The sequence below is a fragment of the Pieris rapae genome, chromosome 2 (genome assembly GCF_905147795.1).
Source record: "Pieris rapae chromosome 2, ilPieRapa1.1, whole genome shotgun sequence".
NCBI classification, from domain to species: Eukaryota; Metazoa; Arthropoda; class Insecta; order Lepidoptera; family Pieridae; genus Pieris; species Pieris rapae.
This window is the reverse complement of record NC_059510.1, coordinates 322,025-550,839: the sequence shown is the minus strand read 5'-3', so window position 1 is coordinate 550,839 and position 228,815 is coordinate 322,025. Positions and strand designations below refer to the sequence as shown.

Here is a 228,815-nt window from a genome sequence, read left to right as displayed (position 1 = left end):
AAACTGATAAGGGTAAATAATGAATAAAATGACAAATGTTTAGTATGTTTTAAAACTAAAAAACACAATAATTTTATTCTTAAACTTTGAGTTTAAATAATAAAAAAAAACTAAAATAAATAATTGCCACAAATGTTTAGTATCACTTAACATTTGACTAGAATCGAAGTAAAATTAACTGATTAGTTTAAGTAGTAAACATAATGATAATTTTAAGTATCAAACTTAGAAAAAGAAAAAAAAGTTTTCTTCAAGCTTTGAGTTTAAATAATAAAAAAAATAAAATAAATAATTGTCACAAATGTTTTGTATCACTAAACAATCGACTAGAATCAAAGTGAAATAAACCGATTAGTTTAAATAGTAAATGAAACTATAATTTCTAGGTATAAACATTGAAAAAGAAAAGAAAGCTTTCTTCACACTTTAAATTAAATTAAATCAAAAAACTTAAGAAAATTATTGCCATAAGTCTTCAGTCAAAGAGTTTAAAAATAATAATTTTGGCAATCGGTTTCCTAAAATGCGGTTCCTAGTTTTTCTGACAATATTTCCCGCTTTCGAAAATAACCTTTCAGCTGGTGCAGAAGTGGCCATAACTGAGAGGTGTTTCAGAGCCAAGCAGTTAACCTTGGGAAAGTTCCTTCAGAGCTTCTCCATAAATCGAGAGGGTCCATTTTAAGATTTGATAATGGTGCCGCAATATTTAAGTCTAATTCTGAATTTTTGGTCATTGACGTATGAGCAGCCATTATTTTTTGCTGGTGTACCTGCCATATATCTTGTCCGTCGTTACAAAAATCGATTTAAAATGCCTAATTCATATAATCGATTTATTAAAAATCGATTTTTACAATTAATAAAATCGATTACAAAAAATCGATCGTAAGAAAAAAATAATCGATTAAAATAAAAATCGATTATTTATTCACATCCCTAGTGCACTGTCATAAGAGAGGTACTGGACAGTCTCTGGTGAAAACAGAAAGTCGGCTCCAGATACTTCCTTTTTGACCACAATTTATAAAGGAAGAAAGCCTTTATAAATTGCAAACTTATGAATGTCAACATCAAAATATATTGAAGGTTTTGAATTTACATAAAGAGTCAATCTGATGAGTGATGATAAAATAAGGTTATATAGTAAAGAGAATTAATGGCTATTCAAATATTTACGAAAATTTGGGTCTGTCTAAAATATTATTTGAGTAATAATGTATAAGTAAAAAACTACAAATTAATCTATTATTAAAGATATATAAATTTCTCGATAAGAATTGTACATCACTATGGCGTAACAGACCTTAACAGTATTATAGTCTGTTGATAAATACATATTTAGAACGCGGCTAGCGGCAACTTCAAACTTGAAAATACATTTTATAATATTGAGAAAATGGAATGTCTATATTATCAAAATGCTTAATTTGTTGTTTTCCTTAAGGACTTAGAGTATCAGTTATTTCCAAGCTTAACGTTTTATCTAAAAGATACAGATTTATAAGACCCTTTTTCAAATTGGGTCACTGGCCACTGCAGTGCGTTCTACAGCAAATCGATATCCTTCACCTCACGCATTACGACTCAATTATTTAAGACTTGCATATATTATGTTAAAGATATGTTAATATGATATTAATAAACACAGCTTTGAATCCTGTAAAAAACACTAGTAATAAGTTACTTTCTATAGAGAAATATTTTATTAATGGAAGCCTTGAATTGTCATTGAACATACAAACAGCAACATGAGTAGTATGTAGTTTTATTTATATAGTACAGTCAAACCTGGGTAAGTGAGAACTGGATAAGTGAGAAAACTCTATGAGTTAGAGTAATAGCCAGGACCCGTCATTTTAAGCTCCCAAAACCTCTATTAGCGAGAAACAGAAACCTCTGTAAGAGAGAGTCGTTTTACCCTCATGGACCTCCGTAAGTGAGACTGCTACTTATCTATACCTCTATAAGCGACAGTTGAGCTTCATTTATTTATGTATATTATTTAGGAGGAACAAATGACAAATTTAACATCTGCTATTTTATGACTCATTCTTAACTTTCGTGGAACTTCTTACCATTGTTAAGATCATTCCAATGAAGCTAGCTTGAAAAATGCGCTGGAGACGGTCCATCAGTACTTTGAATACGCGGCGGTTGTTGATCAAGCAATATTCGACAAAATTTATGAATTAGAGAAAAACATTCAAAATACAAAAACAGAAACCCGAACGAAATTGACGGATTTTTTAAAGTGTAAATAAGTTCTAAATAAAATAAAATTACATAGTGCATGAATATATGTCTTGTTATTGCTGATTACCTCTATAAGAGAGAAACGCTATACATGTACCTGCATTAGCGAGAAACTCGGGTTAGTGAGAAACCTCTATAAGCGAGAATGAGATTGTGCTCCCTTGAACTCTCGCTTATCCAGGTTTGACTGTATATGTTATATAGATAGATTTAGTAAATTATCATGGCTATATTGCTTGTAATCTAATATTTTTAACGAAGATTTGATATTATATTATAATAATTATAATATTTTCTTTCAAGAAATTTAACTTTCTAACGACTATTATATTAGCTGATACTAAATCTCTCAAAAATGCAAGGATAAACAAAAACTAAGGTAAACATTAAAAAAATTTATTGAAAACAATCCAGTGTAAATATTTTAAACTATGTCTAATAGTAGTACAAATTTAATTGTATAACTTAAAGCGATACGTTGATGAAAGCATGCATTAGAATAATACTGGCGGTAAGGTACCAATCCCATATTTAAGTCTATGATACAGTCTTCATTAACATCATATTTTATTTTTAATTAGAATGTAAAAAAAGAGATAGTGTTTCTATGATCATCTTTAACCAGAGGCCCTACTGATGAAGCGATCAATCTCATATGTCAATAAATGTAGTCTATTTAATTCATGTTGAAGTATTGTTTTTTCTGATTAAATTCCTTGTGACATGATTCTGGGACAGAACATTCTTTAAGTATGATACATAAAATTTGTTACAATTTCAAAATGGTTATAACCATTTATATAATTCTACTGAAGGATTTTAGTCAGCAACATCTCTGTGAGTATGTATAACCAGACTGATCAGCTATCTACATTAAAAACATTCACTGATTAGTATTCAAAAACAAAACATAACCCAGAAGAGCAAATAAACTTTATATAGTAAAAAGACAATATAAATAAAAGACATCATTGTGTAATACGTTTTTTAGATGACGTCAACCAGCTCACAATGCTTAGGCATGTAAATAAACAAACATAAAATCATACCCAAAAACTCAACACTATTAAAATAAATAAAATATAAAAACAACACTTCACTTACAAAACTAATTTGTATGAGATTTTGTCATTTCAAATAGATTAGCCATGCTTTTCTTGTGTTACAGATAACACTGCCAAACATTAATACATTAACAAAGAAGTTAATAGAAACATGACACATTATTGTACACACTATAAATATATTCATAAAAAATAATTCAGTCTAGTTTAAAAAGTTAAAGTACGTCGTCTATACAATTCTCTTTAACCCAAGATAAAAAAGTTTATTTTTTATGAATATTTTTTTTGGATAAATTTTTCTACAGCGTACTTATAAAACAAGCTTTGTTTATAAAATCTCATGAGATTCTAAAGTAACTCTGATACATGGCACCGAGTGAAGTAGAGATAAACCACGCGAAGCAGCACCACCAGGTGCTGAAGCCTAGTACTCCACGGTAGACCTCTGTTGTAAATATCTGAAACAAAAATTGTGTAAACATAAGGCCAGCGACACAATTGCGAACCAATTGGTATAGTGTGCTTTTACAAAATAATTTCATGGTTAAAATTTACATACTCATATTGAATCTTAGAATTAAAATCATTGCAAAGATTCTAATTAGCATATCATGAAATGGCCAACCCATTTTATTCATAAAAAATATAATTTGACGATTTAAAGATATGTAAATGATATCTTTAAAGATTACATGAAATGACAAATTTTATCATAGGGTTATATGGAAAACTCTCTTGTTGACTAACTGTTTAATTATTTTTTATCTTGCTGATACAAACAGCAGAGTTAGTTATGGTGCTGATCGACCACGGCCCAAGAATTACCTGCACCGGTTAATGTATCCCCAGTGTTGTTATCCACATAGCCTTGACTGATGCTAAGATGTTGCAGAAGAAACAGTCATGACACGGATTTTAGAAATTATCGGATCGAAACATGGTCCCTTAAATTACTAAGCAAGTGTTGTTGTTGCTGTGCCAATATTTAAGAAAGGTAATAAATTATCACCCTCCAACTATCGACCTATAAGTCTCACATGTATATTATCCAAATGAATGGAGAAGATTATAGCTGAGAAATTGCAGAAATTCCTATTCAATAAAAATATTATACCCTGCAAACAGGATGGATTTGTACCAAAACGATCCCTCACATCTAACTTTCTCATGTGCCTACCCATCAATGGGTATGAAGTTTCGACTAGGATGAACTTAAACATATAATCTACGGAATACCTTTTCAAGTTCGCATTGGAGATATACTGTCCTTGCCTCGACAAGTATTAAGTGGCGTACCTCAAGAATCAGTACTTGGCCCTATACTTTTTATTCTGTACATGATCGACCTAAAGATTTCAGATTCAATATTTGCCGACGACAATACATTTTTTGGAAATCCAACCTCCCAATCTCAAGCAATAACACTATAGCCACCCTGGCTTAGATGATATTTTAATTGGACCAAGCAGTGGCTGCTATCATATAATGCTAATAAGTGCACAATATTGCACATAGAAAAGAAAAATCCGCACAATACTAATCGCCTAGGTCAACAGTAGTTGCTGCATGAATATTGTAAAAAACGCTAATTCCAAGCTCTATTTAGTGATAAAATCATTCAAATGCCTTTCACCAAGAACACTCCTAAAGCTATATAAATGGGTAGATTACTATTAGAGTATGCCCACAGCATTTGGGATCCTTATTTCATTAAGGATTAGTATGCTTGAAAGGGTTCAAAAAACTGCCATGAAAATGATCAGGTCACTCAGGAACAAATCTTATAATAAGCATCTGAAAACACTGGACCTTACTAATTAAGGAAGTAGACGATTAAGAGGTAACCTCATTGAAACCTATGAAATCCTAACTAGCCACTAAATTGACCCAGGAATTGAGAAACTCTACTTTAAGTGAAAATACACATTCAAATGTGTATTTTCACTTATTTAGTTGTAGGGGTAGTTCTATAAAACTGGAGACCACTTAATACAACACAAACACCCTAATAAACTGACTGGACTAATCTTCCGGAAAGTGTAATTAGTGCACCCTCTTTGAACTTAAAAATAAGTTGAATTGTTTCTCTATATCTCTAAAAACACGCGGAACAGTTTATTGAGCTGCTAGTGTTTAGTGTGTTTTTATACTATACATAATAATAATAATAAGTATATTTATTTTGTTATTAAAATAATATTTTACGAAGCTTGGCCCAATTGTAACCTGTTTTTTATACGAATGTTTACTTTAATTAGACAGTTCAGAGATAAATGTTTGAACAAACCATCTTTAAATTCTCCCACGCCATTTGAAATTGCTCCATATCGGTAGGCATTGTCCGCACTACCGGTTCCAACTCCGTCCCAGTCCACGTGAACCCACCCAGTGTTTTGTACATCAGTGCGAGGTTGGCACACATCACCACGGGGCACAGATACTGGAGGGCCACTACGCATAGGTAGTAGAACACTGATGCTATCTGAAATATTAAAATTTTTAATAATTAAAAGGGTTCTTGCATATTCATGGTATAGTTAATAACAAACTTAAATAAAAAGGGCTTTGAAAAAGCTATCTCATCCATGCAATTCTAGCTAGAAGAGCAATATATAAGAATTGCTTTACTATATTCACAAAAAAATATGTTTTAATTACCACATTAGTTTATACAGCATATAAGAGTTCATGCTTATAAAATTGTTTATAAACATCCCCATTACTACATTTAAATCATAAATATAAATAGTTTTTATCTTCTAATTATTAAAAAAATATTATATTTTGTTAAATATATGATTGCAAAATAATTATATTTTCCAGTAAATTTATATAAACAGAATAACATTTTCTACCTTCTTCTGCAGCTCTATGTTAGTGATACGCCCAGCCTCTTTCTTCTGAGCGTCAAGTTTCCTCTGCGCCATATCTAAGTAAGCCTGGAGCTGACGCGGCATCAGGATTACTCGGAGTACCATTGTGATGATAACCAGAATCAGACGCATGGAGTCAAATTGCGCCGACGTCATACTGGAAATGGTTTATTATAGATGATTTGACTTTAATATTGTAAATTAAATCAAGGCAAAATATAATATTTTATCCTAAATCTGACCTGTCATATATTTTTTCTTTTTTAAAAGCCAACTATATTGGCTTATTGGTCTAATTTCTCTTCTACATATGTATATAAAAAACATAATTTACATATTTTAAAAAGTACTTACAGTGGTTCAGTCATGCCACTGAAAACACGGACAGTTAAATAGTGCCGAGTAACAGGTCTCACCCACATAAGAGCGAGGATAAATGGCATTGCAAAGTTCACATTTAAAAGCATAGCAGCTACTTTATTTTCCCCATAATACCTATAAATTAGATACACTTCAGTCATATCAATGCTGTTAAACATATAAATATAATTAACAATTAAAAAATTCGAACTTTCACATATACAACAACACAAAGTTGGTAATGTTTCTAATAAATATATTGTATATTTATCACTGTAACAATGGTTTCAATGGTTTTTAACAATTCCTTTAGGACCTAGGACCTTGAATTAGAGTTTAATAGCAATATAGTATTATTATTTATTTATTTAGTACTCCTACAGCTAACATAAATTATATATAATTACAAACAAATATACTGAGAACATAGCCAAAGATGGAATACATGATACATACAATAACAAAAAGATTTATAAAAGGGAACAAACAAAAAATAATTATTTAATACATTTGACTAATTGTAATTTAATTTATTTAACTAAGCCAAAATTATAAAAGAAAAATTTAACTAAAAATAGTGTGTAAATGTATATTATGGCATTTGTTTGTGTGTACAAAATATATAGAAAATTGATAATTAAGATGAAACTAGAATTACCTTATTGAATCCCAATTCATTCTGGCAACTCTCAAGCCAGGAAATGTAAATAGAGTACCAATAAAGGCAGCCCAAATTGCCAATGATAACTTTAAAATTAGTTTTGATGCTGGACCACTGAAAAGAAAATAATCATAGTAAAATAATGTTTCAATTGGTATATTTAATTAAATTATAGGCATTTCATCTGTATTTAGCTAAAATAGTCAAGAAGTAAGCATGAAAAACTGAAACTTAAACGGAGTTTTACAAAAGTTAATGTAATCATTTAATGTCTATACAAATAAAGATAAAATCTTACACAGAACTTAGGCCTTGGTTCTCCAGGAATTTTGATGCATTTTCATAAAAGCTATCATAAGCTGGATCAACACCAACCTCTAAATTGCTCTCATCCACAATCAGCACCATCATAGCGACAAGAAGGAATACACAGAAAGCTACAATGCAAATAGATCTTTCACTGATAGACTCATCACTAGTGAAGTACTGTTTAGTCAGTGAGAGTAATATTTTACTGTATATTCATTAAGGAGTTTAAAAAGGCTTTTCACATAAGTTTAACATGTATTAGTAAATTATTGCTAGATGTTTATGCCCATTTGTCACCATAATGTACTAGGTAAGACAAGCAAAATTCTTACAATATTACTCTATGTAATTTGATATTATTGAATAGAATTGAATATTGATTTTATAAATTGTACATTTCTTTGTTGGTAAGATTATTTTTGAAACTATAGATGTTGAATTAAAAGGATACAATGAAAAGAGGACCACCAAGAGGCACCACACCATACTCAGATTAAATTCATCTTTAAGGTGAAATATCCAGGTATAAATCTAAAAAGAAATGTTATCATTAAAATAAATATTTAAGCAATAATACAAATGATATCATATAAATTGTTTACCTCCGATATTATATATACTATGCTAGAATATAATGAAAAATCCACTATCCAAATATAGTCTGAATAGAACCGGAGATGTACTAGGTCTAATGCTGTTACTGGAGCTGTTTCCAACTGTATATCTAAGCTTCTAGGAATATGAAATGTTTCAGGTTTTCCATTTAATTCATTTTTTCCACCCTTTTTGACTTTCGGTCTTTCTTTTGGAACTCCCGCCAAACTCTTTAATTCACTATTATCAGGATACAGGTATCGATATAAACCTTGCGAACATAATAACCATCTTGCAAAGGAATAATTGCCAAGCTTTTGTATGATTGAAACCATTATAAGTGTTATAACGAGTTGAGCTCCTAGGAGCGCCTGAAAATAGACAACTTTATAGTAACATGATTTAATAGAAATTTTACATCAATATAAAAACTTGCAACGAACCATGATGATCTTATGTTAAAGATCACTTATTCCTCCTAAATACATAATTTAAGTTCTAAATTAATATAATCCGGTCCGAACTCCGAGGCTAACCTAAATTGTCAATTATCTGAAATAAAAATATACATGCAGAATGCAGATTACAGATTACAGGTGTCTAATGTCTATCGACTATGGTATTGTAAATGAAGATTGTACTTTGTAGGCTAAGATTTTGAAACGAGACTTGAGACGAGCTCGAACTTGACTCCGGTGCAACAAAAGCGTATAATTATTATTTTTTTGTCATACCTAATGCTGTCTCAAGTTGTAAGCTAAATTTGAGACTAGCGGTAACTTTTATAATTTAGTTAATAAACTTAAGGTTAATAAAACAGATATGCATTCGACTGAAATTTTGACTGAAAACGAGAAAAAGAAACTCTCAGGTCATAAGGAAACACGGTTGAACAAACTAATGGAAACAAACATTTATTTAGTTCGTAAAATAGTATTAATATACTATTTTATTTTGTTATTGCGTACATATACGAAAGATGAATAAATCGATATCGATCGGGTAGAATTTAATATATATATTTACATTTTGGGACTATTAATTGATTATACATATAGATGTTCGCTTATTTGTTTGTACTTCAGTAAAATTTAATTCTTAATTGATATATGTATAAGGGTAAAAGTTGGAAAAAATATAGCTCTAAGTCTGACCTCCGTTAGTCAAAAATGTAAATTGGATGTCGATTTGGTCAAAATGTAAATGGGATTCCTAATTGTATTCAGTCTTGTTTCTTGATGTAGCTAGAATATGCTCAGGATATATTAATTATTTATCCCTAATGAGAAAGGCAAAAGACTAGTCCATCCATACAGCCAAGTTAGGCTCAGGGTATTTATTACGCAGAAAATTGGCAACACTGCCGCAAGTGCGTTTTTTCCTTGCGCAGTCGGCAGTACGGCGTATGAGTAACACATTTTTAATAGGCCTGATTACGGAGTGGCGACTGGCGAGGGCCTATTGATTTCTTGTTTAATTTGGTTTCGTCGCTTGTGAAATCCGTTCGCACACGGATGCGGCGAGCCTTATCTGTTAATTTATAATTTTGTGTGCAGTGTCATTAGAAATCCGAAAAATGGGTTCGTTGTTTCGCAGTGAGGAAATGACTTTATGTCAGCTCTTCCTGCAAAGTGAAGCCGCTTATGCATGCGTGTCGGAATTAGGGGAACTTGGACTTGTACAATTCCGCGACGTAAGTAAACGATCTTTGTAAGAATAACAACGACAGAAAGACTACAGTTAAAACTGTTCCGTTTCCAGTATTGATTACATATGGGTTTCCATTTCGTGAAACGCCCTCGATTTAGCATATTTTCATTCGACACCTACCTATTATGTTTATATATTCATATCCGTTGTTCCTAAAACGATGGAAGGGCTGTCTGGCAGTATATGTTACAACTTAGTGGATAATATTAAGTATAACTTAATAAATGCACTATTTTGTAAATATCGTAAACTATAAGTGAAAGTTATAAAAAAAATTCAACATAGTCTGTATTATAGATCTTAGAAAGCTATCTTAATTTAAAATATATAATGTACAATTGTTAAAACAATATTTTGTGTTTATAAGCAATAATTTGAAATATGAAAAAAGTTCCATTAAGTAGTCATGTTCAGGTTTTAGCAATAATTGAGTCAAATATTTTTTTTCTTACCTAAAAACTTGATATATAAAGCAAATACAGTATTTTAATTCTATTAAAATCATGTGATTTATTGAATCACATGATATTAATACAAATTATCAATTTATCACTAAAATACCTGAAATATCACAGTAATTTATTAGCCTTCAACTTTTATTGATAAGTAATGGATAATCACTTATTGATAATAATTCCCAATAGTCTCAAAAGCGGTTTTGTAAATAATTACATATATTTATATACTCATAGCATTATCTTTCACTCAAAACATTATTTTCCTGTCTTTCTCTTCTCTAGGGCATAAGCTATTTGTTTTTTTTTACATTCTCCATTCAGCTTCCACATTATATATGCATTTTCTATTTTAAGCTAAATTTCAACCATGAATCTTGTTTATATATTAAGATATAGTATGATTTTTATTTTAAGAAAATTCAGAATTTTCTTTTCATAAATTTGTAAAATATAATTATGGTGATAGGACAAATTATTCAATTTATATGACTGTATTTCATCTTGATTTCTTTATGTTCCATTATTTTCGATGTCTTTTTGTTTTTGTATTGGGTATAGATTTTTATATATCTGTAATTCCAAGGAATACATAAATAACATAATAAGAATTAAACTGATCATAACTAATAGTGCGATACTAATTTACAGCACATAAATACGATTTATATTCTATTGTAAAGAGGAATAAACATTTTATTATTTACTTGTAATTTTATATTACATCTGTTATGCTGCATTATTGTATTTTACATTATTATATGAAATACAAAAATTTATCAATAGCTGTAAAAATAATTTTTTAAGATATAAAGACGAATATTTTTGTATTGACATAATATGTAAATTTTTTTATTTATTATCAATACTCTTCTTTTAGATTTTTAACTTTTTTTTCCTTATATTGAATAAAGCAATTATTAACTTCAATGTTTGCCTACTCATATGTACATATGAGTTAGTATAACCATTAACATTATTTACATTTATAATATATTATTCCCATGACTTCATATATAATAATTTTTAAAGTTAAATTTATATTGTTGTATTCATTCACAGTTAAATCCTGACGTGAATGCTTTTCAACGTAAATTCGTCAATGAGGTCCGGCGTTGCGATGAGATGGAAAGGAAGCTTAGATATCTGGAGAAGGAGATCAGAAAAGATGGAATCCCCATGCTGGAGATTCCTGGAGAATGTCCTGAAGCCCCACAGCCCAGAGAGATGATTGACCTTGAGGTATTTATATATATGTTGTTTGTTTCCTACTAAAATCTAAAAGAGTTGCATGCTGACAGGATTGTCTAGAATGGATCAGAATATTTCTTTCATGATAAGGCAGGTAGTGCTAGGCGCTGATTATTTTCAGAAATATATAATTACATATTCAATTCAGGATCCTCATTGTGTTTTGTGACGTAGAATACAACATATAAATCCCAGGTTTTCTTGATAAAAATAAACTGTGTATTGTTTCTCGCGGTTCATATTGAAGTAAAAACGTATTATGTATTTATATTGCGTTTGCGGTGAGAATTTTTAATGAAACCTTATGGCATGGCAGTTTTATAACTTGCCACACTGGATATTTATTACGTATGTATTAATAACCGTTATTTTATTTCGGTTTATTTTCTTTAGATAGACGTTGACAGAACATTTATATTATTAAAATTGTAGAATAAGACTAGATTTATTAATTTAAGCTTTGTTACATTAAATCGCTAACAAGCTATCTCTTCCTGACAACTAAAGGATAAATAAATATTAAGGAAAGTGTAAGAAGTGCATAACTAAATCCACAGCAATTGAATAACAAGTAACGCTGTACTGAATTTATAATTACCTTATACTTATTATAAAATAAATTATACTATAAAAATGAATAGTTTTTACGGCGAGAAAAATTCGAATAATTTCCGAGAAACCCTTAAAACAGCCCTTTACTTTTTACCATACAAACGTTTTTTAACTAAAATTACAAGCACTCAATATTGTCTGAGCAACGTAGGTGTGTTCCTAACGTAAACGAGACCCGTCTATCTCCACATTATGTCATAAATGATATGGAAGAAACTTATTTTTATTAATATATTTTTAATAAATATTTGTCACCTCTAGATTTGAACCCTAAGTTCATCTCTTAGAAGCTCTCTCGCAGACTCCTTTTTTAGTGGGTCACAGAAGGGTGGCCAAAGTTCGCGGAAGCGTCATAATATCATCTTCGTCATATCGTTATATCATATCATCAGGGTGAGGGTTCTTTTCTGAAGAATTTTTTGCGCCGACTATAAAATAGGTAGGAACAAAAAAAGCCACATTCCAAATCTTTATGACAGAAAAGTAAAGACTCTTCTGCTAATACAAAATAAAATCGTTAAAATCTTATTTATTGCAAAATGGTAATCTGAAATGTCGGAGCTAATGTTTCATGCTTACAATTTAATTTTAAATTATTATTTTCGCTAAAGCAACATCTGTGGCCTTCGTTAGATGATCCACAGACGAGTGTTGTTAGATATATTTGTTTAGATGTATATCAATCATTATATTGGATTACTATGCTGCACCTCTCAATATTTCCGGTTATCTGACAAGATAATACCCACTTAGATATATCCGTGGGAAGAGAAGATACATATTTAATTTGCCAAATCTGGTGTCTTCTCGCCTGGAATTTTTAATATACAAATCTTACTTCGTTAAAAAATATAACATTTCAAAGTTAATAAACAAGTACCTAGTAATTTATATTGAAAATATTATGTATGTATACAAAAATAGTGATAAGTTTACTAAATAAGAACATACGCACAAAACTCGAAACAAACGCAGGCTGCAATTTCCCCATTCAGACTATCTCAAGTTAGTAATTCCTATTGGGAAAAGGGATACTTTTCTTTAACAAAATCCTAGAGGCTCTTTAAAAAATGTATTAAAGAAGAGCTGTGTAATAAGGCATACTATAAAGTTCACGATAATCTTGATACAAGGGTTTTGGGACCATTTGTTTTACAATAAGTGTGTTTGATGATTTGCTATTTTGAAAGAGTATTGAGAGTTTTTTACGCCGGCTTTTTCTCTCGGCCTACACCCTCTGTCTTCTTTGCCGATGAGTAGGGATGTCTACCTATTTATATTAAATTACGAGGAATAAGTGATACCTGTATCTTATATTCCATAATAAACATATTATTTTTAGTACAAATTGGTTGCTTGGAAGAGATCGCTCGAGAGTGAAATTGCCTGTTGCCCTAATTTCGATTTATATTTCTGTATGCAACGAAGTTTTCATAAATAAATACAAACAAAATGCAAATATTAATGGTGGCAATTAATTCCTAGGCTACCTTTGAGAAACTAGAAAATGAACTTCGCGAAGTAAACCAAAACGCAGAAGCTCTGAAGAGGAACTACCTCGAGCTCACAGAGCTGAAGCACATCTTGAGAAAAACTCAAGTTTTCTTCGATGAGGTGAGTACATAGTACTACAAGCTTTACCCTAATATCTTAATCATATTTGCCTACGTCAGCTAACTCACCGGTCGCGTGATAAGCATGTCTGTTGGCGGATCCTATGATCTAGCGGATTGTCAACCGATTCATTATAAACGTAACTAATTATTCTGTATGGTTTGACGTCACTCTGACCTGTTTATGACTATCGTTTTATTGGCCTATTCCTACATTGAAATGCCTGAAGAAGCTGTTGTAGAAAAAGTAGCTCCAAGACGATAATATTTCAATTATTTCTCTATTTATTTTTATTTATTTAAGTTCTGGTCGATGTTTCATGCTTTAATATGTTTATAATTTTTATATGGAGTCGTTGCAAAGCTGACATATCTTGTCTTACTAAAATACCGCACAGTTCAGATTTGTAACACCCTCTATAACTTCTTAGGTCGTGGGTCTGTAAGTTTTCTTCATTACTACTAAATTTTTCAAAGTCACGCCTAGGATCTTAATTTGCCCAACGTCATCGTCACATTCGTTTCGACCTTGCGATTCTAATTCATATCAGAGTAAATTGAAAGTGCATTCAAACGAATTCACAAGATAATTAAACGGTCGAAAAAATGTGACATTGACATTGAACATTTGCTGATTTTCGCGCCATTTCGGCGCTTATGTGCACAAGATGGCGGACCCGTCGCGCGAGGAGGAACAAGTGACACTGCTTGGGGAGGAGGGCCTGATGGCTGGAGGGCAAGCGCTCAAGTTGGGGTATGATTAATTTCACCTCCGGCGTGCCTTGGCTCATGTCAAAGCAAGTGCTGGAATATGTTATTTTTACAGCGTTTGTACTGTGACGCTGATACGGGAGTCTACCGCTCACCACTCAGGCAAGCATTGGAGACGGCCGGTTTATAGTATACCGATAGATTAACACTTAACGTGATGTGTGATGGATTTGATGATAGACGTAGACATCTAATACGAGGCTTAGAATTAGACGGTATCGAACGCTAATCGATTGCTGCCTGAGTGAGTTTGACTAACTACATAATTTATTTTTGAAGTCCGCTCGCACATCAGAGGCATCTCCGATAGGACACAGATCATCCATCATGCTTTCTGTATTTGTTGCATGCTTTTATTTATGTTCCATTTAGTAGCATCGATTATTTAGTAGACGCGGAACACTAGAACTAACAATGAGCAAACGGCTTGGAACGAATTGAGCACTGGCGTGTTGGTGCTATTTTTTACTACAACAAGCGATTATCGAGCGGTAAATGTTGCAAAGCTTTCGTATGTGCCGTCGGGCGATGTCTGTACTTGTTTGTTTGTCTGCTAGCACGAGGGCGGTGCCAATATCACCACTGAGTCCATGACGCGTGCGCTCATATCCGACGACCCCAACAGACATTTGGGACAAGTCCAACTAGGGTATGTATGTGTACATACAGCGCTAGTGTGACGATGACCTTGCGAATTTCCACCGGCATTGATTCACAGCCGAAAAAATTCAATTACTGTGGCTATTAATGGCGTCCTTGAGATTTAGCTCAGTGGAAATTCAATAAATATTCTTTAATATCGACAAAGATAAATAGTAACTTACCAATACAGAAATTCGTATTGACGCACGACGTCATACTTGTCAGACGTGATTAATCATAATTTATTATTTGTAAAACTATGCGGCCGTAGCGTAAACATTTGGTTTGGCAAGAGTTGCTAAGATGATTGTGATCATGTCGTGCGTCAAGACGAAGCGATGTCTGGCTGATACTTCTATACAATTTTTTGAACAATGATAATGCATGCCCATTTGACAGACTAATTAATGAAATGTACTTAATGTACTAAATGTGCTTGGTTTATTCCCTAGTTATCGGGACAAGCAAGAGTCCTTGGAATTCCTGCCCTGGTTAGTAGTGTACATAGTATTACTGTAGCTGGTTTGGTTGTGGGTTAGCTGGTATTTAAGTCTTTCTGCTTTGGTTATAGCTTAAAGCTCACTAACTCACTTTCATATACAATGCGTGATGAGGTTTGGACTTCAAGAATAGATGATGGATTAGGTGCGAAATGTATATGCTGTTATCAGTCAAAATCAATCGTAACGTTTTATATCAACGCTTATTAAAAGCTATTGTTATTATTAGTAGCGGCACGAAACTCTAGCGCTGACCGTTATTGCGCAGAAGTAAAAAATAAGATACCTGAGGGGGGCTAGCGGAATGAAGAGCGTCGATTCGCTCTCCAGTCGCATTCCGTCCCCGGCAGTCTGCACCGATACGACATGCGCAGCAATCCCCTCCACGTATCGGCCAGCGCTAGACTTACGTACCGCTGCCTATATGCGGGCTTACGGTCGATGAAATTTTGATTTGCGTATGAAACGAATGGATAACATTTCCTCAGCATTGTACATACATATGTGGACACTAATGTGGATTCGAAATTTGGAGTTTTATGTATTATTATGTATATAAGACGTTACGGTTATGTATAATTTCGATCAGCCCTAACAGCGTCTTGGTACGAGTGACTTAGATTAGTTTAATTATAACCGATTTCAAGTCCTGATAGAAGATTTTGAGCTCGGTTCATTTAACTGTAACAAAACCCTATGTTCGTTTCCGTGGGATTTTAAATGTTGTAGATAATTAGAAAACGTATCATATGGCTATTTTGAGTTCATACATTATACTATAATGAGCGTATACATATATCATCATATACATACGCTCTTAAAATGAGGACCAAGATTATGAGAATTTCAACCCCATGAAGCACCAACACGTTTGTGAATTTATTAACCTCTAGATAACAATAAAATACATAACTTTTTCATACATTGTCTTTGACACATCAGTGGTACAGAATATTCTAGAGTCATGGCCATTTTTATCGTCATCACATCTGATTTACTCTAGTCTACGAACGAACTTTCAGAAAGGGTTTTGTTACGTAATTATTTACACAATGCTATTCATTCGTTAATTTAACCAGAACATGACGGTTTGTATTTTATGTCTACTAACCTTGAGACTTTCAGTATGAAATCGATTGTCGCCATTGAATTGTCACTGTTAAATGCAGTGTTATATAAAAACCTTTTTTTACGTGTACTTATAAAAGTCAAGAACGTTTGTAATTTACTTTGCCAGTTCTCAAATCAGGTCCATAAGAAAGACGAGAGTAGTAGCACACTCTGCCATTTTTTATAGTCACTGACAAATAGATTTTATAACTTTTTGATGTCGATTATAAGTTAAAAAGCTTCATTACATCTAGTGAAAGAAATTACTGACACAAGTTATTTGTTATTGATTGATTTTCTTTGTGTTTTTGTTTATTGAAAATATACTTTAACTGCCATGAGTGATATTGCGGTTTTCGGCAAAACCAAGTAGGTTTATGTTTATGACGTTATTGAAACTTCCTTATAATGAATGTTATAATCACGTGTCGGCAATGGTTTTCCTCAATTGTAATTCCTTGGTTTTTGCAGTAATATGTATTAAACACGGTGTCGATAATTATATGAATATGCCTAACAAACATGAATTACGAATTCTTCTATTTAGGTATGTCTATTGAAAGCAGCAAAGTCAAACATATGGTTAAAGCTGCAAAGTAATTTTTTACTCTAAAGGCCTGTTTCACAATGTCCGGATAAGTTCCAAATAAGCTATTTATTACTTATTCGTAGGATAAATAGTATTTTTGCGTTTCACGACTGTCAGATAGCGCTATTATACGTCATGAAATTTGAAGTATCTTATTTGGAACTTTTATCTTTCGAATAATTTATGTGTTGCATAGCTATTTGACACTTTATCCACACATTGTGAAACAGGCCCTAAGTCACGTCTCCCGTATGTTAAAATCCTTTTACCGTATTGACCACAGGATAGTATGACCACATACGTTTATTATTTAATTTGAAGATTTATCATCATTAATTCAATAGTACTATTACAAAGATTTTGTGATGCCATACCGAGTGTATTTTTTCACTTAATGTTTGATTTCATACAGTTAATTGCGGTTGTAGAAAAAATATTCTGGATCAAGGATTTGTAAAGCCTGACATTACAGTTTGCATATTTCGATTACCCAATTGGTTTCATAAAGAAAGGCAAAGGATTGATGCCTTTGAGATGTGGCTCGCCACTCTGCCGAGCGAATTGTGCACTTATTTCGTACACACAATGCGTAGAGGCGATGAAAACTTGGAGAAACTGATCGTAGTTGGCAACACACCAGGCAAAAGATCACGTGGCCACTTACCACTTTCCATACACTTACCAACCAAGTGAATTATTGACCGTGTTCAAAACTAATACTGTTGTAAGAGAGGCATTTGACAGATATCGGTGGAAACAGGTCGTCCGCTCAGGATGGTTCCTTGCTGATCACGACGATCAGATATGAGCTGATAAGAGAGAGACTTAATTCATTTAAGTGATTTCGGATTCAGCTTCAAAATAACCTCCTTATCTTAAGAGACCTTACGGCTCATTACGTCTCGTCTAGCGGAAAGTAATTATGGCAAATTAGTACAATGTATTTACAAATAGAAATTAGTGTTTTACTGCTGTCGTGACCAATTAAAAGTCTCACGTTCCAAACCGTGGGAATCAGTGGACAATGTTTTTATTTTGTCTTGTTAGTTGAAGGTAAGCTAGTCTCACTGCGAAGTCATATACTGTACTCCCGAACACATGATTTTGAATTTAAATTTTTTACAAATAATTTATTCATATTGGTAACTATGAATTCTTATTACTTCTTGTTTTTGGATATCTTACTCGATTCCCTTGTCCCTCAGCGCCTCTTAATACGATGTACTATGCATATTTAAAAATAAACATAAAAGATATATTAATTCCATTTCCTAAATAAAAAGGACGAGAACTGGTAAGACACTCTTTTATTCCAAGTTTTTAGTTTACAAGAAAATTGTTAGAAACTGCTACTGTTATTGCTGAAGCATATATACATATATAAGACAAGACACGTTGAATCAAAAGGTCACACATACTGAGAGAGAGAGAGTGATATATATTATAAGAAGATATTATCGTATAGTTTGAAAATTTCTATTTAACTATTAACTCTTATTAACTATTTAACGAAATTATTAAAGCTGCAATTTAAATTTTAATAATATGAAATTTATATTATTTCGATTTGGATTTAAACAGGTTTTATAGCGACATTGGCTTCTAACTGCAAGTCGTAATAATAACGAATGAATAACGTTGGTAAATATTTTCTGGTGATGGATGAATTTTATTAATTGATAGAGAGATATCGAACGTGGTTTTTTATTGGTACGTCAATAGGCAATTATTTGTCACTATGGAACATAAACAAATGTTTTTTTAAATTGTGTTACGTATAAAAACCTTTATAAGTTTAAAAAAACCCGCCGAACCGTTTCTCTACGAAGGATTGGGTTGCCCAGTCCCTATGACTTGCCTGGAGACACATTAACGAAGTGTTAATTGTCATTCTGCGATTTGTGTTAAATTACACAGACTGGCAAGACATTGCTACGATATCGTCGAGTTGAATCTGTGAGCGTTTTGCGTCATATGAAATACGTATGAAAATCAATATTTATAATTGTTTCTTTTGTAAATTAATGAGAACAAGTTGTCTTCGGAACGCTTTTCAAATTCATGGAAGACATTATTCTTTATAATAATTTATTATACATACTGTGCGATAGTAAAAAATGACAACTTAAAAAGTGATTTATGATCAGTTTTACAAAAAATTACGTATGTTGTTACCTTCGCAGACTTGGATGGATGCCAAAATGGCGAGACGTTACATCATTATGATTAAAGCAAAAACGTTTTATCCGGTATCAATGAGACAGACGGGTCTACTAAACATTTTGTATGAAAACAAGTTGTTTCAAGTTGGATAAAATTAATTTTTATACAAAATAAATCATTGGCATCAATCATTTAACCTTGCAGGGCTCAGATTTCTGTATCTGTTTCATGATTATTTGTCAATCTTAAAGGCAAGTAGGTGATCAGGCTCCTGTGCCTGACACCGTTGCCTTTAGGACTAAGGCGTGGTTTCCTTATGTTTTCCTTCACCGTTCGACCGAATGTTGAATACTCATGTAGAAAGTCCAAGTGCATAGCCAGAGATAGAAGCTATGGCCTTAGGGATGAGATTCGTACGCTAAAGCCACCAGGCCCGCGCTGCTCTTTCCATACATTGAATCTTCACAATTAAATTATTGAGCGATCCGGTGATTCTCCGAAACAGTTTGCTCTTATGATTTCTCCGTAGTAATACTGATTTTTATGCGTCATTAAATAAAACAAGGTTTGATGTTATTTCAAAGATAGTGTAAATCCTATATTCAATGGCAGTTCCTTGTCATGTGACTGTATCTACTCATAACTCGTATCTCGGCCGTCGACACTGAAATGTAAATGGAGACAACTTCTCTTAATGATGAAACCTTAACTAAATTCAAGAACTAATTAAAACAAATAATATAATAGTATAGAAGCCTTTTTTCAAAAATTAAAATAAAAAATCATTTATTTATATAGGTAACACAATGCACACTCATAAGTGTCTAAGTGCCTATAATTTTACATTTACTGCCAGTTCAAGGGCGGAAGAGAAAAACTGGCAATAAACTCTCGGCCACTCTTTTTAATCGCCAAGTTTTTTCTTTTACATAACGTTTGTAAGGAGCTGCAACTATTACACCTTGATCCACATGACATCTTGAGTAATTAAAAATAAATGAAAAACATAGATTTGTCCTCTATTAGCAGGAGGCATGGTGAAATAGGAGCACGCACTTACATACTCGTGAGAACAACAATTCGGAAGTCGAGTAGAGTAGTCTTTAATGCCCTGTTGAATTTTTCAATTCGTTTTGCGATTGTCGTTTATTTACTTTGTCAGTATGTATTCTATTATGGTTGGTGTTCTGAGAACTATCAAGGATTTTTTCAGCTTCATATATGGGTGATGATAATTGGTCAAAATTTTGTCTTTTCCATATAAAAAGGCAAGATGCCCAAATAAATACGAAGCCCTTGGATGTAAATCAAAGTTATTAATTGGTACTAATAGATTTCGGTTTTACAAGTACTCTACAAATTAGTGTTATTTTATAAATTCAAAGACTAAAATAAACACGTAGACCATATAGGAACAGTCAATATATGGTTTTTAAAGAACAGGGTTAAATGAGCATAAGGCTCACGTTTCTCACCAGAGTGCCCATGTACACTCTCAAAGACACAGGGCTCGCGTGTATGATGCCGTATGTTTGTTATCTATTGTTGCACAGCTAGGTTTTCAAAGTACGTTCGCTTTTTATCGGAATAATTATGTAATTAATATTTAGCTTTATTTAATATGAGTACACAAGCAGGGGTTCGTACACAACATCGTAGTGACGTAAAAGACTTAAGAAATCTGCATGGTTTCCCCACTGTGTTTCAGTCAAAGTTCTTAAGACTTTTTGTGGGGACCCCACATGACGTCCTGATAATTGGAGACCTTGAGGAAGTTAAACCCAGGACGGGCACTATTAGACTTTCTATGTGCACATTAACGTACTTTACTTACATGGCATAGAAGTCTGATCATCTCTTACTTATTAGAATTATGATTACGTATGACGTAACAGGTATAGAAATCTGAAGACGAAGGGGAACTTGTAGCGCCATAGGTTTTTTTGTATACGTTTTAAAGTTCACTTATTTTTACCTTAATTCTTCTTACTAAGGGTTGGAAATGATAGCGCTTTTAAATTCAAGCAGCGCCATCTATGTGTAATTTTTTTGCATAAATTTTGTAGAAAGCATTCCATATTTAAATTTTATTAATAATACGAATTCAGGCGGGGTTTCTGCCACTAAGGTTTCCCCTCGTATTCGAAGGAAGTTTTTGCCGCATAACACCAGTTTTTTGAACCAGCTGTACCTATACTGAAGTATTTCCGAACCGATACTTCTTCAGATCCTTGAATACACTTGTCTTCTGACAGTGTGAGTGTCTTTGGGCGGCGGTATCACTTAATACAGGGAATAAGCTGCTAGTTTGCAAAAAATAAAAAAAGTCCTGTGATATATTACGATACTGCATTAAGTAGGGGCATGTACACGCACATAAATGTGCTCATTTGAATTTAAAGTTGAACAATAATTACGTCACGCGTTACATAAGTGATTACATTATCAATGATAAAATCCTCATTATAATTTATCAGTTGGAATTGTAATGGAAAAAAATCGGCCATGATTTTCCACTTATGTTGTCGCGATAAAATCACTTTAAATTTACAAGTATTTCGTGTCTATTTCCTGTTATCGGAGAATGGAAATTTCGTTATACATACAATAACTAAATTTCCATTTTCCCATAATAACATTTATTATTGGTCCTCATATCTGAGACAAAGAGTTACAAATTTAATTCTTACGTGTCTGATTACGAAAACAAAGCCCGATGCTCCTTTATCTTCACATAATACGTTTTATGTAATCATCTTTACATAAAACGGTAGGCATAAGGATATACTATAAGGAAATATAAGTATGTATATGAATAAATCAGTGGCGCTACAACCTTTTTAGGTCTGGTCCTCAGATTTTAAGTCCGGCAACGCACTCGCGAGCCCTCTGGCATTGAGTGCGTCCATGGGCGGCGGTATCACTTAGCATCAGGTGAGCCTCCTGCCCGTTTGCCCCCTGTTCTGTATTAAAAAAAAGATTTCTGTATCTGTTTCATGATAATTAGTCAATAGGCAAGTAGGTGATACACGCCGTCTACTTTTTGGGTCTAAGGCAAGCCGTTTTCTATTATGTTATGTTAAATGCGCACATAAAAAGTCTATTGGTGTACGGTAAATATGATGGGGTATACGACCCTCCACTAAAACGTATGAATAAAGCAAATAACCAACTAATTAATTTTATAAACATTAACATAAATGAGTATATCATCATACTTCAGATATAATCCCTTGTCAATGTTTATTTCCGCTGCGTGAATATTTTTATCTATTATATATTATAAATTTTTGTACATTTATGCCACATGACAATGCCTTGTGAAATTCTATACGATCGATATCTCTCTATTTCGTAATCAAAACCATTTTTAGTATTCATCACACATCCTGAGAAAGTCCTGTATTGTGTATAAATGAGAATTGCAAAGCAAAAGCGTTATTCGTGACTTTCGACGGACCTTTTAAGAAATCTATTTTCAATATCTAGGTCACGCTGAAAATATTTAGAAAATGAAAAACGGCTTAATGTAGAATGTTGCCAATACTTTTATTGTTTTACTTTCTAATCTCCGTTCCTCTCTACACATCTAAACCAATGGAACCACTGAGAAAATCAGTGGGTCCATTCTTCCCTATGAGTCTAGTCTGGCCCGTATCTGCTGATAGGTCAGTCTCTTAACTTCCTCTATCATGCGTCGCACAGCACTAGCACAGTAGTCGCAGTTAAAGAACGTCCTTCATGTGGCTCATCATTGAGATTGCTACGTCCACGCTTAAACTTGTTAAACCAATTGTAAATAGTGGCACGAGATGGGGCTTCATTAAGAAATGCTAATTGCAGCAGTAGCTTTGTTGTTGAGAAGCCCACAGCGAAAGTCATAATAAATCATAGACCGCAATTTTTCTCGCGTAAGGTTCATTTTCACGTGTATCCAAGAATTTTAGATTTGCGGCCAATTTACAAAAACAAATGACAAATGAATGCTGCATTAGGTTACCAAAGAGTTCTAAAATTGAAATTCAAAAAAGTTTTCATTAGCAATGTTTCTAACTGGCCAGTTCTAAACATTTTCAGTGTTACCCACCGATAAATAGATTTTTTAACGAGGCAATTCTGAATTGTATATACATATTTTATTCATTCAGAAGTGTTTCATAACCATTGAAATGTCGCCCATGCATGGTGCTAAGATACGTTTCTGTGCAGTTTCGTCGCTGGAGTTATCCTCCGGGAACGCATCCCGGCATTTGAAAGGATGCTATGGAGGGCCTGCAGAGGAAATGTCTTTTTGAGACAGGCTGAAATTGATACACCATTGGAAGATCCATCTTCGGTACGTACATAATTATTTTAACGCAAAAATTGACGAGTTTTATATACTAAAGGTTAGTTTTAAGTTCTTAGAAGGTTTTATGTATCATGTAGGTAAATGCTATGTTTATAAAAGCGGTAATTTCAATCACTGTACACACGCATTACATACTAAAAAGATACCTTGTTCTTTAAAAAAAAATTATCTCTCATTCTTTTTTATTATTAAGTGTGTTTCTGTGTATGTGTTTTGTTATTAATAAATGTTAGAATAATATCAATAATAAATTTTCAGTCGGACCAAGTATACAAGTCGGTGTTCATAATCTTCTTCCAAGGAGACCAGTTGAAGACTCGCGTAAAGAAAATTTGCGAGGGCTTCCGCGCCACTCTGTACCCATGCCCTGAAGCGCCTGCTGACCGAAGGGAGATGGCTATGGGTGTCATGACCAGGATTGAAGATTTGAATACGGTAAATAATATATATTGGCTGATGAGAGGGAATGGAACTATATCACAAAGTGCTGTAGGTTATGCCTCTATGATGTCCAAATTCGATTTTTTTTGGGGGGGGTACGCCCAGTGGACACTCATTTTTGTGGGTGCGTTGCCGGTTTTTGGGAGGAGTATACTTGCTTATTGATACATTACTTGTAAAAAAATCCTTATAGACTTTCAACCATAAGTACAGTTACGGGGGGTTTTATTAAATTTCAATTTTAATTTTCTTATATTCATATTTGCTGTAGAACCTATTGTTAGTAAAAAAAACAATGATTGGAAAAGTCTTATAAAGTTTATTTGATTCAATTAAAATGTGGAAAAAAATATTGCGATAATAAAACCTTGGCAATGACAACATTACTGGACCAAAACCGCATAAATGGATTTAACAATTCTTGCGTAAGACTGAAGAAGAAAAAATAGAAGACAAGAACTGAGTGTATTGTATGTACGTAATAGAGACTAATTAGTGTTATTGCATACTTTCTTATGTTAGTAAATTAGGTTAGATTTAAAAAACTTATTAGTCTTAAGTTAGACTCGAGCGTAATGTTTCATGATGAAATAAAAAGTATATATGAATATATGAAAAACTATGAACTAAAACCTTAACCGAAGTGACTTGAATACATGATAAATTATGAAAATGAATGCATGGAGGACATATTTTCCCTGACAGCGGCAATTTATTTGACAAATTCCGTTATCGGAACGACTTTGACACAGAAAATAAATATCGCGGTTTACGATGTTGGTACAGCGATTATGTTGGGCAACGTGACGCAAAAACTGGGTCCATTGTTTGATTTTTTGATGGTTTTAGTGTTCATGGGATAAACGTCTTAAAACTATATTGAGGCTTTATAGCTAAGTCGTAAAAATGAAGCAAAGATTGCTCCGCTAGTTTACACATTTAATTTTTACGTTGCACCATTAAAACTGATTAATTTTGTGTTTTACCACAAAATTTTTAGCATTTTTTTTCTACAGCATATCCCGTATATAAAAAATGCTATTTTGACTCTTTTCTTGAAACTGTGTGTACTCTGCGACGTAGAGGGACAGATGATTACTATATTATGTCGTTAGGCTTTTATTTTTTCCTAATACTCAGGTTAATGCTTCCTTAAATAGATTTTTCTTAACAAAAACGGATTTCGAACATCATCCACGGACAGTTACTTAACACTTCCAAGCGAACATTTTGTGTTACACTTGCTTAATAATAATAAATCATTTATTACCAAGATAGTTGTACATTCAGATCTATCAATTATAAAAATCTACAAAATCAGCCATATACCAATAGGCATGCACATGTCATAATAATAAGTAAGGCTAATTATAATTAAACTATAAAGGCAACTTGCCTTTGACTTACTTTTGTGGAAAACAAAATAGTAATTAAAATATTGTTATTCAGGTACTCGGTCAAACCCAAGACCATCGTCATCGCGTTCTGGTCGCCGCAGCCAAGAACATCAAGAATTGGTTCGTCAAAGTTCGCAAGATTAAGGCCATCTACCATACGTTGAACCTGTTCAACCTGGATGTCACTCAAAAGTGTCTGATCGCGGAGTGCTGGGTTCCGGCTCTTGACATGGAGACCATACAACTGGCTCTTAGGAGGGGAACGGTAATTTGAAACTTCAAAACCTTCATTTTTTTACAGATGAAACGTTACGTAGGTTTGCAGCGTTTTTGCCGAAGAAAAGAGAGAGAGATTGAGAACGATTAAGAGAGAGTGGGAAAGGGAGATCGAGAAAAAATACACTCTATTGGTTGTTGAATTCGTTTAGTAGTTACATTTTAGAACTTTCGATGGCAATTCTGTCGCATTACGTCTTGTACAGTAAACGGAGATTTTTTAAATATTTATTTATGTACACATTATCATTAGCACGTATACAGTATGGAAATAGTGTGAATATTTATATAATATCAGATACTGGTACATGATTATCTATTGGGGCTTTCGCAATGGTTATAGTTATAATTAATTTACAAAAAAGTTTCACTGCTTATATGTACTTCTGTCAAATATTCACCTTGTATTTTATATAAGAGATTCACGTAATTTAATGCCGTTTCAGGAACGCAGTGGCAGTTCGGTTCCGCCCATCCTGAACCGGATGGAGACGCTGGAAGACCCGCCCACGTACAACCGGCACAACAAGTTCACCATTGCCTTCCAGAACCTCATCTACGCGTATGGTGTCGCCACCTATCGGGAGGTTAACCCAGGTGGGTAATATATATTTTTTACGTTCAGAGTGTATTCATTCCACTGCACTGCCTTGTACACTAATCTTGTGACTCAAGAAGTTATTTAATATTTAAAAAAAATGAGCTCATTAACAAATTCTGGCATTAGGCACTGTGTGTGTTACTGCCACAATGATTACCAACCTCTCTTTATTTTGTTTATTTATTATATAATACATACTTCATCAAGAGACTCGAATAGTATCTTGGTGTATAGGGCCTTGGTGATAAACTTCTTGCGTTACTTATAAAATACATGTTATTTTTCTAAGATTGTATTTTATTATTCATTATGCTAATGCCATTATTCGAGTAATTAACTAAAATAAAAGATTATTATATTTTTCCCCCCCAGCCCCATACACCATAATAACGTTCCCGTTCCTCTTTGCGGTGATGTTTGGAGATTTGGGCCATGGGGCTCTAATGGCCGCTTTTGGATTCTGGATGTGCTACAAGGAGAAACCTCTGCAGGCAAAGAAGATTGACAGTGAGGTGAGAAATCATTTCAAATATATCTGTGGCCATAGGTCAGAATATGATAAGTCATACGGAGAAATAAAGGACTTATCTTTGTCTGATCTATGATCACAAAATATATTATATATTATATATGTAAAAAAAAGACAAAAAATAAAAAGGTAAGAACGTAAAAAAAGATTTTTTTAATATTCCAACAAATGTATGAAAGTTCTTGTAAATACTTTGAATTAGTCTGGAATTTTTTTTATTTGTTTTTGTTGCCTCTGTTCACTGAAAGAAAATCACAGAACGAAATTCTGTTTTGTCCTATAATTTTTATTTCTTTGTATCATTTTTTACCTGCATCTGGACTTATGTTCTTACAGTTATTAGTACATAAGCACAATGGTGCAATAGATACAATTACATAAATTCCGTTTACCTGATTGCCTTTATTTAGAACATAACAATTCCAGATCTGGAACATCTTCTTCGGCGGACGGTACATCATTCTGCTCATGGGTCTGTTCTCAATGTACACTGGGCTCATATACAACGACATCTTTTCGAAAAGTCTCAACATTTTCGGCTCTTCTTGGAGGAATAACTACAACATCAGTACCCTCGAGGAGAACAAGCTGCTGCAACTCAACCCTGACTCCTGGGACTACCTTCAGGCTCCGTACCCCTTTGGAATCGATCCAGTTTGGCAGGTGTGTATTTCTTCTTCTAATTTCTTTTCGAATAATTATGTAAGAACGAACTAATGTTATTAAAATTGTATTTTTAGTGTTCCTACCTTACCTCTCAGAAGTACAAGAATAAATTTGCTCAAATATACTATTATAAAACAAGGGGGCAAACAAGTAGGAGGCTCACCGGAAAGTGGTACCGCCGTTCATAGACAAACTCAATGCCGGAGGGCTCGCGAGTGCGTTGCCGGCTTTTTAAAAATAAAGGGCTTGCTAAAAGAATTTTATGGGAATATTCACGTGACCAAGCGTTTGGCCATTGTGGGATACGCCCGTTAAGTATTGTTGTTTCGGACCCCAAAAGAAAAATCATGATTGCTAGAGTAATTAAAACATATTTTATTTATTTAATTTACAGCTGGCTGAAGCGAACAAAATTATCTTCATGAACGCCTACAAGATGAAGATCTCCATCATCATTGGGGTATTCCACATGCTGTTTGGAGTCTGTATGTCGCTGTGGAACCACTTGTGTGTATTATTTTCATTTTATTGCAATATCATACACAGACACACTAGTATTTTTTTACTTTTTGACAGATATTCTGTGTCTTTATAATCGTAAACGTTGTCTAAGTGTTTAGTATGTTTAATTAATATGATTCCTAAAGTAATAGAAGCAATCTCAATGGTTGAAGTCTGTTGTTTGTAAAACAAAGTAATAAAAAAATCAACAGTGAATTGACTCGATCAGAACATTGTCTATAAACACAAAACAAAGTCGCGTTAGGTACAACACTTATAACTCAGGATCGGCTGGACCGATGTTAGTTATCTCATTTTTGGTGGATTCTCCTCCGCTCCGAATAGCAGAATAAATAATAAAATATCGGATAAATTGCAAACAACACTGTTGACACATCTGTTGACAAAACTACGCATCATTTTACATCGAATTTGTGTCAGTTCAAGAAATTCCGATCTTTAGGTGAATGAGGAGATGCTTAAGCAGGCTTTGATCGTTATCAAAGACATGTGTTACATCATAAAAATGTTTTATATCAGAAAGTGTTTTAACATTCAGTATCGCAATATTGGCGCTAAAGAGAAGAGGCATAATGTGTAAAACTGCCATTCTACTATCGCAATGGCAAGCAATAAAACATTTCTATATTTGCCAAAAAAGTTGTATTAATGTTATTGCCGTAATGAAATCCTAAAATAAGTTTAACTTAAGTAACAATGATATTATTAGACTGTAAGGCGGAAGTTAGTCATTATCATAAATGTTATGCGAGAGATAAATGAATTGACAAAATTGAAAATTGCCTTCAGGTACTTCAAACGCCGCATCAGCATCTACGTGGAGTTCATCCCTCAGATCGTTTTCCTGACTGTGCTCTTCTTCTACATGGTGCTGCTGATGTTCATGAAGTGGACGTTTTACGGAGCCACCATCGGCCACTTCGGAAGCCAAGAAGAAGGTATGCAATTTTAAAACTAATTATAGTCTATATATATATATATAATATATTTACATAATATAAATTTGAGTTTAGTATGGAAGGAAAAAAAAGTTTTTTTTAATTTATATCATTTATTCATATATATAACACAATATACATTTATGCATGTCAAATAGTAATTAAGTAATAATTTATATTAAATGCTTGTTATTTTACATTGACTGTCAGTTCTTAAATCAAGTGTGTAGAATGGAAGAGAATATGTATGCATGTACCATTTCTATTTATGTACTTCAATAAAATCTTTGAAAGCGGTTTCGACTGCCTTCAAAGTTTTTATTATATTAAATTTATTTTTATTATATTTATTATTTCACCATGTTTTCGATATACAAATGCACGAATTAAACAGCTGTAAAACCAAAGAGGAGATATTTGAGCTCAATGTAGCCAGTATTAGTTTCACAAACGCCTGGAGTTGATTATTGCGATTATTGGTTTACAGATATCGTGAAGTCGTCTGGCTTCTGCGCTCCCTCCATCCTGATCACGTTCATCAACATGATGCTGTTCAAAACCGATGAGAACCCGCGGACCCAGTGCGACCCCACCATGTACCCTGGACAGATTGGACTGCAAAAGGTGCATTACGGTTTCTTATGTAACAAGTGATGTTAATGATATTACCATGGATACACACGTGGAAGGTGCTCGCAAGTGCGTAGCCAGCCTTTTGAGAATTGGTACGCTCGTGTCACAATAATCGTTGCCATACTGCTGTGAAACGGCTATACCGATTCTTATGATTTTTTTACTCATATTCAGTAAGTCTGAGAATCGGCTACTATTTATCTTTCAAACCCTAAAGTGATAAAGGGTGTATAAAAAAAATATATCTTTCATATTTTGTTTTTTTTTTATGTAACAGCATACATAAACGAATAAACAAACACATACACCCTTAATTTTTATCTACCCTCATTTGATCAACCCTTATTTTTTATTTGTTAGTTAAAAACTTACTTGTGTAAAATTTACTTAAAATATTCCGTGTTGGTATATACTAAAAAGATAAGCTTGTAATCAATAATGACTTTTTTTAGTTCTTTGTGTTGGTGGCTCTTGTGTGTGTGCCTGTGATGTTGTTCGGCAAACCCTACTACATCATGCAAGAGAGGAAGAAAAGGGCGGTGAGTTTTAATATCAATATCTATATATTTAAAAAAGCTAATAGGTTTTAGTAGCAATGTTGGCCTAGTGGATTGTATCTCATACGTGTGAGTGAAACCTTCGCTTGAACGGTGAAGGATAACATCGTGAGGAAATCAGCTTGTTTTAGACCCAAAAAGTTGATAGCGTATATCAGGCACCGGTTGATCTACTACTCGCCTATTAGATTGACAAGATTGTAAGATTGTAAGGCCGCTGAATTTTTTTATTGATTTTTTGTACTGCAAGCGTGTGGCGAGTAAAAATTGTGTATTCGTATACAGAAGAATTACTGGCAATAATTCTCCACCGCTTGTTGATTGGAAGTTAAAATATACAAATCTTAAAATATCAAACGTGGATTTAATTTAAAAAAATATAATTATTATAATAAAAAATTAGTTTATGAATTATAAATAATTTGATATAGGAAACAATTACGGTCACAAAAGCTCACCTTTTATTGCCAGCTATTGCTTTATTTAATTCTGAATAGAAACCAATATTCCTGTATGAAATCCACTTAATTAAGCCAAAAATAACTGTAATATATTTCAGCTTCAAGGCCAGCAGCCTTTGGCTGAAAATGCCGAAAATGGAACAGCCGGTGGAGCTCCCGTGCCTAGCTCGCATCATCAGGATGAAGAAATCTCAGAAGTCTTCATTCACCAGGTAAATATACGGCTTCTGTTTTCGCCTGTTACATTTTGTACTAATTCTCATAATTAATATTAAAAGTATGAATTTGAAAGCATTTATTATTTCCAATGAAGAACATATTATTTTATTTTTAAGTCTATGAATAGGGAGCAAATTTAAAAAAAAAATATTAATACTAAACCTTGATTTAAAGATCCGCATACAATTTTGGCTGTGTTCAAATTCTACATATTTATGTTTTCTTAATATGTAAAATGGTTTTTTGCCAAGTTTAAATTTAATATTCAAAGGCTTTAATATGTTTGTTTAGAATGTGTATTGCAAGTTTGGCGACAAAGTGTGTTTGTGAATATATGTGTTATCGAAGTAAGGAGGAAGGAGTCATAAATATGTTTTGCAGGCGATCCACACCATCGAGTACGTCCTCGGCAGCATTTCCCACACGGCGTCGTACCTTCGCCTGTGGGCGCTGTCCCTGGCCCACGCCCAACTGGCCGAGGTGGCCTGGAACATGCTGCTCCGCAAAGGCCTGAAGTCCGGCGGGTACGAGGGCGGAGTGTTCCTGTACGTGGTGTTCGCGGGATGGGCCGCCATCTCCGTCTCCATCCTTGTGCTCATGGAGGGACTGTCCGCCTTCTTGCATACGCTGCGTTTGCACTGGTGAGATTTTGCTTTTTCAACCGGCCTCCAACTATATTTGTCCACAAATTTATTGGACACTAAATCACCGTTTTTGAGATATCCACGCTTTCTGTAGCAGCAGGGAAATTGAATAGGGGGCAAACGGGCAGGAGGCTCACCTGATATCAACGATACCGCCGCCCATGGACTCTCTCAATGCTAGAGGGCTCGCGAGTGCGTTACCGGCCTCTTTTCTTGAAGGGCTAAGTCGAATTGGTTCGGAAATCTTTCAGTGGGCAGCTGGTCCCAAAAAGTGGTGGTAAATGATGTTGACAGGTTAAAGTCTGTTGTTTGTAAAACACATTAGTTTTTATGGAGCAGATGGAAGGGAATATAATAATAAAATAAAAATACTTATTAAAATATTATTCCAGGGTCGAGTTCCAGAGCAAATTCTATGCGGGTGAAGGATACTTATTCCAACCCTTCTCCTTCGAAGTTATCCTCGATTCCGCGGGACAAGGCGAGGAGTAAATCATAAATAAATAAATAAAATATAAATGTTAATCGTGTTTAGAGAACTTCAAAATAGAAATTTTGGCGAATAACGCCATCTGTGTATCGCGTATGAGGTTCCCTTAGGGACGATGTTTACTGTTTGAAGAGAATTAAAAATCTATATTTATATTTCCTTTATTCTTCCTTACTTCTCTATTACAACTGTATAATGTTTTACGCATGCGCGTAGATCGCTTAACAGCTCCGTTTGTAATCGCTTTACCCATTTTAATCCAGTTATTTAGTGATAGGATTTAAAATGTGAATTATATCCCAATGTTAGCTCGTTCGAGATGTGAGATTGTATCGATTAGTTTTTATTCATTTTTATAAACATTTTTTATAAGTTGAAATGTACTTAAATCTGATTTTTGAATTATATCCCGAGGCTCTCTTTAATGTATCATTCCAGTAAGTCCAGAAATCAGCTTACGGTAGGGTTTATTGTTGAATCAGAAATAAATATTGTAGCTTGTATTGGTGTTTTATTAAAGAATCATTTCTTATATTTATTATAAAAAGTAGTACACTTAATAATATTTTTTAAATATATAATATGTGGATAAATAAATGTACGGGACGCCCATAAAGGGCAGACACCGTAGCCTATGGACACCGATTAATGGGTGCGTAGGCGGCCTTTAAGAAAGGAGTACACTCTTAATTTGAATAGTTAAAGGTTGTATCTCTCAGGAAAAATCTCTTCGGGAGTCGATTCAACAATTCGCAAAAGAAAGTGCCTTGTGAAGACATACTTAAACACTTAAAACATTCTTTTAGATTTCTGTGTGCCCTTTTTTAGCAAAAGCCTTTTCCCAATCCCGCCATGCTACGAATTTTAATGTGATATTCATCAGAATACAGAGATTCAAGAGCTAGTTTTATATTACATATGTAAGTAGCAGAAACAATAATGTAGCTAGATATTTGAAGGGGCCAAGGGCGCACTTGTAGGTAGAATAAAGTGCTCAACACTGTTCATGGAATGCAGTAATGCTGAGACGGGTGTGATACCGGCCTTTTAATTTTTTTTGAAATCCATTCCTTTAGTAACAGTTGTTATCGCAAATAAAAGTTACATGGACATTACAATTATAAGAGGGTTTTAAAATATAAAGATATCAGTCAAATTCGGCTCCAATGGTGATGCTGATGTCTCCCGGAAGGACTGTAGTCTTGTGGTACCAGCGATTTGTGTCCACCACCACTGAAATCAGTTTTAATTAGTGCCAAGAAATATCTATAAAAAAAATTAATTCTTTTCTATCATAATGTTAATTTGATAACTAGAATGCAACTTCCGTGGCGTGATCGATTCGTGTCGAAACTTTTATTTTGGTTTGTATAACTGCCCATAAAGAGAAATAGTTAAGAATCGAAAATACGTCAGCCCCATGAGGCTTTAAACTCAATACAATTTAATACAATACATAATTAATCGCTCACGTATTTCCCCTGGCTCCACAGTAAAAGTGATCCAGTCGCACCAGTAAAAACACTCGGGTGGCGGCGCCAGTTCCCACTGCTTGCGACCGCGAATCTGTGCCTGCCACGATATGTGACGCACTGAGTCCACCTGAGAATTGAAATGGAGATGAAATCTAAGACATATTCCAGATTTGAATCTACCATCGTGGGTATTACTCAATCTCCATTACGTTTTTGTAGCACGTCCTATAGCTATTGATAGTACCTACTTACTTTAGATGGCGTTATCTGGCTTTAATTCACAGAATACCAACTTCACCATTGGATATTTGTTTCACGTAGATAAGAGAATTACTAATTAAACTTTCAACATAATTATTATTTCCGTCAAAGTTTTATGTGAAAACCGAAAAAACCTACCCTACGGGCAATAAGTTATGGCATTCTTTAGTAAAAACAATGTAATTACATGCATATGCGCCCCTTGTCCAGGTCCTCCCATAAAGATCCAATCGACCATGTCACTTTCGGCCGTTCTTGGTAAAAAGTAAGGTCGGCTGTAGTAACTCCTCAGTTTTCTGATCTCCTCATCGTAACAGGTGCTCCAACCAACATACCACGGTTCGCCAGAGAGGTTGGCGCGTTTCTCATCCATAGTAAACACTTCTTCTAGAGAATCCAAACCAGATTTATATGCAAAATAGAAGCAATCATTGATTCTCTTTCCTTTCTTCTCGTTTAGATAAAAGTGTGCGAAGAAATCATAGCTAAACTCCTGTAAATTTCAGATACGGTTCAAAATAGTAAATTAGAATGACTTTTCTTTCTGGCTAAGCATACGAAAATCAAGCTGGTTCAGCCACAAAAAAAATAGTGAAATGATAGGGAGAGCAGATAGTACGATCAGGTCTGGTTGATAGCTTCACGCTCTTCTCGAATAAGAACGCGTTATCGGCACCCATAAGTGATGACCGTATATGGTGAACATTATAAAAGAAGACGAGAAATAACAGTTGTAAGCTGTTGAAGCATCTTACAGAACCCAGCGTAAAAATAGAAAAAAGCGTTATAATTTATATTTACTTCAATCGCCCTCCAATCTCTCGTAGCATCGGTCACAATGACAGGTTTAGTGGTATACGCAAACAGCTCCTCAAATTCCTCGGCGGTGATATCTGATAATCTCGTGACGTTCTTTATGTCTATGCACATGGAACAGTCCTCTGGAGGTCGAAAGAGAGACTTAGACGACGATGGCAGTTGAAGAATGCAGTCCTGCAAATATCCACTCAATTAATTGTGAGACAGCTGCATTTTTTCGTAGGAAATACCTTATGGTGCATTGCTGCAATCAGAAAATAAGCAATAGCTTTAAACTTACATTCTCAGTATAGAGCTGATTAAAAATCCAGGATAGAATAAAGCCTATAAAGGCAACCACAGCAGTCCCTATAATATATTTAAAATAACTTCTGAATTCACTAGGTATTTTATGAGGTAATTCCAGCTTTGATACAAATGTATTATCTAGTTTAAGATTATCTATTTTACTGATTAGTTTTAAACATTTAAATTCCGCGGTTTTAAGTTTTTTTTCATACAATTTGGCACGATCACCATTCATCTTAAAGGTTCCGGAAAATATGAAAGGGCTCAGAACATTGTCAACCCCTTTATATCGAGGTTTTTCTACACGGTTACAAAAGTCATGGAGCATCTATTGTACAAAAAACTGATTTTGAGAAAATAAGTGCCAAATTCGAAATCTGAATTATGACAGATGAGATTCAATATCTTTTATTGTGGTTAGTTGTGAGCCTTTCATTCTGTGAGACAAAATATTGTATTTTATTCAACAAAATATAAAATGCATCAAGAAGTACTTACTAGTTTTAATTCAATTTTATATTTCACGGTCACTAAAAAATAAATTATTTTTGTGCAACAAAGTTTGAAGAATATTATATTTTTCACCCTATAGGTTTTTGTTCAAATAATCGCAAAAAGCTGTCAACGCAACAAGTGTTTAATGGGTATGAAATTGAAATTCATTATCAGTTCTCGACACCACAACTGTAACCCAATCATACGCTTCGCTCCATATACGCAATAGGTTTTGAAAATTAGAAGAGTTACTAAATAATTCTTACACTGAAAATTGGGGTATGAATTATATTATATTTATTTTATTTGCAACGAATTTGCCTATTTACAGCAATATAAAACTAAAAATACTTTTCAATCTCATTTAGATACTCTATATAGTAGAGTTAAGAGTAGTACGGGCTCACGATGCTACATGGGGATTTACTCGAGCGTCATAGAGACCTATTGGGTTGCGAAGCTTAAATAATTATAAGAAAAAAATGTTATACATTTTCATCGGTTGGGGGAGGGGCTATAGATTTTCAACAATGTAAAAAAAACTGTGCCATGGACATACTCGAGCGCATCAGATAGCATGTCTTACGTATTTTTAGTAACGTATGTTAATCTGATAGTTTGCATTGTGGTCAGCGCGTCAGATTTTCTAAGAGGATCTTAAGACTTTTTTGATCTTAAGATTTACTGACTGACAATTTGAAAATCTTACGACTTGGATGTGACGCAAACTAGTGGTCGTTATTAGAATGTGCGAAAAAGGAATCGCCATTTTGATATACTGAAGCGCGACGGATTATATGGTTCATCTTTATGTCCTAGACGTAATGTCTCATAATATGGCGATTATCTGGAGGGATTCGCCTTAAATAATATTTTTTTAATGATTCATTTAATTTACTGATTAGCTCAGTCACAATGCTTTAAAAAATCTTCATCTAAAAGAACCGGTTTACTTCGCTGATATTCTAAAATATTTACACATTGTTCAAAGGTTTCTAATGTAAATTTTATTGTATATGTTAATATTAATCATAGTTAATATTTATAAACGAATACAGGCATGCATGCAGCCGCAAGTATTAAACTTTATCGACGATTTTTTATCCCCCTGTATAATAATCTATCACGTTGTAGTAAATCCCGAAATCCCCTTTTGGCCACCCCTACTAATACGTCATAGGTAAAATAATCATACTTATTAGCATAATATAGTATAGACCTTTTTTGTCTATTAGCTATTCATCATAGTAGCCCTATGTATATGTTTTATGTATGTCTTTAATCACTGTCACAATATTTTATTTTGTGTGATATGTCATTTGTTTTTATTGTCACTTTCAAATTTCAATTTTCAACTTTTCAGTTTTGTTTCTTCACATTTTTATCAGTTATCTCTAATCACTATTGAAACACCTGTTCTTGTGTTTATTTGCCGTAAGTGTTCCTATGTTAAAAAAATATAAAAGTAGGGTCTTTGTTAATAATAAATGAAAGACTATCGAAATGGCAGCAATTTTAGGCGGTGGTTTAGGAGGGCTCTCCACAGGTTATTATTTGTTGAAAAATAACGCAAACAACTCGAATAAACTTAAAATTTTTCTCTTCGAAGCTACAAATCAATGCGGAGGATGGATAAAAAGTATTCGCACTAAAGATTACTTATTTGAACAAGGGCCAAGAACCATTCGCCCGAAAGGCATCACAGGTCTTAATACTTTAAATATGATGCAAGATTTAGGGCTCAGTGAACACATATCTCCAATTAGACCAGATCATCCTGCTGCAAAAAACAGAATGATCTTTGCAAACAATGCTTTGCATCTTCTTCCATCTAGCCTCAAAGGGGTCTTCCAAAAAAATGAACCATTTTCAAAACCACTGATTTATGCAGTATTTAACGATTTAAAACAGCCTTACAAAGAATTGAAAGACGACTCTATTTACAATTTTGTTGATCGCCGATTTGGTAGAGAAATAGCAGACTATGCAATTTCCCCGATGATTTGTGGCATATGTGCTGGTGATGCTAAGGAAATATCTGTAAAATTCCTAATGAAAACATTGTTTGAGTATGAACAAAACTATGGTGGGGTAATGAAGGGTTTAATGAAATCAATGTTCAAAACAAAAATACCGGATGATATACAGTTAACCGAACTAGCTAAAGCAGCAAAAGAAGAAAAGTGGAGTGTGTATACTATACGTGGGGGCCTTGAAATATTCCCAATTACACTCAAAACCTATTTACAAGATAGCAATGTAAACATGCAATTTAATACTAAAGTTGAGGAAATAGAATTTGTTGACTCAAGTTTGGTAAAACTTAAACAAAGTAATGGGGAAGTCATTTCAGCTAATCATGTTTATTCTACCATACCAGCTCATATTTTATCTAGATTAGTTGAACGGCAACATCCTGACCTATCTAAGAACTTAAGTGATATACCGTTTGTAACTGTAGGCATAGTTAATCTATATTTTTCAACAAACAAACCACTCATAACTCCGGCTTTTGGGTTTTTGATACCACCAATTGAGAATTCACCTATATTAGGTGTTGTGTTTGACTCTTGCTGTATTCCTGATCAAAATGGGACAGTTTTAACAGTAATGCTGGGTGGAAGATGGTTTGAAGAGAAGTTCGGTGAAAATGTAAAAAAGGATAGTCTTCTTAATATTGCAATGAAAGAAATTAAATCAATTTTGAAAATTGATGAAGATCCATCAGCTTTTAATGTTAATATACTCCATAAATGTATCCCACAATATGTTGTTGGTCATTATGAACGAGTAGACACAATAAGGCAATATATTAGTGAAAAGAATTTGCCCATTTCTTTAATTGGCAGTAGTTATGATGGTGTAGGTGTAAACGATGTTATTTATTCTGCCAAGTCTCAAGTAGAACAGGATTGTACAAAAACGTAGAATATATGAAAAAGTCAAGACTGCATTTATACACAAATATATTATTTTAGTTTTTCAAATGGGATATTTTGGTGCAATAATAACATTAATGTTATTGAGATGCCATATTATGTTTTACCTGACGTGAATTTACTGTGATGGTTTGTGCAATACAATAATAATTTATTTGTTAAAAAACTTCTTTCATTATTTTTATAGGCCATAGATATTTCATAACAAAATTAAATGTTATGCAACTTTAAATGTATGCAATCTACAATCTCTATAAGTGAAACAAGTTGTCAAGGACAGGAAATATAAAAACAAATTTAAACTCTTCAAATAATTTAGCATAAATAAAACTGATTTATACAAATTTTGGGATGAGATGTTTTAAACATTTAATGAAACAATATTAGTAATTAAGCAATACCTGTATTTGTTGTGAATGTTACTATGTCATAAGATATTCTTTATTGTTAAACATACATTAAAATAAATAATACTTTTTTGACATTTATAAGTCCACCAAAATGTGATAAAGCTGTTAAAGGTAAAAAAAATCTTAAGACTAGAATATGAAAAAGTGCATAAAACTTACAACTACTTGTAGCACCTATTTAATAAGTTCATTATGCGTTGCATTTATATTAACACAAGCAAATGGTTAACCTAAAAGCTTTTTAATATCAATTTTATATTGTCAGCAAAAGAAAAATACTTGTTCTTAAAATGCAAGTGTAATTTAGTTTAATGGAAATAATCTCAAGATATTTTAATTAAAAACCTTAAATGTTGTTAATCTAGGAATGGGTAAATAAATATCACTCAGCGAGCATTATCAGTCTTATTCAACTAAAAGATGCCATGGCAATAAATTAATTGAGACCTTAACATATTATATAATCATGTAGTATATATTTTCTTTACTTTATATTATAAAACATTATGTTAAAGAGTTTTTACTATTGAGAAACAATTCCAAGATCTATGGTGACTGTGGTGTAGAGGGTGTGGTCTCTGGGCTGAGTGGAAGTAGGTGGAACTGTGTTTCGATATGTGTATTGTAAAGCAATCACAGCCACTGCTGGAAGACCCACTTTGACATTCTCATCTGTTGTCAGTTGCAGACGAAGTGCTAGCTTGTTGGATTTCCTCCAGAGTATTATGCTGAAATGACGTAACTCTTTAAATAAGTTGCATCTATGTACAATATCCTAAATAATTTATATTCTTGCATATATGTGTTTGAACCTCAAATAGCTATAAAACCAAACAAATACATAATATAACTGTTTTATTTTCATTGATTATCAATTATAATTCTTTGTTCCATCTTTCCGTCTGTGAACTAAGACCATTTCTAATTTCAATGATCACTAAGCCACATTAATACAAATCATATTATTAAAATATTTTATATACCTAGCTGAAGTACATATCTATTAAATCTTAGAAAAAATGAACTACTTACTCATTGGTGTCATGATGCGAATCATCATCATACTCGGCAGCATCATCTCTTTGAGCAAGGGTAAAGGTTAGCTCTGGGTTATTCACTTTTATTGCAGAGGGCAAAATTGGCTTGCGTTCCACAACAGACTTCCAAGACATGTCCTGAAGAAAAAAAATTAGATTGGTCAAGGCCAACTCACGAAAAGCACAAGGATTTCAAACATTATTTTGTTAAGGATTTAAAATCTCCTTCTGTCCTTAAGATTGTTTTAAATCATATTCTAAATGCACCGCCATAAAATCTTACACAATAGCTCTATTGAACTCTGAACAAAATTATAGAACTATTTTATATTGACATTCAAGCTTACAAAGTTCAACGAATTCCTTTCCCTAAAACTTTTCTCAATTCAAAGTAGTTGAACAGTAATTATGGATATGCATTTAGCCCTATACTGTAATTTTTTCTTAACACAAGTAGGAATTTTAAAAGCTTATTAATTTTGTAATACTTGCATTAAAGGATATGAACAAACCTTTTCCAAGTTTAGTGATTTCTCCAATGACTTCTCAATATTCTTAGGTTCTTCTTTCTCTTCAATTTCAGGCACTTCATTTGGTTGTATAAGTTGTATTTGCATTTCATGAGCTGTTGGGTTTGTCAGTTTTAGCAGCAATGCAGATGTAACACCTGGCTTTATTGTCTCATATGAGATAATCTTAACTTCTGGAACATGATAGCTAAAAGCAAAAATTTTGGTAATACTCTACATCTTTTTTGTAATCTTCACTTACAGGAAGCTGCACTTTTTCAACAATTAACAAATGTAATGTATCCAAAAATACTTACAATGCAAGCAACTCAATTTTAAACTTAATAGATCCAGGATTATATTCAGGCTTTGTAAGGTTGTGGTCACATTGCCTGCAACGCTGACTTCTTTTCACACTCAGAGGACGGGCAATTGGTTGTAAACGAGATACTTGTTGGGCTTGCCACTCTGGCGAAGCTAGCCGTTGTGGCATTGTTGTTACTGAAACCATAAAGATACTATTCAAAATGATTACTAATTACACTAAATGTTTTAACATTTATATTATCACATAGTTTCCAGAGTTAACAATTTTCATTGGGAAAGGATTTTTCTTTCTTTCTAATAAAAACGACAATTACAAAATAATATTATGTCTTTGTTTGAAAAGGATATACAGTTTTACTACTATACTAGGTGCATTTATTCAAACATACAAGATATAATATACTCTTTCCTAATCTAATCCTAAATTGGTATTGGCCCCAACACTCTGCAAAGCTTCTTAAATTCTTATTCATAAAAAAGAGGAATAACTTACTCATCTTTAAGTTAACCTCCTTGGTGTGGTAGTCATCTGGCAATTCTTCAACTTCCTCCGTGGCCTGGCTTGGCACAAAGTTAGCAATTGCACTAGAAGTACTCTCACTTGATGGCATACCGGCTCTATTTCGAGCCATGGCACCAGTCAGGCCTGTTTTATCCTGTAATGTTATAATATAGATGTATACTTGAGAGTTTGAATATTGGAGCACTTTGGGAGTACTAGTTCACATCAAAAACTTCATTTTCTATTAGATTGTCCATCAAGGAAGACGCACAACAACAATAGCAGAGGAATTAAAAAATATTGGAAAATTTGGAAAAATAATTAATAACAGAAATGTCTATCTTATACCTTCTAGAAAAAGTCTGCAACTGCATAGATAGACATCAGCTGTTTAATCATTATCCAATTTTATCTAAAGAATGAAAGAATATATAAGTGATTTTTAAGAAATGTGATGGAAAATAATATTGTACAAAGCTCTTACAGTAAGAGTTATATAATTTCCTCTGATAGCAAACTTCTTTCTTTCTTTATCAAGTTTTTCTTGTTTCTCTTGCTGTGCTATAGCCTTATAATATTCCATCAATTGTGCAAACCGATTTGCAAATGGGTTTACCCTTTCTGGCCAACCACCAGATGCTGAAATTATAAATAATTATTTATATTAAATTCTAAAATTATTTATTAAAAACTAAATAACATTTTAAAATGTTTTACTACTTTTTTTCCAAACTTTTTGGCACATAAACTTTAATTATAGTTTGATACAGAAAATAATACTAACTCAATAAAAAATACCAACATCAAATAATTCATTTTGTCAACAATTGAAAGTGTTGTGTGCCTCTAAAACAAGGGTTGCAGAGCCAGTGGAGTGAGTAAAAGAACTGTTTGTTATTAGCCAGCATAAATACGTTTTGTGACTATAGTGTTTTTCATTAGGTAGGTTAGCTATAAATGCTCTTCTCTGTTTAAACAATACTTCTAACTCACCAACAGGTTGGTCTGGTATTCCAACATCCCTAGATGTCCAGCGACAATTAAAACATGACAAATAGTACATTTTCTTTGGTTGCTTATTCTCAACCTTAGCATCACCAGAGGCAGGGTCCTGTCTAGGCTGGACCATAGTAGCGCGGGTTGATAATGTATGAAAGCAACTTGGGCAATCAAAACAACTACTGCAGCGGTTCTTCTTCAGTCTTGCTTCAGATGAAGGCATGTTTTCCAGGCAGTTTGCACAGTAATGTGAGTCAACCTAACAAAATAATTAAGATACATGAATTGAAAGTTATGGAGAATTTTACTGTAGTGGATAATAAGGACATAAACATGAAACATTAATGAAATGGATTAGAACTGCCATATAATAAATAATGCTGATAATTCGCTTTTCATTGTCACTTTTTCCAAAACATGAATAATTTGTTTTTACTTAATATTGCAGAAAATGAAGAAAAAACATACCTCATGACATATACAGAATCCACATCTAATTTTTAAGCAATGACGACAAAAATACAAGTTAGTAATCGGTTTCATTTGTCCGCAACTGCAGACATACTTCACATAATCTGGCTGTACTAAATAAGCCATAATATAAACGCTTACGAAAATTCTATAACAAATTATCTAAACTGCTTAATTTTTAAGTAGGTGCAGAAATCCCAATCGATTTGATTCTCAAATCATAGTTAGTTACATTTGACTGTGACATCAAAATGTTTAATTTGGCAATCTGAACGTATAGAACGTTCTGTCACTTGACTATTGACAAGTTATATTTACTGTTTCCCGTGACCTCGGTAACATCTTATTTCTTAATAATGGCTTGGGAAAGTCAAAGTCAAAATCGTTTGTTGATGTAACACAATATATAATTATTATGAACGTCAAAAAAATGATTTAGGAACATTTTAAAAGCTTCTAATTTTACATTTACTGTCAGTGCTCAAATCAATCGTGTAGAACGGTAGAGAAGAATTGGCAATAAACTCTCCGCCACTCTCTTTTTGGGAAGTGACCTCACTTGGGTTCATTAGGGTCATAAGTCATAAATTTTTATTTTTATAAATAGCTATTCTTGTATATTATTATAAACCGAGTGTGAGCGTCAGTGTGTAATTATGTGCTTGGCGAGGATATTTTAGCTTATTTTTGGAGAAAATTGAAATAATTAGTTTATGAGCCACTGGTTCCATTTGTTTAAGTTTAATGTATTAAGTATTAAACGATCCATCTCATAAAAACGACAGTAAGGGTACGATTAACAATTATAATGTTTATAATAATAGTAAATAATACCAATAATCTATAATTAGATAAAGGTGTGTTCAACAATAATTTCGGTACAGTAATAAAAAACCAATGTCTTCTTCGTTTTGACGATATATCTCTATCTTGTAACTTTATGTTAATGGTAAATGCTCAGAATGACTCACACTAGTCAGCTAATAATTATTTTATATGAATTAAAGGAATTTGTCCTTGGAATTCTTTCCCGAACTTTACTAATGAATAAAAAAAAACACGCTTGACGACATGAGAAAAGTATTGAACATTTATCATTAATGAGATACACGCAAGGCTTGTGCTAAAAATTATACTTGCAAACCACAATTGACCCAATCCTGTCAAGCGACTTTTCCACAAAATTAACGTCTTTATTCTGTGCACGAAAGGCATTGATAGGAATACTAAAAAATTAATTATAATATTGACACATCGTTTGCTACTAATAAAAAGTGCTAACAACAGAGCAATTTTAGTTGATAAAGGCCTTTCAAACATTTTAAACATATTTTTACTTTTCATAAAAGAAAAAACCAATAAAATAAAAACTTAGTTCAAAAATTAGCAATTAGAACGAACACAAATTATCTGCGTAATTCGCCAATGTATCTGGTTTTAGCAAATTGCAATACAATTTATGAAGATGTACCTACACATTTTCCACCTTCCAAAGGGGGTGTGAGGAAATATTTTGGGAAGCGGGAAGTCTTTGACTTTATTTAGCAGTTGTACCTAACAATTTCTTGGTTCTTTAAAATGTTAAGTTTGTTTAATATTTAATTTCAGTTATTAATGTATTCAATTCAATTATGTTTTATGTTTCGAATATTTTGTTTAATAATGTAGGTAAGTAATCTTTGCCTTAGTATATTGTATGTAGCTGTAAGATTACTTATAAATACAAAATGTGGATTTTAAGTATTGTTTTAAATAATAAAAATCCACAAACAATTTATCTCAGAAGTATTGAAATGCAATTCTAAAAAATTGCCAGTGTAATGAAGGCTTGTTTTCCAACACTCGCCCGACAACACGACTTAATTCTTTTAAGGCATGTCAACAGGAATCATGGGCACTTTCTAATGCCGTAATATGTTGCGACAGTCGGGATCCACTTATGTCACTTGTATTAATTACCCATTCGATTAAGATGCGGTGATACAGACTTTTTTTAATTTGTGTCACCGTGCAATTCTCGACCATGTTATTTCATTTGCATGTTGATGCACGATTTAGGCATTTAAGTTGGAATGCAGATGTACATAATTTTATCGTAGCTGAATTCGGACATTGTAGCATTCGAGTACTATATTAAAACTGGTTTTCATGAGTAATTTATGTTTAGTGAATTCTGATTAACTTATTTTCTAAAGTTTTATGTACGTTTATTATTAAATCTAATCAATATTCACTTTTCTCTACAAAATTCGGAATTATATGCATCCACAACCACTCATGCTTTATGTTTTTGTATATTTTCTGTCCGCGATGGAAGGCTGGTGACCTGTTGCCAGCACTTTTATAGATCTTTTATAGGCACCTCTCAGAAAGATAATCCATATCTGCTGCATGTAACTGTAAAGAGGTAAACAAAATTTGTTATTATTATTATTATTTACAGCAAGGTCGGAATTTATGTATCAACTAATCTCCGAAACTATCAGATCAAGTGTAAAAATTCTACAATTAGTATGAGACAAACTAGATTTAGAGTATACAGATATGTAAATATAGTTGCGACATGTAGTCTGAACGCGAGGAGTCATATAACTGATTTTTAGTCTATCGACGGTCACACTAATATTAAATTTAAATAAATTAAAAGAATAAACGCTTTCACTACACACTATGATTCTATAATGAATGAATTATCATATAATACGTAATAGCATTTACATTATTGTATTACTGATTTGAAGCTGATTTAAATATATTTAAAAGTTATAAGACATTAATAATAATCCAGTGACGCTACATCCTATATGGGTCTTGGCCTCAGATTACATCCGTTTTGATTCTTTTAATTTCATAGACAAGTAAGTGTTTCTGTCTGACGCATGTCGTGGACTTTTTGGATCTAAGGTCTAAGATTTTCCTACACCATACAAGCGGTGTCAAATGCGCATATAGACGTAACTGCCTGAGGGATGTGTGTCGCACGCTGAAGCAACTGGGCCAACACTGCTTGTATTTTATTTATTTTAAACATTCATTAAATTATTCTTATAGCACAACTTAGCACACATGCCATACATTTGTCTCACTCATTATATTCTTAGCTGATATTAAATTTAACGTTGAAATAAATATGTTAAACACGAAAGTGTATTTAATTGTTTGTAGAAAGCATTGATTTTAACGACAACCTGTAGTTTTATTTAATTTAAAGCATTTTTTCATCAAAATTTTACAGAAATCTGAAAATGTATTTAGTAGTAGGAGCAGTAGTAATTAACGATAAATATTAAAATTAATCAAAAAGATTTTGTTTAAATAAGTAAATTATTATTTAATACTATCACCGTCGTATATGATTTTGATTTAAAAACACCAAAATAATATTTATTTATTCACACTGTTTAATTGTAATGTTCCGAAATACGTGTTCTAAATATAAAAATACTAGAATATACATCTTGAACATAGTTATCGATTACTATGCCACCTATCCCTTTATGTCAAATTTAGGTGTCGGTGTGCGCGCGCATCGTAAAAATCGCTCTCATCATTTTTCTCCATCTTGCCAAAAAGAAGTATAACTTCAATAATCTATTCAGTGAATGACTTTTACAAACACAAATGATTTCTTAAAATTACGAGTCAATCGAAAACCACTTGCCTCAGGCAAATGTTTAACAAATTACCAATTACAACACGATCTCTCATAATGTATAATTGCAAAATTAATCTTTGCATAGATTTATAGACACAAAATTAATGTTTCTTACCAAATTCTCACGGCAATAATTTATTAAATTCCTTATTATAGGTGTTGGCTAACCTAAAAGGTCGTTTAAAGGTATTTCATTTCAAATAGCTTCTCGATATAATTTATTATATTGTACCAAATTAAAAAATACGACTATATATTTAATACATCCTACCGTTGGCTGTTGGTGTATAATAATAGCACAAAACACGGTACATATTAGCTACACATAAACTTAAAAGAAATCAGGGGCGCCAGGTACAATTTAAATGCGCACATAGGAAGAAAGTCCAATGGTGCACAGCCGGGTATCGAACCTACGACCTCAGTGATGAAGCCACGCTGAGGCTAACACTTCTATCCTATAAGCTGTACATAGAGGATATTTTATCAAATTCACGAAGTCGATAGCGCGAAACAAGGCAATTAATACTTGGAAAATTTTGATATTTCTTTACATACCTATGAACAAGGAGAGACTGTGCGTATTATTAAAAAAAAACTGCCTGTTAACAGAAGAAGGTATTTATATTAAAAATGCTATTTTTGGGATACACATTTAAAACCTTAGAAATAAACACAGTGTAACGTCTATGTAACATCAATCGATTTAACGACAAAAGCGTCTCTAAAGCGTCGAAATCAATTGATTTTGGTTTAGCTTGTCTACCATACAATCATACACTCTACATAGCATCGCACACTCGCTCAATAACGACAACAATTGAGTTCTACTACTTTGTAATACTACTTTAATTGAGTTTTACTATCAACTTGTCATGTATCACTATAGTTTAGCTAATTAACAAAAAATACAAAGTTTTACTCAAAGAAAGTACTTATACTTATGTTAATTTTTAGTTGTTAGGTTACGTATTTTCAAAGCTAGCCTCTCAGCATTGTAAGCTAATTAATAATGTTCACATGTTTCAAATAATTAACAACATTAAGTTGTCTCTTTGAGAATTTTAAAAAGAAATAGATTTGATTAAGTGTGTTTCTAGATTCATGTTCTGTGTGACATAATTTTGACTGAATACATTATATTTTATTTATTTATTAGAATGTCCAAATTTTAGCAAATTATTATATTCTGGACATTTATATTTATAATTGCATTAAAAAATCAGTTTTCAATGAACTATAATCATTTTTATGGTCTTTTATTTTTATTCTACATATCTATATGCCTTATGTATTTTTGCACTTCTTCTGCTTACTTTGTCTAATTTCATTTTTATTTATCACAATGGTTGCCTAGAAGAGATCACTCGAAAGCGATAATTCCGCCAGTTACGCGCCTTTTTATTTCATTATGTCAATTGTATTATATTTTTGTACATGAAACGAAGTGTTAACAGATAAATAAGTAGATATAATGTTACGTATTTTCAATTATCGACGAGGTTCCTAAGAAACGCAAATACTAAATTTCATTTTATCTAATTTTTTAAATTTATTATATTTTGCGTCAAAACATAACTTTACGAACTATTTTAATTTTAATTGATACCGCCGCCCATGAAAGCTCTCAGTATCAAAGGGTTTTCGAGTTCGATGGCGGGCGTTTTAAGAGTTTGTACGCTCTTTTCTTGAAGAACCCTAGGTCGAATGGGTAGACCCTGTCTAATTTATGCTTTTAAAAGACTTTCGAAACAGAGTAATACATCATGTCCGCAGAAACATAGGACGTGGTGATCGAAAACGTCAAAATATGGTTTAACCGCTTTCTAAATCTGATTAAGGCTTCAGCTGATTGATTAGTGTCACTAATGAGACGACGGGGAGACATCGCCCATCGCGGGGTCGTGAGTTGATAACATTTGTTAAGCAACAAGCCGCGTGCGGCGCAGTCGCGCGCGCGCGCAAACGACTCCCGCCCAACCAGGCAGAAACACACGCGCGCAGGAGATCAAATAATATAGATTAAATATATTTTTTAATTCGAGACCGATGTGTAGAATGTTTTTAAAGTGACAAATGGTGTGTGTTAAATCGTGATGTTGACAAAATGTGGTTTGCCGGGCTTTTGTTGTTGCTAAATGAGGTTGTTGCGTACAACAACAGTCTTCCTAGGTTCGGTGAATTGGTAAGTAGTCATTAAAAAAAATCACAAGTGGAATACTAATTTGGTTTTACTTTTTTATTTTATATAGATTTTAAAGGATAATTCCAAAGAATGATCATATAACTGCTCTCTGCTGCTTTTAAAATATGTACCATATCAAGTTTGGATGTACATATTTTCAATATTAATTCGTATAGTAATTATGAATAATACATTGTTAATGCTAACCTGTTTATCCCTTGCCTTTACTATTTATAACTTGGTATTTAATTGCTTATGCCTTTTACATATTTTGAAATAGCAGTATCCAAATCCACAACCACTTATTAGAAGATCGTAATATACTGATTGGTAAACGTAAATCTTTATTAGTAATATTTAAAAATATAGTATCGCTGGATTATAATTATTTATGTAGTACTGCAATTAACAAGTTAAGTTAGTTATTTCAATATCTCGTCATGTAAAGATAATATAACTTAGCATATATATACTAATAGAAACATAGATCCAGCCAAAAATATTTTTTTTGCATTTATTATATTTTTCTTCGTCTGAAATGAAAAATATGACAACGTAATACGTATTGTATGCATAGACGTTATTTTTTACCGTTACATTGATGTTTTCTGAAGCTCATAAAACTAACATTAATCCCCTTACAGGTCTATTATATAGGAGAAGCTTAAATATACATAAAAAGCGCCATAGACAAATATCCTTTCGCTTTGATAATGCGAAGTATAAACCCTGCACGTTTATGCTTTTTGGCAATCGGTGAATCCGCGAATTTTGTAAGCACCTGTTGAAGGTTACAGAAAGTTTTATTATGAAAGATTTATACTCAGACATATTCATTCAATTAATTCTTAATGAATAAATCAAATTAATTGCATCATCACAACGTGAGTCTGATTTGATAGCAAGAGACGAAATAATACATTAATTAAAACGATACACGGTTAGTTTTTGGAGCGTAACCCATGTTTAATATAATGTAACTTTATATATTTATTAAATGTCTAGGAAGGTTAAACACATAATTAATATCGGAATTACTTTATTTTGTCAAATGTAGAGAAGTTATAATTTCATTATCCATGGCGCCACAATGCTGGCATTCAGACATGCCATATTTTGTTAAATTGGGCGGTTCAATATGGCATGTCTGAGTTTTTGCGTATACATGTCGCAAGTTTAAATGCATTGCAATTTAAAGAAAACCCGCTTTGCGTACACATTATATATTTTGCAAGTAATCTTGTAAATAAAAATATTTTTCTCGAAATTTTAAATATAATAACTCCTCAAAAAGAAAGCTTATAGGCATTAGATTAGTTTATTAACTTGAATTTCTTTCTTTCTTACAAATCTGAATTGTCTGAAATGAAGCATAATATAACCTATAGAAAATCCTGTATCTCTTTTTTCTGTTTATCCAGAATATCTCTCATGAAAGATCATTAAACCATTATGGTTATAAAAATAGGTCAATGTTGGGTTTGGACAAGGCCATTATTGACTGTCAAAAGCTTTTTTTTTATAGAACAGGGGGCAAACGGGTAGGAGGTTCACCTATGTTAAGGTGATAACGCTGCCTATGGACACTTTCAATGCCAGAGGGCTCGCGAGTGCGTTGCTGGCCTTTAAAAAAGCTAGCCCAGGATAATCCTTTAGGAAACGGATATTACAGTAATTTATGTTATAAAGGTGTTGTCGAAAATATTGAGAATTACCGAATCATTTAATTTTAGAAAGTGTCTTGATGTTTGTTGGCTCCGATGACAATTCTTATATAATAGTTATTTACTAAATGATTTCTATTTATATATAACGTGTCTTCATCCTATTTACCTATACATCAAACGATATGAATAAATACGGATTACATTACATAAAAACTTATTTTTGCTGCGTTAATTTACTTTTGTGATTCGAGCCATATTTTCTCTATAATGGACGACAGTTAAATATTATAGTATTCTGGATTAGGTTAAATAGAGACGGAAAAATAACTTTCTAAAATATAAAATTGTTTGTTATTTAAAATCGCTGTTGCTGACTTTTATTCTTTAAATTGAACTGTAAAATTTTCTAGAGGTTTGCATTTAATAACCTAGTGATTTGAAGTGTAAAATTATAATTATATCGGTTTGTGCAAGATATGGACATGAATATTTGGAGGATCCTTGACTTGCTCTCGCAACACTTAGTGCCCGTACTTTCCAAGAGGAAAACAGTATGTAATTACCATTTTATGCTACGTTTTTGAGATTTTGAAATGTGCATTTTATGTATGTCGCGAAGTTGGCAATACGTGATGGGCTTAAAGATATCGCAAGCATTTAAGAATTCTTTAGTCAATAGCGACCGCATGCGACCTTTCCTTTAACATTTTTCAGGTAAAGTATGAGGCTTTATTTTCACAGTTAATGTCAACAGTAAAATAGTTTATAATTTATATTTATTACATCATAAATCATAATCAAGATGAACTGAAATTATGTATTGAATTAATCATATTCATTTAAATACATATTAAAGTCTTAGACTAGTTGGGTTCCTATGAATTACTACGTCTAATTTACAATCCTCGGAGATCATACGTCCGAAGCCTGTCACCTACGTGCTGACGCGATGATTTAGGATTGTTTTCATACAAAGACTAATTCCTAATTCTATTTTTAAATATGTGAAGTGATCTGTACAATACAAAAACAACACAAAACTTTTTTTGGTTTTTTATTTTGCTTTTAATATTTCTTTGGATTATCATTAACGCTTCTTTTAATTGACATCAATTAAAATGTTGTATTTAGTTGTCTTACATAAGTTAGCGGCGAAGTTCAACCGTCTACTAAAACTTAACCTTAATTGCTTTATCAACCAGTTTGCAAGTGAAACAAAGCATTTCTTCCTTCACTAAAAGCTGCATCTAGAATTATTTTTCTCTGAATAAAATTCGGCGGCGGTTGTCAAGTACAAAACCTGGTGCTCCACTTACGACCTATTGCATCACATTAAGTCAATGCCTGAAACCTGTTTAGGGGACCGATTAACATTTTACTGTTCGAGGGTTTTGGTGTTTCGTCACTTGTTAAAAAATAATATATTTTATGGAAATAACCACATCGTAACTTTGTTATCAAAAAATTGACAGAGCTGATAGTTGAAAGTAATATTGTTTAGACTGAAGTGATGACTGAGTTTGTAGGCAATACTGTGTGTGTGTTAATGTGAATACAAAATATCGTCCGTGTCACCTCGACGTCCATGTGGTCTGAGATCCGGCTGCAGGATTACAATTTTTATGTATATTTATAATTAGGACAATGTATATCCACCAAGTTGCCTATTAAATTTATTTTAAATTATTTTGAATTGATTTCTGGGAAAGCATTTCGTTCACTTGTTATTTAAATAAAATATCGTCTACATAACGGAAATGTATGTACATAAAGATTTAAAAAAATCACGGGTGCCGTTGATCCATTGGCCGCCCTTTTCGCAGCCAGGTGTAAACAGGTATGATTTCGATACATTTTAACGTTCATAATGTAAATTTATTAATAAATAAATATATATATCAATCTATATAAATTATATTGTTTTCGTCGAGAGTCTAAAATAAGTATTAATTTTAAAAAGTTCACACGCATCTTTATAGGTAATAAACTTATATAAGTCTATATATAGTCTATATATAAATATAGATTTAAGTTGTAACAGTCATTTATATTAAATTTTTGTATGGAAAATTTAAAAAAATCTGTCTGTGCGCGTGCTGCTCCTTTCAAGAATTTTTACGCTTGCATGCATTACTGAAGGTCTTATCTTGGAATGCCCTAACATATTTGGAATCAAATGAGATAACAAACAAAAATAGTTTAAGATCACTGGTAAACTAAATAAATTATCGTTAATTACGAAACTATCGTAAGGTACTACATATATGCCTCTTCTACTGCGTCTACTGCATCTTCTTTAGGACAATTTTATTTTATTTTTAGGAAATATTTCTCATAAGTTTCGGCTCGCTTATCTGCTACTTTTAATGTGAGTAGACTATTCTCTTTCATCTTAATTACTAACATTGATGAAAATATGGATATATTTTATAACAATTGTTCAAGTTACCGTAAGTTTGTGAATCACGCTCTTAATGAGTTGTAAGTATTCATCTAGTTTTATTTTATGTTTATGTAAAATTTGTGTAAATTTTCTTATAAAATTTTAAGCATATATGGATTGAGAACTTATAAAGTAATATATAAAATACTATCTGGCTTCGTAACCCACTTGGCTCAGTTAAATTTTACCTACTAAACCTGATAAACGATTTATAACACGGTTATTGCACACCGTTCGTCGTGATTCAATCTTAACTCTTATTATAGGTATCGTTTCCGTTAAAACCTGTAATTATCGTTTAAATTTAACCCACCAAACATATCTTTATAATAGTTTAAAATAACCTTATTTTCATAAAAAAGCTAGCTGTAGTCTGTGCTTTTTTATGAAGTATAGACTAAAAATGAGAATTGGGATATTCTGTGTATAATGAAAGACAATTTATTTGTATAACTGTAAGACGACAGTCTGCTGTAGCGCTCTTTTCTGTTTTCTTTTATACATATTATAATATAAAACATTTAGACAATATACAAAGTAAAAAAATAATAGTAATTGAGAAACAAAACATGCGAACAGAAAACATAAGTCAATCAGCCGGTTCCACATAGTGGCGGTGCGCGGCAAAAATTGACTTAAAAACAACGACAAGCGATGATGAAACTCAGCTGATGCACATGAGAGACTGCAGAGACTCAAATGGGCAGCAGCTCCATACTAATGATGTTGAGTGACCATCAGTAAGTTGACTTTGCTGATTATCAGTCGTTCAGTACGAAATACGGAAGATGTCTGAAATTCTGTACCATTATGACAAAGCCGGATATTTACAATAGGTAGTAAAAGGTGAATATGCGTAGTGCGTTTGTCGTAAATTGTAAGCCGTTTAATTTTATAGCACACCATTCAACACCATCGCGTAACTCCTTTTGTTACTTTTATCATTTACATTTAAATATTAATTTTAAAAAACATTACGCTTATTTCTTTTTGTTTGCAAGTAGTTGAATGACGTTCTGTCTGAGCTACATCGGCAATTTTGGGTATAACATAAATACGATTAAGGTATTTAACAGCTTAGTAGGTGAAAATAATATACACAATTTTTGGACAGTTTACTGCATTGAATTCCTTATTTAGTTCTAAATACGTTCAGAGTGTTCAATCTCTCGATAAACCAATATATTTATTTAAAAAAAAATACATCGTTGCTATTCTAATAATTTAACTATTCGATTTAATGTAGGGTTGTCCCAGTACAGGTTCCCTCTGCCGTATGAGCTAGTATTAATAGCGCACATAAAAACATCCAGTGCTCAACGAGTATTTGGACGTACCCGCATGCCCTGTGTCTTGCATATACAAACTAAAACATAATATATACACTTCTAAAGTAAAATTGTAAAGCTAGAGGTAATTAAGATCTATTATGTTTATAGCTTAACTAAGCTGCATTTTTTACCGCATTTAAGAGAATACAAAATACCATCGTCATTACCTCGACGTCCGTTGTTCCACATCAGAGCATTTCTTAAGGCAGTTTTAGCCACGCACCACCACTATGTGGAACCAGCTGCCCACTGAAATATAACGCATTTGCGAGCCTTCTGGCAAAGTGTCCATGGGCACTTAGCATCAGATGAGCGTCCTGCCCTTACGGTTCCTATTACAAAAAAAAGCTATGTCTAATATCACAGTCCATGCTAAACTCTATTTAGCATAGTAAATTGAGACTATTAACAACGTGTATTGTTGCTATTTCAACATTTGGCCCTCACACCGAACAATGTTACAACGTCCTGACGAATTAATAATTATTGATGCAGGAACTATTTAGTAATTAGGTGGAGCAATATAATTAAACAGTTCGTTTCTCGTATTGATAAAATTTTCTTTTTTTTAGTTAATAAGTCAATGAAATGAAATAAAGAAAAGCCTTTACAAGGGTTTAAATAGATAACACCTCGCAATAAGGGGATAAAAATAGATTAAGCATCTGTTTTTTATAAGTAAAATGTCTAATTATAGTTCGCTTGATTACTTTGAATTGGTATAGAAATGGTCAAATGTGTAAATTAAAACTATTTTAATTAGACATTTTTTCTGCGAGATTTTATCTACGATTTACGAATAATTATATAGTAAAAAATCCTTCATTCCAATGACGAAATAACATATTATTTACACACAAAATACAAGGTTATTTAGAAACATATAATGTAAGACGAATACCTGTTATTAACAAATTGTAATATACAGTCAAAATTAGGTTCGAAGCACTGGTCAAGGCTACAGAAATGCTCTTTTACTCGTACAAAATTGCCTTATTTTGTATCTAAATCATTATTCACACATTGTTCAATATACACAAAAACTAATAACGTAATACATAAAAATTATAACGCATGCATCTGGCCTTGTCGCGAACAAGCGACTGGTTTCAGGCAACCCTAGTAAGGAAAAAAAATAAAAATATAGTGCAAGTGCAAAACAAAATCTTATATACAAAACTATAGAACTTTAATGTAAAATAATACTATAAAGTAATTAATAAAATAAACTAAAAAGCTAATCTCACGGATTCATGAATGGCAATGCAATACAAGAGAAAAAGAAATACAAGAATTACAAAAGTCACGGATCAAGGATATGGTTAAGAAATGTTTATGTAGAATAGTTGTAAAAGATTAACATCTTGTATATCGTACAGAGTCGGGTAGCCTCTCCACAACTTAATGGTGGAGATGCTGAACGAATTGCCATCATGCGAGATGTAATTTCCAATAATTATTTGAATTAAAATCACAGAATCTCTTACGGAGTATAAATGTTCCGCACCCGTAAGTCTAGCTGCAAGTTCGCTTCAATAATCACTCTGTTAGTTAGACTTAATGTTTCAAGATCATTAAGATATCTTGTCATGTATATAAAATACATAATCCATGTTGGCCAATTGACCAGGCGTGTCCTTCAACTATGAAAGCAAACATTGAATGTTGTTCCCCAATGAAACTTTCTCATATATTTAAGGAATGTGTCCTGGAAATTGGTATGACCTAGATTTTGTGTGTGTATCAGGTACAGTAGGCTGGTTGCATACCTATGACTGACATTTGACACAAAACGCTGTTACAGGTATTTTATTACTACAGATAACATTTGGCAGACAGTATTTTGCCACAGCCTTGCGACATATGCGATCGCCATATAAATGGAAATGACCTTTATTTTATTGTTTCTCGATGCATGTTTAAGTTATTAATTGTTGCATCAAAATTGAATCGCCGCTTATATTTCATATGATGAAATTATGTGTCTACTAGCTTTCGCTTGCTTTCGTGTTTTTGGCAAGTGAATCTTGTGTTTTTATATTAATTGTGACATCTTGTATTTTGGTCTAAGATAACATAAATTATTTTTAATTTTTTTTTCTGAATCAAATTTTTGTTCTTACACCAAAGAATTTGATATTTTATGAGTATATCGCCCACATACAGAAAATTAAAGGCCGTCATAATTTATATTGCAAACGAACTATAGATATATTGATAGAACCACACTTCTCAACCAATTATTAAAAGGCTGGCAATGCTCTTGCGATCATTCTGGAAGTGTCCATCGTACTTTCATCCGGTGAGCCTTCTGTTCAAAAAACAATTTGAATTGCATATACATATCTGTACAACATTCAATATACGCCTATTGTAAATAATGTTTTCTATTCACAAATACATATATACAATGCTTACATTTTTGAAGAACAACAAATTACTTAAGAAAAAAAATGTGTTTGTTTATAACAAAGTTAGTAACATATGACCTCAACGTTCGTCGTCATACGTAAGTGTTTTTAAAGTCACTTTTTACCTTTTATACCTATTTCAACTCACAACGATTTACAGTCAAACTCAAACTCAAAATAACTTTATTCATATAGGTAACCAAGTACACTTATAAACGTCATCAGAAAATATGTTAATTGATACTTAATTTTCATTTATTACCATTTTGCAAGTTAAGGCCGTAGAGCTAAAAGAACTGACAAGAAACTTTCCACCACTCTTTTTAAGCGCTAAGTTTATCAATCATACAAATCATATAAATTGTTTGAGTATATCAATCCCAAAGATAAGGATCGTTTAAATAATTATTAAATTTATAGCCGGATCGGTCTTCAAGAAGAGAAGACGGGCGCAGACATTTTTAAACAGCCATTGTATTATTCTAGTAGAATATTCAATCATGTTAATGTAATTTTAACTTAACTAAATAACTACTACCCTGTTACTTCATTGTATAGGCAATAAATACATATAACATTAACCTTTTAAATAAATAAAATATTTTATTCAAAACAAATAACATATTATATAAAAATATACCTAATAACTAACCTTAACATTTAATTATTAAAAAATATTATTAAAGAGCTCCCCTTTAGGCAAGGTTCCGAAGATACTGGCAGCGTTCCCCCTTTGAATAGCTAGACTAATTCTTTGTATTAGTTTATTATTATATTCACAATATTTTATTAATTATTTAATAAAATATTGTGCTTTCCGATCTCCAAAAATTTTGAAATGTTAGTTATACTGATAGAATAATAACGAACATTTATGATTATATTGTGCGTGACCCATCGTAAAGTCATTGGCGACGTATCGTCTGATACATCGTCTCTGATGAAACACTAACGGGGATATTACCATAACGTGTTCTTTAGCGAATTCTGTGGATAATTGATGTCAAAAGCCGACGGTCGATGCGGATTAAGATATTTAAAACTTATGAATGGGTATGTTTTATTTTAGTAATAATACATTTGGCAGTTATCCCTGTACCTAGTAACCCAGACTCAGATATCTTCTCCGGCTTATACTTCCTACCTCTCCCACCCGGGAAATTAGAACATTCATTTGTGCCACGGCCGGGAGTTTGCGTGTAAGTTAGGAAGTCTCATCTTGTGCCCTCGGAACACTTAAAGGAACGAACCTATCTCCGAACCAAATCGAATGAGGGTCCTTCTAGAAGAGAGCGTATCTATTCTCAAAACGCACTCACGAGCCTTCTCGCAGTGGGAGATGCCCGTTTATATTAAAAAAACTAATATTTTTGGTTTGTTATTTAATTCATTGGAACAATTGTCATATTAAAGTTATCCTATTGTAAATCAATAGTAATCGCGTAAATTTCTTAGCAAATACACTGAATCCATATCATTTCGTACCTCATAAATTGTTAGCTCAAACTACAATCTTATTTTGGCGAATATTCCATGTACAATTATCAAAATTATTCTTGTTGTGACATATTATGTAGGCAACTATGTACAGAAAACCGCGAAGCGGATTAAACGGTAAATTTTTTAACCGGTTATTATATAACTGACACTTGTCTATTTCGTAATTTCACCGATTTAACGAGTTTATCGTCATTCTTGGACTCCGCCATGTGACAAGTTGGATTAAACGTTTAATTATTTAATATAGATTGAGTGATATGAACATAAATACGCATAGACATATCATATACTCAAGCGTTTCAGTCAGTCTGAGGACTGAATTATATTTACGAAATAGATTTATATACTACGCATATCACATACCCAAAAAAGTCGGTAAACTGAGAACGCCACAAGGCAATTAAAGTGCTATTCATGAACATTTTTTACATCTTAAAACCTGTATAATCATGTATTATTTATATGTAATGTTACAACTACACGTAAACATATTATAAAAGAAAACTCTTACACAATACACAATGCCAATTAGACTACATTGTAAAACATACATAACAGAAAATACAAGTAAAATAAGTTTTCTTAAAATTAAATTACCTCACACCCTGTTTGGTAAGGTGGAAATATCTATACATTTCGTAGATCATTTTAAATCAACAAAAGCGTCATTATATTTATGACAAGCTTTTTGCCGATATAAAAATATGCAACATTTATACAACAATTAAGTCTGTCATCGGCAAAGTTGGAAATAAATTCATTGTGTGTAAATAGCATCATCTACGTCTCTAAAAATAAATAATTTAGAAAGCTTATCTAACGATGGTATTGGTAAACTTCCGTTTTTAACATCGATGGGAACCGGGTTACATATAATCGCTTGTTAGGCGTTGGAGATCCGTGAATGTGTTGTTTAGAATAGCGCGGATAAAACGCGGATGCCTTAAAGAGTCCCACTAACTGTACGCTGAAACTATTGACAACAGAGCAAAGTTATATACATACAACAGTTTTAACTTCAATATCTACAAAAGCTATACGAGCCAATTCATGTGGATGGCTCTGCAGAGCACAGCAAGTTTAGAGTAATAAAACAATAACACGAATAAGTTTTATCACAACCAAACAAGCCTATGGGACACTAATATAAGGATGCTACGGCATTCCTGGACAATCATGATAGTGCTTAGTTCGCCTCCAAGAGCGAAGTACATTCTGTTTAAAAAAAATGTAGGTTCTATCTTCTTGGGAATACCTCCACTGGGAGCTTCCAAAACTGGTTATTTCCAATAAGGATATACCTTGTGAAGCGGATGTGAAAAGGGACAGAAATCCAGAAATTTGCGATTAAAAAATAAATTTAATTCGAATTAAAAACAGATAAGGAAATATTGAAATAAGCTATTGCGTACTAAGAAATTTTTAACAACAATTAATTACAATTTACAAAAAAATATGTAGAAGCCTTGTGTGCCTGTAACCTTATTTACTTTGTTATCTGTGAACTTCGTATGTAGGCTTTAAGCTTTGTACGGAACATTAACAATAAATTGATTGGCATGTATTTGATTGATGAAAGCCTCATTCAAAGATTACTGATCTAACGAGTTGTATGGGCGGTGCCTTTTAATGCAATTATATCTACAACTTATCATTCTTCTAATCAAATATAATGATAATTAATTTAATGAGTAAAAAATAAAGCTTTTTACAAATGAGTAGTTATGTATTTTACTTTAAAAAAGCTAAAAGTTCTGATTTTATCGGTGAAACAAATAATTGTTGCATGAAGTTGCACAGTAATGTTGTGAAGGAATGGAAGAATAAATATAAGAATATATGTATCTATATATTTGTTTAAAAATATACCAATTAATATCCATTTAGCTATTTCTAATTATAAAACATTAATTTAGTTTTGTGACTTTGGTAAAGCTCTTGAAACGACAAGTTACATAAAAAACACGTCAATATCCGTTAATGAAGTATAATTAATATACCGTGTTTTTAATATTGTTTTTTTTATTCTTTCCTGTAAGCTTAGTACTGTAAAGATCGTGTATATATTTTTGCGAATAAATAAATATTTAAGTTATTGTACATGATTAGCTGGATCATATAAAGTTGATACCAGGGCAGATCCCTTGGATACAATTTTTAAACTGCGTTGCGGGCCAGTGAAGAACTTATAAATGTTTATAATGTTATTATTTCATAAGCTGTCTAGATGATTCCCTTAATAAGCGATAAGGCTACTTTAACTTAAGTTGTCCTAATCAAGTTAATTTTACTAAAGTATTTAAAATTCAAATTGTTAATTATAATAATAACCTTTTATTTAAGATGCTATGAAATATTAATTATTTATTATTAAAGATACTTACATTTCATTATTTCATCATGGCCGTCATCTCTGTCTGTGCCACTCTGTGTCATGTACAACCTGCAGTTTCCTTAATCTAATTAAAATTAATATATTGTTAAGCGAAAGATAGAATAAATATCATAATGATTACCTAACAAAAGATTACTAGCAATATCGCGGCATAAACTAATACTATTAATACATGTAATTAATTTAAATATAGCTAAGTATGCATTTAACTGCTTAATGATATATCTCAAAAAGAGACGGATATTACAAAACAGTCATTAAGAGGCGTATGGCGAAGATGAAATTAAAAATTATAATTAACATTACCTAAAAGGCTAACGGGGTTACGAATACAATTTTGATTGTATTGTCATAGTATATTAACTTGTAGTTAAACTATTTTTAAATTTACTAAAGGATTGGATTTGTTTTTATAGAACACTGTGTCACAGGGATGTTAGGTTAGGTTCGGACTCTTAATGTTGTTCTTTTTAATTTGTTGCTTGTGCATTACATTTTGTATTTTGCTTTTATGCTATAAAAAATAAAAATTGCCTGTATTTGTGTACCACATTATGAGTATTACATTAAGTTCATGTCGTTTTGTTTAACATTACACGACCTCCAACGGAGAGAAGATCAACTGAAAATTCAACCAGTTTTCCTCACTTGTCCTTTTATTCCATTTTCCCAGATTTCTGGCAGGCGTCCTCTATTTTTTCTTCCCATCGGGCCCTTTCAAATAAGGGTTTTTTGATTTTGTCAGCACAAACACAAAGTGCCACAACAACAATAGAGGATACTGTTAATTTATGTCTTGCAATCTTACAGCACAATATTTAATTATTAAACTTTTCTTACTGTAGGTTAATAAACTGTGTTCAATGTAGCTTTCTCGTATGGTTTGTATGCGTGAAGTGCGCGGGCGCAGCGTTGCGTGCTCTGCGGTCGCAGGGCGCTGTGATCTAACATGACAAGTGGGTCAAAGTCACTGGCCACCATTTACATATGTAACATGAGTTTTCACGTCGTGGTCCTTTTAAAGATTTTCGCAAGTAATAATGCTAGATAAGTATTCAACAATGTTAATCAAAGTTTAAAAAATACTTTAATCTATTTTGATTTCTGAGAGCTTTTGCGCGGGGTTTTTTTATGTATAAAAGTATGCGTGTCTGAGTTTCGTGAATCGTCGTCGTTTTTAAAAACGAAGGGTCTGACCGCGTCTATGGAATATTTTATAAAGAAATTATATTACTCAGGGATAATGATTAAGGAAAGCTCAGGTATATACATTATTATTATAATTACTACATACGTTAACATTTGCAGTACTGACAATTCTCTTATGATTACCAATCATATTTAAAAAATAGTTTAGAAAAGAGCAATAAAAACGATTACGGTGTTTTGTAAGTTTGCCTAGGATCAGGAAATAACCGATTATTCTGGACAATTCGCTGCAAAACCAAATCTCTTTGATGCAAAAAGCGAGTGTGTATTTATTAAAGCTTTTACATAGACTCACAGAGACCACAAATCATAGACAAATGTAACAGATGCAAAAATATTAACTATTAGCAAAATAGTTTCATATGTCTCTCAGCATACATACTATGAGGTTATTTTTATTTATAAATAAGAATAAATTAAAAATTATTTTTATTTATAAAGAGAGTTTATAAATAAATAAAAATAGCAACATGAAATAAAAACGAAATCCATTGTACTATTTAATGTGTCTATGAGCTATTTGGTCATCGTTACAGCGCGAGTGGGTCAAGTGGCCAAGTGAGACATTCAGAGCGCCATTACAGTCTTCCTGATACCATTATAAGTGTTTGTCTTAGACTTCTCGAATACCAATGAGCGTTGTATAACAAAGCACTTGTTTGAATAAAATGACGATGATTAAATGCTCCCTAAATAATATTTAGATACCGAATGTTGTTCAGTTTAGTTATTGTTTAGATATAGAGTAATAATAATAATAATTTATTTGAATTAATATGGTACAAAATTGTTATAGTGGTACAATGTACAATCTAAGCATATTCTGCCACACATAATGACGTGCAAATTTCTCTTAACTTAATTGTAACTTCTGATATACCTTATATCAGAAGTTACAATTTTGTTACAAGTCTGAACAGGTTGCATTCCATATACCTGGCCATTCTTCCATGGAATCAAACTCATGCCGTGAAATAATCTCAAGTAGACTTGCCACGTTGACGGTGGCAACTTAAATTTCTATATTTAATTTCAGAAACTTATATAACTTATTGTTTATCTCTTTTCAACAAAGTACGTATACATTGAGTTACTCGTGTTGATAAGATTAATGAATGGGTCCGTATGAACGTACTAAACAATAAAATATATAAAATTAAACAATTACAGGGCCTCCACTACCCTTCGCGTAAATCCAATGTGCGTCGCCAACGAGCTATTTCAGCTACAACACCTTTCCCCTGTGAGGAGTCCCTCCACTGGGGTCGTAGCAAGCAAGTGCCCACCAGCGTACACAAGTTGCGGCCAGGAGATATCGATGTGGTAGCAGCTATTGGAGACTCTCTGGTTGCTGGCAGTGGAGCCTTGGAGGAGTTCGCACTGGGCGCTGTAGTGGAATATCGAGGTGTATCCTGGTGTGCCGGTAAGTTCCTGTTAATTGAATTTGACTACCACAAAATATAAGCTTATTCCATGGGCATATTAAGGATGTGTCAAATCTTTCCAGGAGCTTTCTTTTAGGCATTATTTAATCCATACTAAAACAACATCTTTATCATCAAGTTACTCTTTTTACAGTGATTTAACTAAAAAGGCGTTTGGAGTGTTTTGATGTGTCTTACATTTAAAAAGCCTTCCTTTGAGCTATTTTAATTTTATAATTAAATATTACGGCATTATTTGATAATGTCTTCTTTCAGGTGGAGATAGCACGTGGCGTGAGTTCCTAACATTACCAAATATCTTAAAGGAGTACAACCCAAACCTTCGTGGCTACTCTTCCGGCACCGGCGAGTGGTTGGCCAAGAACTCAAGACTCAATGTTGCTTTTCCCGTCGCTTCAGACCAAGATGCATATAAACAGGCTAAGGTAACATTTATTAAATAAAAATGATTTACAAAATGCTTTACGTAGCATAAAATATAGGGCCTGGATAACCGAGCTAAGCTCGGTATTTTTTTTTTATGAATCGTGTTTTTTGGAAATTTTATTCAAGTAAGAATTACATACTAATAAAATTATGAAATATGAATATAATTATCGAATAAAGATAATTATATTCTTATTTAAGTTTTTATTTGACTGACATCTTTAAACGAGCAATTCTATGTTTAAGTTGATAAAACACAAATAAAATGACATTTTCTAGTAGTATTTATTTTCGGTAGTATCTTCAGTCACTTTGATTTCAAGAGCTTCTTAATACATCAGACCATATTGTTGTTACATCACCGACCACAGACTTGTGAAAATAGTAAAATTAAAGAAAGCAAACTCGTTTACAATTTTAACTATGAACGTTGATTAAACGTCATTAAATGAATTAAATCGAGTGATGTTAGCATAATTACGGTGTTTTGTATTCAAACCGACATACTTAAGTTCTTAAGTGGCCAAATTGAAAAGTTAATAGTGCATAGGTTGGTGGTCCCGTGGTCGCGATGATATTTAAGAAATCTAATACTTTGCAAGGAAATACATAAATACATAAAATAATAACAGCGTAAACCACAGGCATACGGCTTTTGGATACTCTTTACAGAGATTCAAACTGAAGACAAGCCCAACCGATTGTGATGAAAGAACGGACCAAATGTTGGTTCATTTACTTGTTCACTGTCTGACTTTTGATAGAGCCAGGTGCGATCTGGAGCTGACATGACGGTAATATATTATATAATAAAGCTATCCGATCACCGAGAAAAAATGCCTATAGGCAGAACACCTAGCGAGATACAAGGACAACAGATGGACATTAAAAACCACAACATGGGAAAGACCTGCGGGCAAAAGAAAAAGAGGCCACCCATGGAAAAGATGGATCGACAAGATAATTGAAATAGCTGGTAAAGACTGGTGCAGAAAAAAAAATAAGAGCAGAAGTGAACTAGAGGAGGCTGATTGGTTGATGTTTAAACACACAATAATTGTATAATAAAATCGACATCTCAATAAACCAACAGTTTATTTCATAACCAAAACAGCCTAACTATGCAAAAAACTCAATTTTGTATCGCGCAGCGACAATAATGACCACTTGAAGCCTCGACTTGTTTCAGCTATCGCGGAATATGGTTAAAAGGAGTATTAAAATATCTATAGCGAAGAATCACCAACATCATGAGCGAACCCCACATACACACCTTCACGTACATACCATCACTATTACAACATCGCACATGAAAGCCATATTTGTATTACTAAATGTATTATTAAATGTATTGAATATAATTTTTATTTCTTTTCCCTTTTGTGTAAATATTTGAATTGTTTTTGTAAGTAATGTTTTCCGTCTTTGACTATATTTTTAGTGTAATTTATTGTAAGCTGTAGGATTACGAAATAAATAAATAAATAACCAAGCGTTAACAATAATAGGTTAATGCGTCACTAGACCTAGCCGTCTCATAGCCGCAACTTAACATCGTGAGTAATTTCTTTTGTGAGATTACCAATTGCAACATAATTTACATAAGCGTGTGGTTAAAAACCCTTGAACCAATATTAAGAGAACGTGACACGATATTCTGTCAAATATAGCATACATCAAGGTGATCCTGGGATGTGCAAAGCTTTCACAATAACGTGCTTATCGTGAACTTACGAAATAGTTTAAAGTTCCTCTTTTATAACAACTTTTTCTACGGGAAATAATTTATTTGATATTTGTTTGAAAATTGAAACATCTTGGTGAAATTGAAAAAAATGTGTGTATTTTAACATTTGTGGCGCCATCTGTTACTCGTATACAAAAGCAATATTATTATTAAAAAAATACAAACAAAATTGTGCTTTGGGTATTATAAAACCTAAAGCGTTTTTCCAGATATCAGATTTAATTAAATTAAATTCAACCTACACTGTCTATGTATTTATTTATTTTGAAAACTCTTTTACTTAACTATAACATAAAATAATGTTTAAATCGAAATGCCAATTAGAAGGTTTACAGAATTAACAATGATATAAGAGAGAATGCATTAACTGAAGCATGTTTTAAATCGGCTCGATTTAGTGACATTTTATAGCCTGTTATTAGCATATCTTTTTAGAAAGAGTTGAGAGGGAAATTAAATATGTCTAGAGTTGAAAAGTTGTCAATGTCTACACTACAGTGAAGTTATGATATTTTGGTGGAACTGAGAGCAGTGGGTATTTCTAGTCATTGTCAGCGGAATATATAGCAATTGAAGACCCAAAAATATTATTTAGTACGTCGTATAGGCATGACGTCAAGACGTTGAGGCCTTTCCAATAAGTTTCACGTTGAAGAAGGAACACGATTCCCGATACTCCCGGCAATATCATTTTGCTTTGGTTTTTTTTTAATTTAATTTTTCTCATTCCAGATACTTGTAGCAAGAATGCGCTCATCGCCCGATATAGACGTGTCGCGCGACTGGAAGATGATCACCGTGTTCATCGGTGCCAATGATCTTTGTTCAGCATCCTGTCTCTCACCAGTTTCCTGGTCACCGACGGCTCACGCCAGGAAACTTGCTAGAGCCCTCGATTACTTCCAAGAACATTTGCCGCGGACTATAGTTAATTTGATTCCAGTTTTGGGTAAATCAAACTTCCATATTTGGGTAGTTGGGATTATATAGATAGAGAGAAAATAGAAAGACTATATATCGTTATAATATGATAAAAGTTGTATTCTTGTAACAATAAAGTAATATTGTATAATATATGTACCTACTCATATTTCTCCATTGCGCATAATATTATAAGAACGAATTAGCGAAAAAATTACGATTTCAGACCTAGAAGCAAATATATTGTGCAAGGTGGATATCTCGCAGTCTTGTCGGCTTAATTAGACATTTAATCAACATCCTAGCCTCTATATTTCTTATGCTTAATCTTAGTGTCACTAAACTCTTCCATACTATTTCTCATTAAACGTTGGGAATATCTTCAAATTGGTTTGCCGATGCTTTATCTTCCCTCCTTTACGCCCCTGACTTGTAAAATTAAGGCTGTCGGGGGTTACAAGAAATTTGAGTTTAATATTTTTATGATCCCTTCGTTTTAGATGTATCTGTATCAGTTCGTGTACAGCGACCGCTAATGTGTCGGTTGATGCATCCGCTCTTCTGTCGCTGCTTCCACCGCGGTGGTGGGGAACTTCTTGACCTCGTGAAACAGGCAAGACGTTATCAAGCCGCTGAAATGGCTCTAGTAAGTTCATAATTTATTACTACTATTTTAATGTACATTGTTTAAAATTATAGAAAACAAAACGAAAAGAAAAGAACATAAACTATCATTTTTATTGTAACATTGTTGTTTGTAAATTGAATAAAACTTATTGTGATAAAAGTTACCAGATGTAATTCAAATTTTGCAAATGGCTTCGAGCACTAGCATAGCAAGATCGTTGAGCACTAACAATTGTTCATGGCAACGGCATGAACTACAGTTCAGATTGCATAATATTATTATTTGTCCTAATATAAGATAGGATAATATACACCATGGCTATCAAACGATTTAATCACCTTTCTATAAGTTATAGATCACTGCCATGTAATACTTTCAAGGGGAAGGTGATTAAATTTATAAGGACAAGGTGCCTTTATAGCGTGGGAGAGTATTAAGAATATAAGTTTTGTTAACAATTGTAGTTAATATAACAGTTATTATTAGGACTTTAAAAAAACGATTTGTTATTGTATATTAGAAAGAAGATTCTAGTTGCCCCTACCAAACGGTGGTTTCGTGTGGAGAAGAATGGGCAAGGAACTCCACACTTTTTCTTCTTTTGATTCTTTTAAAATAGAATTTACAATATTTGTATAAATTAATTAAATAATTATTTGTGAAGACAATGTACTCCCAGACTAAACTACTATACAGGTCTATTATGGTAATACAGAAGTACTCGTAAACTAATCATGTAAACTGAAATTCACCCTTGATAAAACCCTTTTCAGATCGAGAGTGGAAGGTACGACACTCGTGACGATTTCACAGTAGTTATACAACCATTCATGCGTCTATTCAACGCCCCGATGCCTCCCACTGAGCCTCTGCCTCAAGTCATACACCAGTCTTACATCACTCACGACTGCTTCCACTTCTCCCAGAAGGGGCATGCCCTTGGTGAGATCAATTTCTTAATTTATCTTAGTTTTTATAGAATTATTAACAAGAAGTATATATTTTGTCCGCTTATATTTCAGAGACACTTTACGAGTTATTTTCAAAACTGTTACTTATTGTACAAGTGGACACATGTTGTAATAATAATTATCTACCAGAAGTATTTAACACACACACAACTTTTAGATGTTTCCAAACCTTTCTTGTGCCATGCCCCTTAGGCTTTCTCCCATTCTTATGGGTTGATTCATTCATGATTCCACGTAAATATTTTTTATATAAACGATTGAATTGTTCACTTCACGTTGCTTTAGGAAATATTAGTTAAAAAAACAGTAAATGTTCTAAACATATAATTAAAAAATGTAATTAAAATTCTAAATACATTTTTGAATAGCCCTCTTACTGATAAAATTTCCCCAATGTGAGGAAACCCCACGTTGGAAAACATTTGTAACATTGTTGTCCAAATACAGTAAGTATATCTGCAAAACCATCGATCCATTTAGACTATCTTCTGGTCTCTATACCATTTGTTTTACAACAACAACAAAATATCTTTATTTATATAGGTAAACAAGTTCACTTACGAACGTCAATAAAAATTAAATTAACTGTAAAGTTACATTTACTACCAGTTCGCAAGTCAAGGGCGTAGAGCGGGCAAGAAGAACCGGCAAGAAACTTTCCGCCACTCTTTTCAATCGCCAAGTTTTTAATACAAATTGTTTGTTTGTTAATGTCTATCATGTATATATTATGTAATAGTTATCCAGCCATGTTACAATTGAGCTTATGTATTCTCAGCTGCCAACCTTCTCTGGAACAATCTACTTGAACCTGTGGGAAATAAATCAGATAACGTTCCTCCCGTGTTGATGAACTCTTTCCGATGTCCATCCCGTCAGGCACCTTACATCTTTACCAACAAGAATTCCCAGATGTTTTATCAAACAGGAAGACAGGATACGTGACATTAAATTATTCAAATATAGGATTTCACAGGAGTATGTAATATCTAGCTATTTATATAACATGTGCTCCTAGTTTTATAATATCTTATTTAAAAGAAGTATATAGCTCGGAACTGTTTATTTATTGTTAAATTTGGCTTTTGTAACACATATAATGGGTCTTAGGGGACTTCAAGAGACAAGCATCACTGCCTTAAAGGCCGGTTACGCACATGCAAGCCGCCTGTGTGCAGGTGTCCATGGAAGGCGTCTGCTCGTTTAATAAGACCTAAAGACCCCTGACAATATTAACATGAAAGCTGTTGCAATTCAGTTAAAGATTTAACTATCCAATTAACGTGCGACTTAAGGAAGCAAAAGCACAGTTAAAGATTTTACTATGTCTAGATTTCACCACACCAACCTGAGCTTATGCTATATATAGGATCTTTTAACCGACTTAACAAAAGGATGTGATATTGTTTTGGATGTTACTTGAGCATAGAAGATGACTTAAACAGTAACAGTTTCATGAAATTCGGTAGTATTTGACATAAAGTAATAAGTATTTAAAATTAGCTTCAATAGTATAAAAGTACAAGGTTTCGATTGGTTATGTAAATACATTGAAATCCTTACAACATTTTTTAATAAACGACTTGGAGTACCGGCTTTAGTGCGGTAATTATGATTTATTAATTTCTTATTATCCAGAGATAATACTTTTTTCTAAGAAATTTTATTAGAACTTCTGTAAAATGTTAAACAATGTATATAGTTATATAATAAAGCCAAAGCTATAGATAATATAAATCTATGTCAAAGCAAAGGCCTAGTCTGGGACTAGTCCATTACTTTTTGCTGTTATTTGTCTTACCTTCGTTTTCGTAATGTAAATGGTTTTAATACTTACTACTACTTACTTACTTACTATAGTAGTTTTTGTTACAAACAGCGAGAATAATTTATTGTAAATGTCTACGAGATCATATCAGTCATTTACAATAAATTTAATTGTGACGAATTACGTGTTTTTTTTTCAAAATAATTGTCAATGACCACGCTTTGAAACCTCTTAAAAAATTCAGTTCATCAACTATTGATGGTGGGTAATGGATGTATGTATATCCATGTTATGTATAGTAAGTTAAATCAATCGTTAAATAGTTTGTATGTTGGTTTTTAAGTGCCATTTGGGTGAATGTACATAATAATAAAGAATTCAAATACATATGTAGTTTTGTTGTTTTATATTTAATTCTTCTGTACATATTATTATTACCTAAAATAATTAAAACCAGCCTCAAATAATTGTGATTCAAATTAGGAATGCGGTTAACTCGGAGTGCCACTACGATGAAGTATTTTTTGTAGTTTCTTAAACCCTTTTGAAGCAAAATTATTAATTTCTGTATGACAAAAAACAAACGCTTAAAGAAATTAATACTTAATAGTTACAAAACGCCTGGTAAAAAAATAGAACAAGCACTTAGCACATATTTACACATTTTTGCTAATACTTTCGTAATAGAAGAAGTAGTAGTCACATTTGTTTTCGAATTAAAGATTGAATAGTGGTACTATCATATTATTTTTATTACAATATTTATTAATAAGATTACTTCACATTATTTTCTATATTTTTAAGCTTTAATATTAATAGAAACATACTGTAAAGGACATTACAGGGGAAATAGGAAATATAGTATAATTTTTCATGGCCTTAGCTAATACAACTAAAGATCATATGACGTTTAATTTGATTGGTCGTGGTTGGTTACACAGAAGGCAAAAGATCAATAGCCAATTGAACCTAACTTCTAAAACTTAACTTGAATAAATAAATCGTAAACTTATCAATTTAAAACACAAGGAAAACCTTGACTATTTTCTATACTAATTATATAGACAAGATGACAATAATAACTGATGTCGCTTGTCTCAGACAATCATAGGTTATTATTCGGGTCATGAACCACGGCTTAGGCGTGGCTTACAATACCGCTATTACGTCTGGAACTTCGTTTGTTCATAATTTGAAATAAATAGTAAATGAGATTATTTATTTTATTTTCCTACTTTATTGAAAATAAGTTACGTTTTTAATGTTAAACTGCATCAGAAGGGCTACGTAGGATAAGAGATCTTTCATAATTTTATTAATTTTAGTGTTTTTTTGATTTAAGCAAACAATTCTGTATTATCAAATCGCTTAAAAAATAAGCTTGAATCAACAGAGTGACATCAGATCTAAACGTATCAGAGCGTCTTGGTCGGCAAGGATGTATCTGAAGCGGACTATCTGTTTCCATCGGTTTATTTGCATTGCCTCTCTTTTACAGTGTATAGTTTAGAACGAGGAGTGACAAAGTGACATGACACAATTTTATACTAACGTCTTGAGTACATACCTCATCACGATGTATACTTTACCAAGAAGAAAGGCTTTCAGTCGTAAGGATGATTGTATTAGTTTTTCAATACAGAGAGGCTAGACTAATGCTGATATCTTTCCTTCCACAAAACACTGACGATATAATTATAAATTGAGGACGTAACTACTAAGAAATATTATTAACAAAAAGGTATTAATAAAAATAAAAATGCGCGTAACATAGCCCAAGTAAATCTCAAAGACTAACCCAAAAATGTGACTATCGCTCAAGTAAAAATATTTATATCGCCCTAATCAAATTGTATTAACCTAAAATTATGTATTTCTAATAATCAATCTTTCTCTTAAATCCATCCATCTGTTTGGTGAGCTTCGTGATTTTTTGCCTACTGTGTTATCACGATCAGTTTCTCTAAGTTCTCAACCACTCTGCCCACTGTATTGCTAAAATAAGATACAATTCGCTGTCGGTATATGATAGACAGGCGAGTCGGTATGGACTGTTAGGTCATATATAAACCTTAAAATATATATAGATCCATATTATAATACGTCAATACACAACGTACCCTTTTAAGTACATTTTCAGTGAAATACTTTTAAAACACAGATCCAGTCGCTACGCGAACAAAATTGCGAGCATCTTCACTTATAGCATAATTGGTTGAAATCAATCGGTAATTAAAATGTACAGCCGACATTTCCTTTACAAGGTTTCCAAACTTACATTGGGCAAACAGTTCTTCTATTATCAACCTTGTGTTAAGGAAATAAGAGTGAGAAAACCGTGCAATAGCACGCCATATGGTCTAGTGTCATGCTATTATTAGGTACAAAAGTTCAATCGCTACGTGTTTTAATAAAAACAATTGGAAGCAATCACCTCATCATTAATATGCTAAAATAATGCAGATCTTAGATTTGTAATACAATAGATATTAAATGGCTCTGTGTTGAATCTAAGGAAGCGATAGTCATGACCGTTCCAGATATAGAGTTGTGAATAAACATAAAATGGGTGAATTTTGAATCGCGAGGAACTCTCATTCGTTATACCCAAAATATCAACGGCGAGAGAATAAAAAACAACAAATGGCAGATGAGACTGTTATATTAACAAATTATCATGAAACACATACACTACACTTAATCTGAGGGCCAAGATAAAAGGTGGTACCGCCACTTCTTTTTAATATCCTTATCCTGAATTATTCTTTTGCATTGACTTTAACTGACACACATTGGATGTATTTGAACGCAGCAGACATCAACAAAAACAACCTCACGATGTTTTCCTTCACCGTTCGAGCGAATTGTGACGCTGCAAGTTTATGCTGCTAAGTATCGACTCTAAATCTTTCCCTAAGATATAGTAAACAATTTAAGACAATTAACGCAATGATTTATTGAAATAGAATATGTGACAAGTATGACATTTGGTGTAAATCTAGAACATTTTCCATAATCAGCGTTGCGGCCATCAAACATTTACACACTGGTATAACCATTTTTGTATGAGCACGTGGTCAAATTGCATGTTTTATATGAATAATAAAAATACAAACACATGGAGAACTAAGAAGCTTTTAAGCCACTGTTTCGTTTAAAAACAAAATAAAAGCGCAAAAATCAATTCATTTATTCAAGACCGAGTCCTGTTCTGAGAAAACCCATTCAAGAAACACAGGTATTTAATTTTTTTCGTACACCTATTGTACTGCTCTTTAAAAAAGCGTCCCTAATAAGCAATTAATCCAATAACACTTTATTTTTTGAACAAATAGTAAATAAGTCACGAAACAAAATTGGTCAACCCTTTCTCCCTTCGTAGGTTACTGCAATAGCTAGTTAAAACACGGATATTCACAGGAACGGACGAGGGTCAAGGTTGGGGTCTCCCTTCCAGCATCCCCATCAAAACACAGCCCTACCGCTGAGGGTGGCCATATCTTAAACGTATCTCTGAGCCATAAAATATTTGGCCAGTAAGGCCCTTCAGAAAATGCATCCATTTAGACTTAATAATTTAATTGAAACTCTTTCAGTGACCTTTCTCTTTTCATGCTTTCAACACAATTTCCATAAGCCTCCCCGCTATTCGGTGAGGTCCTCATCTGATTAGTCTTGAGAGATTATAAACCTTACCTAACTTAAAGCTCATAACATATAATATAGATGTAGACATTATATGTTATGTGGGGAAATTTAATTAATTAGAAAAAATAACTATGGCGTCATTAACCGTGACTCGCCTAAAAAGATGGCAAATACTAGACCTAGACCAGAGAAACTAATCTAAAATCTAGTTTTTACAACACATACGGTGCCCTTCAAAGGAATCGCACCCTACCATAACTACCCTCGGAGAATATCTGATTATGGCTGATAGCCGATTGCAGATGAAAAAAAAAAAAAAAAAAAAAATGGCGTCATTAACAAGCTTAAATAATATAAATACATGTGCTTTAACTACTCGAAGTCTTTAAAGCAACAAAAATATTTATCTAATTTTATGAATAAGATTCACAAGCGTCAAACATACTTATCATTTAATTATTAATCGTATCGTATGTTACTCATAATATATTAGTCATTGTTCCTGATTTAGGCTGAATACAAGTCCTGTCTTTAGCCAGTAGTCTGGACACAGTACGCTCTAGCGTTGAAATGAACAACCCTATTCTGAAACGTTATTAGGAAGATATCGTTTAAATATGGCGTATTGTTATACCACATGAGTATAGTTACTGAAGTAAATTAAGTATAGCATTTATATTACATTAATGAAATATATTCAAATACTATCATGCCAATCTTTAATACGTCTCAATCGTCGATATAGCGTCAATATTTTTTCCCTTAGACCTGAACAGTCGATGGCGTGTGTCAGGAGGCTGATGACCTACTTGCCTGAAAAGGTTGTAGCATAAATGATTTATTTTATTTCACTTTGATAGGTCCAATAGTAAGTAAGACACAAATATATAGGGTATTCTAAAAGCGACTAAGAATTTCACAAAAAGCTTTCTGTATGATACATACGAGCTAGAAGAGTATATACCGGATCCGTGACATTTGTATATTAAAATAAATGTTCCATCAAAAAGTTTTATCAGAATAGTCCCTCCGTGTCTCCAGCGTCATATAAAACTGGAGAACAGACCGCATCGTCATTAGTCCGGCCCGGTGCGTTGCCTTGCGAACCCGCCACGCCAATCTCGCTCTTATTTCATTACATTAAGGACCTTTATATACCCATTCAATATGGTAAGTGCTTTTTTTACGTTTTATACGAACGATCATTTGAAAGATTTAAAAATTTTTGGTGTTTAATAATCAATAAACTCTATTTTATTTTTATTCCGTAAACAATTACCTATTTTTTTCTGCTAAGTTTACTACAAAGTTACTAATATTTTTGAACTGTCACAATGATTTGAATTTTAAATACATATATAACACACAATTGTCATACATATTACTGTTATATAAAAGGTGTAAAGTTTTCCTGTTTATTAGCTCTATAACATGTAGACTCTATTAATTAATTGCTAAAACTGTGTAACACAAAATAATATTTTCGTCCTCAAAAGACTTAATTAAAAGATACCAGAATTTATATACATTATTTATCTATATTATATATTTTAAAAAAGAAATATATTACTATCGTTACTTTATATATAAATATCAAAGAAATTCAATTCAATATATTTGTTTTACAGGGTTTTCTAAATATTAAAACATATTACAAAATCTGAGTATTTTCTACACGTTTACGACTATCGCCTTTACAATTAAAAACCTGAGCTTTTGAGCTTTCAATTATCTGGGTTATGAGATTTAATGGCTCACAGAATATTGATTATCCGGCTCAGTTGCTAAGCCCTATTTGTTCAGCTCTGGAAAGCTAAAGTCTGCAATTAAATTGAAAGCTTAATCGGATATAATTTCGCTTATACAATTTTTTTTTATATTTTCTAAAATATCAAAATTTCATATAATTAGTAAAATTGTTTATAAGATCATAAAACGTTTTTTTCAAGACTAACATTCACAGACAGAAAATAAGTCACATATCAAGCAAATTGGTGATAAGCTTTCTATTGACTTTCAACCTCCACACAATATTATTATTCTTGGGCCTGAAAATAATGTTTATTATAAATTTCCCCATTTAGAATTCTTTACATTGAGATCTCTTACTTTCTTGGTTTTCGTTACGCTATGTATTATTCAAGACTGATAAATATTAGATCAGGCATATGCAATTAGTTCCCGGGGCCAGGACAATGCGTACATACGGGAACAATGTGCTATTGTTATGCATACTATATGCAAACGTCAGGAACGATTTGTTTTTATTCGATAAAAAAGAGGCATTTTATAAACGCGGTTGCTAAAGAAAGGGTGATTACCGTTATTTACAATATATAAAATCAAGACACGAAAATATAAGCACGCATATTAATCAGTATTTTAATTTAACACTAAATTAAACTTATCGAGAAAGTTTATTTGTGACATATATCAATGACAGTTGCATTCAGCGGAGGGTCAATGATCGGACTTACTCAGTTAACTTAAATTTAATTTTTAAATGTCACTCGCAAAAATTTCTTGAAATTAAAATCTAGTACCTATGGTTATAGTGGTTATAATGGTTATATGGACATAATTTTATTTAAACACGATCAAAAATCTGTATTGCTTTTAGAGTGAAGCCAAAAAGGTTTAAGTATAAAAAAATATGTGCGTGTACTAGTGTACACACGTAAGAAGTGAAACTACTTTATGACGTTATTTTTCGAAAAATAATCTACTATATGCAGCTTTACAGATATTGGTTAAATTAAGTTAAAGTTTAACAAAAGGCTTTTATTACCATAGACATGAATACAATTATTTAATTTTACCTTATTATTATTAAGATTATAACAGAATTTCAATATTTGTAATATAATTATTACTATGGCTGAAATATGAAATATATTGTTTAATTAAATACCTAAACACTTTAATATATTAAATAAATTGTGTAACTAAATAGTCTAGTATATCGTTTTGATATAAATATTACCATGTGTTTCCTAAATAATAAAAAAATAGATTTATTGATTTAGTCGATCACGCCATAGACCATTATTATACACCCCACAATACTTGTGGGTGTTTGTTGAAGTCACGACTTACAGAGGGACGTGTTTAATTTTACATAAAAAAAATGCGTAAATATTAATAAAATGTCGATACCATTACAACACTAAAAAGTTTTGCTTTTGTCGCATAAATTATTCTTAGTAAGTCCGAATGTTAACATCGCCTTATCAATTGGAGCTTCCGTGGTTAGTATGGTACAAAAGCAATATCTAGTCCGTGTATATAACGATGGTTATAACACTACAACATACATATATACTGTTTTAAAATACTTACCGAAGAGAAGTAACTTTGAATACGGGGCGATGTTATATTTTGGGGGCCATGACTCATTTTGTACAAATTTATACAAACGACTATCTGTTTCTTTTTATGGTGAAATTGTAAAATTATCCTGACAATTCGCGGTTTTTACAGTCTGCTTAGTGGCTTTGAAGTGTTAAATATCATTGCAATAGCAATTCAGTTCTCAAAATACAAAAATCATGCAAAGCAATATTTAACTGAATATTTACTGGTTCATAAGCTGCGTGACTACTCTCGTATAAGCCTTGCCTTAAAATTTAATTTATTGGAATTGTTAGTGTTTCGAAAAATGGAAATTGAAATTCTACCGGTAAAAAAATTAAAATTAAACATTTTATATGGAACATAAGATTCAGATTAAGAAGAACAGGTATCATTTATTCCACGATTTTAAATTTGAACCTGTAGGAGTCCCTACTCATCGACAAAGAAAACAGAGGGTGTAGGCCGAGAGAAAACTCGGCACTCTTTTAAAAAAGCAAATCATCAAACAACACTTATTTTAAAACAAATATAGCAAATTAATTAGAAGGTTAAGCCCAGCACTAGTCCCAGGCCCTTTTATCAACTAGATTTTCACTAAGTTTATGGTAAGCCTTTTTACACAGCTTTTCTTTAATACATTTAAAATAATCTAATTTATAGATAAAACAATAATTTGCACTCTTGCGTTGATATAAAAAATCCTTTTCAATCTCTGTTAAATATGTCGCTCAAGTTTTAGCCTATTTTTCAAAGTCGGTTCAAAAGTTGTCATTATAATTCTATGCTCTGAAAAACTTTGATAATAGTTAAAATATGATTACATTATGTTATACATAAGTTAGGGTAGTATTTAGGCAATGCCTCCGATGTCATGTTGCCGCTCCCCATGAGTCACTCCTATCATGTCTGGAATTCATTTGCGTTTTTAAAACATTTGTTCGGTGGGATTGGTTATTATTTTACGTCAGAATTTACCTACTCGAACTGAAAATCAATCAATAGTTATATTTCATTCAAATTATATAGTAATATAAAGATAAAACAGTACTAGTAAACATCGTGGTGGAGCGGATTTGATTCCCGGCAAAATAATTTGTTTATCCATCCAAGCGCGAAAAGCTGCTTAATTATAATGAATAGGCTTAATGTTTGAGGCAAACATTATAGATGAGTCCCTCGAACATATTTTTATAAAACAAGTCTTCCTAGACTTTTAAATCGTAAAGTGTCCTATAAAACCAAATTAACTATTGAGGATCAGTTTATGTGGGTGTTCAAAATGTAAAATCATAATTACTTCGCAATAAAATAGAGTACCTTTACCGTTTCTGACAAAGTGTAATTGGGTTTCTTGTTGAAAAAGAAATGGTTTTTTCTTTCTTGTCTTTCACAAGGACAATAACAATAGAGATTAATAAAACAGACACAGAATGTGAAAGGATGTTATATAAAAAGTATTCTTGAATCATCAAGTTTACAATTACAGTCAGTTTTTATAACAATGATTCATATGTTTTTAGAACTGTGGTTCAGCGAATCAAATTAAACACCGTTTCTAAGAAATTTCTTTTTTGGTTTTGTTTTAGTAATTCAATACTATCCAATACTTATTGTATCTACATTGTTCAACACATTTCATATGTGTTCAAAAATTGTTTTCTTTGTGTCCTAAACGAATATATTAAACAGCTAATACCTAAAATCTTTTAAGAAGATTAACACACATTAATATATTTAAATAAATTGCCTTTTTAAATAGTACGTAGTAGTATATCGTTTTGATATAAATCTTATTGTGTAACTCCTGATTAAAAAAAGTATTACATACATACGTGTTCATAAATTGCTTTCTTTGTGTCCAAAACATTAAAAATATATAACCTTTTATATTAAAAGATCTTTTCATTTTCAAATCAATGAAGATCTATTCAATAAACACCCAAAAAAATAACCAATTCATCATACGATTTTCGCTTTAAAATATCATCAATCTAAATTCTTTACACAAAACAGATCATTATTTTGACAAAAGAAATACTTTACTATAGAAAGTTGGAATATTTATTGGTTCAAGCAATTTAATTAAAAATACCATTGGTATTATATTTGATTTTTATTACACCTATTTTAGGTCAAACTTGGATATGGCTTTAAAAAAACAGAATTGGCTAAGATGTTTGATGTATGAGTTTTTATTTATGTATTGTAAGAGAATTTTAATAAAATTTCTTTTTTTATATTTGATTTGAGTTGAGCCTGTCTGCAGCTTTAAGAACCGCCTGTGTTAAAACTAAGTTTAAAAAGAAAACAAAACCAAATTTAGAGTGGAAACTAATTGTATTTAATAAGGTATTATAACCCGGTCGTTCCACTCAAGTGATCCGAAACAATGCCAGATTTAGCAGACAGCTCATTATTGCCACTCCTGCGCAGACGCACTCAATGAAGCATTTTCTCTACGAATAATCATTTCCTGTGGTAGATATTTTAAAAGCTATGGTTTGTTAGGGACAATAACGATAGGAAATCTCCATTGCGAAAGTCCTAGCTTTAGTTTAATTGATTTATGCCACAGGCATGTTTGGAATACATATTTTTAAAATTACACTTTTTAGAATTACATTTCGTTTTTTTATACTTAATTCACTGATATTCTAACATTTTACGGAAAATGTAAACGAAGAACATCCGACCGGTGTCGTCTTCAACTTCGTTATAAATAAAATATTATTATATATGCCTATTAATTGGAAACATAAGCATCTACGCCGCAGTAGTTCTTAGTGAATAATTCTTATTTACAATGATTTAGGTAAATATATATTTTTTACTGAATACATGGAGCAAGAATAATCTAAAGCTACCTTGCGTTAGGTCAATGCACTAGCTAATTTCCAATGCCGGTCCCACTTGAGTCAACAAAAAGTGCTATAAAAACATAGACAATAGACGATCGAACTTGTAAAGTTTGAAAACAAAATACTGCAATGCCATAGATTAATCTTTAACTGCAAATAATTATAACTGACGTTAACACTCTCAATGTCAGAGGGCATAGCGAGTGCGTTGCCAGCTTTTAATTAAAAAGTGTCTGTGTCCTTTCTTATTTATTTATTTATTGATAAAAGTTTGCTGACGCTCGGCACTTTGTACAGTAAAATACATTATTTTATATGACAAGCAGTATAAGCACAAAAACATAACATTCACGAATAAATAATAAAAAAAATAAACAAAACAATTGATTTATAAAAACCCCACCAAAATCGATTTAAGGTGTGAGGGGAGCAACTATGGATATCCAGACTGAGCTCGATTATCACAATGCTGGATCTTGATGTCGGTGAATTCAAATTAAAAATCATTTATTATTCATATAGGTTACTTTGTACACTTAGGTATGAACGTCAAAAACGTTGGGTATTGCCCAAACGGTGTTCTGGTTGTGAATGGAGGAAGAAATGGACCGATGGTGTAAATCATTCTGCGTCCATTTTATTAATGTTTATTACTATTATGAGTATTCTATTGTGAAAACAATTTATTTTTCATCAAGACTTGCGTCATTTTAGAATCGGTATAAGTCCTCTATTTTATTTAGTAGTAATTGATGTTTTAACTTTTTGGGCTCCCACATAAATTGATCTTAAATGGTTAATACGGTTTTATGGGACAGTTATCCCTAAAATGGTTAACGATATAGTAATTGTAATCGATTTCAAGTCGACTTAGTAATTGGTGGTAGTTTATGTAACGTGGGAAAACACCCACATTTGTAACATTTTCGGAAAATAAAGACAGATTATATTACCATTAAACCCGTATGCGTCTATTTCCATAAGCATCACATCGACAATCTTTTTGGGCCTTTCTGTATTTGTTTTATAATCTTTTGTCATTCTAATAGGCAAGTAGGTGATCAGCTTCCTGTGTCTGACGCACACCGTTGACTTATTGGTTCTAAAACAAGCTGATTTCTTCACCATGTTTTCTTTTACTGTTTGAGCGAATGTTGTATACACATATTACTTTCCATTGGTGCAGGGGAATGATCCTAGGACCTTAATGATGGGAGTAACTAGGCTGCTTTAGTAACTAATTTACGGTAACAATTTCGTTAATGTTAATTCAGATTATCGTAGAATTTTATCATACGGCGGACGGTGATTTACTTGCTTATAATATTATTCGCTTATAATAAAAATGTGTCAGATTTGGGAACCCATTTAAGTATAAAATATCTGTGTTTCTGCACTTCCCAGCTCTTCCATAACAAACTTAATAGTACACTCCAGATAAAGATTTTCAATTAATTTTATTGTAATGCTAACAACACGTGTGTGCATGAGTGAGTGTGTGGGTGCTGGTAGTAGATGAATGTTTTCGTGTACAAAGTAATACTCAAACAATTCTAATTGCAAAACTAAAATTCGGCTTAATATTAACCAAAGCATGGATTTAGCTATTCATCGGATAATTTACGCTGAAATTGGAAAAGCTGTGTTTAACAGAGTCAGTTGATTGATGATTCCATGTTGGTTTGATCGTGCCACGCGGTGCTATGTACAAAAACAATTTTTCAGGTATTCTCACGTAAAATTATAGTTATTACAATATATTAAACGTTGTTAAAGAATAGTTAATTGTATTATAGTGTAGGCCAGTAAAGTAATATTATTTTATACAAAAGCTTTACGTCAAAAAAAATACGATTTTCAGTGGGATTTAGGTTCGATGTTGGTTGTTGTAGAGATGTTTAATGAAGATGTTAAAGCTTGGTGCAAAATGGCTTTAATTTTTAAAATATGAGCTGATGAGGAATATAGAATTAGGGGTAGTGGAGTTGCGACATACAAAAGACTGAGTTGGCTTATTTAAACGTTGTTATTTCTGAGCAACAATTCAATGAGTGTAGACTATTTACTGGACATTATCGTAAATGAAAATGTTATAATTTATGAGTGTAGAAAAAACTAAAAGGCTCATTTTGGCTTAATTATGCTAACATTTAGTTTGCGCTTATTATTATTTACATTTATATTTACTTCGTCAATATGAAATTATTATTAATTTTATATTTCTGTGATCATACAATAGTTTAAACACATTTTTCTTGCCACAGTAGAACATATTTTGACAGTAGTTCACACGTAGGCCTCTTCTAGCTCTATCCACCGGTTTAAATCCCGGCAACTCTAGTCCACACAGACCTCGCTGTGGTTTACCCCTTTTTCTTTTCCCATATTGATGCCATTCTGTATTGGATCTTGACCATTTCTCACGACTTTCTCTAATCATGTCCATAGCTTTATTTTCTTTAAAAGAATTTCCACATTTGTAATCTTTCTTTTGTCTGCCGTTACGTGATTGTTCAAAGTGACACCCAACACGATATTTCTCATTCATGTTGAAGTTGAGGTTGAGGTTCCATGTAAGGCATGGCAGGACACATGTGAGATACATTTTTCTTCATCGAATGGAATCCTAAATGTTGTCACTCTTCTGTCAATCTCTATATCTGTTTAATCTTCGAAACATATATACTGGCCCAGTTATACATAATTGTCGACGTATTGAATGCTTTTTCCATCCACCAATATATTTTTACACTATTTTCTTGGTTTTATTTTTTATAATGACAGGCAATTAGCTGAAATGACTGAATTCCTTATTTAATTGTTAGCCAGTACGAAGTAATTTTCTCCACGAGAAGTGTTTAGCGTTAGAAAAATCTTGTGATCCTATGAAAATATAATTTAACATAAAATTACAGTCATTAAATTATTATATTCTCTTTAAGGTACCCTTGCCGGCCCACATTAGTTTAATAACCTGCAATCATCTTTGACCAAATTCAATTTTAATTGCAGTATCAAATTATGTATAAAAAAATTGTCATTTCTACTAAAAAAATATTAAACAAAGGCATGGTTTGAGATATGATTTACAGTTGTTCTTTATAAGTTTAAAGCTTGTTGATCCTAATATTATTAACTTATAATTAAATTTAGCTACATTTCGTTTAAATGGAATAAAATAGTTCAAATAAAAAAAATACTTTTACTAAATAACTAACTAATAAGACGGATTATCGACGAAGATATTGTTATTGTACATACTGCAATCATGAAAATATTCAAATTTTGTCGAAAGTAAGTTGGCTATAGGGTTAGAGCGAAAGCTAATATGTAAATGATACGATTATGCTTATATATACTTCCTGAGTATGTCCTAAAGCCCCTTCCGTGAGGGGTGAAGCACCCTTCTTCTAGATCGAGTTACAATCATAAAAGACCTATGTATACATTAATTTCCAGTAATAAAATCTTGGACGCTCCAAATTTTTATTTTTTTAAAGAATATCTAATTTGCTACTTCTTGCCTATTTAGGAAAACCTTTTTAGAAGGAGCATTGTTTAATACATTATAATTATTATATATTATAATTATTATATATTATAATTATTGTATATTATAATTATTATATATTATAATTATTATATATTATAATTATTGTATATTATAATTATTATATATTATAATTATTATATATTATAATTACATATTTGCCTCCTCTGACACATGCCTGTGTACCCTACGGAGCCTCAAGCCGGTAAACGGGCAAGAGGCTCCGTATACTTACACAAAAAGCCTAATACTTAAAATCGTTAATTTAAATCAAAAATTAGACTATCATTGGCAAGTTACCTAATAACCTTGCAACTGTTCATACCAGACTAATAATTGAAGACCAAATCATGAAGAATAAATATATTTTTTTAATTCTATTGTTCATGGAATCTTTAAGTGGTATTCATAACTAGAAAGACACGAAAGACGCGTTAAGCTGTCTGTAGCTAATCCCTGTCTAGCGACACCCTTTTCTACTTCAATATAAATTACCAATTAGCTAATTTGTAATGGTTACAGTGTACGAAAATTAGCCACAAAATTAAATACTATTACGCTGCTTTACTTGACGAAACAAAATAGCAATGGATATAATATAATAAAGGTAGTTGTTTCAAGTCGTGTGTAACGAATATCGAATGTAGCATTTAAAGTTATCGTATCAGTTTGCTCACACGATACGGTTTTTATTACCCATTCAGTGTGTTATATGCATCGGACATGATATCAATAAATAATCTAGATCACAGATCACATATAAAAAGACAATAGTTGTTGTCTTAGTTATCTGGACATTAGTTTGTTTGTTTTATTAAATACAGTATATATTAATATAGTACAATAAAAATAATTAAATAAAAAGATGGCTAACTGGCCGCCTTAATGCTTTCGAGCAATCTTCAGGCAACAAAAACCTTATTAGATGCTCACCTCATATAGAGAAGAAGCATCTAGCAAGAAGTGCAAAACTACAAAAGACGCCAAAGGTATTGAAACAAAGCAACGCAATCAACACATGTAAACAGTGGAATGGGCAATAATAAAAATCCTATTTATCATTATCATCCTATTCATCACGAGACATGGATATTTTAAAACCAAAGCCTTATTAACGATAGGTAGACTAGAAACCCTAAAATAAAATTTACTAATAATTTTTCCCTAACGCCCCAAAGGAAGTATAACTTCAAAAATGTATAAGATCTACTATGGTTTGGATAGAAAAAACCTCAGTTTTATCACGAAATACCATCTAAAGAATCATTTGAGGGACTCATTGTATTTACTACAAATATAGAACAATCGTAACTTAGATTACAATCGATTCACTTTATTCCTTTTAGCTATTATTTAACGATATCCGTTTCTAAAACAACATTCACAATGATTCGTGCTTTAAAAGCTCATCATTAAAACAAACAGCCATATAATCAATTTAATGTGAAATCAATATTTTCATGCGTGTTTTTTCAGGAAGGTAATGAGTTCAATAAACTTTGTCAACCCTAACTCTGAATTTTGTTACAAATTATTGTTCCGCACGAAACTATGTTTGACACGTAAGGATTAGTGGTTTTGATAAAAAAAACATTGATCTTATAGTAAAATATATATATAATACAATATTTGAATCTAGAACATGTAATATGTGATTTAAAATTAGTCTACTATTCGTCTATATTAATCATGGTAATGAGAATGCAAATTAAATAGTGTGAATTGGGGCGGAAAACGTGCTAACCATAAGAATATGATAATTAATTAATATTTTTATATAATTTATTCAAAGTAAAAATATGTATTGAAGGTTTTTACTAGCTCAGCTAAAGCTGGTATTACCGGGCATATATCGTCTTGTCTTTACCAAACAACAACAACGTACCTTTAACAAATGAAATTGTTATAAAAATTTGTCTAAGTATTTTTTTATACAACGGTTTGAGGCTAGAAACTCTCTATGCCAGACGGCTGCGTTGCCGGCTTTAGAGAATTGTTACGCTCTTTTCTGGTAGGATCTGTAGTCGATTTGGTTTGGAAATACTTAAGTAGAAGATGGTGAAAACGTCTTAAAAACGTGCAGTAGTGGAACGACGGACGTCGAAGTGATTTCCTATTGTGACCTTTTTATATAAAAATTAATGTAGTAAAAACATAGTACATACTATGTATAATTATTAACAACGATATTATCCCCATTATTGTACATGCGATACCGTTATAATATAACAAACAAATCCGATAAACCTTTTCATCATTTGGTTACAGAGGGAATGCATCTCAGTCCACATTGGCCAAGCCGGTGTCCAAATCGGAAACGCCTGTTGGGAACTCTACTGTTTGGAGCATGGCATCCAGCCTGATGGCCAGATGCCAACTGATAAGACCCTGGGAGGTGGAGATGACTCCTTCAACACTTTCTTCAGCGAAACCGGAGCGGGCAAACACGTCCCTAGAGCTGTGTTCGTCGATTTGGAACCCACCGTAGTCGGTAAGAGCAGTGACTAAAATTCTCTTAGGAACGCGCAGTTAAAAACTTCTTCAACGGCGAACTAAGAATTTTTATTGTAACCTGCTAAGCTGTATACCGAAGATAATTTACGTGGTAAATTAAAATAAAAGCAACACTGTAAAGAGTCAGTCAACCGTTAATTTCATCAAAATTTATTTTATAATTTTTACGTTTTTTTAATTATAAATGAAAATTGCATTAAATTAATTTAAATTAAAAAAAAAAAATTTAAATTATTTATTTATAAACCTTTTATTTAAATTTAGAAGATTTCAGATATTTTTTAAACTTTACCACAATATATATAATGCTAAATATACAGTATATGTTACAAGCTATTTATTTTTACATACATGACAATTATAGTAAATATAAATGTTAAGTAAATTATCAACAGTATATAATTATACTAAGTCTAATTGGTTCAAAATGACAAGCCCTGGAACTCCTGGAACCTAGCGAGATTCAGCGCAAAATCGACTCCTGTTGGTTAAAATCAAATAATAAATTGATTGGGCAGAACATTAATATTCGTCAATACGTCAGCCTAGACGCTAGAAAAACGGAATTCACAAAAAGCCTAGACGCATATTACAAAGCATTAGCTACGCTGGTAATGGCATTTGGATGAATAAAAACTGACCGTAAATTGCCTTTCTAAGCTGGGTCTACATCACCACCACGTGGTTTCTCAATTATAATAAAATTAAACGAAAATTGTCGAGTTAAGTGGCATGAGATGAGATGTGATAATTACTTACTAGTAATTACTAATTTTTAATTTTTATAACATTTATGTTTACCATAATTGTCAGATATTTTATAATATAAATATGTATTTATAGGTATGATGCGGTGTATTTTAATAATTAAATATATGAGTTGATCTTTGTTTTGTAGTTCTTGTTTTTTTTGAGAAATTATTTTCATATAAAAACTCGTGTTATAGAGCGTACAATAAACTTTTTTTAATTTACATTATATGTAACGAAAAACAATTAAATTGTATCAATTTTTTTTACAATTTTTACATAAACTTACCTTAAAATTAAATAAATAGTCTAGCTATTCAAAGGGGGAACGCTACCAGTATCTTCGGAACTTTGGCTAAAGAGCGCTCCTTTTAGTAATATATTTTAGTTTTTATATTTTACAATAGAATCTAAGTGCTATTTCATATTAAAAATAACGTCTGTGTCAAATTTCATTCAAATTCGCCACGCTTTGATCGGACCGTATTACACTTAGGTAATCTTAGTTAGATTTTTATATAACTACGCGAGAAATATCTCAAGTTGGATCATCACAAAAATTTATTTAAAACAAATCCTATTTTAATATGTTGTGCACTAGAGCTAAAACGACGGGCATCGAACCCACTCAAGAGCCGCGAATGTAACGTGTTATTACGTTTATCTGTATTCACTGTACTTACCTAAATTGACATCACAAATTGAAAACGTTCCAATGTAAACTCTTGTTGGTATTATTACGGATAATGGTGGAGGCTGGTGTTAAGACAAACGTACCATGCGCTCAATAGCGAATCTAAATTTAGAGTTTTCGAAGTATACAATTTTTAATTTGCTACATCAGGATATTATTATTACATCTTCTGTGCAACAGTAGTCAAACTGTCAGTACAGAATTGCAGTAGGTGTTCTTCAACTGGAAGACCCATGCGACGTTTTAGATACGAAGATTTTCTCAGGAGTTGTGTGCTGCGATATTGCGTGATGAGGAAGTTGCAGGCATCTGGTTAGCGCTGCGCCTTCTTCCAGAGCCTTTTGAAAAAATATCTCTGGATATAGAATGAAAATAAAACCAAGTGGTGTAAAGTATTTAGGTGTAAGAAATTTCTGTATCTGTTTCGTGATAATTTATTTTTCTAAAAGGCATGTGTGTCTGACACACCGTCGACTCCTTTCCTTGGTTCTAAGGTATGCCGTTTTCACCGACAGAGAATGGAACAAATAATCGTGAGATCTTAAGAATCTGGCTTTCTCAATAACTCTATTATCTGTATATCGTATATCAAGCGATTTGCATAGCGCAGGAAATCTAACACGCCACGCTTCGCTCGCTGTTGTATCGACGTCACACGTTGCTGACTTTGCACATTTTTTCAAGAAACACCAACACGTATAAAGCTTTTTTTATGATTATTAAATATCAATACTATGTGGAACCAACTGCCCACTGAAGTATTTCCGAACACTTTAAGGAAAGAGCGTAACAAATCACAATTGTTAAAAGACCGGTAATAGACTAGCCCTCTAGCATTGAGAGAGACCATGGGCAATATCGCTTAACATAACTAACTTACTTCATCTAGTATACCTCCTGCCCGTTTGCACCCTGTTCTATATTAAAAAAAAGTATTACCAAGATGCTTCCAAAATCAAATTTGAAACAATTTGCATATTTTAATGAACCTTTCATTAATTCTACTTATGTGTAATTGTAAAATCATTAAAATTATATCTATTCAATATAACCTTAGTATATTTTATCATGGATACAAAACGCCATTGTTCATCAACATTACTGCAGAAGCTAACCTCAATGCAAAACCTATTTAACAATGAATTAAGGCTTTTGAAAAATAGGTTATGTTGGAAGTGGTTCTCTTTGAACCCTGTATCTTATTTAATATTGGTATGTTCTTCTAAGGCACTAAATATTGTAATGAAATGAGGCTCTTCAGGACAATTATATTTAATATAAGCGTTGGTACAACACTGATCAATATTAAAACATCAATACATTTAAATTATGCAAGTAGAAATGCATAGAAAATGATTGAATGATTGATTTGAGAAATGATGATACAACATTTTATTACCAACTCAAGGTAAACTTAATATAATATGGACATTTAACATTTTACTGAGATCGGTTTCCTTAAAGAACATTAATTGTAATGTACTTTTATTACAAAACATGTAGGATATCGAATAACTGATACGTAAGATTCCCCGAGAAACACAACATGAGCCAAGTGTGTCGGGTACGAATTCGCCGTATTTTTTTCCCTTATTCAGGTACTTTTTGTGTTTTATAATTCTTAGACAAACTGATAACTATCAGCATCAAATACAATTTAAAATTAATTAAATTTATCTTTATTTATTATTTTAGAGATACACTATAGTAGAAATAGAAAAACGTTAAATAAAAAAGTTAACAGTTTGTGATGTAAGGACACATCATTACAATATGTAATGCCTTAGAGGAACATACCAATCCTAAATAAGATACAGGGTGCAAAGAGAACCACTTCCAACAACAATAATATTTATACAAAAGTATGTGTGTTGTGGCAGGTAAGATAAGTAGACAATATAATATATAGGACATCACACATAAGAAGAATATAACATTTAATCTCTATACTCAAATAAATATAATAAAACATTCGCATATAATTTTTCGATCTATAATTAAAAAAACAAAAGTCTCGTTAAAAATGCTGAGGGCTTTTCGTAACATAAGTGGCGAGGAAAATGATGTCCCGTCTCGAGGGATTAAAGGCAAAACGAACAAAATTGTTCGGCCCCCATAAAGCCTAAAGGGGTGCAAACACAGACGACGTCATACAGTGCTTTATGAATGCACAACACGCTCAGTACGTTTAATCAGAGGTGGATTTACAAATTTTCAAAGTATAGGCTGTGAAATTTTGCCGCCATTTTCTCTATCATTGCCATGTCCTAGATTATTTTGAGTAGACCGTGGGGCTGACAGTTTGATAGGGGGAAAAAGGAAAGAGGGAAATACACTTTTTACAATTACGAATCTTTTCACTCATGTGTGATCTGAGGGCGCACCGATTGATTACTGGCTCCGGCCTACTAAACCGGCTGGTAAACCCAATTTTCAATATATTCACGAAAGTTTGCATTTCGTATATTTTAGGATTAGCTTATTAGTGACAAGAACCTATAGTTCGTGTGTGTCAAAACTTAAAATCCATTTCGGTTCTTGACTCTCTATCATAAGATTGAAGTACATTCTTTAATAGTAGAACATGCCTACTCCATTTTAATTGAAGCGAAATATATTTCGTATATAAAAAATAAACCATTTGATTCATACTAATTGGTCGTCAAGTAAGCTTTCAGAGACATAAAAATATATAACCCCGAGAGCTCCAATTAAACCCTGAACATTCCACTTCACTTAACAACCACTTGAGCTTCGCTAATTAAATCACTACGTTTTGCTTTTACTAACCACATGTTAGACACTCGCAAGTCCTTTGAACTTTAGGATTAAAAGAAATATTTTCACGTAAGCTCCGTCGGCAATGAATAAAATCAAGTATTGCTTCATTAAAATATATTTTAATATAAAATATCCAATACGATTCGACCCCGGACTTTTATTTAACCATAGACATCCATACAAGATCTGTAATCGTCGTAGCCTGATTTATTTATTATGATTTATTTGATGATACAAACTTTATATACCACAAAGAACGGCTCGGTGGCCGTCGATACACAATGCATACTAACATAAGAAGTCTTGAGTATATACCTCCTTATAATGTCTTCTTACCAGGAAGAAAGGCACACAATATTGACAGTCGTCTGGACAAATTCTATTAGTATGGGAATATGCCTCAATAGCTCTTAAACACGCTCTATAAAATTCTAAATGGTGGACGTAACTATTGACAAATATAATTAACAAAAATTATATACAAAAAATGCATTTAACGTAAGCCGAGTAAATCTCAACAATGACTTATCATTAAAAGTGAGGATCGGCCGAGTAAAAGAATTTTATCAAATTATGTATTTCGAACAGGCTAAAGCCTTCTTAACTAATATCCTCTTTACAGACGAAGTCCGCACGGGTACGTACCGTCAGTTGTTTCATCCAGAACAGCTTATCACTGGCAAAGAAGATGCGGCAAACAACTACGCGAGAGGACACTACACAATCGGCAAGGAGATCGTCGATGTAGTCCTTGATAGGTTGAGAAAGCTCGCTGACCAATGTACTGGACTACAGGTATTTATGGACAATGCCAAGTTTTTATGGACTTGTTTTAAACATTTTCATTGAGCTAATGCACAAGACCAATAAGAAATTTAGAGAGTAGGTAATCAGGATTTTGGTATTTAATTTTTGAGTTGACAGTGAATTTTGCACATAGAAAAATAGGACACGGGGGAAACGAGCAGGCTCACCTGATGTCTAGTGATACTGTGTCCGAAGCCCATGGACACTCAATCTTCAAATGTATGCACAATTCAAACCTAATTAATTTTAACTATAGGGATTCCTGGTGTTCCACTCGTTTGGCGGTGGCACTGGTTCAGGATTCACCTCTTTACTGATGGAGCGGCTTTCTGTGGACTACGGCAAGAAGTCCAAGCTTGAGTTCTCCATCTACCCAGCACCACAGGTAACAGTTTATTAGGTACCTAGAAGAAACAGTGCTCGGTGCGAACATGAACTATGATTCATGTCCAAACTGTTAATGAGATACGGAGGTCAGAGCTTTTAATTGAATTTTGTTTTTCTTAAGGTATCTACTGCAGTAGTGGAACCCTACAACTCAATCTTGACGACCCATACAACCTTAGAACACTCCGACTGTGCCTTCATGGTCGACAACGAAGCCATCTACGACATCTGCAGGAGGAACCTGGACATTGAAAGACCAACGTATACCAATCTCAACAGACTTATTGGACAGGTAGGCTGATAAGTTTATAATAAGAAAATTCCGACTTCTTTGAGATTTTAATAAAAAAGACGAAACTTTATTTGATTAAGATTTTATGTCTTAAAGAACATTTACGTCTTAGGGTAACATTTAATTTACATTTTAAAACTAGCTAAATTTAAATATAAATTTATTTACTTTACTTTTTCCCGCAGATCGTATCTTCAATCACTGCATCGCTCCGTTTCGATGGTGCTCTCAACGTCGACCTAACAGAGTTCCAAACAAACTTGGTGCCATATCCGCGTATACATTTCCCACTCGCCACTTACGCCCCAGTTATCTCCGCTGAGAAGGCTTACCATGAACAACTGACTGTTTCCGAGATTACCAACGCTTGCTTTGAACCTGCAAATCAGGTATATATTTTGTTTCAACTACTTTCGTTACTCATATATTAGTAAAGAAATAATGCTATAATGTGAACACGCTGCATCATCATACCACAAAAATCACAAAATATTAATATAATCATATTTTCTCTAGGTGTTTCATTGGCGTTACATATTTCAATACGCAATTATAAGATCGGCCACTAACTAAAATCACTGATTGTAGGTAAATTTTATTTTATTTAACCATGTGATGAATGAATTGAAAAATTGTTTCACTAGTCACTAGAGCGGACGGAGAAATTATGAATTTTTCTCGCTCTTAACAGCGACTCCTTTTCAAATGGATGTAATTCTAAGTAATGGTAAAATTTTCAAATATCGGCACTGCAGGCAAGCAGGTCTTTAAGTAATATTGATAGAGTCTGGCGACTATCCAACCCATTTACCCTTTTAGGAATTCTATTAATCTGATATACGGGATTCTTTGACTTATTTATTATTAGGCACTACAACCTCTTTTAGTCTTGACCTCAGATTTCTGAGTCTGTTTCATGATAATTTTTAAATCTAACAGGCAAGTAGTTGATCAGCCTCCTGTGCTTGACAGACGCCGTCACCTTTTCGGGTGAAAGACCGTTTCCTCACGACGTTTTCCTTCCCCGTTCGACCTAATGTTAATTGCGCACATAGAAAGTCCATTGGTGCACAGCCGGGGATTGAACCTACGACCTCACGGATGAGAGTCGCACGCTGAAGCCACTTGGCCAACTGCACTATGTATAAATATGGTTTACAATGTTTTAATCAGAAACAAGCAGTTTACGAATTTCATTAAGTTTCAGTAAGTATTAGGTACATATTAGTATTATTTTCCAAAAAAAATTCTTTTTCAGATGGTAAAATGCGACCCTCGTCACGGTAAATACATGGCGTGTTGTATGTTGTACAGGTAATAGTATATTCATCATTATTTTTCTATTCATTATTCTATTCTTCATTCTTATTATTCTATTCTGTCGCATAACGTACAGTAATTGCAGATGTTTACTTATATTCTCATAAGCACGTATACAGTGTGTAAACAATGTTAATATAGATATACAAATACATACATGTAGTGATTATATACTGGTACATGATCATTGAGGCTTTTATTTTAGTAATAATTAATTTACATAGAAGTTTCAATTCAAACATTTATACTATGTACGCACGCACTTATTATTTTAGAGGTGACGTTGTACCGAAAGATGTAAACGCAGCCATCGCTACCATCAAGACTAAGCGGTCCATACAGTTTGTTGACTGGTGTCCTACTGGTTTCAAGGTAAACTAACCACTACTTTAAAGGCTATTGACCAAATATACATATTTACATTTAATACTATTGTATATTTTTTGACAGGTGGGAATCAACTACCAACCGCCAACAGTAGTTCCAGGTGGTGACTTGGCCAAAGTTCAGCGCGCTGTGTGCATGCTGTCCAACACTACAGCCATAGCCGAGGCTTGGGCTAGGTAGACTTCTTGAAATACGTAGTTATAAAAATAATATATGATGCGGCTGGGTGTCTTTTATATTCTCTGTGGCAAAATTGGCGCCAAACAATGAACAATTCTTCGTTATACTTTAAGAACGCACAGATAAAAAATACATATAGATAAAATACACAACGTAATTTATTATTGAAGGGTCTGGGCCCTTGACACAGTATGCTTGTTTTATATTTCAAAATATTAACTTGGCTTTATACAAAACCCATTTTTTAAATTTCAGATTGGACCACAAATTTGACTTGATGTACGCTAAGCGCGCATTCGTTCACTGGTACGTTGGTGAAGGTATGGAGGAAGGAGAGTTCTCTGAAGCTCGAGAGGATCTTGCAGCTCTCGAGAAGGATTATGAAGAAGTCGGAGTGGACTCCACTGAAGGGGAATTGGACGAGGACAACGAGTACTAGATCCGAAGAAGCTTTGTGGTCACAACAGATAAAATATTTCACTTAATAACATTCTAAATACCGAATTGGAACAAACTTAACTCATATTAGGAAAAATAGCGTATTGTGTGTGACTTCCAATAGTGAGGCATCCTTAGGAGATTCTTAAATAATGGTATACTTTACGATCTTTCACTAAATAACAAATTAGTCTTAAGCAACTGAGTTAATACGAATGCTTATTAACAGTGCAAACTTTTGAAATATAATTTCCTTGAAATATAAAGTTTGTGAATCTGTAATATTTGATTTGCATTTATAAGAGAATTCGTGATAATATAATAGATAAAGCTTTTTATATTTTTTGGAATAAACTTATTACGCATTAATTACGATTATATTAATTTATTTTAATGCACAATAAAGATTTTACACTTTTGCCTTTGTTTAAATTTTCCTATGGACGTCGGTCACCAGATAGGTACCACATTTGACCTAATAATTGCCTCGTTCACTTAGTCTGTATGGCAGACAATTTTAAGATGGACACAGGTGACATAGATTTATAAACGAAAGAGTTAGTCATAAATCTACTACATTTGACATAAGGAAACCATACTTAGCACTAAGGCACGTGTTCTAAAACGTATTTCAAGTCACAAACGCGTCTTGAGTGCTGTCAAATACGTCACATCTCATACAGAAACAATATCGATCTGAAGTTTACGTGGTTTTCCTACTAGTTATCCTATAAAGATGCTAGCGATTGCACAAGTATGTAGAAAATGCATGACGATGAAATGAATCATAAACCAGGCTATCATTGTACTATGATATATTCTACGACAAAAACAATAAACTCCAAGTTATATTCTTTATTTACACAATCACACATCGGCTCATACTAAGTATCGTAAAATACATTTATAACATTTTGTGATTACGTTGTAAACATTAACAAAAAACTGTAAAACTTTACAAATATGGAAATAGTAAAATCGAAAAATTCATATACAATTCCAGTTTATTATCAACTTAATTAAATACATACATACACTTATATAAGGAGTTTTTTGGGTTCAATATTAAGCCCCAAGTTTACTTCAAGGAGTACCTACTTCCTTCATTTCCTCGATTGGTGGAGAATTTACGAAACATCCATTTAAGCAAATAATGTATGAACTTCGCGACTTTTAAAAATGTTTCGTTCACTCGCATTAACCAAAGACAAAAATTAAACTAATAACAATATAGTGCCATCTCTTTCTATAACAGGGAAAACGCAATTTGAAAGAGATGACGACGGACACATTTTAATACATATATTAAGTCTTCATAAAATGCGTTTGTGTAAAAAAAATATAAAAAATACACGAAATAACGTATTTAAGATAGCTTGCCACGATAACTTTAAATATAAAATAAAAAATAATTTCATATTGATTTGATATATTGGGTAAGTATATGTAAATTCTTTAAAACGTAACAAGTACCATACAGTATTATATTATTACGATATAAAAAAATAGAGCACCTTAAAATAAAACTTACAATATGCTTTCTTCATGAAACATTCGAAATCTATATCGAGTCAAGCATTTAATCACATGACACTTCCTCTCTGCTTGCGATTGCCCAGATGTACAGATATGTACATCTATCATATGCCCAGAGGTGAAGAAACGATTGAAATAAAAACTTTCTACAATATCGGCTACACGCAAATATGTATTATTTAGCAAGTAATTCATGATAGCTTCTATAGAGGGCACTGAGCACGCGCAAGCGGATAGGAAGAGATTTATGAGAAAGAGAAGAGTGATATAGAGGTTGGTAACGGAACGATTATAAAAAGATGAATGCAAAAATTCAACAGAACTCTCGAAGAAGGGTATATCTGCCTTTGTTTATGAGTAAATACTTCCATTTCTGTACCGCGTCTTTGAATTACTTTAAGCTACACTCATTGCAATATTTCGTTTTTTTTGTATTGCTTTAAAAACCTGGCGCTAATGTTAGCTTTTTTATTGAGAAAAAGTGATACCCCGTGAAGTTTTAACACGGTATATCGGTATAGTAAACATTCATACACATTTTGACGTGACGTCTAATAAATCTATGAACGCCGGTTGTATGAATAAAAAAGCATGACTGTCCCGTTACGCTCATAGTACGTATGCGCTGTATCTATCTCTCTTCCACTCGAAGACTCAAGTACGCAATTTTTAATAAAATTTCAAAAAAATTCATCAATGTTTTGTTATGACGTTTTTACGTAACTATCGTCCGTAGACCGATTTAAAGAAAATTACTTTTTCACTTTACTTATGAGTGTACACTTAATTGTTAGCCATTAAAACAACTCTTTAGGAACAAATTAATCCTAAATAAGACATATCGGGAAAATCTGGCACTTCTTTATGAATTATAAATCTTATTTAATGTCCGGTGTGAAAAGTGCGAGTTACTAAAACTAAGCGGTAAATTGTTTCGGATTCTTTCTACAAATAAAATCGAGATATTTATAAATATGACAATTCTCTGAAAACGGAATACCTACATAAAAAAGATGTTATACTAGAATCATCGCGGCTTTTACTACTTCTTCGCTTGCGTGCCCAAATAACTACCCTTATTTATTTATTATTTATTAATCCTGTGTAAATGAGGATTTTAAATATCATAAAAAAAAATTATGATATATAAACTAGAAAAAAATCACACCAATCATGTACTAGCCTGGGAGGTAACCTTGAATGACTGATACCAACTTGTATTGTAAAATGCATCTTATCACAAAGCAATAGAGTCGCAATTGAAATTATTATTAATCTATGGTAACGTGTGATTCCGCTAATCGGGTTTGACCTTCAGCTCATCAGCGGGCACGACGGCCTCCCGCGGGAACCAGCCGCGAGGAGCCCGGGCCTCTCCCGTCCGCACTTGCTTTTCACCGAACAGCCATTGTCTGTAATAAATAGGACAAATATATATTTCTATTTTATCTATACTAATAATATATGTAATCATAAAAAAATAAAAATAGAAAATTAAAACAAATTTAAAAAGTTTCGTTGCTGAGGCAAAGTACTTTTAACGCAGGGGGCGTAAAGTCCCATTTTTTGCATGTTTGTAACCCAAAAGTTATTGGCCCGATTGGAATTAACTTTTTATTTTATTTAGTATTCTTTACAATCTGCGTCAAATAAATTCTAATTATTACGTCAATATTAACAAAATGTACAGACTTAATTCTGCGAAAACTATTTCCTCGAAAGGAATATTACCTCAAATATAAGTATGTCGCAGTAATGTAGTTAATTAAAGATCGATATTCAATCAAGTCGCTAGGATTTTGATTTAAATAAAGCAGTATCGAAAACAGCTGATTACTTTTAGCGTGAAATACACAAGATTACCGCAAAGTGGATGCTAAAAATACCTTCTTTGGCGAGTGGCCCGAACGACGTCCCCGACGCGAAGGGCCAGCCGCGGCTCGTCGGTGCAAGGGGCGGACAGAGCCGCACGAGGCCGAGACAATAGAGGAACCCAGCGGCCGGAGTACTCCGAAACGGCCGCAAATAAACGAGATCGTTGCTGCTTCTCTATCTTCTGGGCTTTTTGTTCCATCTGCAAAACACATTCAGTATAAATTAACATATTTCATGAATCTATGCCATAAAAAATATTAAATATATCCCCCCCCTTTTTCATATATTTACAATAAAATATTAGAGGAACTAAATCCTAACATCCCTGAGATTTCGTTTCCACGAATCAAATTGGCACCTATATGGAATATTCCGTGTTATAAAATATATTTTTAAATAAATATTAATTATGAAAAATACTCACAGTGAGATCGTATTGCCCGCAACCGTCCAGTACGGGCCACCTGAGTCCGTCGTAATGACTTCCAGCCCAGACCTGGTACCAATTGGCCTTCCATCCTAAGTCATATGGATACACGAAGGGAGGGAGACCTTGTTCCTCCCGCCTGCCTACAGCCTTCTCTACTATCCATTCTTCTATAGTAGTGCGATTGCTAAGGATACCACGAATCTGTAATTACCAAAAAATACAAAACTTCACTTCACTTCACTTTCAATTAATAGTGGCAAGTCTGAATTGAAATGGACAAAAGAATTGGTTACAGAGATGAAAGGTTAAACAAAAATTTATTTAATTATCTCTGAGCTGCTTAGATAGAAGTACTAGCAAGTGGCTTACTATATATACCTGAAAGTAAAGCAATGCTCCAACTGCAAGAACTACCGCCACTGCCATGCCGGTAGCCAGCAACGTCAGAAGTAATGTGGTGAGTGTGAGGTAGATCATCGGCTCTTGGCCAGTCCCATTGTATAGGTACCACACACGGTTGATTGCATGATACAAACATGTTACTAGGACCTGGAATTTTTTTTTGGATAAAATTGATACAACAATTTTAAATTGCTAGGAAAACATTATTTAAGTTAATTAGAGATTTTAAAATGCAGTTATGCAAGAAAGTGGTAATAAATAATATACAGTTTACAATATGTGCAATAATTTAAAATTTTATTCACCTTTTAAATTTGCTAAATTTTCTTATGAAAGACACAATACATAGTACATTTAAAATAAAATATTAGCAAATTAGGAGGTATTAAATTGGCAAAAGAATGATAAGTATAATTTAAGTTTTTAACTTTTCAACTTACAATAGATGCATGAAAACATCCTAAAACAGCAAACATGAGGAATGTAGAGAAATAGCCATGATTAGCATGACCAACACAGCAGTTGATCCAAGGGCAGTGATGGTCCATTTTCTTAACACATCTTCCACCTAGAACAATTTGACGCACTTAAAGAGTTAGAGTAATTAACTAATTATGCAAAAACCAAATCTTAAGAGTGACCAATGTCCTTCATCAGATACATCATTTTTAACATTATAGATATTAATATTTAACATAAATACTTAGTTAAATATAGATTAGAATGGAAGTATTTATAAATTACTCAATTACATATAAAAAATAACATATTTGAACATACATTTTTTACAATGATGAGATCTAGGAGCCTTAAATCCTTCACATACTGTACAATATTGTAAGTAATCAACATCTTCTTCTTTTTCCTGAAAAACAGTATGAATTATTTAAATAATTGAAGTAAAAATTAATATAAATAAAATTAGTAAAATATAATTATACTGATTTCACTTATATATTAAGTGTTTTTTTTTTTTAGTAATGGTAAAAAAAATATTATATATTCCATTCTTAATCATGAAAATTAATATGAAATGTAAAAAGTGTGTTTTACTGCATTTATTTATATTTCATTTTAAATAAACTTTAAGACTTATATTTATAAATAATAAATATAAGGCCAGTCAAATAAGAAATAGGAGTATATCAGTATGGTAAATACATAGTAATAAGAGTATGGGTTTAAAATTAAAAAATAAACTTAAAGCTACTTACAGGTTTCCACCCCTTTGGCACAAAGCCTGGACCTTCAAGAAGTGACTGTAGAAAGTAATACAGTGTGAGAGCTGCTAAAGTAATAAATAAGATAGAATGTAGTGCAGCAGCTAATGATACATGTGGGGGCCACCACATACTCATTAAATGTATCATTGCCCATGTTATTAGCTTTATTATTCCTGTAAGAGATTATATATATATATTAATTGATATAAAATTTAAAACTTAGAAATATTTATTATTTTATGATTTACTTATGATGTTATAGAGAATTATATTATATATTTAATTATTTGTAACGAGTACATACCCAATACTGCAATTGGTCCCCAGTGGCATAGTCTTTTAAAAGGTGATGACATGATTCCTTTTAATTTTAACACATTTTGTAAATAATAAAAATATATATATTTAACTACATAATATCACGGTTATAAATTCATACATTTTATGATTATTATTTTTTTAATGTCAATACAAGAAAACATTGAAATTAATTTTGAAAATAACCTCTAGTTAGTTGTGTATTTTCGATTTGAGTAATGACTGTTTAAAAATTTGATAGTTGACTAATGACTTATCTATCAGGTTGAAGTTTTGAGAAACGAATTTTGTGTACTCAAACTCAAAAATAACTGTGTGTTCAAGTATATTAAAAAATACATTTTCTGATACTTGTAAATATTATATTTTTTTATAAATACCGGACAATAAAAATTGTAGACTTGCGAGTACTAAGTAAACCTTGATAGTAATAATATTTAGTGTAAATCAAGACGAAAAATATGAAAACTTTCACATTTAATTTAAATAAAAGCTATCATGTGAGCATATTTATGTTTTCTCTTAAAATACCTATTATTTTTCCATTAAATTAAGTCTTATCTATAGGTAATATATATATATCTAATATAGTCTATTAGATTATTGTCTGTCAAAATATTTATTGCCAGTTTTTTGTGCTATTGGATATTCACAATTTGCGTACACCGTTTTTTTTAGTGGTAGCACCGCATACCACGTCACGCAGTTGTCACATCATATCGCGATATTTTTGTGACTCTTTTGGGTGTGTGCTTTCTTCATGTGTGTTGTGCTACTTATGTGGATTATTAGGTGATATTTTTCCTTTTTAACGGGTAAGTAAATATAAAAACTTAAAAACCAACGTTTGGTGCAAATTTCTGACTTACACGGCCATGTTCAACTTGCTCGTCCTCTGCCGGTATTTCATCGCCTTACGACATATACCTACGTTTCTTTAGATCATACAGTCCGACGTTTAGAGTATATAAGAATTCTGTAATATAAATGTTGTTTCTAGAGTTGTTAGAGTTATAGAGTAAGTTGATAATTTAAAGTGCCTACTATTAAACCGTGAGATTTGGCCTAATAACAAGAATACCTAACAAATTACATATCTATCTCTTATAAATGTATTTTCTTTTTCAGATAACAATCCTAAAACGTCAAGATGCCGAAATCGGTAAGTTTGTTTATACTCATTCTTATGAATGGATGTTCATTAAAAAAAAGAAAAGTAGAAAAGTTTTTATCCATGATTCAACTACCTCTATAGAATTTCTGAGATATACGTATAACTATTTATTTAAAAATGCCTAGACATTACATTTCTTTTATATATTCCTATGTTGAAATATAAAATCATTTACTATATCATAATTTATAATATTAGTTGATATAATTTGATGGATGATTCATTATAACGGTCACTTAAGTAATCATTATATTAATTTCTTCAATTCCTAATCTTTATAAGATAAAATGTTTTTATTTCATTGATCTATAATCTAAATACTCTGCTACTATAAAACTAGTTATTAAAACGTATCAAAACAGATACTGTTATCACTGATAAAATTATTCCTATAAGATTTTTTTAAAGAATGGATATATCATATTCACGTGAAAATAATTTTATGTGATAATATTAATTTTAATAATAAATCAAATTTAAGATAAATTAAACTTTCAAACATTAGGTTATTTATTTTTTTATAAAAGAAGTATTGTTGGATACATCTAAGATTTATCAACTTGTTATAAATTCCAATTTTATTTTTGTTTTTCAGATTATTGAATATCTAAATAAAGCACTAGGTTCAAACAGTGACCACTTGGTTAGTCCGAAGTGTGTGCTTGTTTTAATACCTTTATATCCTTGATATGCTAGTCCGTTTTGTAATATAGTGATGGTTACAATTCCAATTTATGTTGTCAGTAGATTACCATTATTCAAATGTTTTAATAGCTAGTACTTCCCTACATATTTGTATGTAAATTATGAAGTCATTTAAAACTCAACATATCTATCATTTCTCACAGGAACATACTAAAATTAATGCTAATTAAAGATAAATTTCGTTTGTTAATGTTAACTTGCCCGTATCACATCCAACTTGTTATTATCATTACAAGGTTTGTATAATATGAGTGGTATTGCAACAAAAAATGCTTGATGAGCAAGTATATATCCTTTAACCCTTTATTTTTTTTTAATATTTCTTTATAAAGTGAAGAAATAGTTTGATTTGATAATAACTGTTCATACCAGTATATGTATATAGCAAACAGAGAACAGGTACAATTATATTTGTTTTACTGCCTATTAGTAGTAATTTGTCGTAATATGCGTATGTGAAATGACTTTCATAGCGTAAGTACGTGTCGTAGGAAGGAAACGCGAAAGTAGGACATACGTTATCAACTTAGTGGACACTGCACCCACGATCTATGTTCTCTATTGCTTTAGATATATCATTGAAGATTACCTATCGAATTTCATTGCACACGGCAAAGGAAATTGGGCAAACTGATAATTTTGAACATTGTCACTTGACTAGGCAAATGCATTGAGAAAACATACGTGTATTGTTTTCGTCATTTAATAGCATTCGAAAACGATAAGCTTTAGTATAATGTATGATTACATTTAGATCGATTCAATTCGTTGTTTTCAAATTTTATTACGTAAAAATGTTTCAAATCGTTTTAAAAAAATCGTGTGATTTATAACGGCGTGAAAAGTAATGTTTTCTTGTTGAAGACCTTTTTAGTTGAATTCCACAGGTTTGGAAATTCAGTCGAGACTTAGCGCTAAGTATGTCAGCGGTATATCAAATTAAATACATCAAGTCATAGTTCGCGCTGTTTACTCTGCATACATTATATATCTCGAATTCTTATCATTATCTTCATTTAAATAGCCAAGCATCATTAAAATAGATAAATGGTAAAGTTTATTCTTACATACATACATACATTCATAACAATTTTATATTGGGCTGTATCTTTTTTTCTTTTATTAAATTCCCCTAGACTAGTGCTAATATTCTTTGATATTATCTATGCCCAAGTGTGATTTTTAATGTAACTAGTATCGTTCCTGAATAAATAGGTAAATGCAAAAAGCCAAAGAGATCTAGATCTTGAATGGCTGTTTTTGCTAATGATTCTAGCAGGATCTCCGTCCTTGATTGATCCTAGACAAAAAGCAGTCTAGACTGCTTGATAGACACTTAACGGCATAGATCTATAAGTAATATCCATTGGTAGATGTGGTCCGTAATTCATGAATGTAATTATTTTGACAAGATAAAATGTTCTAAATTTGTTCTGTGTAAGAATGTTAAAAATCGTAATACATAGTTTAAATATTTATTAATATTGTTAAACATTACAAATCTATATTGTTCTCGAAGAACTTAAACTGAAAGTGAGCAATCATATGAAAAACTTACCACTGCGACGAACGACACCGAATTAAAGATTTTAAAATTCTCATTTTCCTTAAAGTGACGTCAAAGAATTTGTCGTGTACTACACGTATGTATCTACTCGGTTGCTTGCTACGAAGAGAACTAAGAATATGTTATAACACACCACAGTTAAATTTTAACAACAAAAACCCAAGCGTTTTCTTGCTTTGACTTCTCTAAAAGACGCATTTCATTGACGAGTTACTTCATTCGCTATAATCTCAACAGTATTACGTGGTTTAATGTAAATAGCTGCTGAATATTCAATCGTTTTCACTTCAAAGTGTAGAGCCTTCGTCCTCGGGGCGAAACGCCGGCGCATCCCCGCAAAAGCAGTCGGTTCAGTTTGAATACTACCGCCGCGTCCGGTAGACGCGCGTAAAACATCCCTTTGTAATAAATATATTAGACTTTTATCCACTGTATTACAGTGAGTGTTGCGGTGATTAGCAAGTGGTACCAAAGGCGGCAAAATGGTCGCAGGCGGCAAACAGGTAAATTGTTATGTAATAGTTTCGATGTTAACGGGGCGTAATGCGTTTTGACCCCTAATTTAAAAAAAATCTACATTTCTTTACCTAATTGCAAAATTTTGTTGATTATAATAGTTGATAATCCTCGAACCATACAATTTTAAAATCTTTATTTAGCGTTAAAATTTTCCCATGGCCGTGCCATTTGCGTTATCAATTTTACTATTCACGATTTCATTTTAACATAGCAACAGTCCGTCGTCAGGTGATGAACTTACGTAGACACAATTAATAAGCTGCGATGACATCACCAACACGGCCTTTGAGACTTATCCAAGTTGTGCTTTTATTTTGTTTGTTGCAAACGGTTTTAACCGCTTTATTCCCTGTCCCTGTCTTTAGCGATGGAAAAAAAAGGACGGCAAGTTTCCTGTTTCGCCAATGTTCCCTCGCTCTCGATTTCTTTGGTTATATTTAGTTACTGGACCGAAAACTTCTTGGCGAGGTTCTGCTCAATTCCAGAAAGTATCATTTTTCTATCCATAAACATTCATTAGATGTTGCTTATAGCGTCAATGGGACTCACAGTATACATATTATTACATAATATGTAATTGACAAAGCCTTAAGGAATTGTCACTACAAAACCTTTCAGCAAAAAAATCGGAGATAAATTTTAAATTTTAAATAATTATGTATTTCTTATTACTCAAGGATGTTCCTCATACGTTCAAAGGTTATTGAGTAGGTACAGCCTATTAAAATTCGTTTCGACATGTATTTTTTCTTTGCATTCGCACATTAAAATTTTAACATTAAACATCGAGTTTTTGTCATCAAAAAAAGGTTGTAGCTCCACTCTATTGATTAATGAGTAATTATGAGAATTGTTTTAATATCCGTTGCTTTCTTGGTCAAATAAGACCTTAAAGATTTGGGCCTTCTTGGAAATAATTACCTCATAACAGGTTTTCCTCTTTACGTTTGTCATTGTATCATCAGTCACGGTCATACATGGGATTATTATAACTTATCCGTCTCTGATATTGCCCGTTGCGCCAATTTGTTGTCTACAAGACACAAAATCTTTGAACCCCAATGTATATTTTAAAGTTGAACGTACTAAACAAATATGCATATTTTCTGATAGCGTATCCAATTATTTTAGTTAATTGCTGAACTTGAATTCGGTTTGACGGCCGTTATGGTCAATAACCACAGAGCATCGTTTCATATCGCTACACACGCCGACACCAGCAGCATTTCTTTAATATTGTCCAACACACACGTTTCAGCAGTAACATCATTTTGTACGCGTATTCCATACTTGAAGATATTTCAGTCATAACAAGGTCGATTAAATCATAATTATGCACATTATACAAAATATATTCTTACGTAGATTTTGCGTCTATAAGCAGTTTTTGCTTAGATGATGTAAGTTACGTAAATAGTGAATCTAATAACAATGATGCTTAGCCAAACGTGAACGATGATGCCATGGGAATAAGTTGAAGTGACATCAAAAGTTATATAAGTGCTTTATGTATAGAATATTGAGGCTAAATGTTCTATAAAACAAAAGTATAATATATAAAATTGCTGTAATAATGTTTGTAGTTGCATAAGATCACCCCTAATCCAAGTGTTGTCAAACATCTGCTCAGACGCACCTGTCGTGGTAATTTGTGTGAAATCTTACCCCTTATAAAATGGTTTTAATGCAGTATTTTACCTTTCTTCCTTCTTACATTGAAATAAAATTTATTTGTTTTTGATTTTATTTAGGTCCACTTGTAGATTTTGCACATACTTAAGCATTGCTAGAATTTGTTTTAACAGACATCTTTATTCTTACATTAAAATCGATACTTTTTTCATGATTTAAATTTATATATCATCTCTGTAGCAGCCATACGCGTTCGTGTTGCTTTTTGTTTGTACTTGGATATTTTAATATTTATTACAGTCATAATATACAGTTGAAACTTTAATTATTCTCGCCTTGTATCAGTCACTTCCTCCGCTTAGAGTCATGGTTTGTCATCTTAACAATACCCGTGGAAAATCGACATACAGTTTCATGGTCGCCTGTATCGCGTATCGCGTGGTGATAATAATTTTCATTCCAATGAATATATAAAAGTTATTTCAATGAATGATTGGAATGAGAAACGTTTATAATAATGTAATAGTTTTTATATTCAATTGTTGCCCGTCTCATTCAAGGTTCTATAAATTATATTTTGAATATAAAAGTACTATATAATTTATAAATGTTTTCCTGTGTTTATTTCGTGATTGATTTTTAAAATAGGGGTTAGCCTTCAATTACCTTTTACTTATATATTCTTGGTTGATATATAAGTGATAGCAAGATGACATAAATATAGAAGTGACGATAAAGTTTCTTTCTGCCATTAAATTTACATTCTGCATTCGGCTCTTCCACCTGAAAGTAAGGGTAATGTTCCGCCCAAACGGATCTTTCTTAATCATTTCTTTTGCGTTTAGAAAACAAACGTTAATTTCATAATCATATTAATTGTATCGAGAGTGAAAGTAGCAAGTTTATGAAATATAAGATTATTTGCTTCAGTATAAATTTAGCGGTTTTATCGCTAAAGCAAGCACGCTGATGTCATACTCATGTCTTTAATGTTTGCTGAGGCTGAGATGCACTCAAACATGCGATGTTTGCTGCTCGTTTATTCTGAATTTGTTATTTATGTCCATCGTCACTGACTCATGAAAGTGGAAATAAAATTTCCCAGATTCATTGTATCTTTTTCTTTCATCAGTCTCACTGTATTTTAGATAGGTTTTAACAACTCATGACTTACACTGGACTCCAGTAAACAATACTGACAAACGTGGCATTTGTTTCAGCTCTTATAATTGTGTTAACATCAACAATCTATATAAATTAATTCAAACGATTATTATATTAGATTCCACAAGACTCTAATCGCGACCTTCACATAATCCCTTGACACGTCGATCGTGTCTTAGTTATTTAATACTAGGAATATTATTTATACGTATTGCTCATTAATATTAGTTACACAAATTTTCCTCTGTTAAGGTTAAAAGTGTTTTTCTGTTTTTTTATAGAAATTCATAAGCGCTATCACGTCTTGTGTTGTCGTCGGCTCACTAGCACTGATTCATCGCGTGCAAGATCATCTGACTTTGCAACTAGTTTCTTAGTATCGCCTTTCAATATGATAATTAACAGTGCATTTTGTATTGTCTGCAATGCTTGTCTTTGATTTATATTGGATTTTGTATATTGTTTACGATTACAGTTCGTTTAAGAACTCATCGGATCACTTAGATCACACATGGATGATTTCGTATTCGTTTGTTTTATGAGCTTCGAGAAATTTAAAGTTCTATTCAACATACAACAATTTATATATATAATCAGAACTTGGCTGGATTAATTTGGAAGAGGTCTCAATTGAATGTAGTTGAATGATAAGTAGATGCGGGTACTGAGTTATTCTGTATGTAATGAGAGGAATCAAGGTTGAGCCGACCTCAAAATGCATTCGATAAATGATAATGAAGAATGGACGTGTATGCATTGTTGCCAGCCCACAGATAATATCATATTGTTGTTAAATTTACGTCCACACGAGTAGCTAGAAACGCCCGTGTTTACTATTTATCATTATTTTATTTGCGATTGTCTGTTTGAAGAGAAATTCCGTTCGTATTACGATTCATACTAGGTATTTATTATACATTTTAGTCAAAGTCAATATATTTTTTTCAATTAGGCCTATTGAAAAGGCACTTTTGAAAGACTACATAAAGATATTTAAAAAAATGTGTAGTTGCTCATTCCAAAAGGTAGTTTTAAATACTTTTAAAATAGTTTTTACAATATCTTATAATATATAGTCCTTTGATAATGTAATGGAGACATATCTACCACTCTTCTACCAAGGTGAACGATTACGCGACTGAAAATAGGCAAACAATTACCAAATACATGATAAGATATTGTATCGTATCTTCGGGCTCGGTTGTTTGCTTAATACTAATTGAGTGAGAATGAATGAAAATGTTTCTTTTGGCTCGTTATGAATGAAATTTCTCTATTCATATTTGACCGAGTTGTTAGGGACGTTCACCGATTTAGGCAAAAAGTAAAAGTAATTAAAAAAGTAAACAATTTGATTAATTATTTTAACAACTTCTAGTTACGAGTCTTGAAAAGTTTCGCAATTTAAATCGTAAATGAAGTTTCGTACTTAGTTTTTAATACTGCTAAAGTATCTAGACAAACGATCAAGTTGTAATCCAATAAACGTTCGGATTAACCGCGATTTCCTTTTCGTAAAAATTTAATCCTTATTTCGTGCGTAGTTACCCTAAACTACAAAACTTTTTTCCGTTCTACCCCTCCCCACATTCATGTAAACAAATTCATTTTAATTTTATCAGTACCAAAGTACTCTTTCGTCTATCCGACAAAATGTGTTAACGCTATCACAGAATGAATGTATTCTAAATTTCACCAACATCATCATGAAGGCTGGAAATCTTCCATAGTCCGTTTCATAAGGCATTTCTTTTGCGGACTAGAGAACAGTGGGTGTCTTCCCAGAAATATATGACCTGCAACTATTTAAAATTCGAGCGTACTCCTCCCTTAAAGGCTAGCAACGCACCCACTAAAAATGGGTGTCTATGGGCTGCGATGACTGCCTTTTTTATGCGTCCCGCAGGCTCACTTGCCCCCTTTTATATAAAAAAAGAAAGAGACGGCTAAACATAGAAGTTTGTGTTGAGCCCTAAATTATTCAGAAACAAAAATAAAGTGTTCAGTACCATATATACCTATAACATATAAGTACATAGATCTCAATGTTATGGTATCGAAACAGAGTTAAAAATTCAATAATATTGTAAACGATGACACAATCCGGAAGATCGCATCCGTTTGGCAAGAAGTCAACTTTTAAATATAGATTGAATAAATATAGACCAGTGCCGAAGCCTTCAAAAATAGTAAAAAACGAAAAAAAATTACAGTAGGATGAAACCCATTAGAAATGCAGGGGAATATGATCAAAATGAAAGGAAAAATAAATTACGGTCGATCCGAGTTCGGGAAGTGGGAGGGGGGTGACTTTTAAGGGGGAAAAATTGTTTATCTTGATTTCCGGCGAAACTACCAGTCCTATGGAAAAAAGTTAAATGGCAAAGTTGTAGGTCGTAAAAAGATCTACAACTTTGGTATTTACAATTTTTTCACATAACCTCAAAATTTAGGTGAAAAATTCAAAAAACCAAGTTTTTCGTTTTTTATTTATATCTTTTTTAAAAAGTTTTTTTTTTCTACGAAATTTCGTGAAAACTTACCTTATTATGTCCCAAATATACTGTAATTTATTTGATTAAAAATATTTAATTTTTCGCCTCATTTTAACTTAATATCAAAAAAGCACCCTAATTTTCAATCGAAAATTCTGACGTCAAAATTTCAGCTTTTTTCAAAAAGTTTGGGGGCTTTTTGTTCGTTGAAATATCTACTTTCTGATGGTGTAAAAAAAAATATACATTACTATAGGAAATATTATTAGAAAATGCAAAAAATTGAAAAAACCTCAAATTCGAAAATTTTCTTTTAATTATGTACAATTTTGAGGTATTTATTAAAATTTACACTTTAATTACTCAAAAAACGTAAGATTTCATGCTTCATTGATAAACGAAAAAATTGCAAATTAAAATATACTTCTATAATTAACAAACAAATAAGTTAATAAAGTTAATATTTAATAAGACATATACAATATTTTGAAAAAGTTGTAGAATCTTCTGTAAATAATATTTGTAGATGCCTATTTATTGCTGTTTTAAGATAATTTATATACCTGAGTGACCTTCGGTGAATTTTAGCCCAGTGTAAGTTATTTCATTGAGAAGTGGGGATGGACCTAGGAGGGTCTGGGCCTTACTACATACCTACTATTTCGTAGCAGCTGTAAAAACCGTTAGCCAGTATTCGAGATACAGAGTAGTGTACAACATCGTTTTTAAAAATACACCTGCAGGCTGAGTTACTCTAAGTGATTTGTGAGAAATTTACTTTATTCAAAGAAAAATTCAAAATTCACCGAAGGTCACTCAGGTATATAAATTATCTTAAAACAGCAATAAATAGGCATCTACAAATATTATTTACAGAAGATTCTACAACTTTTTCAAAATATTGTATATGTCTTATTAAATATTAACTTTATTAACTTATTTGTTTGTTAATTATAGAAGTATATTTTAATTTGCAATTTTTTCGTTTATCAATGAAGCATGAAATCTTACGTTTTTTGAGTAATTAAAGTGTAAATTTTAATAAATACCTCAAAATTGTACATAATTAAAAGAAAATTTTCGAATTTGAGGTTTTTTCAATTTTTTGCATTTTCTAATAATATTTCCTATAGTAATGTATATTTTTTTTTACACCATCAGAAAGTAGATATTTCAACGAACAAAAAGCCCCCAAACTTTTTGAAAAAAGCTGAAATTTTGACGTCAGAATTTTCGATTGAAAATTAGGGTGCTTTTTTGATATTAAGTTAAAATGAGGCGAAAAATTAAATATTTTTAATCAAATAAATTACAGTATATTTGGGACATAATAAGGTAAGTTTTCACGAAATTTCGTAGAAAAAAAAAACTTTTTAAAAAAGATATAAATAAAAAACGAAAAACTTGGTTTTTTGAATTTTTCACCTAAATTTTGAGGTTATGTGAAAAAATTGTAAATACCAAAGTTGTAGATCTTTTTACGACCTACAACTTTGCCATTTAACTTTTTTCCATAGGACTGGTAGTTTCGCCGGAAATCAAGATAAACAATTTTTCCCCCTTAAAAGTCACCCCCCTCCCACTTCCCGAACTCGGATCGACCGTAATTTATTTTTCCTTTCATTTTGATCATATTCCCCTGCATTTCTAATGGGTTTCATCCTACTGTAATTTTTTTTGGTTTCAAAAATTATCGACACTGGTCTAATACTATTTTCGTCACATATGTCGTCCATCGTGTCGTATTGTCTCATCTATTAATAGAATTGTCGTGTTGTGATTACGCTTTGAATGAAATTTCATTCACCGCTATGAAACTGACACAGTGTACAATTATTCGTTCCGAGTCAGCCTCGCACTAGGGCTATCATTTGTCATCAAGCACAGATGATAGTAAAAGTTTAAGTTTGATAAATAGATTACTTGATTATTAAATAGCAGTTGGTTTAGTGTCTTTAGCATGCATTTCTCACTGGCTTGACTAAGACACAAAAAATCGAAGGCGTGTGTCTTGCACGGGTGGCTGATCACCTACTAGATAAGGCCTATTAGATTAACAAATAATCATGAAATAAATGCAGAAATCTATGGGCCAGATCTAATAAAGTCATAGCGCCACTTTATTTTTACTACTGTTCCCACGAACTTCGTTTCTCATTAATGTGATTTTACTTAGCCTACCTGTTTAGTACAAACCAACATGGAAGGTTTTGCCAGGCTACCCCAGAGACAGTTCGATTTCGGAAAAAAACTTTTTAGGTTTTTCGTGATTTTTTCTCTATAATAAACCTCGAGAGTTCAGAAGTCATAAGTTTTTAAATACAAATAAAGAATAGGGGTCAAAAATCGTAGAGTGGTAAAAGATTAATTTAATTTAGAGTACATATGTATTTTTGTATTATGTAGCATTAAACATTTTGAAAAAAAAAATATAAGGGTTATGGTTAAAAGTTAACGTTAACTTTACCACGATTAACTTTTAGGGGAATGAGAAATAGATGTTGTCCGATTAGCAAATCTAACTAAAAATACTGTATTAAAAGTTTTAGTAAAAGACTAAATGAAATTCAGCAATACTTGTTAAGAAACTTTATCTAAAGTGGTTCAGTACATGTACTGTTACCATGCTCTCGGAATATTTACATGCGATAACAATGGCGAGCAAACCTTGCACAAGCACACACGAACACGTTTTCCAATTGATTTTCTCTGAATTATGTTTCTTCGTATACTACTGACCTTACCGATAACGGGTATTTTGTTTGCCTACTGAATAGCTGAATAAAGAAAAATCTCTTCGCCTATAAATATTAACATAATCGTTGTAATAAATAGTCTATAATAAAAAGCATAAGCAATAATTTCATTTAGACTTATAAATGCAATCGATTGGAATGTTATTACTCAGTCAAGCGTTAATTAACATAAATCATTAACCGCATACTATCATTTATTATTGATACTCAGAATAATAATTAAGAAATTATAAATAGGTTTAAAAATACATGACCCATAGTTAACAATGTCTACAGTATTCGTAGTCTTTTTGCTAGTGAATACTTAATTTTCCATACTAGAGAGTAGGCGCGACAACCAAGAGATTGTATTTAAATTTGTACAAATATTAATGTATATGCCCAATAATTGCTTGCTTTGGTGAAGGAAAACATTGGGAAAAAACCAAGCACGACCCTTATAATCGACATCGTCAGGCCCAGAAGGCCGATCGCCTACTTTTAAAATTATAAAGGAAACAAATATAGGCTTTTGAGGCCAAGACCAACACCAAGTGATGTAGCTACATGTTTTCTGTATATAAGTATTTTCATATAAACTGTTATATAGCATTTTGATAACGCATATCCTGCCTCGAAATTCAATGTCACTTTGAACTCCATGCAGTGTCGTAAAGCATTCTCAAACCGATTAAAGGCCGCAGATAGGATGTCCTACTAAACATTGCCAACTTTCCGTTTCCAATTTACTGCTGTTGCAACTAAATGGGACTGACAGACGGATACGCCCTTCAAATCTTTTCATGGTAGTGTTTAGACGATACATACATATATATGTGCTCGGTACTAAATTCTACCTAAACTATTATTATAAATACATGTCAGAGCTAGATGATTAGGCAAAATTAATTATTTTTATTGCTAAATGTAGTTTTAAATTTTTGTGAAATGAAATATTGACTAGTCCTGGGTTATTTCAGATGAATGTTCGGGTGACGACGATGGACGCGGAACTGGAGTTCGCGATCCAGCAGACGACCACAGGCAAGCAGCTCTTCGATCAGGTGGTCAAGACCATCGGTCTGCGAGAGGTGTGGTTCTTTGGACTCCAGTACACCGACTCCAAGGGTGACCTTACATGGATCAAGCTATACAAGAAGGTTAGTTCATAATTTATTTCAGTCGCCTCGCTGTTAGCGCTTTAGAAAAAGTTTACATTTTTGCTGCAGATTATTTCAGTAATTTATTGCATCTTAAAGTGTTGTTTATAAAGTTTTTAAACATAATAACGTATGTGGGCGCCGGAGATTTTCACATTACAAGCTATTTTTGTTCTTTCCGTCAAGTTCAAGAAGTATTGTAAGTCATAATTCACTTGCCAAATAGATTTTGTGATTTATTATGTTATCCTATCTACTGAATTAGCATATTAGCCATGTGTTACACAAGAAAATGATAGCACTGAAGAAGACTGGCTAATTTTGCTAATGTTATTGATGGCAATGCCTAATTTCTCAAAGGCGGCATGTATGTTACTTTGCCAAATATTACGTGGCCATGCATTTGTAAGAAAATACATAAAGGTGCCGATATGCAATTGTCTCCGGAAATCCGTTTGTTGAGAATCTACGTACTTATAATCTACAAGAAATATATAATAAATTAAGTCGACTTTCGATAAAAAAAAATTCTGGTCCTCTCATAAATACTCGATAAATTGAATAATGCCAATGGTAATCACTGCCTTTGGTAATTTGAAATTGAAGAAATAGTATCTTGCTAGCGAATATACTTATTGTCCTATAAATTGTTTCTTTTTAATTCTTTGGACTATGAGGAACTGAAGTCACTCAAAAAACACTAAATAATATATAAATAAAAAATTCTGTTTAGTTGTATTTAATTCTAAATCCATAATAATAATATGGAAATAATAAATAACGAATTTTGATCTGTTTTTACTGTATCTCTGTTCCCTCGAATTTCAAATTATCGAGAGTCGGCTGAAGATGATTAAAAACCAATGTCCCAACGTCACTAACGACGTGTGGCATGAAATGGTTCAATTGTTTTTGCTTATTAGTGAATTTTCCTCTGGCACTTACTGACATTGACCTGGTAATTCAATGTCGCGGTACCCAAACTTAATTTACCCTCATACGGCCTCTTCCAATGAGGACGCCTACTTTTAAACTGTAGAAAAGTTGATGTGAATGGAGTATAATTCTGACTTTAAAAAATATTATATAACTTACTGAATGTTTGTAGAAAGTACTGAGATCGCGAGGTTTTTGATGCCATCGGAGAATGAAGTAGCAGGTGTACTGTCAAACGTGTTCGCGGTGACCTAGTGAAGAATTTTTTTAATCTCAACTTATCAATGAGTGTAAATGGCGCACAGACTAAACGTGTCTTAAGCCATTCGGTAAAGTTGTTGTTCATAGATTAAATCGAAAATTGATTTTTGTATGTAACAGGAGGCACACCTGATGTTAACTGATACCGCCGCCCATAGACACTCAATCCCAGAGGGCTTGCGGGTGCGTTGCCGGCCTTTTTAGAATTGGTACGTTCTTTTCTGGAAGGACAAACTGCCTGCCTTAAAAAACGCTCAGTTGAGGATTGTTGGACGTCTAAGTAATACGGATGGCATTTCGTATTCTGCCCCGATGAAACTCAGCCTGTATTAATCCGAACAACTGAATACTCTCCCAATAATAAATATATTATTTTTTAAGCAGCTGTTAATTAATTATATATCAAATTATGTAGCTGAATTGCGTGTTCCTTTGATGATGATGATATACTTAATATTGTATTAGAGATACTTTTATAAACCGCTCCTAGTCGTAAGTAGTCGTAATCTTTCAAATTCATTCTTTCAATCATCGATTTCAATACAGATAATGTGTTCTCTAATAATGTTGATGGCATAATTTTAGAACCCTTACCGTGTTAATTTATCTGCTATTATTATTTTATTTATTCCTACATAATTATGTGTGTATTTACATTGTATACTCACGGATTCTTCAAAACAAAGAGTCCTGAAATCTCATGTTTCAGAGCAAAAAATGTTTTAACGTATAACTCCATTTAACTTTAATATTGTAAATTTATGCAAATAATGATCAGAACTAAAATTTTCCATAGGTCAACTTTTTATTTTATTCATTTAAGATAATAATATCTAAATCATGATCATTCTCAAAACATTAGAAAACTATTGTGGTGTGTATTAATGTAATTTTCTTTAAGAGCGCGACAAATGCATATATAGTTTTTTCAATTTACTTTTTATGTTACTATTAAATAACTGATCAGGCAACCCATTTATTAGCCGCGATATAATACCTCAACGTTCTCTCACCAAAGACGTTATTACTATTATTAATGAGTCTTGTAGAAATATTTACTAGCCATTAATAAATTGTCCATCCTTCTTGACATCAATATGCTTTCATAGTGCCTCGTATTGTCTATTATAGAGCACGAGGACATGACTCACGATCGTCGTTTCCCGCCAAACACGTTCTAATCATGTAAACGGTCAAATTTTTTAATTTGCTGTTCAATATGTATGAGTTGTATTTTCACTGCGAATTGCATATCAACGCAACAGCATTTAACTTTCCTCGGTTTAACGTTGTATAAATTATTGTTTTCTTTCAATTGACAATTAAATCAGTAATCTAAAGTTTAAGCGTAAAGCGTTGAAATTTTTAGGTTATTGCTTTTAATTGGTTTTGTGTTGTAAATTCGTTTTTAATATTTGTTTAAGTGAAAATATTCATAAAGTTGAATCGTTATGCGAATGACATTTTTGTTTATATTATCATGTAACAGATGGCGTGATCTAAAAATGCTTACATATTTATGAAGCATGGCACCAGCAATGAGGCAAGCATGTACAAGGTTGATTTTACAGTTGCTGAGCTAAGGAATTTATTTATATGCTAATTTTTAACTTGAAAATACATTTCATTTCGTCAAATTCAAATCGCGATCGACTTAAATACATTAGAAAATATATAAAAATTTACGCACACGAAGTGGTAGTAGCACAAGAAGTTACGTAAGGAACAAGTATGGTAGATATACACGTGTATATATGAAAATTTAAATTGCTTTTTCGATAACGTTTTATTATCGTTATAAAAGGGCCTATAGCCTACTCGATATTTTTCTCAATTGATAAATATTTTGAATTTAGAACATAAGATTCAAATTGAACAACTGTCAAATTAGCAAACACGACAAGTATAAAGTCAATGCGTAGCGTTACCTAATCATGACTTATGATATGTGACACCATAAGTGGCTGGCATATTACGCGTGTGTGCACGTGTGCTTGTCCCTTTACGCTTTTTATCTATACGTGTTCAATATCTCAAACTTTCCATTTTAACAACCTTGAACTGGTGTGTCGTGACGACAGCATTTATTATAGTATCTTGAAAAACTCTACTGTTTTCTATTTTGTTTAAGCGTAATTTCTTTTAAGATAACTACGAGTTGACCTTTTCAAAGCTGAATTATCGATTATACAATTTAATTAGCTTGTAGTGCTAATGACTATCTCTACGCGTAACGATATGATGACTTTTTTATAAAGAGAGCCTCATCGCCCATGGACACAATGCTAGAAGGCACTCTTGAAGGACCCAAAGTTGTGGTCCTCCAAAAACTGCCTTCAATAACGCTCACTTGTTAGATGTCTATCGGAAATTGATTGTGTATTTTAAAAACCATTGTTCAGTGATCATAAATTTGCAGTTTGCCGTCTTGAAGACGACATTCATTATCAATTTGACGTCATCCTGATCAATGGCCGTTGTAAATGACATCATTTCCTCAACAATATGGTGAGCCATTAGAACAAATGGTGTGCCTAATTTTTTTCAAACTGTTACCACGTGTTTAATAGAATCCCGTTGGTTGATTAAGGCTGGTCCGATGGACTGTTTGCGGCCCTTTTCTTTGGGTCTTTCGTTTACTGATAAATTATAACCAGCTGCCCAATGAAATATTTTCGAAGCAATACGACTTAGGGTTCTACAAAGAAAGAGCGTTCCAACTTCCAAATCTTAAAAGGCCGGCAACGCAGTCGCGAGCCCTCTGGCTTTGAGAGTGTCCATGGGCGGCGATATTATTTAACATCAGGTGATAAGCCTCCTGGCCGTTTGCCTCACTATGTTGCTTTGAATCAAATTTTGTGCTAGGAATAGTAATGGGAATACTAGACTCATATTGTTTTTTTCTGTTTCAATTGTGGGCGAGAGTGAGTCACTCATTTATTTATTGCGTGTCTCTTCAAAATGGCGAAGTGCTAAATAATATATCACACTTACGTAATTAACGGAGTGACTTTAAAATGACTATATTTATCGAGCTCATCAGGCTTTAACCATAAATTTTGTTTAAATTGTTTGCATTTATTTTTTAGCAAAGTCGAATTCAAAGTCTTTAGGTGTGCGTTAACATCACATTTCATTTAGCGATGCGTCAATTTATGTCTGACTCAAATAGACTTTCAAAACAACCTTATAAGCTTGAAATGGTGTAAGTATTTTGAATAATATGCAGTGTAAAATCCGCTGAATTCGTAATACCAAAGGTTGATTCATCCGAATAGTTCCGGAATGACTAAATAATGACGCTTTCGATAAGCGCATTACACGAACTATATAATTAATAAATTCCACGAATTGTTATATGTATCACAATGTTGTATTGATATTTATAAATATAAAAAAATAATACTGTCTTGTAGAGTATTCAATTCTTTAGTTATGGAACCATGGAAAATACAAATATGCTGTTACAATCATCTGTAATAAATTAGTGTAGATAAATAAATAGATATTTATGTCGGATTAGATCTATAGTGAACCTTATATTTGCAAAAACTGTTAAAACTTTACGAACTAAATTAATAATAGTTAAATTGAAGTCCCTATGTAATAAAATTTGCGGTAAATTAGAAAGTGATTACATTATTATTTATTTTTAACGTATTCTATGACGTACGTCAGTTTATTAAAACGTTTTAACTTTTTAGAACGTTAATTTTATTTATTATTGAATTGAACATAATTTCTATAGGTACAAATATTTATTCCAATATTAATGTTTATTTGATTCATTATTACTGTAGGATCGCCCGATCAGACCGTAAATTTGAACCTGGAAATGTTATTGTTAATTTCCTCAGGGTTTCTTGAGTTGGTTGAGAGTGACCGTTAGTTCTTTAATCAAGCCGAGTTTAATTAAATTGACTAATTGACGCACCCGCCCAAAGATGAGATCACGCCGCGAGTATTTTATACAAGTTATTAGTTTAATAATGCCGTCTGGATATTTGCATAAGTCCATTCTAAGCGCACACGTAGGAATTGGGCTTTTCCAATTCCGATCCGATGTTGTAACAAAAACTTGTTTCAAACTTAAATCAGTTGTATAGTGTTCTATAACACCGATCTGTTCTTGTAAAATCGTTTTTTGTTGTTAAACTACTGTTGGTGCGTCAGGGAAAAATGAAGAGGGTACATTTTTATGATGCGCGCGCACACTTACAAGAAACCGATACCCTGAAGTTAGCTATAGTCAACATTTTAGTTTTTTTCTATTGTTAGTGTCGTTTTAACTTCTAACGTTTGTACAGAAGTACACTCACGTTTTTTTAAATATTCAAAAACTAATACAAATTTAGTAAAGCTGTTTAGTTTTATTTTATAACACAATTGAAACAGTGCAGGAGTTGACAAACCATTATACATTTCCCACGTATATGTTGAAGAAATCTCTGCGTTTTTATTTTAATGGTCCAAAATGTATAGAAACCTCAAATAGCAATTGATATTCTTCATTGTAGTAAAAGTGCCATTGAATAAAAGTATATATATATAAATGTATATAAATTAGTGTTAAAAGTTATAATACTCTGGGCACGTTATTTGGCTTAGATGAATTCAACCAATAGTCATGATTTGTCGCTGTTTGTTATTAATTTCGTAAAAGTGTTCGTTTGTTTTTATCGAATTATTTGTATAATAGTTCGCACGCGACGTTTGTCACGGAATGTGGCTTTTTGTCGTGGACTTAAATCATTTTATTGTTCTTGTACAGTATTAGAGAAGTGGCCTCAATCCTCTGCGACGGCGACCCCACTTTGACGCAACACTTCATATTCTAAGGCTTTCTATGTCGTTAATTTTTGTTTAAGCGTACCCTTATATCAATAATTTAAATCACCTGTTAGCTGATTATAAGGCAAACGTTTTAACATCAAAAGTAATCACTTGAAGCCATCTATTCGCGATTAATTTACTTGTTGGCTTCAAATCGTACACGCTGTGCGGTCAGCGGAGCGGGACGCAGCGTCCGTATGACCTCGTTCCCACGATTCCTCACCACCAGGTGCCGCTGCTGACCCTTGCCCCCACCGGCATTTACCGCGTCCTTGACTCACCTGCGCATCAATTAAATTATTACATTCGCAAAAGGTTATATGAAGGTCGTAGGATGATAGTCGCGCTTTCACGTCGAATTATTTTTCTTATCGTTCATATCGAAAAGATACGCCCAATTATGTTTAAGACTTCATTCCACATAGTAGACATCGAGGAGTAGTTTAATGTGAAAATGCGGTAATCGTTAGGAGCGGCATAGACAATGAAAGGAGACCATAAACACAATCGACAACGAAAGAAGTAGACACCCCTATTACCACCTGTTAAGGAAAACTGAGAGTAATGAATGAAGTCATAATTGTGGTTAATGCTGTGTCAGGTGAGATACGATCGATTGCGAGCGAGACTAGGCTTTGAAGAGGGACGCAGCGATGTTCAGGTCGCGCGTGCACTTGCAGCCGATCGAATGCGAACCGCTGCGCGTGCGAACGTCTGTGAGAAATGTCTCGTTTGCGAGTTTCTCTCAGTTCTGACATACGCAATGGAATTTACGCACCTTTTAAAACTTTCGACGTTATTTGGGACTTAGATTTCTCTGCGACGACATGTGCAATTACTTTATTACAATTACAAATGGCGCATTTAATAACTACGATTTTGTAAAACGTTCCTTTACTGTTTATAAAACAATAGTGTGAATTGAAATCTATATGCCAACCAAATACGTTCGGAAATTAGGAAATAAACCTTGTATAAACTGTCATTGTCTGGATTTTGACGATTCTCAATAGATGAAAGAATGCAAAAGAACAGCTGATTGTAGCAAACGCGGTCGTTAGGTCATTGACCGTACTTTCGCTCCCACGAGGCGGTGCGACGTTGCTCAATGTACTCCCAACTCGCTAATTAGTTTTCTACGTCTATACTCTATGGTTGATAAGGGATAGGCAGCCATTTATAAAACTATCCAAAGCACCATAATAAAGTTTTTTCATCTAAATAATTTAATAAATTATTCTTTTTTCAATTATAAATACCGAATATGGGTAATGCGTAGCCGGATACGATAGCGGAAAAGACGGTGAAGTGTGTGACGACAGCTGTTAAGAAGCTGGTCACACCCGAAGAGGATGATGAGGAGGCTGCTTATGACAGAGCAGATGATATGGTAAGCGATGGTAGTAAATCGCTCTGGTGTTTACAGCTAATGATACCGTAGAATCGCTAAAGATCTTTCGTTACTAATACCATAGAAATAGTATCGGATAGCATTTCTTAGAACGGATAACAGATTGTCGTATAATTCGTATCCGTTAAATAATGCTTTACCTGTAACATATTCAATTAAAAAATTGGCATTTTTTATGACGGCCCGTACTCATAGTTCTAAAAACATACAGTGACATACTTAAATGTTAAAAACATAAAAAGTAAAATATATCATGCCACCGTCATATGCTGTTGATCCCTTAAAGACCAGCTACCAAAAAACTTCGTAGGCGTATTAGAAATTGTACAATGAGAATACAAATTCAAAGTATAACTCCACCACAAAATTTTATCAGTTATAAGCTGATTAAATTTTGTCAGCAGCAAAAGAACGACTGCATTTGGGTGCTGATTGGATGATTTTGAATTCGTTTAGATCCTTGTTAAATGGCTAAAGTAACCATTTACTCTTTATGAACTTTGAGTATGACTGTTGATACCAGCTTGATTGAAGAAAGTCTTATAAGCTTTATTGTAATCATCATATAATAAATAAAAGTCAAAGATGGTCGACGAAAATGTAATGTAACTTCTTAAGTAGCCCCAAAATGTAAATTATTTAATTTGTGTTATAATTGTGATAACAACGTACTCGGAAAATTTTATCGATTGATATTGTATTGATAAAATTCCTGTACGCATGTGACGTCAACTGAACTTATACAACTAGAATAGGTTATCTCCAAAGAATTCAAATTATAGACCATTTTGAATTTGCGTAGTTTTTTGCTAGACTGTTATTTATCGAAAACGTCATTCACATTTCTTTGTCTATAAAATGATGGCACAGGGATATTTTTATGTTGGTTGCTAGATTACAAATTAAAAAAAAATATATGTACGATTTGTATTTTATTTTTTCATGGTTAATATGTAAATTCAACCGACGCTGAATTGTAATTAATTGTTGCCTTTTTAACGCTTACTCTGGATGTGCTGGGCGCGCCACGAAGTCAGGGTCACTCCCGTTCTCCAGATGGGTAAGGATGGTTGTATAGTCTGCGGAAATAATGTGTTTACATGGTTCATTAATCTTGGTAAAACTAATTAAATACCATGATAATACATTTAATTCGAAGACTAGTTATTTATGAGATTATTGTTACCTATCAATAGTTTTTACTTATGTACTAAGATCTACCTATATGTTTCGGTTTGTATGGCTCTTATGGATGAGCTTGTTTACAAAAGTGAAACATTATTGACTCTTAAATAGCAATTTATCAGTGCTATTATTTATTCAATTAAAAAAAGTCATGATAGTGTTATTTTTTGAAAGCTTAAGTGTTCATAAAGAAATATAATTGAACTTGGTATACTCTGCTTATTGTGTGAATTGGAACATAACGAGCCATAATAGAGGTTAAGGAAGATCGTAGATTTTAATAATAGTGTCGGTGAGTCAAACGTTTGTTCAACAGCTGGCTTTCCAAGTATATTTACCATAAATAGATTATAATTTATAACATATGGTTATGATCGCATGAGAAGTTATATTATCCCCCAAGGATTTTTCCGTTACGTTCTCAGATTTGTTATACCTAAAAGTAAAATAATATTAACTGATATTATGTAAATGTTTGCGATTACTCTTGAATTTATACCTAAAACATAACATGTATACAAGGACAAATATGCTTGTATCTAATTGAAATCAATTGTGTTTCAGGTGATGCAACAGGATGTGAAGAAGGAGAATCCGCTGCAGTTTAAATTCCGTGCTAAATTCTACCCCGAGGACGTTGCCGATGAGCTGATACAGGAGATCACATTGAAGCTCTTCTATCTACAGGTTCGCAAATGATTTATTACGTTAGTATGTTAATGAAAAAAAGTTAAAAACCTAACATAAAGCATAGTTGAACAGTGGTTTACGAAATGTTTACAGTGATTAATATAATTTTAAACAGTCCAATTAAAACGCTCAGAAAGATCTTGCAATTCTATAATATGCTTATTTTTATTATTCTCTATTTCAGGTTAAAAACGCGATCCTTTCTGACGAAATATACTGTCCGCCTGAAACGTCCGTGTTATTGGCCTCATACGCAGTTCAAGCGAGACATGGAGACCACAACCCTTCCATGCATGGACCTGGTTTCCTTGCCAATGACCGCCTTCTGCCCCAGAGAGTTACCGACCAGCACAAGGTAGAAGCTCTCATATTGCTTTTTATGTTTAGGTTAACATTTTAATTCCTCTTTTAGATTCAAGCAGCTGAAAATATTTTTTCACTTTCAAGTTATTAAAAAACATATGGTTATTTAAATTGAAAATTGTAAATATCTTCGGGAATGTATGTACTAATATTATATTCCACTAGCGGGCCGTTCCGGTGTCGTACGGGTGGACATTTATTTATTTTTAAATATAGGTGAATGTTTTTTAATATTGCGAATTTTTTTTTCTATCACCGAAAGTTTTCGCAGAGCATACGATGAAAGATATTCTATATGCACATTTTTTACACTTTTGGTAATATTAATGTAGTCTTAAGAAAGATCCTTACTTTTATCTTGCAATATTAATTGGTTATAATGAACCACACTAATGGCGAATGAATTTTTAAAATTGGTCCATTACTTTTTGAGCCATTTAGTTACAAATATTTCCTCTTTATTTGTATACAAATAGGTGTGAAAAACCACTTTTTTTTAATTTTAAACAACTGCCTGGATGTGTCATAATGCCCCTGATCAAGTATTATGTAAGCAACAAAAGTAAGAAAAGCTGTTAAAAACATAAGTTTATTGTTAATGTAGAAAAGTAAATAATTTCTTAATATAAAAGTAAGTAAAACATCAGCACAATTTCGGCCCAAATTTTAAGCTTCAAGTTAGTGAGAGCCGATACTAATGACCCTTATCTTCAGATGTCCCGAGAAGAATGGGAGCAGAGCATCACCAACTGGTGGCAAGAGCACCGTGGGATGCTTCGAGAGGACGCCATGATGGAGTATCTCAAGATCGCTCAAGACCTAGAGATGTACGGAGTTAACTACTTCGAGATCAGAAACAAGAAGAACACTGAGCTCTGGTTGGGAGTCGACGCTTTGGGGCTGAACATCTACGAGAAGGATGACAAGTATGTCTATTTTAATACTCTACTCTACTTTCATATCTTTTATTTTCCAAGGAAATAAATAATGCTTTGTATTTTAAACATAAATTAACTTGTGTATGACAACTTGAATATAAGCAAGTAAGTGCGGTATCTCGAATACACGAACTAAAACAACTCAAAGTAAGAGATCAATGATCACCTTAGTTTGAGCTATTCATTAGAATTGTAGAAATGTAAGTCAACATACTATTACAACATAATTATGGTATTGGCTAGATTCTTATTCATGTAAAGTTGCACTCTTTTTGTGAATATATATAACATATTTTTAGATGTTTTAGTCACAAATGTGACTCCATTACACCTAAGAGAGACAACTTGACATTGAGAACCACATTATTTTCCAGGCTGACTCCCAAAATCGGTTTCCCCTGGTCCGAGATCCGCAACATCTCGTTCAACGACCGCAAATTTATAATCAAGCCGATCGACAAGAAGGCGCCTGACTTTGTCTTCTTCGCGCCTCGCGTTCGGGTCAACAAGCGTATTCTGGCGCTCTGCATGGGAAACCACGAATTGTACATGCGCAGGCGCAAGCCCGACACCATCGACGTCCAGCAGATGAAGGCCCAGGCCAGGGAAGAGAAGCTGGCCAAGCAGGCTCAGAGGTAGTTTTACTTTTACATATTTATTGGCTAAAAAAAAAAAATTTTTTTTTAAATAATTAAACGATTCTCTTGCAGAGAGAAGTTGCAATTAGAAATAGCGGCGCGTGAGAGAGCAGAGAAGAAGCAACAAGAGTATGAAGACAGACTCCGACAGATGCAGGAAGAGATGGAAAGATCACAGGTACACACACGCACACATTCAATAAATGGCACAGCTCAATTTACTAAGTAAAATTCTATTGAAAATAATGACAAAAAAATTTCTCATTTTTTTTTGTTGTATTCAGTTTAATGTAGCAAATACTTAATAATTATAGTGTGGAAATGAAGTAATCATAAAAAAAAACTAATTTTATATGATTAAAGTATAGACCATATCAGCCAATCTCTGATGAGCTGATAAAATGCTGTGTTGCTGACGAGATAACTTATATCTTGAGATTTATATCTCATTCTGAATAAAAAAGTATAGAAAGTTAATTCAATAATATAATCTTATTTAGTTTTCTGGAAATCCAAAAACTATCACTTTAACACATTAAATCCGTGTCAGGCGAACCTGGTGGAGGCGCAGGAGATGATCCGACGCCTGGAGGAGCAGCTGAAGCAGCTGCAGGCCGCTAAGGATGAACTGGAGCAGCGGCAGAACGAGCTGCACGCCATGATGCAGCGTCTCGAGGAGACCAAGAACATGGAGGCGGCCGAGCGCCAGAAGCTGGAGGACGAGATCCTCGCCAAGCAGATGGAGGTGTCGCGCATCCAGCAGGAGGTGGAGATCAAGGACACCGAGACGCGCAGGCTGCAGGAGGAGGTGGAGGAGGCCCGTCGCAAGCAGGTGCTCATTCGTCTTCCGCTGACGCTGAGGGACCGTTAGGGCAGACGATGACTCGACGTTTCGATTACAGGACGAGGCGGCGGCTCTGCTGGCAGCGGCCATCACTCCTCAGCATCACCACGTGAATGAGGGCCGACGGGGAGGCTCCGAGGGTGAAGTGGAAGGAGAAGGCGGCTCCGGAGACGGCTCCGACGGAGGCTCGGAATCGGGAGTGGGAGAGCTCACCAGGGCGCCCGACGACTTGGTGGACCCCTTGGCCGAGAGACGCACCCTGGCCGAGAAGAACGAGCGACTTCACAGTCAGCTCAAGGTGAGATATCCGATAGGCTCAAACTTCGATTTAATATTTTTTTAGTCAATTTAAATTCTAAAGCATCATCGAATAAAATTGCTTTCGCAGGCCTTGAAGCAAGACCTGGCCCAGTCCAGGGACGAGACGAAGGAGACGGCGATGGACAAGATCCATCGCGAGAACGTTCGCCAGGGCAGGGACAAGTACAAGACGCTGCGAGAGATCCGGAAGGGCAACACCAAGCGTCGCGTGGACCAGTTCGAGAACATGTAGACCGGCCGCGCCGCCGCAGGTGACCCCACCTCCACCCTCGCCGTTCGCCACTCTTCATCACGACTCACCGTCATTTTCGCTCTCAACCTTCCGGTGAAGCGTCCTTCATCTCTCGTCATCCGTCCGTCGTCCGTCACCCGTCTCTCGCGTCGACGTCCATTCACCTGCGGCGTTTCGGGCCGAGCTCCGCGTACTTAAAACGTCGACCGGAACCAACGCACAGCTCGCCGCGTCCCGATCTATCTATCTCTATCTCTATACCTATCGCGAGAGAGAGAGAGGCGGCCGGGTGGGGTCCGTCCGGTTCGCGGGTGCTCGAAGGGGGCGTGTAAATATTGATAATTACTTAATGTACGATTGAGTATTGCGTTTCTTAGCCTCGACGTGCCGCTATAACCGTACAGCGAGGTCTTTTGTTTTTATTAATTAATGTTTAAGCGAAGTGGATTTTATCGAGACGAGATCTACGGGACGCCGTGTTTTTGTGGATAAATAAAATTTGTACTCCGAGCGTCTCGGGGAGCGGAGGGAAGAAGCCCCGGCTCTTATTTATTTTTGTAATCGTTTATATTTTAGATGTAGGAGTCGATCGGCTTCGAGCGCCGTTCCCGAGTCTCTGATATTATATGCGATAGTGGTGTAATTTGTATATTCGTTCGGTATACGTTTGGTGCGAGATCGGCCCGTTCCTCGACTCTTGAACAAAATTCGTGAAGATATATTTAATTGTATGCTTATATGTATAATGTTAATTTAAGTGAGTAAAAGGCATTCCAATGTAAAATGCGGTGGCGTTTCGTTTAAATTTTGTTGAATCGTGTAGCCCTTGCAGTATGTTTTTATTATTAAGTGCCATCCGATTTGTCAGTTCTCCAGAGGCGAAGTGCGAAGTCTTACGTCGACTCTATTTCACACGGATCGTTCGCCTTTTCGGGACTTTTGTTCACCTGTCACCCCGTAGCTAAAGATTCCTACTTTGTCTTCGCCGAATCACAACTGTCGAACTCTTGATACTGAATTATACAGAACCACGTCGTTGCCTTTCAGTCTAGGACGAAAATTTTTTTCCAATAAAATGTTTAAGTAATAAATTGTGTTTTATTTTTATAATTAAATATTAATAGACAACAAACTATATCTATAGACAATTTATTATTAGATATGAACACGTCCGATGAGTATCGTCTCCACTTGTATTTTTTTTTGGGCGTGGCTATACGATACGATATTACAAATATTTCAAATTGGGGATACAAATTGCAACAGAAAAGAATTAAAAAAATATATGTATGCACTTATGTAAAAAAATGAGAGAGCTGAGAAATAGAAACTTATTTTTCTTCAAATTTTTATTAATAAATTAATTAATCTGCTTTAAAATAATTACAATTCATTTTTTACTTTACTAATAAAAATCTTAGTCTAAAAAGCACCAATTTCGCTCACAGAGAGCGTTGGCTAATCATCACATCGGTTCGGTTCATAATCCAAAATTGCTATGAACGTGACCTCTTCTTACAAATCTTCATGTGTCGATTACGCGAGCTTGAATCGTTAAATGGCCGCGAACACCAGTCACACGTATACGTTCGATTTGCGTGCGTGGTTTGATGACGACTTAGACCTGAAAATTTATATTATTATTATATTTAGGATTAATTTGAATGCGCATGTTGTCATACACTAGGAAATTTAAATATTAATAAATGGCCAATAGCTAATTGTATGGATAGTATTTAGGAAATGACTAATGAAAGGTAAATTATTGGCATTTTCTGTGCTCTTGAGTCACCCAATATTAATTTCGAAGACTCACCTGAAGCGTGTAGGAACATCTTGGGACAAAGTTGACACCGGTGTAAGGCCATGAGTCGGCCAGGCATGTGAGTCAGTTCGTGCGCACGTAGAGCAGCACGCTGAGTGAAACCTCTCGCACACGCCCGACATTGGTATGGCCGCTCTTCTACAAACATAGATCTCTTTTAATTTTTTAAAGTTATGTGAAAGAATATGTCTTATTTGGTGCTTGGAAAAGCAACGAAACTATTTGAAAATTTCATAAAAATTACCCTTTCTTTTGGAGTCATAAATGTTATTTGTAACAGAACATACTAGTACTTACGTTGATGAACTAGCATGTGTCGTCTGAGTATTTCCCGCTGGTTGAATGCTCGGTTGCACACTTCACATATGAAGGGCCGAACCCCTGAATGAATATATTGGTGCCGGACCAAGGCAGCCCGCGTGGAGAACCTTTTGCCGCAAGTACTGCATTTTTCCTTACCCCTGATATTATCAACAATTCAAAGATTTAACTACAAAATAAGTCGGCACTAAATTTTTATTTTATTTTGACATATATTCTATTTCTGGTATGTGAATGATAGATATATGCTTCTAGTTCAGTCTATATACTGAACTAGTCCCTACCAACTAGGGTAAAAAGTAGTTTTTTCTTAAAAGAAAACAGCTGACCATCTTGCTGTAAAAATTTTGCCAGGTTCAATGCTAGGAGGAATTTTATAATGCATTAACTACTGAACTGCATTTGAAATAAAATGTACTTACATGGGGGCTAATCCCTTATTTGCATCATACACATAATTAATAGAGCCATTTTTAATATTATCATCTTTGGGTTCTTGTTTAAGATAAGATTGTATTAATTGCGGATCCTAAAATTAAAATAATTAATTGTAAGGCTCTCTATTTCAATAAAATTAGAATATCTTTTATTATAAGTTAATCAATAGTATTGTTACCACCTCATCTTCTTCCACAAGTTCCAATGTTACAGAGCCATCATTTGTGTCAAGTTGTACATTTTTGAATGTTTGATTGACAACAGCTATTTGGTCATTGTCTTTAGTGAGTACGCCCAATTGTAGTAGAATTGTTGACAAGAAGTTTGACACATCCTCCGGAACAAATGGAATAGACGGCGCTGGAGTTGAATTTAAAAAATTTAGGCTATCATTGTTGTTCTGAGTTGTATCAATTTGCACCTGAAGTCAATGATGTGTAAGGTTCAAGCATGTACAGTATAAGAGTAGCTAGGATGATCAAAGAAATCTTAATAACAACTACTGCGAAACTCTGTTTAATGTTTGTTTAAGGAGATAAATTTAAAAGGGTCCTACTTCATTGTTTTCAACTTCCTCAGTTAGTTGGTCTTCAGGGTTTAATATATTAATTACTTCAAGGGAATCTTCCTCTGCCAAAGACAAGATAATTTCATTTTCATCAAAGCTATTCTGTACCTCTTCATTTGAGTCAAGATTACAAGATCCTAAAAGATCTTCATATTCAATTTTTGGATTTTCCTTCTGTTTCACAGCTAAGCAATGAGATTTTAACTTTTTATATGAAAGTATGCATTTCTTTTTAAAATTATAGAATTTGTTTAAGTCTTCAAGGCACTGTGAGCATATGATATTAGGTAAACCCTTATCTTTAGTTATCTGTAAAAATAAATATTACTAAATGTATATACAACAAATTAAAGATCAGAATCAGGAATTTAAAAATACATACCTCGAAACCAAGGCACGTCAAAATTCTCATAGGTAAAGGCAAACAGTACAACTGATCGTTATCGTTGTAAATTGGCGTTGGTGTAGTCACTTTATTAAGACAAAGCCGGCACAATTCTAAAACACCCTCAAGAAGTACTGGGCTCTTAGTTTTACGACTGTATGTTCGCATAGTTATTGATAAACAAGCAACTGACGTTCCTTTGTTTTTTATTGATAGGGCACTACTTCTAAACTCATTTTCACAAAATAATCGGAAAGGCAAGCTTACAATTGATTACGAAATTCAAATGTATACAAAAACATTATGCATTTTAAGTTACTTTGAAAATTTATAGACGGAAAAAATGAGTTTAATATTTATTACTATTAAATTAATTAATACATTAACATTTCTTTAACTAAACTTTAAAATGGATTTAAAACTTATCAAAATGTCACACAATAAGATAATTGTCATTCTGAAAACTCGAATCCTGATGTCAAGCAATGCCACGATCCGATCTTTTCGTAAATCGAATTATAATATAGGTAAGTACTTTGAATCGATTATACGATTAAACTTAATGAATTGTACTAGTGGATAGATATTGGTATAATTATAAAATATAACACCATACGCGTATATGTATTTCATTTATGTTGCTTTTTTTAATGTTAACCACTCAACCCTGTTGTATTGTTGTTAATTGAAATGATATCAAACAATATGTTTATTATATTTTAATTGAAACAATTATTTGATAATAATATTTTTAAATTGCTTTTAATTAGTATTTAATTATATTTTACAGGTACATCATGACCCAATTGGTCAAAATAAAGTAATAAAACGATCATTGATTTGACTTGGGCAATTATTTGCAAATATAATAAAAATGGAAAATGGTAGGTGCGTATCCGAATGACGGTTTAATATAAAATTGAGAAAAGCGAATATGAAGCTTTTAATAACTGAAACAGAAACATTAGTTAACTTAAAAATATTAAAACTTATTGTGTCTCTATATAGAACACAAGCATCATAGTCTGCTATTTATATGTACCTATAAATCAAAGACTTACCGAAACGAAAGTTTCATATGAAAATTCAATAACGTAGAAACTACGGATTACGACTGGTTTCTGCAAAAAATGGCATAAAGTTATGAAAAAAACCTGTTCAGTATTAGGTACTTCTATTAATATAATATTAACTGTCAAAACTCTAAAGTCTAAAGCATTCAAAACGAGGTTATCCTGAGGAAACCCTATTATTAAACCTAGAAGTCCACCTATATACCAGTATATAGTGTGTCCACCTATATTATTTATTAAACAAGGGCAATGTTTTTTTAAATATTAAATTTAATTAGCCTTTGATAACTAGAAAAACCCCGTGAACCTGGCTTTGAGCGAGTGCACGCGTGATCAGCTTCCTAATACGTGCAGACGAACTGCCGGAGCAGTGATGCCAGCCTGACGAAAAAATTGCAGATGGTAAAGACGCTGCCTGAAAATAATGTCATATAAATTCTTAAATATATTAAATACCTAGCCACGAAGGCTGTAAAATATTTAAAAAAGACATTGGCGTTACAATATTCGTGTTTATCTGTTGTGATTCTTTTTTTAATAAGCAAGTAGAAGTGATAAGTCTTTTGTGCCTGACACATATCATCGGATTTTGAGGGCATGCCGGTTTCCTCACGATGTTTTTAGTTACCGTTCAAGTGAGTGCCATGGACTAGAAAGTTCATTAGTTCACAGGCGGGGTTTGAACCATCCAAAACGTAAAGATTACCATTAATATGAATTTCATATTATCTTTTAAATTAAGTGTCGCAGTGTTATGTAATTAAGTCTTTTTCAAAAAGTGATTAAGCTTAATTTGCTATTCAAATGTAAATAATGCATAAGTTTTATGGTAACTTCACTAATTACGTTAAAAAAGTTTAAAAGATCTGCGATCATAATATATAACTCGTAGAATAAAAATACCTCTATAGTAATATCACCAGCGTTGCACATGAAGAAACCATTACTCAATAACACCGCGAGGCCGCTAGAAACGTTCGAAAGAGCGTTCATCACACTGGTTGAATTCTATAAACAAATTCATCACATTCTGTGTATCTACAAAATATTTTTAGGTATACAACTATGTAGGTATTTGTTTACTAGACTTACCGCCATTTGTAAAAGCTCTAGACATATTATTGTCAAGCTGAATGTTGTCTGTCCGTTAAACACCCATGTATTTATTCTCTGACACTCTTCTACGCACCTATTAAATGTATCAGACGATATTTCTCAGGTATTAAAAATAGAAAAATTACTTTTTTATAATAGAACAAGGACAAACGGGCAGAAGGTTCACTTGCTGTTAAGTCCATGGACACTATAACTCGCGAGTGTGTTGCCGTCCTATTAAGATTTGAAATTGAGAGAAAGACGTTTGTTATGTTGAGATAGTCGGCGCGTGTAACGCTGCAAATTGCTTAGATTAAGCGCAAAACTAGGAAACTGTGAACATGAACTCGTAAAGTACCTATATGGAAGGGCATACTAAACCGATAAGCCGCTAACACAAACGGCAGCAAACAGTTTGCCCACTGGAAAGGCAGCCTTGGCGCTTACTCCTCTTATTAAGCTTTCATATTTGAAACACTAATATTACTCGAGATTTCGTAAGGGTTATATAAAAGCAATACCAAAATGTCTCAGCGTGCATCCATAGACCAAGTTTTAAAGACTTTTCGTATTCCTTAATTTTCTCTTCTTCGGAACAAGCCTTTTTAAAAATATCGGCAAGGCTATAGAAGTAACTTTGCAAGTTCGTATATTGGTGGCTCAGAATCACCGTAATGGAAAACACGAAGACATGAACGGCGTACACTTTTAACATGAACATCCACAGCCCGAAATAGGCTATTACCCTGAACACGTCAGGCCAAAAACCTTTCTCTGTTACATCTGGCCATGCCGTAATGACTGGCGTGAAGGTGCTATCTAAAATAATATTAGTTAAATTTCAAACTCTGTATTAAGTTTAACTTAAACTTATCTGTCTAGTTTGATAAAAGCGTAAACACAATTTCACAGAGACAAAAGAGTACGTTAGTTGAATGGATACAATTGACATTATTTAATTATTAGGAATTAATTAAAATAGTCCCATCGTGACTCATAAATTGCCAGACGCCAAGTATTGTATAAAATAAAAAGTCTGTGGCGCCACAAACTTTTTAAGCCTCCAGTACCTGACACACGCCGTCGACTTTTTGAGTCTATAGACATACCGGTTTGTTAAATGCGCACATAGGGAGAAAGCCCATTGTTGCACAGCCGGGGATCGAACCTACGAACTAGGTCAACAATGTTCGATAAGAATTGCATAAGTTATTTAATATGACTTACTTGCTTTTAATACTTGCATAGTCCCATCAACCGCATAAGAAGTTAAAGCATAACAAAGAATTGAACCAAAAGATACCAAGTACATTTTAGCTTTTCTTATCATTTTCTTCTCAATCGCTAAATCGTTGTAATGCGTCTTCAAATTGACCGCCACTGTATATAACTGTTTAATATCTTCCTTATAATACTCGAAAACGAAACAGTACAAAATAAGAATTGTGTGACTAAGCGTGAATAAGGTTCGGTCAGTTGTTTGCTTCTCAGTCAAGTGATTTTGGGTGATAAACGACACATAGTCAGAAATTACGAAAGAAATTGCGAAAAACGTGTAAATTTTATTGAAGTGTTGAAAATATTTTGGCTTTTTATTATCTACCCAGACGTAAGGTAATCCAAACATATATTGTAATTTGGTTACTTTTTCAACAAACTCTGATGTTTTGCTTTGTTCCATGGTGGCTTGAATCCAAGTGTTTCAGTTCAGAAGGTAATAAGGTGTTATATTTAAAAATGACAACAAAGACGTTTTAAATAGCCAGAGTTGAACTTACGTAAATAGTTTGATTAAAGGAATAAAAAGTCAACATACTATATTAACAATGCATTTTAATATGAGATATTTAGTTTGAAAATGCAGTGCACGAAAAAAGTTAAATACTATGATAGATAAATTGCTTTAATCATTGTTAATAAGCTTCTCAGTTACATATTCTTAATTCGTGAAATACATAAAAAAATATACTAACTTTGTTCCTGATAGCGGGGACATCTAAACGAAAATAATCCTACACCTTAAAATTTGATTGCCCAATAAGACCTGTTGCCATTTACATTTACATTTACAGAAAATTTGGCTATATACCAATTTATTCAGGAAAAATATATATTTTCTTTAAATCTATTTATTTTAACGTAATTCCCTAAATGGGTCCCTGTACTTATTACAATATTACGTATAATGATTTTAAAACAATGGAAATAAAACCTACTTATTACCAATTACTAAAGCCTAATAAATAATTAGCAAGTGACATATTGTATTCATCAAAATGTATTCCTCAATCCGTACGTCATTTAATTTATAATTGTTTAGTCAAGCCACATTTCATATATCTAATTGAAATATGGGGTACGGCATGTAAAAACATAATTTCTAACTTACAAACACTACAAAATAAATTAATAAAATCATTATTTAGATACAATTTTTTAACACCGACTAATAAAATCTACCAAGAAACCAAAATTATGACAATTAAACAATTGTATGTATATAGCACCTGTATTTTGATAAAAAAAATTTTAAATAACTCTATCCATAGTTGCTTGTCGTTTAAAAAAATCAAACACACAACGACACGCAATACTCGTCGAGCGAGTTTGCTTATCTTACCGAAGCCGCGTACAAATTATTTGAAGAAATCTATTAGGTATGAGGGTGTGCAATTATTTAACCAATTACCATCTCAAATTCGCAATATTGGAGTGTTTGACAAATTCAAAAAGGCATTAAAGATGCATGTTAGAATTAACATAGTTGACTAAAATTGTTACGGCTAATGGCGACGTGTATCTCGCTCGTATATAATATATAAATATTAATATTAAGTTTCTCATGTAAATAAAATATTTCTGTTTTGTAATGAGAAATAAAGTTCTTTAAACATTATATTAAGGACTGCCGTCTTTACATTGCTAACTTAATTACGTAAAATGGAGTTGTGGGTGTAAGTCTATAAGTTAAGTTGGGTCCGTATCTGGTAACATTTTAATACAAAACATTTCTATGTTTTCAATCATACTTTTGTCAGTTTTATTTTTTGAATTATTTCTAAAATAAAACTGATTGTTAAAATATGGTTTAAGGTATTTAGGTGGTCTCATAAGGAATAAAAAAATAAAATAAAATATGTTTTTTTTTAGAATATAAGATACTGATACTATCATTGGCAAAGTAGGCGGGAGAAAAGCGGGCGTAAAATACTCTCGGTACTCTTTTAAAAGCATAAAAAACAAATCATCATCAAACAACACTTATTTGAAAACAAATATCGCAAATTGATCAAAAGAAGCCTGCCTAGCACTAGACCCTTTTATCAACTAGATAATCGTTAGGTTTATAGTAATCCTTTTTTTAATACTTATACTATAATGCATTGGCGTAAGGCCGGGAATCGATACTACGACTTCAGAGATGGGAGTTGCACTCTGGAGACTTTAGGACACTAGGCCAACATTGCTTCTTCGACTGAATATGCTTTTCATAAATTAAAACACTATTTGTATATGTACCATAATTTTGTTGTAATAATTATTATAGGATTAAGTTTTATTGACTTTACTTTGAATAAATTAGAAATAAAATGATGTTTTTTTATTTATTTATTTTATACTTATATATAGAATACTATAAAGAATTACATACATTCAAATAATAAAAGTTAATAACGAAGCGATAAACTAGCTTTGAAAAATGTGAAGTTATGCGTGATTTTTGTATATTTACATGAAATGTAAATAAGACTCTATAAACAAATAACTCTACAGAGTCATATATAAATAAATGACTCTATAAAAGTGCTCATATGAACCACGAGAAATCCCAGGATGTACAGAGAATTCAATACAAGATGGAAAATACGGAGTATGATGATTTCACTATCTGAAAAAAAAACCTTATTGAGTATTCTTTAGTTGCTTAGAATACATATTATTATCTAGTGGTATAATACTTGTCGTGATTTTTTTAAATATTTTTGCATAGGTGCGCGTTATCATTTATATTGAACTAAAATCTAGTATCTTACCGAAACATAGGATCTGTAAGACAGTTCTATAACATTGAAGCTGCGCATCACGACTGGTTTCTGAAAGAAAAATAAAACTTAAGAGAAGATTTAATTCGTTCCTTAAAAATTATCATTCATGTTTAATATTTCAGAACTGTACAGAACTGTAATAATATAGAGGAATGATACCTGGCTCTGCGCAATGGCAAATGTAACCAGCTTTCTCACGCGTATTGAGGATTTACCTCTGCAATGATGCCAGCCCGAAAGGAATATTGCGGTTGGTAGAATTGATGCCTGCAAATAGTAATAATAATAAATTGCAAGAACATTCCCATTAATGATTATAAAATTATAAAAATAATTATAAAACAATTATTGTTGTTTTATTTTAGGATTAGGTTATGTTCGCAATACTATCCTAATTTTAAAAATCTCATCACCTTCCCCTCAAAAGTATTGAAAAGCAGTGATCTATGGCTTCTGGTAAGTTTATTAAATAGGTGGATATAAATAGCCATGGCGTACATTTTTTTAAATAGTACATCGTGATGCAACATATAGGTACCCACAGCGGAGAGCACAGATTTTGATACGGTCCAGGTAACCTTCCTGCCATTTCATAGGCAATCCTCGGATTCCATAAAGCTTACACTTTTGATAAAGAATGCTACTTCTCAAGCGCTTTAGCTATAGATAGATTCTACGATATGTTAAAAGTGATTACCTCAACAGTTACATCTCCAGCGTTACACATAAAGAAGCCAGTGCTGACAAGGAGGGCGAGACTAGTCGACAGTGTCGCTAAAGCGTTTACCAAAGTGCGCTCCGAATTCTATAAAGTGAAATTATTTGAAAAAAAGTATCCCTTAAAAATGTTTCAATTATATTCGAGTAACGGTGAGGTAACTTACCACCATTTGTAACATGAGCATGCAAAATACAGTTAAGTTGATTGTAATCTGGCCACTGAACACCCAGCTACAAATTCTTTGGCATTCTTTCACACACCTGAAAGGATATTTTAAATTATACTATTGATAGTAGTTTTTGTGTAAAATATTTTTTTTTATAGAACAGGGGCAAAAGTGATATCGCCGCCCATGGACACTCTCAATGCCAGAAAGAAAAAAAGTCGATGACCCTAAGTCGAATTGGCTCGAAAATACTCAGTGGGCTGCTGCAAATAGGTGGTGCGTAGCAAAAACTACCTTTAAATGGTATACTTAAGAATGTATAAAGAGGAAATAAATAGCATGATTGCCTGGGTGTTTAAAGAAATACACGCTAGGGAAACTTAACTACAGACCGGTCTGTAGTTTAATTTATCTGGATAAAAAATTATTACTAACGAATTACATACCACATAGTTTCGGCGTGTAAAGCAATACCAATTTTCAAACCACTTTCATATTCCTTCTCCTTTCCATCCAGGCTGTGATCATTTATTAAAAAAACCTCTTCGAGATTATAGAAATAGCTTTGTAAGTTCTTGTACTGGTGGCTCAGTACAATAGTCAAAGTTATTACGAGAACGTAAACCGCAGAAGCTCTGATCATGAAAATCCACCATATGAGATAGGCTCCTACCCTGACCATGTCTGGGAGGAAGCCTTTTTCTTTGACGTCAGGCCAAGCCATTATAACTGTTGTAAAAGTACCATCTATAACCAACAAGTAATGCTCAAATACATTTTCGTAGAGACATAAACTCAAGTTCATATGAAACATACCTGTTCTAATAACCTGCAATACACCATCAAACGCATAAAAAAATAAAGCAGCGCTAAATGTGATGACATATAAGACTGAGTACAGTTTCGCTTTTCTTATCATCTCATTCTCAATTTCTAGATCATTGTAACGCCTTTTAAGATCGACGGAGAGCTTAAATAAGAGCTTCTTTATGTCTTCTCCGTAATATATGCAGCTTAGTGAATATGACATGAGCACAGGGTGAGAAAATGCAAATAGAATCTGATCGGACGCCTGCTTCTCAGATAAATGTGTTTGGGTGAAGAGTGACGCGAGTTCGGAAAGGATAAAACAATATAGGAGTACTGTAGCTATTTTATTGAAGTAAACGAAAAACCTCGATTGATTGTTGTCAACCCATATGTACGTCAAGCCACACATGAATTGTAGCCTGCTCAGCTGAGCAATAAATTCTGAGGTTTTGTTCTTTGTGTAAGAAGGCATTATGACTATCGATATCACATGCGACGTTTTGATCATGATCTTCTATTTATCTAGTCAACTGACAATAAGTTCATAATTGAAACAGAGCCGAATCGAACCACATGCTTTTAATTAATTTGATACAATTCATTATTTTGACTGATTTTATTATGGAGGCTTAACTAATTGCCAGAGGGCTGGCAAGTATCGGCCTTATAAGAATTGGAACACTCTTTTCTTAAACGACCCTAGTTAGATTTAATTCAGAAATACTTTTGTGGGATCTGGTACGATGAAGGGGTGTTGCGCGGCAAAAATCAGTTGTGCAGGGGAGGTAATACTGAAGGAAATTCTCATTTCATTTGATGATGAACAGGTATGTTGCAGGAATTAATCCGAACAACTCCTCTAAACATTTTCCATGGGAAATGCGGTTACACAAGATAATAGAGAATCAGTTGCAACTTAGCAACATTAATTGCAAAAGAAACATGGTCGGGGACAGAACAGTCTTGTAGGATATTTTAGGCTATTTTCAGGGGTTTAATGGTCGTTTAATTTAGGTCGAAATATGCCCCGTTGATGACGACCGATGATTTTTGGAACCAGGTTAAAGTCAAGATATTTTTAGACGAAGAAAGTAACTTAAATAGAGATAAGTAAATGCAATCTATTCAAATATTGTATGCTTCCAAGACTTAACTTTATTCCATAAGACAATCCCACCCTGTCTTAATTTAATTGCAAGCTTACGAAGTTATTACATTGATTAACGTAATTGCCAAGAACGACCCTTCTACAATTAATCCCTGATTTAATTATTTGAAACTGGTACTCATATTTTATTAGTGACACACTTGCAAGTTCACTTGACAAACCAAATAATTTAAATTTTATTTGTTATTAGAGAGAACCCTAACAGACGTATATTTTCAGTTGTACGCGATCCATATGATAGAATAATTAATTTGTTAATTACGTTGCCAACGTATAATCGTAAAACATTTCAGTATTGTATCGTAATAATAATAGTACGAGAATAAATTATGGATAATATTACTTATGACATCTTGAAATTTGCTTTTTATATTGTTTCCAACATCACCTGTTTTAACAACCTCCCTGCATATACATAGCCGTGTTTGTAACATCATATTAGGGATATACTATTCTAAACTTACAGGTATTGGCCCCAGATTTCTTCATCTGTTCCGTGATGATACTTGCCTATTAGAAATAGGCAAGTAGGTGATTAACACGAGCGAGTGTTAAATGCGCAAAGAGACAGAAAGTTCATTGATTCCTCTCCGGGGATCGAACCTTCGACCCCAAGGATGAGAGTCGCACAGGTGCCCCTACGTCGACACTGCTGCTACTAGTATACTTTTATACTAATACTTAATTATTAGATTAAAAAGGTCTACCATGAGGCAAATTTTGATCTGATGGTCGGTAATCAGTGCAAACTACGAGCTTACAGACGGGAAACCTGAGTGCACAACATCCACAGACCAGAGTTAAGTAGGGCTTTGTAAGTTTCGTCGAAATCTACTCCTATTCCTAGTAGTGATGTTAAATATCCTGAAGACACTAAGAAGTTTAGGGCCAATACTGTTTTTTACTTAATATCTATATATTAAAGCATTCATGCTTTTAAAGAATATATTTTTTTTAAATTTACTTCTCAAGGGATAAATCGTTTCTTTTTAATTAAACCACAGATAGCATAAAAATCCAAAATAAAAGTCAATTTCGATAGAATCATTTAATAAACATGGCAGTCTTCGATGGCCACATACTCATAACACCACTATACAATATAAATGCAATTCATTTCGTATCATATACATAATAGAAACTTTACCAAAACACAGCCAATATGGTTATAAAAAATATATATGTAACAATAACAAATTCTTATAGCTAAGAATATTGATTTCTTACGATTCAGACTAAATAGGGAGTTCTCTTAAAAAAAATAGAAAAACAATTCGGAATAATTAACATATTCATGTAAGTACATAAAGGCACTTGTGTAGTTATAAAAATACAAAAATCTTTAAGATTATTAAAAAATACATTTATAAATTTGTCCAGAATTAATCAATTTTTAGCTCGGTTTGATTAATTAAAGAGTATATGTTTGTCTTAATTAATGTACGGTTTCCATAAGAGAAAATAAGATAATATCGCTGCTATAAACTAATTGCTTACAGCTTGGCATCAAAGAATTGCAGTTCTTTGTCTTGTGGGAGTTTCTTAAAGAAATCTTCGACATAATCATCATCCACATCAGACAGGGACGAATGCTGCCACTTGGGTTTGTTGTCCTTGTCTATCAGCAGAGCGCGGACACCTTGAAAATGTAACAATTGTGTATCAGTATTAGATGAGGAAGGTTTGGTTTGAAAAACGATATCTTGTTTTAAAATGAAATAGTATTATAAAAAGTCTACACAACTATTAAAGAAAATTTGAAAATACCTTCAGGGAAATCATGGTTCTCGGTAGCTCGACAGGCCAGGCGGTACTCCATTTTAAGACACTGTGGCAACTCCAATTGGGCTCCACGCTGCAGGGCCCGAAGAGTTATTTTTAGGGATCCTGGACACATCTGATGAAGCGTCTGGAAATTACAATAATTGACTTGTAAAGAATGTGAATAGTACTTAGTTTTTTTTTAATTCTAGTGTAACTTGATTTGTTACGCATTGTAAACTGTAAATATTGGTACATAATGAAAGACTTTCTAAACTGAAATTATAATCCTTAAAATAATAAAATCACTCTCTCATTATAGTTTTTAACTTTGATTTGTTTGTATTGTATTACTATTATTCTTATCACAAGCAACCAAGTTGTGTGAATGTAAACTTTTACTTTATTGATATTTTATCCAATGCATGTGGGTGCATACAATTAAATTATACTAATTAGCAAACACTTTACCTGAATTGTTTTAAGGGACCAGTCATTTTGTACTTTTTCAAGACGTTCAATAATTTCCTCAACAGTAGATGCAGCAAAGCAGTAATTAATATGCTTTATATTGTCAGCTAAAGAAAACTCCTCCAATGGTTCATGGAATTTGTTCAGTAATGAAAGGACTTCATTATCATTGGTACACCGAGATAAGAGCTTCTCTAGCTCATATAAACGCTTGCTAGAGACAAAATGTGTGGCAATACCAGCCTTGACAACATCTTTGCCTTTTAACCTATCTCCTGAAATAATATGTATTGAATTGTTAAAAATAAATTAAATATTATATGTAGAGCATTTAATGGTGAGTCCCAACTATAAAATGACTTAAAATGAGATCATATTCTTTTGAATGTGTAAAAATGTATAAAGTTCATGTTTACATAGAGACAAAATTGATAAGACGTTACATCATATTTAACAGCATCTAGTGATAAAATGTGACAATGATGATAATTATTAAATTAAATAAACATATTTATCTACATTGAAAACCTGTTTGTGAATTTTATCCTATCTGACAGGACATTATATTCATATAGATAACAACAATTAAAATACAAGCAGAATAAGCGAATAAATCCTTACCTGTGAGACCCAAATACATTCCTAAGTTAACCTGTAGCCTTGGTAGAATATAAGATCCCCCTACATCTGGGAATAAGCCAATCTTTGTTTCAGGCATTGCTACAACAGTCTTCTCTGTAGCTACTCTGTATCTTCCATGCACTGATACCCCTACACCACCTCCCATTGTTACCCCATTTATTAATGCTATGTATGGAATTTTATATTTTCCAATTAAATAATTTACATTATATTCAGTATGAAAGAATCTCGGCCCCTCAACTCTATCTATTGCCGATTTTACATCCCCACCAGCACAGAAAGCCTTTTCACCTGCGCCTTTAACTATCACCAGGCTTTTGTTATTTTCCCAATCCCTTAGCTGCTGTAAAAGTTTTGTTACCATGGAGGTGTTTAAAGAGTTTAGAGCCTTAGGACGATTTAGAGTAATAATGCCTGCATTATTGAGATTCTCAAATAAAACGTCTTGCTCTTGCGTAGACATTGTTCGTTTTATTATTCCTGTCGTTCGAGGTAATAGTCTTAGTTTAAGCATCTAAAATCATTTAATGTTTGTGTGAAAAATTAAAAATATTATATAATAGCAATTAATAAATATTACATCTTTCAGTAATTTAAAATAGTGTTTAACAAGGGTAAAGGTTATTTAAAATGCAAATAGCATATTTACTTACTTTGCATAAACTTGAGAATAACTTTATTTTTTTATTATTCTGGATCAGTAATATAAAATTTATAACGATCACTTGTTACATATATTAAAATTAACTAGTTTTAATAATCAGCACGGGTCGGAACTGAAAAATGAAATGGAAGTCAATAAACAAAAGTTACTCCGAGTGAAGTTCGCAAAGTACGTACCACGATAAAAGTCGTACAATACGAATTAAACTAAAACATAAATCTATTAATTGGAATCTCTTTAAACACAATACTAATGTTTCTACAGTGAAACTAGTATTACAATTGAAATGAATATTACAATTTAAATATATTTGTTGTTCAATAATTTCATAGCGGTGCCTTAGTATTATAGCGGCCTGCTAGAAACCAATTGACCAATGGGCAATGACCAATTTACTATTTAGCCATTTCTAAAATCTTACATGTAAATTGAAATTATGTCAATAATCAATTGTGTGAAGTGGTTACACTTCAATTGATAATTGACAAACTAAAATTGACTGATTAGATTAATTTAGACTTTGGGTTAGACAGTAGACTTAAAGGCTTATTACACCACGCGATATTCAGACAGTCTTACTAAGATTCAGCCTAGTGTAATAAGAGTTAGCCAGTTAGCCTGTCTAATTAGACCGACCGAATGGGTTCGGCGGTGCTTACTGGCTTACTTGCTGAATATCGTGTAGTGTAATAAGACTTAGCACGCTAAACCATTCAGTCAGCGCGCGGCAGTCACAGAGCAAAGACGTTTGTACATGTTTGTTTTCTGTGGCCGCGTGCACCACGGCGTGTTTGCAAGAAAAAAAGTACTTTGGAATGTTTTTTTAATTTTTATAGATAAAGTTAGCCAACGCTCGACACACTGATACATTGGTAAAAACAAACATGAATCTTAAATTTAGAAATAAGGTTCGGACAATCAATCTTATTATAGAATATCTTAGCTGCAAACGATGTGTCAATAAATTTTCTGCGATTCTCTAATGACAACATACTAAAGTGTGCCAGCCTGGTTCTGTTCTTGATTTGTACCGAGACATGCCATTTTTATTGCCATATTAAATGTATGGAGTATCTATTAAATTACATATAATAATATAAATTACTAATATTACATTTTAATAGTCATTCAAACTCGGCAACTCCTACTCTAAGGTAGTTTCTTAAGTCACATGGCGACATCCGTCACCGACTACGTACGCTTTGCAAATGAGTAAAATGTCGAGTTAGCATGCGGTATTCAGTCCAGTGTAATAGCGAGCTTGCTAATTAGATTTTAAGACAGTCTTACTAAGTCAGTCTGAATATCGCATAGTGTAATAAGCACTTTACCTGGCGCGCGCTCTTTTTTATTTCATTCAGAATTGCAGAATCGAGATTTCTGATTCAGTGCAAGGTCTGAGTTGAGTGTTTTACTAATTATAATACGTTTTGGAGACTTGGTGTATGAGTTTGATAACGATTGATAGTATGATAATGATTTGACTTTTGATCGTTCTGTGGGTTTTTGTCAAGTATTATTGTTGTCATGCATGAAGTTTGAAACTTTAATGAATAATTTACTTATGTATTATTTTAATAATATTCTAATTATATCCACGCAATGGGTGTTCTTAGAAAAACATTAAATTGGTATGCTAAATTATCGCCTAGTCGAGGAAGAATAAATCCACCATACGATCATGTTACACAAATAGGGGATCCTACGTTACGTAAAATTTCAGAAGATGTCCCTATAGATAAAATAAGATCACCTGAAATTCAAAAAATCATAGCAATTTTACAACATGTACTCAAAACCTATGGTAGCGTTGGAATGTCTGCCCCTCAAATAGGTATTAATAAAAGAATATTTGTTATGAGACATACAATCACGGAAATAAGCTCTGAACTACCTGAAACTATAAAAAGTAAATGCATGTATGAAATACCTTTGACTGTGAGTATGTATGAAAAATAAATTTTGTGCTCTTCATTTTCTTTTAATTAGTTTTGTAACTATTAATTATGATACTTCATATATATTGAGATTTTTTTTCAGGTCTATGTGAACCCAATATTAAAAATATTAGATTACAAAAAAGTAGTCCATACTGAGGGATGTGAGAGTATACGATCATTTCAAGCTGAAGTAGCAAGATATCAAGCTGTAAAAATTTCTGGTAAGTAAACCATTAATGTGTTATTTTTGTATCTCTTCTTCATCATATGCAAACATCTAAAAGAATTATCAATTAATTATTTATCATCTAATTAGATGATTAAATAAAAATCTTAATGTACATAATATTAATATTATTTAAAAATGGATAAAAAGAAATAAAAAGGAATTTTAAAGTTTAGTCCCTGTGGCATTTAATGCTGGCAGTATTTCTCGGAGTATTATAATTTGGTTTACTTATGGTCATTATTATTATTATTTTAGATATATGTATTTAACTTTCAGGGTATAATGGTGATGGGGAAGAAATATGCCATTCATACCATGGCTGGCCAGCAAGGATTGTACAGCATGAAATGGATCACTTAGATGGCAAACTGTATACTGACATTATGGATCGCAAGAGTTTACAGTGTATTTGTTGGGATGAAGTCAACCTTTCTAAAGGAAAAATTGCAATACCATTTAGACCTGAATGAATAATAAATTTTGTAAGAGAGGTCACAGTATGTTTTATTAATAAATTGTTGGTAAATCTTGCAGTTATTTAGGGCTTGTGTACTGGATAGTATAATTTCATTAAAGGTATAGTTATAAGCAATTTATTTATTTTGTTATAAGCACATAAGAACAGTAAACTTATAATAGATCACAACTAAATCTTATAATACCTGCCTTTAATAAATAGTTCTCTAATAATACATAACATGTTAATAATACATTTTTAACATTGGAATATATCGGGTACTGAATTTAGATCTTTAATTAGTAGATTTATTGTATTGTGTAAGTAGTAACATCTATTCATTACAAATTAATAAGATATTTAGGATTAAGTAAGTTTGAGTATTTAAAAATTATCTGTGGGTGCATAATCAGCAATAATTCAAGGATTTTTTAAGTATTAAATTAGTGGCTTCCATATTGAAACCAAAAATTAGTGACTAATTTTCGACACACTAATTCAATCAGTTGCACAACATATACATAATACAACCCTTAAAAGTATATAAATAATAATTACAAAGAAATAAATTAACCTAGTTAGAAATATTCGCACCAAAAATTAAATTGTAGTTGTAGTAGTTCACTATTATTAGAAAGTTTGAACAAAACATGACTAAAATATATTGCGTTTATTATATAAAGCCAACTTTCCCAATTTAGGCCCATATTCTAAACTTGATTTAATCATGAAAAAGGGTTTAGTTCTAAGATTGGAAATTTCATGTTAAAAAAATAGAATGTTTTGATAGATTTATGTCCCCTGTTGAAGATTATACTATGGGCCTCTGATACAGCTTTTCAAATCTCACTCGGTTTATGTTCTCTCCTAAGCCCTGCTTACAGTTTCCACCCGCAGCGAATGTCCCACCGCATCAGTTATCTGAAAAATAATATCATTGGAACTCAACTTTACCACTTCTAGTACTCATTTCTGCAAGATCCTATGGTAGAGGCACTAATCCATTTCCTAAGCCTAGCTTGTATAGTACATAATATTTAAGCTATTATCATCAGTGTAATGTGCCACCAGTTTAAGTTTTTAAAGGAAGACATAGGAATGCTGTCACAAGTATCCTGTGTAAGGCCCCAAATCTGTGGAAGCTTCCAGTCATTAAGGTGATGCTGATTAAATTTTGAATTAATACGGCTCGTACGATGCTGAAAATAGTTGCGACTAAATTTTTTGACAAAAGTTTTCTGGCAGAAAAGGAACAAACCTGACTCTTCAGAACCTTTCTCCAGTTTCCTTTCGACGGAATATGTGTCGATGGTGCTGTCGTCTGCATGTTAATGTCTAAAGGAGTATCTTACCTGAGCGGGTTGCTGGCCAGCGAAGTCAGGCTGCCAAGGGAAGGCGGTCCACTGGTCACACTGAGCCGGTCCGTCTCCTCATCCAATTGGTTGTTACGGAGCTCCTGCAGGGTGTACACTAACTTCGTCCACTCGTCGTGTCGAGGCTGATACACTTGCTGAATGGGAACAACATGAACAGTTTCGTTAGTTATAATTGATAATAGTCCAAGGGAACGGATGGCAAGAATTTTTTATGAAATCAGACTTACTCCAAATTATTTAAATTATGTCAACATAACTACTAAATCAAATTCTAATGCAAGGCGATCAAACTGTGAGTTATAAGGCCCAAAAGATTCCTTTTCAAAGACCGATTTAGGGACCTTAACTTCAGGCGCAGTTCTTACCTCTGCCAATTCGTAAACCCATATCTTGCCAGCGTCATCACCAGCAGTCAGCAGCGCCCCATTCGGTGACCAGGACACTCGGTTGAAGGCCACGCCATCTTGCGACGTGATACATGCTATCGGCACCTGGATTATCGTCGATTAGATTTGAAGTATACAATCGTTTAATAATGGTCATGGCTAATTGAGGTTTTTATATTTCTGATATATATTAATATAAATATATTTTTCGTCTAAAAAGCTGGATGTTCCTATTTAAATGCTCTCTTATTGCAATGATTAAATACCTCAGTATCCCGGTTGAGATTCCAGAGATCCAGTCGACCGTGCGCGTCCACGGCCGCAAACAGAGCCGGGTGCACGGGTGACCAACGGGCGTCAGACACGTAGTCACCGCTGTCCTCGAATGAGTACAGAGGTTTGTTTTCCTGGGAATAAATTTGAAATTTGATAAAGAACATTGTTACTCGTCATCCTGGGAATCATATTTAAATAGCAGGTTGCAATATTATAGCAAATTAACTTAGTAGTACATTCACATTATTGTCTGTTTTTTATATTTTCTCGTTAAAAAGTGTTTTTTCTAGTTGGTTTAGATTTGCTATTGGACTATAAATACGGACTTTATAAAATAAATATCTATTGACCTTGAGACTCCACAGCTTGACACTCCAGTCCATGGAAGCGGTGAGGTAGAGGTGCGAGAGATCGAGCGGTCCGGCCGCTGCGTGACACGAGACGGCCGTGACGGGACCAGCGTGAGCCTCCACGCACTCCGACACGCCGGCACGTTGCCCGTGACGACATCCTGCGTGACGTCATTAATAAGTCATGTATGTATTTTCTCTTTAGAACAGTGTTTCCCAACGTGAGAGTTGAGACCCACTTACCCCCTGGTGGGGACCAGGGGGCAAGTTAAGCAAGTTAATTGATGAACTTCAGTTTTTCATGGTTGTGATATTGACATACTGTGTTTCGTTAACAATTTCCTAGTAATTTCTTTCGAAAACCTTGTAAAAGATTATTTAAGTACAGAAGAAATCATTTTTTTAAATATTAACAAATTATGTTTGTAACATGGACACAATAATTCTATAAAAGCACAAAATAGCGTCTTAAAAAAGTACTCGGTTCTAAAAAAAGGCAAATAAATTCACCAATTACCAAACATCTCTTTCTATCAACTTACCCGTGTAAACATTCCCGTCCTCACTTCCCAGTACAAAGTTGTTAACATCCCCGTGAGGGAATCCCATCGAGGTGACGGCCACGGCTTTGCTCTGCCTGTGCTGCAAGTCCAGGGTCTCCTGGGGCTGAGACATCATGTCCAAAGACCAGGAGCACATTCGACCGTCTGTCGACACCGAGATCAGGTTGTGGGCGTTCTGACTTCCCACCACCGAGAGGCAGTAGACTGGGTGCTGCAAACATTTATGGCTAAATTTAATTTTAAATACAGTAATAAATAACTTTGTAAGAAGGTTTATATACGTTTTAGATGAACTTATTATTTAAATTGAAACTTCTTTAGGCGCAATTTTTGAGGGTAATTTTTTACGCAACGTCAAAAGATGTGCTTTTTGTCGAAGAAAAGGGAGAGAGCGATTGAGAGAGAGTAAGAATGGGAGATCGAGAAAAAATACGTATTCGTTTATTAGTTACATATTAGAACTTTAGATGGATATTCTTTCGCATGACGTCTTGTGCAGTAAATGCAAATTAATATCCTTGTGACAGTACTATAAACCCATGATATACATACAGTATGTGCGAGCGAAGACAGCGGCGAGCGTTGTATGGGGGTCCTTTTTTGTACGCGATTATCCCACAACACTATCTGACCCGAATATGTGCCTCCGAGGATTAGGTTTTGATGGAATCTGTATCAAACAAAATAATATATTATAACTTACATGTATATAGGATCTGAATAACTATGAATTTAAGAAACGAATGCCATAGAATTTTGTTTCACGTAAATGATTGAAAAAAAAAACCTGTCAGCCTTTAAATGTATATATTGCTATTATTAAATATTTCAAATTCGTTAAATCACTTTCTGATATACAACATTTTGTGATGAATTTCTTGAACTGACACAAATTCGATGTAAAATGATGCGTAGTTTTGTCAACAGATGTGTCAACAGTGTTGTTTGCAATTTATCCGATATTTTATTATTTATTTTGCTATTCGGAGCGGAGAAGAATCCACCACAAAAGATACCATCTAACTAACTAACTAACATCGGTCCAGCCGATCCTGAGTTATAAGTGGTGTAAATAACACGACTTTGTTTTATATTGTTACGAGCTAGGGGATCGGATAGAAAACGCCGTCGAATTATTCAAGGGTTTATTTCAATAAAATCTATGAGGAATTCGTGTACACTAATATCTGGAAATTACGCACAGAAAAGCACTAATAACACACACAAGGAAACACTGTCACTAATCACTTAAATCACTCAGTACTTTATCACTGGTATCGCACTTGTTCGCACTTTTTCTCTTCGCTGTTTATCGCTTGGAATCGCATTCAAAACTGAACTGAGTGGTCGCGTTTTGGCTCGCTTATATATCCCTGGGAAGAATCTCGAACGATGTTGTCGATGTATACGAGAACTTTCTAGGCGGGAGCGCTACTGAGTAGCGATCGCCTAATTCTAGAACGCGCGTACTTGCTATCTCTTTCGCACACTGCTACGTGCTTGTCGTACGACGTTCTAGAATCTCGGTCTAGCTTCGAGAAGGTTCTTATCTTTTCTCTCTTTCGCGTATCAAACAGTGCTTGTCCCACACCTAGAAAATTCGTTCCAGAATATTCCTTCATCAAAGGGGTATAACCAGGCCTGAAAACGCCTGAAAACGGGTCTCCTGAAAAGTGTACCATTCGTCTATACGTGTTCTGAAACCGACTGAAAAAATGTTTCAGCCTCCTGAAAACTACGGCAACATTATGTAAATTTCGATTTTCTAATATGTGATTGACCCTCTCCTGAAACGGTCATAAATCATATTTCAGCCTGCTGAAAAGTTCTCTAAGTAGTGGAAAAATCTAAAAACATTGCAGTTGACCCGTCTTCGTAACACTACCCTCTCCTTAGACATGCTCGTCCCGAGCATCATCACTTCTTTTCATCATTATCCTTTTCTATCGCGACCGAGTCTGCGAATCCTTATCGCCTGCACAAGCTTTACATTTCTTGATCCAGTCTTCTACATCTTCACGATAATTAATCCAGTAAAATATTTCTTTAACCTTCCTAAGAGTCCCTTTTACTCCTAAATGTCCACTAGATAACTCAATATGACACATTTCTAGTATGTCGCGAACCTTGGATCTTGGCACCACTAACTGCAAATGATCGCCTTGAGCATTTTTCAATTTGCGACATAACACTCCATTATGTAGAACTAAACTGTCCCATTCAGCCCAGTAACTCTTAGTAGTGTTACTTGTAGATGCAACTTCACTCCATTGTGGCTTGACAGCTGAAGATTTCATCCAGTCCAGAATTGGTTTAATGTCACAATCCTCTTGCTGTGCTATCTGCATCAATCTCCCACCGAAATCTGAATGAATGGTAGCTGTTCGAAGCATCCTCACGTTACCATCCCTTCCGTCCTGTTTGGTGACTTTTTCACTTGGCCTTTGAGACGCATCCTCTGAACACCTTCTTAGCTCTCTTTCATGGGTCGATAACATATCAGAAAATTTATTTAATTGTTCCTCTGCCTTTGCTAGATGTATTGACAAGGCTTCCTCATAGTTATCCAGAAATGTTCGAACTGCGTTCAACTCTTGTTGTTTACTGGCCTGTCCATCCACATCGATTACTCTACAGATGTCATAACCACAATTTGAAGAATTGCCTTTTAAGGAGACTTCCTGTTCTCCACACTTGAAGATCCCTTTTTCCAGATCTATTTTACATTTGTAAAACTTCATAAAGTCTAACCCGATTATACAGTCATCTACTATGTCAGCAAGAACTACCTTGTGTCTGTAAAAACGTTCACCAATCTTGAAGGTCGCGATACCTTCTCCCCGATCGGCTATGCGTTGACCCGTAGCTGTAACAAGATGTGCAATTCCTCTAGAAGGGCTTCTAGAAAATGTCTTCAGAAGTTGGTGTCTGATTACTGTTCGTGAAGCTCCAGTATCAAGTGTCACATCACACTTAGTTCCATTGACTTCTCCGTCGATGACTAAGGTATTTCCTCTGGTATTTACATCTGTGGGGAAGTAGGGCACGAAAACCTCATGTGCCCTACTTCCCCACAGATGTAACAGGTTGGCCCACGTTGACCAGTAGCTCTTTCCGTAACAGCCCTAATGCGGTAAGGTTGAGGATCTTTCTGAATCGCCTCTACCTCCAACGCATGGGCTAGAGCGTCCTTCAGGTTCTTGTGGTGACCAAGGTTCACTGCCATTCGAATTTCACGGTCACGAATACCGTCGACGAAAGCTTGAACCAGCATCTTGTCTGCAACGTCTGGTGAGGATGCGTAGGCTTTCCTAACCAGCGTCTCTATTTCTACTCCCCATTTTTGCAAGCTTTCATTTGATTGCTGTATCCTATCCTTTAATTGAGCCCTATAGACGTGCTCTAAGTGTGCATCTCCGTACCGTGATTCCAGGGCATCCAGCAGTTGCTTCAACGTCACTTTACCTGTCTTGGTATCTAGTATGGTGAGGGCTTCATCTCGCAGTCCCATAATAAGGGCGGTGACAGCTTGATCGTCATTCCACCCGTTTGACTCTACTACAGTCTCAAACTGTACCTTGTACGCGCCCCAAGAAGATTTACCATCAAAGGGAGGCACTTTTAGATTTCCAGATGGTGCTACAGACGTTACGACACCCGTGGTCTTCAAGCACTGCATTTCATGTTCCAATCCGAGAATCCGTTTGTCCTGTTTCGATAGCTTGCTATCCACGTCAGATTCCAAATTTTCAATTTTTTTATCAACTTCTTGTTTAAGATCTCCTAATTTTTCTCCTATATGACGAGCCTGTTCCTCCATCATACGACGTGTCTGAGCCTGTTCTTCCACCATTTGGCGTGTCTGTTCCTCTTGACGTCGTGCCTGTTCTTCCACCATTTGTCGAACTTGTTCCTCCTGATGCCGGGCCTGTTCCTCCTGACGGCGTGCCTGTTCCTCCATCAATCGCCGAACTTGTTCTTCCTGGCGACGGGCCTGTTCCTCTATCAATCGGCGTGCCTGTGCCTGTTCATCCATCATTTGTCGTGCCTGTTCCTCTTGTCGTCTTGCCTGTTCTTCCATCATTTGGCGCAGAGCAAGGAGGATGTTGGCGTCGCTGCTTTCGCCCATTCCGCGGTTCGCATCAAAACTCTGTCTCCGGGCGGCGTCACATGCTGCTTGTGCCCTTGTCTGCACTCCCTCCGCAGCTGGAGACTCTGCTACAAACTCCTCTGGATTCTCCCTTGGAGTAATTGGCATTTTTCTATCCCACTTCTGACACCAAAATGTTACGAGCTAGGGGATCGGATAGAAAACGCCGTCGAATTATTCAAGGGTTTATTTCAATAAAATCTATGAGGAATTCGTGTACACTAATATCTGGAAATTACGCACAGAAAAGCACTAATAACACACACAAGGAAACACTGTCACTAATCACTTAAATCACTCAGTACTTTATCACTGGTATCGCACTTGTTCGCACTTTTTCTCTTCGCTGTTTATCGCTTGGAATCGCATTCAAAACTGAACTGAGTGGTCGCGTTTTGGCTCGCTTATATATCCCTGGGAAGAATCTCGAACGATGTTGTCGATGTATACGAGAACTTTCTAGGCGGGAGCGCTACTGAGTAGCGATCGCCTAATTCTAGAACGCGCGTACTTGCTATCTCTTTCGCACACTGCTACGTGCTTGTCGTACGACGTTCTAGAATCTCGGTCTAGCTTCGAGAAGGTTCTTATCTTTTCTCTCTTTCGCGTATCAAACAGTGCTTGTCCCACACCTAGAAAATTCGTTCCAGAATATTCCTTCATCAAAGGGGTATAACCAGGCCTGAAAACGCCTGAAAACGGGTCTCCTGAAAAGTGTACCATTCGTCTATACGTGTTCTGAAACCGACTGAAAAAATGTTTCAGCCTCCTGAAAACTACGGCAACATTATGTAAATTTCGATTTTCTAATATGTGATTGACCCTCTCCTGAAACGGTCATAAATCATATTTCAGCCTGCTGAAAAGTTCTCTAAGTAGTGGAAAAATCTAAAAACATTGCAGTTGACCCGTCTTCGTAACAATATATTTAGATGTTAGAGCAAATAAATGTTTTAAGCAAGCTAAGAAATTGCGTGCACGTACTTTGCAAAAGTCGCGCTCATGACCGGCGACTGGCAGTGGAAGATATCCTCTGGGGTCGTCTTCTTGAACTTGGTGTTCCAGATGAGACAGACCCCGTCTGGGTCGTGGGGTGCATCGTCGCTGTTGTGGTACGAGGCCAGGAGGAGTTCGGGGTGGGCGGCAGACCAGTCGACGCAGGTCACGCAGCGGCCGCGAGACCAACGCTCGTCGTAGAAAGTGCGGACCAAGGAGAGACGCGCTGCAGATTTGTCGTCCCTGGGGAATCATTCGTTTCACAATCTGGCGTAGTTACAGTATTTCAACGTTTGAATGTTTTTATTTTATTCCATACATATTACGTACGTACGGAAGGAATTTGTATATCAAAAGTCGGCGATAAAACGGGCGTGAAATTGTCATTTCTCCGATTGTCTCGTCCATTCTACGCCTATAACTTGAAAAATTTGGAGTAAAAGCAAATTTAGTTTGTTATTTGGATACTCATAAGTAAAACTTCACATATTTAACTTTGATTACATAATAAGTAGTTAAAGCAGTGTCATCAAAGTTTCAGCGTGCTACTCTCATCCCTAAGGTTCCTTCGTAGGTTCGAGTCTCGCCTGCCAATGGCCTTTCAGCTAATAACATTCGCTCGAACGGTGAAGGAAAACATCGCGAGGAAACCATTTCTTAGACCCAACACAACGTTACACAAGAGGCTGATCACCTACTCGCCTATTAGATTGCCAAATGATCATGAAACAGACACAGAAATCTGAGGGCCTGACCTAAGGCTGTAGTGCCATTGATTTATTTTATTTTATTCCTATATAATATAGAGAGAGAGTGAGCACAGAAGTCAGTAAAAGAGTAACACCGAAAAACATGATATTGTTTTGCAACAGGGCGATATACAATAACATACTGCGCATTTTCGTTGTCTCCGCCGCCGGTGTAGTCAGTGTAAATGTCCACTTCCTCGGCCAAAGCGCGTTCGATGACGCGTCCCGCTTTAGAAACGAACTTCTGGAACTCCGCTGACAGCATTATCGTCTGCTTCTCGTCGTTGCTCAACTCCCGAACTGTTAGAAAATAAACAAACATAGTACACATTTATTTGATGGATATAATATGATGCCCAAGGGTACTAAAAGTATGTAAAGTATGAACGAGTCGAGACTCAGAATCTAAGATTTTATATTTTTAAAGAGAAACTTCTTTAGGCGCATGAGGGAAATTTTTTTACGAAACGTTAAAAACCATACGAATATGTGGAGCGTTTTTGTCGAAGGAACGTATTGTGTAGTAATGCAGATTTTTTTTATTTATATTATCATTAGCATGTACATGATGATCTTTTGGGGGCTTCTTACCTTAGTAATAATTAATTTACAAAGAAGTTTCACTTCTGACACGCGTGCTTTGTACGCACTCACTTTCTTCTTAATTAAGACTACTTCAAAGTTCGGATCCTGAGTCAAATTCTTCAGGTTTCTAGCTTTTCTAGTAGCTGCGCTAAAGAAAAAAAAATACATTTAAATGCGCACCTTTCTTCTCCTTTTCCTCCTCTTTCTTCTCGTGCGGCGTGGCGGTGACAGCCGGCTGCACCTCCTTAACCGTGGGCAGCCCGTGGGGCAGGATGCCCGGCGGGAGTTTTCCATGGAATGCTGCCTCTTCATCCTCGCCTTGCCGCGTGGTGTCACCGTCGAATGTAAGCACTGGACGGTGAATAAGAATGGCCCTTGTGCGCCGCGTGGGGGACATGCGTGACTGACTTACTTTCATTAACTTTCCATCGGGAATTTATACATTTACTAACTTTGAAATCCGGGTGCAAATTAGCAATTGACTTGCCTGTTTTATATTTTAAACTACATTTGGAAAGTATGTCAGCCAAATTATGCTTCATGATGTGAAAATATAAGATAACCGAAATGATGTGATTAAATATTAGTTTTCAGTAGAATTCATGACATCATGAGACATTTTGCAAGTGAGGAACAGTGGAAATATGCGAATGTAAGACAGCGGCAAATCTACTCTACTAGCGAAATGTAAGATTTGATAGTTTAAAAATCGTAATCAATTTATCTTATTAGTTCGAATGAGATTAAGATTAATATTTTTTTGACTATAGTTATGAGTTAATTATGCAAATTGTGTCAGAGAGCTTGAAATGATAGATTGCTAGATGGAAGGATTTTTCTACTACAGGTCCAACCTGAAGCACTTGTTATAATAAGATAAATTGTTTAAGTATATTCTATTCCAAAGAAAGTTTATTATTATTTTTAATCAAGAATAGTATAAATCATACTTTGGAATAAATAAAAACCCTTAGAAATTAGCCAAAATGGAACTAAAGCTCTACCAAACTTCTAAGTGAAGAAACCCAGCTGGTGCCTTTCTTGTTGTCTTAAATTAGCTCGAGAAATTGCAACTTTTTTTTAAAGACAGTAACGCACTTTCATAAGGATAAAGGCGAGCACGTATTAATTATTCTTTTACTTTTATTGTATCAAAATATTCTTCGTGGTAAAAAATTGCAAAAAGAATCCTTAAATGAGTGGCGAATCAGGAATAGAAACTTCACACTATTAAAAGCAAGTCGTGACAGAAAGCTGAACAAAACAACGTATTATTAAATGCAAAAAATACTTCCCGAGCTCTCCACTGGGAGACAAATAAATAAAAATACCTACATGAGGCGATTATCATGCATAATATATTTTCTGTCACATGCAAATTATTTCAGCATAATATAGGGTGTAACATAAATAATGTATAGTAATTGTTTTAACTCGTATGTGAATGGATACAGGGCGTTTTATTTGAAGTATATAACATGCATGCCTATTTTTGTCTGGCTGATTGTTTGGATTTCTATAATTGATCGTTATAAATGCACCACTTTCTTGCAAATAAATGATTTATTATTATTATTTTGTTATGTAAAAAGTAATTTTGTATTACCGTCGACAATTTTTTTTTAAATTAACAGGGGTCAAACAACCAGGATATGGACACTCACATTGCCAGATGCTCGCTCATGAGTTACCGGCCTTTTCAAAACATCTGCTTTCAATTACTTTGTGAATAAAAGTTTTCTGTATGTGTTTTTGTTCACTGATTGAGCTACAATGTTGCGTTTACGCTGTGACGGAAACAGATTGATGAACATTGCTTTGGTTGAAACAGTGTAATACAGTTTTTAAATAATTATAATACAATAAAAGCTGTGTTCACAAAAGCTTTTCAGATAATGTATTTTAGTGTGAAAAATGAATAAATTATTAACGATACACCTGTATAGATCCACAAACGAAAAGCCAGTTCTTAAAAACATTTAAACATGAAAGTGCTATTGTGAAATACACACGTAAATGTTGTTAAGAACTAGCGAATGTTAGCAGCTACTAATAAATAGCGTTACATATATGAAGAGGAGTACGAACAGGCATGCAGTGACGTGGCACAGGCTCTACTTGGGCGGATTGACTTTGTCGGAATTGAAACCTACCTGTGAACTCGTCCTCCCACTCTAAACCCGGGTTTAGATTGTACTCGTCTTGAAAAGGGAGGAAAAAACAATCATGTCAGTATTTCGATTAAAAAAAACAACATTTATGTATACACATAGGAGTAACAATTTGCTATGTAATATACAGCATGGCCTATGACACCATTTCATCCAACTGTGACTGCTTTTTAGTTCTATATGTGCATTTGTAGACCCGGTTTGGTGTAAATGTAAAATTTAGAAAAAAAAAAAAACAATGAAATCATAAGTTTTCTCTTGAAATGCAAGGTGTATAGTCCGAGAAATCAGTCTGAAGTTTAACAAAATGGGTCCGTATGCGTTAAAACCTGTGCAATGTATGGTTAGTTGAGACGGAAATGTGAATGAAATGATATGGCGATCCCCATACCGGCACCGATACAAATATTATATACTGTGCTATATAGTGGCCCAGCGGTCGGAGACCACGTGGAGAACTCTGGAAGGCCACTTGGAATGGACCGAATTACCACATCATTAACCTTAGGCCCGATTTATTCGGCATGTTAGTAAGTCTAAAAGCGTGGAAGATATACGACTAATGAGGTCTAGTCCTACCGCCACCGAGTTATTCAGTCTCATGAGAAGCGAACGGGAGGAATAATGACTTACCGTAGTAGTCTGCCGCGTGGGCTATGGGAGAGAACATTCAGATCAGTAAATCGATCACAGATTTAGAAATATTGATCTTCAACCGTGACTTCTTTTAAACCTTACAATTCAATTATCTTACCTATTTAATTAAAATTATTATTATAAACCAGTGTTACGAAATCATGCGACATAAAACGTGCCTAAAATCCTGTTAAATTAAAAAACTCTGACATGCAGATGATGAAATTATAAAAATGATTTGGTCAAAGGTGAATATATTAATTAAAAAATGAGAATTCTTAATGATTCAGTCAGTAAAAAATAATTATTAGTGTTTATAAGACAAAAAATGTTTTATAGAGTTTGCATTTCGTTGATGCGTCCGCTTTTCTACGAATAGAACCTAAAAAGGGAAATTTTAGTATCGAGTTTATTGAAAAAAAATTCTGAACAAAACACGATCTAGCCATTCCGTGAAAAAAGTGAAAAACTACAATACAAGGAAGGTGTAAAATGAACTAAATATTCAGAAGAATATTCGGGACGCTAACAAGCAAAAATCAACCTCTATTGATAGAGTTAATAAAGTAAATATTACCTTTCCGTGGCCGCCACCAGTCCTCCATGTATCCTGCAAGCGGTGATGCATTGGAAGAGCCTTGCTTATGGTAGCACAAACACAAACATTGCACCAAACACTCATACAGTATTTACTTTTACGGTTTCACTGCGAGATTTTTATTTCAATAAACCCATAAATGCAGTCATATTTGGTCAATAAAACATTAAAACTATTTACTCATTCTTAAGACTTATTGATAATCTAATATTTATCGCTGTACTCAGAGGCGCTCATTATCTCTAAAGATACATGAATGATTACTAACTTGTTGGTAAACAGTTGATTCAAATAAGTATACATTTTTTATAACTTTTATATTTAAGAAACTTTATGAGCGAGTTGTAGTACGGCTGTTAGCTGTTTGAAAACATGAGTTTAATCCTCACATACAACTGCATTTATTAATCTTTATTACATAAACGTTATAAATAATCACAGAACAGCACGAAAGCTTGATAACTGAGCGAGATATTGTAGTCGGAATATATATGAACATGGGCAGAGACTAATCACAGGCTTTTTCAAATTCGTGTAATACGTTCTACATTTCTTCTAGAATTAAGATCAACATCAAAAATCAAATATATATACATATAAACATATTGACTTAAATGCGATCGCGAGTTTTTTTAAATCGCTTTTCAGACAAGTCTGACCCTGAGTAACCAATATTAATCAATTATAAAGGCACTGAGATGAGAGGCGGCCACACATTACTTGCAAGGGATTTGTTAAAGAATTGAAAAGTTAAGTTCTAGAATTAATTTTGCTAATATATAGTGTTTATATAATGATTGCATAATCATAATCATCTAATTACACTAATGAAATAACCTGTAACCAAAAACAATCACTAACATATATTCCAAATAAAATTCAGACTACAAAGGCGAGAAGTGTGAAAAGTAAATACTGCTTCACTACATGTCGGTTATTCGACGATATGTTCCATTTGCAAATACTATACGCCATATGAAGCAAAATATACTTTTTATAAATATTTTTCAAATGTTGTTAAGTTATACTACTTTTTCAAAGAAAAATGGTAGATGGTAAAATAATAATCAGCTGATTAAAGGGTACTTAAAAAATACAAATGATACAGTTACACAGTTATACGGTTTGTGGGTGACATGTGAGAAGAAGAAGTTCCTAAATCTGGTTTCATGCAGCCGAATATTTATGCTTAAGTCGATAGAAATATTATTTTAAATAAATCAAGAGTGGATTTATTATAAGCGATATCCTTTTGGGTATACAGTGTAAATAAAGTCTAGAACATATCAACATGAAAATGCAAGCCACATAGCTTGTATCTAAAACTGTAGACTTGTTAACTGTTAAGGATAGTTAAACTCAAAAAAGTAGTATAACTATATTAGTTACCGATTTCTTTAGTGTTACTAACAAGTTGCATTTGAAAATGATAACATAAAACCATCACCCAAACATCACAGTTAAATCAATAAACAAATTCTCAAATATATATATTATGGTTAGTGAATAATTTATCATGAAAATTGTTAATGAGAATTTGTTATGCCTTTGAGAGTCATAAGTTAATTTGACAAACAGAGGCAGGTTATTTCTTATATCACACACAGTACAATTAAAATTGAGTGTTATTTTGAGTTCAATGGGTTTGAAATATTTTTTAAACACATGTTTGTTGTCAAGTGCTTTAAGGTTTTTATTATTAGGTTTCTAGGTTTGTCTCTTTAGCTGTTCACAGATAATTCAAACACCATTGAACAACTAAAGTTAATTTATCTTAAGTAAAGAGAATAATTGCATGTTATGGACAATCAAAATCAAAGTGTCATACTAGGCAATGCTGGTCTTGAGAACATCTTTCAATTTGTTAAAATTTGTTTGGGGTACCCAAGCTTAAAGTATATAAAAACAAAAAAACTAAGTGGGTTGTAAAGGGGCTTACCATCACGCAATTCAGTGACTCCCGATGTGGTGGTTTGTGTTTGTTTAGCATATGTTAGATTTTCTTTTGGAGGAATGTCTGTTGATTGAACTGATACAACTTGCAGTTGTGGAGGTTTCTTAGGTGTGCTGAAATATTCATTTAAAAATATTTATTCCAATCAGATAAAAATTTGTTTATTCAGTTTAGATGCGTCTTAGGGCATGCTTATATATCAAAAACATTTACAAAATTACATTATAAATAGTTTTTTATTGTTAAATATTATTAAGTATGTGTTCATTGTTTAAAAATTAAATTAAAATGTCAACAAACAGTTACTTGAAAAAATTTACTCCTATTAGTTATTTTTATTGTGCCAAGCTATTTTGACACAGCTATTGACTTATGTACAGGCATAAGTAATATTAAGAAAATTTAAGTTTTATCATAGAGTTCATAGATATACAAACCCATGTGGAATGCTTGATTTATCAGTATGTGGAAGGCTAGCATCAGGTGAGGCTGTCTGTGGTGGTGTTAATGAAGTCATTGAAGAAAGTGATGACAGCACATCTTTCACTGGAGCTACCCCAAGTGATGATAGCATCTCATCAAGATCCCGACGGCTATCCAAGCTTGAAGCTGTGGATGCTCTGTGCTAAAATAGTATAAAATGAAAGTAGGAGGTGTTCTGTATCTTAAATGGCCTTTAAAGATAAAAGGTTAGTTTGTTACATTTCAGAAGATATAACGGTTAGAATAACTTTATTTCTCATATGAATTAAAAAATTTGCTTACTGAGAAAAACATTACAAGACTAAATAATTATTACTAGAACGCACAGAAGGTACCTATACAAAAATTCACAAAACAAATACAGTAACAAAAATGCAGGTAGACACAACAGACTCGAAACGGTCAACCAAGCAAAAACATAGGTTTAGGATTGGACTTATTACTAGATGTAGCATTGATGGCATAGCCTGATATTACAGGTTTATATTAATTACTTTTTATATTTATACATTATTTATTATATTATATATATATTTATACATTATATTCTATGTATTATATTATGCTATACTATATTATATTATATATATTATATTTAAAGACTATTTTATTTTTAGTTTATTGTTCTATTTAGATATTTTAGGTAAATACATTTATATGATTTATATGGGTTCATTGAATATAATCATCATTATCAATCTTATAAGAATTGAAACAATTGTTACCATTATGTTTATGAAAATTATATTAAGGTTAATTCTTTAAGTTTAAACCTCAAAGCAATTATTACTTTACTTACCAAAGCCTCTTCAGCATCTTTCTGCTCTTTTTCTCTGCGACGACGATCTTTCTCATCACGAAGAGCCTGGAGCTTAGCCTTCTTACGTTCTAATTCCAACTTACGGTCTGTCGTTGACATGATTTATTGGCTTTAAAAAATAAAAAGGGGTAAAGCAATCATTATTCATAATACAATTTAATATTGCAGAAAAATAAACATTATTACGCAGCGGGGCCGGTGAAGTATTGATTTTAAATGCAGCAAGCTAAAGTGCGTGACAATCTTGGCATGACTCAATCATTGAATTAGAAGACTTACCTATTATTATACTTATTCAGAAAAGAGGTCTCTCATGCTTTAATAAGTATTAAACTTAAAACGTGGCACTGACTTTAATGTTGACTTCACGGGATACCGATCTATAAAAAAATTATGAGGAATAAGGGGCGAGCTAGGGCGTTCACCTATTTAGCGACAATCTTTTCTTGTCTACTATAATTAAAAGTAAACAAGATGAAGAAAAAAACACCTTACTTTAAACTGTTTATACTAGAAGTAAGGCCTATGCAAAAAGTTTAATTATAATATATAAATTGAAAAACAAAATCTCTAATGGAAGAAATCGACGAAATCGTAGTGACAATGGCAATTGACAAATGGTCGACAACAACGCAGTGACAGTATTATGAAGTTTAGAGGCACAGGTAAAGATAAATTTTACTATTGGGATTGGCAATTTACATACATTTGGGTGTTGTCCGTAAGGTGCGTTACTCCAACGCCGACGAAATTTTGTAATGATCAAACAATTTTTTATTTGAATTCCACTACAACGACGAATTAATATTTAGCTGCATTTCTAACTATGAAGTTATGATGATTAATACGTTCTATTATTTCGTTGCGGTGCTGTGTTTAAGCTTAACAAGCGTCCAATCAGGTTAGTGTAATGTAGATATGATTCATATATTCGTTAAAAAAGCGTTAAATAAATTTCTAAATGATAAGAATGATTTAGATCGACGTAACTAATCTAGTATTAATACTGAGTTATTAATTTTTGTAACATTTTGTATTAGAAAAACTTAATTTACATAAAGTTCAACTACGCTTTCAGATTCAGTAAGATATTATTACGACTATGAGTGTAATGAGCCTCTTCTAGAGACTGCTCAGTTGACTGCTACTTCTAGTTTAAGAGAAAGAGGACCAGAGAATGCTAAGTTGTATGGTAAGTGTATCAATTATTAAACTATACTCCTTTGAGCTGTGTTTAAATAATAGATATACAATTGTATTTGTAGTTGTATGACAAATTTATAATTCATGGCTGAAATATAAATATTTTTCTTAAGTATATTTACTATTTTGCTGCTTGTAAACATTAATTTGGGGTGTTCATTCACATTATTGTTTCATGTTTTTATTTGTTTTACACTGCATGTTCATGTAGACAGTTTTGTTATTTTTTTGCTAATATATTAGGATTGTATTTGTGATTGTGACCCTGAACAGGATTAATGTCTACAGGTTCACACATGGTATAAAAAATTATCTGTATTCCTTTGTTACCTTGAATGGTCGACACATTTCAAGATTTTACCAATATATCAGTTAAAGATGTCTCTCATTAATACTCGATGGGCCTTTGATGTATCTGCCTGGAAACCTTCTAAAGAACAGGTTTTAGCTATATCCTCTTTTATTCAACCAGAAGAAAAACAAAGAATATCTAAGTTTGTGTTCTTGAAAGATGCAAAGTCAAGTTTAGTAGGAAGACTGCTCATACGAAAGTACCTGAGTATGGTTACTGATATTCCTTATAATTGCTTATGTATTGGGAGAGATACATTAGGCAAGCCAATCTTGGTAGAACAAGATAAATCATCAATAGATTTTAATATTTCTCATCAAGCAGATTTTGTAGTCTTGGCTGGTAATACTAAGCAAAGGATTGGTGTTGATATTATGAAAACTGAGCCTCTTGTTAACAAAAATGTATCTGAATTCTTCCGACTGATGAAAAAACAGTTAACTCACACAGAATGGAGGCAAATTGACACCTATAAAACAGATGCAGAAAAATTAGCTTGCTTCTATAGAATATGGTGTCTTAAAGAAAGTTATTTGAAAAATATAGGTAAGGGTGTTGCTTCAATTCCTCTTGATACTTTAAGCTTTTCCATACAAAATGAGTTAAAATTTGGAGAAGTTATAACAAGTACAAAACTTTATGTGGATAATGTGCTGAAAGACTATGTATTTGAGGAATGTCTGCTAAATGAATCCTATGTTGTAGCTGTCGCTTTAGAAAACTCTGAAGCATATAAGAGAGAAGATGCACCATTTGTATTTTTAAACATTGAAGATATTTTGAATTGTGGCAAACCGTTGAGTGAACCTGATACTGAATTTGCTTGTAACTTCCTGGGGAAGAAGGAAAAGCCTTATTAAATTCATTGAAAATATATTTTTACTGAGGTGATAGGTTTAATATTTAGTTTAAAAATGTAGGTTGTTTAGTTTGTAATTTTTTTGGGTCTAACAATAAAATGATGAATATATATTGTATTTAATTTTACCTAACACACTGAAAAATCGTAAAACTAAAGTGAATAATTAAAATAAGGTTTGAACGCGTGGACGGCGTCAGAGAATGACTTTGATCAGCAACTCATCATTGATTTGGGGAGTGTGAAGAATGTGACGCGAGTTGCTACACAAGGGCGCGCCCATTCGCAGGAATTTGTTCAAGAGTACCACATAAGCTATGGTAGCAATGGCCTTGACTATGCCCGTTATAAAGCTGCAGGGGGTGAAGTCAAGGTAACACGAGACTATTGTTTTAAACTAACAACACTTAGCATGGTGGGATAGTTTGCATGTGCTGCTTCTTCTGTAAAGTATTTATTTAGTAGTTGTTTTGTTTGCAATTTATGTAACCTATGTATGTAGATACAATATGTAGGTTGAACACAATTTATATATATTGATGATATGTTTCTTTCTTAAAATGAGTAAATGTCTATTATATAAATTTACCTTACTTAATATCTAACAACAGACTAACCAAACTGAAAATGTTGTTTTGTAGACAGAATACAAAAAAGGAAATAACATTCTAACCACTAACATTTTCTGTTACTTTAAAGTTTAAAAGTAATTAGCACTAACTAACATTAACGGTGAAGGAACCTCAGCATGGACGGCGAAAGAGAGCTCCTACTATCAGCACTTGACGGTAAAATTGGGCAAGCGCGTAGAGTTACGTGCGATAGCCACCAGGGGGCGGTTTGCGACAAGCGAGTTCGTTTCGGAGTACATGCTCCTGTACTCTGATAACGGAGAGAGCTGGCGGGTCGTTTCTGACTCAGATGGATATGAAAAGGTGATAGGAATAGATACTATGAGAAGTTGTTAATTCTTAATAGACAGATAGTTTGCTGAATATGTTTTTCTATAGTTCTAACCCGGGCTTCGATTATATTAATAGGTTGTTTATAATATTTTTATTAATTATTTAATAGATATACAGAAAATACAATTTTAAATTCCTTTCCGTCAGTAATCCTTAAAATAACTTCAAATAAATCTTCCGCTGTGATTCTAGTAAATTATCTTAAGTTAAAATTTTCAGATGTTTGGAGGCAACCACGATGGCAATACAATAGTTAAAAATGAATTCGAAGTGCCTATAATTGCTCAATACATTAGGATTAATCCCATGAGGTGGCGAGATAAGATCTCTATGCGCGTGGAGTTGTATGGATGTGATTATGGTGGGTTTTATGGTTCTCATTCATATTTCTAGTACAAGTTCAAGTTTCATAACGATAAAACGAACGCAACTCTGATGTTCGGACCTTTTGAGATCTCATATTGTATTTGTTTTTAGTGGCCGATACGCTATATTTTAATGGAAGTTCCCTCGTGAAAGTGGATTTACTCCGAGACCCGGTATCAGCATCACGCGAAACGGTGCGCTTCCGTTTTAAGACCAGTGTCGCCTCCGGGGCTCTGCTGTACTCCCGCGGTACTCAAGGCGACTACTTAGCCTTGCAGCTGAGGGATAATAGACTTGTGCTTAACATTGATCTAGGTAAGCGGAATTTTTCTCGGAACGTCACGAAGATGTGCAGCGTTTTTGTCTGAGAAAAGGGGAGAGAGCGATTGAAACCGATTGAGAGAGAGTGAGAAAGGCAGTTCGAGAAAAATACACGCTATTGCTTAATGTATTCGTTTAGCAGTTATTTTACAAGAAGTTTCACTTCTGACAAGTGTACTTTTTACGTACGCACTTTTTTAAAATGTATTATATTATGAGTACACTTGCACTCCAAATGTTAATATTTCAATATTTCTATTGAATAGGGTCTGGACTATTGACATCCCTGTCGGTGGGCAGCCTCCTGGATGACAACATATGGCACGATGTTGTAATATCTCGTAACCGAAGAGATATAATATTCTCGGTGGACCGAGTGGTGGTGCAGGGACGGATAAGGGGGGAGTTCTCTCGGCTCAACCTTAATCGAGCGGTAACTTTAGCAAATAAATAACGTTCTCGCATGTCTAAAGATGAAACTCAATAGTCTATTAGAAATGGATAGTTATCCGTATTACTGATATTGCAAATTAGTTGTTTTTTTCTTCATTAATTGTTTTGACATGAAACAAATATGTTATTGATAAGGTATGTTTGGAGTTCTATTTTCAATCAGACGAAATGTTTAGTTTCAGGCATGGTATTATAGTTGTAAATGTTAACCAATCCCTAAATGCAAAAAATCGTCTTTCTAGTTCTACATAGGCGGTGTACCGAACTTCCAAGACGGTCTCGTCGTCAACCAGAACTTCACGGGGTGCGTTGAGAACATGTATTTGAATTCAACGAACATTATATACGAACTGAAGCAAGGATATGAAACCGGAGAACCTTTTAAGTATCAGAAAGTTAACACCCTGTATAGCTGTCCGGTAAGCATGTATTTCTTTCTTTCTTTCTAGAATGATTCAAATTCGAATCGTTTATTTGCTAGAATTAGTTACATAAATTACAAAAATCCGCCACATATGAATAGGCATGCAAATGTCATCTTATATTTTATTTATTTGATCTATTGAATAACAAGACTAGTTATTAAATCTTACATTTAGAAAAATGACAGCGCAGAGTTAGTTAGACACCAATATTTGTAAAAATTTAAACGTTAGGCTTCTTTTTCTTGTATTTAATAACATCTGAAGTGATGTTCCCCGCGTTAATTTCAAACCTATGATCTAGGTAGTAGCCCACGCTATAAAAGCACCTTGCCTTTAAGAACCCAATCACCTTCCCCTTGAAGACATTACATGGCAGCGATCTATAGCTTCTAGGAAGGTGATTAAATATTCTTACGGCCATGGCGTAGCAATTTTTAGAATATATCGTGGTGCAACATGCAGGCGAGTTGGATCCCTCGGTATATGCAAGGACGTTTCTTTAAGTTTTTGAAATAGTTTTGGATGCCTCTTTACAGTCATGACCGCTTCAACGATATACGATTGATCCGAATTCCAAAATATTTTTTCTTTAACTAATCTGTTGTTACCAGGAGCCGCCCTTGGTGCCGGTGACGTTCCTGAAGGCGGGCTCCTACGCCAAACTGCGAGGCTACTCGGGTGGCAACACGTTGAACGTGTCTCTCGAGTTCAGGACTTACGAGTTGCACGGACTTCTCATCTACCACAAGTTCAAATCCGATGGATATGTTAAGGTGAGTTTTTGGGTGACTTCCTGGGCAAACGGAATGATCTGTTTATGATTATGTTATATACTAATTAAGACTAATTTCATTACATCCATACTGTTTCATGATCATTTTTAAATCTCATAGGCAAGTAGGTGATCAGCCTCCAGTGCCTGCCGTTGACTTTTTTCCTCACAATGTTTTCCTTCACCCTTTGAGCAAATGTTAAATGCGCACATAAAAAGCCAGAAGGCTAGTTGCAGGCTTTTTAAAAATTGGTAGGTTCTTTTCTGGAAAGACGGTAAGTCGAATTGGTCCGGAAATACGTCGATGGGCAGCTTGTTCCACAACCTTAAAATTTCAATATTTATATATATAAACAATATAATCTTTGTTGTAAGATACCTATCTAAGATATTTAAAAATGAGATCGACTATTTACTTTCTTTGAGGCCTTTGCCCGTGGGCGCACAGAATTAGTTATCGTAGATCAACAGTACCTATAATGTATATATTAATAAAAGAAATAAATCTAAAAATACAAATTTCTTAAATAGGTCTTCCTAGAAGAAGGTCTCGTGAAAGTTGAACTGTTCACGGAAGGTTCGCCCAAGGTAAAGCTCGACAACTATGCTGAGGTCTTCAACGATGGCCGCTGGCATTCCCTGATGTTGACCATGGCTCCGGACACGCTGATCCTCTCTCTCAACTATAGACCCGTCAAAACTACCAAGAAACTCAAATTCTTTACTGGAAGCAGTTACTACATCGCCGGTGAGACATCTTAGCGATATTTTTATTGGCAAGGCCGTGTCTATTGAATAATGTTTTTTTAACATAATTTAAAATTTCCGTCTCAATATGTCATGACTTACTTGAGTGAAGCTGGATTTCATTCCACGTCATTACAGCTGTCATTTTGAAAATATGTGATACTTCTAACATAACAGTGTGTTCAGTTCTTCATTCAATTAGCTTTATATATGAATAATATTAATTTAGCTTCGAAGTGATGGCCTTATAATAAATTGATAGGCGGTAAGTCCGGCGTGCGCGGTTTCGTGGGCTGCATGCGTCGTATAGCCCTGGACGGCAACTACCGTCTTCCGACCGACTGGAAGCCCGAGGAGTATTGCTGCCCCAACGAGGTCGTGTTTGATGCCTGCCATATGATTGACAGGTTAGGTTTTCTTTTGTTGTACATTTCATGGAGGAGTATCTTTTAATGCTCCCGGTATTTGGTAATTTGAAAAGTTTAAAAATTGTTGGAAAACAAGCATTGGAAAGACATTTACGAGTGTGTTTATTTCTTGCTCTTAAAAATATTAAAAATAAAAATCAGTTAACCTTTTCGGTTGAAACATTTTATATAACAAGGAATATGGTTTACTTGACAGATGTAACCCAAACCCGTGCGAGCATGGCGGGACGTGTACGCAGACTGCGGACGAGTTTACGTGCGATTGCACGGATACCGGATACGCCGGTGCCGTGTGCCATTCTTGTAAGTAGAATTTATAAAAGCTTATGCTTTTTAAAAAAGGGTCACAGCATATTAAATATGGGTGAAATAAAGCTTAATCTGACATTGTTTTAACAAGTGCTCATTCGTCTTCTTTAATACCACACAGCCGTCTCTAGTGCTTATTATTATTAGATATGTAATTTAATATCAATATTCTGAAGAAATTTTTTTAACACGTTACACAAAATACTTTATATGTAGCCTATGATTTGTCTATAGCAAAACGACAGGTTGATAGTTTATATGATGTTTTACTATTTTAGTATGCAGGTATGAAAAACATCTCCTAAATGTATGTAAATTTGTAGCAACACACCCGCTGTCGTGCCAGGCGTACTCTAACGCGGCCGGTCTGACGAGGTCGGCCGACATCAAGGTGGACGTCGATGGCTCCGGGCCTTTAGCTGCTTTCCCAGTCACTTGCCATGCCTATTGTGAGTGCTTTATTTTTCTTATTGCTTTTTAGGATTCAACAAATCGTAGTATAATTACATTTCTTGAAATGAAACTTCTTTAAGCGCTTTAGGGTAAAATTGTAACGGAACATCACATGTCGAAGAAAAGGGAGAGAGCGATTGAGAGAGAGAGAGAAAGGAATATCGACATATATACACGCTGTACTTTGTACGAACTCACTTTTTTTATTTGTTAACGTTCCCGAATAAGAATAAACTTTTGGTTCTAGGGCTCGTTTTAATATCTTAATTACTTAAGGAATATACTTTTAGCGGACGGCCGCATAGTGACAGCCGTCAGTCACGCGGTGGCGAGCAGCAGCATCGTGGACGGATACCAGGAGCCAGGAAGCTTCAAGCAGGACATCGAGTATGACGCGTCGCGAGCTCAACTCGAGGCCTTGTTGAACCGATCTCACACCTGCTCCCAGCGTTTGGACTACATGTGCAGACATTCGCGCCTGCTCAATTCACCTAGTGAGTATTCTCCTATTTTGATATTAATAATTATAAGTATATAAATTTCTAAGACTTAATCAATTTTTATTTTGGTTTTGACAGCTGTTGAAAAATATGTTTTTATATCCGAACTTTTTAATGTTTTACAACACATTAATGCGGTAAACAATTAATGCGTATTTTTTTAGGCGAAGAATCGAACTTCCATCCGTTTGCATGGTGGGTGTCGCGCAGCGGTCAACGCATGGACTATTGGGCCGGGGCCCCTCCCGGGTCCCGCATGTGCGCCTGCGGGGTCCTCGGCTCCTGCAAGGACCCTAGCAAGTGGTGCAACTGCGATGCGGAATATCTGCTTGGGGAAAAAGACGGTGAGGAAAATGTCTATTTCATAACAATTCCATTGACTAACTAAAATTATTGATTACAGTCATACAATTACATTTATAACAGATTTCCAAATGGATGGCGGCGACATAACCGAGAAGGAGTATTTGCCCGTGAAGCAGTTGCGCTTCGGGGACACGGGCAGCCATCTCGATGAGAAGGAGGGCCGGTACACCCTGGGACCTCTCTTGTGCGAGGGAGACGGTGAGTTTTGCCAACATTACTTTAACTATGAGCGTTGTTTCACAGGTAAAGAATACAAACAAATTTAATATTTATTTTAAATTTACTATTCATATTTTCATTACTACCTGTTTGATTGATTTGATAAATATGTTTCTATCGAAAATGTAAAGTTTTATGGTAAGTTAAATTCGAGCACAATTCTATATCGTAGACCTCTTCAACAACGAGATAACATTCCGAATCTCCGACGCCGTGGTGATGTTGCCGGCCTTTGATTTGGGCCACAGCGGAGACATCTATTTCGAATTTAAGACCACGAAAGAGAATGCCGTGTTATTGCACGCTAAGGTATGTGAAATTGATTTATTTGTCTAAACTGTTTTAAGTGTATTTGGTGAATTTTAATTGTTTAATTTTTGATGTTATTTGAATGAAAATCTTATGAAATAATTGACCTTGCCCCTCATTTTAATATATATTGACATATGTCGTACAAAGATCTCGTATATATACCTTAGAAAATAGTAAAGACGCGATTAACTCATGCAGGGTCCCCAAGACTACATAAAGCTGTCGATAATCGGCGGAGACCAGCTGCACTTCCAGTTCCAAGTGGGTGACACACCTCTCGGCGTCTCCGTGGAGACCAGCTCGCGACTGGCCGATGACCACTGGCACTCCGTGTCCATCGAGAGGAATAGGTAAATAATGTTTCATTCGCTTTTCGATTTCACTTTAAATTTGCCTAATTGATTTGTGATACTTCATTATTATCATTTAATATAAGGTCGCCACGGAGATTTAACAAAAAACCAGTCTTAACTTTTTTAGGTCTACGCCTCCAACTGTTTATCTGTCTCTAGATCTTTTGTCAATATAATAGGCACGTTAGTGATCAGCCTTCTGGCATGGGCGGCTGCTAGCCTGAGACTGCTCTACTTGGAGATGCTTTTTGGACGTTGATCAATCCCCTTAATGATTCCAGCACATTGTGCCCGATATTTTTAACAGGAAAGAAGCTCGTGTGGTCGTGGACGGGGCGTTGAAGAACGAGATTCGAACAGCTAAAGAACCCGTGAGGGCCCTACACCTCACCACGGCCCTGGTGCTGGGGGCGACGTTGGAGCGGAAGGACGGCTTCGTCGGCTGTATGAGGGCCCTGCTCTTGAGCGGGAAACCGGTCGACCTCAGATCCTATGCCAGGCGAGGTGAGAGATATACCGTCCAGTTATATCCGATGTATATTTGCAACAACCATATACATTACGGTGTGGGTAGTGTGGGTAGTGTGGGTAGCCAACCACAGGAAGGCATCTAATCCTAGGGTTCTTCAATGTGGGTGACGCTTAATGTTAGCAAAAAGTATACAATACATTTAACTAAGTGTGATTAAATTTATTTAAATAAGCCTAATTTGGCTGTATTGTGTGATGATGTAAAAGTGAGTGTGAACATAAATACCATGTGATGGTGTGTATGTGGGGTGTGCTCATGATGCAATTGTTAACTAAATATTATGTATCTTTAATAATGTTAGGCTACATAACTCTCGATTTAAATTAATTACTATTGATATATTTGGTCTTGTAGGATTGTACGGAGTGTCGGAGGGCTGCGTCGGCAAGTGCCAGTCTTCGCCATGCCTCAACAACGGAACCTGTCTCGAGAGATACGACACCTACTCTTGCGACTGCCGCTGGACCGCCTTCAAAGGCCCAATTTGTGCCGATGGTCGGTATACTACTCTTCTGGCGGAGTATTTATCCTCCTTAATCCTCTCAATCCAATGAGTGATCATATATTTTGACAGAAATCGGAGTGAACCTTCGCCCCAATTTGATGGTGAAATACGATTTCCTCGGCTCGTGGCGATCCACTATCAGCGAGAAGATCCGCGTCGGCTTCACCACCACCAACCCCAAGGGATTCTTGCTCGGGTTCTACTCCAACATTTCCGCAGAGTATCTCACACTGATGGTATCAAACTCTGGTAAGTTATTGTAAAATATCTTTATTTTAGTACTTTTTTATCATTATACTTAAAAGCAAAAAATGTTTTAATTGAAAATCTTTTAAAAAGTTAATTATCTGACGTGACACACCTCCAGGTCATTTGCGTGTGGTGTTCGACTTCGGTTTCGAGCGTCAGGAGATAATATTCCAAGGGAAGCACTTCGGGCTGGGCCAGTACCACGACGTGCGCCTCTCCAGGAAGAACAGTGGCGCCACTATGGTCCTGCAGGTACCGCTTCAGCCGTCTTCTTGAAGGTTCCTTCATAGAATCGTGTGGAAGCTGAAAATTTCGCTTCAAAATATATCTCTCTTTAGTCGTACGGCAACAATTAATGTACTGTAGTGTTTTATATTCTCATGTTAAATGGTTTCCCAACCTCAAATAAGACGAGACTCAAAGGGCTGAACCTTCAGGTCGACAACTACGAGACCCAGGAGTACCACTTCAACATTCGCGAAAGTGCGGACGCGCAGTTCAACAACATCCAGTACATGTACATGGGGCGCAACGAGACCATGAACGAAGGCTTCGCCGGATGCGTCAGTCGAGTGGAGTTCGACGACATCTACCCTCTGAAGTTGCTTTTCCAGCAGGACCCGCCCGCCAACGTCCGGGCCATCGGTCAGTGTTCCCTTTCTTATCACTAACAAAACATACACACAGAAACACACAAAATAACAATAATCAAAGATAAAATGATGATATATCATTTTTTTTCTTTTAAAGAACAAGGTACGTTTTAAGTGTGTAATGCGTGTGTTACTGTGGTTGTAATTGGTCCTGGCATAGCATTATTCTGAGGAGCAGACGGTTCCACATAGCTGGTCATTCTGCCAGAGACCACAGCAACTAGGTCGCAAAAAGAATAAGAATGCAGTAGTAATTAAGTTTGTAATAATAATATTCTGTCTGTTAGGTGGCATCCTTCACGAAGACTTCTGCGGCGTCGAACCCGTGACCCATCCCCCGGAGCCCATAGAGACTCGACCTCCTCCTCTGGTCGACAACACCGCTGACGATCTCCATCGCACCGACGAAGCCATACTCGCGAGTGAGTCTCGGATCTTCATTTAATTTTCAAAATTATTTAATTTATTGGTTATGAAATATTATGGTTAATTTTCACTTTTCTATTTATTTAAATTAGTAAATTTTCATTTTTTATCCATATTTTATATATTTTACTCTTGTCTTTTTATCGAGAACAGAATATTTTTTCAAAATCAAGATTCGTGAAATATTCATACTAGTTAGTAGGTACACTAATAGTAATAATAATGAATTTGCAAGAATATGATACAAAAATGTTATGGTGGTACAGTGTAAAGTTCTCATATTCTGGCACACATAATGGCGTGGTTGTCTTAAAAGATAGAATTTACAATTACATTATAATTCTTATATTATTTTATCTCATTAAAATATATTACTCCTAGAAGTAATTGCAATGCTCAATCGTTTTGCACTCATTTGAAATAAAAACTTTTATGAAACATATTAAAAAAGGATGTTTCTATAAAATAGATTGAGCGCTGTATTGTGGACAGCCATTACTACGATTACTATTATTCTACAAAGTGATCGATCACTACTAAAACAAATATTTTGCTGATCATGGCTGCTAATTCTTTATGGAATCTTGATTTGCAGCCGTGCTGGCCTTCATATTCCTGCTGCTGATCGCCGTTGCCATAGTGTTGGTGCGTGCGCTGTCACGCCACAAGGGAGAATATCTCACACAGGTATTTCGCTTTTTACATCTTTACCTCCTTTATGGTTAATACACACCTTCCTATATTAATACTCCGAAGCCCAAAATTCTTATAATCTCAGCGTTTACTTGTGTGTTCGCAGGAGGAACGAGGAGCGGAAGGAGCATCAGACCCCGACTCGGCAGCCCTCGCAGCCGCCACCGGGCCGAGGGTCACCAAGCGAAGGGAGTTCTTCATCTAGACGCTTTCATTCCATATAGTTTTCATACCATTAGTCTTTCGGCTTTAGTTTCTTTATATATCGTACGTACGTACATATCGTAAATGTACAAACACAAATCTCTCCAAGTAGTCTTTAAAATTTCCCAATTCAAAGTTCTTAATAAAATCTTGGGTAGTTTTGTCTTGAGCACAAAGCGTTTAATACTTGATTCTTCTCCCAGTAAGTGCCATTTGGCTATTCTCTATACGATATTTAACAAAAACGGTGTATTTTTTTTATAGATTCAAATTAAATCCTTATGAAGCTTTTTTAAATGATATCGAAATATTATTCGATAATAGGATAGTCCTCGTTTAGTATGTCGAGAATGTTTGTCTAGTTCGCTTCACTAGAGAGACGAAATTTTAATTCGCTTTTTGTAATATGATTTGTTTCATATGAGATGAGCTTATCTAAGCACCTGTAATGACGATAATAGCTTTAGGTTTTAGTATATTTTTATAATCTCATGTAAATTAGATTATTTTTTAGTTTTCTCGAGCTTTTCGTTTATTTTTCCGTCCAAAAATGTCAAAACGCTACTTAATTGTATAAATGCGATTTATGTTTGGAAATGCAAAAACAAAATATTGTGAATTTATTTTATTGTATTTCGTGTGTATGGAGGTAGGCGCTGTATGCAAAATTGCTAATGTTATGTTAGATTGAATCTCATTTATTACTATTTGTAATTAAAAGACTTCTGTATCGTACAAATGTATTTTTTGTAAATTGCACAGACTAAACAATAACCGAGGGTTAATTTTTAATCTATAGTTTGCGAAACACGAAGTAAATTTAACGGAAAAGAAAAGAAGAAAAAATAACTAATATAAATTATAAATTAACCTTTGAGCATTGTTTTAATTAGTTTAGATTTGTATAATGTTTGAGCAATACATTATTTCCACAGACAATATTTAAAAATAGATATCTTCTAAGTGACAAATTATTATCAGTTACAAGAAATTTAACCATTGAACTAATATTGAAGCAAGCAGGTCTCTTGACTTCCGTAATCTTTTTTAATGAAATAAAATATTTAATGAATTCATTTAGCTTTTTATTATTTAGTATGCTATTGTCTGTGGATGACGTCACATAAGGGTGCCTTAAAGTTTGGCACAGAGATCACTTAGCGTAGACTAGAGTTTTTATTTTACTATGAAATCACAAATAAATGCCCAAATATCATAATTTGCTTTATTTATTAAATCACCCTACCTGTATACTTAGATAAACAGATGACTACTTCCTGACATAGAAATTTGAAATCTTTAGAATCTTCTTCAATAAAGTAGTCTAAGTTTATAAAGAATTTTAAAACTAATTTTTACAACACTTAAGATAGTCGATCTAGTTACTTCGTTAAATTGGTGGAACAGTATTTGTAAATTGAATTGTAATAAACACAAGTCAATTTAAGTACGTACGTGGTTAAAGTTACATTAATTTGGAGAAATAACACAATATTAATAGTAAGCATAGTGACTTAGGTATAATGAGGTCGTGGAACAAAAGCGGTAAGCGTATGCGAAGTGTATAAGCTATCACCTGGCCCAGTGACCCGAGCCGCGAAGGTGCCGAGAGGCTGCGCGTGCTCGATGGCCGATATACCAGCCCTAAAGACCACTTGCGCTCGATACATAGGGCTGGGATTATGTCGACATATTCATATCGACGGTTTACTTTCTTGGAGAGGACAATATAAGTTTTAAAAATGTTATATAATTTTCTTGGTTTATATTAGATTACAGAATACATTGAATAAAAGTATATACTTTTAAAAAGTATAACAACATCTGGAAGAGGTCAATATGCTCAATTAATACTCCATTATTACCAAATAGTTATGATTGGGCGCCGGGTAACAGTGACCTGCAAATCAAACGTAATTAAATAATGGTTGACCCATAGTTAAAGACAATTAAAGTACCTCGCCGTGGCGTAGCTTGAAACATCGACATCAGAGTAGAGACAACACTAGATTTTCTCACGTAAAAGCCTCCGTCGGCAGTCAGCGCTTTGCAAAGGGGTTAAGTGGTCCAGGTGCTTAGCGGGCCGATTGTGCCTTAAATGGTTTTCTATCGGCCGCTTTGTGCTCTAACGCTGAATTTCACTCCCCCTTGACATATATTATGTCGATACAAGCTCTTACATCACTAGTACTTGGTTTAACATTTATTTGATAAGATAATAGAGCTCTCCACTCGAGTATTATCAGAAGGTTGAATTTTTTGAGGAGTTGCATTCGTGTATCTTGATTTTTATAACAATATATTTTATAAGATTGTTATAAAGCTCCACGGTCGCGGTTGTTTGAACACCCACATGCCTCAGATGAATACATTATTCTGTAGGTCCTTAACTACTGCGACACGCTTGTACGAATTGAAACAGTTGGTTTATAACACATTTCTTCATCCATTATATGTATTATCAATTTAATTAGCAAAATATAAAATACCTACTTGTGTAAATTATCAAATTATGAAAATGTATATTGTGTGCATGTAAATATACGAATGGGATTAAATATACGACATATAGAATGAAGATACTATTGAGTCGTTATTGTCTAAAATAATTCACTGGCTAAAAAATCTTCGATAAAAATGTGTTACAAAGGTTGTCTATCACTTAACATTGACTCTCAATAGTGGTGGTAATAAAATTGTACGTTCACCTGTGCCAGTTAGAACTCCTCGGCATCGTTCTCCTGGGATATCTTGTTTTTATTGCCCTGTTATTTGGTCCTTGTTTTTGCAAAACACCATTAAAGGGGTGAGAATATTTCTAACTGTAAACTTATTTCATTTCCTTTCATTGTAAAAATAAAATTTATTCGTAAAACAGCTAGTATAGTACTGTGCATAAATATTTTCTTTTTTGTTCCGAGTACCAATGTAAGTTTTGCGGGTTTTTTCCAACAGAATGTAAGCGCGTGCTCCTGATTCATTATGCTTTCTGTTGATAGAGGACAAATCCTTGTTTTTAATTTATTTATTATTATTAATTTACCATTAATTACTTAAGTTCATGTGGAACATGGTGTAATGATTGCAGCGCCTTACAAACATTGAGTAAAACAAAAACACCTAAATAGTTTATTGCCAGTCTTTTTTTCCGTTCTATGCCATTGATTTAAGTGTACCCTATCAATTGTGACCTATATGAATAAATGAATTTGATTTGATTTGTTCCCGTATCATTAACAACAATACTTTTGTCGGGTAATAACTAATGTCTATTATATATTTGACATTTTGATAAATTTTAGAATTTTCTATTTAAACATCCGTACACAATTTTCCGAGTCCGATCACAAATACGACCATGGAGTTCTGCTACATGTAAGTTAAAAAATAACTACTTATTTTTTTTTAACAAATGCAAGAGAAAGCTTTTTTTAAATAAAGGCTTTGAAATTGAATTAGTAAGTTAGGTAAATTACAAATAAAGTTATCAAAATGCTTGTATGATATCATGATTGTCTTTTAGTTTATGTTTATTTCTTTACTTTTTATACGTAAATATAGCTAGATACTATAGACGTCGGTTTACGTTTGATTATAAATATATACGTGAAAGAGGGCAATTCAATCAAAGCTATTCTTCTCAAATGAAAGGTATTGCGTCAGAACTCTGTCATTAAAGTGGTAACGTGTAATCTGTGCCACCTCCCGGGAATCCTATAATTTGTGCAGTGATCACTCCTTTGAGGTGTGTAAACAGTAATTTGAAGCATTGAATTGTATTTAATAAAATGCCATATACAGTATTTTAATTCAGTTTTTAAAAACAGCGTAGGTATTAGAATTTTAAACAACTGTTAGATTTTTGTACATATATACGGATACGATACGGTACATACGGAATATAAAGGATTTAACATTAATAAAGAAATATCGCAGAGAATAATATAATAACACACTTCTCTACCTTATTTATAAATATCGTATTCCTTTCACCTAATTAAATCTAATATGTAAAATTTACATTTTCTTATTTGTAATTGGAGGACACAGGCACATGACAATTGACAGAAAGAAATACATGATATAGACGTTTAATATTTATTAAATGTATGAACTTGCATAAATATAAATTCTCATGTCCATTAACAACTGCTCCACCTGACAACAATGAAGTAATGATCAAAAATTGTCGCTCGCGTCGGGCAAGCTTCGACGTAATTATGAACTTTGCAATCCGCTTTAACTGTTAAGCGTTCGAAATTAGTTGCAAATTAAAATACACCCCTTTCCCCACCTCCACGGCACCTGTCTGAGCCGATTACGATCCGATGCCACTTGACAGGCTTTCAAGCCTTATTTGCTCATTAAAATTATGATAATAAAGCGTAAATTAAGACATCACCTTTGTAAGTGATTAGTAAAATACATTTAATAGATGAAGTTTCTCAAATGGTTCAAATATATTTAATAATTATAAAAACACCATCCACAATTACCTTGTTTGAGGCTGTGATGATAATCTATTATGATCTTATTTTTACCCAAGAAAGGAAATAAAATTCAACTATCTCGTGCGTCGTCGGGTTCGCGTAAGTAGCAATTTTTCTGTAGCACATCCTGGGAACATAATGTAGAACCTATGTCTCCTCGCGCCTAATGTATGAGCACTCTGCCCTTACCTTGGAAATTACTTTACGTTTTATACTTGAAGTATTTTCAAGGTTAAATAGTAAAACATTTTCTAACGTTTATTTACTCAAACAGAGAAGATCTTGGTTCTGGCCTCTTTGGATTTTTTCTTCCAGCCGTCTGTCGCCTGACTCAGTGCCTTCATTTTAAATGTGCCATAGTCTCCTGATAACATTTTTGGGTTTGCCTTTACGATAGAAATATCTATTCCAACACATTTTTATTTCCTAGATTATAAATACAATAAAGATTTATAATATGTTAAGGAGGATCTGATCTAGGGCTATTAACATTGAACACGGCCTTCTTCAAAACTTTTCATATAAACTACATTAGGCATGGCGGTTTTTTCCCGTCCGTCAAAACAGGAAGTCGCCTAAAGCGCTTCCGGCCGATAACAACATCCTGCGCCAAGTTTCGCCAAGTTCCACGAAGTTTCGAAAACTTAGCGAAGCAGGTGCCTGTTTCTCGGATAAAAATTTCCACCTTTGTGGAGTGGAAATCTTTTTATAAGTTGAGGAATTATGTTTTGCGGTGTCGCCGTGACGTTGTGTTATGGAACTTTTATCTTCTTTCCGTCATATTTCGTAATCTTCTTTATGTTGAAAAGGGTTTCCGTGTTCCTTTTCTTATTAAGTAGTAAGTACCAATATGGATGCAAAGTTTCTTATTTTTAGTGTTAATCCTAGTGGGACAGACAGTCAATTAAAAAAAACAGGGTTGTTAACGGGTACCCAATTAGCATTAGGAGAATGACTATTTTTTAATAGATTAAAACAAAAAATTTTGCTTTTTTGTCCTACTCTATTTTGGAAGTTTCTTGCTTTTTTTGTACTCCATTTTGGCAGTGTTATAATTAACTTTTGTAAATTTTCTGTTTAATTTTCATGATTTGAGAATAGTTATACTGTTGATAATATTTTTTAATGATGTGGCAATAAATAAATAAAAATACACATAATGGCCTCTGTTTGCACGACATTTCTATCAAGGCAAGTAAGGGATTAGTCTTCTATGCCTGACAGTCGTTCATTTTTCGGTCTCAGATGTGACAGTGGCTAAAAGCAGCTATAAGTAAAATATTTTCTCATTTAGTTACAGCAAAAAATATGGATGATAATTAGTTACGCCATCTAGTTACAACTTTATTAACCTTCTCGTAATTCTCACCGTTAATAATAATTACAAGAACATTATCAAGATTATTAAACAACGCTCACCTAATCCGTCCCTACATTAAACAACAATCGAACAAGCCCGGTATTATAATAAATCTTCAAGTGCTTCAGGGCAACTCAATATTTCATAAAACAAACTTACGGGGCAGACATTGGTACCATTTTGAACTTTATGACGTTGTGATAAGGGTGATTTCGGGTGTCGAATCAAAGTAATTATAAAATGGCCGGCGGGTTAGCGGAACACACGGCAGATATTAATCCGTCAGATCATGATTAGATTCGGTAGCACGAAGTAATATATTCTACAAGGTGTCAGAGCGAGGGTTGTACCAGGTATTCGATAACAATGTAGGTAATAATAAAAAAAAAATAGACATTACATTAAGTCTTTGTCAATATGTTTAACTACACGATCTCTGATATTTCGTGCTTCATGAAACCCTATTGTTACGAGGTCCTTGACAACTCCATCCCACCAATTTTTTCAATTTAAAAAATTCCTAATATGTTCAACAACAGTAACAAAGTTATAAATAAACACGATTTTTTTAAAGCCGTATTGCTTTTTTTTTAACTTATAAAAGAGATAAAAACTAAAGTTATAATTTTTGGAAGGGTTTAACATTAACAGTTCGTTTAATTTAATAATGAGGTAAACTACCTGGGAACTATGCATTCTTTAGACGAGATTTGTATTTTTGTCATGTCAATCCCACCGATGTAGCCTCAGTCTACCGGGTTAGCTTCAAGGTATTTTCAATAATTATGACAACCCAAATAATTTTACTATGCAAAGATGTATATTTACTAACTTCAACGAACTTCTATTTATATAAATAAAGTATCTATTTCCAGTTTATTTCTTTTAAAAACTCAAGAGGTAGTCTTAGTAATAAGTACAACTAAGAAATACGTGATAACCGTAAATAAGAATGAAAATATCGTCTTTCAGGTGACATAATAGCTTCCCTAAAACAACACGTTGTCGGGTGTCGATAGCCGAACGTGCCGTGGCAAGCGTCGCTCGCCTTAACGACACCTTGCGAGTTCGATAACTTGCACAACACTACGCTATTACACTTCTAAACTCAAATTGTTATTTACTTACCTATTCTAAAGATTGTTTTGAAACCAATCCAGGACTTAAGTTTTTAATAGACACACAGCAGTATACCGATAGTAATGCCTGATGAAAGTCAGATGGTGAGATCGTCTGCCGTTACCTCTTGTGCAAGGCTAGGACTAACCTTCTAAAAAGGGCACTATAGTTTAGTGTATAAATTTAGTTAACGCATTACATAGGTTAACGGATCTTTTTCATTGTCCATTGAGTGAACTGACAAAAGTTCTATTATTTGTTAGGGCCCTTTGTAGTTAGTTGATTTTTTGTTTTTCCGAATAAATATGTTTTGTTTGTTGCGCATGTAAATTTAATTCAGTAATTGTGCACTCTTGTCAATTTAGGTCCTAACAGGTGTTTTTTTACAAATAAACAAATATTTAAAATGACTACACACGACTACAACGATTAAACAAATGTTCTATTTAAAAAAAAAAACAGTGTAGGTTAAATTTTTTTAGGTTTATGGATTTTCTTAATGTCATATAAACAACATATTTACCTTTGTTTATTAAGACATTTACCAACCCAATACAATATACTAGGCAAGTAGAATAAAAATTATTCTAACGGGAGAGACGTTTAAACATAAGTAAAATAACTTTTTACTAAAGTTAAGCTTGGTATTTGAATGGCTTGCTTACGAAATTCACTGAAGTGAGTTGAAATATAAGGATAAGTATTTCAGTTTCAACATTCACTAAACAATGCAAAAACAGTCGAGATTCTTAGAATTCTAAGTACCATCAGCTTACCACCTCGCTAACCTGTCATAATCATAGCGTACTTGTGAACGCCCCACCAAAAACACTCAAATATCTACTGTGCCTTTATCACAAAAGTTTAAGATTCAATGTCGTATAGCAATTTGATTGTTGAACGGAGTTCTAGTATATTTAATTTTCACTTCCAAGAAATGCTTGTGACATTAAGTAAATGAGGAAGTTAAGGAAATGTTTAGGAAGAATAGTCACACCTGTTTTCGAATTTCGTTTAACATTTCTTTTCCTAATTAATTTTGTGGAGAATAAAACTTTCCTGCACTAACCTCTTTGGTTTAATTTCGTTTGGAGGGAAAACCTATTGACACATTCACAGTTAACAAATTAGTTTTCTTTTTGGTGTTTTCTCTTTTCACAAATTATTATATTTGAATATATTATTTAATACACTAAAATTGTAAGGAAATCTAATCAACAATCGGAAATAATTCAAATACTGTCCGAATTATATAATAAAAAATATTTCCACAAGAAATGTTTTCTTACAAATAAGCTATGTATAAAAATGACTATATTTTCTCAATTGCTTCTGTAAAATTACCCTACGCAAACTATTGATTCTTGAAAACTCAAAACTGACAATCCCATATAAGAATTTACAGTTATACGAATATTTTTCCAATGTTTTGTTACATTTCACAACCGCATTACCATACAATATCGCTCCCTTCTTTATAAAAGATTCAACAATATCATCAGTTTGCGGATCGGAGCAAATAATTAATGGACGGAACGCGTCCGACACCTCCCAACAAGGTGGAGGAAAACACTTTTAAAAGTTTCCACAGCCGCGAGTTATTAATAGGTTTTCATGAGTAGGGATGTGATTGAAATCCTACTGTAGGCGTCGATATTTCTGGATTAAGAGTTTATCTTGCTAAATTACTTTTGATTCCTTAACCTCCTAAAAGATAGTGAGTGCTGATTTTATGGTGAACGTTGTTAAATGGTAGTTCATAAGATTTATATAAAATGTATAAAACAGAAGTTATTTGTAACTAACACTAAACCTAAATAAATGCAGTACTTCAAAATGTATCATGAGACGCTGGTGTTTTGTGTATTCAGAACAATGAAGAACTTTATAACATCTTTCACGACGCCAACATCGTCTAATTCATAAAATGTTACAGGCTCAAGGGGAGCCCCGAGATCCTTTCTGAACCTAAAACCTGGTGGCAAGAGAAACCCGGTTGACTAAGGATTATGATGTGATGGAGCTGTCAAAGACTTCAAACAGTAGGGTTCGAAGTTGCACGAAAGCAGCACTAAATAGATGGCGATGGCAAAATATACTTAAGAAGCTGTTGATAATTATGATGCTGATGTTATTTAACTAACTGTAAATTAAAAATTCTCAAATCCCTGTAGGTAGTTAGTGTAATAATTGTGTAAATAAATAAACAATTTTATAAGCTATTCTCAGATCAGATCAGAGCGTCTACATCCCTAAATCGAACACCTTGTAGCGATGTAAAAATTAAGTAAAAGAGAGATTTTTAAAAGTGGCAGCCGAGGTCCGACTTAGTGACGCCACATTAATTCTCCTGTCGATTACTTCTCAGCTCACAGATAAAAAACACCTGCAACTCACTAATGACTACGGAGTGATGGACGTTTTTCCGATTTGATTAATGTTTTTTCTTTATGGTTTTGTATCTTTGGCGCCGTCGTTGCGTAAACAGTATTTTGAACGGATGTTTTTACTTTCACCTTCCCACACGTATACAATTAATATTTCTACTGACACTCGCTTCTCTTGCGCCAATCAGCCTAAAAATTCAAGAAAATAAAATGGTGAAAGTCGTCTTTAAACACAATTGCTAATTGATATAAATATATATATATATTTTAAATTGGCTAGTGGGCCTACCTCCCCGGCGACTTACGCCTCGGGGCCGACGAAGCTAAGCTTGAATCTAAGTTTTTCAGTACAAGTGTTTTATTAAAGTAAAATAACAATATTTGTATTGATCATGAGCATTATCAATTTCTACGCGTATGATGTGTAAAGCGAGTATTAAATTAACGTCAGTGGAATCGTGACCGAGTTAATATCATAGAATGTAAAAAGCTTAACGTAAATTGTGAAACAAATTGTATTTCTAAATAAAAACGGTCAACAAATCAATGTCGTAGCTGTTTACCGTCGGCTGACTTTCAATTTGTACACTCCCGCCGTAAGTGTAGCCGTAAACGTAGAAGAGCTACGAAAGAGTATCTACTGCAACTACAAAGAGTAACTAACACTATATTTATAATAGTTGTGTTATTTGTGATAAAAAAATGCTTCTTTTTAATGGTTTAACATAGTGCGAGGTTGCCATGGTTACAGAAAAATAAACATTAAAATACTCTAAAAAGCAGTTGAATTTTAACTTGTTTTGTTATGTTATGTAATCCGTAAGCATAGTAACCCATCATTATGAATAATTTTAGTGTAGAAAAAACGTCTTAATGTAACTAAATATGAAATTGTCTGTTTGGTGTTTTTTCATGTGTCCCTTTGAATAGACGACCCCACTATTGTAATGTATGTGTTTGTGTTGCATTAAATTTATATCGATTATATGTGACAAAATAATGTACGTGAAATAAAAATAAATAAATATTCCTTTTATAACTTATAAAATTATGTAATATTCTACAAAGGCTAAATTATCTAATATTCTACAAAAAATTAAGTTATAATTGATTGTATTCTTAAAATATTATAGATTCAAGAAAAGCTGAGCCTATGTACTAAATCCCTTATGTATTACGTCCAATAACAAAATCTGTAGAAATTCAAACGTATCGGACCATTTAATTTAAACGGCCGAAAAAGTAGGAACGGAATTCATATCCAGTCCGCTTCATAAGCATAAATATTTTCCTCAAACAAGTACGGTCAATTTCGTAGAGTTTTAAAAATAAGTTTTGCTAACTAGATGCGACAATGGACGCAATCACGGCGAATCGTGCTTGCACTTCCTAGCGTGGCTCATATTTAGACAATTTTAATATTCCTTTTTCATTTCTTATGACTTTTACCGTTAATAGGTAATGATGGAGTATTTTATTTGACATTTTGTACTCTGATTTCACTTGCCAATTGTTTAGGCAGCTATAGACACGTGCGTGTGTAGACAAAAACTTGGCTTAGACACCCATTGTCACTAATTATCCTTTCAAAGACACTCTTCATTAAGCCACAGCCAGCTTCGACGTCATTAAGAAGAGTTATTCCTGTTCGTTTACCCCTGTTCTATAAAAAAAAACTACATGGAACCAGCTGCCCTCTGAAGTATTTCCGAACTAATTCGACTTAGGATCATAAAAAAAGAGAATACCAGTTTTTAAAAGGCCAACAACGCTCTAGCGAGCCTTCTTGCATTGAATGGACCTATGTTATCAACTGGTGAGCCTCCAGCTAGTTTGCTTGAACGATATCATAAATAATAATAATATTTTTTAACGTTCTATAAAAAACGAATTTTAAATAGTAATAAGTCATAACGATTTTAAGTGAACTTATAATATTAACATACACGTATTTCCTTTAGGCCGTTAAATTTTAGGCTCTCAAAGTTATGTCAAAAAGATTAGCTGAGATTTTTGTGTGGCTTATAATAAAAATACCATGTCCAAGTTTCTTAACTCAGTTAGTTGCATCCTTTTGCCTGTGTACACTAATGATAATTTATTTGTTCTCGTCGGGCGACAAGAATGCAACGCGATCTAAACCTATACTTCAAGCTTAACATTATTACACAATGAATATTTGTTGTGGACTGGATTAAACATAACCCATAAAATATTTTCCTCCAAAATAATTTAGATTATGTTAATAATAAATTAATTGCGGTGAAATTGGTTCATATGGTGTCAGAATTACAATAAACTGCAATGAGCTATATGAAATCAGCACGCACATGTCAAAATTAAATTAAAGATCATGTTTGAATGTTAGAATGTCGGAAAGACTTAAGAATCTTATATTGTCTCTCTCTTTACAATATACTTAATTTAACTAGTCAGAACTTGGATATAAAGTATTAATGAAATATAAAAAAATCACTACAAATAAGACAATTATTACAAATTTTATTTAAATGTTATGAAAATTTTAGCAAAATCCACTCACGACTCGCTTAAACAATGAAATATTGTTGTATCTACTAAGAATAGTTAATATGGACCTTGTTTGGTAATACTTTATTTATCATTATGTAATAAATCCATTATTCCCTTAATTTATGCTTAGATAAAACAAGCGGAAACCCAAAAGCGAAATAGCAATTTTAAAAATTCGATTCCAGCCTTCTGGTTAGAAAGGCTCCGCTTTTATATCAATAACTTAATAACGTCGAAGTTTGATAATGTCGTAAAATCGGCCATCTTCAGATAAACCTCTCAGGGATGCTCAATAATCCGAACAATAAAGAAAAATTCCAACCCCCTTTATGAAGAGGTAAGTCCTCGACAAATTGTGTCTTGCAGATGCATAGAGTCGCGTTTACTTTTATATACACAGGCATACTTTTCATATTTGTTTGAGTTTTATTTGTTTTCACCTAATGCTTGAAAACATATATGATATTTATTTCCGCCACTTTTTGTTTATTAAAACAAATTTAAAATGTTAGGTCCCTGTGGAAAATTAATAAATATTTTTTTTATAAATGTGACGAATACTTAAATGATCATTGGGATTGATTTGCTCCAGTTCAAACAATTTGTATTAAAAACTTGGCGATTGAAAAGAGTGGCGGAAAGTTTCTTGCCAGTTCTTCTTGCCCGCTCTATGCCCTTGACTTGCGATATGATGTCAAGTGTACTTGTTCACTCTTATGAATAAAGACATTTTGAGTTTGAGTGGCAGTGTACCATTTACCTTCAAGACTAGCAGCAGTTCCTCGCTGTAATGTGATATTTATACGTTTTAGAAACGTACCACGTTGTGCACTTGAACCGAACGGCCAAAGAGTCTCTATTTTAAAGGGAAAAAAATCAAAGAGGAGGAGATCGGAGCTAACGTGTCCACACAAGTAGCATCCCATATTAAAGTCCGTTCTATCCACCAATGAATCCAATCCTAGATCAATGGAAGCACAAGACAGAATAAACAATTTACAATATGATACTGAAGAACGATATTGTTGCTAATTACAAAAAGAAACGTAATGGAAGGTCAACTCTTGAACTCCTCTGTTCCGTACCGATAGGATGATATTTAAGTTGAACGTCGTGCAGGTAACAGTTTCTAAGTGGATTGCCTTTCTGCTTTACATGCAAATATTTTGTGCAAACGGTACGTACGGTTATGGCAAGTGTTGTTTTATTTATGTGACTTCCGCGGGGAAATGTTCACACGATTTATCGTCACAAGCTTTTTGTAATCAAAGGATGTTGCAAAGGGAATTTTTATATAATAAATATATAAATAATGCGTAGTCAATAATGGCTTAGTCTTCTGCTATAAGCTGTATGTCCTACCTCAAAGTACAATATATCGCATTATATATTTAACGTATATACGAGCAGTGTTGGTCTAGGTCTAGTATCCCCGGCTATGTAGGCGTTTAAAATTCACTCGAACGATGGAGGAAAACATTGTGGAGAAACCGGCTTGCCTTAGACCCAAAGAGTTGACATGCCTATTTGCCTATGAGAATGACAATTGCTCATGAAACAGACAAAAGTAAATACGGATATAAATGTTTCTATTTTGTTTTTTTTTTTCACAATATAGACTCACATTGTTACGTTAGATGAATTTTTATATTTACTTAAGAAATATTGCGAGGCAAGGTATCAATCAGCATCAGTCTAACCTCTTTTTGTTACCAAACTAATAGAAAATATCAAAGATATTTTGTGCCTTTCTTTCTGGTAAGGAGACATTATAACGAGGTACTTATCATTTTAGTATGAATTGTAACATATCGAATATCGACTATTCGATAGAATAGTCGATATTCGATATGTTATAATCCATATAAGAAATATGGTATTTTACTTCCGAGAGCAATAACGGGTTTAAAAAGACGGGTTTTAAAATGCAGTGCGGTAATGATATAATTTCAAATATGCTGCCGTAATTCACGTAACATTTCCATTGAATCGCTATTGATAGCGAATAAATCTGTCTGTCCATCGCGGCCGTGATATATCACCGTCAGTGTGAGAGAGGTGATGATCATCAGTCAAGATTATTGCTATTATCACAATCATTCCATGAATATACGGCATGAAAATGTATGCTTTGAGGTTTTATTGAGCACATAATAGAATCTATGAGTCGAAAAGTTTGGTACAAGAGAAATCTTACTTAACGATAATTGTGATCATTAATCGCTCGAGATACAGTTCAAACTAGACGTTTGAATTATCAAACGTATATTATTAATATAAATCTAAATAAATAAAATAAAATATAATATAAATAGTCAAGTATTTCCATCTACTAGTTATATGACCAGATTATGAACAGTGTTTGATGCATGAGATTTTTTAAAATCTAACATAACTGGACAGACTAGCAGTTTTCCATTTACATTTTACATAGTTGTTCCTGATAATAGGCAGGTAAATAAGTCTCGCTGTGTAATCCTTGCGGGGAGCGCAATCACCTGACCCTTGGCAGTCGGAACAGAGCGATCTTCGCAATAATAAGATTAGTTAAAGCCGTCCGTCTAGCTAACCTTTATCCTAATGCGTGCACAAGTCATACGATTTCTTTTGAGGTTTTAAAAGTTTTATTTATAGAAAATTACCTGTAATATAACTTTTTCATTAAAGACATTCCATTTTAAAACCACAGTAATGTTATTAGTTATAAGTATGAAATTATAGAATATAGAAATATAGAGTAGGTTTATGAAAGGAGATTCAGCGCCAAGCTTTACTCTCGTATATCAAAAACGATTTCAATTTTAACATTTGAAAGTGACAAACCGCGCTCATTTCTGAATCACCTTTCTGATTGACTATTTACAAAAAAATCATGTTGAATTGTAGATAAAATGTACTGTTTATTCATGTTCAGTTCAAAATCTAATTTAATATTATTTTAATCAAAGCGAAAATGTGAAATATCCAAAAGCTTGTAACTTAGACCTGCATTTGAAGGTGTGCGCACACGCGCAGAGAGTGAGATTAGCCGCCGAGGAGCGATGAGAAGAGTTTATTAGCCTCTCGCGTCTTACACCAGATCTCACTCGCGATACTGTTTCCATTATATTGTTTACAGGACCTTTTATTTATGACTAATACAAGGAAACAAAAGAAGTAAGAAATTTTTAGAATCATAGACACGTATGCTAAAAGCCCTTGAATGGAGGCCGAGGACCAGCCAGCGAAGCATTAGAAGGCCTCCCCCCATTTGGATGCAAAACTGGGGGAGAGGCCTATGTGATATGTCCACCAGTGGACATCAACAGGCTGAAACGATGACGTGTGACATAAGATGATTTCACAGATTTTAAGTGATCTCAGAAAAGAAATTGACGAATACAAACAAAACTAACGTAACTAAAAGTAAAAATCATAATAGTGTTAAGAAAATTTCCAATGATTTACTTGTTCATTATTTCACTCAAAGTTCAAGGCTCATGTTATTTTGTTAAATTAACTCGTCATTAGAGCACATATTTTTACTTAATAAGTAACGTTTAAGTAATTTACGATATGTTGTGAGGTACAATGAAAACAAACCCACAGTTAGATAGTGAGAGTATAAGCAAAGTTAAGACGCCATTAAGCGACTCGGACAATTAAATGGTATCCACGAGGTGGAGCATTTGCGGCGCTTTTCCACTTAATCTGCTTCTTTACTTTGTACTGAATTAACTTGATAATTTTCAGATGTACGTATTATTTTTATAAAATGAAATATGACACTCTATCATCTCTTCCTGCTAAAGTATGGATACGCTGTGAAGAAATTATAAAAAAATTAAAATAAAACAGTGGCGCTACAACCTTCTCAGGCCTCAGATTACTGAATCTGTTTGATGATCATTTTTAAATCTAATAGGCAAGTAGGTGATCAGCCTCCAGTGCCTGACACACACTGTCGACTTTTTGGGTCTAAGACATGTCGGTTTCCTCACGATGATTTCCTTCACCGTTCGAGCAAATGTTAAATGCGCACATAGAAAGAAAGTCCATTGGTGCACAGTCGGGGATCGAACCTACGCCCTCAGGTATGAGAGTCACACGCTGAAGTCACTAGGCCAACACTGCTGATGAAAAGATAAAGCTGAGTTTAATCGCTGCAATTATGATGAATAACAGTAGTCTATATCTATCACTTATCGTATTGAACTTTCAAGCAACGTCGAATTTTGTCTTTTGGATATATAACTATAATAACTATAGCTTTGACTTAATTAGTGTGTGTGTGTGGCAAGATTTTCGAATACTATATCTCCGTTAGCTATATTATCTTTCATTCATTTTTGCTCTTTTAAGTCACCTTCAAACTGAGCACAACTTAGTGTAATTTATAGCAAAATGCACCGAGATAATACTAATTTTAAATCCTTATTTAAGTCGATGACACAATGCGATTTTTCCACCTGCCCGCACGAAATAACTGGAATGCCGTCCATTCTTCGTGTCTATTGTGGTTTAGAAAAATGTCTTTGCCCGGCGCCTTTTGTACGCAGGTATTCAGAAAATTAACTCAGTCTAGACGAGACCACCTACTTTATAACGTTATCGAGTGTCTTTGACGTAATTTTGAAATAACAAGCTTGTTTAGCACAAAAATTATATAACCTTAAATACGCCGATTTCATCTCATCACATAAAATCTAAAAAGATGTTACAATGAAAAAATAAAAGTTCTTAAAAAACGTTAATTTAAACACAGAAACGAGATGTGGTTTCAAAGACGACGAGTCTTAAAACACTAAAATGGACACGCAAACGTCAACGCTTATATATGTCAAAACGTATAACGTATAGATTGCAAACCTCTATTAGTTCCTAATATCTTTTATATTGTTCTCACACTCATAAAAGTATGACAGAGCTGCGAACTGTTACGAAAGAACTACGAAGATTTGTCATGTAGAAATTATGTTCTTAATTCTGATAAATGTTATAATTTATTTATTTCTTAGAGTACACCATATCATATATGACTCAGAGATAATGTAAGCAAACAACAGAGTGTCATTTATTTTATTAAAAATGCAACACCACATAATGTCGTAGACATCTTACAGGTAAGTTATGTTTGCAAAATCATATAATGATTTACCAATTTGCAATTATTAATATCGTTGAATCTACAACATATATAATATAATGAATTTTTCTTAGTATATGTTTCATGTTATCTATTCTTATATACATGGCAATTATAGTAATATATGGTTGTTCTGTTACAATAGCTCAATTATATTTTAAACAAGAATTCGAATGTGAGGTAATGTAATTTTAATTGCACCGGTATTCAGTATGACTGTTTTTTAGTAATCTACCAAATCTAGTATAGTTGTTTGCTGTATAACACGGCTGTTGTATGCACAAATCAACAAATCACTCGTGTGCACAGTTTAGGCTGCTGCCAGTGTCAGCGCGTCACTCATCCAGACGACCGAAACTGTAGGTTAGGCAACCAACCCCTTTCCTATTTAATTCATACATTACATCCTTTTTGCTAGCCTTTAAGAACTATATTTTTGTGCTTCGTTAATATTATTGGTCTTTTATTCGACAGGCCTTCAGTTCCTGTAATATCTATTTATTTTATTTTTTTGGTTTACTTTGGTTATGTTACCATCTTTTATAATATATATCATTATGTAAAATTACATATTTTGTGATTATGATTCGAGACAACCATGACACGATAACGTTAGCAAGGTATAATAGACAAAAAGCCTCGTATGTTACATATACATGAGACACATTTTCTGGGAACATTATGGCAAATCAATAGTGCTGTTGCTTGCCAATTGTATACTTCTGTATCATAAAAATGGTAAAATGCGGTAAAAAAGGCAACAGAATTAACAGGTAAGTTGCGATGTTGCCTGGCTCTGTGCCAGGTTTGTTTATGGCTGTATTATGCTCTGTATTTTGAATTTTGGATCGTATTACACTAAGATAAACTTACTATAAATATAGTTTAGATATATGGGAAAGCGGTTAAAAGTAACACATACTTATTTATTCGTTAATATAATAGATTAAACTTAAAAAGCGTAAATTAATTAATATTTTCTGTAAATGTACGGAAACTTAAAAAAGTTCTTCTAATTATTATTTTTATTTCATAATCATTCTGTTAAGATTCTGTCTAGTTAAAATTTCATACATTTAAACATTAAGTAAGTTAAGTTCCAATGATATGACAGCAGGTGGGTTTTATAGATGAATTTTTACACGCAGTATATTTAGACGCATACATCCTAAAAAAAAATTGTAAATATAAAATGTTTTTTATTTCACACAAGTATTAAGCATAACCAAAAAATAATTATCTTAATTTAATCGTTGTTCAGAAAATATTATATAATCTGTTATTTACATAAAAAGAAAGCTTTTTAAAGATAAAATCCTTCGTCAAATTTCCTTATAAAGTATAAATTTTTATGTATAAAAGTATACGATAATTCGAGTGACATCATCTCACTCAGGGATTAATCAGTATACAATCGAACAGAGCAGAGGGTTATTCTATGTCCTTTGGTGGGAAATGTGGGAGCATTTACATTTATATTGGGCGAGTCCGATTGTGGCGTGTGAGGATGCTCTTCACCCGACATCGATTCCATTACAATATACCTTTTCTTTGACTAGCATTTCGTGATTCACATTATTCATTTCTATTGGAAAGGGATTCTGCCGTATTCTAACCTTAATATTTTATAAAAGTAGACTTTTTGATTGTAGTTGGCAGATGGACAAATATGTTGATTGATGGATAGAAATTTATTGATAAGTGAAATTACGGCAACAAAACAACGGCATTGAGCCCCGGTTTTTTGTACAAGAACACTTACTACTATTACTACACTATTAGGAATAATGAAGAAAACATATATAGATATGTGTGTTAAGGACAAAGGATAGCATCGTCTGTGGTGTAACGATGAAAATAGAATATGGCTAATTGCTTAGCATATCCAATCCATTGAAGTAATTAAGCAAGTCAAAGTAGCTTTTCTATTTAAGGGATCGGGCAAAGTTTCACAAACCTAAGACGTTTCTACAAACACTAAAAGATGCAACGTAGTGCTCACCTCAGAAAGTTAGGAGGTAATGAATAATTCAGCAAGGAAAGTCGAGTTGTCTGAACGAAGAGCGAAACATTGTGATAATCTGATTAATTCACCGAGGGACAAACAGCGCGGGAATTAACCACCGCGAAACGACACACTTTACAAAATTCCTGTTTACAATTACGAGTTATTACGATGAATAACTTATACGAAACTTGGGTTCGTGTTATATTTTTAAGTTAGCGATGCAGACTGTAGAGGCTATCTATCTAGCTGCGAACCACTTTTTATCACTTATTCTTTTTCTTTGCCCTGCCCATTTCCACTTAGGTTTATTTATTTTATTATTATTATTATTATTTATTTAAACTTCGTTTCTATAATATACGTAATTATACATATAAAAAATAAAATTATCAAGCACAATTTAACATAACAACAATAAATAACAACACAGTAACACAATTTATTAGGCAACGGGCCGCCTTATCGCTAAAAAGCGATTTCTTCCAGGCAACCCTGATATGGAACAATACAAAAAAAAGAAACACCTACAGACAGGTAAAGTACAAGAAGTGTAATATTGTGTGAATAATTAATTTACTAAAAGAAACTCAAAATAACATGTCATAATAACTAAAATAAAATCTAAATAAAAAATATAAATAATAATATGTATACACAGAAATGTAAAAACTTGCCCAAAGAATTGAGTCACAATTAATACACATAATTATAATTTAATAAATATTATTAATTATTTGTATTATTATTATGTATGTCGTAGCTATGGCGTTCAGTAACGCCATCTGTTTTATAGGTCCATACAGTGTAAAAATGAACATTATTAATTGGTTTGTTTTCGGACAAGGTTTTGTAGGAGGCGTAATTTAAATCCTTGTTCGGAATTAAGCATAAACCTCTAAATTGGACAATTCACCTGACCTATAAGAGCCCCTTCATCCGAAATAATGAACAAAAACTGGTAAGCCGACGGCTACATGAAACGTTCATTTGTTTGTGGCTACAATGTTATTAATGTGATCATTATAACTTACCTTTACATGTTAGCATAGTGGTTAAAGATATCGTGTGTTGAAACCCAAGTTATGCACCAACGTAATTAATATTAATTATAGATTAATCAGCTTCATGTTGGTATTCACATTTATTTAAATAATGATAGGCTAAGAGCAATTTTTAATATAAATAAATATTCGGAAATGTAAAAATCGCGTTATTATTCTCATAACGTATTAATTCATTAATTGTCGATTCGAACATTGGTCGGAGGAATATAGAGTTTATTCCTCCGACAAATCCCTCTATACATTTTTATTGGCCCTACCTTCCGCTCAATCCGACGTGACAAGACTTTTCACAAGCAGGCCTCTTATAAACATAGCAGTTTTAATAACACATAATATGATGCCTTTAACGATCTCTTATGCTTTTTAATGAACGTGTTGTTTTAAGTTCACAACTTAGAACCTATTGTTTGTGATAATTAATAAATGACTAAGAAAAATTTTTATGTGACTTAAGGTAAAATACTGAATTCTACCCGTGTCAACTTTACAGAATACATCAGCTTATAAATTCTAAAAATGCCAGAAACACACTTGCGAGCCTTCTAGTGTCTGCTTGGGCGGCGGTGTCACTTATCATTGGCCACCGACCCGTGTACTACCTGTTCTGATAAATCGAGCATATTGTTTTTATTTCTACAAATGTTTAACTGTTATTGCTTTCTCATATGAAAACTGAACTTTCAATGCTATAATTATTGCATTAAAAAAATATATCTATCGCACTGTTAAAATATCTGCTTAAATTAACTTATTGCAACATAAAACGCGATAAATCTGCCCTATACATAAGCCGCCTAAGCCATGATTTGTTTCCGATTTCCGCCCGCCCCGATGTCCGTCGCAGGTGGAATCACTGTTACGCACTATTACACGTGCCGTGGGTATTGGAATTTTATTTTATTAATCACACTTTTTTATCCGATTGTAGTTTTATTACTTCACTTTTTATTTGGAATTAAAATATTCAAAGCTTCAACATCTTCCAGATTATTATAAGAAACATTTATGTATAAAACACTTTAAAAATGGTTTGCAGTAAGCCTTTATTATTTTAATGACAAATATATTGAAATGTCTCATATAATAAATTAAATTTAATATCTTTGAAACCTTTTCCACAATTACCTCAGAATAAAGCTAATTTATTTCACGTCAAAGTAATAAAAGTTTTTTTCGCAAAAAGCGGTAAGATTCAAGTGGAATAGCGAAGATAGCGACGAAAGGATCAAATTTTAATTACATTTGAGATAGTTTTAACGTTTCTTTGGTATAAATCAAAAGTAAGGTTAAGTGCATAATTAAGTTATAATAAATTCATTAATATTTTACAGTTTCGAGTTATGTGCATTAAAAACTATCAATTATATAATCTTAAGTTATACTTCATTTTAAATTCCATTTTAGATAAAGTTTTTATCTAAATAATATAGTAATAATTTTGATATAGTATTTACTTGGTTCGAGAGAGTAAACGTCATCAAAGCACACAAAACATTTATTTACCATTTAAAAAAGTTTTATTTCGTATTTCCTGTTTATCTAAAAATATTCAAGTTTTTATTGGAAAAACGTTTAGGCTACCTGCATTGTTTGCGAAAAACCGCGAAGCCCAATCAATCGGTGCAAATAAGAAAAAATGATTCGATTCGGCTCACGTGCGGACGGACATGGGGAAATGGACGTTTTTGCTCACTCTGTGTACGAAATTATGGCTTTGACATATTTGTACTTTTTGCGGCGTTCGTTGGGTTAATTGGTTTTGTTTGTGAAGGCTTTGCTTGAATAACGAAGACGGATAGTCATTTTTGTACAGTTAAAAGGAGCTAGACAAATTCATTAAATGTGTATAAGTGAAGTAGTATTTAGATAGTATTTTACTATAGATAATTATCATTAATTTGAATGGTCGGAAACGCCAATACTTGAATATAGCAAGGAACCTTTGTTAGAGTAGGCAATTCTTTCCGTTATTATGAATCCTGTGATTGATTTATTATATTAAAAGTATTAAAACTGGTGGCATATATTATTTGAATTATAATATTTTTAAATGATTGTAATAAGATAGGTAGAGATCGTATATTTTTTGTCATAAGGCACCTCAACTGAATTTATGACCCCGCAGTTCTTAATAAATGGTACGATATAAAGTAAAAGGTACGACAAATAAAATAAAAGTATTGGGATGAGAGTTGAGTAAAGTTTTGGGGAATAAAAGTTATCTAGAACGCTCGACTGAATCGCAAGGAGGGAAGCTAATGAAAACTAAAAACTTAGATCTATCTAGACTTTCAATTTGCGCTGACTACCTAGGTGTGTCTGGAATGATTCAGAACCCATATCTTTCTAGACTACTTTCAAGTTTTGTGAAAAATAAAACTATTTAATAGTTAAATATCGTTAAAGTCTTGACGGATAAATTATCAAAATTGATAAAATATTGCGGAATATTATATTTTTTCTCTGTCTTATATACTTAAGAATACTTATTTTAAAATAGTTTATATTTGTAGAAATACAGATATATAAGTTACAATACTCATTCCAAACAATTTTGTGTACACGAAACGAAAATCGGCCTTTTTTTCAAATTTTACATTGGTAAAAGTTCGGAACAAAAGTTGTCCGACAGACAGATCAAGGTAGACATTTCGTGAGAGAAAAAGCGTGGATTAAGGGTTATTAACAGAGTTTCAGTGAGAATAATTACAGGGTTTTATTGGGAAGTAATAAAGAGGGATTAGAGATTCGATAACTCGATCTGAACTTCGGGACACCTGCACCCAATTTACGATTCACCCTTTTTATCGGCTCACTGGACTTTTTTGTAGGTCAGTTCAACAGTTTTTTTAATTATAAATAATTGATAGTCACGTCTAAACTTAATTATAGAGGAAGTAGGCCTTAAAACATAGACCCTCAAAAACCTTCCATAGAAGTATAATTACAATATTAGTATGAGGTTTGTTTATGTTGTTGGTTATTTGTATGTTTTTTTTATGTTTATAAAAACCCATTTGACTAAATTTATATAAATCTAAATTTTCAACAGTTTTTGTGACTAATAATATCATCAAAATAAGTAATCTGAAATCCAAAAAAAATTGCGTTATTCTAATGTTTTAAATATATTATACTTAATTATGATTCTCAAATGTTAAATCACATTCCTAGTATGTATTGTAATCATTTACTTATTTATTCTAAAATAATTTAGTATTCTGCATGATTGTAATAACATAAAATAAACTTAAAAACCATATTCACAAATCCTTTCGCTACTTATAGTGAATCTTAATTCTACTGTCCTTGATTAACACAGGCTCTTTTTTATCAGAAAGGCTTTCATTTTCAAATATATGTAAAGCAAGCCATGGCCTGTCTATATTTAGGTTTAGGTAGACTCAGTTTCCGTTCGCTCATTAGGTTCGTTATGCGTAATGTATATCTATATTTATTAATAGAATTTACACGTACACTACTGACCCACTGAACTGTCCCTATATAACAATATAATAAAAGCAATTCTAACCTCAAATAATCGTAATAGCTGAAGTGAATGAAATAGAAAATGAAGTATTTATTTTAATCTGGCGCGGCTCGAGGCCGTGACTGATTGTTCTTCACGAAAGGGGAGAAACATTTATTCACCTGTCCGAATGGCTCAACATTTTGCAAATACCAAAAAGATCTATATAGAGTTGCAATATTTAATAAATGTCTTGCTCATGTATTTGTGTTGTATGTTTATTTACTATATAAAATATAGTTCGTTGTCATTCGTTCCATTCTATAAAAAATACGATCACTAATTTCTGAAGTATGCGCAATGCGAAAGCACCAAAGCAGACTATAGGTACTATAGAATTTGAACGATAAACATAAACAAATTTCAAACAAAGAAATTATATCTCGGGTGCAACAGCACTATATAAATTTACCGCGAAAACAGAAGCATTTATCGGGATATCTCCGGACGGGCGGCGATTGAAAAACGAAGGAAACGTCTGGAGGTTTTTAAAAGAGTAATGGTTGAGAATAGCTTTTAAAGGTGGCAGACAAATGATCCCTGTAGCCCTTCACTACTTCCACGTCACGTGATCCTATTGGCTCCACATACTTTGACCATCAATCTACATTGAGTCGAAAAAGCTGACAAAATTATCAGTGGATATCATTTGGATGTATTTAGAGAAATTATTGAAATTAATTTATCGACAGGTGTCTAAAATGTTACAGGGTTTTTACAAATGTTCGTTCGTTTTACATTAATAAAAAAAAATACGACTGTGACGTGTCTAATTACGTGAAAATACTTCAGTGGAAAATCACCTTCTTCTGAATAAAGGTTTAAAATAATAATTTCTGAAAGAAAACCGTGAATTATTAAACTTTATTAATAGGAAAGTTGATTACAGATGATATCATCTGTGTATGACCCAGATTGATAATTAAAACAGTGAATAAAGACAATGACAATAATCACAAATTGAACGTTTAAAGTAAAGACTAAAGAGTCTGCATTGGCCAGGTTCGAGAATTAATCAGGGCGTGCTTAGCCCTAATTGAAAGCTCAGTGTGACGAATATTGACACCATCAATATCGTTGCAGCCCATAGCGATGTGTACTTGAACCCTCGGGCATTGTTTTTGTTGGGGTTATTTTAGAAGAGGCAACGAGTGATGAGATTAAACAAATTTTCAAAATTCGAATACATATTAATCACTGAAAGTCCTTAAGTCCATAAAATTGGTTTTATTTCAACACATTTGTCAATATCGTCGTACAAATGGAAGTTGAAACGCGTGGAGGTGAAAACAGCTGGAAAATGGTCCGAAGCGCTGAAATTTATTGCGGTCGCTTTACAGCGACTGATTGATCCGGCCTCGGCTTTTTGTGCTTTTGATCAATTGAAAAATGCCAGTAAAACCGTTCTAATTATTATTATGTGGGCGAGCTTTTAAAAACCAATGTATTAAATAATTAAAATAAAATAATTAACGTTTTAATTATTTTTTTATGAGAATGAATTAAATGGTATGGCTAAATATAACCTACCATATTCTATTTAGCTTGGCTAACATAAAAGTAAAATATATAAACTCCTCAATAAAGAAATAAGCTTAGTATACCTGAGAAACCTGCACCTGAACCTTAAAGTGCTTGTATAAAAGTCCTTTCAATGAGAAATGTACGTGGAATGAAGTGGTGCTCAGGTATATTGGTGACGATTTAAACCTTGTATGAATTCCGGTCGGGTATGAAAGCTTACACATGATTTAGTGCCGAACTAAACCGATTACTGACGTCAATTGGCACGTTCTGCGCCCACAAGATAGGTACCTGATATTAGGAGAAATATATTTTCTTGGATGGTGGTTAGAATTTAGAATTAAAAATCAATTTAAAAAAATAGAAAAACAATTACACAATATCATTAATGTTTTCTTAAAGTATTTTTTTCATCAGAAAGTTATATTATATCAATACAGGCTCATAAAAAAACATCAGTAATGATGCTGATAAGCATTTCGGAAAAAAATTTACTGCACAAGCACACACTGCGCGTATAACAGATGGGATCAAAACTTACATATTATTTATAAGTAACATTCCTATTTGTAATTCTTCGCAAAAACTTATTTAAAAGTAAATATTGAACAAATAGAAAAGGCAGCCAGCGTGCAGGGTGAAACATTTGTCACATGATCTGATAAAATAACATTTAGGTAGAGAAAAGTGTTTACTCAATCGATTAAAATCAATTGCGTATTAAACTGTTCTTTAATAAAATGTATTCATTCTCTAAAATCTCGGCAATGTTGGCTGTATGAATCCTTTAACTAATAATAAAATTTATTTAATTCACAAGTACAAGTATCGCTTTATTATAATTATATTAGATAGTACTGAATTATGTTATGATCGTAAGTATACACGAAGAACACCTTTTTAGGGAATTACACGGAGACAGGTTGATATTTCGTCTAAGTCTAGATGCATAAGACATAACTTGGCCGTCAGATCTCCGTACCAGCCGCAGTTATCAACTAAATATGTTCATATATCACGAGATGAAAATGCGTCTGTCTGGGGCGCGGTGTGCCTCGTACCTCTGCACCTCATAACTTAGGATTGCAGTGTTGGTTCGATTTCTCATAGGATTTATATTCACCGGCGAAATGTAGACATTTGTGCAAAAAACTTATTAAGACATTGTACTGTAATAAAATTATTGTTTTATATGCTGAAAACATACTTAAATAAAACGAAATTAATGAAATTGGTGGAATCAAATTTTTAATATTTCGCATAAAATATGCATCAGCTGGCTTATACCTTTAAAAACACTACTGACTGACTTGACTTTCTAATTGAATATTGATTAACATAAACATAATGTTATAATGGGTTATTTTAATACATATATAATTATTCAAACGGTATACGTACGGTGCGTTAGTACAAAATAAGTTAAAAAATTCCTTTCCTTTCTGCAATTAATAATAATTATATGATAAATAGTGATGTATATGTAACTATGTAGAATGTAAATATATGCAGAAACACATCCACACGACTGCTATCTACTCTATTTCACATGTGAGATTTCAAACATATTTTAACTTGACCCCACTGTGCACTCTATTCCAACGTAACACGGCTGATATGAAATGTCAATTTAAAAGACAAATTTAACATTTATATAAATCAAAGCAAAATACACCTTATTGTAATATAAATATGGGGTGTATCAACGATTTATTACGTTGGTATTTGATTGAACTGATTTGCATGAGACACGAATATTTGTCCAAATGTCACCTTAGCCGTTGAATATAAAGATTTTGTTAAGTGTGAAGAGCTGTATTGGAAATGCCACTTTATTATCGGACCGGTCGCATTAGTTTTTTTTATTTTTTTAAGTAATATGTGTCTCTCATTAGTCGTTAGATTAATACATATATTCCATTTAGCATAAGCTTATCTCAATAATACTTATTTTTACATTTAAAAACCTATTTAAAAAGAGGAATTTAAATTAATTTCTCTAAATTTATTTAAATTACTTTTAATTTATAAATATATTAAACAAAAACAAATTTTATTTTGAGATGTATGACACATCTGGTCCATCTCTCTAGCCACCACTTTATATATTTAGGAAACAAAACATCTGTATAAAACGAAAAGTAAAGAATAAAATATAAAATAAAGACATTGGATATATCCACAAAAGTTTCAGTTTCACTGTTACTCAATAAGATACAAAGCAAAACACTTACCTACCTCTAAGTAATTAGATATTGACAACGATACATAGAAATATCAAACATTATTATTTTTATAATAATAAAGCCTTTTATTTCCAGAAAAGTGTTACATAATATTCTTATATTATGTCTCGGAATTCGGTGTGCCTTTTGGCCTCCTCCAGCTGTCTCCATTGTGTTCTATCCTCTGCGACTCTGGTCCATTATAATCTGGCCCAAAGTCAGGCTGATGTCGTCTTTTCAGCTTCATTTGGGACGACCCTGACGTCTAGTCCCATCGCTTGGGTAGCATAGAGTCACTTGTTTGCTTTGTATCTTAGCATATGTCCTGTCCAGCTCTATTTTAAGTGAACTTTATTCGTTAGTATATCCTTGACTTTGGTTTTCTGTCTAATCTTCGTACTTCTGATTTTATCATTTAGCCTGACGGGAATGCTTATTTCCATGGCCTTTTGGCAATTTTTGCTAGTTTTATTCTGTGGTTATCTGTTAGAGACCATGTTTCGATTCCGTATGTTATGCAAGGATGGATGCAAGCGTTGTAAGTCTTACTCTTAATATGCATGCTTATTAGATATACGCATGCATATTATTATTTATATACTAATCCTTAGTAATAATCTCAATTGATTTTCATAGAAACACCAAATATTTAATCGCCATAATACGCGGCTTGATCCATTATAATTCCATCTAAATCTTTAAAAACCACTCACGTAGCGCTATCAAACGTAATTCTTCGTGAAATGTTTAAAAATTACTTTGTGAAAATTCTTACTTTTAACACCTATCAGGCGTTTTTCCGCTCGGTTAGTCACGTCAAATAAATTGCCGTCACTCCCTTTGCCCTTCTTTGCGTAATTTTTATTTTCCACCATTCATCACGTCGCGTCGCCTCAGTCTTCGTGGCAGGTGACGCTTGTTTCTCAGCTCCACAACGTCATTAAATAACTGAACACTTAGCGTACCGATAAGATGACCCGCTTCTCAGTGTGTTTAATATTTAATATTTTGCATACTTCATAAGCGATACGATATTTAATATAAATTATATTTTAAGTTCCTGGTATTTATTGGGTCTGGACTAGCTTTAGAGGGTAATTCCTGTCGTGTATTTTTAGGTCCAACTGTGCACCAAAGGCCACTAAATTTATTTGCGTGTGGTGAAGGCAAAACCCAAAAAACTAACACATGCACAGAAACATAATACACGTCTATAGAAGAAACAAGTGAAATCCGGGTTCAATTACCTATGGAAGTGATTTAACAAAAAAAAATATTTTTAGAAATATATATTATAAAATATATAATAGTCACATAGAAATTTTTCCGTAATGTCTAAGCGTAACTTGAAATCTTATCAATATATCTATTACAACGAAAACGAATTTTCCTTAGTATACTAACAACAAATGTACGAGATCAACAATTGATTTCTAAGCTAGATAAATAGTAAAATGAAAAAGACAAGAAATAATGGTTTAAAGTCAATTCATTTTTCGGTATATACAACAGGGGAACGTGTTAATCATTTGTATAACTCGAAAAAGTAGCCGAATTCGCTATCAAATGGCTGACAATGTAGCACATTATGCAGGTGTTGGTAAGGCGCTCACGTCCCTCGATAATTAGATAGAACTCATTACCGCCTAATGCTGTTAGACTCTTTGCACGTTTGCATCCACCTTACCGAGGAGAGCTATACAATTATATCGTACTTTCTTTTAGGTAACTTCATTATACAATTTATTATTTTGTTTTGTTTATTAAGTAAGTACTCATACTGACTTGTTTTATGTGTACTTTGGATAATTATATTTTTAGGCGTGTGTCAATCTAGACTTAGAACTAACAATCTTTATTATCTTGGATAGTGGTGTTAAATGAGGTACTTTGTTATTACAAGCTTTCTGTACAATTCTTCAAAACCCATCACGAAATGTCCTAAAAATGTTATCTTATATTGAAGAAAATGTTTATTTTTGATTTCCTGCAAAAAAATCTTCTTAATAGATTGGCGCAGTATATTTTCCGAGTCCATTGAAGTAGAAAATGAAAAGGTAACCCAAACATACGAGAAACAGAAGTTAAAAGGAAAATAGGAGATATTTACAAATACATTGTCGTGTTCCCGGTCGTGACCCCACGCAGCAGATGAGGCGATAAATCAGCGCACCTGACCGAGGGCACTTGTCTAAACGCATAAATCTCACAGTCATTGAGTTTAGGGATGAACAGTAAGTGTCGATAGAATATTCGACGGACCCAGTCGCGGTAACCGCTGATTTCAGAAGTTTCGATAGAAACTGTTTTTCCAACTTCTAAGCCTTCGTATATGTACAAGAAGTTCGATAGAGTCATGCAAGTTTATTGGTTGAGATTTATCTTGATGCGGTTGTATAATAATGAGAATAATTATACAAATAGCGTCGAAGCGCCACTAAGATAATTTCAATAACAAAAACTGCAGTACAGTGAAAATCTAATTCTGACTACGCTTTTGCTTTTTAAGCAATACTAATAATATCGATATGTGCACGTAGCACTAGGGTCCATAAGACCCCTGAACTCGTAAATATTGAGGTATTGACTCCGCGATGGGTTAGCCGTCTGTCTGTTAATGATAGTGTGCTATTACCACTGATTTCTCTACGTTTTATTTTTCCTGTATCATTTACAGAAACCACATAATATATCGTTGTAGTTTTAACATAGCGGAATTTCAACCTTCACGAGGACACAAACAAGCAATATTACCATTAATAAATAGCATTAGATATTATACGTATATGTTAAAGACTAGTAATAATAAGATGGAGTTGTAACGAATTGTTTTACTTAAGATAATGATTTTCGTAAATTAAATATGTAGATATAAATTACAATTATATAAGCACTGGTTGGCCTAGTGGCTTCAGCGTGCAACACACATCCCTGTGGTCGTAGGTTCGATCTCCAGCTGTGTACCTATGGACTTTCTTTCTATGTGCGCATTTAACATTCATCCGAACGATGAAGGACATCTTAACGAAACAAGCTTGCCTTAGACTTGAATAGTCGACAGCGTGTGTCAGGCACAGGAGGCTGATTACCTACTTGCCTATTAGGTCATGAAACAGACACAGAAATCTGAGGCCCAGAACTAAAATATAAAAAAAGGTTATTACAATTGTTACATCACAAAATAGGATATATTTTTTTAAATTAATTGTTACGATTATTTGTTTACGATTAATATACACTTTCTATTGTTTTCAATATAGAGAATAATTAAGAAGATAATATAAACGAGGTGTCTTTTATTTGCAACAAAGATATTTTCTTTAATTTCGTTTGGTGAAAACGTGCAAGTTAAATATCTGAGGTGAATTAATATGCGCTCAGTGGAGACTGTACTCTACGTCTGGACTACTAACAACATCTAATTGCAATTTGAAATTTACCTTTTTTTAATTTAAATATTGTTGGTTCGAACAGGGAAGGGTTTCGGTTACAGTTATATATCTTAGATGCAGAAATTTAGGATGTTAATTTAGTGACGTTCAAACCTTTTTAGGTCTTGGCCTCAGATTTTTGTATTCGTTTCATGATCATTTGTCAAAAGGCAAGAAGCCTCGTGTGACTGGCTCACGCTGTCCATTTTTTTGTTTCTAAGGCAATCCGGTTTTTTCACAATACTTTCCTTCACCGTGTGAATGTTACGCTCATAGGGAGAAAGTCCATTGGTGTACAGCCGGAGTTGGAGCCTACGTCCTCAAGTATGAGATCCACTAGGCAAACACTGCCCTATATTTGATACTGTAATGTGTACTTAAGATGTTATCTATATCATTTAATATAATAAAAAATACGATACTAGCTTAATGTTTTATTGGTTGTGCAGGTAATCTCGAGGTCCTTTATTCAATTCTCTGCGTGTTATTTTGTTTGGCAAGCCATAGAGAACTAATTATTGTCCTACTATTTACTAATATTTCACCAATATAAATTGAAATACGTTAGTCAGTTTTATGCGGCTCGTTTAGATATAATAAATCTTAAATAGAGAACATAATGGATGGTTCGAACGGCTTCATTGTATCAATGAATAAATGGTTAAGTGTTCTATGTAAGTATTGATTGTGTGGAATAGTTTGGCGCTGCTAACCGCCAATAAAACTTTTTCGATTAGCACCTGATATTTGGCCCCGAACCAACGTTCACCCTTCCACCAATATAACGCTAATTTATTTTATTATCCCACTCTTGCAACATTTTGGGTAGATATTTTAAGCATTTATGGATAACTAAGTTTATTGAAGCAATTTCTATTAAATCGCACGAATAATGAAGAGAAATTTGGGGTAAGTTATAAGATTCATAGTGGGCTGTGCTGATGACGATGTGTCACATCAAATATATATTTCCTTCACTAAATCATAAATCTACAAACAATTTTTTTCTGCCGCTGAAGATGTTTAGGTAATAGATACCACGTCGCACTGCTGAAAAACATAGTCAAAGATTATGTTTTTCAGCAGTGCAATTATTAAAATATAAAGATGATTCTAGTTGCCCCTTCCAAAAGGTAGTTTCGTGTGGAGAAGAATGGGCAAGAAACTCTACACTTACGCTTTTAAAATAGAATTTACAATATTTTTTTAAACATTACATATTTAAATAATTATATGTGAAAACTATGCACTCCTAGAATAATTTGATATTGACATTGATATCTACTAACAATTGTGTCCTGCGTAACACGTTCCACCTTTACTTGGTTGACTTACCGAGAACTCGCTTGACATTTTCGTTCATTATGTAAGTATTGTCAAATTCGTTAAAGAATACAATTCCTACCCTACACCTGTTTTTCTAAACCTAACAATGAGCGCTCTTTTGACAAAAATATAGTCTATATCTACACTAGTAGCTGGTCAGAAGATAATAATGAATGTAAAAAAGAAATTGGCTGAGCTTTAAGATACCTCAAAAGCTAATAATAGCGTCATAGTTTTCATAAGGATTCAAAGGAAGTTAAAAGCTGTGTGTCGTAAATTCTGCTTTCATAATAGGATTTCAGCGGTTCACGGTCCAATGGCAAAGATTAAAAATACGACCTTTCCAATTTACGACTGGTAACTTTAATTTAGTATCAAACTAAATCGATCACCATAGGTTGGTAGTTTAGGCGGACAAATTATATTAAACGTAGTTTCATTATGAGGTGAATTATGAAAGAAAGAATTTATTCATTTATATAAGTCTTGTTTTTGCTTACAAAAGGTTTTTAAAAAAAGTGTTTGAAATTGAACGAAATTAATTCTTTTCTGCATTGTTGCAAGACTCGATGTTAGTTAATTCATGGTGACTCTAGGTTTAAACGTAGGTGTCCTAAATCATACCTGGCTAGCAGATGCCGGGCGGCGGGCTAGTCAAGCGTAAACTAGATAGTAATAAATTTGTCCTTTCTTGAAGGTGAAAGCTATAAAAATAAAGGGTTCAATGGGCTGTGATGTCGTATAGAGTTTGCTTTTCGATAGCAATTATTTTTATCATAAAGAGAAAAAAGAAGTTAAGTGCGTGAGTAACATTACATAAAAAATCAGTGGCGCTATAACCTCTTTAGGTCTGAGCTGAATCTGTTTCATGATTGTTGTCCTTTGCCTAACACACCGTCGGCTTTTTGGGTCTTAGGCATGTCGGTTTATTTACGATGTTTTCCTTCACCGTTCATTTTTGAGGAGCCCTTTGTCGAAGGACAAATTATTGATAAAATCACCGTTTACCCAATAATAATAATGATAATAAGATAGGCACTTAATATTATATTAATATACGCACAAATTTACTTGGAATTTACCATGTAAGCTAAACTGCAGTAATTTTTTATTACTTGGAAACATCCATAAAGTTATGTCTTCTTTTGATTTGACTTTTAATGAATCGTGCATAATTAAGCATTGGATGAGTAAACGACAGATCTAAGAAAGCATATATACTTATTCTTTGAGAAACCCTTACCATAACAAGTAAAAAACAAATTGTTATGCTCTAAAATCTAAATAGGACAATTTTTTTAACATGATATAATATTATCCCTCATGTTAGCATATTGTATTCAAATTCGCCACAGCCCGCAATTACAATTCCGCCCAACACGGGCGTTTAGACAGCTTTTTACTACACGGCGTGTCACGTGCGACAGCGTGTCACGTGTCACGTGGCGACACGTCAGGTAGCGTTTCAATTTTTAACGCGACATTTAAATTAAATTCCGGGCGCCGTCCCGCTTAATTTAGCCAATTTGGAGAAATGCTTATCTGTTCCTTGTGGTCTGACTGCTCGTTTATTATGTCCAACGCTTAACTGATGCGGGAGGTGGGAAAGTGATTGTAATGGAATTGTTGTTTAATGAATTATATAGAAGTTGTTCGAGAATTTACTACTGTACAATGTATAGAAATCATTCGTCAATATATAATGTTAATTGATTTAATTTATCTAATGCGTTCATAAATAAGCAGTCGTATGTTTGTATGTCCAACTTCTTTCATGACTTTGCCTGAGTATGTTGTTTTTTACCTTTCTCATTTTGTTTTTGTTATCGTATTTTGCGCTGTTTTGCTTATTTTCAAAACATACATTTTCGGAGGAAATAAATTACCATTAGGTAGCAGATTACATATTACTCTTTTCAAACTAGCGGTGGCTACGTATTATAAGCTACGGTATTGAATTTATTTTCAGTGAGTTTCGTAGCTAAGTTCTACGCAGTCGCAGCAGTAGAATTGGCTTAGCAAACAAATTAAATTAATACTTATGTTATTATTTCTTCACCTCTTTTTTATATGTGCTAACAAATACATATTTTATACTTCATACAAAGTGTATGTTAGTGCACCATAGGAATAGTCGAAAGACAAGGAAATTCTGTCAAAGTTAAGAATTGTAAAATAAAAATTTGGTGGAGAAAATAAATCTAAGTGTATCTAAGTTGTAGTGCAATTGTATGTATGTATGCAGGTTACTTTGGCAATGTTCCCGCGCCGTGATAGGTGCGCTCTAAAGTGGGACACACAGTGTCAGGAGGCGCGAGCGCGAAAGCGATATAGTTCTTGGCCAAATTCAAATTGTTTTTACATATCAGTCGATAGTTTCATGTGATTAATTATCTAACTAAGGTATCATATTGATTTGTGGCTAGTGATGTCAAGTAAGCACAGTTTCTAAACTAAGACTACCACTTGGGAAGAGAAGTTATTAATTTTAAAGTAATTTATCATTGTTTATATTATTTACAGAAGCAAAGTTAGCGATAAAAGATTAAAGAAACAAACTCGCTTTGCCTGTACATTGCCCTCACAGTCTGTTACACAACGCACTGTCTTGCAACGCAAATAAAGAAATCTCACTTGGAAATTTATACTCTTGGATTATTGTCTCGTAAACTGTTCTAGAAAAAATATGTTGTGAATAAAATTTTGTGTACTTTAATCATTCAATGTTTTTCCCAACATTGTTTGTTTAGATTGGTTTTTTCAATTTTGTTACTACTTTGATCATTTTGAGCTATGTTTAGTCACTACGGTTGTTACATTTGTAAATAATTTTAAGTTTCAATTACGATAAATTATAACATTATTTTAATGATAATCAATTTCAAAAAAAGAGCGTACCAAATCTTAAACACACGCGAACACCGTGGCATTGATATTGTCCATGGGCGGTATTTCATAGCATCAGATGAGCCTTTTGCTCTGTGCTTCATAAAACAACTGAGATCGTAACGATGTTATTGTCTCAATAAGGCAGATACATTACTAAAATCGGATATTAATTACCCCCAAAAATATAGCAGACTATTTCAGTGATATTTTGGGGGTATCTTTTCACGAACATAAAACATATTTTTAGACGGGAGTCTGACCTTGAAATTCCCAATAACAAGGTTAAATGGAAGCTTAATGTATACGATATATAAAAGAGCACCAGCCTAATGAAATGTAAAACACAGTAATAAATATGGTGTGCCTGTAGGAGGTGAGATACGCCGCGTCGTAAGCGGCCATTAGCCGCCTCACGTGTTATCGCACTTGGCTACACGCCGATGTACTATTAGCACCTATGAGATAATTACAGCACTACTTCACTAAACACTATATAACTTTTTGAACAACACATATAGTTTTTGCTTGGAACTTTTACTAAAATAATTTTCAGACTTATTATACGTATATATATATTATAATTTATATATAATATATAAAATTAAATATCTGAATACAGCGACGGAATGCTACCAGCATTAAAGGTACACCTCTACACGGACCAAACTTTTTAAATTTATTTAAATTTCCTATTAACAATTTTTTTCATATGATTACTTTGTAGGTTAAGTATATCGTAAATACTGTATTTTTGTGAAGGAACTTAATATGTTAAATAATTCTTTAAAACTTATTAAACATGAAGCATTTTACAGATAGTCAATTATAATTTTAGGAGATTCACAAAGCACAAAGCACACAACATCCAGCTAGGATCTAATCATTTGAAATATACATTACAAACTTTTATATAATACATAACACAATCAAAATACTGTAACCAATTTCACAACTTAGTTTGGCTATAAAACTCAGTCAGTCTTATTACGAAACGTGGCATCTCAATAGCTTCGATGTTTTTACGACTAAGAATCCTCGGAAGGCAGAGAATGTGACAATTTTACAACGAGACCAAAATTTCTTGGTATTAAAACGTTTTTGTTTGTCCTAGTCCAGACTAGTTTTACCACAATAATGCCTACAGAATCCATTAGGAAGCGACTGAGCGACATTAACCTTTATGATCTAATTTGGCTCGGCTCGCTATTTGGCAGACACATTCAATACCACAACAGGTATATGGATAATACCATTTTTTTACTTGCCAAGTCTTCCTAAAAATTTGGATTTTAAAATTAAGAAGTTTTTAGTTTAAAAATTTGTCTTCTGCTTTAACTTAATAAAATCAGAAATTTATATGAATAATAATATTATTTACCTGAGGTCGTAGGTTCGATCCCCGGCTGCGCACTAAAGGACATATTATTCGCATTCAACATTCGCTCGAACGGCGAAAACACCGTAAGGAAACTGGCTTGTCTTAGACCCAAAAAGTCAAACTCAAAAAGTTGATGGCTTGTGGCAGGCATAAAAGGCACAACACTTGCCTATTAAATGCACAATTAATGATCATGATATGTGTAGATTCAGAAATCTGAGACTCCGATCTAAAAAGATTGTTGCACCACTGATTTAAGTTTTATTCGTATGAAAGTCATTTGTGCTGTTGTCGAATCAATTGTTTATTTAAGCATATAGTTTGTCAAATGAAATGTTTTCGATAAAAGAAAATATCGCACAGGCAATATCGTAAAACCTAAAATAAAGGTAAATAACAGGACGGTTAACGTCTCAACGTAATTTGGGAAGAAAAAACATTGCCTGCCTATTACCGTTCTTATCTAGGGTAAGTCAATTTTCCCCACTCCTAAACCACCTGATTATCTGCGGTTTAATGAATTTATTCCTTATGGCCTGGGGATAGAGTCGAGGGTGGTTGTGTGCCTATGTTGGTAATACATTGTCCAAACCTGGGTATGTGGAAGAACGTTGACAAGGTGGAGCCTGATCGTATAATCCCCATAAAATAAGGTAGCGAAAAAATTGGGATACACCGAGTGCATTTTTATTTCTTGATAAATCAATGATGATTCTCTTTTTATATAGGAAAGATAAAGGAAGAAGTTTCGTCTTAATGGTGTTCTCACAACAAGTCAATTTTATTTTGTTATTTTACAGATTGATATAATTTGAATTAAGATATCATTGCTATACTACTGTGGTTTATTTTATTGTAATAAAAGTCAAATTAAAAATTATTTATTCATTTAGGTAACATAATATACACTTATGAAATTCAATAAAAAATACATATTAAATGCTAAATGCTTCCAAGATTACATATTTTTTTAATAATAGCAGTCTTGTTATGGACAATAGGAGCGTAATATTTTCATATAAAAAATACTTTACCTTTAGTATTTGATGTCGCTTAACTTTAAGCTATCCAATTACTGACTGGGTAGTTCATTTATTAGCCGCGGTATCAAATACCTCAACGTTCTTTCATCATAGACTTTATTTACTCTCATTATTTTGTCATCTCGAAAAAAGTGCTCGAGTAGAAGACTTTCATTAACTTTTTTTGGGCAGTATTTTTAGTACGTTTAGTTTCCTTATTTTAGTTTATTGCTTTAAGATGTGTTCAAAGGGTTCAGTCAAGATGCCTAAACAGTAGTGTGTGTAGAAAGTCGATAACTAAATTTTTATTAAAAATGATAGCTCGACTTTTGACATAAATACTTGCATTGTGCATTGGCTAAACCCCCAAGAACGTGATAAAATAGTAAGTATAAAGTAGTTGGCGAGTGGTATGGAGATTAATCTTCTACTGTTAAGGCAGAGATTTCAGATCTGGCAGTAACTGTTAAATTTTGGAAGCATTTTATTTATTTGCATAGATTAACCTTTCTTTAATATAATTTCTGATAGTTTTGATAGAAAACTGATATATCTAAAATCATTTAATTGATCAAATTGAAGCTTATTCATACAGATTTTAACATAAACATAAAGGAAAACAGCGAACGCGTTCCTTAATTTCAACTTTTAAATACTTCATTAATCGCCCAGTATGTCTGTGACCGAAAGTACATAGGATAGTGGTACAGGGTCCAATATCTCGGTCCTCCGGCTCTCTTTACGACCGTCCGTCGATCGCACCTCAATGATAGCTGTCCTATATCGACACCTCTAGCGATATTGATTATAGAAAAGTTTCTTTAGATTGAAAGATATACGATACTGGCTCATAATCTTTTGCCATAAAAGCTTTACTAGTATTTGCGTGCTGTTCCCACGAGTATGTAAGTGCGTGCTCCTAGTATATCATGCCTACTGCTGATATATTTTTTTATTAGTATAGACTTTACTTAAAGATGTCATTTGAAACCCGGTGGAATGGCTGCAACTCGTTACAGACATTTTGTAAAACAAAAACTTGGCGATTAAAAAAAATGGCGAAGAGTTTATTGCCAGTTCCTCTCGTCGGTTCTACGTCAATGATTTAAGAACTGGCAGTAAATGTAAAATTAAAAAATGTATTTCTTTACAGACGTAGAATATGGGCCTTGCGGTCAAAAATACGCAAAATACGTAGTACTGTGAAATATGAAAAACATCGTAAACACTGTACTATATTAAGTCCACATGGCACATACAGCTTATATTCGATCCAAGTTATTGGATTCAAAATCAAATATTTTAATTATACATCATGTGACAAAAGTTTCCTCCAACATAGTTTTTTCATGACATTGCAATAAATTTCCCGTTAAAAGCCAAAAGTACAGTCACGTAATAAATTAAAAGGTAAATTTTTTTGTGGAAATTTTGCGTCCGTTCAGGTGAACATAAATCACTTGTCTAGACGAATTTTATGGGTTTGCTGATGCACGCACCATAATATAAGCACTTTATTGTATTGGATTTTCTTCGCGACTGTACACCAACAAGATTGTCCCGCATCTTGTCTTTGATCTTATTTTATTGTTCAATCAGCTTTTATGGGTCATTAAAATTTTATACCGATATTTTCGGTAAAATTAATTTCTTGTCTCACGTTTGATAGTATTTCACATTTCTGATAGGTTTATTTTTTCCAGAATGTTATCAGCACGCACGTGGTATTTTCTTTATTAATTTTCCTTTTCCCTTTAGGTTGTGAAACTGTCTGAAGTCTTAGCTATTTACTACACAGTCAATGAGGTTCAGGAAAGTCTCTAAGTCATTTTATTAAACAGAAACTAGATAACGTCATGATCATTATTCTCTTATATAAAAGATGACTACATTAAAAATAAAAACCGCTGAAGAGACTTCTTGAAAACCTTCTGAAATCTTTTCCAAATGAAATCTCCATGAAATTAATATTACGTCATTTTCAAACGAAGAAACGCAATCGATGTAATAAGCAATATCACATATCTTCCAAATTCCGAGCACAGAGGTCTCATAAACATGGTGGTCAGAAGGTGAGATATAAAAAATAGCAGGATTTATTGAGGGTCCAATCACCAGTCGGGGCACGTACGGGGGGCCAGATTTGAGCGGTCTCCTTTGAAATAAACTTTTTCTATCCCACTATCCAACTATATTGAAATCGAGGAAGTTTTAAATGGTACTTCTGCCTTTTGTTTCAAAGGTGAGGTTAGGGTTGAATGATTTAAGTTGTTACTGCTTTAATTATTGAATTTATTATTTCAATATCCAGTTCTCATTCAGACTTAGAGAAGACATATTTTAACATTACATTATATTTTGTATGCTTGAAACAATTAGATAAATTTTTTGATTTTTTTCAAAAGTTAAGTTGTTAGTTTAATGGTGTTGTGTGGTGGACTTAAGTATTTTGTTTCATATATTTTTTTATCAATGTAATCTGTTTGGTGTTGCGTATTGTCTAAGTGTTTTTTTTATAATATGAATATTTGTAGCTGTAAGCTTACTTATAAATAAATAAAAACAGTGTTAATCAACCGTTTTATATTAAAAATAAGGTTTATTAGTTTGTTCTGTTTCGAAGCAAATTTGTTATGTAATACAATAGTCTATTTATTTCTAATAAACACTAAAAAAACTAACAAAACCCTAAAAATTACATTGTCACATGTCGATAAAAACACATAAATGAAATTGATTCGAATTTTCAGTATCCGTCAACATTATTATCTTAACCCTAAACACAGCTTCGACCAAAACGATCCCAATACCTGATGCGTCGTCACGTCCCGCACTTTGAATGGCAAATCACGAGGTAGACCTTCGGGGCCTTCGGGACCGAGTATGAAAATAAAATGATTGCGAAGGGTCCACGCGGCACTGTATTAAAATATTCCCAACGGCCGCTGACTGCACCTGATGTTTACGAATAGTTTGTCGGGTTTTATTTTGATTTCGCTCGTGATTGATGACCTCCGAGTTTTTATGGCGTGGACCGACTTGTTTGGGACGTCGTGTAAATAATTTACGTGTTACGGATATACGTTTTCATGAGCTGTTTTTTTCCGAATCCACGTGAAATTATTTGTCACAATACGCATTTTTATGTTATAATAATATAGTCCAGATAATCTTCTCGTATCTTTAAGCTTTGCAGTGGAATCTGCATTTACTTCATTGATTAGTTATATTTAATACAAGGTACTTTTTTGTCTGACACGTGAAATCGATTTTTGGGACAAAGACGCACTGACCTACCAACGATATTCGTTCGCCCTAAAATGAAACATTAGAAAGAAGATAGAGAAGAATATTCTTCACTCATACATTTAATAGACTTTTTATCAATTTAATTTAATTTAATTTAACAGTTTAGTAAAATTAATTAAAAATAGTAATTTAGATTAATGTACACAAATTTTAATTAGTGGGCTGCGTAGCGGCCTGCGGCAGGTGAAGGGTTGTCCCGTAGCATCGAATGGTGCATTAGTTAGCATGAATTAAGCGGGATCTGTCTTAGATTAATGAAGATATCGTTCTAGTCTGCTTGTATATATACGGTGTTCTTTGATATTTTACACTAATCTACGAATAATAAAAATCAATAGTTAAAATATACGAACCTATTGTTGATGCGATAAGAATAGGCTTGACATTTACGAAGGTTTTTATTACCTCAAAAAAATAAAAATAAAATGTATTCATGCTAAATAGAAATTTAAGATTTTTCTGGAAGATTGCAATCCACAATTCAGAAATCAGTTCTTATATATTACTCTAAATTTATTCCACAATGGTAACCACTTTGTCTTTGTAAACAAGCATCCTGTATATGTAACCCAACCTTGAAGGTACAATCAAGATAAATTGCTCCGAATAATTTGAAAATTAACATTTTTAATCTTAGCCGAGATGTTAGTGGAATAAATTGCAGCACCCTTTACTGATTGTAGACGGATAAGAGCTCATTTCAGCGACATCCAGGTGGGGTGGGTCTTATCTAGAAATTTGTTATTTCAACCCGAACAGACATTTTATTTTCAACTTTTAAATTATTTTATAAATATTATTATGTCATCAGTTTTATCGTTACAGCACTGGGATGTTTTTTTCTACCAACTTATTTGTCTCAATCTGGTTTGTTAGAAAATATATATTTTTATCGGTATTCCTGAATTAATTGACCTTCTATGGCCCAATTAATACAGTATGAAACAGGCTTAAGATTCGCTAAAAATTGCCATAGTAAGTGGAAATACAATTAAACATGAGAGTTCCGTTAGTAAATCTCTCAAACAATGATACAGCGTGCGCACAAAGGTGAATATTTCAGTATAATTGTGACCATTACCGCTAGAGGGCGCAAAACAGAATGCACTAACTGTACGCGAAGGTCGTTACCATATTTCAGCGGTCATTTGTGCCCTCAATCACTCACCTGGCCACGGTGATATATTTGTTGGTTTATTGTGTGTCCACTTTGCCATTTGTTTCATTGTTTTAGTCCATTGTAGTCTGGATAAACTGGCTTCATTCATTCAGTTTAGAAATGTAAAAAATATGTTACGTCTCTTGGTAAAATACAAATTTTCTAATGTAAACTAACTAACAATTAACTAAACTCGTGTATTTATTATAGGATATAATTTCTCTCAGAAATTATTAAATTTTAATATTACCTACATTATTTAGATAAGGTTTCCGCTTTTTTTTTGAATATTGTGTATAAAAATCGTAAAGTAATCTCAGCCTACCATTCTCCACCTCCTTACTTAAAAGTAAATCAAAAAACGAAATTCTTACTTTTCGTTTAACATTTTTGGAAACTTACGGGAACATCCGAACATTTATTTCCGTAAAATAGTTAATTTTCTTTATACCTGTCACAAGTATAACCACACAAGGGCCCGAAAGATATATAGGCCAATAGAGGTTGATACCAGTCTACGTTGTTTGTTAAATGCAGTTAGGATTTTTCACACCAGGGCAAGGTAAAACACAATTTGTATCGAATTGAATCTGACGGCAGAGTGTATCTGTATGCAAATTGCCCTTAACCGACGCAGGTGGGCTCACACAAGCGGTTAAGGGTTGCACATGGTTTATATGACATTATCGAACATTCTCCACGTCTAGTATTTTAAAGCTTTCTTTGGTGATACGTTTTTACAGCAATGCTATTAAGTTATGTGAGAAAATCGCTTATGTTTAACGTAACTAGAAGATCTTTATCCAACGATGAATTTAAATCAATCGAACGAATTGCAATGCACCATTTGTAATAACCTTTAAATTTAATTAAAAAGGTTGAAATTATCAATTGAATACGAATTCGTTGAAACATCGGAGCGTGCTAATGCGCCTGAGTGTCGACAAACAGCGCGAAAAGCACTAAAACAGCTATCAAGGTGGAAACTTGTGCGTACCGAACTTGATTAGGGCTGAGCTTTCGATAACGATATGTTTCTTAGATATTTTCTTTATAAGTTTCATTTGTTTTTATTTATATTGGTGTTTTAGTCCGTCAGCATATCAACAGTGTAGTTTTTTACGGGCAAACGGGCAGGAGCATCTGGTGTTAAGTAATATAACTATAATATATATATATAGTGGTTGGCTGGAAGAGATCGCTGGAATCGCCAAATGGAATCACTGGCCGCCAGTTGCCCTCCTTTTCATTTAATTATGTTCAATTTTTATATTTTTACTAGCAGACTCGGCCAAGCGTTGCTGTGGCTAAGGTTTTGGTTATACTACATAGTAGTAAACTATTCAAGGGAAACAGTTGGAGAACTCATTTGGAAGTAATAGCTTATGTGAAACGTTGGTACTTTTAACACAGTTCTGTTAGAATTGTATCAAATAATAAACAAATATTTGCAATAAAATAAAGTTGCGACTATAATTAAAAATCTAAGCTATCCTATCTCTTAAGTTGAATCAAACTGCTGATGGTGTGCCAATTTAATTTAAAATCGGTTGGGTAGTTTAGGAGTCTATCGCGGACAAACATCGTGACAGGAGATTTATATATATTAAGATATTGTAAGTGTTAATAATTAATTAAATAAAATAATACCACCATAGACTGACATTGTCAGAGGCCTCGAAGGTAAAAAATTGGTATGCTCTTTTCTTGAAGGACCCTAAGTCGAATTGGTTCGGAAATAATTCAGTGGGCAGTTGTTTTCACAAAAACTGCTCCAAATCTATTTAAATTTCATAACTTTATCTTTAAAACAATAATAAATCATTGCGACTTAGAATATCGATAAAAACAGCACTAGCGAAACAAGAAGCGTAGGAAAGTAAATTCCTTTCACCTGATAGAACGGTTATTAGCCAATTCGATGCCCATTCCTATCCTAATAGAGGTATAATAAAAGGGTCCTCTCTATTTTTTCGTTTATTCGACGAAAAGGTAAAAATAAAATTTTCTTATTCAATTTGCTCAAAGTAGCTTTATCTATTTTGTGATATTTTTATATTTATTACGCAAAGAAAAGTTACATTCTCGTAAGGGATTTTAACTGTATTTTGGCTAACCTATTGACAGGAATAATATAATAAATGTATTTATAGTAAGTAATTAGGGAATATGGCTTGTTTCTTTAGTATATTGCAGTTGCCAGACAAAGAGGTGGTGCGCGGCAGAGAATGCCTTAAAAACGCTCGCCAGGCGTCGAGGTGGAAAAGATGGAAAATCGCATTCTGCCTTGACCTCCGATGATGGAAATTAGCTGCAGGTATTCCGAACAATCCCTCAGAGCCTTTCCTGTGATTAATGCGATAAGGAGTTTCTGAGAGTACATCTGCAAATTATTATTTATTTCAAAGACAATGGTATAGTACAATTTAAACGTCGCATATTCTGCCGCACATAATGGCATGAACATTTGTATTTTATCGCTTCAACATCACATTTTGAAAATATTAATTATAATTTAAACAATCACTAAAATTAATGTTATACAATAACATTTTTCTTCAAAAGTACGATTTTTAAAAACTCTAGTAGGATGGGCTTTGAATGTTTTTGATAAATTATTATAAAACTTGATTGCCATACAGAAAGTGTTTCTCCTACACAATTCCAGATTTAATTTTGGCATAGCAATTTCTCCCTATGCCTATAACTAATATAGTTTAAAAATATTTTAGTATCTACCAAACATATTTGTATAAATTCGGCAACTAGTACAAGCAATATGCTTCAAATACTAAACACATATAAATGTTTAATGATACCTGTTATAAACAAAACCTGAATTATGGAAAGGAGGAAATTTTTGTAGCAATATGAGCGGTGGTCTGTCGTTGCGACATGTGGTGGTGATAGCACGCGTTAATATTACAGGTGCTAGTGATCTATTGTTTGTACGTGGTGTGGTGTTAGCTATAGGCGACACGAAATCTTATATACATTATTAGTATATTCTGAATATAGTAAAACGTTTTAATTTGCAAGGGCTTATAAAATTTTGCGTGCGTTATTTTTGATCTAAGAGTTTATGAGTCAAGTGTCTTACTTCTTCTCTGTGCTGCTCTACTGATAGAGACTATGTCCAAAAAGCTCTTATAACTATTCTTACAACCAAAATGGCAGCTTTAAGTAGACCTAGACGCAGATGCACGTTTTGGTTGAAGAATCTTAGAGAATGGTTTGATCAAAGGACCAAATCATTGTTCAGAAGCGCGGCACCCAGAAGTAGCCATGATGGCAACCTTCGAAAGAAGATGGCTCACTATAAGTCATATAGTGATTCTGTCTGTACGAAACTCGTCTCAGCAGTAAGACATCTATGTCAAGTTTATTTCTATAAATATAGAAATACTTCATAAATATTGGTATTAAGTTTTTAAATAAACTGATTATACGACTGATATTACCGAATAGCACAAATAAAAATCGCTACCTCTTTCAACAAGCACGTCAAAACAAAGGAACGTGTGAGGCAAGAACACGCGAAATATTTGTTAGAATAACTCTTAACACATGTGCCGATACATTGATTTACGCATTTTAATATTCTTCCTTTAAACCTTACGTTCATATTTGTAGTAGATATGCATTATTTTTTTATTATGAATTGGGAAATCTCACGACTAATTATATTTAAATAAATTTGAGGAAAGTAAAGTAGAAATTTCTACTTCAGCGACATTAAATTCTGCTTTAAACAGAGTTTCTCAATATCCAATTAGCCTTATGTAATTTCAATCCAAATTTTATTTAATAAGACGAATACCTATTGATATTGACGCAATCGGTTAAACATTGGGGTACAAAGCAATTTTCACGTACCTCGACATCTTTTTCGCGTTATCTCCACAACTGGTTTTTTACGATACTTAGCAAACTTTTTGCGTGGAATGGCTCAAACTTTCAATTTTCCTGTCATTAAGTCTCTTAACGCGTTCCACGGAAAGTGAGAAAAAATTTCCAGCAATCAAAAATACGAGTTTGATCGAGGGGCGTTATGATGTTTTACACGGCAACTTTTTTTATCAAAATCAGTGAGATTCTGATAAAATACTTGACGAACATTGACTTGATAGTGATTTTGCTGTTCTATAATCTTTAACTAGCTAACACAAAAAGCTTGTATCTCGGAATGGAAATAAATTCCAAATATATAAAAAGACACTAATGAAACGAGTACGTTAAGTATTAAAATAAATTTTGTCTTAAACAATCCATAATATACCTTATTCTTATTAAGATTCCATGCCGTAAAAACCTTTACATTTTTTCCCGACCTGAGGGATGGTAGACTACAAAGAGATCTTATCAGAGCACGTAAGTAAAATCGTGCATTAACACCTACCACCAAACACTCTTTGATGTTGAGATGTAATCTCTGGTACGGATTGGAATAATGCTCTACTCATAATTATTATATTCTGGTTTTTGTTCTCATTTCAAATTAATTTTAAACGATGAAATTGAAATGTAGTACTATAATAACGAAATTCCACCAGTATCTTTACGGCGTCCGTCGTTCCACAACGTTTTTAAGGCAGTTTTTCCCGCGCACCATCACTATATGGAACCAGCTGCCCAGTCAGTTCTAGAAAAGAGCAATACTATCACTTAACATCAGATAAGCCACCTGCCCTTTGCCTGGCTGTTCTATTATAAAAAAATAATAATCTGCCCAGATCTTATCTCGGTAATTTTTAGGCAATTTGGTACCTCATACAAGTCGTCGTTCTTTTATAAATACATGTCAGTCATAATCACGTCACACACATTACTCTTGTAAAAATATCTACTGGATTACACAACAATATTTTTAATAATCTTTTAGTATATATTTATTATTCGTTGTCCTTGAAGTATCTTTTTATGAATATAACTGAAATATTGTAAATGATGTCATTATATACTGATGATGTTATTCCTAAAGTAACTCGGTACATACATACAAAATGCATAAACGTATAGTTTGTAAGAACAATGAAGTGGAGTATTCACTGTTCGGTCGCATTACAGTAGTACTTGCCACAATGGAAGTCTTTTGGGTCCTTTGTCGCATCAGTTTGATTAACTTTGATCTAGGTGAGTACACTAATGGATTGTTGAAAAGAGTTCTCATCACCTGAAAGGCTTGTTCTAGATCAGACTGGATGTAATTAGCGAATTAGAGCCAGAAAAGGTTTAATGCCGGATCCCAAGTAGTTTTGTTGCGTTGCTTTTTACGACGCAGAGGTTCAAAACAACTTTAAATAAAAACAGATATATTTTTAATTCGTGCCTTCGAATCGCGTATATGGAATGGAAACGTACGCATTTAACCCTCGAACAGAAAAGAAAATATTGTGTAACTTGCCCAAAACGCTAATACAATTTATCAATACCATTTTGTCCTTAAGTTTTAGCACAGTATAATATAACTTAAAAACGCTTGAATAAAATAATGGAGCATAATAAATATCTATATTTGTGTGTTTTATATGAAATACGTTACGTTTAAAATGGTCAGTCTTCGCAGCCCAAGGACAACTAAAGAAAGATGTTTTCTTTTATTAGTTGTCCATGGGCTGCGATATCATTTAGTGGGTGCGTTGCCCGCCTTTGAAGGAGGAGTCTACTCTTCTCTTTGCAATTGGTGTCCGAGAGTCGATTCCAAACATTTTTGGAACATTATCGGTCCGAAAATACCCTCTTTCTAAAGTACTTCCGGCCATCAAGGTGTTGCTCATCAAATAATAACGCGTACACCGTACAAGATAAACCACTCATCCAACGCTACCCTGAAAAGAGCTTTATCAAGTGTTGATAATGAAATAAAACTATAATTTCGTGGAACCTATATTCCATGTATTCCAAAAACTTTAACGTCAACAATAACCTGTGGTCTAGACTAGATGATTCCATTACTTAGATCGCCTTGATATTTTACTGTGGTCGCGGGAGGTGGGTGCCAAAGGCTTGGAATCCATTTTCATTAGCCTCGTATCTCACCAAGTATAGCTTGCCGTTGACACCGGGATATTGAAAGGATCCCCGAACATCCAAAACCTCATCGTCGGTGCCAACGTTCCTCAAATGACCTTCCTCCTGACTCACGATACCATTTGAAGTCTCATACCTGGAAAATACTTTTATAAGAAAGATATGATACCAGTAAATACAGCTAGTTCTCAAATCGAGGGTGATTGTGATTCCATGAAATTATCAATCAAATAAGTTGATCCCTATATGTGTTATTTGAGTGTATGTATAGTTACAGCTTCTTAGAATCATTTTGTAAAACAAATTGCGTAGTGATTTAAAAAAGATAACCGAGTGTTATTATTATGGCTCTCTCTTCTCGTCCGTTCTACCTCCTAGAGAACTGACAGTAAATTTAAATTTATTCACCTTTCTTTTACGTTTATTATTTAGTGTTACCTAAATTTATAATCGATATCTAAGTAAACTAATGTTGTATAATTAATGTAAAACGTGAATTAAAATATTTTTGTATGTTTGTTCTCTTTATAAATAATGGTTACGATGTCTTAATTAAGTCATGATATATTTATCTAAATCTACGAACTGTTGAACAGGTAGAGATCTTCCTTTTTATGTGTAACGGCATACATACGTGTATTTGTATCCATTAATCCCGCTATTCTCGTTGTCGTATTGGAGTACGACGGCATCCTTTTCGGCGTGAATGGAGACAGCTGCTGCCACAAACAACATGAAGAGGAAAAACTATTCAAACGAAATAAGTTTGCATGTATAAATTGATTATTTTGTTTCACTCTTAATAATTTTTTGTACAATTAACGAACTAAATTAGAGAAATTTAGTGACAGTCTTACTCGCGGTACACGCACATGCCTTATTAAACGTACCAAACGTATTTCTCATTGTTGTTAGGATATTATTCCAAGTGAAAAATGGTGTGTAACTATACTAACAAAAATTAGCTTTATTTTATTACTGAGTTTACAGATTTTTGAACCATTTCCATTGGATGTTGTTAGTATTTGGGCTGCGTTTGAAGTACATTACTTCATGTGTCTATTGAATTTAAGAAATCACTTTTATTTTAATTACGAGTTTTATACTTGTAGTTTTGTTTTAGTCACCCGTATTAAAAGAGACGCTTACTCACAGATTTCATGTTAGTGTGGTGAGGTGAATGTCCGTGAGGATAGCGTTAAACTGTGATTAGAATATATATTTCGCACTTATATACTTTTGATCACCTTACATTTAAATTTTCCCACAATAAATTTACTGGTACTTGTACTTGCGAGTTCTTCTCCTTAGGGAATATAATATATCTCTAAAATGATTATTTTACCTTTAATTTTCCTATATCCGTATTCAATATTCTAATTCAGTAATAATACAACTTAAGTTGGAAACTAAATATTAATTTATCTATAACTAGATATCAATTGAATTTTCTTCCCTCTATAACACGCTTATTAAGCAATTTTATTGTTTTAATTTCCCAAATTATAAGTATTTGGCTGTTGTCTGATTTATACAAGAACTTTTTAATTAGAATAACAAGAAATCTATAACAAAATATAGTCTTCGATTAAATTTCAAATTTAAATAAAAATAAACCAAAAATCGCCTTTACGCAATCAAATTATCATAATAATTAATTACCGGCGCAGCCTTGACATTCACTAAATATCAAACCGGCTCATCCGTCTGTGGTAAACCTGCTATTATGGTGATACCAAATCGAGCAATATGATAAGCGTTTTTAGTTTCATCAATCGAAACTCACTTTCACTAAGCTAACTTAGTAGAAGAGAAATGTTACTTAATCAAAGCCTTTCCAATGTTTTTTAGCCTATAACCGTATCCTCTTATATGTTCTAATAGGTGAGCTTAAAAGTCCCTAGGCTTATATAGAAAACATTGTGTTTTGTTAGAATTTGATTTATTTTCAATGATTATAGCGGTTATACAATTGTTCGATACGATTATAGTATGATTGGTCTTTAACCTCAAGATGCAATTTCGGCGATTACCGCTAATTGTTGTATACCATCTAAAATTTGGATGTTTCTAAAATTTTTACTTTGAATTTCATACATGTATGTATACATCGAATTTAACGATTCGATGAAATATCAAAACATAATTGGACATGTGAACAAATAAGAAAATTATTACATGTGATTCAAGCTGTATTGCAATTTGTTCGTATGCGATAGTGAAACGATTGTGGTTGCATCAATCATCGCACTCTTCAAAAGGATATTCCGAAATTTGGTACTGCGATGGTCCCAATGTATAATAATAATAATAATATAATATTTCCTCAGAATTTTCAGATACTATTTAGCTTATTATAAAAACGAAAGATTGAATAGACAAAGCCAATTATAAAATTGATTAAATATGTGAATGTGTAGCTTTGACATTTGAATAATCAGGTTCAATAGAAAGTGGGCCCGATTCTCGGCATACTGGCGAATTATACACAAAAATGTCTAGGCAAATTTTAATAATAAATCCTTTCGTTTCGTGTATTATAAGCCTTAAATAAGTTGGTAAGTCTTTCTCAACAAGGTCATGGCCCAGTGCTCAGATAAAGCTTAAAAGTTTACGTAGGCGAAAATATTTGATTTTTTTACAGTAAAATAATTCAATTGATGACATAACAATAACATATTATTGTAACTTTTTTATAGATTATATTTATCGTTAAGTTAGCAATTATATTTGACTTTAATCTTTAATTTTTGTAGATAGATTTAAATATATATTATAGCAGAGCAAGCTTAATGATGGTATTATTTTTAAAAACTTTTTTATAGGTTGATAAATTTTACCACGATATAAAAATCAATCCGATGTAGAACCAAAACATAAATGACCAAATTGGTATTGTATAAAAAACAGTGATAAAATTCAACATACCAACTGTAGAATTTGTAATGAGGTTGGCAATTGAAGATGGTAAGGTCACAAATTACCATACCGGCTAAGCCGGCACTTTTGACTATACCAAACGTCGCATCTAAACATAATTATAAAGATATTACCATATCAAGAATGTCTATTGAATATTAATAAGGAAATCAATCGAATTATTTTGATTAGTTTTGGCAATAATGGTTGAAGTCAGTAATAAAAATAGACCAAATGAAATTTAAATAACTTTGTTTATTAACAACATAAAAACCGTGTGGTATCACAGAATCGTTTGACGATCAACAGAAGATGGAAGGGGTGCTGAGTATTTTGGACTAGATTAAAGCTATATTAGTAGACTTATTGGGGGGCTTGGGGAAGGTGAGCTCCGGAGGCCTGGAAACCGAGCTCGTTAGCGACGTAGGTGACGGTGTAGAGAACGCCATCGGGACCGGGGTAAGAGAACTCTCCGCGAACTTCCAAAGCTTCGTTTTCGGTTCCGACGTTCTTGAGGACACCCTGTTCTACTCTCTTGATTCCGTTGGATGTCTCCACACTGTGTTTCATAAAAACAACACTTTAGAATTTGAAATGTTATATTTAAAAGGGTATTAATGAGTTGGTTCAAATTAAAGAAGATGAACTTGAAAGGAAACAGAGAACTTGTATACTTACGCGTTGCTGTAGTCTCCAACACCGATGTTGTCAGCATCGTATCTCAAGATCTGGGCATCCGCATCAGGAGATGCTGGAGCAGCGACGGCCGCAGCCACGAAGAGAGCGAATACGATGAACTGTAATAAGATGTGATAATTATTCCAAAGCAGTCCCCGAAGTAGTAAAAAGATAGCAGAAATAAGAAACCAAAACGTACGGATTTCATTTTTGGATGATTGGGAGGTTGTTGTTGTTTAGAGATGAAAGGCTCACAAGCAACTGATGCCTGCTGAATCGAGACGCGGGTTTTTATATGAATCAATGCAGTTCGACAAGGACGCGTTGTGACATTTGAACTTAACGTCTTCGATCAGCGATCCGCTTGTATTAAAGGTGCTCCGAGACATGTCCGGTTAGACGAAGGATCTTATGGAATTCATTTGGTATTTCTAATACATGCCTTTAAATTGTTTCAGTTAATCAATAACAATAATATCCACTTGAGGGCTTAGTAGTCATGGTATAGAAAATTTTCATAAGATGTTAGAAATTAAAAAAAAAGAAAATTAAGTATAATTTAAGCTGGCTGTTGGGCGTGGATTTTGCTATGTTTTAAAGTTTCTTCGATCAATCTATTACTAGTGTTAACTAGGGTAACTCAAGAATCCAAAAATCTACGATTCAACACCCTAACTAAAGTGAGTAAAGAATTAACTAACTACGCCTACTAAAAACTAACGATAGTTTTTCGAATGCCTATGTTATAAGAATAATTAAATAACCCTTACTTAATTAATAATAGCAACATATACATGTATATTAATAACAGTTTTATATGTAGTTGATAATTTCCTGGCGAACTTAACCATTGAAAAAATTTACCCATGGTATAGCGATATATTTTTTAAAGTCACTTATTTTTGTGGAAATTTCATTTCAAGTTTAATACGAGAGGTAAGAGAGGACAAATTGTTACTGTCAGACAATGTTTTGTCTTTATTAGACGCTAAGAGACACTATGAAATTAACATTTGTTAATTGTCCACGAAATGTAGGATTAAATTGATTGCATGTTTAGTTGGTAAATACATGACCTATGTCTTATAATTGTGTAATAAGTTCACACAACTTTATTTATTTGACCTCTGTTATACGCGATTACCTTATTATTTTTGAGTTTAGACTCAACACATTTTATTAATCGTTTAACTATAATCAATTTCCAATAATAGCACACACAAGTGAATCTGATACCCTTTTTGCCCTCTTTCAAGTCTGTTAAAAACTGAATATTAAAACCTAGAGTTACAACATATTAAGTGGATCAAAACCCATAAAATACATAATAATCTTAATGTCAGATATGACGCAATGACGATTTGTCTTCTAGAGTATCTGCCAATTAAGATTCATTGTATCTAAAAACGATCAATATCTATTAGAATATTGTATAACATTGTCTTATAATAACGATCTGTTGAGTAGGAAATATAATAGGATTGCCATAATTGTAGATATACATAGATTATAGGCTTTTGTTAATTTTGTATGTACTTATATTACTAATTACTATTTAAGAATGTTTATAATAATAAATAATAAATAAAATATTAATTGAAATTCATATTTATTATATAGGTAGGTGCTTAACAAAGGTAACTTTTCCTTCCCAGGTGAAAGCTCCAGAATAAAATGTTTAGTGCACAAGTGATTATATAAAGTTATAGTAAGTATAAGAGTTTGCAGAAGGCTGTTTAATGAGTATTCTATGGCTAGTTTAAATCAGTTACAAAATTATGAAGGCCAATGAACGCGGCCCGCGTTCTGCGCATTCCCTAAAAATGATAGAATCTACTTTTCCTTAACAAATTACTTAAGATCTATTACAATTATTACATAAGATGTCATTGTGATGATAAATGCATGGTATTTGAGGCTGGTATTATGTCTCACTGGTCAGGTCAAACTGGTCGGTACAATACATATTGCAATAACTTATATTAGAAAGTTAGTAAATATTCATGGATTACATTAAATATGGTGCCTTAATAAATAAATTAAATTTTTCGTATTTAGTATAATCAGTGTATACGCAGGAGGTGATTATAAAATTGTATTTAATTATTTGAGAAACTGTTTATTTTTGACGGTCGACATTTTGTAAATCGAACAAATATACTGTAGCGGTTTTATTTTATTCTAATTTCTTAAATAAACAAGGTTTTGAGGTCTAATATTCATTTACAATTATATGTACTACTTAGGATTAATCATATCGCTGTTAAACTTGACGCCCTGTTACATTGTTTTTGTTAAAAGAAATGCGATTAATTACAAAGAAATTATGATCACCAATAAGCTTTCACTTAAGTACAAAATTATAATCCAAAAAGAACTAAAAATGCCAAAATCATTTAAGTGAAAAATCTAGTCATCTAGCCCACACCATAACTTGTGTAGTATGTCTTGTAGTTTTAGATTAAATACGTAATTAACGAAAACAATAATTGCTTCGCCGGGAATAAAATTCAGGATCTTCTTTATCTTTGCGCACCGAGTAGGCGGTAACGCACAGTAGTAAACGATTACCCGAGCTTAATCATATTAAAGAATGCGGCCTCCATTGTATATTTTAAACAATTTACTTCAACACCATTTCTCGAGTCAAAATAATTTATTCAAGGTGCATTTTTGAGGAGCCCACGTTTATGAGCAAATCATTTGTAATCTTATTGGTTTGTGCGTTGGTCCATGTTTTCAATGTAAATATTATTACTCAAATATTAATAAGACGAGCATACACTAACTTTCTAAATAAGTAAATATATAATACATATTTTTCATTAATTAGTTATTACTTGCAGTTAATTAAGATTGTTTATAAATATCTAAAACGTAGTGTTATTTTTTAAACTATATATATATAATATTAAACTATATATTTTTTAGTTTTAGTTAGGCTTACGATTTTTTTTAATTTTTTACAACTCTATTGGGATAGTATTAAATTCAAAATGATTATTAAAATCGTAAAAGTTAATTTTACACGAACCGACAACTTTTTTTATGGAATCTCGCTCTGTGCCTTAAGGGCCTGTATAGCTCAGCGAGTTTCATTGTTTTCGCGAGCTTAGCTCGGCATGAATGTGCATGAGACTCGAACCTCGGCTTAGGCAGTCGCGGGGTGGTCAATCGCCTGAAGGGCAGGACGGAAGCTCACTGGAGTGAGCGAAGTATAGATCCTCGCCTTGCCTGGTGAAGGCGGGTTTTTACCCTAATCTGCTTGTTGCTACTATTATTATTCGACGCGCGGGCGGGTTTTAATTTGTCGTTAGCTATCGTGATTGAATCATCCGGATCCGTTAAATAGTGTCGGGGCATCCTACGACCCTTTTTAGTCGGGTCTTTTCTTACTACTTCAAGCATTTTCTGATGCCACTTCATTTTTAAAGGTTGGCTGTTAATAACTTGAATTGCCGGATGTCTAACTCTAGGATAGCTTAGCTTATTTCAAAAGAAACATGTATTTTATTCACAATTATATTTTTCGTACATTAGACCATAAGAGTTATATTAATGTCGCGCCATTGCTAGTGTATGTACTGCCTTAACTTGAAGATTACCAAACAAGTTCAATGTCAACTAGTAAATAATTTGGGCAATTAATGATCGAGTGATATATGGTTAGGTCGGCATTTATATATGTTTATTCCAAGAATAATACATTATATTACAGATGTAACGAATTTTTCGATTCCTTAGGAAGATTTCGAGTCTTTACAAATAAACTATGTTATATTCTACTGCAAGCTCCTATTTATTTTATTAGTTCTAGCTCAAGCAAGCTGTAATTTGGTTGATTAATAGACACATCAATACTTTTGAAAAAAAAAATGGAGTTTTGAGGTTTAATTCCTAGATTAGTAGAAATGTCTATATAATATAATTTATTTCTTATTTATGTCATCCATCTCGAGCCTCCATTAGAACACTTAAACTGTAACTGAAAAAGTGCAAGTAGGTCAGAATGACACATAATTTCGCAACTTTTAAAAGTATTTTAATTGTGCAAGTTATATATAAAACTATATGTACTAGGACATCTTGAATCCAATGTGGGTGACGTCAACCTTCAGATTATGCAAGTGTGACGCGCCTTTATTTATTAACAGCATTTTGTCTTTTAAATTTTTATGTCTTCTTTATAAAGAATTTGAGTTTTGAAACCTTAAAATAATTTTATAGGTATTATATCTTAAGGTTCTTAAACATTATATAAGTTTAATAATATGACGAATAATTATAAAAACACAATCACTGTAGAGATATTATGCAAAACTCTTAGTAGACTGAAATTGTAATTTAAACAATCATACAGTCATATCTATCTTTTCCCGTCATATGCACAGAATAAGCCTACCCTTTAAGATATATCTGCACCTCCTACTTGTCCTTTATACATAAACGCGTTTTCTTTGGTATATTAGCGCGTTAAACAAATTCAAAAAGGCATTAAAGATGAATGTTAGTGTGAACATATTAGACTAAAATTGGGACGACTAATGGCGACGTACATCTCGCTCGTATATACTTACATATTAAGTTTCTCATATAAATAAAATACATTTTTTGTAATGAGAAATAAAGTTCTTAAAACATTATATACGTAGGTGTTCAGACTTTTGTCTGACACGTGTCGTCGATTTTTGAATTTGAGACATACTGGTTTCCTCTCGGTGTTTTCCTTCACCGTAC

General features: G+C 33.4%; 17 protein-coding genes and 2 long non-coding RNA genes across 43 annotated transcripts; 7 read left to right on the top strand and 12 right to left on the bottom strand.

Moving 5' to 3' along the window:
- Window positions 1-2,635: 2,635 nt before the first annotated feature.
- LOC111004092 (transmembrane protein 161B) lies at window positions 2,636-8,715 on the bottom strand. The gene is made up of 9 exons (XM_022274939.2): window positions 8,558-8,715; window positions 8,123-8,485; window positions 7,972-8,051; window positions 7,510-7,725; window positions 7,209-7,325; window positions 6,545-6,685; window positions 6,173-6,347; window positions 5,605-5,799; window positions 2,636-3,775 (listed from the first exon to the last, which is right to left on the bottom strand). Exons 1-9 carry the CDS (start codon window positions 8,558-8,560, stop codon window positions 3,656-3,658), a joined length of 1,410 nt encoding a protein of 469 aa, XP_022130631.1. The 5' UTR covers window positions 8,561-8,715; the 3' UTR covers window positions 2,636-3,655.
- Window positions 8,716-9,494: 779 nt separating this feature from the next.
- Window positions 9,495-32,756, top strand: LOC111004085 (V-type proton ATPase 116 kDa subunit a1). 4 transcript variants are annotated; one of them, XM_022274929.2, is made up of 18 exons: window positions 9,495-9,807; window positions 11,342-11,521; window positions 13,628-13,756; window positions 15,084-15,175; window positions 15,621-15,659; window positions 23,740-23,866; window positions 24,140-24,316; window positions 25,772-25,984; window positions 26,442-26,592; window positions 26,969-27,108; window positions 27,552-27,788; window positions 28,186-28,298; window positions 29,103-29,251; window positions 29,739-29,875; window positions 30,337-30,423; window positions 31,001-31,114; window positions 31,503-31,762; window positions 32,158-32,756. In XM_022274929.2, exons 1-18 carry the CDS (start codon window positions 9,691-9,693, stop codon window positions 32,255-32,257), a joined length of 2,562 nt encoding a protein of 853 aa, XP_022130621.1. In that variant the 5' UTR covers window positions 9,495-9,690; the 3' UTR covers window positions 32,258-32,756. The 4 variants fall into 4 exon arrangements, with proteins under 4 accessions (XP_022130621.1, XP_022130622.1, XP_045489257.1 ...); XM_022274930.2 differs by lacking the exon at window positions 15,621-15,659; XM_045633301.1 differs by lacking the exons at window positions 15,084-15,175; window positions 15,621-15,659 and adding an exon at window positions 14,582-14,628 and having other exon boundaries at window positions 9,496-9,807.
- Window positions 32,757-32,769: 13 nt separating this feature from the next.
- Window positions 32,770-35,333, bottom strand: LOC111004051. The gene is made up of 5 exons (XM_045633322.1): window positions 35,091-35,333; window positions 34,793-34,984; window positions 34,179-34,484; window positions 33,728-33,857; window positions 32,770-33,488 (listed from the first exon to the last, which is right to left on the bottom strand). The coding sequence occupies exons 1-5, from the start codon at window positions 35,331-35,333 to the stop codon at window positions 33,403-33,405; spliced, it is 957 nt and encodes a 318-aa protein (XP_045489278.1). The 3' UTR covers window positions 32,770-33,402.
- Window positions 35,334-36,948: 1,615 nt separating this feature from the next.
- Window positions 36,949-39,336, top strand: LOC111004064 (protoporphyrinogen oxidase). The gene has a single exon (XM_022274898.2). It carries the CDS (start codon window positions 37,097-37,099, stop codon window positions 38,519-38,521), a length of 1,425 nt encoding a protein of 474 aa, XP_022130590.2. The 5' UTR covers window positions 36,949-37,096; the 3' UTR covers window positions 38,522-39,336.
- On the bottom strand, window positions 38,920-43,035 carry LOC111004063 (dynactin subunit 4). The gene is made up of 8 exons (XM_022274897.2): window positions 42,785-43,035; window positions 42,311-42,575; window positions 41,802-41,956; window positions 41,309-41,471; window positions 40,806-40,989; window positions 40,492-40,696; window positions 39,975-40,117; window positions 38,920-39,670 (listed from the first exon to the last, which is right to left on the bottom strand). The coding sequence occupies exons 1-8, from the start codon at window positions 42,911-42,913 to the stop codon at window positions 39,466-39,468; spliced, it is 1,449 nt and encodes a 482-aa protein (XP_022130589.2). The 5' UTR covers window positions 42,914-43,035; the 3' UTR covers window positions 38,920-39,465.
- Window positions 43,036-48,346: 5,311 nt separating this feature from the next.
- Window positions 48,347-69,867, top strand: LOC111004103 (phospholipase B1, membrane-associated-like). The gene is made up of 7 exons (XM_022274956.2): window positions 48,347-48,627; window positions 62,754-63,006; window positions 63,284-63,453; window positions 65,934-66,150; window positions 66,623-66,768; window positions 67,524-67,692; window positions 68,500-69,867. The coding sequence occupies exons 1-7, from the start codon at window positions 48,550-48,552 to the stop codon at window positions 68,664-68,666; spliced, it is 1,200 nt and encodes a 399-aa protein (XP_022130648.1). The 5' UTR covers window positions 48,347-48,549; the 3' UTR covers window positions 68,667-69,867.
- A 4,352-nt stretch (window positions 69,868-74,219) lies between these two features.
- LOC111004045 (tubulin alpha chain) lies at window positions 74,220-93,867 on the top strand. Its single transcript, XM_022274860.2, has 10 exons — window positions 74,220-74,307; window positions 85,168-85,390; window positions 90,261-90,433; window positions 90,702-90,830; window positions 90,954-91,124; window positions 91,310-91,513; window positions 92,383-92,438; window positions 92,720-92,816; window positions 92,895-93,007; window positions 93,267-93,867. Exons 1-10 carry the CDS (start codon window positions 74,305-74,307, stop codon window positions 93,448-93,450), a joined length of 1,353 nt encoding a protein of 450 aa, XP_022130552.1. The 5' UTR covers window positions 74,220-74,304; the 3' UTR covers window positions 93,451-93,867.
- Window positions 93,868-94,289: 422 nt separating this feature from the next.
- On the bottom strand, window positions 94,290-99,388 carry LOC111004047 (palmitoyltransferase ZDHHC6). The gene is made up of 8 exons (XM_045632226.1): window positions 99,220-99,388; window positions 98,907-99,088; window positions 98,473-98,557; window positions 98,133-98,260; window positions 97,669-97,839; window positions 97,285-97,491; window positions 96,872-97,059; window positions 94,290-96,397 (listed from the first exon to the last, which is right to left on the bottom strand). The coding sequence occupies exons 1-8, from the start codon at window positions 99,269-99,271 to the stop codon at window positions 96,283-96,285; spliced, it is 1,128 nt and encodes a 375-aa protein (XP_045488182.1). The 5' UTR covers window positions 99,272-99,388; the 3' UTR covers window positions 94,290-96,282.
- A 522-nt stretch (window positions 99,389-99,910) lies between these two features.
- On the top strand, window positions 99,911-126,127 carry LOC111004044 (moesin/ezrin/radixin homolog 1). Of its 3 annotated transcripts, XM_022274859.2 has the most exons (11): window positions 99,911-100,048; window positions 100,362-100,395; window positions 112,205-112,384; window positions 121,575-121,697; window positions 121,885-122,055; window positions 122,778-122,989; window positions 123,376-123,636; window positions 123,712-123,817; window positions 124,190-124,471; window positions 124,542-124,781; window positions 124,872-126,127. In XM_022274859.2, the coding sequence occupies exons 2-11, from the start codon at window positions 100,384-100,386 to the stop codon at window positions 125,034-125,036; spliced, it is 1,752 nt and encodes a 583-aa protein (XP_022130551.1). In that variant the 5' UTR covers window positions 99,911-100,048; window positions 100,362-100,383; the 3' UTR covers window positions 125,037-126,127. The 3 variants fall into 3 exon arrangements, with proteins under 3 accessions (XP_022130551.1, XP_045488160.1, XP_022130550.1); XM_045632204.1 differs by lacking the exons at window positions 99,911-100,048; window positions 100,362-100,395 and adding an exon at window positions 101,030-101,050; XM_022274858.2 differs by lacking the exons at window positions 99,911-100,048; window positions 100,362-100,395 and adding an exon at window positions 103,034-103,182.
- LOC123689975 lies at window positions 99,973-102,773 on the bottom strand. The gene is made up of 2 exons (XR_006750821.1): window positions 102,671-102,773; window positions 99,973-100,209 (listed from the first exon to the last, which is right to left on the bottom strand). It is a non-coding gene; the product is annotated as an uncharacterized LOC123689975 (long non-coding RNA).
- Window positions 126,128-126,374: 247 nt separating the features above from the next.
- LOC111004094 (zinc finger protein 431) lies at window positions 126,375-128,964 on the bottom strand. Of its 3 annotated transcripts, none has more exons than XM_045632218.1 (7): window positions 128,571-128,964; window positions 128,177-128,497; window positions 127,799-128,041; window positions 127,605-127,711; window positions 127,159-127,322; window positions 126,853-126,999; window positions 126,375-126,660 (listed from the first exon to the last, which is right to left on the bottom strand). In XM_045632218.1, the coding sequence occupies exons 1-7, from the start codon at window positions 128,739-128,741 to the stop codon at window positions 126,533-126,535; spliced, it is 1,281 nt and encodes a 426-aa protein (XP_045488174.1). In that variant the 5' UTR covers window positions 128,742-128,964; the 3' UTR covers window positions 126,375-126,532. The 3 variants fall into 3 exon arrangements, with proteins under 3 accessions (XP_045488174.1, XP_045488179.1, XP_022130633.2); XM_045632223.1 differs by having other exon boundaries at window positions 128,297-128,497; window positions 128,571-128,963; XM_022274941.2 differs by having other exon boundaries at window positions 126,377-126,660; window positions 127,802-128,041; window positions 128,571-128,962.
- A 438-nt stretch (window positions 128,965-129,402) lies between these two features.
- Window positions 129,403-132,422, bottom strand: LOC111004050. Its single transcript, XM_022274870.2, has 7 exons — window positions 131,969-132,422; window positions 131,263-131,560; window positions 130,739-130,835; window positions 130,550-130,654; window positions 129,954-130,061; window positions 129,635-129,694; window positions 129,403-129,523 (listed from the first exon to the last, which is right to left on the bottom strand). Exons 1-7 carry the CDS (start codon window positions 132,420-132,422, stop codon window positions 129,482-129,484), a joined length of 1,164 nt encoding a protein of 387 aa, XP_022130562.2. The 3' UTR covers window positions 129,403-129,481.
- A 2,137-nt stretch (window positions 132,423-134,559) lies between these two features.
- Window positions 134,560-136,479, bottom strand: LOC111004049. The gene is made up of 6 exons (XM_022274869.2): window positions 136,121-136,479; window positions 135,672-135,768; window positions 135,485-135,592; window positions 134,947-135,054; window positions 134,776-134,835; window positions 134,560-134,630 (listed from the first exon to the last, which is right to left on the bottom strand). The coding sequence occupies exons 1-6, from the start codon at window positions 136,477-136,479 to the stop codon at window positions 134,589-134,591; spliced, it is 774 nt and encodes a 257-aa protein (XP_022130561.2). The 3' UTR covers window positions 134,560-134,588.
- A 2,206-nt stretch (window positions 136,480-138,685) lies between these two features.
- LOC111004073 (3-hydroxyisobutyryl-CoA hydrolase, mitochondrial) lies at window positions 138,686-141,584 on the bottom strand. Of its 3 annotated transcripts, none has more exons than XM_045631697.1 (6): window positions 141,488-141,584; window positions 141,180-141,302; window positions 140,506-141,040; window positions 139,885-140,159; window positions 139,420-139,561; window positions 138,686-139,291 (listed from the first exon to the last, which is right to left on the bottom strand). In XM_045631697.1, the coding sequence occupies exons 3-6, from the start codon at window positions 141,038-141,040 to the stop codon at window positions 139,146-139,148; spliced, it is 1,098 nt and encodes a 365-aa protein (XP_045487653.1). In that variant the 5' UTR covers window positions 141,180-141,302; window positions 141,488-141,584; the 3' UTR covers window positions 138,686-139,145. The 3 variants fall into 3 exon arrangements, with proteins under 3 accessions (XP_045487653.1, XP_045487651.1, XP_022130599.1); XM_045631695.1 differs by having other exon boundaries at window positions 141,367-141,575; XM_022274907.2 differs by having other exon boundaries at window positions 141,180-141,575.
- A 939-nt stretch (window positions 141,585-142,523) lies between these two features.
- On the top strand, window positions 142,524-143,854 carry LOC111004062 (peptide deformylase, mitochondrial). The gene is made up of 3 exons (XM_022274896.2): window positions 142,524-143,128; window positions 143,231-143,351; window positions 143,636-143,854. The coding sequence occupies exons 1-3, from the start codon at window positions 142,793-142,795 to the stop codon at window positions 143,827-143,829; spliced, it is 651 nt and encodes a 216-aa protein (XP_022130588.1). The 5' UTR covers window positions 142,524-142,792; the 3' UTR covers window positions 143,830-143,854.
- Window positions 143,855-143,989: 135 nt separating this feature from the next.
- LOC111004060 (cytoplasmic dynein 1 intermediate chain) lies at window positions 143,990-160,540 on the bottom strand. 14 transcript variants are annotated; one of them, XM_022274882.2, is made up of 18 exons: window positions 160,405-160,540; window positions 160,189-160,289; window positions 159,889-160,018; window positions 159,044-159,231; window positions 158,592-158,719; window positions 156,632-156,664; window positions 156,052-156,072; window positions 155,401-155,448; window positions 153,428-153,598; window positions 152,806-152,962; window positions 151,902-152,156; window positions 147,320-147,437; window positions 146,747-146,978; window positions 146,205-146,365; window positions 145,845-145,985; window positions 145,558-145,683; window positions 145,169-145,326; window positions 143,990-144,737 (listed from the first exon to the last, which is right to left on the bottom strand). In XM_022274882.2, exons 3-18 carry the CDS (start codon window positions 160,006-160,008, stop codon window positions 144,734-144,736), a joined length of 2,061 nt encoding a protein of 686 aa, XP_022130574.2. In that variant the 5' UTR covers window positions 160,009-160,018; window positions 160,189-160,289; window positions 160,405-160,540; the 3' UTR covers window positions 143,990-144,733. The 14 variants fall into 14 exon arrangements, with proteins under 14 accessions (XP_022130574.2, XP_045487602.1, XP_045487622.1 ...); XM_045631646.1 differs by having other exon boundaries at window positions 160,189-160,511; XM_045631666.1 differs by having other exon boundaries at window positions 153,428-153,565; window positions 160,189-160,511.
- Window positions 160,541-160,609: 69 nt separating this feature from the next.
- On the top strand, window positions 160,610-173,793 carry LOC111004059 (neurexin-4). 3 transcript variants are annotated; one of them, XM_022274880.2, is made up of 25 exons: window positions 160,610-160,810; window positions 160,988-161,101; window positions 163,062-163,258; window positions 163,508-163,649; window positions 163,766-163,969; window positions 164,242-164,408; window positions 164,671-164,847; window positions 165,465-165,626; window positions 166,157-166,373; window positions 166,635-166,779; window positions 166,997-167,103; window positions 167,433-167,558; window positions 167,853-168,056; window positions 168,227-168,406; window positions 168,489-168,626; window positions 168,820-168,956; window positions 169,158-169,309; window positions 169,620-169,816; window positions 170,199-170,339; window positions 170,419-170,598; window positions 170,717-170,850; window positions 171,036-171,243; window positions 171,539-171,673; window positions 172,273-172,364; window positions 172,477-173,793. In XM_022274880.2, exons 1-25 carry the CDS (start codon window positions 160,744-160,746, stop codon window positions 172,573-172,575), a joined length of 3,822 nt encoding a protein of 1,273 aa, XP_022130572.2. In that variant the 5' UTR covers window positions 160,610-160,743; the 3' UTR covers window positions 172,576-173,793. The 3 variants fall into 3 exon arrangements, with proteins under 3 accessions (XP_022130572.2, XP_022130571.2, XP_022130573.1); XM_022274879.2 differs by lacking the exon at window positions 163,062-163,258 and adding an exon at window positions 162,500-162,696; XM_022274881.2 differs by lacking the exons at window positions 160,610-160,810; window positions 160,988-161,101 and adding an exon at window positions 162,569-162,696.
- A 46,526-nt stretch (window positions 173,794-220,319) lies between these two features.
- On the bottom strand, window positions 220,320-221,718 carry LOC111004084. The gene is made up of 3 exons (XR_006751257.1): window positions 221,635-221,718; window positions 221,116-221,228; window positions 220,320-220,617 (listed from the first exon to the last, which is right to left on the bottom strand). It is a non-coding gene; the product is annotated as an uncharacterized LOC111004084 (long non-coding RNA).
- Window positions 221,719-223,635: 1,917 nt separating this feature from the next.
- LOC111004070 (cuticle protein CP14.6) lies at window positions 223,636-224,413 on the bottom strand. Its single transcript, XM_022274905.1, has 3 exons — window positions 224,278-224,413; window positions 224,079-224,197; window positions 223,636-223,959 (listed from the first exon to the last, which is right to left on the bottom strand). The coding sequence occupies exons 1-3, from the start codon at window positions 224,284-224,286 to the stop codon at window positions 223,764-223,766; spliced, it is 324 nt and encodes a 107-aa protein (XP_022130597.1). The 5' UTR covers window positions 224,287-224,413; the 3' UTR covers window positions 223,636-223,763.
- Between the last annotated feature and the right edge of the window lie 4,402 nt (window positions 224,414-228,815).

Bases quoted from the DNA above. Each gene is read 5' to 3' on its own strand.
- LOC111004092 (XM_022274939.2), bottom strand. The intron at 7,326-7,509 runs GTAAGATTTTAT...TTTTCTTTTCAG, and splicing joins AACCAAGGCCTAAGTTCTGT to TGGTCCAGCATCAAAACTAA. The intron at 3,776-5,604 runs GTTTGTTCAAAC...TTTTTGTTTCAG, and splicing joins CGTGGGAGAATTTAAAGATG to ATATTTACAACAGAGGTCTA.
- LOC111004085 (XM_022274929.2), top strand. From the start codon at position 9,691: ATGGGTTCGTTGTTTCGCAGTGAGGAAATGACTTTATGTCAGCTCTTC. The intron at 24,317-25,771 runs GTAAATAATATA...ATTGTTATTCAG, and splicing joins GGATTGAAGATTTGAATACG to GTACTCGGTCAAACCCAAGA. The intron at 26,593-26,968 runs GTGGGTAATATA...TTTCCCCCCCAG, and splicing joins CTATCGGGAGGTTAACCCAG to CCCCATACACCATAATAACG.
- LOC111004051 (XM_045633322.1), bottom strand. From the start codon at position 35,333: ATGAATGGTGATCGTGCCAAATTGTATGAAAAAAAACTTAAAACCGCG. The intron at 34,985-35,090 runs GTAAGTTTAAAG...GGATATTTGCAG, and splicing joins ATCAGCTCTATACTGAGAAT to GACTGCATTCTTCAACTGCC. The intron at 34,485-34,792 runs GTAAATATAAAT...TGAAATTTACAG, and splicing joins GAGATTGGAGGGCGATTGAA to GAGTTTAGCTATGATTTCTT.
- LOC111004064 (XM_022274898.2), top strand. From the start codon at position 37,097: ATGGCAGCAATTTTAGGCGGTGGTTTAGGAGGGCTCTCCACAGGTTAT.
- LOC111004063 (XM_022274897.2), bottom strand. From the start codon at position 42,913: ATGGCTTATTTAGTACAGCCAGATTATGTGAAGTATGTCTGCAGTTGC. The intron at 41,957-42,310 runs GTGAGTTAGAAG...TTATAATTTCAG, and splicing joins AATACCAGACCAACCTGTTG to CATCTGGTGGTTGGCCAGAA. The intron at 40,697-40,805 runs GTAAGTATTTTT...TTTTGCTTTTAG, and splicing joins AAAATTGAGTTGCTTGCATT to CTATCATGTTCCAGAAGTTA.
- LOC111004103 (XM_022274956.2), top strand. From the start codon at position 48,550: ATGTGGTTTGCCGGGCTTTTGTTGTTGCTAAATGAGGTTGTTGCGTAC. The intron at 66,151-66,622 runs GTAAATCAAACT...CCTTCGTTTTAG, and splicing joins TAATTTGATTCCAGTTTTGG to ATGTATCTGTATCAGTTCGT. The intron at 66,769-67,523 runs GTAAGTTCATAA...AACCCTTTTCAG, and splicing joins AAGCCGCTGAAATGGCTCTA to ATCGAGAGTGGAAGGTACGA.
- LOC111004045 (XM_022274860.2), top strand. The intron at 90,831-90,953 runs GTAACAGTTTAT...GTTTTTCTTAAG, and splicing joins CCATCTACCCAGCACCACAG to GTATCTACTGCAGTAGTGGA. The intron at 93,008-93,266 runs GTAGACTTCTTG...TTTAAATTTCAG, and splicing joins ATAGCCGAGGCTTGGGCTAG to ATTGGACCACAAATTTGACT.
- LOC111004047 (XM_045632226.1), bottom strand. From the start codon at position 99,271: ATGTCATCACCTTTTAAAAGACTATGCCACTGGGGACCAATTGCAGTA. The intron at 97,840-98,132 runs GTAAGTTGAAAA...AAAAAATTCCAG, and splicing joins GATGTTTTCATGCATCTATT to GTCCTAGTAACATGTTTGTA. The intron at 96,398-96,871 runs GTATTTTTAGCA...TATTTATTACAG, and splicing joins CGGGCCACTCGCCAAAGAAG to ACAATGGCTGTTCGGTGAAA.
- LOC111004044 (XM_022274858.2), top strand. From the start codon at position 103,162: ATGGTCGCAGGCGGCAAACAG. The intron at 103,183-112,204 runs GTAAATTGTTAT...GGGTTATTTCAG, and splicing joins TGGTCGCAGGCGGCAAACAG to ATGAATGTTCGGGTGACGAC. The intron at 122,990-123,375 runs GTATGTCTATTT...ATTATTTTCCAG, and splicing joins ATCTACGAGAAGGATGACAA to GCTGACTCCCAAAATCGGTT.
- LOC111004094 (XM_045632218.1), bottom strand. From the start codon at position 128,741: ATGCGAACATACAGTCGTAAAACTAAGAGCCCAGTACTTCTTGAGGGT. The intron at 128,042-128,176 runs GTAGGACCCTTT...CATTGACTTCAG, and splicing joins AGGAAGTTGAAAACAATGAA to GTGCAAATTGATACAACTCA. The intron at 127,323-127,604 runs GTAAGTACATTT...TGATAATATCAG, and splicing joins AATAAGGGATTAGCCCCCAT to GGGTAAGGAAAAATGCAGTA.
- LOC111004050 (XM_022274870.2), bottom strand. From the start codon at position 132,422: ATGGAACAAAGCAAAACATCAGAGTTTGTTGAAAAAGTAACCAAATTA. The intron at 131,561-131,968 runs GTAAGTCATATT...ATATTATTTTAG, and splicing joins TATGCAAGTATTAAAAGCAA to ATAGCACCTTCACGCCAGTC. The intron at 130,836-131,262 runs GTATTGCTTTTA...TACATTTAATAG, and splicing joins ATGCACGCTGAGACATTTTG to GTGCGTAGAAGAGTGTCAGA.
- LOC111004049 (XM_022274869.2), bottom strand. From the start codon at position 136,479: ATGAACTTGAGTTTATGTCTCTACGAAAATGTATTTGAGCATTACTTG. The intron at 135,593-135,671 runs GTAAGTTACCTC...TTCACTTTATAG, and splicing joins TGCTCATGTTACAAATGGTG to AATTCGGAGCGCACTTTGGT. The intron at 134,836-134,946 runs GTATCATTCCTC...TTTTTCTTTCAG, and splicing joins TTGCCATTGCGCAGAGCCAG to AAACCAGTCGTGATGCGCAG.
- LOC111004073 (XM_045631697.1), bottom strand. From the start codon at position 141,040: ATGCTTAAACTAAGACTATTACCTCGAACGACAGGAATAATAAAACGA. The intron at 139,562-139,884 runs GTAAAGTGTTTG...TGTAATTTCCAG, and splicing joins GGTCCCTTAAAACAATTCAG to ACGCTTCATCAGATGTGTCC. The intron at 139,292-139,419 runs GTATTTTCAAAT...TACATTTTCAAG, and splicing joins GAACCATGATTTCCCTGAAG to GTGTCCGCGCTCTGCTGATA.
- LOC111004062 (XM_022274896.2), top strand. From the start codon at position 142,793: ATGGGTGTTCTTAGAAAAACATTAAATTGGTATGCTAAATTATCGCCT. The intron at 143,129-143,230 runs GTGAGTATGTAT...ATTTTTTTTCAG, and splicing joins TGTATGAAATACCTTTGACT to GTCTATGTGAACCCAATATT. The intron at 143,352-143,635 runs GTAAGTAAACCA...TTTAACTTTCAG, and splicing joins TCAAGCTGTAAAAATTTCTG to GGTATAATGGTGATGGGGAA.
- LOC111004060 (XM_022274882.2), bottom strand. From the start codon at position 160,008: ATGTCAACGACAGACCGTAAGTTGGAATTAGAACGTAAGAAGGCTAAG. The intron at 152,157-152,805 runs GTATGTTATTGT...ATGATTCCCCAG, and splicing joins GGAGACAACGAAAATGCGCA to GGACGACAAATCTGCAGCGC. The intron at 145,684-145,844 runs GTATTTAATCAT...ACGATAATCCAG, and splicing joins ATCTCAACCGGGATACTGAG to GTGCCGATAGCATGTATCAC.
- LOC111004059 (XM_022274880.2), top strand. From the start codon at position 160,744: ATGATGATTAATACGTTCTATTATTTCGTTGCGGTGCTGTGTTTAAGC. The intron at 163,650-163,765 runs GTGGGTTTTATG...ATTTGTTTTTAG, and splicing joins GTTGTATGGATGTGATTATG to TGGCCGATACGCTATATTTT. The intron at 172,365-172,476 runs GTATTTCGCTTT...GTGTGTTCGCAG, and splicing joins AGGGAGAATATCTCACACAG to GAGGAACGAGGAGCGGAAGG.
- LOC111004070 (XM_022274905.1), bottom strand. The intron at 223,960-224,078 runs GTAAGTATACAA...TATGAAACACAG, and splicing joins GTTGGAGACTACAGCAACGC to TGTGGAGACATCCAACGGAA.